Source organism: Adiantum capillus-veneris, chromosome 18, assembly GCF_014529385.1.
Source record: "Adiantum capillus-veneris isolate H3 chromosome 18, ASM1452938v2, whole genome shotgun sequence".
In the NCBI taxonomy this organism is placed as follows: domain Eukaryota; kingdom Viridiplantae; phylum Streptophyta; class Polypodiopsida; order Polypodiales; family Pteridaceae; genus Adiantum; species Adiantum capillus-veneris.
The window spans coordinates 17,692,443-17,980,800 of NC_140948.1; the positions used below are offsets into that span (position 1 = coordinate 17,692,443).

General features: G+C 44.6%; 1 protein-coding gene across 9 annotated transcripts; it reads left to right on the forward strand.

Moving 5' to 3' along the window:
• Window positions 1-24,988: 24,988 nt before the first annotated feature.
• LOC147435296 (polyamine oxidase 7-like) lies at window positions 24,989-220,435 on the forward strand. 9 transcript variants are annotated; one of them, XM_086488368.1, is made up of 11 exons: window positions 24,989-25,388; window positions 47,133-47,382; window positions 110,386-110,532; window positions 141,083-141,144; window positions 142,263-142,444; window positions 142,560-142,703; window positions 143,165-143,314; window positions 144,165-144,419; window positions 144,554-144,635; window positions 156,008-156,165; window positions 216,543-216,979. In XM_086488368.1, the coding sequence occupies exons 1-11, from the start codon at window positions 25,256-25,258 to the stop codon at window positions 216,804-216,806; spliced, it is 1,827 nt and encodes a 608-aa protein (XP_086344494.1). In that variant the 5' UTR covers window positions 24,989-25,255; the 3' UTR covers window positions 216,807-216,979. The 9 variants fall into 9 exon arrangements, with proteins under 9 accessions (XP_086344494.1, XP_086344495.1, XP_086344498.1 ...); XM_086488369.1 differs by having other exon boundaries at window positions 216,549-216,979; XM_086488372.1 differs by lacking the exon at window positions 216,543-216,979 and adding an exon at window positions 220,017-220,435 and having other exon boundaries at window positions 24,991-25,388.
• Window positions 220,436-288,358: the final 67,923 nt, after the last annotated feature.

A 288,358-nucleotide genomic window follows, 5' to 3' on the forward strand; every position in this document is an offset into this window, starting at 1 on the left:
CCTTCTATTGAGCACATGCGTGTTTTTGCCTGTTTGGCATATGCTTTCGTGCGACAAGTGCAGCACAGAAAATTGGATGATAAGGCTGTCAAATGTATTTTTGTTGGTTATAGTGCTGAAAGCAAAGGTTACAGGTTGTATCATCCGCAAACAAAACGTATTCTGGTTTCTCAGGATGTAGTGTTTGTGGAAGATTCTGTTCAGCCCTTGCTGTCATGTACTAGACACAGTAATGTAAGCTCACAGGACATTTATGACACTTTGTTGCCTCTTTTCAGTGGTGGAAATACGAATGTAAGTTCAATTGAGGCAAATGTACAGCCTATGGGGGTTTCTGAAAATGTTTTAGATCAGCCTATTACTGATGCAGATGTACATGATGTACTTGATGAGGAAAGGGCTGAAAATGAGTAGGCTAGAGGTATGCCAAACTGGCTGGTGCACACTTTGCGTGACAGTAAATTGGATGCACCTTTGTCTAGTCATACTCGTTCAGGCTCTCGCCATGCATCTTATGCATCAGATTGTTATGCTTTGGCTATGTCTAGTTTACATGATGTTGAGGAGCCTCTGTCTTTTGATGAAGCAAAGAATTCAAAAAATTGGATGGTTGCCATGCAATCAGAATATGATGCACTTATAGAAAATGGAACATGGACTTTATCTGATTTGCCTCCTGGCAAAAAGGCCATTGGTACAAAGTGGGTTTACAAGTTGAAACGCAAGCCAGATGGTGAGATCGATCGCCATAAGGCTCGACTTGTTGCAAAGGGTTATGCACAGCAAAAAGGCATAGATTATGAAGAGACTTTTGCTCCCACTTGTCGTATGACTACTCTGCGTTTTCTATGTGAATTGGCAGCTCATTTTGGTTGGGATGTACATCAATCAGACATTGTTACTGCTTTCTTGAATGGTGACATATTTGAGGAAGTTTATGTAACACAGCCTCGCGGTTTTGTCATAAAAGGACAAGAGGACAAAGTGTGCAAATGTAACAAGGCTTTGTATGGGTTGAAGCAATCTCCTCGTGCTTGGAATGAGAAAGCTGACACTCATTTGGTCAAACAAGGCTTTCGTAACAGTCCAACAGAAAGCACATTGTATGTAAAGCGTGAGGGTGATGCACTTCTCATTGTGGTTCTTTATGTTGATGATTTGCTGATCACTGGACCAAATGAGAGACACATTGTTGAGTTTAAGGTTGATTTGAATGCTACTTTCAAGATCAAAGATTTGGGGCTGTTGCATCATTACCTGGGTATACAGTTTAAGCAATGTGATGGTGGTATTGCCTTGTGTCAGAAAAGTTACATAGAGACATTGCTATTTAAGTTTGGACTTGAGGATTACAAACCTATTGCCACTCCCATCTAAACTAGTTTGAAGTGGAGTCTACATGATGCTGGTGATCTTGCTGATGTCACTCTTTACCAAACTGTTCTTGGTTGCCTCATTTATGTATGCAACATGAGGCCGGATATTCAGTTTGCAGTCTCAGAGGTCAGCAGATTTATGCATAGCCCAGGGTCTAAGCATTGGCAGGCTATCAAGAGGATTTTCCTCTACCTTAGGGGCACTTTACATCTTGGCTTGTTTTATCCCAAGGGGGGATCATTGCCGCCAGACTTACATGCTTTTTCGGACTCAGATTGGGCTGGTTGTTTTGACACGCGGGTGTCCAGAAGTGGTTTTTGTTTCATGCTTGGCAGCTCATGTATATCATGGTTGAGCAAGAAGCAACCGACTGTGGCCACTTTGAGTTGTGAGGCTGAGTACAGAGCAGTCTTCACAGCTACCGTTGAGTGTGTATGGCTCAGACGCCTTATGCCTAATTTGGGTGTTGGACAGGACACTGCCAACACTATCTACACTGACAGTCAGAGCGCATTGGCAGTTGCGAGGAACCCAGTTTTTCATGATCGCACAAAGCACATTGAGGTGCATTACCACTATGTCAGGGAGAGGCTCTCAGCAGGAGAGATCAGCTTGGCTTATGTGCCAACATAGGACAACCTTCCAGATCTTTTCACAAAGGCATTGTCTCGTGAGAAGCCTGAAGCTTTCCGCAAAGCTTTGGGCTTACTCCCCTTTGTGGACTGATCCTGTCCTTAGGGCATGGCACTTCCCTTTACTCATGTGCCAACTCTCATTCACTGCATCACTCCAGGGGGGTTTACTTACCATATACATGTGGTAGTGATGTGTGTCAACACACTAGGACCGCCGGGGCATTTTTTCCCTCTTTAGGAGGTTTTTTCCCCCGTGCATTGTATATTCGCCCATCACTCTAGGGCTATCTATCTTTTCATTGCACACCAAGTAACACACTCTCTATTGTGTGCCTTGAGCTTCCTTCGACTTCTCCAAGCTGTGTGCGTTTCTCTGCAACCCTAATTCCAACACATTTATATTTGTTGATTACGATTTTTTATGGTTTGATTGAGTACAATTAATTATGTATTGTTGATATCCTTTGAAGATGTATAAACTTGCCCTTGCTTTAGTTAATTGACTTAGAGTTTATTCTTATCAATGAAGGTTGAGGTTAGTAATGCATTTACTTGATCCTAGTCTTAGCTGGGAAATTTATTTGAACGATATAGACCTTAGGAGAGTTTTGGCATAGAAAGGCTTGCTTACTTTAACAACAAAGAACACTAGTGAGAATACATATAAATGGAAGCACAAACAAAAGTGTAACAAGATAAAACTTAAGCTAGAAAGGAAATCCTAGCTAGGATTTGGTACTTCACTTACATGTATAGCTTATGGTACTAGAGCCCTAGAGGTTCCCATCTGTGGACATTTTATAAAAAAAAATAAGAAGAAGCAAAAATCCCTTCACACGAAATAAGCACACATGTCAAATGCTTTTGAATTAATGTGAAAAAGAAAAAAAAATCAAGAAAAATGAAATGAAAAAGACCTCTATCAAGCTTTAACTGAAAAATTCAAGCTGTTTTTGGAGTTACAAAAATCAGTTGGTAATGTTGAAAGACACAATCAGGGAATGTTGCATATAGATAATCTTCTTAACGTAGCTAGTACTAGAGTAGTTGCTTTAATCCTTAGTCATATCTAGCTAACTAATAGACTCATCCATAAGCCCAAAACTCTTAATCAACAAATTTTTGCAAGTCTAATTATTGTCCTTATTGGCAGTGTAACATTCCATAGTTCTTTGCATTTAATCATTACCATGAATGTGTTTTCTCTTACCCTTCTGCCTTATTGCCATAAGATTGAGCTTTCTATCTCATCAACTTCTTTCTTTTGCAAGCACATTCTTCCTTGGTCGTGAAGAAGTACGAGCGGAAGTGTGACGCGAGAGAGAGAGAGTGTGTGAGAAGAAGAGCACGACGATATGGTGAACTCGCTCTACTGTAATGTGTAGAGCATAGTGAGTTCTTATTAGGTTTTTACAAAAGAATATGTGTACATACCTGGCGGCCCGCCCAGGTAAGGAGTACGAGCGGAAGTGTGACGCGAGAGAGAGAGAGAGTGTGAGAAGAAGAGCATGACGATATGGTGAACTCGCTCTACTGTAATGTGTAGAGCATAGTGAGTTCTTATAATGTTTTTACAAAAGAATATGTGTACATACCTGGTGGCCCGCCCACTTACCTGGGCGACCACATTGGGCTTTATACCCCAACAACCTCCCACTTAAAGTCCAATGTGGTACTTTAAGTGTGAGAGAAGCTACTATACAAGCTAATATACAAGAGATGTAGAGAAGTGATGTACTACCCTACACCTAACTGCTTGCGAAAATGTGCAAAGCTCTCTGAGGGAAGTCCTTTTGTAAGTAGATCAGCAGGATTTTCTGTGGTGTGAACTTTGACAAGCTGAAGTTGCTTATCCTCGAGCATTTCCCTGATGAAATGATACTTCACATCCACATGCTTTGTCTTTGAGTGATAAAGTGGATTGCGAGCCAATCGTATAGCACTTTGACTATCACAATATAACACAGGCATCTCTTCTTTGATTCCCAAGTCTGTCACTAGTCGATTAAGCCAAATTGATTCTTTGCATGCCTCTGATGCTGCAACATATTCAGCCTCTGTAGTAGACTGAGTAACACAATCTTGTAATCTAGAACGCCATGATACTGCTCCACCAGCCAATGTAAAGACAATCCCTGACGTAGACCTTCGGTTGTCTAAGTCACCTGCATAATCTGAGTTTGTAAAACCCTTTACACTTAGCTCCTGACTCCCATAGCATATACACATACTCTTTGTAGCTTTCAGGTATCTCAATATTCCTTTCACTGCCTCCCAATGTTTCTTGCCTGGGTTTGACATGTATCGACTTACTACTCCCACTGCAAATGCAATGTCTGGGCGAGTAGCAATCATTGCATACATCAAACTACCCACTGCAGACGCATATGGAATCTTATCCATTTCAACCTGTTCTTCCTCAGACATAGGACAATCTTGTTTGCTAAGTTTCACATATGGTGGCAATGGAACACTCAGTGCCTTTCCCTTCTCCATATTGAAACGTTGTAAAACCTTGTCAATTTACTCTGTTTGAGATAACCAAATCAACTTCTTTGATCTGTCTCTCTCAATGCGCATACCAAGTATATGACTTGCCTCACCCATGTCTTTCATGTCAAACGATTTTGCCATCTTTGACTTCAAAGCTGAAATTTCTTCCAAGTGCTTGCCAGCAATCAACATGTCATCCACATACAAAATAAGGATCAGCCAACTACCATCCTTAGCCTTCTTTGTATATAGACAGTGATCGAACTCACTACGTTTGTAGCCTTGAGAAAGCATAAACTTGTGGAATTTATGGTACCATGCCCTCGGTGAGTGTTTTAAGCCATAAAGACTCTTTAACAACTGGCATACCCAATCTTCCTTGCCTTTCTCAACAAACCCTTCTGGTTGCTGCATGTAAATTTCCACATCTAAATCACCATGCAAGAACGCTGTCTTGACATCCATTTGGTGCAACACCAAATCTAATATGGCAACCAATTCAAGAAAGCATCTCAATGTGTCATCTTGACCACTGGAGAGAAGACTTCATCAAAGTCAATGCCTTGTTCTTGCTTAAAGCCCTTGGCAACAAGCCTTGCTTTGTACTTTGGCTGACTATCATGAGTGGTGATTTTATGCCTGTAAACCCATTTACAAGGTAGAGCCTTTTTGCCCTGTGGTAATTTAACTAGCTTCCATGTCTAGTTTTTATGCAGAGCTGTCATCTCTGACTGCATGGCCAATTGCCAATTCCCGGAGTCCTTCATTTGCACTGCTTCCTTGTAACATGTAGGCTCATTGCAATCAGTCAACATGACATAGTTCATAGATGGAACAAACCTATCAGGAGGTCGCGTGACACGTCCAGATCTACGCACAATAGGTGACTCAGGCTCAGCCACAACCTATGGCTCCAATCTATCCTGTCCTTGCTCCTCTTGAGCCCTGACATTTTGTCTTGCACGTGCAGGTCCATCTTCTTGGAAGACAACTCTTCTAATCTCCTCAACCCTCTCTGGTTTAGAATGATACTTGGATTCATTAAAGTGAACATCATTGCTGCGGATAACCTTTCTGGATTCGGGATCCCAAAGTCTATACCCCATTTCACCAGAATTACCATAGCCTAGAAAGATGCACTTTCTACTCTTTGGCTCAAGTTTGTTCCTAATTTCCTTTGGAACGTGAGCATATGCCTCACAGCCAAAGACTCTAAGATGCTTGTATGACGGCATTTTGCCTGACCATACCATCTCTGGCACTGAATCCTTCTGCAAAACCTCGCTAGGAGATCTATTTATAAGATGAACAACTGTTGATACAGCTTCAACCCAAAACCCATTTGGCAGCTGTGCATTAGACAACATACTTCTGACCTTCTCTTGTATGGTCCTATTCATCCTCTCAGCAACACCATTTTGAGGAGGATTGTAAGGAGCAGTAAGTTCACGATTTATACCTTTTGACTCACAAAAGTCTTGAAAGGCCTTTGAAACATGCTCTCCACCATTATCAGTGCGTAAGCATTTAAGCTTCTTGCCACTCTGATTCTCCACAAGTGTCACAAACGTTTTGAAAACACTAAACGCTTCATCCTTGTGCTTGAGAAAGTAAACCCATACTTTCCTCGAGTAATCATCTATAAATGTCATAAAGTAAGAAGCTCCCCCTAGAGATATGTTAGGCATAGGTCCACACAAATCACTATGAACAAGTGCCAACTGTGTATCTCTTCTACTGCTTCTATGCTTATGTGGCTGCTGTGTTTGCTTACCATACAGACAATGTTCACAGAATTCAAAATCATTAAATGAAAAGCCAGGCAAATAACCAGAACGAGACAAGATTTCCATTCCCTTCTTGGACATATGTCCTAACCGGCTATGCCACAAAGAAACGTTCGGCTGCTCGGTTACATTGATTACATTTTTAGAGACATTTGATACATAAATCATGTAAAGTCCTCCAGACTTTACTCCATGTACTACTGTCATAGAACCCTTGGATATCTTCCACATGTTCTGTCCAAAAGTGGTGACGTAGCCAGCATCATCAAGTAAACCTGTGCTGATCAAGCTCTTTGTAATTGCGGGAACATGTCTCACATTCTTTAGCGTGAAAGAAGAGCCATTCTGAAACTTCAATTGAACATCTCCAACACCTAAGATCTCACATGTCTGCCCATTGCCTAGCCGAACATGATCTTTAGTGGTCACATAAGAGGTAAACCACTCCTTGTTTGGAGACACATGAAGTGATGCCCCTGAGTCTATAATCTAGTCACTCAGTGCATTTCCATCAGATGCTGTAAGAAGAGCTGAGTCCATTGTATTCTTCAAGAAGTAGATGTCTCCTGACACTAGACTGTCATCCTCTGCAATAGTGTTTGTCACATTTATTTCTTGAATCTTCACTGAGGATTTGTTCTTCTCACCATGGTCTTCAGCTTTCTCTTTGCCTTTTTCTGCTTTCCATTCTCTGCAGTCTCTTTTCATGTGACCCTTCTTGCCACAATGGTAGCATTCTATGTCACTCTTGCCTTTAGCACTGTGGGACTTGCTACGAGACTGGTTCCTCTTTCCACCTTTGTACTTTTCTTTGGTCCTTCCCCTGACAACTAAGGCTGTTCCTTTGCCTTTGTCCATTGTCTTTCTATTGGTTTCTTCAGTAAGCAGACTTCCTTCTACACCTGCTATGTTCAAACCATCTAGAGGTGCAGAATTACTCAAAGCTGTGCGAAAAGTGTCCCAACTTTTCGGCAATGTGATCAACAGGAACATAGTTCTAACAGGTTCATCAAACTTGACACCTTGAGCTGACAACTGACTATAGATTGTGTTGAATTCATTCAGATGATTGGACATAGTTGTCCCTTCTTTCATCTTCAAGTCAACAAGCTTCTTAAGCCAGTATACCTGTGAAGCTGCACTCTGCTTCTCATAAAGATCACTCAGCTTTAACCATGCTTGATAAGCCGACATCTCGTCTGCTACATTGAAGTAAACGCTTTCTGCCAAAGTCAGCATAATGGTAGAAAGTGCCAATTCATCCATTTCGCTCCATTCATCTTCGTCCATATCTTCTGGTTTTATCCCCTTAAGCTTTATAGGTTTTATCTGCTTCTTTTGTACCAACACGTGCCAAATCTGTTGCTTCCACAATGGGAAATTGGTTCCATCCAGCTTCTTGATATTGTAAAGAGCAGTGTCCTGTGATCCAGCCATAGCTACGCTTCACAGTAGTTTACTTTCCTGGGAAAAATTCGACAGAGTTTCCCCTGTAAACTGACCACTGAACCAATATCAACTTGTTAAATGAACCAAGAAAGCTTCAGATTCTGCATAAATTTCGGCAGAGTCTCCTTTGTAAAATGGCTCTTGTGTACTCAAAAAACAGACCAAAAACAGCTCAAAAAACACTGTCTCTCTGACATTGTAAGCTGCGGGTAAACCCGTCCTGCACCTGTACTGTCTCTCGCTGTCCTGTCACTGTCCTGTAAGCATAGACTACGACAATGCCTCAACGGCAGTAAAGCAAAGATGCAATCCCAACTGTCTAACTCACAGTCAATACATCCTAGCTGCCTATCTAAGGGTGCTCGAGGGATCGCTCCAAGACTTGTATCACCGAACATTCGAGAATCCCCCAGCTCAATAAAACCTCACTCGACCCTCAACAAAGGCTGCAGTAAATCAGACAGCACATAGACTTCCCACAAAGTCATACATCCACAAATTTCCCACTATATGCTGTAACCGCTGTAGCGGTTGTTTGCTGCGTGACTCACAGCTAGCAAACCCTCAACAAACATACATCATCTCTGACAATACATCCCATGTGGAAGTACCTGCAATGTCAGGATGAAATCTGGAATATCAAGCAGCAAATACAAGCTACCTGATGAACTAGTGGATGTCGCCTACAATCTGTGTGTAGATGCGCCCGTGTCGTATGTGACACGCCTCCAAGAACTGTGAGCCGTCCTTCGATGTGTAGACAGCCACAAATCAGCACTCTTGGAGTGCCGATATCCTCAGCACCTGCAGTCGTAAGCCGAAAACCCCAAATTTGCAGAGTCGGATCTGCACCCGCCGAGACCACGTAGTCGAAAATGGCCTGCGCAGACCTTTGTCGAAGCCGAACGGTGGCCGAGATGACCTTAGAATGAAATTCTGAGAACACCAAGACCTTCGGGTTCTCCCACAGGATTTGGGGCCGTGTCTTCGCCTGTCGAATTTCACTCCAATTTGAGCTAGTGACTCTAGCCTCCTGCAGTGCTGCCCCGAGCCTCGATCTGAGCTCTGATACCAGTTGAAGGAGTACGAGCAGAAGTGTGACGCGAGAGAGAGAGTGTGAGAAGAAGAGCACGACGATATGGTGAACTCGCTCTACTGTAATGTGTAGAGCATAGTGAGTTCTTATTAGGTTTTTACAAAAGAATATGTGTACATACCTGGCGGCCCGCCCACTTACCTGGGCGACCACATTGGGCTTTATACCCCAACAGGTTGTTTATCACGACCTGACTTTGTTAGGGACGACAAAGCTTAGGAAGGGGGGAATGTTGGAGCATCCAGCATGAGCAACCATTTTCATATTCTCTAGAGCACATTTTCCATTCATTATGTATAGATTAATGGGCTCTCTATGAGTTCCAATTTGTATCTACTATTTTACTCTATGTGCCTTCAGTGGTATATAAATGAAGCGTAGGTCATGTGAAAAGGGGGAGGTTAATTTTGTGAGGATAACCTAGAGTACAGAAGGAGAAGTAGGAGGCTATGGAGTTGGAAGCTTAGTACCTCATGTACTTGCTTCACAAGTCAATTAATGCATGCTATGAAGTTAAGTCCTCTTGCTTCTCTCTTGCTTTTCATTATTGATTTTCATTAAGTTGTGTATTAATGTCTTAATTTGTATGAATACGAACTAATCACCCTCTGATCTCTTGGCTGCCTATTGTGTGTTTGATTATGGTGCATGATTAGAATAGTGTCTAGAGTAGAACTTGTGCACATTTTATCCTAATTGGAACCCATAAACTTGGGTGAGCTTGTGATTATGATGTGCCCCAAAGTATTAGCAAAGAATGCAAGGATTAGCATCGTATGATTAGCATTAAAGTGACCATTAATCCTCTTCATTAGTTCTCTCTTCTTATTTTGAATGATCTCCCACTCTTGCCCAACTCAGAGCTCTCACACACTCGCCCATTGTGTGATGCTTGCATGCCCTACCCTGCTACAAGTGAAGCAAACATGCAAGATATTTTATTATTTTATTAATAGCTCATTTGTGGATATGCAATGATTGCCAAACCACTTTATGTGGCTTAATCACCACATTTGACTAGACTAAGACCAATGATTTCAAAAATGTATTATTCTCAATGCCTTGGTTAAAGGCCCTTGATTGTAATAAGATCTTTTGTGTGCATGTAGATGCATCTTTTCTCAATTTTGATGATTAAGTAATACATTTAGTAATAAATTATATGGAATTTTTAATCTTTTATTTCTACCACAATTTGACCATTGCCTTAAAAAATACCTAACCATGACAAGAGAGCTTAGGGAATGGTATGTGTTGTAAAATACTCGAGACGCTACAAACTAGAAATACAAGGGACATTCTTGACCAAAAAAATTTATTGTGATTTGCAAGAAAACTCTGTAATATTGATCAAATAGTAAAATGTTTTGTTATTCTGCTAGAATTAGACTTTATGGTCAAGTTTCAAAAGGATATCATCTACCAGATAGCTTATAAGTTGTCTTGTAATATTGATCAAATAGTGAAATGTTTTGTTATTCTGCTAGAATTAGACTTTATGGTCAAGTTTCAAAAGGATATCTTATAAGTTGTCTTGCATAACCAACAAAGAAGCACCAAATGGTGTAAAATATGATATTTTAAATACCTTTTTAATATAGATATGGTTCCCAAATGGTCATGACTCATAGGATGCCTATCACAATATTTTTACCCATATTTCCATACAAAAACTAACCAAAGTATCAAGAAATCAGTTCTCTATCAACCTCTTCTTGGCAGAGTGTCTAAAGCTCTATCAGTAGTATCATGCAACTATGCATATATCGAACAAAGAAAAATAGTTTTTGCTTAATAGTAGCTTTGTGAGGTTGTTGATGCACAAAGATTCAAAATCATCAATCTACTTAGGTATCCAGCTAATGCTTAGTGGCATCCATACTTACGTATGGGAATCTTGCTACACACATCGTGCAGTAAGTGCTTGATCTACTCTATCCTACCTTCAAACTCATGAAGAGTGTATCTATGGTGAAGATACCACTCCTTAATCCTACTCAACCTATAATCTATAATGAACAAAGCAAGCAACTATTGAGATTGTGGCCTTTGGCCTGTACCGACAGGTAGTGTGTGAATCGTCTTTCTATAGTCAGCAGCCCAATTATCATGTAAGTATGTGAGGGGACATGGCCTAGCAGACATAGAAAATGAGCCGAACAAGAGTCCAAAAATGTATCTAATCACCCTAGCTTTCCACATTCTATGGAGTCACTATTGCCCTTTAGAAGTTGCCCTTGACCCTTGGGAAAGATACCTAGGTGAACCTTGAGAGCTGCACCTAGTCACTTGCAGTTACTATACAAGTAGCCATTCCTTGTACACTTCAAGTATGTTGTTGATTTATCATTATTCAAGTTAACTTTTGAGTCTATTCCCTCTCTCTCTCTCTCTCTCTCTCTCTCTCTCTCTCTCTCTCTCTCTCTCTCTCTCTCTCTCTCTCTCTCTCACACACACACACACACACACACACACACACACACACACACACATTGAGTAATACATGTAATGATTAGTGCTTATCAATTATGCTAAGATGAATGCCACACCTTCTAATCGCCCCTAAACCTTTCAATTGGTATGAGAGCCCCATATGTGATTAACATCTCCTAATCACTCTCTCAATCCTCTTAATTACACACTTGATCCCTCCCTTTCTATCAAGTGTTAGTAGCGATAAGCTACACGATCATGTTGAAACTCTCATAGGTTTTGAGCATGTTCATTGCAAGCCATTACCCTCATCTATAAGAGACACACATGATTAGCAGTAGTTAGTGTGTGTATTTTATTGCATTAAGCATTTTAACTTTGTTCATCAATCATCTTCTCCCCATTTAGGCTGCATTGAGTGTCTATTCTTCGCATTGTTTCTCCTTCAATTAGTTTGTATCCTTGCTCATTATCACAAATCATTTCTTGTGTGGGGGAAGACTATATAGAGCCCTCGAGCACCACATTCTGAGCTTCAAAGCCCCTAAATCCATTTCTTACTAAATTAGGGTATGTGGGTGTACTTTCTTGTGTATGTGTGTGCATGTGCTCAACTTAATATAAAATCACTTATTTATATTTCTGTTGCACAACAAATGATTGTGGCCAAGTGAATAGGCTAAGCACTCGATATTTGGGTGTGTGGAGGGTATTTCAAACCTTGCTTGAAATTTTTCAATGAGGAGGCTAGGCAAAACTCAAATCGGGCACCAAGATACAATGTCATGCATTTTTGGGTCCAGAGACCTTGTTCCCATGATTTTTTGAAAGCGGACCTCAACGTGGGCCATTAGCTCCAATTCATTCTCTCTATCGGGTCCACAAGTAGGCCTTCGCGCACCAACTTCCACCTCTTGCTGACAACCCCTTGTAAGGGGTGCTTTTCCCTCCTGTGGTAGCTTTAAGACCCCTAAGCCCTTACAAGGATCTGCTTCCCACGAAGGCTTCCCACAAGCATACAAAGGAAGCAAACAAAACTTTGAACATTTAAAGGGGAGCCAAGTTGATGTGAGTGCACACACACACACACACACACAAAGAACACATGATGTGGGTGGAGTAGCTCACCATAATGGTGTGAGAGAGCCCCTTATTCTTCTATCTAGTAAAGAATAAGGTGTTTAGAAGTGATGGCCGGTCGGATGCTGTCACGCATCTGACTGAGGTAAGAGACACACCACATTTACCCCAACATTCTCTCACTTGAAGATGAATGTGCACGTAAGTGGTATTACTATAGGCTCTAGTGATGCACAAAAGCATATATCCCTGCTAGTATCAACATACATACCCTGTAGGTATCCTATAATGACCTGAACTGCCCCATGATGCATCATGCTAGTGTCAGTCATTGCATGACTGACAACCCCAATTGCAAACGCTCACATTGCAATGCTCTGGTAAGTCTCAACACCAATAGCTCGTACATGAGACACCCAAACAATGACAAAATATGTGCCAACCTAGCTGTCCTAGCCTCCCCTCCACTATCCATGTACTGCACCCAATAGGACTTTGCATCTAGTGGGGATGCGTCATCATCGACACCAGGATGACTACATCTCTCCCACCCATAAGCGGAACTTTGTGTCCTGGCATCAACTGATCAGCCTCTAGCATGAGCATGTTAAAGAACTCCATATCACTCATCTCCACGGTCGAAGGCATCTATGTCCTAAGAGGATCAATCTTCTATGACTCGCTAGAGCATGGTTGCTCTAACTCTGCATCTACAAACATGTCATGCTTATCACTTTAGAGCTCATCCGCAAAAAATATGTGCCATCTCGCACCTCAAATACATGCATAGGGTAGACCAAGCCAATCCTCTCTTTTCTCGCAATGACTAGAAAACCGCAATGCATATAGAAAGAGTGCTCTCTAAGCACTACTTGACATCCATTGTCTCTCAACTATCTCATTGAGATCAAATTGTGTCTTAGCTGAGGAACATATCACACATGGAAAAGTGTGTATTATGCACCACTAAGCAATGGCAAACATACATCTCCTGTACCCTCTATGTCACATGCTGAACCATCAACAAGTTGCACGCAACCAAGTTTCCCACTAGAAAAACTACTAAACCACTCACGGTAAAGTGTGACGTGGAAAGCAACATCGCCATCTAGTAACCACTGTGGGTAAAGTGTGCTATCCATAGAGATATTTACAAGGGGTATACTCAAGGCAAGAATGACATCACCATCATTGGCATATACCGCCACTATAACTACCTCATGCATCTAAAGAAACATTGTCTAATGTGCCCTGTGTGACCACAATGCCAACATCTTTGTGTGTGGCTTTCGTCTCCTCTTTTTTCTTCTTTTCCTCTCTTGGCAATGCTGTGAAAATTTATTCAAGTAAATTTTCAAAACATTAAGATGGTATCAATTTGCTATGACACAAAGCATTATGATGTGTTCTTAGCTGATCTGAAAGCTCATTTAGAGATTGGCTTGGATGACATTGAGGTGCACCAATTGTTGGGTGCAAAGGATGTTCTTATCGAACAACCTCTTTTGGAAATTGATGGCGTAGAGCAAGGGTTGAGATTGGGTGGAGTTTTTGCATCAATGCCACAACTAACAAAGACAAGAGCTATTCAATCACTCAAAGAATAAATAGTGTTATTTCACTTTTGCAAAGACTTCCACTTTCAAATTCTCTGCATACGTTGCCTACTTAAGTACTCTCAATATTCTGAAGGTGTCCAGACAACTTATAATGCCTTATTTTTGTTTGGATTGTCTCCTATTGCTTTTGGATAACCCATGCAAAGTATGGATCAAAGGTTTGATAGGCATGCTTGGGTGGAATACAAACATGTTTTCAAGATAGATCGATTGGCACATTCATATTAAATCGATGTGTTGGTTACCTAAGATGCTACAATGTGGATAGTTCATTCCTTGAACAAGTCGGTTATGTTAATGCAACACAATGTAAAGGTAAAGCTAAGAAGGTGACTTGTGTGGGTCCACTAGCTAAACATCAAGAAAGTTTGCATTGCAAACATTATGATGAACAACCAAAATGTGTTGCAAGATGTATAGCCCTCATTTATTTTATGTTCCTTCCAATCAATAATGCTTGCATGAGTGCTCTCTTGAGTGTGTTCATGTGCTACTTTGTGCATTTCATGCTTGGTTGATGAGAGTCATTGTTGAAAGGTTTAGGAAGCATGGCATTTATCTTATCATAGTTGAGAAGCACTAATTATTACACTAATTACTCAATGCAAGAGAGAGAGAGAGAGAGAGAAAGAGAGAGAGCGTCAAAAGATAACTTGATTAATGATAAATCAACAACATGCTTGAAGTGTACAAGAAATGGCTACTTATATAGTAGCTGCAAGTGGCTAGGTGCACCTCTCAAGGGTCACATAGTTATCTTTCCCAAGGGTCAAGGGGAAACTCCCAAAGGGCAAGAGTGGCTCCATATAATGTGAAAATCTAGGGTTATTGGGATTTTTTTTGGACTCTTGTGCAACTCACCAACCATGTGTGCTAGGCCATGTGCACTCATATTCTCACATGATGGGGCTGCTAATTGTAGAAGAGACGGTGGTTCACACACCAACTGCCGGTATAGGCCAAAGGCCACAATCCCAACAAACCTCCCCTTAGAGATTGGATTAGATTAGTGACCCACTACAAAGAGCTCAACTACCACGAATGCCAAACCACACATGTTATAATGACTCAATGGACTATGGTGCTACAAAGGCCAAAGACACCTCATTTCAAACCAGAGTCTCTTAGGACTAAGCTTTCCACATAGACCAAGTTGTCCTCAAAGATGACTCCAAAAATGAGGTTGGGGTATGCTCAATTTTTCTCTGTAAGTTGTCACTGTCACTACCGAATCACTGGACACTGGCTTCATATCCATCCCTTCTATATTGCTACTTTCTAGATGATGTTGTTGCTTCTACACTTGGAAGAGGGATACAGCATCTTTCCACAGCGTTTAGATCCCAACAATCCTTTGCTAAATGTTTGGGGTCTCGTAGCACTTCTTGACATTTTTATTGGATGTAGGACTAGATGTAGTGCTAAAAAATGCCAATGAAAATGATCTAATCCAACTACTAATGCTAATGTTCCTCCCCTTTAAGTGAATTTCCCCTTTGGTCTCATGTTTGTGCCTTGGAGTGATCTTAGCATTTGGACTTTTATCCCAAAGCCAATGTTTGAACTCCGTACAATTACACATAATAGTATCCTCAATGATGGATGAATAAACATACATGATGTTGTGCTCGGATGCAAAATCAGTCTTTGAATTACAAGAAATTTGGGGGAGAGAGAGAGAGAGAGAGAGAGTTCTTTGAAGCTCAAAAATCTTCTTTGAATGCTTGATCTTTATTATTTGAAGCTCTAGAGAATCTTCTTTGAAGTTTGAAATCGAAGGTTTTGATGCCTTGGAAACCTTTGAAGTTCCTCTTTAAGGCTTTAATAGCTACACCTTAAGAAGCTCTTGAAACTAAACTCTTGGGATAAAGGCGATGTGCACCTTACCCCGGTTGGATGTGTCACATGCGTCCAACCGCCCATCACTTGTACACACCTTATTCTTTACTATATAGAAGAATAAGTGGCTATCTCACACACATTCTGTGGAGCTGCTCTTCCCACATCCTATGTTCTCTCCGCATACGAACCACATTTGCACACTCACAATTGGTATCAGAGTGCATGGTGATCACAAAGAGCAAGGTAGCATCAAGAGATTTGAGGCAATAGCGTGCTTGCTCTCGATGGTGAAGAGATCAAGAAAGCTTGGAAGCTTTGTGAGAATGCAAAGGGAGCTTTTGAGCTCAGCTGAGAGTGACGTGTGCTCTTGTGGAATCTTAGAAGAGAGTGTGGATGATAGTGTGTAGGTGAAGGTGGTCCTAAGAAATTGTGTGTGCAGCAACACTATTTTGCAGCAGAAATTTGACTGAGCAAAAAATCAATTTTCATCTTTGTTTTCACTACCCTCACTAGAACGTTGTGGTCTACAACTTTCCAGCTGAAAAATTTTGCTAATTTTGTTGTACGTTTGGCAGACTGCTTGCAAGTCAAGGATATATAGTTGCAACTTTTGTCAAATTTGTTTTGACCTATAAAAACAGCACATTTCATGCGCATCCTCATTGTTACCATATACATGTGGTAGTGATGTGTGTGAACACACTAGGACCGCCGGGGCATTTTTTCCCTCTTTAGGAGGTTTTTTCCCCCGAGCATTGTATATACGCCCATCACTCTAGGGCTATCTATCTTTCCATTGCATACTAAGTAACACACTCTCTATTGTGTGCCTTGAGCTTCCTTCATCTTCTCCAAGGTGTGTGCGTTACTCTGCAACCCTAATTCCAACAATTGGTATCAGAGCAGGTTACATCCTCCCGGGCTTAGTCGCCAGCTGCTCCAGCACACGCCTGCACACTTTCTCCGATTACAGTGAGGTTTGGCAAGCGTTCGCAGGTCGAGAAATATTTCAGGAAAGCTCATAGAGCTTAGTCTGCTTAGATTTCTGATTCAGGCTCATTTCGGCCTCCGTTTCCACTATAGGTAGGTCTACATAGGCAATTTCGTCATTTTGTGCAGAGTTTCTGTTAATGCCATTTTCTGCATAACAGGTGCCTTTTAGTCTTCTACGGTTTGTGCTATATAGCATGTGTTGTTCCCGCTTCGTTTCTCCTATTTTTGGGTAGTTTTCACATCAGGTGCATCATTTACCATGGCTGACAACAACACAGATGTCTTCAAGATGTTTGCTGCTGAGGACAGGTTGGATGGGGACAATTACCCTATGTGGGCTTATATGATGCAACACATTCTTGTGTCAAAGCGCGTCTGGAATATTGTGCAGGGCATTGATGTACGTTCTGGTTCTGAGGATGCATGCGATGTTGAGGATGTTGCAGGTCTTGCTGCAAGGATTACTGCTATTAGAGTTGTTTTGCCTACGACAGAACAATCTCTTTGGGATGTAAAGGATGCGCAGGCTCATGCATTGATTGCATTGTCTGTGAAGCGCACCATTGTTCCTCACATTCGTTCAACAAAATCTGCAAAACAGGCTTGGGATATATTGGCTGGTCTTTATGCAAGTCGCAATGAGGCTAAAATTGCTTTGTTACGTAAAGAGCTGGAGTCGAAGATTATGCATGAGGAAGATGATATGGACACTTTCCTTGCTAGTGTGAAGGATATCAATGAGCAACTTATTTCTGCAGGTGAAGTTATTTCAGGCAGTTCCCTTGTGCAGACTGTTCTTGATGCCTTACTAGATTCTTACCAGACTTTTGCTAGTACTTGGAGACTTATGGCCCAAGGAAATCCAGAAGTTGTTAAGTTTGATGCATTATGCACATTGCTGTTGCAAGAGTCACTTTCTAAGAAAAAACAGGACTAGACAGGGTGCAGTTGAACAGGATTTTATTGCTTCTCAAAGAAAGGGTGGTAACAGCAATGTAGCCACTTCTTATGGTTCTGCTACGAGTGGCAAAACTTCTATTCCCAATGCTTCTGCTAGCAGCACTTCGTGCGGCAATTCTGGTGATAAGGGCAAAAAGAAGATGCGTTGCCATTATTGTAAAGCTAATGATCACTTGATCAAGCAATGTCCTAAGTTGAAGGCCAAAGAGGCTAAGAAGAAAGAGGGTGGTTCCACCGCAAATGCTGGTTCCACTACAAATGCAGCCATTGTTGAGTCTTCTGTAAAAGGAGACTGTAATGCTGATGTTGATGCAAAATGGGCTTTTACTGCAGAGTGCACTTACAATCCTGTTGTCCATGATGCATACTTGTCAGTTGCTGCAGATTCACATGTGTGGTATTTCGATAGTGGTGCTACAAAGCACATTACCTCACATCGTGAATTGTTCACCTCTCTCGAGTCCGTCCCTCATGGGAATTCAGTCACTTGTGCCAACAATGCCTCTTATCCGGTTTAGGGAGTTGAAAAGATTGTGCTTACTACTGCAAATTCCAGTTCCTTCACACTTGTTGATGCACTTTATGTACCTGGGATCAAGAAGAATCTCTTATCTGTATCCGCACTTGCTAGACTTGGACTTGTAGTCAAATTTGTGGATGACAAATGTACAATTCATGATCTCATTTTTGGTGATGAAATTGTTGCATCTGGCCTTTTGTGATGTGGGCTATATAAGCTCACTTTCTATGACAAGTGTGACAAAATTTTGTAAATGCTATTGCAGATTCAAGGGCTATTTCAAATGCAAAACTTTGGTATGCACGTTTTGGTCATCTGAATTTTGCCAGTTTGCTACGTTTGCAGAAATCTAATACGGTTGCTTCTTTGCCGCCTCTTGAAGCACCTGGAAAACATGTTTGTGAAGGTTGTATTTTGGGTAAGATGCAGCGTTGTTTCCAAAGGATGGTTCAGTTCGGGCCACATGCAGGTTGCAGGTTGCAGCTTGTGCATAGTGATATTTGTGGGCCCATGCAAACTCCATCCTTGGGCAATTACCTGTACTTCGTGACTGTCATTGATGATTACTCCAGGCATGCATGGGTATTTCCGCTTAAAGCGAGGTCCGAAGTTTTTATGTGCTTCAAACAATTTCTGGCTATGGTTGAAAATGTCTCAAAATGTACTACGGGCACCCTCCGTTCCGATCGAGGGGGGGAGTACATGTCTCATGAATTCAATGCATTTCTGGCTAGTCGTGGGATAAAATACCAATGTACAGTGACTTATACACCTCAGCAAAATGGTGTTGCTGAGAGGAAAAACAGGCCACTTACGAAAATGGCACGATGTATGGTCAAAAGTCAAGCTTTGCTGCATTCCTTTTGGCTTGAGGCCATCATGTGTGCCATCTATGTACTAAACAGGTGTCCTATGAAAGCTTTGCAGTCTATTACTCCATATGAAGCATGGCATGATAGAAAGCCTTCTATTGAGCACATGCATGTTTTTGGCTGTTTGGCATATGCTTTGGTGCCACAAACACAGCACAGAAAATTGGATGATAAGGCTGTCAAATGTAGTTTTGTTGGTTATAGTGCTGAAATCAAAGGTTACAGGTTGTATCATCCACAAACAAAATGTATTTTGGTTTCACGGGATGTAGTGTTTGTGGAAGATTCTGTTAAGCCCTTGCTGCCATGTACTAGAGACAGTAATGTAAGTTCAAAGGGCATTTATGACACTTTGTTGTCTCTTTTCAGTGGTGAAATAAAATTGTAAGTTCCAATGAGGCAAATGTACAACCTATGGGGGTTTCTAAAAATGTTACAGATCAGCCTATTACTGATGCATATGTACATGATGTACTTGATGAGGAAAGGGCTGAAAATGAGTAGGCTAGAGGTATGCCAAAATGGCTGGTGCACACTTTGCGTGACAGTAAATTGGATGCATCTTTGTCTAGTCGTACTCGTTTAGGCTCTCGCCATGCATCTTATGCATCAAATTGTTATGCTTTGGCTGTGTCTAGCTTAACATGATGTTGAGGAGCCTCTGTCTTTTGATGAAGCACAGGATTCAGAAAATTGGATGGCTGCCATGCAATCAGAATATGATGCACTTATAGAAAATGGCACATGGACTTTATGTGATTTTCCTCCTAGCAAAAAGGCCATTGGTACGAAGTGGGTTTACAAGTTGAAACGCAAGTCGGATGGTGAGATCGATCGCCATAAGACTCGACTTGTTGCAAAGGGTTATGCACAACAAAAAGGCATAGATTATGAAGAGACCTTTGCTCCCACTTGTCGTATGACTACTATGCATTTTCTATGGGCATTGGCAGCTCATTTTGGTTGGGATGTACATCAATCAGACATTGTTACTGCTTTCTTGAATGGTGACATATTTGAGGAAGTTTATGCAAAGCAGCCTCACGGTTTTGTCATAAAAGGATAAGAGGAAAAAGTGTGCAGATGTAAGAAGGCTTTGTATGGGTTGAAGCAATCTCCTCGTGCTTGGTATGAGAAAGCTGATACTCATTTGGTCAAGTGAGGCTTTCATAACAGTCCAACAGAAAGCACATTGTATGTAAAGCGTGAGGGTGATGTACTTCTCATTATGGTTCTTTATGTCGATGATTTGTTGATCACTGGACCAAATGAGAGACATATTTCTGAATTTAAGGCTGATTTGAATGCTACTTTCAAGATGAAAGATTTGGGGTTGTTGCATCATTACTTGGGTATACAGTTTAAGCAATGTGATGGTGGTATTGCCTTGTGTCAGAAAAGTTACATAGAGACATTGCTGTGTAAGTTTGGACTTGAGGATTGCAAACCTATTGCCACTCCCATGGAAACTGGTTTGAAGTTGAGTCTACATGATGCTGGTGATCCTGCTGATGTCACTCTTTATCAAACTGTTGTTGGCTGCCTCATTTATGTATGCAACACGAGGCCGGATATTCAGTTTGTAGTCTCACAAGTCAGCAAATTCATGCATAGCCCAGGGTCTAAGCATTGGCAGGCTATCAAGAGGATTTTCTGCTACCTTTGTGGCACTTTATATCTTGGCTTGTTCTATCCCAAGGGGGGATTATTGCCGCCATACTTACATGCTTTTTCGGACTGAGATTGGGCTGTTTGTTTTGACACGCGAGTGTCCACAAGTGGTTTTTGTTTCATGCTTGGCAGTTCATGTATATCATGGTTGAGCAAGAAGCAACCTACTGTGGCCACTTCGAGTTGTGAGGCTTAGTACATGGCAGTCTTCACAGCTACGGTTGACTGTGTATGGCTCAGACGCCTTATGGATGATTTGGGTGTTGGACAGGACACTGCCAACACTATCTACACTGACAGTCAGAGCGCATTGGCAGTTGCGAGGAACCCAGTTTTTCATGCTCGCACAAAGCACATTGAGGTGCATTTTCACTATGTCAGAGAGAGGCTCTCAGCAAGAGAGATCAGCTTGGCTTATGTGCCAACACAGGACAACCTTGCAAATCTTTTAACAAAGGCATTGTCTCGTGAGAAGCTTGAAGCTTTTCGCAAAGCTTTGGGTTTACTCCCCTTTGTGGACTGATCATGTCCTCAGGGCATGGCACTTCCCTTTACTCATGTGCCAGCTCTTGTTCACCGCATCACTCCAAGGGGGATTTGTTACCATATACATGTGGTAGTGATGTGTGTGAACACACTAGGACCGCCGGGGCATTTTTTCCCTCTTTTGGAGGTTTTGTCCCCCGAGCATTGTATATACGCCCATCACTCTAGGGCTATCTATCTTTCCATTGCATACTAAGTAACACACTCTCTATTGTGTGCCTTGAGCTTCCTTCGTCTTCTCCAAGCTGTGTGCATTTCTCAGCAACCCTAATTCCAACAGTCATAACTCTTGACCATTTTTTTGAGATCCACAACTTCACAAAAGGAAGTTTTTGCAAATTTTGAATGGTTTGAGAGATATTGGCTGATCGGCTATAGGGTGTTCTAAAAGTTGCAGGTCATGTATGCCTATTATGGTGATCTAATATATCCAAAGAGCTCAGATTAAGCTTGGTTGTTCTCTTCTTTTGTGCATTTATGGTTTTACCTCAGATAAGAAGAGTGTGGGCTGAAAATTTCAACAAACTTATGTGCATAAGTTGAGAAGATTTGGTGGATGTATACACTCTTGTGGACTTTTAGGATTCGAGAGCAAATTCATCACATGTTGCTTGGATTGCAAGATGTTGATGAAACTCATGTATGCTTAAGTGTGGATTTTGTGTATGTTTTGCTCATGGTCTTGAGCATCTATATGGCATGTATGGTTAATATGATCAGAACACTGTTCATGCGCATGGTTTGTAGTCATCCTTTGATTGCATTTTGGCACTCAGTGGTTGCTTTGACATAGTGTTTTGGCATTTCTTTGTGAGAGTGTTTGGCTCGTAGTGGCTACAAGTTATAGGAAGTCACATTTGAGCTTTGGCAGTGGTCGAGTTGTTCTCCCACTTGCTTTGCAAGTTCTAGGTATAGGTTCCATGTACTTTTGTCAGTTGAGACTTGCATCAATGTAACGATTGCAGAGCACAATGTGGCTACACTACTGCGAGGGATTTGATTTGTTGATGCACTTGAGCACTACGAGTGCCAGTGAGATCTTTTGAAATTGTTTTCTCTCTACAAGGAGCTCCTTTCGGTCCAAGTTTGGTGCACTTCTCTTTGGCATTGGTTTATGCACATTACCCTTGTACATGTTGTAAGCCCATAGCTCTTGTGTATCCCATTTTTGATGCCATTGTTTTGGTGATAGTGGTCGAGCTATAGATTACGCTCAAAGTGGATATAGGTTACAAGTTATGCACTATTTATGATCGACGCATATTTTGATTGTGAGTCTACTACTTATACATTATAGGTAGTCACAGGTTACCGGTTCTACATGCTTCTTTGGTAGAGCTATGTTGAGCTAAAGGTTGCACATGCGTTGATCATAGTTATGATTGTGTAGTGGTGGAGTTGATCTCCCACTTTGACATTCACTTACGGTAGTTGATATGTGTGATAGTTCTGAGTCCACGAAGCTTCTATGGGGGAGCATTAAAGTGCTTCCTGGATACACCCTGGAGGAGACTAACTCATGTGAGACAACAGTCTCATTCATGTTGATAGGAGGTGACATATGAGAAATCAAATATAAAGCATGTTTTGCAATATTGATACACAAAAGGTGATGTGTTTGCATGCTTCTCAAAAGTGTAATTTTTATTTACAAACTTGCACCTTTTTTTTGTTTAATTTTTTTAAATCTTTTTTGGTACACAAAGTTTGGCATGTCAACACACTTATACGAGTTCTTTACACAAGTTTCATTGGCACAAAGTGTGGCGAGGGTGCCAATTTCTGTGCAGGTAGCCATTTGTACATGTGAACATGTATTCTATAGACTTTATTTTATTAAAATAAAAATGTTCCCATGCATCTGAACGTCTAGTTACAATGTCATTTAAGTGATTGTGAATGCATTTGCAAAGGCAAGAATCTATGGATGAGTTGATCTGAGTAGGTTGTAATCTATGTATGAATCTAAGTAAGCAGTAATGGTCTGAGCAAGTAATCTATGGATTATCTAAGCAACTAGTTTGAGCATCTGAGGAGCATTTGTAGACCCAAATAGTATCTGCACTTGAGGAGCATCTTGACAAACTAAGCACCTATGGATAGACTAAGGAGCATCTGGACAAATTGAGGAGCACTAGACTTTGAATGTACTGAGGAGCATTTGAGACTTGCATGCTAATCTTCTTTGTGCAATTCTACATGCTTGTGAACACGCATGTCTTTTGAGCAAAGATTTGACAATGCTTTGGTATTGAACAATGCATGTGTGTTGACACACAATTTTTCAAGTTGGGTCTTGACAACGGTTGGGAATTGAGAAATGCATGCGTGTTGACACACAATCTATTCAAGCAGGTCACCATTTGCCTGTGTCTTGACACACAATCTTTTTAGTGGGCCGGTCTTTTCAGTTGGGTATTGATATTGGATCTTGAAAAATGCATGCATGTTGACACAGCTATTTTATGCTTGATGTTCATTGATTATTCTCTCTTGAGCAAGTGGATGCATTTTGACATGCAAGTGTATGCTCTTTTCTTGGTTGCTCTTGATAACACAATCTACTTTTTGGCCCATTCAAATTTAAGCAGAGATGCTATGTTATGCCTATATATGGATTTGGGATTCAAATCAATTTCTTATGGATTTCAAAGACATGGTTGGGAGAAAAACTAGCACAAAATTTTCATGGGTGATACTTATCGTGTGAAGTCAGTAGGGGGTACCCGACTTTCAAAAATCGTGAAAAGCCAAAATCTAGACAAGATGCCTCGCAATGAAGTCCATCTTTGCTCTCTCTCTCTCTCTCTCTCTCTCTCTCTCTCTCAATGAGCACAAGGGGAAGCCGTAGAGTGAATTCATGTTGTACCTTGAATATTTGATGGATTACATATCTACAATAGCTATTGTGGTTATTGAAAGCAATCAATCCTTTACCATGTAGCCATCTAATTAGTTTGTTGCTTATAGCAATGTCAAGAAAGTGATGTATCTCATAACCTTGTAAAATAAAATTTGATGGAAAATATACCTATGGGGAGCTTTTGTCCAAAAGGAAGGATACACAAAAGAGGAGAGGTAAAGTTTAGGCACCTTATGTTATCAAATTTGTTAAAACCAAGATGTACCCCATAGGTAGAGCTCATGATACTATCACTTGTTTTTCTATTTTTATGACTACAAGAGGAAAAGAAGATTTTGGAAATTGGGAGTGGGGAGCAAAGTCTTGTGCATTTGACAGTTGTTGAAAGAGAAAAGAAACAGTTCTGAGAGGGTAAGCTGGTGCCGCTCTTCGAAAGCAACTAGTTCGCACGCTTATGTGTGGGCGAACGCGCGCACACACGTTCGCCCGCACACACACAGTTCTTTATTTTGATACATATATATGTATATATATGCATATATATATATGTGTATATATGTATGTATATATGTGTATATATACATATATACACATATATATATATATATATATATATTTTGCCAAACTCACAATTGTGAGTAGTGTTTTTACTATTAGCATAATAAAGAACAGATTACATCCCGTCCATGCTCAACACGAGCAGTATGCGTTGTGTGTGAGCTCCATGGCTTGATACATATATTTTAATGGGTGGGATGAACGAAAACCCAAAAAAAGATAATGTGCATACTAAAATTTTGCGAGCTCATGCGCGCACACACACACACACTCACATTTGCTCAACGTTAATCTCAGGGGCACTCCCCCTTGTAGCTTACACCTGAACAAGCTTTAAGGTAGCCGGCCAGCCACCTTCTGCATGAGCAGTGCTCGTTTATATGATAATCAGTTGCGTGCGAGTTGTGTGTGTGTGTGTGTGAGAGAGAGAGAGAGAGAGAGAGAGAGAGAGAGAGAGAGATATGAATGGCTGGAGCTTCCTCAACCCCATGGAGTGCCTAGTGTGGCTTCTTATGTCATGCACTTCTTTACTCTCTTTAAGTGCCTCTTCGAGTGAAAACCCAACAGTTATCATCATCGGGGCTGGAATGTCAGGTAATTCTGCTTTCTCAATCTGACGATTTCTCATTCGTGAATGCAAGATAGATTGTCCATGTCCATTACCAGAGAGAAAGGAGTGACAGCTTCATAGAATGGACTCTATCGACAATTGTTTTATACCCAAATGAGAGTAGAGTGGATCTTTGCAATAACACCCAAATGAGAGGAGTGGACCTGTGCGACAGCTCCATTTTATACCCAAATGAGAGCTGAGTGGATCTTGGTAAAAACATGCAAAAGTGTGCTGAATTGGGTTACATGGAAAGTCATTTTGATAAATCCGAGCTACGAGCTGGGTGTGCTCATCTTGTATAAGAAATTATGAAATGATCGGTGGTAAAATAACCAATCCCTTTTTTAAGGCAATAAGCAAGATTTGTGTTTAGAGTTGGCAAAGATTTGGTGAGAATGTTACTAGATTTGGAGTCTAACAAGACTCTCACACTTAAAACTATCTTAAAATTGAGTTGAGAATGCAAAATAATGAGTCACCCTCAGGGTTAATTTCGTGGTAGAAGCGATAGACAATCGTGACACGTTGTTTGGGTATAGTACCTATCTACCAGATGCATATCCCATGGCAGCTATTAATACTTGTCTTTTAACTTATACATATCTTCTTGAGAAACCATTGAAGCTGCTACATACTTGCCTTCCATACTAGAGGGAGCGCTTTGCTGCTTGTGGGACCATTGCTTCTGCTATTGTGGTTGTATATTCATAAATGGATTTAATTATCTGAGTGCAAATTACAATCTGTTTTCTTTCATTGTACACATTGGATGATAGCTAACCTCCATATGTATTGTTAAAAAATACATTTTTAGTTGTACAAAAGATAAAAGAAGACACTCTTCATCGTTATTTTTCTTTGGCATGGAAAAGATCCTTATATTAGTTTTTTGAAACTGTCCCAATGGCTCCATCTCCCTTAGCAAGAGGGTACACTCTACAAGAGAAAAAGAGAGACTCTCCCATGCTGAACAAATAGATATTCGACAGCTATATCACAAAACCATGCTAAACAAATAAATATTCAACAGCTAAATCACAAAATGGGAGGGGGGCAAGCCACACAGGTGGCCAATAGTGCCACTGGATACCCTAGAACACGGTGAAGAAAGGCCTTGGCCGCCAGTATGAAAGCCTGGTACTGTCTCTCTACTCTGTCAGAGCTACCTTGTATCCTATCGTACTGGCTGCGGAATGTGTGTTTGAGCTTCACCCAGAAGGTACGTATCGTCACTGCTGGAGGCTCATGAATGCCCTCAAGAATTCTGTAGCAGCGAGCCCTCCATACAAAGTATAGGCTGAGGCTACTGATCAGCTCCCATCTGCAATCCTTCTCCCACGCCCAAGCTGCCATTGAGAAATCAAGTACCGGGCAATGCTGATGATCTCTGGTGAGGAGCCTGATCCCCAAGCTGCCATGCTCTCTCTCATATCCAAGTGCTGGCCTGAACAGGTTGACCATGCTACTGCTCCCCAAGTGAAAGTCACCTTTGGCAAAAGGGACGTCATCTTGCGAAGAATCTTGAGCCAAATCTGCTGGGTCTATGGGCTATACCACAGGCAGTGCCGTTGGGTCTCTAAAGGATGCCTACAACTAGGGCACCCTAAAGGGTGTCCACTATGTGCAAGAGAGACCCCCAGTGCAGTCCCTCCATGTGTGACCAGCAACTGAAAGATAGTAACCAGCCGAGCCTGGTGGTTAGCCCAGAGCCGAGTCCAAAAGTCTGCCAGGAACTCATCCATGATCCCCTGCTTGTGCCAATGCTATAAAGCTGCTAGAATGGTTTGCTGCCTGGACATCAGTATCTGCCAGCCAAGCTGAGACATATTGGAAAAAGGGAATCTCGGGATAGTTGGGAGAGGCAAACAGACCTGCCCACAACTACTCACCAGGGTCCCACGAGAGCTGAGCTGGAGGTAGAGCTCCGAGAGTCAATAACTGCTAGTCCCCTTTAACAGCCTCCTCTGGATCTAGGTTAAGAAACAACTGTCATTTAGATGCAGCGAGCACTATAATCCTCTGAAATGTGCACTCCAAGACCACAGCTTCCTCGCATTGAGGGCAAGAAAGCCTACCCTCCTCTTGCACGTCAAAGGAAAAAGCAATCCCCCTCATCTGCGCAAACTCTGTCTGCAATTAGAATCTCGAGTTGTGCAAAAGCTCCTATCCGCATTAGGGCCTGTAGCTCAAAAGGTATGTACCAGTTATTCACAAGCGTCAACTGTATATCCTGTCGCATAGTCAATCCACCCTGAATGAGGTTTAATCTGTCTATCTGCACCTCCTTAGGGATGTTGTAAAACTGCATCAACTCTCCAAAACCCTGAGCCAGATTAGCTGCCACGGGACCCCCAAGATACATGTGGTATAGTACCCAACATATGTACATTCTTTGTGCAAAGCAAGGGGTTCCAGATCGGAGGCTGTCAAAGACCCTTGTAACTGGCAAGCAATTGGCAAGGCAGCGACTCATAGAAACAATACCGAATTAAATCGAAATAGCAAACACTTGAACTTGAAAAAGAGAACATCACACAATAGATGTCAGAGTTAGTGTAAGAATGCGAATTCTTGCAAGCTCAAGACAATTGTTTCTCTGAGGGTTTGCGTGGGGAGTTACCTCCTAAGAGATGTGAGGATCATGTGATTGATTTGATACCTTGGTAGTATGCCACTGAACTGGCCATTTTATAGAGTAAGGAAAGCCCTGAATGAAGGAAGTGTGTGGGAACTTTCTTTGACGACATCATCGTAACCTCCAAGAATGAAAAGGACCACAGGAATCACCTCTTTCGGGTTTTTGAGGCACGACGGAAACACAGGTTGGTCATCAACGGGAAGAAGAGCGAGTTCTTTTCGCTAGAAATACACTTTCTGGGGCACATCGTCTCAACACAGGGTGTATAGATGGATGCGGTCAAAGTAGAGACTATTTGGAATTGGCCAGAACTAAAGAATATGCATGAAGTTCGAAGCTTTTTGGGTTTGTGCTCATATTATTGGGGTTCATTAGAATGTTTGCGGAGATTGCTTCGCCTTTGCATACCCTGACTCAGAAGGGTGATTTGTTTACTTGGGAACTTTCAGAGATTGCATCGTTGAAGAAACTCAAGGAGAAGTTGTTTTGGATTTGCCAGACTTAGAAAAACGTTTTGAGGTTTATTGTGATGCTTGTGGTCGCAGTCTTAATGCAGGAGGCTATGCAGAGTTGTATGTTCTCTAGACTTAAGTGGGCTACACAGATTTACAAGAAAGAGCTGTTAGCAACGATATACACTTTGACTCAGTGGAGGCATTACTTACTTGGAGTCGATTTCACAATGTTTACAAACATGGTGGCAGATGCATTGTCTTGCAAGCCATAGGTAATGGCCATCACGACAGTAAATCATTAGAACTTTGAGGAAATGCTCGAGCAAGTATGCTACAATTCCTAATTTTGCAGACATCTTTGGTAGGGTACAAAATGGGGAGACAATTGCAGGATTTTTTCTTATAGAAGGTTACTTGATGCAAAAATCCATGTTTTGTGTGACACATGGATAGACAAAAGGTATTGATGGGAAGTAAATGTCCGGTCTTGGGGAATCGCGCTCAAGCCCCCTCGCCCGACCACGCGGAACCCACCATTCGACTTGCTCTTTTGTCGACAGAGCAAGTGAGCTTAGAGGTAGAGGTGGCACGCCTTTGGCCACCTCTGTTATCTGCAAGATTATCGATACCCGACCTAGTAGAAGGGAGGTGCGTGATCTCCTTCAGGCCCGCCTTTTAGCAGAGGTGGGAAAAATCATCGACGTTCAACTTTTCGCGCGCGGCTACTATGAGATTGAGTTTGAGACTTCCGAGATGGCGATTAAGGTCATTGCAATGAGCCCCCTGACCATCTGAGGAGCGAGCTCATTTTCGACAGTGGCTCCATGGCTTTGATCCGGCTACCGGTGCTCTTGTCGAGGAGGCAGACCTACCCATCTTAGTCTGCTTCCCTGGCGGCCTGAGGAGAGAGTACCTCTCGCTCCTTTCCAGGATAGGTTCAGAGACTGGGACCGTCTTGGAGACACCTCGCACGATAGCTTCTGTTGTTGCCAAGGCAACAACATACCTACAGTATGCGTTCTGGTTCGAGACACCCACACCCTCGCGAAGGTCGTCTTACTACCCCGAACGAGTGGTGGTTGGCTCCGTCAGAATGTGAAGTATTCGGGCCTCTTGAATCAGTGCTTCATTTGTCGATAGATGGGCCATCTTGCGAAGGCCTATCCACGGAGGAGGCCCTTACCCGCGGCACAGACCCAGACCTAGACCCAACCTCCTAAGTCTGGCTAGACCCAGCAGGTAGAGACACAGGGAGATAAGGCAGGGTCTTCCTCTGAGACTGGTGTTTAGAAAGAGGAGGGTTGGCAGCAGGTCCGTGGTTGATGCTGCCAGGGACCACCACGTCAGTTTGGCGCCCCTAGTGGTCAATCTACACTAGGCCAGCAATAGTGGGCTCCCATAGGGAACCGTTTTGACCCTTTACAACAGGATGAGCCCACAAATACCCCTTCCACCGCAGATTCGCCATCGATAGCCGCTCCTCCTCCCGCTCCACCCACCGCCCCTATCCCCCCGTCTCCATCACCTCCTACCATTACCGTCTCCTCCCCTTTCATTCCACCCACTAGCCCCCCTGCTCCGTCATCCACTCCCTCTCCTACCTCTCAACCTGCTCAAGGACAAGACTTTCATCGATAGCTAGGAGGTCTCTTGGTAGCGCTTTTGCCACGAACCGCCTGACGAGAGAGCAGCAGCCATTCCTGCGGACGCCCCTGTTGGTGCAGACGTCACCTTTTGTAGCAGTCCCTCGAGGACTGACGAGTTTCGACATTCGTCGTCGGTGGGACTTCTTTGCTTACGACTTCACAAGATTCCTTGGGGATTCCTCTATCGGCTTTGAGGCGGCTTGCTTCAAAGTCTATGTACTATTTCTAGTAGCTAGAGGGGCAGAAGCCCTAGACACAACGGCTGGTTTCTCCTTCCCATTGTGTGGCAAGGACCAGACTGAGTGGACTTTGGCTCAGTGATCGATTGGCTTCAGGCTCAGGCTCTCGAGTTCTCTCATCACACGAGAGACTTGGGGGTGACAAATTTGATACAGACTCTGTGGCCGTTGGCCAAGTTCTCTGTGACACCACTGGATACAATAGGATGTAGGCACATTGTGGTTCACTTTTTTGCTGACACGTAGAGTACACCGTGCTATGTATATGTACATGAGGACACTTGGACAGAGGATGAAGCCTGACGGACGGCACACTCTTTTGGGACGTGGGTTGGGGACAAACTCTACAGTCATGACTATCTCAGGGTTGCTCGAATGCGGATTACTCCCCATCCAAGCTAGCCTCGAAGATAGTGAGGTTGGCTGCTGTTGCAGCATCGGTTTTTTCTCACCGATTCCATGAGAATCGTCTCATGGAATGTGCAGGGATTAGGTGGACCCCAGTTTTAGCGTTAGAGGGGTCGCTTGCGTCAGGAGCTTCAACAATGCCTTGTGGGCGGTATCATTGATATTCTTATGCTTCAGGAGCACCATCTTTGTGAGAGCCGCATTCAATGATGTGGTCAGATTTTGGGTTGCCATTATGAGACATTTTGGTCAGTTGCTTTTGGGCTTGGAGGCATTGAGGGAGGGGTATGTATGACTATTAAGGACTCATGGAGGTAGGCCATTCTAGGCAGAGGTATTATTGTGCCAGGAAGGGCCCAGTGGATTACTATGGAGGTTCATGGTTTCCTCATGGGCTTCCTAAACATCTATGCGCCCAATGTGGCAAGTGCATGAGCTGAGTTTTGGTCACATATTGTAGAGTCCTTGCTGCATGCAGAGGAGTGGTGTATTGTAGGAGACTTCAACATGTTGGAGGACCCCTCAGACATGATAGGAGGTAGCCATGTTGATGTGCGCCGGGCTAAGTTGGCAGCTTGGGAGCATTTATGTATGATCTTGAGGGTTTCAGATGTTTGGCAGCATGCAGTCTTTGTGCAGCCCCCGGACTGCTTATCTTTCTCTCACTCTGGTTGCAGAGGAGGAGGAGTGAATCTATCTCGGATAGATCGCTTCTATGCCAGTGATCGCATCTGTGACACGAAAGGATTCGTCTGCATTCTAGCAGGGACTACATTTTTTGATCATGCACCAGTGGTTCTTACCGTGATAGACAGACTTAGGAGTGGGAGTACGATGCTGTGCATCCCTGAGAGGATCTTGCTGGATCCAGAGATGAGAGAGCGGGTAGTGGCACTTTGGATAGAGAGTTTGGACACTTAGGGCTCTCCTGTTGGTAGAGTGACTTCTGGACTTGCTGAGCTTAGTCGCTTCTTCTTCGAGGAGTCTGCAACTGGTTTGGCTGCATCCAGGGGGGATGAGAAACCTCTCCAACGGGGCATTGCTTCCTTGTAGCGGATGCTGGAGCACCACCCAAAGAGTCCTTGGTTGGAGGAGCAGATGCAGCAGGAGATGACTAGCATTGAGGAGCGGCATCATGAGTTTTCCTTTCATGAGTAGGCATCTCAGTGGACCTAGGTGGGCGACAGAGTTACTGTGGAGTTCTTTGAGAGATGGGGCCCCGCCATGCGTACACAAGTGTGAGCCAGTTGAGGAGACCTGACGAGTAAGTTTCTTTGGAGCCTTAGGATATGTGTGTAGTTGCTACTGACTTTTACCATGATTTGCTGTCAGCTGAGCCACAGTTAGAGCGTCAGGATGCATGTAGAGAGCAGGTTTGGGCACAAATGCCTTGTTATTGAGGAAATGCATCAGAGACTAGAGCTTCCTCTCCAGCCAGAGAAGCTCCATGAGGCCCTTAGGGCACTCCCCCGAGGTAGTTGTCCAGGAGAGGATGGTTTGACTTCCAACTTCGTGGAGTACTGGGACATGCTTGATATACCTTATTCCCAAGGAGGGTGGCGCCTTGGATGAGATTCGGTAGCGGCGACCCCGCACCATTCTCAACTCAGCCTACAAAATCTTAGCAAAGGATCTGAGTTTGAGGATTCAACCGCTACTTGAGAGCATTGTATATGGGACCCAGACAGGTTTTGTTTAGGAGCGTAGTATCCTCGACAACATTTTCACCTTTTGGGAGGCGTCTGTTGTCGCGCGTCTCCGAGGAGGGGATCTTGTGATACTCCTCAATTTAAAGGCTTGCAACAGAGTTGACTGGGATTTTTTGGAGGGCACTCTACGTAGGATGGGGTTCTCAGATGCTTGGATAATAGGTGTGTTAACCCTCTACAGGTGTGCGCACAGTAAGGTGCTCTTGGCAGGGGGAAGAGGGGAATGCTTCATGCTCACGCATTTGGTTAGACAGGGTTGCCCTCTTGCCTCCTTCCTCTTTCTCTTCTATGTTGAGGCAATGAGCAGATTTTTGACTTCACAAGAGGTTGGCTTGCGTGGTTTAGAGCTCCCTATAAGGGGAGACGAGCTACTTGACGCTAAGTTGGCTGACGACTCAGCCATACACTTGGAGGGCCAAGAGGCCAATTTGCACAGGTGTGAGTAGGCTCTTGAGGTGTTTTGTTGTGCATCAGGAGCACTGATCAACTGGAGGAAGACAATGGCTTTCTGGGTTGGCAGTGCTCCTACGCTTGATTGGTCGCCGGGTGAGGGCTTCGGGTAGATTCCCCCAAGGACTCCCGTACGCTATCTGGGTTGTCAGGTTGGCTTGGATTTGTCCCCAGAGCAACAGACTGCTCCCCTCCTCCTGTCCATTAGGAGGAAATTTCTTCATTGGAGTTTTGCACGGCTCTCTTTGGCAAGTAGAATTGTAGTGACCAACTAAATGCTGTTGGTTACTATGTGGTACATCACGTCTTGCTGGCATAGTTACAGGGGACGGGGGGGACGTGCCCTAGGGCCGGGGGACGGCCGTAACCGGGCCGGGAACGGAAGGGAACGCCGAGGGACGGACGGAAATCGGGCTGGACGGGCGGGTCGACAGACCGGGACGGATCGAGGATGGACCGGGACGACAGGGGTCGGACGGGGTCGGCCGGGAACGGCTGCAGTCCATTCAAAAATTTGACCGTTTATGACCGTTTTTAACGGATCTGTGCAGCCCCAACTGCCACATTTTGGGAGCCTTGGCCCTTGGGAGGCTATAAAAGGCTCCCTTGGGCCTCTTAATACTCATAGTCTCAATGCTCATTCCATTTCCCTCAAGCTCAAGGCTCAAGCTACTCAATCATCAATGCTTTCCTCTCTACTCAATGCTCATTGCTCAAGCTTGAAGCATGACCATTGACCACTCTACACTCTAGTCTCCACTCTCAAGTCTCTCCCTCTTCTACCCACTTTGAAGTTTGAACTTTGAAGCTCTCCTCTCCCTCTGCTACCCACTTTGAAGCTCTCCTCTACTCTCTCTCCACACAAGCTCTCCTCTAACTCCTCTAACTTCTAAGCTCTACTCTCTCGAGTCTCTCCACCATCATGTCATCTCAAGCCAACTCCACTTCTCAAGCCGCTTCTTCTCGAAGGAGGCCCGCCGTGCAAACGTGGTTGTGGTGGGATGAAGTCGACTTTAGCTCGCGTGGCAAAGGTGGCGGTGCAAGACCATGGACGTGCAAGCTATGTCCATACAAGAGAACGGGTGGTTCAAACAAAGTGCGAGCCCATCTTCTTCATGAACCCGGTCACGAGGTGAAGTTTTGCCCTCATGTAGCTCCCGAGAAGAGGTTGGATCTTCTTGAGAAGCTCACGGTGTATGAGGTTGCGGAAACGGCCAAGAGGGGCCGTTTTGTTGCCGATGATCCCTTCGCCACGGCGACACCGCGAGAGCAAAGGGAAGCCAACCTTGACGACATCTCTCGAACCTTCAAGAGCCATGCATCTACACCGTCCTCTTCCGTTCCGCATCGCCAAACCACTCTCAACGAAAATTGGAATCCTAAATTGAAGGAAGAGGTGGATAGGTCGGTTGCCCGATTCTTCTTCCACGACCACATTGCCTTCCATGCTTCGCGGTGAGTTTCCCTTGGCATATGCACATTGCAATTTTCCATTTTGTATTCATAATGGGTTATAACTTCTCGACTCTCGACTCTCCATACTAACACAACATGCTCTATTTTGTGTGGATAGGTCTCCATACTTTCGAACCATGGTTACGAAAATAGGGGAATATGGCTCCTCTTATGTGCCACCTTCATCGGAGAGGCTTCGCACCACCCTCCTTGACAAAGAGAAGCTTGCCGTGGAGCAAGCGGCCCAAGCAACAAAGGATTTGTGGGAGACCAATGGCGTCTCTCTTCTTTTAGATGGATGGAGCGACACCCGCAAGCGGTCCATCCACGGGGTGGTGGCCTACTCTCGGGGGGAGATGTACTTTGTGGAGTCACATGATGCATCCGATAGTGGCAAGGCCGCCGAGATGCTTGCTGCGGAGTGGACAAGCACCATAGAGATCACCGGCCCGGAGAATGTCCTTTGTATGGTTGCAGATGGAGAGGCGTCAAATAGGGCAGCCGGAGCTATCATTGAGGGCATGTATCCCAGCATCCATGTCACATTTTGCATTGCGCATTGCCTTAATAACCTCCTTAAGGACATAGGGAACTTGTCATGGATTTCACCCACCATTGGTGATGCCTCTCGAATTGTCTCCTTTGTGCTCAACCATCAAAAAGTGCGCCATGAATTCTCAAAGAGGAGCCACTTGTCCTTGCTCAAATATTCAGAGATAAGATTTGCATTTAATTGGCTTCTGCTAGGCCGCTTGTCTACATGTGGCGGAGCCTTAAGGGGCCTCTTTCTCAGTGATGAGTTCGAGGCCATGCCGGAGTCTACATCAGCAGTAGGATTGAAATGCCGAGAATGGGCCGACGACGCCGCTTGGTGGGAGGAGGTGAAGACTCTTGACGCCATGGTCAAGCCTATTCTACACCTACTTCGAGTGGTGGATGGCTTGCAGCCATGCATTGGCAAAGTCTACGAAGCCATGGATCGGATGATAGAGGCACTTGAGAAGCTTGTGCCTGACCCTGTTCAGTATGCGGAGATTCATGGCTTGTGTGAGTCGAGGTGGAATGGATACTACTCACCACTTCATGCGGCAGCTTATGTGCTTGACCCTGAGTTTCAACGAAGGCGTCAAGAGACCGACAAGGAGGTGAGCAAAGGATGACGGCTTGCATTGGAGCGCCTTGAGCCTAGCAGTGACATTAGGCGCAAGATTAGAGACGAGCTACTCAACTACAGGCAAAAGAAGGGCTCCTATGGATGTGTAGATGCACAGCTTGATCGCAACAAGATTGGCTCGGTTTTGTGGTGGGAGGACTATGGAGGAGATGGCCCACATTTGCAGCGCTTGGCTGTTCGTGTCCTTAGCCAAGCATGTACCACTAGTTGCTTGGAGCAACTATGGAGTGTGTACAGCCACATTGCCTCTAAGAAGAGGAATCGCCTTGGGGTTCAGAGGGCCAATGATTTGGTGTTTGTGAGCGCTAACTTGCGCATGCTTGCCAAGAGCGTCACACACAAGGCAGATCCTTTCACTGAGTGGGAGATGGCACAAGAGAATCCATCTATGGCCGATACTCTTTTGGAGGAGCTAGAGGAGGATTTCGAGCCTCAATGCGAGCCTCCCGAGCCCTCATACGTCGCTGACGACCTCGACTACGACGACGATGTGGAGATTCAGCAGGCGAGCACTTCTTGAGTTTGATGATCATTGATCACTTGACTCTCGAGTTTAGACTCTTGAGTCTACGACTCTACCTACTACATAGCCCTTTGTACTTTTTGTTATCCTTGAGGCCTCAGGGTTGTCCTAAGTCCTTTAGGCTTTTTGACTCTTGAGCCCTTGTGGCATGCACTTCTCATTTTGTATCCATCGATCATCGATGTTTTATTAGCACATTTCAACCTATATGACTCGTGTTCTTTGGTCTATTTAGTGTAAATTTATGGTCAAAGTGATGCTCTGTGTGTGTGGCATGTGTGTAGGTCAAAAAATACCAAAAAAACTCTCTTTTTTTTTTTGTCGTTCCGACCCCCGTCCCCGTTTCCTGACTTTTGCCATCCCGACCCCGACCCGCCGTCCCATGTAACTATGCTTACTGGATCTTCTCGAGCTCGTGCATCAGCCAGCTAAAGAGGCTGATCAAGAAATTTCTGCGGTCAAGGTGCGACACCTAGCTAGCCCGGGTCAAAGTGGTCTAGCAGGTCATCACCTTACGGGGCCGAGGATCATCACCCAACACAGTAGAGCAGAGCCCTTCTTTTGTTGACGGAGTGCCACATTCCTCCTTTTGCTGGCATAGAGGCATTGAGGGTACCTTGAAAGTGGTGAAAAGTATTTCTACTGGCCTCAGCTCAAGAGGACATGGACGAGTTTGTCAGAATGTAAAGTTTGACTGACACAAATCGTCAGGACACCTACACCCTTTACCTATTCTAGATTGACCTTGGGACAGTATAGCAATGGACTTCAATTTTAATCTTCCAAAGACTCAGATTGGGCATGATGGTATTTGGCCCATAATCGATAGATTCAGAAAGTAGGCTCATTTTGTACTAGTAAAGAGATAGTGAAAGTTGACCCTTTGGCCAAAATGTTCATTTCTCAGATTTTCAGAAAACATGGCATGCCTACTTCTATAGTATCACATAGAGACCCCAAATTCATGAGTTTGTTTAAGAGAGCAAGGTCGGAGAATATAGGCACCCAGCTTATATTCTCGTCGTCGTTTCATCCACAGAAAGATGGACAGTCAGAGATAGTCAACTCGGTGGTTTTGGACTTGCTGAAGTCTTATATCTTTGACAACAAGACTAAGTGGGGGAAGTATTTGCCTCTAGTGGAGTTTGCTTACAACAACACTACTCACACGTCTACGGGAAAGTCGCTATTTGAGATTGTTGAGGGTGGCAGAAAGGTTCCACTGATTCGTGCACCAAGGACAACATTTTGGAAGCAGCTTAGTACACAACATTTGGAGATTGTTTTTGCCAAGGTAAAGGAGGCTTTACAAAAGTCTCAAGCATGGTATGACAAGGAAGCAAACAAGCCTCGACACGACTTGCAAGTTGCAGTTGAAGGAGAATGATTGGGTGCTACTTTGGTGAAAGAAAGACGTCTACAGAAGAGCTTCGGTAAGGAGGCTTTTCCCAAAGCTAAGTATGAGATACTACGGGCTCTTTCAGGTTCACAAAAAGATCAACGATATATCCTTTAGATTGAAGCTGCTAGATACTCGGAAGAATCACAATGCTTTTCATGTGAGTCTCTTGAGACCTTTTCAAAGGTGAGGTGCTAGGGGACAAGGAGCCAGAGTAGCAACCAGAAGTTGAAGAGATGGAAGAGATTCTCGTTCCAGATTAGGAAGTAATGCACAAGGAAAGGAAAGTGAAGGGTAAGCTGGTCCTATTTGGTCAAGTTGAGGAACTATCCAGCTCTTGATGCAAAGTGGATGGAGGAGGAGGACTTTGCAGATTCTTCTCAGTTGCTAGAGTTGTACCTTGAGGCTTTTGGTTTAGCATCGTCTATTACTTAAGTTACTAGAGCTGTAACTTGAGGCTTTTGGGTTAGCAGTGTCTATTACTTAAGTTCATGTCGAATCCATGGATCGAATCTGGTGCAGTGTGTGTCGCACAAGAGGGGAGCCACTCCACTCCTTTGTCACATATTACAATGAAGTTACTAATTTCTCCATGATTTAGGGTTCTATCAGGCTGATAGTATTTTGCGGAATGACTTTATAAAAAGATGTACATTAAAACGGAAATTCCGAAAAAGAACTTGTTACACGTGCTCTCTCATGTGTTTATGTTTCAGTATGTGTCGAAAAGATGAAATGGTTGTAGCATTTTTTAAGTTTCACATAATGGGTGATGTGAATATGATAGTAATGAGATTTAGTAGATCAAGACATCTTGAAAAGATCAGCGTGGTTTGGATGCGATTGCTAAATAAGCTACAATGATCATGATTCATTTCTGAGATCTTGACGGGGATAATGAAGTGAATGTTATGTTGATTGCTCAATGACTGGTATTTTGGTGCATGGGTGCATAGAGAGTCAATGTCTATCGAGTTAGTTTATGTCCTTTGTCTGTTTTGCAACCGCAATCAAGGGCGATTACTCTCTTTTCAAAAGGGGGGTATGTAATAGACTTGGACACTCTTACAATGCCACATCAGCACCTATGCCGTTTGCGGGCTAGTTCATACAATATGCCACGTGTCATCTTTTTATGCAAATTCTGGTCCTACTCTATTATAAAAGGGTTTAGACCCTAGGCCGTGCTTTGTAAGTTGATAGGGTTAGGTTATTAAAACCCTAACCCTTAGGTCCTCTCGGCCTGAACTTGTAAGTTAGGCATTCCACGTCACAAGGTTGTGACATACCCCACTCTTTAAAGAATTGTAATCGCCCTCGATTACACCTGCAAAAGAGACATAGGACAAAAACTAGCTCAATAGACATTGACTCTAAGTACTGACGTACTAGACTGTACACATCCAACACTTGCAGAAAGATGACAGTCATTGAACATTCACATCATTATCCCCGTCGAGATCTCAGATGAGAATAATGATCCTTGTAACTTATTTAGCAATCACATCCAGACCATGCTAATCTTTTCACGGATGTCTTGATCTACTAAATCTCGTTACTATCACATTCACATCACCCATAAGGTGACTAGATACCCGGAAGATGACTAGACAAAATGTTGCAGTCATTTTCATCTTTCGAACACATACTCAAACAATACACACATGAGAGAGCACATGTAACAAATTTATTTTAGGAATTCCCATTTCAAATGTATATCTTTTCATGAAGTCATACAACAGAACATTGTCAGCATGTTAGTATCTCTGAAATCTGAAAGAGAAATTAATGACTTTATTCTCATCAAGATACCTAACCTTGACAAAGGGGTGGAGTAACTCCCCTCGTGCAGTTCGCACCATACCAGATTCAACGTGCTGATTTATTGGTAACTTTCTGAATAGTTGGTGCTAAACCAAAAGCCTCAAAGGAGAATTTTCTAAGTCCTCTTCTTCCATCCACTTGGCATCAAGAGCCAGATAATTCTTGAACTTGACCAAATATTTGTGGATCAAACCTTTCACTTTGCAAAGCAGTGCTTGAGACTTTCTCAATGCCTCCCTTACCTTGGCAAAAGCTGTGTCTAGATCTTGTGTATATTGATCTGCTTCATATATCTTGTCCTTAGTGCTCAAAATCAGTTGAACCTTTCCGACACCCTCGACAATCTCCAATGGCGCCTTTCCCGTAGACGTGTGAACAATGTTATTGTAAGCAAATTCCACCGGAGGCAAGTACTTCTCCCATTGAGGTTTATGGTCAAAGATATAAGACTTCAACAAGTTCAAAACCACTGAATTGGCTATCTCCGATTACCTATCTGTTTGTGGATGAAACGAGGACGAGAAGTCAAGGCGTGTGCCTATATTCTCCCATATTGCTCTTCAAAACAAACTCGTAAATTTGGGGTCTCTATCTCATGTAATCGAAAAATTTGAGAGACAAACAGCTTGGCCAATTGATCGGCTTGCACTGTCTTCTTTACTGGAATGTGAGCCTGCCCACTGAATTTGTCAATGACTGTCCAAATTCCATCATGTTCACTCTGAGTTTTAGGAAGATCAAAGAAAAATTCCATTGCTATAATCTCCCAAGGTCGGTTCGGAATGGGTAAAGGCTGTAAGAGTCCGTGTGCTTTATGTTTGTCAAACTTGACCTTTTGACACACCAAACAAGTGCATAGAAACTCATCCCCATCCTTTTTGAGCTGATACTTTTTCACCCCTTTCAAGGTACTCTCGATGCCTCTATGCCCTGCAAAGGTGGACTATGGCACTCTGTCAACACCTTTAACCGTAAATCCTTTGTGACACACAACATAGTCGTTCTCATTAGATAACCTTCCTTGACATTATAACTTGAAACTGTCTCCCCAATTTGTATCGGATAAAAAATGTCAGCAAAATTGGGATCTATAGCATATTGATCAAGCATATCTTCAAAGTTCTGATGGTGTATTACTGAGATGGCTGATACTTGTGGTTTCCAAGACAACGCGTTGGCCGCCAAATTCTTCTTTTGTGTCACATGAACAATCTAAAAATGGGACTATGACAAGACGTTTGTCCATCTCACTTTGCTTATCAAACTCTGATGATCTATAAACACTTTGAAATCTGCTCCGAGCAAGAAATGTGTCCACTGAGTCAGAGAGTGTATCATTGCTAACAACTCCTCTTAGATGTGTGAAACTCTCTCTGGTCTAGAGAAATTTTTCTACTTATAGGTTATGACATGGCCCTCCTGCATTAAGAATGCTCCTAGGCTGCTACCACAAGCATCACAATATACCTCGAAATGTTTCGGCAAATTTGGTAAAATCAAAACAGGACCAATCATCCACTTTTCCTTCAATGTCTCGAACGTTGCAATTTCTGAGGGTCCCCAAGCAACCGGAACCCCTTTCTGAGTCACGGTATGTAGTCGAGAAGCAATCTCCGTAAACTTTCAAATGAACCGCCAATGGTAAGAGCATAAACCCAAAAAGCTAAAATATCGTGTACATTCTTTATTCTAGCCAATTTCGAATGGTTTTTATCTTGGTTAGATCCATCTGTATACCCTTTGTTGAGACAATGTGTCCCAAAAAGTGCATCTTTGATAGGAAAAACACGCTCTTTTTCCCATTGACCACCAATCGGTACCGCCGAAGTGTCTCAAACGTGTAAGAGATGGTGTTTATGATATGCTTCACTCTTGGAGAATACAATGATGTCATAAAAAAAGGTGCCTACAAATGACCTGTACTCTCTAAAAATTTGGTCCATCATCCTGTTGAATGTTGCAGGAGCATTTGTGAGACCAAAAGGCATCACCAAATACTCATACAATCCAAAGGATGTCCTGAACGCGGTCTTGTATACATCTCTAGGAGCGATCTTGATATGACGATAGCCACTTTTAGATCTATTCTGCTAAAACATGTAGAACTTTTTAGTCTTTCAACTATATCATCGATTCTCGGTATTGGAATCTATCCTTGATGGTGATTTTATTGAGAGCTCTGTAGCAATGCACATCTCCATGATCTATCTTTCTTTAACACTAGAAGCACTCGTGAATAATAAGGTGATGTACTCGGCTAGATTAGATTTTTCAAGGAGTTCTTTTACTTGGTTCATAATTTCCTCATTCTGAACTCTACTTACTTTGTAAGGTGGCCTTCTGTGGCAAATTGTTAGGTATCAGATCAATCGTGTGATCTTGAGGTTTGTCAGGAGGTAGCTCTCCAGAAAATCCTTAGAGAAACAGTCGGCTTGAGCATGCAAAAATTCTTGTTGTTCTTTTTCTAAGTCTGACAAATTTGATTTCTTACTTTCATCAAGTTCATTTAAGTAGATCGAGTAAACAAAAAGATTGGATTTCACGAATTTGGAAACGGCTGAAGCCGTTACAAGTGGGACAGACTCATCCCTTTGATTTTACATCAATAGTGATTTCTTTGCCGTTTTCATTCTTCAATGTGGCCTTTCTTGCCCAGTAGTCGGCCACGATGCGGTTCTTGTGGTACCAAGGGATCCCCAAATGGATGTCACAGCCCTCCAAATGCATGATGTAGAAGTCCCCTAAATACCCTTGATAATGCAACTGAAGTTTGCCTATGACAGGAATAACGGTGACATCTCTCCTTGGTGCTGCTAAAACCGCCTCCATCGGTGGCCCCATTTCTCCAGGCGTTATTCCAAGTCGAGCCGCCAATTCTACCGAGATAAAGTTGGCCTTGGCTCCTCCATCAAAGAAGAAAAGGACTTCCTGATCGCGTACTTTATTCCATGCTCTGCATAGCTCGATACTTTTCTCTATTTTCTCTGGGCTCACCCCCACAAAATTTAAAATTAGTCCTGCATTTGTCTTCTCTTTTTTTGCACCCTCATCTGTAATAGGAGGGGCACCATGTGTCAACAAAAAAGAATAGAGTGAACAGACTTTAGATGCTTCAAAATAACTGAACTGAAAGAGATGCACGACACACGAGACGGGGAGTGGTGGAGTTCTACCTCGAGAGAGCACTGGCCCCGAACCTTGGCGCCCCTTTCTTTATATTGCTTCAACTCAGTACAAGCCGGTACTCTGTCCTTTGCACTCCCATGTGGAGAAGTGCCAGAGACTGAGCCCATGGCATATATTTAAAGGCCCTGGGTCTATTCAAAAGTAGTACATTAAAAGCATTCGGCCTCCCAAAAGCGGCTATTGTAATTTTAGGGAATTTTGTTTAGCCTGCCACGCCATCAGCCAGCAGTGTAAATCGCGGAAGTTCGTACAGGTTGCCATGTGACATGTCAACGCAAAACGTGGGGTGTCTGTACAGCTGCCACATCATCAATTTTTACGCATCTTCTTCTATGTGTTAGTGAGTGGGTCGTGGTTTATTTTATTATGGGTCCCATCGGATGGGAACCTCATAAGTTGGTTACGGGTTAGGATTTATAATCCTAACCCATCTTTAATAGTTGGGCCACTTGGCTGATCGTCATAAAAACTTCTTCTGCTGCCTCTTCTTAGGGTTTAGGCCCCTCGATCGAAATCTCCAAGTCGGCTCAGGTCTTGAATGGCTTGACACGTCAGCAATTTGTGACATCATCTGCCGCTGTGGAATTCTTTGGTTTTTCCTCAGCCTGCTCCTTTGGTGCTCTGTTATGGCACTTTGCAAAAATGTGCCCTTGCTACCCACAACCGTAACACTTGCCCGCTTTATAGTACTCTCCATGCTGCTCTACTGATAGCTTTGGGCAAGTGGGTTTCTTCTTTTGCCATTGCTCTTCTTTTTGTTACCATTGGAAGAATCTTGTTCTGTTGCGGTGGACATTGGCTTGTCCGAAGGGACGTTAGTGTGCCGGCATACATACCAAAACCCTTCTTGGTATGACTCATAAGTCTTTGAATAGAGCCAAACTTCTGTTTTACGCAATTTTGCCGAATCTCTTTGGATAGACTGCAACAAACCTGCTCAACTCGTAACTTGAATGTGATTTTCTTAAAAGAAGAGATTGGTAGAAAATTATCTGTCGCAAGACGGGCACCACGTGCCAATAGAAAAGAACAGACTGAACAGACTTTTAGAACTTCAATAACAACTGAACTGAAAGAGAGAGCGACGACATGCGACATGGAGTGGCGGAATTCCACCCCAAAGAGTATTGGCCCCAAACCTTGGCGCCCCTTTCGGTATTTCTTTATATTGCATCAACACAGTACAAGCCGGAACTCCACGCTCTGCACCTTCTTTAGGAAGCATGCCAAAGAATGAGCCCTAACCTCATATTTAAAGGCCCTAGGCCCCAAAAGCAGTTTACATGAAAAGCTTTCAAAACTCAAAAGCTTGTGGTTCAAAAGCAATGCCAAAAAGCTGCCAGCGTAATTCACGGAAATCCGTACAGTTACCACGTCATCAGTTAGCGCAAAACGGGGAAATCCGTACAGCCTGCCACATCAACAATATCAGCGTAATTTTTGAAAATCTGCCATGTCATCAGTTTGCGCAAGTGTGTGTGTGGGTCCTGCTTTATTTTACTTCCTTTATATCACTTGGAGCCCCATCGGACGGGGTGCCCATAAGTTGGTAGGACTTCTTCTTCTGTTACTTGTTCTTCTTAGGGTTTAGGCCCCTCGGCCGGCATCTGTAAGTTGGCTCTCTTCTTCAGGGCTTTGACACGTCTGCAGTTTGTGACAATATCCCAAAACCTCTAGCAATTAGTGGCCAAGGTATCTTCTTTTGTCATCCTCAGATGATGCCATGCCATGATGACATCCTCTTCATTCTCTTTTGTAAGCCATGCTGAAGTAAAGATGTGTTTAAATCTCAACCATTTTGTAGGTGCTTCCCTGCGCAACAGTAGGGTAGACCACCATCTATGGGCGTTACCTTTCAGATAAGATGCTGCTCTTTGTACTTTAGAGTGTTTTGTGAAACGGCCTCCCAAAAAGACAATGTCAATCTGCTGTATGAATGCAACGGCTCAAACTTGGAAATGTATCAAACTTGAGTGCTTGCCCACCCTTCTTGAAACCCTTGGTCTCGAGATGGTCATATTGATTCAGACGGTGTAGCAGTCTTCTCTTCTTCCCATACATTGGCGTCAGAGTCAAAAACTATTAAGAGGATGAGGTATCTGTGAGAATGCTTGTGGTGCTTTCTAGAGTTTTTGTGGGATTTGCTTTTCTTGGTCTTCTTGCTTTTCTTGTTCTTCTGAGTCTCTCTCTGCTTCTAGTGCTTCGTATACTCCTCACTGGAGTCAGAGGAAGAGGAACTCTCTGAGCTGTCAAATGACGAAGATTATGAATTGGGATTGTCTTCAAAGAGAACAGGCTTCTTGGATTTGCTTGCTTCCTTGAAAGTAGATTTCCAACCCAAATAGTTGGGGTAATCTATTGAATGGCTCTTCTTTCAAGAACTCTTCGTAGTCTTTATTAGTTTTCCGACCCTATGCTCAAGGGCTTCGTCAAACTCTTCTTGTGATTACAACGTCTACTTTTCTGCACTCAGGTGTGCTTTCTTTTTCATGGCTGATTTGAGAGGTGAAAGGGTGACATCACACCACCGTAATTGGACCTTGTCAAGCGGGTGATTCTTCATATACTTCGCGTACTTTGGGTCCTTGGAGTACTTGATCATTCTTTTGGCACATGTGTCGATGTAAAGTTGACGCCGGTACTGCATCTTGCTGAGATGTCCAAGCAAGAATGGGCCATGCTCTTGCCCGGATTCCTCGGAGGAAGGCCTGCCCCCGTCGGAAGTCCCATTAGTATCTGCTGATCCTTCAATAGAGTTGCTCGACTTCATCTTCACGTAGACGGGTAGTTGGTGGAACAAGTCTCTCTTCACCGTATTCACTGCGAGAGCGATACTTTGCTTTTTTTTTTTTTGAGGGGGGCGCCCAATTTAGGGCCCCTTGTACGAGAGCCTTGGGGGTGGGCTCTGCAAATCAACTTGGAAGCGTGACGTAGATCACACCTCCCGGTAGTTGTACTTTGCGATCATCAATAATGAAAGAAATACCGAAAGGAGCATTGGCCAATGCATTAGGAAGCAGAACTCCGCCGCTTCGTGTCGACTCTTCTCACATTCTCTCTCTCTTTGTCTCTATTAAGTTATATATTGCAGCTTTTGTTCGTGTGTTGCTATTGATTTCTTGCTTGGGTGTCCAAGCCTATTACATCAAGTTCCGCTCTTTCTCTCATCTTCTAATCGGGTGAGATTACGCCTCATCATCACTCTGTGATATATACCCCCGGTGGTCTTCCTTTGTTTAAACAAAGAGTAATTACGCCTGCAAAACACACACATGGATTCATGCTAACATGTTGATGGCCATCCCCACAAGACAATACATAACATTTAGATGCAAATGATCAGTCTAGTCATCTTATCTAATCTGAACTCTTGACGTACTAGAATCACTATCCACTCATCTCATCCTTTCGAAACTTTTGATGCACTAAGATCAACATCTAGCCATGTGATCCAGAAATAACTCATGATGTACTAGGAGCACATTCACAAATCACATTCACATCTATGTCCTTGATGAGTTTGGAATTGCTTTCCCCTCAATGCCCTCTTTCTCATTGTTGGTGTATGCAACTTTGTCAAAAAGCAACCTCTTTTAAAAAGCAGAATCTTTGAAAAAAAACACCGTCTTCCGAAAAGCACCTTCCAAAAATCACTTTCTTCAAGAAGCAACTTCTTCCAAAAGCACTTTCTTCCAAGAAAAACACTTTCTCAAAAAACAACTTTTGTAAACAAGAACTTCTACAAAAGCAATTTTTGTAAAAAGCTTCATTTTCAACACTGGATTGTAGTAATGGACCGGATTTCTTTGAAAATAATAATTGTTTGAGCTTTGAGTTCTCCTCCCAGAAAATTGTAGGTACGATGACTTCCGCACTATAAGAGAGACCCATCAAGGGCAGTTGTAACTCAGATTCAGCCTAGAGGGCATCTGAGTACTCCAACACTCACAATTCTCTCGTAGAGTGCCCAGGCATAACCCCTAGAAAGGGTGAGAGTTGTACCTAAGTATAACCCCTGGAGAGGGTGAGAGCTGTACTGGCACACTTATGCCACAATTCAATGTGAAGAAGTACCGCAAAGGGTGCCGAGGTTGGGGCAATATGATTCCCTGCCAAATAATGTTTTCACCACTTGGAATTTTTGTAAATATTATTTTGTCTTAGAGATTGCAAATTGCAATGTTAAACCAACAAGTGACCATAGTGATAAATGGAAGACTTGGCCATTAAGAGTAGCCTATAAAAATACACAGGAACAATTTCTTGAGTAATCTAGTAAACAAGAATTACACAAAATTTCGTTCTTTTTTTTAAGCTCTTTTTTGACATAAAGCAAAGTCTGTAGATCTTGGAAGTATATACAAAGGCATGCTCGATTGAGGCCTATGGAAAGTGGGTGTTTTTTGCTGATTTCACACCTTAAGAAGATAGGTATGTGTGCTTGTATTGAATAAGAAACTTGTGATAAGTGGACAAATAAACAATCCCTGTTCACTTTTGATTAACAGTGTAAACATCAACATATGTATGTTTGAGCGTATTTATGCTTGTAGGTGCATGAAGTGGATCTTTCCTTTTAGGCTTAAAGATTCCAAAAGCTGATTATGTGTTTTGTACAGGAATTATGGCCGCAAAGACTCTTTCAGAGCGTGGAATTAATGACTTTTTGATATTGGAAGCGAGTGACAGGATAGGTGGAAGAATGCTTCATACCAATTTTTCTGGCTATGTGATAGAAGTTGGTGCAAATTGGGTGGAAGGGGTTGGGGGCCAGCAGGAAAATCCAATCTGGACACTTGCAAAGAAGTATGACCTACGCGTTTCGTACTCTGACTACAACAACATCAGTGCCAATACCTACAATGAAGAGTGAGTTTGTACCTTTGAAACTTTTTGGTTCTACCATCCCGTGTCTTTAAGATCTATTGACCACAAAAAGAAAGAATGCAGGAAATAGCGGTTGCAACTATGAGTGCTTACAGAAATGTCAATCCATGCAGAAATATATTATTACCTTGTTCTTAGTATGCATTTTATGTGTTTGTGCACAGCTACTATCTGTGCATACAATTATGGTTTTTGCTCTTAACTCTCTCTAAACATAAAGTGAGTACGTTCAGTTTTGTGTTAATAGTTTCCTCTATAGACCTTTTTATTTGTACTTTGTCCTTAAAAACTTTGTAGCACAGATAGATTATGGAAGAGACAATGATAAATAGAGAGCAGAGTCAGGAGATGGGGTAGGAAAATGGTAATGCCAGGTAGAGTTGCTAAAGAAGTCCCTGCTTGAGCCATAGGCTTTATTTCAGCTTGTCTAGAATATGGATACCATGATTCCAAGGAGCCATCTTGGTAGAGGAGACTTTGAAATGGCTTTCCTAGGGACTTTTGCACATAGGGACCTTGGTTGAGTAACAATGATGCAACTGTGGTGAATCTATCACCAGATTTTGGCGCATTTGTTATCAGAAGAACTAGCAAGTTTGGCTCCACTGAAAATGGCTCCACTGCCTATGGACACGATGACCATCTTAAGCTTCTCTATGCCCAGCAAGAAGCTTACTTCCCCATTTACACCTTTATTCTATAGATACTCCTATTGTAATTAAATGGACTTTGGACTTGTACAATTCACATTTGACCTAATTGCAAGCTACGACTTAGGAGAAATACTAAAGCTGAACCCCTTTGGTCAGGTGGCAGTGCTATTTTTGGAGAGCACCATATTACATCCACTTTTCTATCAAAAGATAGAGCCACACTTTGTTGAGAGGTGTTTCAGTGCAAGAAAGGCAGGAGTGGTGTTGCATGGATCTGTATTATAGACAAAGGACCCAACCATGTTTATGGCGATGAGACGATCATACCTCGGTTATTTTTCATTGCTTTGCATGTAGAGGATTCCAGTTCGTTCCAAATGCCTAGGTTTTGAATTGAAAATGGGCATAATGGCACGTAATAAATAAGCGGTTATCTCTTGAAGATTTGATGGAGCTTAACACCATGATTTAAAAGGTAGTTAATGTGGACCTTGAAGAGCAAACATGTAACTTCAACATATGGATTCAATGGAGCCTGATGGCTAAAAACAAAAATGAAAAATGAGACTAGGTCTAAAATGTTCATTTTGTGACGATGAATGTATCCACATGTGCACTGTCTGCCTTATTAGATTACACTTTTGTGTTTTGGAACGTCTGCCTGGCCTTGTGGAGTTAGATGCTTTGAGGGCATTACTTTGTTGAGATTTTCTATTTTTGAATAGATGGCGTGAACCTTTAGAAACTGGCCAAGGATTTTCAAAAATTGGTGTAATAGAGAAGTGTGACGTGCTGGGTGCTCTTATGCGGGTGCCTCTCAATGCGGGTCCCATTGCAATGCGTGAACCTTTAGAAACTGGCCAAGGATTTTCAAAAATTGGTGTAATAGAGAAGTGTGACGTGCTGGGTGCTCTTATGCGGGTGCCTCTCAATGCGGGTCCAATTGCAATCGTATCAAAGGGCGGCTCTCCCAAGCCCAAAGCCGCTAGTGTCTTCACTCAAGATCTGCCGAGATCTATGACACAAGTCCTCCCACAGATGTCCACAACTCGGATCCTCTGAAAACGACTGCAGTGTGTGGTGCCTCTACTGAGACTCTGTGGAGATGACCCTCTCCCTGAACCTCAATAAACATGCAGGGTGCCGACTCCAAGCAAGCCCTAATTGCAATGAGGACCTCCATACGCGTGAAGGTCCCCATCCATTTGGGAGCTGCTGCCTCAAGAGGGGTATGCCACTCAGCAGGTAAAGCCTCTGTAATATCCTGACACATGATCAGCACCTCCCTCATGCCTCGTAGCTCGACGCTCTGAATCTCCTCTAGGAGGCCTGAAAACTGTAGCCAGTCGCGGAGAGTGCGGGCTGCCAGGGGACCCCAAGAAACGTGAGGCCTGCTACCAACCAAGTGGCTTGGCTGTGTGCTAACCATGGGGTTTCAAACTAGAGGCTGCCTCAAGCGCTCCTCCATGCATGTGGGCTGGTGCTGTGCCAGACCATTCCGCAACTGCTCCTAGGACCCGAGCAGGCTCACAGCAAACCGGTCCTCCCAACTCTTGGTCAGGCCGACTCGGCGCATCTCTGTAAAAATCCACCTGATGGACGGGCTCCAGGGGTCGCCCGTATGAGGGACTCAGGCACGAATGCGGTGCAGCAACAGCTCCTTCGAGGGCTCCTCTCTTGAAGAAGTCCTCTGACCACAAGCTTCTCAAGGAGGGCTCTGCTCTGCTGTGCTGTCGATGATCCCCAGCCCTCCCTAAGAACATGGTAAGGTGATGACCTGCCAGGACACTTTGGCCTGGGATGACTGGGTGTCGCGTTGTGACCACAAATTGTTCTTGATCAGCCTCTCCCACTACAACTCTGCCAGCCAAAGAGAACCGTGCCGAGCTCCAGTGAAGCAGTTTCCTCCTAGTGGAGAGGAGTAGTCTGCTGCTCATGAGACAAATCCAAGCCAACTTGATAGCCCAAATAGCGTACAAAAGTCCCTGGGGTGTATCCACTTGAAGTCCTCTCTAGGCGACCAATCAAGCTTAGGAGCAGTGCCAACCCAGAAAGCCACGGTCTTCCTCTAGCTGATCAGTGCTCCTGATGCAGAACAAAACAGCTTAAGAACCCGCTCACACCTGTGAAGATTGGCCTCCTGACCCTCCAAGGACATGCTTGAGTCGTTAGCAAACTCAGCGTCAAGCAACTCGTCTCCCCTAAGAGGAAGCTCTAAGCCATGCAAACCAACCTCCTGTGAAGTCAAAAATTTGCTCATCGCCTTAGCATAGAAGAGAAAGAGTAAAGGGGCAAGAGGGCAGCCGTGTCTAACCAAATGCATGAGCATGAAGCGTTCCCCTCTTCCCTCTGCCAAGAGCGCCTGGCTGTGCGCACATCTGTAAAGAGCTGACACTCCTCTGATCTAAGAATCTGAAATCCCATCTTGCGCAGAGTGCCCTCCAAGAAATCCCAATCAACTCTGTCATATACCTTCTCAAAATTGAGGAGTATCACAAGATCCTCTCCTTCTCAAAATCGAGAAGGAGTATCACAAGATCCTCTCCTCAGAGACGTGCAAGGCCAATCGCCTCCCAAAAGGTAAAGATGTTGTCGAGGATATTGCGCTCCTTGACAAAGCCTTTCTGAGTCCCATGTATAATTCTCTCAAGTAGCGGCTGAATCCTCAAGGTGAGTGTCACAAACAGGAGCGCATGGCAATGTAAAATATACTCGGATAAATAGAATTTATTACTTAAAACGGAGGCCAGAGGATATAGAGAGAAATAGAGAGAGTGAGAGAGATAGAGAGTGAGAAGATCGACACAGTCGTAATAGTATCTTTATTACTAAGGAGAAGTCTGTAGCAGGGCTACAGTGTCACTTCACAAGATAGACAGTTGAACAGTTGGTTACAGTTGGTCTGGTTCACAGTGGACAAACCCTCTGGGCTGGGGAGTGACACTTGCCAAGGTACCGACGATGGTCTAGTGGACATCGTGGCCAGGTCACCACCACCACTCAGTTTGGAGATAGACTTAGTTGACTGGACATTTATGAGCCGTTGGTGGCTCTTTATGATTGTACATATGAGTAGTCGTTTTGGGTCATTAGCATCATCATCTTCATATATGGTCGAACGTAGTCGTTTAGAGTGAGTCTATACACAGAGCACTTATTCACCATCCCTGCACATCTGAGCCTTGACACCCCATTGTACCTGAGAGTCCTGGGCTGGGGCTGTGTGTGCTGCCACGCTAGAGTCTGTATCAGTTCTTTGAGATAGTCGAGTCATTTGTTGTGGTCTGCTGTTGCTGTTGTGTCTCTGTGAGTTCAGTTGTTGTCTATTGTTTCTTGTTTTCAATCTGTTTTGAGTGAGATTGTCACGCACATTGCACTGAGGAGCACCCACTGTAGAGAGCACAACACACTATTTGCGCTACAAGTGCTCTCATTTTGGCGATCACGGTGGGACCTCAACTGAAATCTCACTCTGAGGTACAAATCTTGAAGCTAGTTGGGTCTATCTAGCTTTGCCTACCTTGCCTTGCATTGTTCTCCTCTCGCCTGGTTCAACTGGTCTAGTCCTCCCTCGCCCTGGTCCAACCAGTCCTTGTCCCTGGTCTAGTTCTCCTCGACCCTGGTCTAGTCCTCCTCGTCCCTGGTCCAGCCTAGTCTAGTCACTTGCCTGTTCTAGTAGAGTCTAGACCGGTCTTCAACCAGTTCAAGGTTTTCTTGCCCAAAGCTTGGTTGGATTGGTGGTCACTGCATGACACATACAAGGCGGTCAGTCGAGCGTCAAAGCGCACTACTGAGCCCTCTGAAGTACTATAACAGAAGACGACCTTTAGTACCTAGTAGAAGTCCATCAACCTCATCACCCATACCTCCACATACATCACCCATTCCTTCATTAGGTTCCACATCTTCCAGATCACCTTCTCCAGTAAAGCTCTCTCCTATTCTACTACAGCAAGCTATTGAGCAACAAGCTCAGCAAGGGGCCATGGTGGCTTTGGCAAGTGTTTTGGCCAAGGTGAACATCAAGTTCCCCACCTTCAAAGGACTCTCTTCAGAAGATGCTGACGACCATGCAAGGAGGTTTGTATCTCTCTGTAGGGGTCGTGGTCTTAATAGAGAGGATGCTTATTTGGTACTCTTTCCATCTACCTTGGATGGCTTAGCAGACAAATGGTACATCTAGTTTGTAGAAAACCATTTTGCAACTTGGGCAGCCTTAAGACAACAATTCTGTGCAGCATTCAGGCTAGGTGACTATCATGAGAAGGTTTTGGATGAGTTTGCCAACATGGTGCTCCAGCCAGAGGAGACATTTGCAGAACTTATGATGAAAACCAAGTCTCTAGTTGCCAAGCTTCCCCAACAACCCGATGAATTTATGGTTAAGAAGTGGGTAGAGAAGGCGCTTCCCAAAACTTCTCAGCAAGAACTCCGAGAGAGTCTCCGACCCGACGCCACTCTGGAGGAGTTCATCGCAACTGCTACTAGGATAGGGGGGGCTAGGAAGCTATTCACCAACCCCCCTCACATAGAGACTCCCTCTGTGTTTTCGGAAAGTCCTGCTGATCCATTGACTTCTTTGCGCAGTGAACTTGAAGCCCTAAAACTATAACGCGCTCTCCAAGAAGAGAAATCAATCTCTCTTAGACAAGAGAAACCACCACATCTTGAGGCTTTGGATCAAATCAAGAGAGAGCTAGAAGAGCTTCGGTCTCAGCAGGAGACTAAAGCTATGGTATGGTGCAGTTCTTGTCGCTCTCCAGGGCATCCTCCACAGGATTGTCCTATTCGGGCTTATTGCCACTTCTGCGAAAAATCTGGGCACGAAGACAAGGTTTGCTACTATATCAAGGGATTGCGGCAAATTCAACAAAGTCTAGGTCCTTCTCTCCAACAAGGGCTAGCACCTGCTTCCAACATGGTCTCACCCTATGGCCATCAAAACCCGTTGCCACCTCTGTTGACAACACCTCCTATGCAGCAAGGTATGTACAACAACTTCGCATCTCCCAGCTTTTATCATGCTAGTACTCCTTCACTCCCCCAAAGCTTCTACACGTCAGCATCCGGTCCCATGCAGCAAGGGCAGAGACCACCTCGCCCCTCCAATAGGCCAATTTTGTGCTACAGGTGCGGAGAGTATGGACATTATCAGAGCAAATGTCCGTTGCGAGAAGGGTCCCCTCCTTGTCGACAATGTCCTGAAGCTAAGGATCACTATAGTAAGGACTGCCCAAAACAATGAGCATCCACATCTGCAAGCACAAACCAGAACCAGCAGGAGTTTACATTCCCAAAGCTTAACCTCATCACAGTCAGCACCATTCCACTCTTGTAGTTGCCTCTCGAGATGGGTTGAAGCAAGTGGAAGAGCCGGCTGGTGTGCTCACACGGGCATAGAGAGCTGCTCTTGGGCTCAGCCTCCCTGGTCCAATTTTTACATCTCCTGTCACACAAATGAGTCAAACTCCCTTAGTAGCTGACAAACCAGCAGGTAGTGTCAATAGCCAACCTACCTCGCTTCTATCAGATATTGATGGTGCTTTCATGGAAGCCGTAGAGGACTTGCAGAAGCTTAAGATACCAGAGCAAGATCTAATCAAAGGAAACAAGCCCACAGCAGAGCCTATCTTGAAAAACACTTTTCAGCAAGTGTCACTGTACGACATGCTTCGACTTGATGCAAATTTTAGAAGTGACCCTTTCCATCATCTAGTCTCTGTACCCTGGTGCAGGGCCTAGTGGCGGGCACCTACCTGTGTAGCCCTTGGAGTCCTACATGATTTCATATCCAGCTGCTCCCGCTCCCCTCACCAACTACAAAGTCCTCGTCTCATTGTGTCTATTCTTGGACATCAATTCTCAGGCGTCATAGTGGATGGTGGATCTGGGTGCCAAAATTTACTATGTTGGCCTTAGGTCTGCAGCCTACCTGCCTTGTTTCATTCACTGTTACATTAGCAGACCAGAGGACATTCTACCCTGTGGGCATAGTAGAGAAGGTGCCTCTGATGGTACAAGACTTCACATTTAGCTTGGATTTTGTGGTGGTCAGTCTTCCTCAGGTGGAGGGAGGATTTTCTTTGCTGATTGGTAGACCATGGTTGCAGCATACTAAGGCACTTAATGATTGGGGAAACGATGCCATGCGGATACATACTCGTTGGCTCCCCCATGCAACCAATTCGGCTCGAAGGAGGTATGGATCTAGTGGTTCATCACAGCTCATTGTCAGTACAGTCCAACCCGGACCCTGAGCAGCCCATCCCACCTGACGGGTCCGACGAAGACCTGTTGCAGTGGTTGGAAGCTACCACCTCGATGCCCTGCTATGTGGTCTCTATTCAAAACTCACCTGTGCTAGTAACACTCTCTCTCCCAGCTCCTCATACGGACACCAATGTCCCAAGTTCTACAACAGACAGTGTACCAGTCGAAGAAGTAAGTGTGTTAGTCCCTGATTCTCATGATTCAAATGTTCCTCTGATAAAAGCCGTCAGTCTTGGGGAACCTATAACACATCACGGAAGGGGGAAAAAATCTCCTCTGCATGAACTCGCCAATGATTCCCCCCTCCCTCTAACATCTCCCAGGTTGGATGCCCCCCCCCCCCCCTCAAAAGCACTCAGTTATGTCTGTGTCTGAAGATTTACCCTTCGAGGAGCTTCCACCAGGATGGTTACAAGAAGAGTATGCGGAGTTTCCAATCGATCAAACACCAACACATGAAGTCTCGAAGTTCCAAGAGGCAGCTCAGTTCTCAACTTCTGAAGTACCCTCCACAGTTACACCTCCTTACCCTGTCAAAAAAGTCAACCTGGGCGACCCTGACAACCCTCAGCACGTCCTCTTAGCAGCTTGGTTATGGGAGCATCCCCCATTACTTGATCAGGTAGTTTCTTTTATTCACTCTTTTAAGGATGTTTTTGCTTGGTCCTACAAGGATTTGGAAGGGATTCCACGAGAATTGGGTCTCCACACTATCCCTCTGGTTCAAGGGGCTAAGCCTGTCAGAGGCCGAGCTTATAAGCTCAACCCAAAGTATGCAGAGGCTGTCAAGCTCGAAAAAATGCAAGAGGGAGGGATCATTGTACCTGTGGAGCACTCTGAGTGGTTATCACCCATGGTGATAGCTCCTAAGAAGCAGCCCCATAAAATTCATGTGTGCATAGATTACCCCGCGCTGAATAAGGTAACTATCCTAGATGGTTTTATCACACCTTTCACTGAGCGTGTGCTCGAAGATGTAGCAGGGCATGTTTTGTACAGTTTCATGGATGGGTTTAGTGGATATAATCAGTTGGGCATCCAATGTTCAACCCCAGTGGAAAATCTAGAGGAACACCTCGCTCAGCTCTCTGCTGTCTTCCTCCGCTGCAGAGAGGCACGCCTAAAGCTAAATCCGAACAAATGTCATTTTTTGGTCACTGAGGGCACACTTCTAGGCCATGTGGTGTCTGCTAAAGGTTTAGCACCTGACCTAGAGAAGATCGTGGCAATCTTAAAGTTACCACCTCCCATCAACCCAAAAGGGGTGCAGAGCTTTGTAGGCCACACAGGCTATCATCGCAGGTTTATACGCATGTATGCACAGGTGGCTCAATCCCTAACACGCCTAGCCAGTGCTACTGTTCCCTTTCAATGGTCAAATGCAGAGGTTGAAGCTTTTGCATACCTCAAAAAACGCCTCACTGAAGCGCCTATCCTAGTAGCTCCCAATTGGTCTCTCCCTTTTCATGTGCATACTGATGCCAGTCAACTGGTTGTGGGGACTGTGCTGACTCAGCCTAATAAGGAGTACAACGTGGATCGCCCTGTTCACTGTACCAGTCGCCTACTCACCAAGGCCGAACGCAACTATAGCACCACAGAAAGGGAAGGTTTAGCTATTGTGTATGCTCTGCAAAAATTTCGGCATTATTTATTAGGGGTCCACTTCACAGTTGTTACTAATCACCATGCCATGCGCTATCTGCTCAACAAGCCGCAAGTTGCAGGTCGAGTATGGCGATGGCTACTGTTATTTTAAGAATTTGATTTCGAAGTGGTACTCAGACTCGGCAAACATCATGTCCTTGTCGACCACCTCTCTCGCATTCACACGGGTGAAGAAGCAACGGGGATTGCTGACGACTTTCCAGATAGCAGTCTCTTTAAGGTGGATACCACTCCGGAATGGTACGGCGATGTTTTGCATCTGCTTTCTACTGGCGTGTACCCAGAGAACGCTTCTCCATTGCAGAAGAGACGACTGTTGTTGAAGTCTAGGTCATTCACTCTAATTGGAGGCCAGCTATACAAGTCAAGACAGGATGGTGCTCTGAGGCGGTGTGTCTCCCCTCATGAAGTGAAGTATATTTTGGAGGATGCCCACAGTGGTCCCACTGGTGGCCATTACCCTGGCCATATTACTGCTCAGAAGATTCTCCAGTGTGACTTATGGTGGCCCTATATTTTTCGAGATGCAATTGCCTATGTAAAAGTATGTGATGTGTGTCAGCGCTATGGCCCTAAACCAAGCAAGCAGTCAAACCGTCCTCTGCAGGTCTCTATGGCATGGCAGCCCTTTGAGAGATGGGGCATTGACTTTGTGGGTCCAATTACTCCCTCCACCCAACCAGGCAATTGGAAGTATCTACTAGTGGCTACAGATTATGCAACAAAGTGGGCAGAGGTACTGGCAACAACGGATTGCACTGGCACTACTGTAGCCAAGTTTCTCTTCGAAAATATTTTGTGCAGGTTTGGGTGTCCTCTGGAAATCACCAGTGATAGGGGTAGTCACTTTGTGAATGAGACGATTTCAACCTTGCTTGCCAACTACAAGATTTTTCATCGCAAATCTTGTTCCTATTACCCTAGAGCAAACGGGCAGGTTGAGAGCACTAATAAGGTTCTCATAGCACTTCTGCAGAAAGCATGTCATCTCCATCCTGCGACTTGGGCTCAAGCTATCCACGGCACCCTTTGGGCATACCGAACTTCTTTCAAAGCCACAACCAATCACACCCCATTTCAATAAGCTTTCGGTTTGGAAGCGATAGCGCCCTTCGAATTCAACTCAGGATCTCCGCGAGTGGGTAGTCTGCGTGCCAATGGAGATTTGGGATCGACATCTGTCTCTCGTCTTGACCTTCTGGATGAAAGCCGAAGTTTGGCTTCTCTAGCTCTAGAAGCAGAGCAGCTTCGTCGCAAAGCGTGGCATGATCGCTATCTCCGAAAGCCGAAAATAACGCAGGGTTCCCTGGTGCTACTCTATCAAGCTAAGTATCTGAAGAAAGCTAAGAAGCTTGTCCTAGCCTGGCAAGAGCCATTCGTGGTGGAAAAGATTTTGCCACAGGGGGCTTTCCAGTTAGTCACTCTAGAAGGTGTGCCCCTGCCACTAGTAAATGGATCCAGGGTGAAAAGCTATCACCAATCCTCTAACTCAGTTTAAGGCGTTCTCAACGATGTTATCTTTAGTACAGCCTTCTCTCTTCTGTCTGTAACCTCAATCAGATTTCAAGCTTTCAGATGTATCTCTCTTGCTCTGTGTCCACCAACCCACCAACCGTTCTTACATCTCTAATCTTCTTTTCAAGTGTATCACTTTTGATGTAATCGCATTCTCAGCTGTTCATGAGTTTAACTCCGCCTTTTCATCTCCTATTTTATGGAATCTATAATTCTCCCGTCCCACTTTTCTTCCTCTCTTTCATAGTCACTACACTCATCACCTTTTTTCATTTCATCGTTTTCTACTCTCTTGTCTCCAATCTACATGCACTATGATTATATTTGTTACGCTTCAAATCCTCTTCCCCAGCCGAATCTCCCTCCCTCCTTCATACATACACTCTAGTTAAATATTCTGGAAATCAATTTACCTTGTTCCTCAGCAGTTAGCATCTCTCTCCCTCATTGTGGTAGATTAGGTCAGGTCTTGAGTTCAACTCTCGTTGCATATTTCTCTGAGGGTTCTTTTGGATTGCTTCAAGGCATTTAAATTCTCTTTTATTCTGCTTTTGCTTTTGGTGCTTCATGGCATTAATTCTCTTTTGTTCGTGCTTTTGCTTTTGAACGTTAAAACCAAATTTCTCTCTGCTCCCTGGCTTTCATATGCTTCAAACTCCTCGCCTCTACCCTCTCTATCCCTCGTCCCTAGCCAATCCCAAGCCCCTCACCTCTCACCCCTACCCTCTCTCTCCCTCGCCCCTACCCAATCCCACCCCTCACCTCTCGCCCCTACCCTCTCTCTCCCTCGCCCCTACCCACCCCATCGACCCTACGTTCAACTCCTCGCCCGTACCCAATCCCACCCCTCACCTCTGGCCCCTACCCTCAACCCCTCGCCCCTATCCTCTCTCTCCCTCGCCCCTACCCTCTCTCTCTCTCTCTCGCCCCTACCCTCTCTCTCCCTTGCCCTACTCAACCTCTCGCCCCTACCCAGTCCCTTGCCCCTACCCAACCCCCCACCTCTCGCACTTACCCACCCCCTCACCCCTCGCCCTACCCTCAACCTCACCCCTCGCCCTATGTCTCCTTTGGCTCGCCCCTAACTTGCCTCAACCCTCTCCCTAACCTTTGGCTCGCCACTACCCCTTGCCTCGCTCCTACCAATCTGTGCCTCGCCCCTACTAGGATCGCCCCAAGCTAACACCGCTCGACCTTACCCTAAAAATAAAAACAGCCCCTATCGAATCTACTAATCTACTGCTCTCTACCTCAACCTCGTATACTAGTCTTGCTAGTGTCAGGTCTCATGTCTGATACACTCTTCCAATTGCACTCACTCTACTCACTATGGCAGGAGGTAGTAAGAAACAGACAGAAGGTGGTAGCAAGCAAAAAGAATTGTTGAGAAAAAAGAAAGCTGTGGCTGCAGAATCAGAGAGTGAGGAGATGTCAGCAAGCAGTAGCCACGGCTTGGATGACATAACTTCCAACGACCCCAGTGATGAAAGCTACAAAGCAGACTCGCCTTCTGATTCAGAAGCACACTCCGAGTCAGATGCTTCGAGTGATCAAGAGGACCATACAAAATCAGCTCAAAAGAAAGGTAAACAGCCAATCATGAGTCATATAATCAAGAGGCCTGCAACATCCAAAAATCGCACCGCGTTCTCTTTGGATTTTTATTTACAGTAGCCTCGACCATCTCTGAGCGAGGTCTTTTCCAATGCTTAGCTGCAGACTCTGGTTCTCACAGCATTGGCCGATGCCGATTTACCTACCACTGTTCTTGCGGAGATGATACATCAACTGTTAAAAGACTTTCCAAAGGTAAGGGGCCACAAGTTGACAGCTACAAGGCTTGGCCATGCCACGGGTATGACTAGCTTTCCATCTGTGAAGCCGGCTACACGCACTTTTTCTAAGCTGTCCAAGGATGCAACAATTCAGGCATGTCAAGAACTGCTAAGTTCGGATCACCCAAACTATGAAAGGAACAAACGGATTCTGGCAATCTTCAGGTATTACTTTCTCGCTAGAGAAGCCAAAGAAGATAAAGGAAAAGGTGATCTTCCCACTATCTTCTCCCACTGCGACGGCCTCTACTGTTTAATCCACATCATACCCTGTGGATTCCACCAGATTCTCTTTACCCCTTTACAGTCTAGGGCTAAATGATTTCGGGCCCAAGTGCAATCTGTGCAGTTAAGCTTAAAATGTTTTGCAGCACCTCTCTTGGCATGGGTCATAAATATATATGTTAGCCTTGACGAAGTGGATGAGGATCCACAGGGAACCTCGAAAGGGAAAAGAAAATCTGTAAGTATTCAGGCCGACCCTACAGTTACCAAGAAAAAGAAGATCAAAGCAAAAGTGGGGAAGGATACATTGCAGTCTTTACTCTCCTTGCCAGTTTCAGAGAGCCAGCAGACTAGGGTGACGCATCTTTCGAGTCACACTCCATCTACTTCTACCCCTCGTTCTGCTGTGCCAGCGCCAATGCCTACTTCCGCTCCTCAGGACAGGATGGCCACTTCGCGCTTACAGGATCCTCTCCCTTCTTCTCCCCTCTTCACTCATACTCCAGTCAACATATCTCACGCTCCATCTACAACCATCTCAGAGGTACCTGCTACACCCGTTGTACCGACTCCTAGCTCACCGGCTGTGCCACTTATGCGTCCTCCAGCATCCCATGCATCTGAGGGATCTTCAGGGATGCCCGACTCTACTTCTCTGTTTCAGCTTTCTGAGAAGTTACTTGAGGACTCAAGGGTTGCTATTGCCACCATAGAACTAGGTACAGAGCAGCTAGCTGCCACGCACCAACGTCACTCCGCCACATATGCAGCTATGGAGGGATCTTTGAGAGTCGCCGAGAGTGCCATCGCAGATCGAGATGCTACGATTTTCGCATTACAACAAGCATTGAAGATAAAGTCAAAGATCATTGACGACCTAAGAGCACAGCTACAAGGATTTCAAGAGATGCTTTTGTATGGTTATAGGTCTACACAGATTCCTGTGGGATACGGATGGAGTGGGCTAGGGACACAGGTCCAGACTCCTGCAGGGTATGCAGGAGCATCAACATGTCCCTCTCAGCAGTTCTTGGGATCGTACACACAACCAGGGACACAAGTCCAGACACCTGTAGGGTATGCAGGAGCATCAGCAGGTCCCTCTCAGCAGTTCTTGGGATCGTACACATAGCCCCCATTCCGGTACTATACTTCGTAGGGGCCTCAAGGTCAGGTACCACAGGTGCAGAGCGTTCCTTGCTGTGACAGTGTTGCTGGTGCACACCGCCATGGGTGTGTCACTAGGCGTCCTGAGTACATAGTCGTAATAGTATCTTTATTACTAAGGAGAAGTCTGTAGCAGGGCTACAGTGTCACTTCACAGGATAGACAGTTGGACAGTTGGTTACAGCTGCTCTGGTTCACACTGGACGGACCCTCTGGGCTGGGGAGTGACACGTGGCAGGGTACTGACGGTGGTCTAGTGGACATCGTGGCCAGGTCACCACCACCACTCAGTTTGGAGATAGACTTAGTTGACTCGACATTTATGAGCCGTTGGTGGCTCTTTATGATTGTACATATGAGTAGTTGTTTTGGGTCATTAGCATCATCATCTTCATGTATGGTCGAACGTAGTCGTTTAGAGTGAGTCTATACACAGAGCACTTATTCACCATCCCTGCACATCTGAGCCTGGACACCCCATTGTACCTGAGAGTCTTGGGCTGGAGCTGTGTGTGCTGCCACTCCAGAGTCTGTATCAGTTCTTTGAGATAGTCGAGTCATTTGTTGTGGTCTACTGTTGCTGTTGTGTCCCTGTGAGTTCGGTTGTTGTCTATTGTTTCCTGTTTTTAGTCTGTTTTGAGTGAGATTGTCACGCACATTGCACTGAGGATCACCCACTGTAGAGAGCATGACACACTATCTGCGCTACAAAGTCTATACATCCACTTGAACCGAACGTATTACCACGTTCGTTCTAGAATAAGACTAGATGGTTCTCGTAAGCCTCTGCTTCCATCCTCAAGGCAAAGCCCTATTCCTAGGAACTTTCATTCCTTATTCTGAAGCTTGGAGAATCTAAGTTCTTGCCTCTGGATCTCACCTTCCAGACTTAGGGCATGGCATTCCTTCCAACCCTTTTCCGACTCTGCCTCCAGAGTCCTAAATTGGCTTAATCTGACAGAAAAATAATTCTAAACGATTATTGGAAATTTAAGTGAGAGGGGTTTTCACACTGGAGACATCCGAGTACAGATATTTCTAGTGCGTCATTCAGAGTAATGATGGGAGCACTATGAATGGGAATATCTGTAAGGCCACCAGGAACGGGTACTTTTGATGTGTCACATCGGATGGGTGACAAGGAGCACCTGGAAGAAGTATTCGACCATCCGGGAACGCACATCTTTGATGCATCATTGGATGGGTGACAAAGAGCATCGCGAAGGAGATTGTACCGTAAGTTCGGTAGGAAAAGACTAGGTGAGGGTATTCCTGATGCGTCACAAGGTGGGTGACGGGGGCATCCGAAAGGGAATATCCCATAGTCGGGAGGAAATTCCGAGCTGTGTTAGAATTGTGCACAAGGATGAGCAAACACTTGAATGAAGATGGGTTCAAAGGAAACTTTGAGGAAAAACGGAGATTGCTTTGGAAAGCAGATGCTTTTCCGCGAGGAAGTCTATATCTGCATTGCATCCGTGCATGTGGTTGCATCTAGGGACGCCTGGGAAGTGCTGTGTATGCATTGTTTTCAGCTTATAAGGTTTTATTGAGCTTTGGGGCAGGTTCATACTTTTTTTGAAAAGGTCCGGCTGCCCACTTAATAAGTGGCCAGCCCTCAATTAAAATAAGTTAAAAAAAAAAAACCAGCGCTAGCAGCCCACGATGCTTTTCTCTCAGCAACAACGATCTCTTTCTCCCTCTCTTTGGCGCCCTTCTCCCTCCCCTACTCATGCCGGCAAGGCTGCCCCTATTGCTGCCGGCTGCCAGGAGCACTAAAAGCAGATTCTCTTTCTCTCTCTGGGACTACAGAAAAAGCCTCAAAGGCGATGCCGCTGGCGATGCTGTAACAGACTTGGACACTCCAAGTCAAGAATCTACCGCGATAGCACCAAATAACCACTTCAAAACAGTTCACAATTCACAATTGATTCACACTGGCCCAGCGGAGTTCTATGCCTAGAGATAATGGCCCCAAAGACTGGCGCCCCTTTCGGTATTTCTTTTTGTATTAATCTGAGTTCAAAGTACAAGAGTGCGGGCAGGCGCTCACACTTAGACTTTGCGTCCAGATGCTCTGAGTTGTGAGTGGCCTACCCACTTATTTAAAGAGTACAAGGGATGCCAAAAACAGAGCCCCAAAAGCTTGGCAAATAAAGCAAAAGTTCTTCCTCTCTCTTTATTTTAATAAATAAAGCAGAGAGGCTTTCTCTTTCTCTCTCTTGCTAAAATAAAGCAAAGAGGGTTCTCTCTCTCTTTCTCAGCAATTTGCGTAGAAAAAGCAACGCCAAAAAGCTGCCGATCTTTCCATAAGTCACGCTGATGTCCAACAAATCAGGGTTAGGGTTAGGGTAGAATTAGGGTTTCTGATTCTAGGGTTAGGGTTTCAGCAGAATTAGGGTTTTTGGTTTTAGGGTTAGGGCTTCAACAGAATTAGGGTTTATGGCAGCCACGTCATCACTTTGTGACATACCCCCCTCTTGAAAGCATTGTAATCGCCCTCGATTACGCCTGCAAAACAGACAGAGGCCATAAACTGTCTTAGCAGACACTGACTGTTAGTACCTACATACTAGGAACACACATCTAGCACATGTACGAATCGACAGTCACATCACACGACATCACAGGACATCACTAGACATCACAGGACATTCAACATTCATACGGATCTTAGACTATGGTTTATTGGCAATGTAGCTAGCAATTGCATCTAGATCCAGTCGGGACCTCATAGATGTCCGATTGACTAACCCCTATTGCAACCATGTCTATTCGAGATCAATTAGACCAAAATGCTGTAGTCATTTCGTCTATCAGTTCCTGCACTTAAGTCAAGAACAAATGAGTTTCATATTTTGGAATTCCATTTCATAAAGTCATCCAGCAGAATACTGTCAGCTTTCAGTATCCTTGAAGCTCAAAGAGACATCAGTGACTCTAGTATTCAAAAATCGAGGCATCTGTTGACAAAGGAGCGGAGTAACTCCCCTCTTGTGCAAACCCACTGCACCAGACCTCCGGCGAAGCTGAATTCTGGGTTCCATTTGGAATAGACTATGCTAAACCAAAAGCTTCAAGGTAAAGATTCACATTCTGAGGAATATCTGCTAAGTCTTCCTCCTCCATTCGCTTTGCATCCAGTGCGAAGTGGGTCTTGAATTTAACCAACAACCGTCAGCTCGCTTTACCTTCTTTCTTTCTGTGCCAATTTCTGTTTAGGAACGAGTATCTGCTCGTTTTCGTCCAATTCGGGTTGTTCAGGCACATCGCCTTCAAAAGGCTTCAAGAGACTCACATATTAAAAAAAAACATTGTGAATCGTCCAAGTATTCTGGCAGCTTCAGTCCAAAAGAGATATCATTTATCTTTTCGGAAAACCTGGAAAGGTCCACAGGATGTCATGCTAAGCTTGCAAAGAAGCCGCTCCTTTCCCTTTTTTATTTTCTTTCTCGGGCGTACCTTCCCATAATGTAAGAGCACCCAATCATTCTCCTTTAATTTCAAATTGCGACAATGGCGATCTCTGCCTTTTTCTGTCTTTCCTGAAATTTCTACAAAGCCTTCCGGACCAAGTCCCTCGTGAACTGGTCGGCTTCAAAGAAAAATCTTATCTTTCGCGCTAAGGAAGGGTAGAACCTTTGTAGCAAATTCAAAATCTCAAATGGCATCTTCCCTATCAAAGAGTCAAACGTGTTTCTATAGGCATATTCCACCAAAGGTAAAAACCTTTCCCAAGTAGTCTTCTGATCCAACCAAGAGGACTTCAACAAAGCCAGTACCACTAAATTAGCAATCTCTGATTGCCCATCAGTTTGCGGGTGGAACGAGAACTGCAACCGCGTGCCTATGTTCTACCAAATAGCCGTCCAAAACAAACTCGTGAACCTCGGGTCCTGTTAGAGACAATCGTCTCAGGCATGCCATGTAATCTGAAGACTTGGGCAATATACAATCGTGCCCACGGTGTGTTCTTGGGAGATGAAATCCATTGCAATACTTTCCCAGGGTGGGTGGGTATGGGTAAAAGGCTGTAACAATCCCCGTGCTTTATGCCTGTCAAACTTGACCTTCTGGCATACCAAGCAACTGCGCACAAACTCGTCCACATCCTTCTTGAGTCTCGGCCAAAGGACGTATCTCTCTATCCCTTTCAAGGTGGTAGCAATGCCGCGGTGACCCGTAAAAGGCGGATAGTGGCATTCAGTTAGAGCCTTTTCCCTTAACGGCTGTGTAACGCACAACATGGTTTTCTTTATCAAGTAGCCATCCCGAATGGAATAATCCGCTAATATCTCCCCTTGCTGTATTCAACTGAATACATCTGCAAAATCTGTTTTGTGGCGCACTACCAACCATATTCTCGAAGTTCCTATGATGTATTGCGGAAATAGCCAGAACCAACGGCTTTCGGGACAAAGTATTTGCCACCAATTTCTTCTGTCCCTGCAAATGGACAATCCGGAAGTAAATTTTGACAAGACGTTGCCCACCGCATCTGCTTTTCCGATAGCTGCTTCCATGACAAAGAAGTAGCATAAACTCCCATTATCTGTGAAAAACTGTAAAATTGGCTCCGAGTAGGTAATGTTGCCACTGAATAAGAGCATGGATAGCCGCCAAAAGCTCTTTCTCACAGTACTGTCAATTTCGGCCTTGAGAACAATTGACTCTCATAGGCATGACATTGGCCTTGTTGCATTAAGACCGCATCCAGACTACGACCACAAATATCACAATATACTTCAAACGACTTCTTTGTGGGTCCCCACGAGAAAGGGACTCCTTTCTGTGTCAAGATATGCAAAGGAGAAGCAACCTCTGCAAACATTTGAATGAACCGCCTGTAGTACGAACACAGTCCCAAGAACCTTCTAACTTCTTGGACATTCTTCAAATCGGGCCAATCATGGATAGTCTCTATCTTGGCCGGATCCATTTGCACTCTTGCTGCTGACACAATGTGTCCCAAAAAGTGTATCTCTGGTAGAAAAAAATTCACTTTTCTTTGCATTAATCACTAACTTGTGATCTCGTAATGCCTGAAAGACCTGAAGCAGACGATCTCTATGTTCTGCCTCATTCTTGGAGAAAACAATGATATCGTCAAAGAAAGTACCAGCAAATAGCCTGTACTCTCGAAAAATCCTGTCGATCATCCGGTGCGATTCGGATCTGATGATATCCACTCTTCAAATCAATCCTGCTAAAACATGAGGATCCCTGTAATCTGTTGTGTATATCATTGATCCTAGGAATTGGAAATCTGTTCTTGATGGTGATTTTGTTGAGAGCTCTATAATCGATGCACATTCTCCAAGGTCCGTCTTTCTTCAAAACCAACAACACTGGAGAGCAATACGGTGAAGTACTAGGCTAGACAAGACCCTTTTCCAAGAGGTCTTTCACTTGGTTCATAATCTCTTCGTTCTGTGCTCGGCTCACACGGTAAGGTGGCCGGTTCAGTGGTGTGCTTCCAGGTATCAGATCAATGGTATGATCTTCAGGACGAGCGGGTGGTAACTCGCCTGATAGGCCCTCTGAAAAGCAATCGGCATGAGTGTGGATAAAATCTTGGCGTTCTTTTGTTTAGGTCAAAACATATTCGACCTTTATCCATCGTTCAGTTCTCTCTAAAAAGAAAAAGAGTAAAGAAACTGAAGTTCATCAAGTACAATCTCTGAGCCCTTCATTTGTCAAAGTCGCTTTCTCGTCCCGGTAGTCACCCACGGCGTTGTTATTGTGGTACCAAGGGATTTCGAGTAGAACATCACAACCTCCGAAGGCAAATACGTAAAACTCCTCGTGCCCTAAACACTCCTGTCATTGCAAAGAAAGTTTGCCAATGCTCGGTGTAATGGCAACATCCGTCCGGGTGCCACTCGAACTACCTCCACCTGTGGCCTCGGCCTATCGGGCGTAATTCCAAATCGAGCCGCCAATTCAAGAAGTTGGCCTTGGCTCCTTCGAAAGAGCTTCCTGATCTTTCACTTTGCCCCAAAAGCAGCAAAGTTTGTACTTTCATTCATTTGATTCGGTTCAAGCCCCACGCGATGTGGTACCAGTTCTGCTTTTTATCTCCCTTTTTTGCCATGTCTCTTAGCTGCTTTAGAACTTTCTGGCCTTTCTTCATCCTGTTCATTCGGTGCCTTGCTAGGGCACTTCGCGGAGATATGCCCAGTTTCCCCGCATTCAAAGCACTTCCCCTCCTTTATGTAGCGAGCCCGCTCCTGAGGAGTATGCTTGGGTTGTTTCATCCTTCTTTTTTGGGTCGCTCTTTCTCTTTCTACTTTCATTTGTCGAAGTCTGTTCAGCTCTTTGTGTCATGATCTTATCGGTGGGGTAAGTCATACTGCCAGAGTGGATGGCAAAACCCCGTTTCGTATGACTCATCAACTCGTGAATAGAAGCTGACTTCTGTTCCAAGCAGTGATCTCGGATCTCTGTAGGTAGATCCAAGGTAAACCGCTCAATCTGTTCCTTTAACGAGATCTTCTTAAATGAAGAGGCGGGTAATAAGTGTCCACTGTATCTTTCTTGGTCATTCGAAGATGGTCCCAAGCAGTTCGTATATCACGTTCATACTCTGGAGTCAACCATGAAGAAATAAAAAGCCTTTTGAATTTCAGCCATTTAACTGGCGCAGTCTTGCTTAATAGGAGCGTGGACCACCAAGTTCGAGCATTCCCCTTAGAGTAAGAGGCAGCTCTCCGAATCTTAGAGTGCTCTGAGTAACGTCCTCCCGCGAAAGCGATGTCAAACTGCTGTACAAAAGACAAAGCCTTCGAAGCATCTCTATAACCAAAAAGCGTGTCAAATTTAATTGATTGTCCACCTTCCTTAAAACTCTCGGACTTTCTTGCTTTTGTCTTGCAGAAAGTCATACTGGTTGGCTTTGTAAAAATTCTTCTTCTTTGCATAAAAGTTGTCGTCGTCAGAGTCTGAACTGTCTATAGACGAGTCCTCTATAGAACTGTCACTCACTGGACGAGATTTAGACTTCTTTGCCTTTTTCTTGCCCTTTCCGAAGCGTTGCTTTTTGGCTTTTCGGTCTTCCTCGCTCGAGTCAGATAAGCTAGAAGAACTATCAGAAGAAGAAGAAGAAGAAGAACTTGGTACTTCTTCAAATCGAACACGCTTCTTCTGTTTCTTTGCCTTTTCAAATGTCGACTGACGACCCAAATAGCCCGGGAAGTCCGTGCCTTTCTTTTGCTTTTTGCCGTGCTTTTTAACTTTGTTTTGCGCGTCAAAAAGCTGAGCAATTCGTGCATCAACCAGCTCTTCTAATTCTTGCTCTGTGTACATCTTGGGAGTAGGAGGTTTCTTGGGTGGTTTTGTGGTCTGCCGTCAATGCGCGTGCACTTCCTCCAAACAGGTCTTGCTCATATATTTTGCCATTTTCAGGTCCTTGGCAAAATTGAGCATCATCTTTGTTGCATCGCCGATCAATTGACGACGCTCCATCTCTCGACGCTCCGGCTGAGTAGGTCGAGGCGGGCCATACTCCTTACTGGATTCTTCGTTGTGATCCCTTCCCGCATCTCCGGATGTAGAGGGAGTCGACTGATCTTTGCCTGAAGCCATAGGTGCCGCGGAATTTTTTTTTGGGATCGGATAAGAGGAATCGGCCGTGTTCTGATACCACTATAATAGACTTGGACACTCCAAGTCTAGAATATACCACGACAGCACCAAATAACCACTTCAAAACAGTTCACAGTTCACAATTGATTGACACTGGCCCGGCGGAGTTCCGTGCCTAGAGATATTGGCCCCAAAGACTGGCGCCCCTTTCGGTATTTCTTTTTGTATTAATCTGAGTTCAAAGTACAAGAGTGCGGGCAGGCGCTCACACTCGGACTCTGCGTCCAGATGCTCTGAGTTGTGAGTGGCCTACCCACTTATTTAAAGAGTACAAGGGATGCCAAAGCAGAGCCCCAAAAGCTGAAAATCAAAAGCTCAAAAGCTTGGCAAATAAAGCAAAAGTTCTTCTTCTCTCTTTCTTTTAATAAATAAAGTAGAGAGGCTTTCTCTTTCTCTCTTTGTTTTATTTCTCTCTCTTTCTCAGCAATTTGCGTAGAAAAAGCAACGCCGAAAAGCTACCTAGCTTTCCGTAAATCACGCTGTTGTCCAGTAAATCAGGGTTAGGGTTAGGGTTAGGGAAGAATTAGGGTTTTTGATTTTAGGGTTAGGGTTTCAGCAGGATTAGGGTTTCTGGTTTTAGGGTTAGGGTTTCAGCAGAATTAAGGTTTTTGGTTTTAGGGTTAGGGTTTCAGCAGAATTAGGGTTTCTGGCAGCCACGTCATCACTTTGTGACAGATGCCCATGGCTGCCCCGAGTGTACCCGATGTCGCCAAGACCCAATGCGCGAGTTCTATTGCGAAGCAGTGCCTCAGAGCAAGTTTTCATCGCGACAAGCTGCTGTTTTTCTCTGTTTGTCAGCCCATAAACGTCATAGACGGGGCTGATTGACAAGAAGGAACGCGAGAGCACACCACTTCTGTGTGCAGGATTGTAAGAGAGGAGTCTCTGTGCAGAGATCTCTTCCGGGCAATTTCTTTTCGAGAACCAAATTGCATTTCGAGTGTCGAGATTGCGAAGGTAATGATTTTCATGTTATGACCTCTGAGTATTTGATTGCTGGTGTACTTCCTCTTCATGAGGGAGTAGGAATAGAGGAAGACATGAGCCTCCGAAGGAGAAAAGCGCTCTGAGGAACTAGAGCCAAATCAGCCCAAGGGTTTCGTACCCGAGATTCGGAAGTAGACTCATGAGTCTGAGAGTGTTAGACTCTCGAGTTGGATCAAGAACTTGAGATGCCCAAGGAAGGACTTCTTGTCGAGAAAGCAGAGTTGGTCTGCAGGAAGAGGACTCTGGGAGCAAAGTCGGAAAAGGGTTGGAAGGGATGCCATGCCCTGAACTTAGATTCTTGAAGATTCAGAATAAGGAACGGAAGTTCTTAGGAATAGGGCTTTGCCCTGAGGATGGAAGCAGAGGCTTTTGGGAACCATCAAGTCTTATTCTAGAACGAACGTGGTAATACGTTCAGTTCAAGTGTTTGTATAGACTTCTCCTTAGTAATAAAGATACTATTACGGGGGGGGGGGGACCAATCCATCTGTTGGTCCTAGTACTATGTCAATCTTCTCACTCTCTATCTCTCTCTCTCTCTATATTGTTTGGCCTCAGTATTAAGTGATAAATTCTATTTATCCGAGTATATTTTACATTGCCATGCGCTCCCATTTGTGACACTCCAAGCCTTTGCTAAGATTTTGTAGGCTAAGTCGACAATGGTGATAGGTCACCATTGCCGAATCTCATCCTAGGAGCCTCTCTCCTTGGGAATAAGGTATATCAGACCCTCACTCATGCTGTCAGGCCTATCACCAGTGTACAAAATGTGTGCTACACAGATCCGGACGAAGCAGCTCCGAGTACTCCGAAATCAAGCAGGGAGTCAAACCATCTCCCCTGGGCAACTATCACGAGGGAGTGCAGTGAGGGCCTCATGGAGTTCCTCCAACTAGAGAGGCATCTCTAGTTTTTGACGCATCTCCTCAGTAACTAGGAAAGGCATCTGTGCCCAAACCTGCTCTCTGCATGCATCCTGACGCTCTGACAGTGGCTCAGCTGGAAGCAACTCACGATAAAAGTCAGTAGCAATTGCACACATATCCGCAGGCTCTGTAGCAATTGACTTATAAGGTCTCCTCAACTGACTAACTTTGGTGCGTGCATGGCGAGGCCCCATAGTCTCAAAGAACTTACCAATAATTCTGTCGCCCACTTGAGTCCACGGATATACCTGCCTATCACAAAATGATGACGTGGCAATACTGCCCGGATAGAGGATAGATGACGTGACAGCAGCCTGTACGGTAGACCCGTGATTCGTCCTGACAAGTGCCACGTGGCAGCAGTACGGATTTCCGCATTATGTGGTCACATGCTGATGTGGCTATTATACGGATTTCCGGAAATTGCGTTGATTGCTTTTTGGCAATTTTTGGGACAAATTGCTTTTGAGTTTACAGCTTTTGGGGCATCCCTTGTAAGAATACATAGATCCTTGGGGCCTCACTTTGCAGAGCATCTGGACGCAGAGTCCGAGAGCAGAGGTCTCCTCGGGTGTTGTACCTTGCTCAAGCATCAATATAAAAAGGATACCGAAAGGACGCCAGATTTTGGGGCAAATACCTCTGGGCACGGAACTATGCTGGGCCGTGTCGACTCAAATTTTAAAGTTGTGAAGTACTTTAAGTGATTCTCTGGTGTTTTGTGTCAGATTCCCGATTTGGGGTGCCCAAGCCTGTGGCAGTGGTATCAAAGCATCAGGCGTGTGCTTTTCTCAAAGAATATCGGTCCTATCAAAGAGCAAACAGGGCACTTCGGCACTTTGGAAATTGTTATTTAAGGATCTTCATGCCCCCCCGAACACGGACTTATTAGCCACACCCACCCTTACTTCATCGTGCATCGAGCGTGCTTCCGTCTTCATCGCTTTGTCTTACAGGGCAAAGCCATAAAGAATCCCGGAGAATCTGACAGAGATAACACCTCTCAGTGGGCAGGCAAAGAAAAGTGGAAATCCGACGCGGGAATTGAAGAACAAAATGAAGAATAGGACAAATTTTTGGCAAGAAGTTTGCCAAAAGACCTTTAAAAATCTCTTCAACGGTTGAGAATTTGAATAGTGACAGAAGGCAAAGTTGATCCTCTCAACAAGCTCTACGCATTGGCACGAATAGATCTTATATCCAACAACTTTGGAAAATTAGGGTTTTTTAAAGAAAATTTCAATGCGTGTGGAATTAATGTTTTTGGAAGCTCTTGTTATTTGTATGCAAATAACTAATTGGAGCGAGGAACATGCATATGAAAGCATTTGGAAGCATGGAACCAAACATCGACTCTTTTGCAACGAGGTGAACCATTTGCTTGAAATTTTACCTGTCTTGTAGGTGAAGTCGAGGATGACATGGCAAGGAATTTTCATCTGAAAGCAATCGGGAGCAACGGAAGCTGAGGAATGAATTCGTCGATTCAAGATAAAAATGATGAATTTTGTTTTGAAATTTGAATGATGATGCATGAGGAATGATGAATGATGAAATAAGATTCTAGTACATCAAGATTCCCATATGAATCAGATGAATGGATACTGTGGTGAGTGCATCAAGAGTTCTTGTGGGATGAGATGGCTATACAGGGACTAGGTGCATCAAGACTTTTGGACGGATGAGATGACTAGACTGAATGATTGAAACATTGCGTTCAGTGTGAATGAAGAACTTTAAAATAGAAATTCCCCGAGATGAATCTGATTTATGTGTGAAAATAATGTTCCTTTTTGTGTGCAGATAACAAGTGGAAATTGATGATGATGACGAAGTGGGAGCAATGACAGCTCCAAAATGAACCTGATCACGATTTGAGATAAGAATCATGATGAATGATTGAATGGAGTTGTCGTGAGCGCATCAAGAGTTCTCGAGGGATGAGATGGCCACACAGTTAGAATTGATGATCGAACTCATGTGTGATTGATGGATTGGAATTCTTGGAAATGATTACTCACACATGATTGTGTTTGAGAGCAGATGGAATGATTGATGAAATGACTGCAGCATTTCGGTCTCGAGAATCTATGGACATGATCGCAATATGGGATTAGTTAATCCGACGTTAGTGAGGTCTGATGTGGATCTAGATGTGATTGCTAAATACGTTGCCAAGAATCATGGTCCTAGATTAGAATGGATTCTATGTGATATGATGTGAATGTGATGTGACTGTCATCTTTGTACAAGTGCTAGATTTGTGTCGTCTAGTGCGTTGGTACTTCGAGTCGGTCTACTGAACTGATTTATGGCTTATGTCTGATTTGCAGGCGTAATTGACGGCAATTACAATTCTTTCAAGAGGGGGATATGTCACAAAATGATGACGTGGTAGTACTGCTCGGACAGAGGACATATGACGTGACAACAGGTTGTACGGCAGACTCGCGATTCGCGTTGACAGGTGCCACGTGGCAACAATACTGATTTTTGTATTATGCGCTGACATGCTGATGTGGCTACTATACGGATTTTCGCAAATTGCACTTATTGCTTTTTGGCAGTTTCTAGGATCAGAAGCTTTTGGGACAAATTGCTTTTGAGTTTACTGCTTTTGGGGCATCCCTTGTAAGAATAAATAGACCCTTAGGACTCTTACTCCGTAGAGCATTTGGACGCAGAGTCTCAGTGCAGAGGTCCCCTCAGGTGTTGTACCTTGCTCAAGCATTAATATAAAAAGAATATCGAAAGTGGCGCCAGATTTTGGGGCAAATATGGTAGTTTCGAGACCTTTTTTGGTCTGAAACCCCGTTTGTGGGTGTCAGATTGAGATATATGGGCAGTCGTTTTTAGAGTTTTTGGTTGTTCCGGATGCAATGATGTGGTTGTCAAATTCTAGCAACTAAAAAAGTTTATGCCGGTTATAAGATTTTTTGAAGCGCTTTTTACTTTATAATGAAACATATGGATATTTTTTTTTTTTCCGAGAAAAAGATCCTTCTATTAGTTAATGAAAGCTGCCCATAGGGCTACATCCACCTCTGCAGGAGAGGGCTACAACAAACATGATGGGGAGACTCTCCCACTGAAAAAACAACATATATACAATAGGGCTAAATCAAGAGATGGGAGGAGGGAAAAGCCACACAGGTGGACAATAGTGCCATCTGAGCACCCCCTGGACCATGGAGTAAAACGGCCCAGGGCGCCAGAGACGAAGGAAAGCCTCGCGGCGCTCCCGCATGCGGTCGGAGCAGCCCTGTAGTCCCTCAAGCTGTCCTCTGAGAGTATGGATCAGCTCTAGCCAAAAGTCACGAACAGTCTCTGCTGGTGGTACAAGGCGAGCCTCAAAGATGCGGAAACAACGGGCCCGCCAGATGAACCAGAGAGCTAGGCCGCTGATGAGCTCCCAACACTCCGCTCTCTCACTGCTCCACTCCTGTGGAGTAAGGTCTGTAGCAGGCTGGAGTGTAGGTCGACCCCCCTGTATCACTATCATCCTGCTGGTGGAAGATAGCTCAAACTGAAGTGCCGGGCCCGTGAGGGTGGACCAAGCCGCCGCCCCCCAAGTGAACTGTCGAGCCGTGGAGAGGGCAGGCATCAGCCGAAGAACTCGTAGCCACACCTGCTGGGCCGAGGGACAGTCCCAAAGACAGTGTCGCTGACTCTCCACCAACTGGTCACAGGCTGTACATGCGGTCGAGAGACCACAATGTACAAGCCAGCTCCCTACTGCTGTGGCTCTGTGTGCAACCAACCACTGGAACAAGGTGACGCGCCTCGGCTGTCTGGAGTCCCACAGCCTTTGCCAAAAAGCTGCCAAGAACTCAACTGTGAGACCCTCCTCCTGCCAATGACGTGCTGCAGTGGGGCGGGCCTCTCTCTGTGCTGCAAGTATATGACGTCCAAGCCGAACAGTGTACTGAAAGAAAGGGACTCCTGGGCGGTCTGCAGAAGAGAATGGGTCCCTCCATAGCCACTCACCAGGATCCCACTGTACTCGTGCCAGTGGACAGCACTCCCAAGCCCATAGCCTCCAGTGTCCTGTCTCAAGAGCTGCTCGGTCAGGGTCTATGACGCAAGTCCTCCCACAGATGCCCACAACTCGGATCCTCTCGAAACAACACTCTGCTACCTGCGGGGCCTCTACTGCAACTCTCTGTAATCGTCCCCCACCCTGAAGCTCGAAGAACAGGGCTGGGACTGTCTCTGAGCAAGCCCTGACTGAAATGAGAACCTCCAGTCGTGTGAAGGCTCCCATCCACCGAGGTGCTACTGGCTCGAGAGGCGTGAGCCAATCAGCTGGAACTGACTCTAAGATGTCCTGACACATGCTCTGAACCCCTCTCATGCCCTGTAGCTGGACAACCTGCACCTCCTCTGACAGACCTGTGAACTCTAGCCAGTCACCTAGAGAGCGCGCTGGACCTGCTGCCATGGGACCCCAAGAAACATGAGGCCTACTCCCAACCAAGTGGCCTCTCTGAGTGCTAACCATGGGGTTCCAGACGAGGGGCTGCCGTAGGCGCTCCTCCGTGCACGTCGGCTGTCGCTGCTCTAGGCCACGCCGCAATAGCTCCCAAGACCGAAGCAAACTCACAGCGAATCGGTCCTCCAGTCTCCTGCTCAAACCAACTCGGCGCAACTCTGTAAAGATCCATTTGGTCGAAGGTTGCCAAGGGCCTCCTGCCTGAGGCACCCTGGCACGAAGCCTCTGCAACAAGAACTCCTTCCAGGGCTCCTCGCCTGGAAGAAGTCCTCTGACGACGAACTTCCCAAGAAGGGCTCTGCTCTGCTGTGCTGGATCAATGATCCCAAGCCCTCCCTGAGAACAAGGAAGTGTGATGACCGACCAAGCCACCTTGGCTCGGGCAATCTGAGTGTCGTGACCAGACCAAAGGAAGTTCCTGATCAGCCTCTCTACCTGGCTGATACAAGAACTCGAGAAGATCCAGCAAGAAGTGATGTACCACATCGTCGCCAACAACACCTGGTTGGCAACTACTACTCTACCAGCCAGCGAAAGTCGTGCTGAGCTCCAATGTAACAGCTTTCTCCTGATGGACAGGAGAAGAGGAGCAATCTGCTGCTCGGGGGACAAATCCAAACCAACCTGACAACCCAGGTACCGAACTGCAGTCCCTGGAGGAATCCACCTGAAACCCTCTCCTGGCATCCAATCTGGCACAGGAGCACTACCAACTGAGAAAGCCACTGTCTTTTTCCAGTTGATCAGTGCGCCCGATGCACAGCAGAAGGTCTCCAAAGCCTGCCCACATCTGTGTAAATTGGCCTCCTGGCCCTCTAAGTACAAGGCTGAGTCGTCGGCAAACTCAGCGTCCAGAAGCTCATCTCCCCGTATAGGGAGTGCTAAGCCCCTCAAACCAACCTGCTGTGACACCAAAAATCTGCTCATCGCCTCCGCATAGAACAGAAAGAGAAAGGGGGCAAGAGGACAACCCTGTCTGACCGATCGTGTGAGCATGAAGCGCTCACCTCTACCTCCTGCCAAAAGCACCTGACTGTGGGCCTGTCTGTACAAAGCTGACACCCCTCTGATCCAAGCCTCTGAGAAGCCCATCCTACGTAGCGTGCCCTCTAGAAAGTCCCAGTTAACTCTGTCGTATGCCTTCTCAAAATCGAGAAGAAGAATCACAAGGTCCTCCCCACGGAGCCGTGCAAGGGCAGAAGCCTCCCAAAAAGTGAAGATGTTGTCAAGGATACTGCGTTCCTTGACAAAACCTGTCTGAGTCCCATGTATAAGGCTCTCCAAAAGTGGCTGAATCCTCAAACTCAGAGCCTTGGCAAGAATTTTGTAGGCTGAGTTGAGAATGGTGATGGGACGCCACTGTCGAATCTCATCCAAGGAGCCGCCCTCCTTAGGAATGAGGTAAATCAGGCCCTCACTCATGCTATCCGGCATCACTCCTGTGTGCAGAATGTACTGAAAGGCACTACAAAGATCTGGGCCAAGCAGGTCCCAGTACTCCAAGAAGAAGCTGGGAGTCAGCCCATCCTCACCTGGACAGCTACCACGAGGGAGGGCCCTAAGAGCCGTGTGCAGCTCCTCAAGCTGAAGAGGTAACTCAAGCCTCTGCCGCATCTCCTCAGTCACAAGACAAGGCATCTGTGCCCAAACCTGCTCCCTGCATGCATCCTGCCTCTCTGACTCAGGCTCAGCCGACAGCAACTCACGGTAAAAGTCAGTAGCAACTGCACGCATATCCTCTGGCTCGCAAACAACTGACCCATCGGGTCTCCTCAACTGAGTGACCTTGGCATGCGAGTGCCGAGGTCCCACTGTCTCAAAAAAAACACCTGTCACTCTGTCACCCACCTGAGTCCACTGAGATGCATGCCGGTGGAAGGCAAACTCATGGCGCCTCTCCTCTGTGCAAGCAAGCTCCTGTCGAGCCTGCTGAAGCTGCTCCTCCAACCATGGAATGTGTGGATGCTGCTCCTGCATCCTCTGTAGTGAAGCAATGCCTCGTCTGAGACGCTGCTCCTCCTCTCTCGCTGCAGCCCGTCGAGCCAAAGACTCCTGGAGAAAGAAGTGGCTGAGCTGAGCTACGCCTGAGGCCACTCTGTCTGCAGGTGGAGCTTGGCTGTCCATGCCCTCTGTCCATAGAGCCTCGACCCTCTCTCTGAGTGCTGAGTCCAACAAGACCCGCTCTGGGATGCGAAGCATCGTGCTCCCACTCCTCTGCCTGTCTGCCACTGTGAGGATCACTGGTGCATGGTCCGAGAAGGATGTCCCTGCCAGGATGCCCACTGATCCCCCCAAGTCACTGAAGTGGTCACTAGTGTAGAAGCGATCTATGCGCGATAGATTCACTCCTCCCACTCGGCGGTCCGATCTAGAGAAGGCAAGACTCTCTGGAGGCCTCACAAAGCCAGAATGCTGCCATGTATCCGAGACCCTCAACGTCATACAAAACCTCTCCCAAGCTGCTAACTCGACTCCATGCACAGTAGCATGGCTGCCTCCGATTCTGTCAGAAGGGTCCTCCAACATGTTGAAGTCCCCTCCTACACACCACTGGTCAACCTGTGGCAAAGACTCAACCATCTGTGACCAAAACTCTGCACGAGCACTCGCCACATTGGGCGCATAGATGTTTAGGAAACCCACAAGGCTACCCTGAACCTGCATAGTAATCCACTGAGCCCTGCCTGGTACAATAATCCCTCTGCCCACAATGGCCTGCTGTAATGAGTCCGCAATAGTCATACATACCCCACCCTGGATGCCTCCAGGTCCAAAATCAGCTGACCAAAAGGTATCATAGCGTCCACGCAAAATCTGACCACATCGCCGAATGCGGCTCTCAGAAAAATGGTGCTCCTGAAACATAAGGAGATCAATCTCTCCTCCCACAAGGCATCGCTGAAGCTCTTGACGCAATCGGCCCCGCTGTCGCTGAAACTGGGGCCCACCGAGTGTCACCAGCGTGTGACTACTATCTATCCTTTTTGTTTTCTTTCTTTCTTATTATCTATTTACTTTCACTTTTTGGAAACACCCCTCGGGAAATCTAACTGCCCTGCATTGCATAGCTAGTGTGGAACTGTCCAGAGGGAGTCCAGGCCTGAGGGCAAGAGAGCACTAAGGTTGGACAAGGACTATGGTTAGCCAAGTGGGGTCATTGACTAGCCAAAGTGGAATCCTTTGCTACAGAGGCTACATTTCAGTTCTGGATGTGGCCGCAGTGTACAAAGAGGGTCGGATGACCTAGAAAGATACAATGGCAGCATCTCCTAAAATTTAGGGAACTGCTATTTTGGGACCTGAAAATGTGTTGGCGTCATTACCTCCGGAATGACAAAGGGAACATTTTCTTACTCTGCCGTGAAGTCAACTGGGCAACCGGTTGGGATATTTTTAGGCGGCAACCCCGAAACGGGAAAATGCTTGTAAAAGTGCCAAGTGGCACCTTCTGGTGCACTTGCCTTATGCAACAAGAAGTGGCGCTGAATTTGAAGAGGAGAGAGCCTCATTTTCAGATTTTGTCACAGGTTAAGAGCTATGGAGTGCTTGCTTTCCCTCTTATGCACAGTGCGGTGCCAGGAGTGATGCCCTGCACGCTACGCACTGCCCTCTCTCTCCCCTTTGGCAGTATGTTATGCCCCTCTAGTGGGCTCTTCATTTGACCAATGTACAGTTGTGTGGGTTCATGCGCGATTGCCGAGGCAAGAGCCTCTTGCACAGGTACTGGATTAGCTAGCGGCTAATCCCCCCGCAGGTACAGGTGAATTCGGAGAGGTTTCACGCCAGAAATCTCGTCCGATTCAAAGGGCAAGTAGCCCTACAGGTGCGGGAGCTCGAGGACTTGCTAGGGATGCGACCGGCACGCGGAACGGAGCCCGAAACAGTGAATTACAGCCTGCTGTGTATTTTTGCAGGTTTAGGGTTTTGGCCCTAAACGGACCCTAATACCCCCAGGAGGTTCGGGGACGCAAGGGGACCGCTGTACAGGCGATCTGGCGTATTTTCAGGGCTGAAAACAGAGAATTCAGCGTGCTGCAGATTCTCGCCAGGTTTTGCAAAGTGCCCGTATGCGTCGGGAAAGTCAGTCAATGCGTGGGAATACTGACCGTGAAGGGTTCTAGTACAGTTATGTTGCCGAAATCGGGCTGGAACAGTGGAAATTCAGCCGAGTTTGTGCGGGGCAGCTTGTAGGAACCACAGCGTTTATTCCCTCTTTTGAACAATAAAGAAATACCGAAAGGGGCGCCTAAGTTAGGGGCCAATCTGGTGTCTGTCTACTCATACAGGTGCAATCTAGCAGCCTGTATCCCTCTCCCCTTTGTTGTGTCTTGAAAATACAAGTAAAATAGACGACTAATAATGGGTGAAAGCTAAATCAAGGTTTAAAGTAAAGTCTACCGCCCTTTTTGGATTGAACAGGCCGGTTTCACCGAGTCCCTGCACGTTCCACGAGACGATCCTCATGGGGAGCGAGAGAGAACAGATGCTACCGCAACAGCAAGACGAGCTATCTTCGAAGCAGGCTTGGATGGGGAGTAATCCGCATCCGAGCGTCCTCTTGATAGGCGAGACTGCAGTGAGTGCCTGGTCCAAGCCCAAGTAGAGCGAGCCGTGCGTAAAGCAACCTCCTCTGTCCAGGAGTCCTCATGAATGAATACATAGCAAGGCAAACACTGCGTATCAGCAAAAAAGTATACCACAATGTGTCTACATCCTGCTGAATCTGGGGGTGTCACCGCAAACTTGGCCAGTGGCCACAAAGTCTGCAGCAGATCTGTAACGCCAAGTTCTCCCATGTGGTGAGAGAACTCGAGAACCTGTGTATGCAACCATCCCACCACTGAGTCGAGGGACCACTCTGTCTCAGTCCTGCCACAGAGGGGGAAGGAGAAACCAACTGCTGAGTCCAAGGCCTCTGTCCCCCTAGCGGCGAGGAATAGAGCGTGGACTCTGAAGCAGGCTGCCTCGTGGTCTGCTGCGGAATCGCCAAGAAAACGAGTAAACCCGTAATCGAAGAAATCCCAGCGGCGTCGGAGGTCAAAGCTCGTCAAACCACGAGGGATAGCTGCAAGAGGAGATGTCTGAATCTGCAGTGGGGGCGGCAAGAAGGGCTGACCCTCTCTCGCAAGGCGACTCGTGGCGAAGGCGCTGCCAAGAGATCTCCTGGCCGCCGGCAAGGGTCCAGTCTCCAGAGCCGACTGTGGTACTGAAGCAGGAGGAGGGGGAGAAGGGGCTGGGGGGGACGGGGGAGAGGAGAAGCGGGGTGGGGCGGCAGAGACATGGGGGGGGGCGAGGTGGGGAGAGAGCGGTAGCAGAGGGCGGGGGAGGGCATGAGGAGGAGGAGGGGAGATCGGAAGGCGGAGCGGCTGGCGAGGGTGAAGCGGAGGTGGAGGCTGGCGTAGGGGGCTCCTCCTGCTCAAGAGGACCAAAGCGGTTCCCTGTGGGAACCCACTGCTGCTGAGTAGGCACCTGGGGGCCACTCTGAGTGCCAGGCTGTCGCTGTGGCCCCTGGCGTCGACGGCCACGGGCTTGCTGCCACCCCTCCTCCGCTGGAGCCCCAGGCTCGGAGGGTGGCGCTGGATCTGTGCTCTGCGTCGCTGGCTGTGGCTGCGGCCCAGCCTTGGCAGGCTGGGGCTGAGGCTGCGGTGCGGGGTCGTGGTCTCCTCCGTGGACAGGCCTTCGCTAGGTGGCCCATCTGTCTGCAAATGAAACACTGGTTTGGGAGACCCGAGTACTCCACACTCTGTCTAAACCAACCCCCACTCACCCGAGGCAGAAGGATGACCTTCGGGAGCGTGTGGGTATCTCTGACCAAAACTCGAACTGAAGGGATGCCAGCCGCCTTGGCAGCTACTGATGCTGCCGTACGAGGTGTCTCCAAGACAGTTCCGATGGCGGAGCCAATCCTAGAGAGAAGTGGAAGGTACTCCCTCCGTAAACCCGGAAAGCAGACTGATATGGGGATGTCCGCCTCCTCTACTAGCACATCCGAAGACGGGTCAAAACCATGTCGCCACTGGCGAAAGTGGGCGCGTGCTGCTCGGATGGCCAATGGACTCATAGCTATGACCTTGGAGGCCATCTCGGAACTCTCGAACTCAATCTGGTAGTACCCCCGTCCGAGAATCTGGATATCCAAGATCTTGCCCACCTCTGCGAGGAGGCGGGCCTGGAGAAGATCTCGCAGCTCTCCTCGGCTGGGACGAGTGCCGAGAACCTTGCAGATGACAGAAGTCGCCTGCAAGTGTTCTACCTCTGTGGCAAGGCTTGCTTGCTCTGCCGGCGTAAGAGTAAGTCGAATGGTGGGCTCAGCGGGGTCGGGCGAGGGGGCTTCAGGCGAGTCCCTCTGAGGTGGAGGTGGAGCCTCCATCTAAGTCTACTGCTGAGTCGAGAAGCGGGCGATGAAGAAAATCTGCGAACGAGTACGCCAAGCACTTGTCCGAAGAGAAAGCGTTGCCGAGCCAGGTGCAGAAGACCTTCGGGAGCAAAGAGGACGGGGGGGGGGTGGGGTGGGGATGGCAACGCGAGAGGAGGGCAGCGGGTAGCCTGTGGGGCAGCGCGAAAACAGGGGGGGGCAGCAGGCGGGCAGCAGCGCGCAGGGGCAGCGGGTTGGGGGGGGGGGGAGAGGGCAGCGATGGCGCAGCAAGGGGGGGGCGAGCAGCAGTAGCGAGCAATCCCGAAACATATGGATATTACTTTCAAGGTTTTTGAGACATCTCAATGCAATGGTTGTTTCTAGGATTTATGGGCATTTTAAATGCAATGAGGGATCAAAATTATCAATATGATAATGAATGATTTTACAAAAAAATACCTTCTGAGGTTTTAGATCAATGCCCATGCTTCTTTTGTTATGTGTCAGAAAAAAGTGTATCCACATAATATAATAGTCATATCAATATCATAATTTTCTATTGTTAGTTTATAGATCACATCCTATGGAGATTGAGGCGCTTACTAGATCAGTCTCTTTGTGCACAGCTTGTGGGATACTACTAGAGACAAATATGCTAGACTGGCCCTTGAGTCTTCCAGACTGTTAGCTCTTCAGGGGGACACTTCATGCTGGTATGCACAGATGACATCATGGTTTCAGACGCATGGCTTCACCATGGACAGGCTGCCCCCTTTCCAATACTCTCTTCAGGCACCCTCGGTGTCTCTTACACGGGTGGAGATTACTAGACTCATTCGTCAGGACCCGATCCAGCTCGATACCAAGAGGATATGGATAGAACCGCCACAAAAGCTGGGCACGAAGATGGCTTTCGATAGAGAGCATCTTCTCCACCTCACAGGAGATGGGTTTGTGATTCGACCCTGCTACATGGACACACATATGTCTCATGGTTTGTGGTGTGCCATTGGTTAGATATGCAGATCCTCACATCAGCTGGAGATTGAGAGGGATACCAATAGAGAGCAGGATATGTGCTTATGCCAGCTAGAGTTAGAGACATAGCTACATTACATATGTCATTGCACAGTGTACAATGAGATACGGGGCCGTTTCCACTGCTTACTCAGAGAGGGTTTCGGTCCTTTCTCTAGGGTCATGAGTAATGAGGATCAGAGATGTCTTGGGCTATATCTACTTGAGTGACATAGATATAGACACTTTACTGGGGAGAGATAGAGAGAGACAGTCCCAGAGACAGATTACAGATTTCTTTTCACTAGATATGGGAGAGCAAGAGGAGCAGCCATCACTGCAGAGCTCGTCGGCCCACACTCATTCGACCACTACCGGCACTCTCATCGACCGAGCACTGGAGCTACGGAGATCCAGACGGCCACAATTGAGGAGAGGGGCTACATAGCATCGACGGAGACTACAATAGAGGATTTGAGCCATACTCTCTCGACATTCGGAGTGCAGATGAGGATGGATTCTACTAGTAGTATCTTTGTTCGTTCTTTTGTACCCAGACATGGTATTAGATTCACTATTTTGTAATAGATAGGTCTCATAGGTCATTTTGGCCTTTTAAAGACGTTAATATAACATTTTATTTAATCTCTCTCTCTCTCTCTCTCTCTCTCTCTCTCTCTCTCTCTCTCTCTCTCTCTCTATTCAAGTTCACTACAATTGTTTTGCAGTTTCTCACGTGTGTTGCGTAGATTTTACGCTTGGAGTTTCCAAGCCTATTATGTGGTATTAGAGCCCAAATAATTCTTCTTCTACGGAGGATCTGATCTCTTTTCCCGCAGCACACATGGATTCGTGCAATGAACATGGTGAAGAGGAAACTGCTCAACTGACTACCCGACTTCGCGAAGATAAAGTCAACTCCAACCCTAGCGGGGGATCAACAAAAACCAACGGGGATTCCAACAGGAGCAGACCTCCTTCCTAGGAATTAAGGGAAGAGCATGGCCCGGCCCGTTCCTACTAGGAGATCTCGATAGGATGGAGTATCAGCGTCAACTACAGGTTGACACTTGTGCCAAAAGGATGATCAAGTACCCCAAGGATCTGAAGTATGCAAAGTACTTGAAGGTCCATTCATGATGGCAGGATGCCACCCTTTCACCTCTCAAGTTGGCTATGAAGAAGAAAGAAAATCCGACTGTAGACAAGTAGAAACTATACTCACAAGAAGAGTTTGACTGCGCTCTTGAGTAGAAGGTGAACAAACTTATGAAGACTACAAGGAATTCTCGGAAGAAGAACTATTCAGCAACTTACTCCTGGCTACTTAGGTTGGACATCTACTTTTAATGAAGCAAGCAAATCCAAAAAGCATGTTCGCTTTGAGGATAACCAAAGTTCGTTGTCTTCGTCTTCAGACAATGTAGAGAGCTCCTCCTCCTTTGCCTCCAGGAGGAGGAAAAGAAGCACATGAAGCGGAGGAAGACTCAGAAAAGCAAGAAAAACAAGAAAAGCAGATCTCAAAGAAAGCACGGAAAGCATTCTAGCAGTTCCGAGGAGGATACCTCATCCTGTGACAGTTTGGGCACGTGCCAATGTATCGGAAGAAAATAAGACCCCTAGTACTTTTGGCTAAGTATGACCATGGAGTTCAAGGATGAGAGACATGCAATCAAGTTTGACACGTTTCCAAGCTTCAAGGATACCCATCGAGCGTGTTTATATAGCAGTTTGACATCGTCTTGTTGGGAGGTCAAGGAAGGTTTTGGTATGCATTCCGGCTCATTGATCTATTCTATGGACAAGCCAGTGTCCGCTAGAATGGGGCAAGATTCTTTCGAGGGCAACAAGAAGAAGGGCAAGCAACAAAAGAAAAAATCACCCAGTATGCATAATACTATAAAGAGGACAAGTGTTATGGGAGTGGGGAACAAGGGCACATTTTTGCAAAGTGCCCAAAGAAAGCACCCAAGGAGCAAGCAGAGGATCAACTAAAACTTCAAAGTTGGCACAAGAGCGGGCTAAGAAAGAAATCCAAAGGTACGATTGGTTCCAAATTTTGTGGGAGCGACCCCAGAGTAGAAGAATGAGAGTACACAGCTTTACAGAGCGTGGTGCAAAGTACGAGATCAGGAAGTCCTCATATTCTTTGATGGAGGAGCCAAGGCCAACTCATTTGACCAGAATTGGTGGCTCAACTTGGAATAACATCGGAAGAAATGGGACCACCGATGGATACGGTTTTAGCGGTACCGGGGCATGGTGTGGCCACTATGCCTGTTATAGGCAAACTTTGGTTGCATTGTCAAGGGTACCTAGGGGACTTCTATATCATGTGTCACAAGGCGGGCACCACGTGCCAATAGAAAAGAACAGATTGAAACGGACTTTTAGCACTTCAATAACAACTGAATTGAGAGAGAGAGAGAGAGAAACGACACGCGACACGGACTGGCGAAATTCCACCCCAGAGAGTATTGGCCCCAAACCTTGGCGCCCCTTTCGGTATTTCTTTATATTGCATCAACACAGTACAAGCCGGTACTCACACTCTGCACCTTCGCCAGGAAGCATGCCAGAGAATGAGCCCTAGGCTCATATTTAAAGGCCCTTGGCCTAAGAAGCAGGTACAATAAAAAGCCTTTAAAACTCAAAAGCTTCTGGTCCAAAAGCAAAGCTAAAAAGTTGCCAACGTAAATCATGGAAATCCGTACAACTTGCCATGTCATCAGCCAACGCAAATTTCGAAAATCTGTCTGCTGCCCTTAGGGTTAGGGTTTCTGCAGTTTTAGAGTTACGGTTTCCAGAATTAGGGTTTGCAGGTTTTAGGGTTAGGGTTTCCAAAATTAGGGCTTGTAGGTTTTAGGGTTAGGTTTTCCAAAATTAGGGTTTCAGCAAATAGGGTTTTTGGCAGAAATTAGGGTTAGGGTTTTTACTCTCGGGCAACCACGTCATCACTTTGTGACACTTCTTCTGTTACTTGTTCTTCTTAGGGTTTAAGCCCCTCGGCCACACCTGTAAGTTGGCTCCATTCTTTAGGCTTTGACACGTCAGCAGTTTGTTACATCTCCCCTTCTTGAAAGAGAGTAATCGTCCGTGATTACAGCGTATCTGTAAAACAACTCAAGTTAGCTTTGATACCGCTATCACAAGGCAGGCACCACATGCCAATAGAAAAGAACAGCCTGAAACAGACTTTTAGCACTTCAATAACAACTGAATTGAGAGAGAGAGAGAGAGACGACACGCGACATGGAGTGGCGAAATTCCACCCCAGAGAGTATTGGCCCCAAACCTTGGCACCCCTTTCGGTATTTCTTTATATTGCATCAAACACAGTACAAGCCGGTACTCCAGACTCTGTACCTTCGCCAGGAAGCATGCCAGAGAATGAGCCCTAGCCTCATATTTAAAGGCCCTTGGCCTAAAAAGCAGTTACAGTAAAAAGCCTTTAAAACTCAAAAGCTTCTGGTCCAAAAGCAAAGTGAAAAAGCTATCGGCGTAAATCACGGAAATCCGTGCAACTTGCCACGTCATCAGCCAATGCAAATTTTGGAAATTTGCCTGTTGCCCTTAGGGTTAGGGTTAGGGTTTCCATAATTAGGGTTTGCAAGTTTTAGGGTTAGGGTTTCCAAAATTAGGGTTTGTAGGTTTTAGGGTTAGGGTTTCCAAAATTAGGGTTTCAGCAGTTAGGGTTTCCGGCAAAAATTAGGGTTAGGGTTTTTGCTCTCAGGCAACCACGTAATCACTTTGTGACACTTCTTCTGTTACTTGTTCTTCTTAGGGTTTAGGTGCCTCGGCCACATTTGTAAGTTGGCTCCATTCTTTAGGCTTTGACACGTCAGTAGTTTGTTACATCTGTAGTTTGTTACATCTCCCCTTCTTGAAAGAGAGTAATCGTCAACGATTACAGCATATCTCCAAAACAACTCAAGTTAGCTCTGATACCACTATCACAAGGCCGACACCACCTGCCAATAGAAAAGAACAGCTTGAAACAGACTTTTAGCACTTCAATAACAACTGAATTGAGAGAGAGAGAGAGACTACACGCGACACGGAGTGGCGAAATTCCACCCAGAGAGTATTGGCCCCAAACCTTGGCGCCCCTTTTGGTATTTCTTTATATTGCATCAAACACAGTACAAGCCGGTACTCCAGACTCTGCACCTTCGCCAGGAAGCATGCCAGAGAATAAGCCCTAGCCTCATATTTAAAGGCCCTTGGCCTAAAAAGCAATTACAATAAAAAGCCTTTAAAACTCAAAAGCTTCTGGTCCAAAAGCAAAGCCAAAAACCTGCTAGCGTAAATCACGGAAATCCGTACAACTTGCCACGTCATCAGCCATCGCAAATTTCGGAAATCTGTCTGCTGCCCTGAGGGTTAGGGTTAGGGTTTTTGCAGTTTTAGGGTTTGGGTTTCCAGAATTAGGGTTTCAGCAGTTAGGGTTTCTGGCAAAAATTAGGGTTAGGGTTTCTGCTCTTGGGCAACCATGTCATCACTTTGTGACACTTCTTCTGTTAGTTATTCTTCTTAGGGTTTAGGCCCCTCGGGCCACATCTGTAAGTTGGCTCCATTCTTTAGGCTTTGACACGTCAGGAGTTTGTTACATCTCCCCTTCTTGAAAGAGAGTAATCGTCCGCGATTACTCGTCCGCGATTACAACATATCTGCAAAACAACTCAATTAGCTTTGATACCACTGTCACAAGGCGGGCATCATGTGGCAATAGAAAAGAACAGCCTGAAACAGACTTTTAGCACTTCAATAACAACTAAATTGAGAGAGAGAGAGAGAGAGAGAGAGAGAGAGAGAGAGAGAGAGAGAGAGAGAGAGAGACGACACGCAACATGGAGTGGAGAAATTCCACCCCAGAGAATATTGGCCCCAAACCTTGGCGCCCCTTTCGGTATTTCTTTATATTGCATCAAACACAATACAAGCCGGTACTCCAGACTCTGCACCTTCGCCAGGAAGCATGCCAGAGAATGAGCCCTAGCCTCATATTTGAAGGCCCTTGGCCTAAAAAGCAGTTACAATAAAAAGCCTTTAAAACTAAAAAAGCTTCTGGTCCAAAAGCAAAGCCAAAAAGCTGCCATCGTAAATCACGGAAATCCGTACAACTTGCCACGTCATCAACCAATGCAAATTTCGGAAACTGCATGCTCCCCTTAGGGTTAGGGTTAGGGTTTCTCCAGTTTTAGGGTTAGGGTTTCCAGAATTGGGGTTTGCAGGTTTTAGGGTTAGGGTTTCCAAAATTAGGCTTTCAGCAGTTACGGTTTCTGGCAAAAATTAGGGTTAGGATTTCTGCTCTCAGGCAACCACATCATCAATTTGTGACACTTGTTCTGTTACTTGTTCTTCTTAGGGTTTAAACTTTAGGTCCCTCGGCCACATCTATAAGTTGGCTCCATTCTGGCTTTGACACGTCAGCAGTTTGTTACATCTCCCCTTCTTGAAATAGAGTAATCGTCCGCGATTACAACATATCTGCAAAACAACTCAAGTTAGCTCTGATACCACTGTCACAAGGTGGGCACCACGTGCCAATAGAAAAGAACAGCTTGAAACAGACTTTAAGCACTTCAATAACAACTGAATTGAGAGAGAGAGACGACACGCGATACGGAGTGGCGAAATTCCACCTCAGAGAGTATTGGCTTCAAACCTTGGCGCCCTTGTATTTCTTTATATTGCATCAACACAGTACAAGCCGGTACTCCAGACTCTGCACCTTCGCTAGGTAGCATGCCAGAGAATGAGCCCTAGCCTCATATTTAAAGGCCCTTGGCCTAAAAAGCAGTTACAATAAAAAGCCTTTAAAACTCAAAAGCTGTTGGTCCAAAAGCAAAGCCAAAAGCTGCTAGCGTAAATCACGAAAATCCGTACAACTTGCCACGTCATCAACCAGCGCAAATTTCGGAAACCTGTCTGCTGGCCTAAGGGTTAGGGTTAGGGTTTCTGCAGTTTTAGGGTTAAGGATTTCCGGAATTAGGGTTTGCAGGTTTTAGAGTTAGGGTTTCCAGAATTAGGGTTTGCAGGTTTTAGGGTTAGGGTTTCCAGAATTAGGGTTTCAGCAGTTAGGGTTTCTGGCAGAAATTAAGGTTAGGGTTTTTGCTCTCGAGCAACCACGTCATCACTTGGTGACACTTCTTCTGTTACTTGTTCTTCTTAGGGTTTGGGCCCCTCGGCCACATCTGTAAGTTGGCTCCATTCTTTAGGCTTTGACACGTCAGCAGTTTGTTACATCATGCCCCTAGAGGGGTGTGGTGTACTCTTGGGAATCCTTTGGTACCAAAAGAACTAGGTCGTGGTTGATTATTGGGCAAGAAAGGCCACATTGAAGAATCAGAAAGGCAAAGAAATCATCCTTCATGTAAAATTAAAGGGCGAGTCTGTCCCACTTGTATTGGTTTAAGCTGTTTCCTAAATTTAGAAATCTAGTCTTTTTGTTAACTCGATCTATTTGAAAGAATTAGATGACCATAGAAAATCAAATCTGTCAAAATTAGAACAAGAACGCCGAGAATTTTTGCAAGCTCAGGCCACTGTTTCTTTGAGGGATTACATGGAGAGCTACCTTTTGAGAGACTTGAAGATCATGTGATTGATTTGATACCGGACAATTTGCCACCGAATTGGCCACCTTACAGAGTAAGCATATCCTAGAGGGAGGAAGTCATGAAGCAAGTAAAAGAACTTCCTGAAAAGGGTCTAATTCAACTTAGTACATCACTTTTTTGTTCACTAGTGCTTCTCATATTGAAGAAAGATGGATCTTGGAGGATGTGCAGTGCTCTGAATAAAAATCACCATCAAGAACAAGTTTCCAATACCCACGATTGATGATATACTTGACAGACTACAGGGTTCTACTTGTGTCAGCAGAATGGACCTGAAAAGTGGCTATCATCACATCAAGATTGCTCCGGAGATGTATACGAGACCGTGTTTAGGACATCCTTCCGATTGTAGGAGTATTTGGTGATGTCTTTTGGTCTTTCAAATGCTATTGCAACGTTCAGCTGGATGATGGACCGGATTTTTAGAGAGTACAGACCATTTGTGGGCACTTTCTTTGACGACATCATCGTATTCTCCAAAAGTGAAGAAGATCACAAGAAGCATATCTTACAGGAAAGGTAGATAGGCACGATAAGTACGGTATGAAAAAAATGTTGAAAAATATTGTGCAGTATGGAGAATCACTACCAGTATACGTATGCTTGAATATATACATACATATATATACGCATACGTGCTTGCATGTATACATCATATGTACACAACCCTAGATACATGCATGCATGTATGTGTGTTTGTGTGTGCGTATAAATAACAACCAATACGTAAGGTACTCAATACGAGTACGGTATTTGTCATACGGTATGGGAAGATTGATAAATACGCGTTTGGAATGCAACCTTGCTTACACGTATTTGAGGCACTACAACAACACATATTGGTGGTCAATGGGAAACAGATTGAGTTTTCCTACCAAAGATACACTTTTTGGGACACATTGTCTCAACAAAGGGTGTACAGTTCGATTGGACCAAGATAGAAACCATTCGGTATTGGCCAGAATTAAAGAATGTACATAAAGTTTGAAGATTTTTGGGTTTATGCTCTTACTACAGGCGGTTCATTACAAAGTTTACGAAGATTTATTTACCGCTGTATACCTTGACTCAAAAGGGTGTTGGGGACCTTCCGTTTGAGATAGCACGCCTTTGAAAGCAGAAGGGTAAGGAGAGAATTATTCCAAAGCTTAGTATGCCATACTATGGGCCCTTCCAAGTACCAAAAAATATAAATGATGTATCCATTCGATTGAAGTTGCTAGATACTTAGAAGATTCACAATGTATTCCATGTGAGTCTATTCACACCTTGCAAAGGTGAAGTGCCAGTGGACAATGAGCCAAATGAGCAACCAGAAGTGGAAGAGAAGGAAGAGATTCTTGTTTGAGAATATGTGCTAGCACATAAGGAAGGAAAATTGAAAGGTAAGCTGGTCTGCCGATATTTGGTCAAGTTCATGAACGGAGAGTCTGAGTGTGAGATCCTAGAGACTCCCTTGTACTTTGCACACAGATTAATTTAAAAAGAAATACCGAAAGGGGCGCCAGTCTTTGGGGCCAATACCTTTGGGTACGGAACTACGCCGGGCCGTGTCGTCTTTGTGAATTGTTTTGAAGTGAATCTCTATTGTGTCGTGTTAGAATCTTGTCTTGGGTGTCCAAGTTTGTTACAAACATGATTCTCACCCGAGATCTCGACGAGGATAATGATGAGAATGTGATGTGAATGTTCAGTGACTGTCATCGTTAGTACTTAGAGTTGGTGTATACTGAGCTAGTATTTGTCCTATGGTTGTTTTGCAAGCGTAATCGATAGCGATTACAGTTCTTTCAAGAGGGGGGTATGTCACAACGTTGTGAGTGGCATGCCTAACTTAGAGGTTTGGCCGACAGAACCTGAGCACGGTGGAGGGGTCTAAACCCTTATAAATAAAGCAGGACCAGAATTTGCGTAAAAAGATGACACATGGCAGATTGTACGGACTAGCCCGCAAATCGTAGAGGTACTGACATGACACTATACAAACATCCGCGTTTTACGAAAGCTGCCTAGAGGGTGCTAGTTGGGAGCTCTTTGGGGCCAATGCTTTTCAAATTGAAGACACTTTTGGCCAAGGGACGTTAAATAAGAGCTAGGGTCTCTTCTTTGAGAACATTAGCTTGGGAGCATTGCAGAGAGAGGAAGGGGCGCTAGTCTTTGGGGCCAGTGTATCTGGAAGCGGAACTTCGCCGCTTTGTGTCGACTCTGGTTTTCTCTCTCTATTGCAGTTTTCTCACGTGTGTTGTTGTAGATCTTCGACTTAGAGTGTCCAAGTCTATTACACGTGGCAACCCATATGGACCTGGCCGAAAATCGTGGAATTATTGACGTGGCATTGCACGGAACCCTTAAGTTTTATGGGCATTCCTCTAGGCGTAAGATTTTGGAGCAGGAGCTTTTGGAAGCCATAGCTTTTCATGTGAGGTTCTTTTGGGCTAGAGGCCACATGGAAAGCCTTTATAAGCGTGCCAGGGCCTCTATTGTTGGAGAACTAGCATTGGAGCAATCGTAGAGCGAGAACCCTCGGACGTTATTTCTTGTGAAGCATCAATAATGAAGAAATACCGGAAGGCGTGGCGATCTTTGGGGCCAGTGCATTTGGAAGCAGAACTACGCTACTTTGCGTCAACTCTCCTCCTCTCCCTCTCCCTCTATTCAAGTTTATTACAATTGTTTTGCAGTTTCTCACGTATGTTGATATAGATTTTATGCTTGGAGTGTCCGAGCTTATTACAATGTCGGATAATGAGTGGTCGTTGATCTGCATCCTTTTTTAGGATACATACTAAGGAAATGTTAGAGTGGATGCGGACGATTTTGGAGGCACAGTCTAGGGGTTTCACAGTGCCTTGGCTCTTGTGAGCTCCTACAACTGTTTGTTTATAATGTATATCAACTAGATACATAGCATTGGAGATTGTGCTTTTCACTACATCGCTTGAGGTGGACAGAGTTTGGGGCAGATTTTGTAGGCTTATCAGAAGCCCAGCTAGCTAGATTTCACTTCCTGATTAGAGTATCTTTATCCCTAGATGTATCCTGTGGTTTGTTCCCCATGATCTCACTGTATATCTTTCAGGGTCTTTCCCATATCTCTTGTCTATGGACCTAGAGTCGATTTTATGTAATGCAAAGGGTCAAAATCCCCACTTTTTGTGTGTGTGTGTGTGTGTGTGTGTGTGTGTGTGTGAGAGAGAGAGAGAGAGAGAGAGAGAGAGAGAGAGAGAGAGAGAGAGAGAGAGAGAGAGAGAGAGAGAGAGAGAGAGAGAGAGAGAGAGAGAGAGTACATTGCGGATACCATGCGACATTTGGGCTTTGGGCTTAGGCTATCTCGTGTCGTGCTTTTCTTGTATGCACACAGTACTTCTGCAGGCTTGCTGGATGGTTCTCATAGAATCTTGGCCTTTGGGACGGTTGGTAAGGCAGGGATGCCCTCTGAGTGCTTTGCTTTATGCGATCGCTACTCATCCCTTGTTTATGTATTTGGATTCCTTGACTTCCACTGGTAGGCTACATGGCCTAACTTTACCTTCTGGTCTGCAGTTTGCTGGTCAGGCTTATGCGGATAACTCTTTGTTCATGCCTCGTAATAACTATGATGATGTATAGTAGATTATGCATACTCTTCACTTGTTTGGATTGGCAGCAGGTCTCAAAGTTAACTTTTGCAAATCCAAGCTATTGCCTCTGAAAGAGTGTGAGTGACATAAGATATTGTGGCTTGGGAAGATTGTTCCTCCACATGTTCTTGTTCGCCATTCGGGTTATCCGCTGGGTTGGAATGTATTGGCTATGCAGACACTGGATTGGGTGCTCCAACATTTGCATTCCAAGTTGAATTATTGGAAATTGTCCACGTGGCCACTTTATGTGCGTCTCAGGATTGTCCAATGCATCCTTGTGGCTTATGTGCAGTTTTACTTGCCTTTATTATCTTGGCCTCGGTTGCGCTTGCAGTCCCTCATGTCCAATATTTTAGAGCATTTTTGGTGGACCTCGTCTAGCAAGAGGGGCCTTCGGCTTCTATCTATGGACAATCTGTGTTGTTCCCAACGACTTGGAGGGTTAAATATTTTGGATTTGAGAGGTCATCTTTTGGCTCGGAAAGCTATGTTGTTACCAGTTTTGGTGGAGGAGTAGCAACTCTGGGCTCTCATGGTCACACATTGTGACCCCTTCTTTTGGTCATTGGAAGCCGACTTATTGGGATGTTGTTTTTGGGAAGCTTGAAGGACACATTCCTGGACGTCCCTTTACTTCTTCTCTCATTGTTGATTGGAAGGTTGTCACTTCGCATTTGGTTTGGAATGGTCGACAATCCTCTAGGGGTAACTCTCTTCGCTTGGAGAGTCTGCATTGGAGCAAGGTTTTTGCTTCGACTTTGGTTCAACGGTCTCCACGCCAAGCATATTTTCTTTCCCAAAAAGGAATCTACCAGGTGCATCAGGTGGTTGATGACTTGGGTTATGTTTTTTCTTTCACTGCTGCTGCCGTCTCCTTGCGGTTGGGCCTTCACTATTCTCCTCTCTGGCGGGAGATTCAAAGGATGCTTGCTGTTCATTCACCCATTCCTCCTCTGGATGTGGACTCTCGCTTCTCTGATTGGAATCTGGCTACTGCTAGATTGGACTACATCTCAGCTGCCAGTGTCTATGCCATCCTTCAGTCTGACGTATGGATTGTGCATCAGGGTAATCAGATGTGGTCGCTTTCGGAGTCATCCTTGTGGTGGCAACACACATTGTCTCGCATTTGGCAGAGTCATTTTCCTTTGAAGGAACGTGTTTTCTTGTGGCGGTGCTTGGTGGAAGCTCTACCTGTTGGCAATGTATTCATGCTCGGCATGTTGCGCCTTCCCGTTGCCCCACGTGCCTTTAAGCTGAGGAGACCGTGCCACACTTACTGTAGTGTTGTCGTCACTCCAGAGCCTTCATTCCGCAAGCGTCGACTGCTTTTCGGCTGCGTTTTCCTTCCGACTCTTTTCACAGGCGATTTTGGCTTTTTGGGGTGCTTCGGTCACCACAATCTCAGTTTGCGGTGTTCTTCACCTGGGTCAGATTTTGGACTGTGTGGGCCATCTGGCACCATAGGAACTCCTTAATGTTCCAGGGCACTTTTGTTGACCCCTTTCCCTATTTCAAATTATCTCTTGGTCAAGCGCTGCATTTTGCCTATGACGCTGGAGACATCACTCTTGATACCTTTATTTTGATTGTTTCTAGCCTTCGGAGCCTCCTAGTGCTCCGTGTTTTGTATCCCTTTCTTTTCGTGGGTTTCCCTCGCTTTGAGGTTTCCCACTTGTAAATTAATCAAAGCAGATTTACAAAAAAGTGTGAGAGAGAGAGAGAGAGAGAGAGAGAGAGAGAGAGAGAGAGAGAGAGAGAGAGAGAGAGAGAGAGAGAGAGAGAGAGAGAGAGAGAGAGAGAGAAACGAAATGAAATGAAATGTTATATTAATGTCTTCAAAAGGCCAGAGTGACCTATGAGACCAAAGTGATACAAAAGTGGTGAATCTGTTACAATGTCTGAAAAGTGTGAAAGTGGTGAATCTGTTACAATGTCTGAAAAGTGTGAAAGTGTGAAAATAAATGCGAAAAACTAGGGCAAATAGCATTGATGGTCTCCAAAATCGCGCGCTCGCTGTTGCTATTAAATCCTCCTCGCTGCACCATCGCCACCCCCCTCACCCCCCCTCCCCCCCAGCGCTGCCCTGCCCTCCCGCTGGCTGCCTCCCCCCTCCCGCCTGCCCTCAGCCCCCGCTACCCCCCCTCGCGCTGCCCCTGTCCCAACCCGTCTGCCCGCCCTCAGCCCCGCCCGCTGCCCTATCCCCTGTGCTTTTTTTGCTGCCTGCCTGCTTGCCCCAGCCCGCTATATCCCCCCCCCCCCCGCCTCGGCCCGTTCGCCTGCCCGTTTGGGTCCTTCTGCTCGGCAACTCCTTGCACTTCTGCACTTTCGGCATTTGTTTCAATTCCTTGGAGCAGTGTTTGGCGCGCCCAACTGCAGCACCGTCCCGTCGTCCCCTTCTTACGCCACAGCAGTAGACACAGATCGAGGCTCCAGCTTCGCCACAGAGGGACTCGCCAGAAGCCCCCTCGCCTGACCCCGCTGAGCCCACCATTCGACTTGCTCTCTCGCCTACAAAGCAAGCGAGCCTTGCCGCAGAGGTAGAGCGATTGCAGGCGACCTCTGTCATCTGCAAGATTCTCGGCACCCGACCTAGCAGAGGAGAGCTGCGAGACCTTCTCCAGGCCCGCCTTCTCGCAGAGGTGGGAAAGATTTTGGATGTACAGATTCTCGGACGGGGCTACTATCAGATCGAGTTTGAGTCCTCCGAGATGGCGTCCAAGGTCATAGCTATGAGTCCACTAGCCATCCGAGCATCACGTGCCCACTTTCGACAGTGGCGACATGGTTTCGGATGTTCTAGTATAGGAGGCAAACATCCCCATCTCAATCTGCTTTCCGGGTTTACGGAGGGAGTACCTACCACTTCTTTCCAGGATCGGTTCCGCCATTGGGAATGTCTTGGAGACACCTCGTACGGCAGCATCAGTAGTTGCCAAGGCGGCTGGCATTCCCTCAGTTCGAGTTTGTGTCAGAGATACCCACACGCTCCCGAAGGTTATCCTTTTACCTCGGGTAAGTGGGGGTTGGTTTTCACAGTGTGGAGTACTCAGGCCTCCCGAACCAGTGCTTCATTTGCCAACAGATGGGCCATCTAGCGAAGGCCTGTCCACGGAGGAGGCCGCGACCTACACCACAGCGTCAGCCCCAGCCTGCCAGGGCTGGCCCGCAGCCACAGCCAGCGGCACAGCGTTTCGACAGAGTGTGGAGTACTCAGGCCTCCCGAACTAGTGCTTCATTTGCCGACAGATGGGCCATCTAGCGAAGGCCTGTCCACGGAGGAGGCCGCGATCTGCACCACAGCCTCAGCCCCAGCCCTGGTGGGCTGGCCCGCAGCCACAGCCAGCTGCACAGCGTACAGATGCAGAGCCACCCTCCGAGCTTGGGGCTCCAGCGGAGGAGGGGTGGCAGTAGGCCCGTGGCCGCCGACGCCAGGGGCCACAGTGTCAGCCTGGCACTCAGAGTGGCCCTCAGGTGCCTACTCAGCAGCAGTGGGTTCCCACGGGGAACCGTTCTGGTCCTCTTGAGGAGGAGGAGATCCCTGACCCAGCCCCCACCTCCGCTTCTCCCTTGACAACCGCTCCCCCCCAAGAGTTCCCCCCCTCTTCCTCATCCTCCCCGCCTTCTGCTCCCGTCGCCTCTCCACCTCGCCCCTCTACCTCTGTCGCCCCATCCCGCCCCTCTTCTCCTGCACTCTCCCCAGCTCCTTCTCCCCCCCCTCCTGCTCCAGTTTCTCAGTCGGCTCAGGAGACTGGTCCCTCTCCGACGGCTATGAGATCTCTTGGCAGCGCCTTTGCCGCGAGTCGCCTAGCGAGAGAGGGTCAGCCCTTCTTGCGGCCCCCTCTGCAAATTCAGACATCCTCCCTTGCAGCTATCCCTCGTGGGCTGACGAGCATTGACATCCGATGCTGGTGGGACTTCTTCGACTACGGGTTCACTCGTTTTCTCGACGATTCCGTAGCAGACCATGAGGTAGCCTGTTTCAGGGTCCATGTTTTGTTCCTCGCCGCTAGGGGGACAGAGGCCTTGGACTCCGCAGTTGGTTTCTCCTTCCCCCTCTGTGGTAGGGCCGAGTGAGAGTGGTCCCTTGACTCAATGGTGGGATGGTTGCATACACAGGTCTTAGAGTTCTCTCACCACATGGGAGAACTTGGAGTTACAGATATGTTGCAAACTTTGTGGCCATTGGCCAAGTTTGCGGTGACACCCCCAGACTCAACAGGATGTAGGCACCTTGTGGTGTACTTCTTTGCTGATACGCAGTGTTTGCCTTGCTATGTATACATTCATGAGGACTCTTGGACAGAGGAGGTTGTGTTACGCATGGCTCGCTCTGCTTGGGCTTGGGCTAGGCACTCTGTGCAGTCACGCCTATCTAGAGGACGCTCGGATGCGGATTACTCTCCATCCAAGTCTGCCTCGAAGATAGCCCGTCTTGCTGCTGCGGCAACATCTGTTCTCTCTCGCTCCCCCATGAGGATCGTCTCATGGAACGTGCAGGGACTCGGTGGGCCCCAGTTCCAGCGACAGTGGGGCCGACTGCGTCAGGAGCTTCAGCATTGCCTTGTGGGACGAGAGATTGATCTCCTTATGCTTCAGGAGCACCATCTGTGTGAGAGCCGCATTCGGCGATGTGGTCAGATTTTGCGTGGACGTTATGATACCTTTTGGTCAGCTGCTTTTGGACCTGGAGGCATCCAGGGTGGGGTATTTATGACTATTGCGGACTCATTGCAGCAAGCCATTGTGGACAGAGGGATTATTGTGCTAGGCAGGGCTCAGTGGATTACTATGCAGGTTCAGGGTGGCCTTGTGGGCTTCCTGAACATCTATGCGCCCTATGTGGCGAGTGCTCGTGCAGAGTTTTGGTCACAGATTGTTGAGTCTTTGCCGCAGGCCGATCATTGGTGTATAGGAGGGGACTTCAACATGTTGGAGGACCCTTCTGACAGGATTGGTGGCAGCCATGCGAGTTGGCAGCTTGGGAGAGGTTTTGTATGACTTTTGAGGGTCTCGGATACATGGCAGCACTCTGGTTTTGTGAGGCCCCTAGACAGTCTTGCCTTCTCTAGATCGGACCGCAGAGTGGGAGGAGTGAATCTATCGCGGATAGATCGCTTCTACACTAGTGACCACTTCAGTGACTTGGGGGGTTCAGTGGGCATCTTGGCAGGGACTTCCTTCTCAGACCATGCACCAGTGATCCTCACGGTGGCAGACAGGCAGAGGATTGGGAGCACGATGCTTCGCATCCGAGAGAGGGTCTTGTTGGACTCAACACTCAGAGAGAGGGTAGAGGCTCTCTGGACAGAGGGCATGGACAGCCAGGTTTCACCTGGCGACAGAGTGGCCTCAGGCCTAGCTCAACTTAGCCACTTTTTTTCTTCAGGAGTCTCTGGCTCGCTGGGCTGCACTGAGGGAGGCGGAGCAGCGTCTCAGACAAGGCATTGCTTCACTATAGAGGATGCAGGAGCAGCATCCAGACAGTCCATGGTTGGAGGAGCAGTTACAGCAGGCTCGACAGGAGCTTGCTAGCACAGAGGAGAGGCGTCATGAGTTTGCCTTTCACCGACAGGCATCTCAGTGGACTCAGGTGGGTGATAGAGTGACTGGTGCTTTTTTTGAGACAGTGGGACCTCGACACTCGCATGCCAAGGTCATTCAGTTGAGGAGGCTTTTTCTTGGAGTACTGGGACCTGCTTGGCCCAGATCTTTGTAGTGCTTTTTAGTACATTTTGCACACAGGATTGATGCCTGACAGCATGAGTGAGGGCCTGATCTACCTCATTCCCAAGGAGGGTGGCTCCTTGGATGAGATTCGACAGTGGCGCCCCATCACCAGCCTACAAAATTCCTGCCAAGGCTCTGAGTTTGAGGATTCAACCACTTTTAGAGAGCCTTATACATGAGACTTAGACAGGTTTTGTCGAGGAACGTAGTATCCTTGACAACATCTTTACCTTCTAGGAGGCTTCTGCCCTAGCACGGCTCCGTGGTGAGGACCTTGTGATTCTTCTTCTCGATTTTGAGAAGGCATACGACCGAGTTGACTGGGACTTTCTAGAGGGCACTCTCCGCAGGATGGGCTTCTCAGATGCTTGGATCAGAGGGGTGTCAGCTTTGTACAGACAGGCTCACAGTCAAGTGCTTTTGGCAGGAGGGAGAGGTGAGCGCTTCATGCTCACACGCTCGGTCAGACAGGGTTGTCCTCTTGCCTCCTTTCTCTTTCTGTTCTATGCGGAGGCGATGAGCAGATTTTTGGTATCACAGCAGGTTGGTCTTCGGGGCTTAGCACTCCCTGTTCGGGGAGAGGAGCTACTGGACGTTGAGTTTGCCGATGACTCAGCCTTGTACTTAGATGGCCAGGAGGCCAATCTTCACAGATGTGAGCAGGCTCTGGTGACCTTCTGTTGTGCATCGGGCGCACTGATCAAGTGGAGAAAGACAATGGCTATCTCGGTTGGTAGTGCTCCTGTGCCAGATTGGATGCCAGGAGAGGGTTTCAGGTAGATTCCCCCAGGGACTGCAGTTCGGTACTTGGGTTGTCAGGTTGGTTTGGACTTGTCTCCCGAGCAGCAGATTGCTCCTCTTCTTCTGTCCATCAGGAGAAAGCTGTTACATTAGAGCTCAACACGACTTTCGCTGGCTGGTAGAGTAGTAGTTGCCAACCAGGTGCTGTTGGCGACTATGTGGTACATCACTTCCTGTTGGATCTTCTCGAGTTCTTGTATCAGCCAGGTAGAGAGGCTGATCAGAAACTTCCTTTGGTCAGGACGTGACACTTAGATGGCCCGAGCCAAGGTGGCTTGGTCGGTCATCACGCTTCCTTGTTCTCAGGGAGGGCTTGGGATCATTGATCCAGCACAGCAGAGCAGAACCCTTCTAGGGAAGATGCCAGAGGACAAAGGAGTGACCCAGGACCGCACAGATCTAATAGAGTCAGAAATCCAGTTCAGAAATTGACTTATGATGGGTATCTAGCGCATCACCAAGCCTACATGGCTAAGGTGATACAGGATGTGGAGCCCACATGTTTTGAGGATGCAGTTGGAAATGTGCATTGGGATGATGCAATGAATGAAGAGATGGCTGCATTGGAAGCAAACGACACATGGGAGTTGGTGCCATTGCCAAGTGGCAAGAAAGCTATTGGCTGTAAATGGGTGTATAAAACCAAGCATAAGGCTGATGGTAACATTGAGCGTCACAAGGCAAGGCTGGTCGCAAAGGGTTATGCACAGACGTATGGCATAGACTATGAGGAGACCTTTGCTCCAGTGACAAAGATGACGACTGTGAGAGCTGTCATAACAGTGGCTGTATCTAGAGGATGGATTATGCATCAAATGGATGTAAAGAATGCCTTCTTGAATGGTGAGTTGCAAGAGGAAGTGTATATGGATCAGCCACTTGGTTATGTGGATCTAGGTTACCTAGATTATGTATGCAGACTTCTCAAAGCTTTGTATGGTTTGAAGCAGGGCTCTAGAGCATGGTATGACAGGATTGCCAAGTATCTTGTCAGTATTGGTTTTAGGAGAGCTCATGCTGATCATTCACTCTATGTACGTGAGAGTGATGTGGGGATTGTGGTCATTACCATATATGTAGATGACCTTATTATTGTTGGTGACAATGCTATAGAGATTGACCATGTGAAGGGTCTTCTCAAACAGGAGTTTGAAATGAAAGATTTAGGCGAGTTGCGCTACTTTCTTGGCATTGAGGTGATCAGGACTCCAGAGGGTGTATGGCTATCACAGAGACAGTATGCTTTGGACATGTTGTCATAGTATGGTATGGCTGATTGTAAGCCAATTTCTATTCCCTTGGATGTGAATGCAAAGCTGAGTGCAGAGAAGGGTGATGTTGTTGAGGATGTAAACATGTACAGGAAGATTGTGGGTAGTCTAATCTACTTGACTATCACGAGGCCAGACTTGAGCTACACAGTAGGCTTGGAGAGTCAGTTCATGCAGCTTCCGAGGAAGCCACATTTGGATGGAGTACGACGCACACTTAGGTATGTGCAAGGTACTCTGACTACGCATTGTTCTATGCAGCAGATGCACTATTAGCATTGTATGGGTATACAGATGCAGATTGGGCAGGTAGCATTGTTGATAGGAGATCTACGAGTGGCTTCATGTTCTCTTTTGGGAGTGCTGCTGTTACTTGGAGCAGCAAAAAGCAGCCTACGGTTGTTTTATCGAGCACAGAGGCCAAGTACAGAGGTGCAGCAGTTGCGGCGTGCGAGGTAGCTTGGCTACGCATATTACTTGAGGACTTGGGAGTGCAGGTGGACGAGCAGATTTTCATCCATTGTGACAACCTCAGCAGCATGCAGTTGGCTAGGAACCCGGTGTTCCATGCCAGGACCAAACACATAGAGGTCCATTACCACTACGTTCGAGAGCGAGTGTTGGCGGGCGACATCGACTTGGTCTACGTCAGCACAGAGGAGCAGATAGTGGATATCTTTACCAAGGCCCTCCGAGCTGAGAAGCTTCGACGTTTCCGGACTATGCTTGGACTCTGCGACATGCAGAGCTCGAGGGGGAGTGTTGAGATGTCGAGCTCTACACCTTGAGCTGGCATCCACTACGGGTCTTGGCCGCTTACGGCATTTACTCACTGGCGCGTTAGGTGACCGACACGGAGGATCTCTACCAGTGATTCTACAGCTGGACTACACTTATAGTGCCAGCCTAGTACGCTTCTAGCGTGTTCACACTTAGTGACCGCATGTACATATGTGCTACTTTTCAGCTTTAGCACTTAGTCATTTTGTACTCTCTTTTCTGTGAAGAAGAAGAAGAAGCTTTCCATCTCTGTGTGCTTTGTGCTTGTCTTGTGTAGCTCTCTTGCATCCTCATTGCGTGTTCACACTTAGTGACCGCATGTACATATGTGCTACTTTTCAGCTTTAGCACTTAGTCATTTTGTACTCTCTTTTGTGTGAAGAAGAAGAAGAAGCTTTCCATCTCTGTGTGCTTTGTGCTTGTCTTGTGTAGCTCTCTTGCATCCTCTTTCTTTACATCCTTCTCCCGCTTGCTCTTCCTTCCTCAATAATGGCTCTGAGCGTAAGAATATGACCTAAAGTGGAATAACCCCTCCTGAATCCAGCTTGTCCTGTTGCCCTTATGCCCTCATTCTCTGCCCATCTAGTCAATTTTTGTTCTAGAATGGATGCGTACAGTCGGGTCAATGTGTGACCCACCATAATGGTACGGTAGTTCCCGGGTATCATAGGATCCCTTGACTTGAAAATAGGTACGATAGTAGATAATTTCCAAGATTCAGGTAATCCTTCACACATGACCCGATTAAATAGACGAGCAAGGACTTCTGAAAGTAGATCCCTTGCATGGATCAGATGTTCTGCTACTAAACCCTCATGATCATATGCTCTTCTTGTCTTCATCTTATCAATGGCTTTTTCCACCATTTCCGTAGTAAAGAAAGTACTAGTAGCAGGGCATGGCTCGAGCGGATTTGGTAATGGAGGTTGTCCAGGTACTGTATATAATGATGTTACATATTGATCCCAAATCTTAGGAGAAGTAATTGTCGGAGGCGATGAGTGCTCGTGAAATAAACGCCATGCCTCATGTGAGTCCTGACTCAAGAAGAGCTGATATAAATCCTTCTCCAGTTTGGCTAAAAATGCCCTTTTCTTGCGACGTACTATACGCCGAAGAGCAATCCGAGATTGCTTATATGTGATAATCCCAAGTGTAAGCTCTTTCTGGACCTGGGTTCTCGTCCCTCTGCATTCCTCGTCGTACCAACTGTTTTGAGGCATGTTCCCAGATCCTCTCTTCTGATCAAGCTGAGTATGTGGGTATGCCTCTTGTGCTGCTCCATGTAGTATCTCTGTTAGCTGAGATACTATCTCCTCTACAGTATATACTGGCTCGGCTGCCCACATCCTATTATAGATCTTTTCCATATAGACTGAATCAATCTCTGGCGTGAAAGTATATCTTGTGTGTGTCTTCTTCCTTTGTACTTGAGAGGCATTGTATTGGAAGGAGATTGATAAGGTCAAGAGAGCATGATCCACTGCAATCCCAACCGGTCTGGGTCCCACCTTAAAGTCCTCGATACTAGAAATAAAGCTTGGTGAAGTCATGACATAATCCACTGTACTGGCCCCATGCCTGTGCGGGAAGCATGTGAATCCCCCAGATAAACGGAAATTCTCTGGACCATTAAGTATGGCCAAACCATGTGTAGTTGCCATTTCCATGAGATGTCTCCCATATTTAGTGTGTTCTTTATCCTGTGAGTTTCTAGTAAGCCCCTCTTGTGATAAATCCACTTCTCTGAGCATTTCCTCAGGTATCATAGAATACTGCTTGAGAGTTGGCCGTTTTGGCATTAAAGTCTCCTAAGAGAACGATGTCTCCATCTCTAGAGAACTCCCATATGTCATTATTCAATATGGAGAAAGGGGACTGTCCTTTAGGTGAGGAGTAGACTGATGTACTTGGAGGGAAGTAGCATATAGCGATATATAGAAATCTACCTGTCTCGGCTCTCATTCTCACCCACATATACCTTGCTTGTTCATCTTTCCTGATAATCTGTAGTAGTGGTTTCAGCTCCTCTTTAAATAAGACTGCTACTCCTCCTGAACCCCGGCTACCTCGCAGAGATCTCTTGTCTCGTCGACCAGTTGTTTCCCATAAATACCCCTTCACATGTGGCATAAGCTGTCCCGGTATTTGGTGTGTCTCTGAGTAGAAAATTATGTCTCTGTCCCTAAAGCTGTCTTCAAAGGCACCTACATCTAGCCTATATGATCCATTACAATTCCACGCCGCTATCCGGAGCGTCGCCCCATAGGTCTCGCACCGTCATGATGTGCGCTTTTCCAGAACCACTACTTTTCCTCCTCTATAAAAGGTGATTTTTCCCTTTTCTCTTGCTGCCTTGATCTCTGGCATCAACTCTTGCATGTGTGCCACTTGTGCCAATGTAAGGTCATCTCCCAGGGAAATATCGGTCTTGTTAAGAGTTGGCCTCTTCTTTAGAAATTCTTTTCTTATTTCTATATTTGGGAAGCGGAGAATAAGTGCCCTATCCTTTACGTTTCCCTTCTCGTCGATTCCTTTCTTGCCCACTCTCCATGCACTTGTGTGAGTAGGCTGAAGCCCATGCTTTGTAGTAGTTCCCTCACTTCTTCATCTACATTCTCTTTGTCTTTGACTCCTGTGACCCGCACATGCAGAGCCCGATTCTTCCTTTTGTGCTCTTCCTCAATGGTCATATTAATAATGGTGGAGGTAGGTGTGGTCTCAGGCATCAGGGCCTTCCCTTTCTTCGCATCCTCAATCCATTTCTCTGCTTCATCAACCTTTTCTTGTGTCTTAACAAGACGTTCCGCCCATGAAGATGCCGTTTTCGATTTCTGTTTATCTCCTTCCCGTAGAGCTTTCATCTGATCCTTCATGTCCTCGAGCTCCTTCAGCACGGAAGGTTGGTCGTCTTCCTTCTCCTTAGTTGCAGATTTGCAAGCCGCAAGTTCTCCTTTTAGCTCCTCGATTATTGCATCTTTTTCCCCCATGTGCTTTTCCATATTTGTTCTCCATGCTTCAAAACTTGCTACTGCCTCATCGAGTTTCTTTTGCATAACGCATTCTGTCACATTTACTTCGGCCTTGATTAGGTTTCGTAATTCCGTTTTCCCGATCTGAATTTCCTCATTTATGTACCCCCCGGATCTCTTTCCTTAGTTCTCTCATCATGTCTCCATACATGGAGTTCCTGTAGCTCTCAGCGTTCGCGTGCATTTCCTTCCTGATGTCATCCCTCATATAGTTTTGCTCTGATTTGAGCATCACCTGGACCTTCTCCATTAGTAGCTCATCATGTATCCTGGAGGTTTTTCCAACTCGTAAGGATCCTGGTGATAGCATAGTATCTCTGTTTCTCCGTTTGAAATTAGCCGTCGTTTTTTTTGGGGTGGTGTAGCTATCTACACCCGGCCCTTCCCCTTCGGTAGGCGGATCCATCGAACCCACCCCACAAATGTGGGGTAGGGTACTAGGGTGAGGGACTGAGAATAAGGCAAACTTAAGAGTTTATTTTTTAAAGCTTAAAAACCTTTAAACTTTAAAAGTTTATTTCAAAGCTTAAAAACCTTCAAACTTTAACGTAGGAGATGGGAAGTCCTTCTACGCGTAGGTAAAGGAGGGGTGCCGGGGACTTGCTACGCGTAGGAAGTCCTTCTACGTGTAGAAAGAGAGGGCTTGTGTGCGAACAGGTCGCGCGCTGGGCTGGTACGCACAGACACAGGCTTAGGCCTCAGGGTTACGCCTCCTACAGCACAGGCTTCGAGTGCATTCAGCAGGCCTCCCGCTCAGTTGGGGGCTGCTTTCGGATATCACAGACAGTGCCTTGAAGGGGGCTGTGTTCAACACACGCAGGTACAGAGCACGGGGCAGCCTACAGAGGGGTTGTGCCTTTATCACCACAGGTTGCGAATGCAGGCAGAAAGCAGACCCTTCTGTAAGGGCTGCGCGCAGGTGACAGTCAGCACCCTTGAGTGGGCCAGTTGGAGCCACAGAGAGAGAGAGAGAGAGAGAGAGAGAGAGAGAGAGAGAGAGAGAGAGAGAGAGAGAGAGAGAGAGAGAAAAGAAAGAAAGAAGAAAGAAAGATTTTTAACGTCTATGTCAGGCCGAAATCGGCCTATGAGACAAATCAAATGTACATGGTGTGTATGTCATCCGTCTATCGGAAAGACAAATGAAACAAAAACTGATACAAAACTGAACTGAGTGTAGGTAGTGGGGTATCTGAGGAGGGATGGAGCCATATGCTCAAGGTAGTACAATCATGAGAATGCATCAAGCTATCTAACTCCATCCTGTACTAATGGGGGGATGTAAGATGTGGTACATGGGCGGGTCTGGTGCCAAGGCTACCCGGATGAAAGCTGTCGGGTCGGCCCTCATCCGGGCCACTCGCTCCTCAGTGGCACGGCGCTCCCGGGCTCGGATCTCCTCGATCTGTCGGTGGTGGGAGCTCGCGCCCCTGTAGCCTGTGACTCGTGGTCGTCGTCTAGCTCGGCTCACCTCCGCCTGTGGGAGTGTCACTCCTCTCTGAGTGTCTGGTGGGGGAGGGGCGGTAATCCTCTGAAAGAAGTCTGTGAGCTGCGACTGTCTCCCCTCTGTCTGTGTAGCTGTGTGTGGCTGTAGTAGTGTGTCCCGATGGCTCTGTATCTCTAGTAAGAACCGTCCGAGCTGTCTCTGATCTCGAGAGTCCATGATCTCTCGGAGAGTGGGCTGTCCTTTGAATAGGGCCTCATACCTGCCTCTGATCTCAGTGTATGCTCTGCATCTACATACAAAGTGCTCCTCACTCTCCACCTCCTCTGTGCAGGCTCTGCAGACGCGCTCCCCCCTGGGAACACCAGTATGTCTCCCGATCTCAATCTCTAACCTGTGTGAAGCCACTCTCAGCTGACCAATCGCCACCCGTGAGCTATGTGGCATATATGTGTCCATGTAGCGTGGTCTCTGTATGAACCCCCCGGACAATATGGTGAGAAACTGGTCTCTGTAATCTGACATCCTCGTCCCCAAGCCAGGTGACTCCCAGACTCTCCTAGTGTATAGCTGCCACAGATCCTGTCTCAGTACCAAGTTCCTCTCACTGCGAGAGAGGTGAACATATGGTGAGTGGGGGTCGTACTGGAATGGTGGTAGGCTCTCCATGTCAAGACCGTGTCCCTCAAACCATGCTCTGACCTGTGAGTACCATGCTCTCTCATGCCCACTCTCTGATAGCTGTATAGCTGCCTCAAATGCTCTACGAGTAAGTCTGTCAGGAGGTAGCTCTCTCATCCTCTGGATGAAGCAGACTGTCTGGAATAGTGCCTCTACCACCATGGGTGGTGTGGCGAGCTCGGCTCTAATAATGTCATGTGGCACTGTCTTCTTGTTGCGGAGCAAGCGTGAGATCATACATACCTGTGGCCTCTCAAGCTGTGTCCACTGGTCAGCTGTCAATCCTGGTGCCCATACTGCCGCCGAGTACATCAAGGCCGGGGTGACTAAGGTGTCGAAAAGCCACCCCTTCGTGCGGGGTTCCTGAAAGTGTGCCTGGTGGCATCTCCGCTCTAGCATGGCCAGAGCTGCATATCCTCGGGTGAGCCTGTCAGCAGCAGCCTGCCTCATAGTGAAGGGTCCTGGTAGGCTGGTGAATGTGATGCCAAGGTAGACATAGGAGGTGACTACATCAACCTTTCCTCCTGCTGCTGTGAAGGTGGCAGCGCTCCTCACTGCACTGGATGTGTGAAAGATCATAACCTTGGTTTTGCCAAGGTTCACAGTCAACCCCCTGTGTGTGCTGAATTCGTCCAAGGCCTCAAGATGGCATTGCAAGCCCTCGGGTGACTCTGAAATCAACACAATATCATCAGCATATAACATGATGTGGACCGGAGTACCTGCCAAGTCGCTCCCCTCTCCCCCTGCTCGCAGTATGTAGTCGGAGATCTCGTCGATGTAGAGCCCAAAGAGTGTCGGGGAGAGTGGGCATCCTTGCTTAACACCAATGGTGCTAGCAATGGTCTCTGAAAAACCGCCTGGGCAACGAACTCGACCCGTCACCTTCTCGTAGAGAGCATATATGGCCCAAATCATCTCTGTTGGTACCCCAATGCTGTGAAGGCGCTGGAAGAGTCTCTCGCGTGGGACTGTGTCAAAGGCCTTGCGGAAATCCACAAAGCAGCAGTAAAGCCTCTTCTTCCGCGCCTTTGCCCCATCAATGAGGCAGCGCAGAACGAAGATGTGATCAGTGGTGGAGAAAGCTCGTCTGAAACCTGCCTAGCCTGGAGCTCGTAAACCCTCGATCTCTGCGTAGCAACTGAGCTGTGCCTCAAGTACTGCTCCATATAGCTTGGCCATCGTGTGGCCAATCATGATAGTCCTGTAGTTCCTTGGATCCAGGGTGTCGCCAGATTTGTGGATAGGCACTATGGTGTGCTGTGTCCACTCCTCTGGGAAGCCCTCCCCTATAGCCCGGTTGAAGACATGTGCAATCAACGGGGCTATAGTGGAGGCCGCATAAATGATGTGCTCACTCTGTAATCCAGTATGGTCAGCTGATCGTCTGTGCTGCATGCGGCGTATGGCCCTCTCTACCATCTGTGCTGTAAAGAAGGAGGAGCACGTGGGGCGTGGCTCGTGTGGCTGTGGGATAGGAGGCTGTCCTGGCACCTCGTAAAGTCGCTCTGCATAATCATGTCATATCTGTGGATCCTCAATAGCTGTAGTCGGACGTGGCTCGCGCAGGGTGCGCCATGCTGTTGCGCTATCCATGCTCATGAATAGGCGGTATAGCTCAAGCTCCTGTGCCTCTTCGAATGCTCGCCGCTTTTGGCGTGTCAGTGTCTTCATATGCCGTCTGGCCTCTCTCTCTGTGATCTCTCCTAAGGCTCGCTGTGCGCGGAGGCGTCGGTATAGCTCTCTGCACTCATCATCATACCAGCGGTTCTGAGGCATAGTCCCGGGGGGGGGAGTGCGTCCTGTGTGAGTGGTGTGTGGAAAGGAGCTAATAGCTGAAGTGTGGAGAACGGAAGAGATATGTGATGTGAGAACTGAGAGTGGTGTGGATGGGTGGAGGAGGCATAGGCCATGCTCGACCTCGGCCGAGTAAAGAGAGGCTAGCTCATGTGTGAAATGGATGGTGGTGTGTGGAGTGTGTGCTGTGGAGCTGTGTGGGATGGTATCTCCGCTGATGGAGAAAGAGAGGTATGTGTGGTCGGCTCTGATGGGTATGGGTGGAATGGTGAAGGATGTGATAAGGTGTGTAGCCTCCCTGGTCCCAGAATATAGTCGACTGTACTCCCCCCTCCCTCTGCAACTCCATGTGGCATACAAGTCAGGCCCCCTGAGGTGGGCCACTGGACCATCCCGTTATAAATAACGAGACGGTGCTGGGAGCCAAGTCGAAGTAGATGTCGTCCGTAGGCTGTGACTGGAGCTCTGTCTGCTGTATCTCTCATAGTAGCCTCCTCATCTAGAGTGTGTAGTGCCTCTCGGTCCTCGTGGTCATATGCCTCACACTGCTCACTGCGCGTACGAGCATTGAAGTCTCCCATAAGGAAGACTTCACCCAGTGTGGAGTACTCCATAATCTCCTCCGTGAGGCATGCGTACGGTGACTCCTGCTCAATAGGGGCGAATCTGGAGCCTGTGGGAGCAAAGTAGCAAAGGGCAATGTAGACGATCCTGTCTCGTGAGAGCTCGAGGCGAATCCACATGTAGCGGGCCTGTGGGTCCCGGGCAACAATCTGTAGTCTACTGTGAAGCCCCTGTCTAAAGAGTATGGCCACTCCTCCTGAGCCACGAGTGGTGTGCTGGCGCATACACCCCCGATGTAGAGACTCCCACTGGAATCCATGTATCCGTGGTAGCCCTCTCTCTGGGCTCTCGTGTGTCTCTGTAAGTAGAATGATGTCTCGACCTCTCATCACCTCCTCAAGTCTCTCTGGGTGTGTCCATAGGTCTCCATTGCAATTCCAAACCGTGACATGAATCTCCTCGTGTGTCCCACAGGCCGTGAGTCCCTATGCGATGGTCTTGCCATCAATGATAACCCTACCATCTCGATATACTGCCTTCTTCCCTTCTTTGCGGGCTTGGTGGACTCTAGGCATGCACGCGTGACGGTGATCTTGTTGCATCTTTGTGAGGTCATCATCAAGATAAATCGGGGGGCCTTCTAGCCCTCTCAAGATGACCCTCTTTCGGAGGAAAGAAGTTCGAGACTCCTCGGAGGCGAATTGGAGGATGAGAGCTCTCTTCTTTGGATCTTTGCCGGCTCTCCAAACTTTGGAGAAAGGGATCTCTTCTTCCTTGTATCCCACTTTCTTGCATAAAGCTTTCCCATCGCTCTCGGGTGTAGACCCTTCTTCTTCTTTGATGCCGGTCACTCGCACATTGAGACGGCGAGCTTGTCGCATCTTCTCCTCCTCGATGGTTGTGTGTACGATGAGTACCTCATCTTTTTGGGCTTCCTCTCTTGCAACCTTCTTGATGTTCTTTTTGACCACTTCGACCCATCCTTCTTTGGTGGCCTCTAATTTGTCCTCAATGCTTGCGGTGAGGGCTTTGGTGATCTCCTCCTTGAGGGCTTCCTTAGCCTCCTCTTTAATCTCTCCTTCTTCGGGGGTGAGGGATGTGATGGAAGCATGAAGGAGATCGATTTGTGCCTTCATCTCTTCTTGCTCTTTCCTCCATCTCTCCCTCTCCTTCCCGTTCTCCCGTTCCCTTCTCTCCTTCTCCTCTTTGAGATTTTGGATTTCCGCTCTCATGTCCTCCTTCTCTTCGTTCCATAGCTTGATGAGGGTGGCTTTCTCCTCCTCCCATATCTCTCTCTCCATCCGCCATTCTTTCATGTCCTTCTCCAATTGTGCAAGCCTCTTGTTCGTGAGCATGAACGTTGTCTTCATTGTCGATACCGGCGTCTTGATGATGGGGGAAGACATGGCTGTCTTCGTAACTACCCTCTCTTCATATTGTGAAGAAGAGGGGAGAAGGGGAAGAGAGGGAGTACTTGTGTGTATGCGTGTATGTGTGTAGTGTGTGTGTGGGTATGTATCCGTGTGTGAGAGATTGCGGGCCTGGTGCACTTGGTAATGCTGCCACAGTGAGGCAGCGGCAAGTGCTACAGCCTTGGCAGCGTGCAGTCGCAACAGGTCAGCTACAACGGGTTCAGCAGCAGCAGTAGTGGCGCGCGCAGGGGGTGAAACAGCAGCAGCAGTGGCGCGCACAGGGGGCAGCAGCAGTGGCGCGCGCAGGAGCAGCAGAGAGAGAGAGAGAGAGAGAGAGAGAGAGAGAGAGAGAGAGAGAGAGAGAGAGAGAGTCAGTCCGATTCAAGAGTCGAGAGAGAGGGTGGGTCTGATTCAAGAGAGAGAGAGAGATTTTTATATATTGCTTGGACCTCTGAGGTTTTTTGTGAATGCAGGGGTGAATTGCTTCAGTTATCCAAGACCAAGCCTCATTTTGACCTTGCAGATGCTTCTTTCAACTATTCGAATGCACTAAGTTTCTCATTGAATGCATACAGTGAAGAAGATGTTTCGATAGCCACTGCTCAACGTTTGTTTGGAGTGTAATGTTCTCTCTCTCTCTCTCTTTATGTCTCTGACATCAGCAGTTTCTTCAAATATTTGAATGCACTAAGTTTCACATTGAATGCAAATAGTGAAGAGAGGATGTTTAGATAGCAACTGCTCAATGTTTATTTAGAGTGTAATGGTGTCTCTCTCTATATTGAGAGAGATGGTCATAGAGGTGCACAGTTGGCAGGGACACGGATTCCACTATTGTCATATGCTGATGATATTGTGTTGATCTCCGACTCTCCGGAGGGGATGCAACGCCACTTGGATGCTTTGCATAGGTTTGCGCATGAAAGTGGTTTGTCTGTCAACCTTGGTAAAACCAAGGTTATGGTGATTAATACCACCCCACAATGCATTAGGAGGTCAGCACCCGTATTCACATACGGCCAGGAGACAGTGGAGTAAACAGACGCTTACACTTACCTTGGGGTGCTCTTTAGTGGACCAACATTTTCATTGAGGAGAGAAGCAGAGACTAGGCTGACCAAAGCCCATGCAACATTGGGTAGATTGGAGAGGATGTGTTCACAGGTTCATTTTCAGGAGCCTCGGTGGACGAAGCTCTGGTTCTTTGACAATTTGGTGGCCTTCGCATTGCTCTGTGGAGCTGAGATTTGGGGACCCTCATTGGATCATCATGGAAGTGGCAAGGAAGAAAAATCTAGAATATTGGTTAAGCTATCAGAGCGTCCACAGTAGGGATCCAAAGGAGGGAAAATAGGGATCCAAAGGAGGGAAAATAGGGATCCAAAGGGGGGACCATCCGGAAAAGAGCAATGTGCAACTGTAACAAACTGCTGACGTGTCAAAGCCCTGAAGAAGGGGGCCAACTTACAGATGCCGGCCGAGGGGCCTAAACACTAAGAGAACAAGTAACAGAAGAAGAAGTCCTACCAACTTATGGGGACCCCGTCCGATGGGGCCCCAAGTGACATAAAGGATTAAAATAAAGCAGGATCCGCACACATGCAAAAAACTGATGACGTGACAGATTTTCGAAAATTGCGCTAGCATGATGACGTGGCAGGCTGTACGGATTTCCGCATTTTGCACTAGCTGATGACGTGGCAGGCTGTACGGATTTTCGTAAATTGTGCTGGCAGCTTTTTGGCTTTGCTTTTGGACCAGATGCTTTTGAGTTTGAAGGCTTTTTACTTTAAACTGCTTTTGGGACCTAGGGCCTTTAGATATGAGGTTAGGGCTCATTCTCTGGCATGCTTCTTGGAGAAGGTGCAGAGTTTGGAGTACCGGCTTGTACTGTGTTGATGCAATATAAAGAAATACCGAAAGGGGCGCCAAGGTTTGGGGCCAATACTCTCTGGGGTGGAATTCCGCCACTCCGTGTCACGTGTCGTCTCTCTCTTTCAGCTCACTTGTTATTGTAGTGTTAAAAGTCTGTTTAGTTTGTTCTTTTCTATTGGCACATGGTGCCCGTCTTGTGACAGCAACAATGGGCTTTAAAGCCCCTAAGGTTCAGCCCATTAAGACTTCCAAAATGCTAAGGTTCCAAAATTCAAAGGTTGTGTCCAATGGTCAAAGCTTAGTAAAAATTGGATGCTTTGTGTGTGTACCAAAAGTCTTCATGAATCCTACAAAGGAGGAGGCGAGCCTTGCAAGTAGGGGATGAGAGAGAAACACACACATACACACTCACAGCTCTCCTTTACACAAAGGGAATGAGAGACACAGGTCAGCTCCCTAGGCCAGATGCCCCCAAGGTGTACTCAAGTCTTATTGGATGGCCATGGAGGTGGACCAATGAGAATTAGGCTAGAGTAAATCTAGTTTAATTAATTTAAAAGCACTTAATAAAAGAACACAATAAGAATTAAGCTCTCTAGAAGACTATTGGATAGTCTACCAAGGAGTCCAATGAGCATTCAACAACCCAATGGCTTGCCCGATTCTTATTGGCCAGGAGACAAAGGGGTCCAATGAGAGTTTAGTGGCATTAATTTATTACCTAAAGCTCTCACAAAAGAGGAAAGGGGGACAGATGTCAGAAGGTTATCACTTATGCTCCTAAAATCCTATTGGCTAAGCCTGGAGAGGTCCAATGGGGTGTTAACAAGAGAAAATAGCATGAGCGGTCGACCAAGAGAGAGAGGGGGCTGATTTTCTCAAGTCATTATCTCACACACTCACACACTCTCACACAAGCTCATGTGCGAAGCAAGAAGACATCTCTCTCTCCTTCTCAAGCTTTAATGGACAGCTTATCACCTACTCCAAGCTTGTGAGAAAGGAGGTCCACACCAACAACTCTTGGCTTTGTGATGCAAATCCAACCAAGAGCCAAGCTTCAATGCATGCTCATCTCCTCTACCATGCTAATTACTAAGCTATGCTATGCTAATATGAGTGATTATGTGAGGAGATGTACATCTTTCTCGTAAGACTACTCCTTCCTCCTCTCAATCTACTCTCATACCCCGCTAGCTCTCACCATCTTCGAAGGTGTGTGAGGTCTTGGGTTTGAGACCGTGAGGGAATTGATGTTGTGTTTTATAAGTGTTTTGCTTAGTGCTTGAAGCTTCCATTCTCATTACACAAAGAATTGTATTGTAAAATGTCTCTCTTGATGGGAGAACCCTATAATACAAAGCCTTTTGGAGGGGGGACCGGCTCCATGTAAATCCGGTCCTCAACTGTTGTCAATAGCTTAATTTCTCTCTCTTTTGAAGTATTGTTCATGCTATCTAACTAGGTGTTATGCTTTTAGTTGCTCTCTCCACCCAAGCACTCTTGTTATGCTCATTAGGAATCTATTCTAATGAAATTCTCACTATTTTCATGCTAATTTTTGCTACACACAAGTTACTAGGCCATTAAATGTTACATTGGTATCAGAGCACGAGGTTTCTCTTTTCTTTCTCAAGAAGGAAGGTCCTCATGCTAGCTATAAATGGTTGTTATTATTAATTGCAAATGAGTAAGTAGAATAGGGATTTTTCAGCCTTGCAGTGCGCTTGCCTTCGTGCAGATAACGAGGCATCACCGTCGAGAGCTATGGTCTTAATAGTGGAGTCCTACGGGGCTTGCCTACGGCTTACCACTATTGAGCTATTACAAGCTTGACAGGAGTCGGTGCTGTTTTGGTGTGAACGACTCTCTCTTCTATTACTTTCAATTAATGGTATTCGAGCCATGGGTACAGTAGCTTGAGTGCTTTTTCTAAAGGGGTAAAGAGGAGTAGCAACTAGGGCTTGAAGTGCCAAAGTACACCTAAAAAAGTTTACACCTAAAAGTTGTTAGAATGGCTGATAATAGTAAAGAGAGTGAAATTAATGTTGATAACTTTGATTTTGCTAATGAGCAGGCTACTAATGATGCCCCGATGCTTGTTAACTACCTTGTTTCTAGGCTTCAACAAGCCATGGGCAATCCATCCCTCCATAGTGAAGTGCAACGACAGCTTTGTGCTCATGGGATTCCCCAAGTTCTCCACCATGAAGAGAGAGTACTTAGGAAGCCTCCTTGTGAGACTTCCAAAAGAGGCCTCTCTCCGATTCAGGAAGAAGAAGAGGATATGGCCATACAAAGGGCTTAAAAATTTGCTTCTTGATGACGCATCTCCTTCTCAAAGGAGAACTCAAGAGCCCCCACCAAAGGAATGAGAAAGAAGTGAGTCTCCTGCCACCTCGGCGGAGATGGCTCCACCAAGACGGCGGGCTAAACGCTCTCCATCACCTCCTAAACGGAGAAGACCATTGCACACTTCTCCCCACCATAATTCAAAGAGGGATGACAAAAAGCAAGAGAAGAAAACGGCGAGAAAGAGATCACCCTCTTCTCCATCTTCTTCATCCTCTTCCTCTTATGAAGAAAGTGATGGTGCGGACAAAGAGAACCAAGGCAAGAAAAAGGCGAGAAAGAGGTCACCCTCTTCTCCATTTTCCTCAAATTCTTCATCCTTTGAGAAAGCGATGGTGGAACTTTTGAACCATAAAAAAGAAGAGGCCATAGAAAAGAGGTTGTCCAAGCTCAAGACGTTCAAAGAGGGAGAAAAGAGCATCTCTTTCCTTACCTACGATGACACCTTTGGTGCTACGGACAAAGTCTTGGCCTTTATCCAACAATTCGATGCGGCGTTTGGAGATGAGGGCTTCACGGAGTCCTCTAAGCTACGCCATGTAGCTATGCACTTTCAAAAGCCCACCAGGCAATGGTGGTCTAGCCTACGGGCAAACGGTGAAGCTCCACGAACATGGAAAGCTTTAAGAGCTTCCATTATGAAGCAGTTTTTGGCCATCGATGCCAAAGACAAAGTACTCACCGAATGGCGAAGCTTGAAGTACTCTTCCTACGAATCCATTCACAAATATGTAGACAGGTTTTGGGACTTACATCTCAAAGCCACTGTCTTCAAAAAGATGGATTTTGGAGAGCAAAAGCAACAATTTTGTGCGGGCTTAACTGAAGAAATGGCAGAGTATGTCAACTCCCAAAGGCCACGCACTATATCCGCGGTTATACACCATACTATGGTGGCCTCTTGAATCAATTTCCAAACAGGGGCTAAGAGAAATTCTAAGCCCAGGGAAAACAAGGGTTCCAATCAGCCTAAGGGGAAGGACAATGTCCAAAAGTCTCCTAAGGGCAATTCCAACAAAGCTAAAGAGAAGGGAGTTTACAAAGGCAAAAACAAACTCTCTCCTGAAGAGCTTGAGCGTTATCGCAAGGATAACCGCTGTTTCAAGTGCGACAAGCAAGGGCATGCGTACTTCGCTTGTCCACAAAAGAACACCCGCCATGAGCCTCCTAGAGCTACCTTGGTTGAAATCCAAGAAGAGGAAGCTCACCACAAAGGATCTCCTCTATGCCATGCTTGGGGAAAGGTAAAAGAACATGATGCTTTTATTCTCTTTGACCTTGGTTCTACTCACAATTTCATATCCACAGAGTTGTCCGCCAAGCTAGGCATCCAAGACTATGAGATGGGAGATGTCCTACCCGCAAATGGTGCTTTCAAGGGGCAAGAAGCTTCAGTCACTCCCTTAATCGGGAAATTGAGGCTCCATGTCCAAAGCTATGTGGACAAAGAGGGCTTCTTTATCTCTCCTCTCAAGCATGAGGATGTAATCCTAGGGGCACGATGGTTTGATCGCATGGTTGCCAATGTTAAATTCCCTATAAGGAGAATCTACTTTAAGTTCAGGGAAAAAGGTGCCAAAGAGATGGGTAACACCATACCCATTGTACATATGCAAGCTTTCAATAAGTCAATAAAGAGCTCTATTTCCGTGTACATGGTTTTTGTTAAAGATTCTCAAAATGAACCTAATGCTTTAGCAAAAGAAAATATAAACGCTCACAAGGAATTAGAGATATCCAATTTTCTCAAGGGGTTTCGCTTTATTGACGACATCCCTTGTGAAGTACCTCCTAAACAAGGCAATGATGACCATGCAATTGAACTTCTTCTAGGAAGTTCACCGCCTAGTAAACCTCCTTATAGAGTTTCTCAAGCTCAACAAGAAGAGATTATGCGGCAAGTGCATGAGTTACTTGAGAAGGGCATGGTTAGGCCTAGCTCATCTCCATTTTGCTCACCCGTGTTACTAGTGCAAAAGAAAAACGACACATATCGTATGTGTGTCGAATATAGAGCACTAAATAGGATCACTATCAAGAATAGGTTTCCCGTGCCACGGGTAGATGACACATTTGATAAGCTACAAGGATTGACCTACTTCAGTAGGATTGACCTAAAAAGTGGCTACCATCAAATAAGGATAGTGGATCAAGACATTGTAAAGACCGCATTTCGCACTACGTTTGGTCTTTACGAATACATTGTCATGCCTTTTGGCTTGACCAATGCACCAGCCACATTCAACCGCTTGATGGAGAAGCTATTCAGGCCTCACCGAACCTTTACTGGAGTGTTCTTTGATGATATCATCATCTACTCTAATTCATTAGACGAACACAAGCAACACCTCGAGGTAATATTCCAAGTTCTAAGAGAGAATAAACTTTATGTTAATCGAAAGAAAAGTGAATTTTTCTTACAAGAAATTAAGTATTTAGGTCACATTATCTCTCAAGATGGCATCCAAATGGATCCATCAAAGCTAGAGGTAATAAAAGGATGGCCTAAACCAAGGAATCTTCATGAACTAAGAAGCTTTATAGGTATGTGTGCATTTTTCTTACAAGAAATTAAGTGAATTTTTCTTACAAGAAATTAAGTATTTAGGTCACATTATCTCTCAAGATGGCATCCAAATGGATCCAAGGAATCTTCATGAACTAAGAAGCTTTATAGGTATGTGTGCATTTTTCTTACAAGAAATTAAGTGAATTTTTCTTACAAGAAATTAAGTATTTAGGTCACATTATCTCTCAAGATGGCATCCAAATGGATCCATCAAAGTTAGAGGTAATAAAAGGATGGCCTAAACCAAGGAATCTTCATGAACTAAGAAGCTTTATAGTTATGTGTGCATACTATAGACGCTTCATAGAAAAGTTCTCACAAATTGTAGGACCATCACATGACCTAACAAAGAAAAACGTTAGGTATACACGGTCTGCCAAGGAGAACAATGCTTTCGAAAAGCTTATCTCTCAACCAGTGCTTACACTGCCGGATCTCTCAAAGCCATTTGAGGTCCATTGTGACGCTTGTGGTGATTGCCTTGGAGCCATAGCCTATGAAAGTCGAAGGCTCGACCCTGTTGAGCAAGCTCTAGGCATATATGAAAAGGAACTCCTCGCAGTTCTACATGCCTTAGACTCATGGAAGCATTATTTATTGGGAACTCCTTTCATTCTGTGAACAGATCACCAAAGTCTTAAGTACTTCATGACGCAGACAAGCTCTCCGACAAACAAATGAGGTGGGTAAATTTCCTTTCGCAATTTCATTTTCATATTGCTCACATTGCTGGCAAGCGTAATCAAGTAGCCGATGCACTCTCAAGACGGCCGAGAGTGAATGCGGTTTCCATAGCAACTCACAATGATCTATCTTCTATGATAGATGACTATGCTATTGATCCCGCTTTTAGAGATGTGATTTCAGCCCTTGCACTAGGGAAGAAAGAGCAACCATTTACTTTACAAGATGGTTATCTTCTCTATGGCAATAGCCTATGCGTTACTAACTCACTACATGAGAAAGTAATGTATGAATCTCATGCTCCTGCTTATGCGGGGCATAGAGGGATTCAGTCTACCCTAAAGGGGATTGAAACATATTTCTATTGGTCTACCATGAAAGCAAACATACAAGAGTATGTTTCTAAATGTGTGGTATGCCAAAAGACGAAGTTTGATAGAGGGAAGAAACCTGGATTGCTTCAACCTTTGCCAATCCCTAATTCACCATGCGAGAGCATATCCATGGATTTTATCTTTGGATTGCCTAAGTCTATCCATGGGAATACGGGAATATGGACGATAGTAGACAGGTTAAGTAAACAAGCTCATTTTATACCTGTCAAAAAGACTATCAAAGCCCATCAAATGGCAACCCTCTTCATATCACAAATCTTGAAGTACCATGGCTTGCCAATGTCCATACTGTCAAATAGAGATCCTAGAATGACCAGTGATTTCTGGAAGGGTCTCTTTGAGAATTTAGGGACAAGGCTAAACTTCTCTTCGGCCTATCACCCGCAAACGGATCGCCAAAGTGAAATAGCTAACTTAATAATTCTTGATCTACTAAAAACCTATGTAACGGAAGTAGATCAAAGGTCCCAATGGGAGAAGTACTTACCCTTAGTGGAGTATGCCTACAATAACACTGTATATACTTCCACGTGAAAAGCACCTTTTGAGGTAATTGAGGGAAGATCAAAAAGTCCCCTTCTACTTAAGGTACACGGGAAGATCTTTGCTGCAGATGTATAGCCAAGACCTACAAGAATCTTTCCAAAAGATTAAGGATGCTATCTCTATCTCACAGCAAAGGCAAAAGGCTGTTGCTGATAAGCACAGAAGAGCCTAAGCCTTTAAAGAAAATGATTGGGTCTTACTTAAATTTCCCAAGGCTCGATTAAGGCACACGACAGGCAAGAATCCTACGGGACATCAAAAGTACTATGCTAAGTTAGCAAACAGGTACTATGGTCCTTTCCAGATTCTTAGGCCAATCAATGAGATGGCCTATCAACTCAAGTTGCCCAGCCATTGGCTCATACACAATGCTTTTTATGTGAGCCTACTAAAGCCTTAGAAAGGAGAGCCACCTCAAGAACCAACTATTGAAGACCCACCGGAGATCGAGGACGAAGAAGAGGTGCACCAGCCCGAGTCCATTCTCCGACATGAAGACAAGGTATTCAGAGGCGGTAAGACTATCCGATGATATTTTATTAAGTTTAAGAATTATCCTTTTGAAGATGCTAGATGGATGCAAGGCATACAATTAAAGGATAACCTAAACCTTGTCAATGCTTATGATGCTTCCTTAGATTAAGCAAATGTACAAATGTTTAAAATGAAGAAAGTTTTTGTCCTATAAGGCTCTCTTTTTCTTTATTGTGCACAAATGTTAAGTAGCATGCGTGCTTAGATCAAGTTTGTGGAGATGACGTCTCCCAAACACCAAGTAGAGCTTGTTACTCTACTATGGAAGATTGAGAGGACTAATATGCAGACATGCTTGCGGCAGCCTTAGGCTCTCAAGCGCCAAATGGATTAGTCATCCATTCTGGAATGATGTCGTAGGGTAACATAGGGATCCTCTACCTGCTAGAAAAAGGACTAATGAATAGGCTTTATCTTCTCTACTCCATAGTTGAGGACGACTATGATTTCAAGAGAGAGGTAATGTCATAATAACTAATCTGTAATTCTCCTAAATGATTTTCTCATGTTAAACTGATCATTTAATATGGGGAAGTGACAGGGGAGAAAAAGCTAGAATATTGGTTAAGCTGGCAGACCGGCCACAGTAGGGATCCAAAGGAGGAAAAATAGGGATGCAAAGGGGGGACCATCTGCAAAAGAGCAATGCGCAATAATGGGCTTTAAAGACCCTAAGGTTTAGCCCATTAAGACTTCCAAAATGCTAAGGTTCCAAACTTCAAAGGTTGTGTCCAATGATCAAAGCTTAGTAAAAATTGGATACTGTGTGTGTGTACCAAAAGTCTTCATGGATTCTACAAAGGAGGAGGCAAGCCTTGCAAGTAGGGGATGACAGAGAAACACACACACACACACACACACACACACACACAACCCTCCTTTACACAAAGGGAATGAGGGACACATGTCAGCTCCCTAGCCTAGATGCCCACAAGGTGTACTCAAATCCTATTGGATGGCCATGGAGGTGGACCAATGAGAATTATGCTAGAGTAAATCTAGTTTAATTAATTTAAAAACACTTAATAAAAGAACCAATAAGAATTAAGCTCTCTAGAAGACTATCGGACAGTCTACCAAGGGGTCCAATGAGCATTCAGCAACCCAATGGCTTGCCTGATTCTTATTGGCCAGGAGACAAAGGGGTCCAATGAGATTTTAGTTGCATTAATTAAATTACCTAAAGCTCTCACAAACGGGGTGTCAAAAGGTTATCACTTATGCTCCTAAAATCCCATTGGCTAAGCCTGGAGAGGTCCAATGGTTTGTCAACAAGAGGAAATAGCATGAGGGGTCTACCAAGAGAGAGAGAGAGGGGGACTGATTTTCTAAAGTCATTATCTCACACACTCACACACAAGCTCATGTGTGAAGCAAGAAGACTCTCTCTCTTCTTCTCAAGCTTTAATGGAAAGCTTATCACCTACTCCAAGCTTGTGAGAAGGGAGGCCTACACCAACAACTCTTGGCTTTGTGATGCAAATCCAACCAAGAGCCAAGCTTCAATGCATGCTCATCTCCTCTACCATGCTAATTACTAAGCTATGCTATGCTAATATGAGTGATTATGTGAGGAGGTGTACATCTTTCTCGTAAGACTACTCCTTATTTCTCTCAATCTACTCTCATACCCCACTAGCTCTCACCATCTTCGAAGGTGTGTGAGGTCTTGGGTCCGAGACCATGAGGGAATTAATGTTGTGTTTTATAAGTGTTTTGCTTAGTGCTTGAAGCTTCCATCTTCATTGCACTAGCTAGTATTGAAGAAACACAAAGAATTGTGTTGTAAAATGTCTCTCTTGATGGGAGAACCCTATGATACAAGGCCTTTTGGAGGGGGGACCGGCTCCATGTAAATTCGGTCCTCAACTGTTGTCAATAGCTTAATTTCTCTCTCTTTTGAAGTATTGTTCATGCTATCTAACTAGGTGTTATGCTTTTTGTTGCTCTCTCCACCCAAGCACTCTTGTTATGCTCATTAGGAATCTATTCTAATGAAATGCTCACAATGTTCATGCTAATTTCGGCTACACACAAGTTACTAGGCCATTAAATGTTACACAAGTCCTCTCGACAGTTAGCCATGCAGGGAGATATAGCATGCAGGTATGGGGAGATGACATCATGGTTCCAGGCACATGGTTTCAGCATAGACAGATTGCCCCCCTTTCTTCCAGTACTCATTGGATGCACCCTCTCTGACTCTTACAACAGTTCGAGATCACTAGGATCATGCGCCAGGACCTGATTCAGCTAGACACGAGGAGGACATGGATATAGCCAACGCAAGATCTGGGCACGAAGATGGCTTTCTACAAAAAGCATCTTCTCCAGCTTACGGAGGATAGCTTTGTGACGAGACCTAAATACATTGACACCTACTTGTCTCATGAATACGATGTGCTATTGGCTAGATACACACATCTTCACACCAGCTTCGGGTCGAGACTCGGAGATACAACGAAGTACCAGCAGAGGCTAGGACATGCCCCTTGTGTCACATGGAGCTTGAGAGAGAGTTGCATTACGCATGTCACTACCCAGTCTACTATGAGATATGAGGCTGCTTCCACTACTTGTTCAGAGAGGGCTTTGGACCACTCTCGAGAGTCATGGGATATGAGGACTAGAGATGCTTGGGTCTGTTTTTGTTGGAGCTGCGCAGACACAGAGAGAGCCTGATTAGAGGACAGGCTAGCCAGTCTGAGAGAGGGAACACAGACTTCTTTAGAGCAGACACTGGACAACCGGAGGAGCTACTACCACTACAGAGTCCACATTCTCCTTGCACCGTAGGCACACTGATCGATCGAGCGACTGAGCTAGGGAGATCCAGACGCCCACGACTACGGAGGTCTGCAGAGCATCGACGGAGGCTGCATCAGAGGATTCGGATCACTTTAGTGTGACATGCACGACGCCCGGTCAGACTACTAACCATGGGGAGATTGTTTGTAAGGTGCAGCGGAATGAATATTGTATTTTCTCAAGATTAGTGATCTTTATTGCTCAAGGTTCCTTTTAGTTCTTAGGGAAGGAGAGAGCCTTCCGTCTTTATGGAGAGTGCTATGATCACGAACAAAGTGAGTGGATATTGTGCGTGCAAGTGAATGAGACTGAGAGAAGGAAAGAGAAGAGATACGACACCGAGAGGTTGTAAAACCCTCCTCCGAAGGCCCCACTCTCGTCGGCGAGAGTGGTCTAACTTTGATTGCACAAAGGTGTACAATGCGTATGCAATGGACTGATGCAATGGGACTATGCCGATGACGACGACGGTGATGACGACGACGACTTTGGCTGAAAATTGTGATCTTCTATATGCTGAGTTTCTTGGACTGTTTCGGGGCTGAAAATGACTGTTGTACTGCTGTCCTTGTGGCTGAAAATGATGGGTGTGTCGAGGTTCCTGCTGAAGACAAAAACGCTGATGTGCTGGCACCATAAGGCTGTGTTTTAGGCTACTGTTGCATTGCTGAAAACGCTGGATCAGCAGGTCTATTCAATGCTGAAAATTGCTGGAATGGGCAGCAGGTCCTAGCGTTAGTAATTTACTGAGAAAACGTTGTCTATGCCAGTGAGAAAACACCAGGGCTGAATGGTGCTGATGGTTAGCGATGGGCTGAATCTGGGAAAACGCCAAGGTCTGCAAGAGGCTAGGCGATGGTATCTGTTGGGGGTGATGAGGGGGGGAGGGGGGTACTGTTGAGAAGTTGCCTGTTGAGCGGGAAGCTCCTGCTGCCTCTTCTGCCATTTAGTGCTAACTTGGGTTTGCTTATATATTAACTTAGCAAAATTGCCTTACCTACTTTTGTTGGAAAGTCACTTAAAAATAATAAGTGAAAAATAACCAAAAACAGAAAGATAGGCTAAATGCACTGGAAAATTCCCGTGACTGAATCTGATGGATCCTGAAGGGAATACTGATGATCATGCTGTGTGCAACCGGAGGATATGCATCTATGCTAAGTGACTGGGCATGCACGGTCTACGAATAGACTCACAAAAGTGCCAGATCACTGCTAATCTAGATTGACTGGACTAACTGAACCCTACTGTGGTGTAGCTTGTCCACAGACACATAGGGTTGGGATGTGTCACGTGACATCCCCTCCTTTTCAAAGTGAGGTATTGGTACCGAACTGTTTGGCGTCGAGGGAGATCGCCAACAACATCCGGAATCCTGGAAGGGACTCTTCGCCGGCCCACTCTGATGTGTGGGTCGAGCGGTACTTGAACTTCATAAAGGTCTACAACGCTTGCTTCTTTGGGCCGCGCTGAAAGCGACACAAAGTCATCTGTGGCTCCTTCAATGCTTCAACTTCGTCTAGAGTCCTTCTTCTTCCGTCTTCAAGAATCTCCATGGCTGAAAATTCTTGAAACCATCTCCAACACAAAACCATGAACATACTCATTCCATGTAAAGTGAAGGAAAAAAATCTTTTCTTCTCTAAAGACTGTGTATGCAATGTAGATGAACATAGAGACGCAATGACAATCCGTTCATCAAACACATGCAAACAATGCAATCGAATCTTTTCTGTTTGATCGAAATCAATCAAGTGTGGTAAATCACAATGGAAATGCCCATGCTTGGTGCTCATACTATCATGTGCTCTTTCGGAAACTGTGTCATGCCAAGGAAGAGACATGGAACAAGCTTTTCCTGAACAAGCCGCATACATTCATGCTCATCCATGAGAGAAACGTGCTCAACATACAATATGTCATGCCTAGGAAAAGGGATCACAAAACGATGTTGACTAAAATGCAAGAAACCGTCACGAATGAAACACTCGAACAATGCGTGCGTATCAATCATGCGAACACATAATACTTCCTGTAATGGCTCTTTGGACCAGGGCTCGAGAGCCAAGATCGCTTCTTCGGGATCTATCGAATCTTCTTGTGGGGGATCTGTGGACCTTGACTCGAAAGCCAAGATCGATTCTTGGTGATTGATCGAATCTACAACGAGGTTAGCTTTGCTAGAAAAAGCATCAACTAACACATGATCTTTGTGAACAATCACATCCTCTTCATGCAACTCATCATGCTTGTGAGAAATCACATCTTGATCATGCAAATCATCACGCTTGTCATTGTCATCCAAATCATCATGCTTCTCATAATCATGCAAATCCTGTGTGTCATGTTGTGGAGAAAGAGAGACTGAGAGAATCTCCTTATCCCGAATCCTTTCAACCTTGTCCTGCATATTAGCAATGAGAGATGGAGAAGGAGCAATGTCCACTCCATGAAAGACAGTAGGAGAATCACTTTTGGCATTGAGAGTTAAAGTGTTAGCCTCAAAATCAATGAGAGCGTTAGTCTCATGAAACCATCGAATGCCCAAAATCATATCACATCCTGAGAGAGGAGAAACAACAAATCTTCTAGTGAAGGCAGTTTGTTGAATTGCAAACAACACATCAAGGCATTCCTCGGTGATGAGAGTGTCCATACCGGGACGAAAGCCAGAGACCTCGATAGGAGATCTCGGACTAACCTGGAGGCGGGCTCTCTCAACAAGAGAGGAACTGATCACATCATGCATACTACCTGGGTCAAACAATATGACAAAACGGTGCCCCGACGTACGACCATAACATTTAATGAGAGAATCATCAATGGGAGGATTTTGAGAAACTTTGGGTACAATCGTGTTATCATTCATTGCATTGACAGATGTAGTGGGTGCTGTGGGCTCTTTAGATTCATTCGATTCAAGCTTAGGACATGTTCGTTTTATGTGACCCTTAATGTGACAATGGAAACAACGACCTTTCTTTAGAATAAGTGTTTTGTTCTTCTGAAGTGATGTATCCTCCTACAATTCCTTGTGCTACCTTTTCATCTGGAGTAAGCTTAGGTTTAACAATTGTGTTAGCCTTACCCTTAGATTCATTGGAAGAATTCTTTGATGAGAGGCTGTTGGAAGATTGGTTAGAAGAGTTATCATTCTTACCATTCTTACCGTTCTTACCGTTTTGAGGGTTCTGAGAAGTCTGCGAGGTATTTGTGGAAGTCTTGTTCTCCTTAGGCTTTCCTTTGTTGTGCTTCGTCTCGTGGGCGAGAGCAATTGCTACCGCTTTGTTGAGATCGATTGGATCGAGTACCTCGACATCATTCTTGATATACTCGTTCAATCCGTAAAGAAATGCCTCCTTGCGCTTCGCATCCGATTTGCGTAATTGAGTGCCGAGCTGAAAAACACGATTAGAAAAAGACATAACCGGCATACCATTTTGCTTGAGAGTTCGCCAATCGTCCTTCAATCGTGCAAGGTAGTGAGGTGGCACAAACCGCGGCTTGAGCTTGTCTTGGAAATCAGCCCAACTAAAAGAGGGGCGTGAAATCGTTGGCTGCCTCTAGGTGCGCGGCTAGCTGTGCCTCTTGCCATGCGTAGTACCAATTGATGGCATCACTGGCAAGGTACATAGCTATCGTCAAAACTTTGCTATTTCCTGTCTTCTTAGTTGTTGCAAAATAAGCATTAAATTGATGCAACCAAGAATAAATAACAGTAGCATCCATCTTACCGTCATACTTACTAAAACTCAACTTTTCTGTGACTGGATGGTTGGAATCCGCATCGTGGCTTGCGCCGTTTGACGAACTCCCATGATCTTTGGGTGGTTCGGTCTCCGAGGCTAGGACTTGGGCAAGCAATTCTTGAGTGCGTAGCTCTTGTCGAGCTTCACGCTCGGTCTCCAAAGCCAATCTATGAGCGGCACGATCGGCCTTCAATGCCGCGTTTCTTGCTGCCGCTTCCTCCCTCCTTAGTTCTTTTCTTTCTTTTCTTGCATTGCGCTCGCGTTCTAAAGCAAGGCGCTTGTCTTCCTGTCTATCCATCGTGGCCATCATCTGCTTGACCATTTCCTCCATAGGGTCTGGTGCACTTGGTGGCGTAGAGGGCGAAGGGGGAGGGTTGAAGAAATCTTCCTGGGTGGGGACGAGTCTTCGTCGCCTCTCTCATGCTCATCACCTGTACGCGATGTATCCATTCCTCTTCGGGTAACGACCATGCACTATGATCTTGGGGTCTTAAGCTCGCGAGGAACTTGGGTTCTTGAGGGTCTTGAGGTTCTTGAGGTCCTTGATTCATGAGAATCTTGGGTTCTTGATTCTTGAGGGTCTTGGGTTCTTGAGGTTTTCTTTCGCTTGCAAATCGCATTGGAGAAGGATCTTCTCTTTACCCGAGTTCTACTCCTTTCTGCGGGCGCACCCCTTGGCGGCCTTGCGCTCAGACCAAGGTTGCTTTTTCCACCTCACGTCGATTGGCCAGCCGCTAAGTGCACGGTCCGCTCTCAATGAGTGAAAAGAGACACAAGGGGAGGCTGCACAAGCCCTTCTTTCTTGGGATTCCTGTCACTCTTCAACAAAACACGATTAGGAATCGACACGCCCAAGCGAACTTGGGTTCGTGCGACCGCAACAAGCAAAAAAATTCTTGTGGTTCTTGTGGTTCTTTCCTTGAGTAATGCAGAACACTTCCAAAGCTCTGATACCAATGTAAGGTGCAGCGGAATGAATGTTGTATTTTCTCAAGATTAGTGATCTTTATTGCTCAAGGTTCCTTTTAGTTCTTAGGGAAGGAGAGAGCCTTCCGTCTTTATGGAGAGTGCTATGATCACGAACAAAGTGAGTGGATTTTGTGCGTGCAAGTGAACGAGACTGAGAGAAGGAGAGAGAAGAGATACGACACCGAGAGGTTGTAAAACCCTCCTCCGAAGGCCCCACTCTCGTCGGCGAGAGTGGTCTAACTTTGATTGCACAAAGGTGTACAATGCGTATGCAATGGGACTATGCCGATGACGACGATGACTTAGGCTGAAAACTGTGATCTCCTATATGCTGAGTTTCTTGGACTGTTTCGGGGCTGAAAATGATTGTTGTACTGCTGTCCTTGTGGCTGAAAGTGATGGGTGTGTCGAGGTTCTTGCTGAAGACAAAAACGCTGATGTGTTGGCACCATAAGGCTGCGTTTTAGGCTACTGTTGCATTGCTGAAAACGCTGGATCAGCAGGTCTATTCAATTCTGAAAATCTCTGGAATGGGCAGCAGGTCCTAGCGTTAGTAACTTACTGAGAGAAAGCTGGCTATGGCAGTGAGAAAACGCCAGGGCTGAATGGTGCTGATGGTAGCGATGGGCTGAATCTGGGAAAACGCCAAGGTCTGCAAGAGGCTAGGCAATGGTATCTGTTGGGGGTGATGAGGGGGGGGTACTGCTGAGAAGTTGCCTGTTGAGCGGGAAGCTCCTGCTGCCTCTTCTGCCATTTGGTGCTAACTTGGGTTTGCTTATGTATTAACTTAGCAAAATTGCCCTACCTACTTTTGTTGGAAAGTCACTTAAAAATAATAAGTGAAAAATAACCCTAATTGAATCTGATCGAGCGTGAAGGGAATACTGATGATCATGCTGTGTGCAACCGGAGGATATGCATGTATGCTAAGTGACTGGGCATGCACGGTCTACGAATAGACTCACAAAAGTGCCAGATCACTGCTAATCTAAACTGACTGGACTGACTGAACCCTGCTGTGGTGTAGCTTGTCCACGGACACATAGGGTTGGGATGTGTCACGTGACATTGATGAGATCCGCCCCGATGTTGGATCTCCTATGATTTAGCTCTTTGTGAGGATACACCCACATTGTGTTGTATTAGCTCCCCTTTCGCTTCACACCCCCCAATCATATTCTACACAATCCCAGCTAGCTGCTTAGTTCACATCTAGTAGCTTAGGATTCCATTGTATTTTTATTTTGTTACTCAGACTTTGATCCACCACATTGTAACTTTCTGGTCTCATAGATCACTTTAGCCTTTTGAAGACGTTAATATAACATTTCATTTCATCTCTCTCTCTCTCTCTCTCTCTCTCTCTCTCTCTCTCTCTTTGTACTTTTTGTACCCAGACCTGGTATTAGATTCATCACATGTAATCTTTTGGTCTCATAGTTCATTTTGGCCTTTTGAAGACGTTAAAATTACATTTCATTCCATTTCATTTCTGTCTCTCTCTCTCTCTTGTGATTGGCACAGACATCTACCCATATCCAACACACTTTTACTTCGGAGACTGATTCTGTCTACATAGATGGTTTATACAGACGCTTATGCACAGAGGGTCCGGGGAGACCTCTGGAGGAGCTCACTTATATATTGACAGAGACACTGCAAGATGCAGCAGCCGAGGCATACCCACACATTGAGCTTGGGCAGCGATGACGTTCTAGGAGCATACCTGAGAATAGCTAGTATGATAATGAGTGCGGAGAGACGAGAGCCCATCTTCAAAGGGAGGTACTCCTAGGAGTCATCACTGACAAGCAGTCACGGATTGTTTCTCGGCAGTTGGTGACAAGCAGTCACGGATTGTTTCTCGGCAGTTGGTATGGGGTCAGTATGCATAATCTCTCTACACAATCTCGGAGCAGCCACCTCTTCTGTATCCGCCAGAGCCATGCCCACACATATGTGATTTCTTTACCGCCGAGATGGTAAAGTAGGCCATTGATAGGATGAGGACCAGGAAAGCATATGATCATTATGGCCTCGTAGAAGGTCATTTTATACATGCCAGAGATCTTCTTACAGAGCTTCTAGCAGTGATGTTCAACCATGCCATGTGTGAGGGCCTACCTGATACTTGCAGTTTGTCTACTATTGTACCTATCTTCAAGTCAGGGGACCCTATGGAATGTGGGAACTACCGCATTATCATGATTTGTTAGACAGTGGCACGGTTGTACGCATCCATCCTTGAGCAGCAGTTCAGTAGATGGGCAGAGAGAGAGGGTGTACGGACAATAGGACAGGCAGGTTTCAAGAGAGTGTAGCGCAGATAATGTGTCGTGCTCTCTACAGTGGGTGCTCCTCAGTGCAATGTGCGTGACAATGTCACTCAAAACAGGCTGAAAACAGGAAACAATAGACAACAACTGAGCTCACAGAGACACAACAGCAACAGTAGACCACAACAAATGACTCGACTATCTCAAAGAATTGATACAGACTCTGGCGTGGCAGCACACTCAGCTCCAGCCCAGACTCTCAGGTACAATGGGGTGTGGAGTCTCAGATGTACCGGGATGGTGAATAAGTGCTCTGTGTATAGACTCACTGCTCTCCACCACGATGCTGGACCAAAGGTGAAGAAGATACCCTGATGACCCACGGCTACTACTCATATGTACCACCATAAAGAGCCACCAACGGCTCATAAATGTCAGCCATGGGGTGACTTGGCCACGATGTCCACTAGACCACGTCGATACCCTACCACGTGTCACTCCCTAGCCCAGAGGGTCCATCCAGTGTGAACCAGCCTAGACCAACTGTACTAACTGTGTCCTGTGAAAGTGATTGTAGCCTGCTATACAGGTTGCCCGCCACAAGACCGCTCACCGTCTCGGTGAGAGGAAATATTGAAAAAACTGTGAAAGAAAACCATTAGGTACTACATCTGTACATCTTTCTTGAAGAAGGTTCTAGGCCCAAAAGTAGAGTTTAAACACACTGCACTGCTTGCAAACATTTTAAGCCTTTGAATAGGCGCGACTCTGTATGATTGCATAATCCAAGAATCCCAATTGGCAAAACAGAATAAAACTCCACAGCAAAGAGATATGCTCGGTTTGGATCCAGCGCATCTTTATCCTCCACAACCTTAGTGAGACGAATATGACCTGGTCCATCCTTGCAGATAACCTTGCAACACTTTCTAAACAGCATTCCTCTTTAATGAGAGATGCCCATAAGGTGGAGTAACACCGCAAATAAGATTAAGCTCCATCATGATGGCAGAACGAAAAGGCATTAACAGCAACAGGATGGCAACCGGGTGAATTCTTGACAGCCACATGGAAACAGCCAAAAGCTATGCTGTGATCGATTACAAGAAGCTGGTTGCTCTCCCCTTTGTGTCGCTAGCCATCACCTGTGAATCAAAGAAACAAGGCCTGAGGCCCGCTTGATTGTTAAATTACAGGTCTCCGGCTCCTCACCCGAAGGGGCGAGGTGGCCTTGGTGAGAAAAGGGAGCGAGGGCTCGGCAGGAGTGCAAGGGGTGGTGAGGGGGCGAGGGGGGCTGGGTAGGGGCGAGGGAAGATGAGGGGAGGGTGGGGCGAGAGGGGGTGGGTAGGGGCGAGGGGGCTGGGTAGGGACGAGGGGAAGGCGAGGGGGAGGGTAGGGGCGAGGGGAAAGTGAGGGGGAGGGTAGGGGGTGGGTAGGGGCGAGTACAAGAGGGGTGGTGTGGGGGCGAGGGGGAGGGACTAGGGCGAGGGGTGGTGAGGGGGCGAGGGCAAGTGGGTAGGGGGTGAGGGGGAGGGACCAGGGGCGCGGACTTAAGGGGCGAGGGGGTGAGGGGGAGGGACTAGGGTGAGGGGTGGTGAGGGGGCAAGGGCGCGTGGGTAGGGGGCGAGGGGCAGGGACAAGGGCGAGGGCAAGTGGGTAGGGGGCGAGGGGGATGGACAAGGGGCGAGGGGGTGAGGGTGAGGGACTAGGACGAGGGGGTAGGGCGAGGGGTGTGAACTCTTGTAGAGGAGATTTCTTCCCGCTTCTATGCTTCTTCATAGGCTCGCCAAATTCAAAGGCTTCCACCAAGGGCGCATCAAGAGTAGCTTCTGTGATCTTCAACCTTTGAGCTGGCTCAAATGGCTCATTAGGTTTAGTTACTGTGGAAACATTGGAAGAGGTTGTACCTTCAAGCAAAGAGTGAATAGAGACTCCATAACAGGGCAGAGATTTGGTAGCATCCAACCACTCCAACAGATCCTCGTCTGACCCGTCAGGTGGAGTAGGCTGTTCTTGTTCAGGGTTGGTTTCCATTGACAAAGAAACCTGCTGCATCGGGGAGCCAGAAGTATGTATCCACATGGCATCGTTTCCCCAATCATGAAGTGCTTTAGTGTGTCGCAGCCATGGTCTTCCAATGATAAGGGGAAATCCGCCCTCAACCTGCGGAAGACGAACCACAACGAAATCCAAGTTAAAAGTAAAGTCTTGTACCTGCAGAGGCACATTGTCCACTATGCCCATTGGGTAGACTGTCTGTTGGTCGGCCAATGTAACTGTGAAGGGAGCAGGGCGAGTAGGCTGTAGACCTAGAGCTAACATAGTGAACTCGGGCATCAGGTTGATGCCAGATCCACCATCCACTATCACTCCTGAGAAATGCTGACCCAAAACGGACACCGTCAGGCGAGGGCTTCTATAATCAGTGAGAGGAGCAGCGGGATTGGATATCATATAGGACTCTGATGGTCGCACTGGGAGGTGCCCGCCACTAGGACTTGCTCCGGGGTGATTGAATAACAGCAAGGGTGTCACTTCTAAAACTTGTATCTAGCCACAACATGTCATAGAGGGACACTTGTTGGAAAGTGTTCTTTAAGACTGTCTCTGCTGTAAGCTTCTCTTTTTCTACCTGTTGTTTCTCTGGTACCTTGATCTTCTGTAGATCGGAAACTGCTTCCAAGAAGGCTTCATCAATATCTGAGAGCAAAGATTTGGATTCTTTCATGGCATTGGGGGATGGCTTGTTAACAGTTGCAGGCAGGGTATCCACTGGTGTGAGAATGTGTGGGGGAGTTGAACTTGATGGAATGCTAAGACCGAGAGCGGCTCTCTGGGCCCGGGTGAGGACGCCCGATGGCTCCTCTGCCAACTGCGACGATTTATTTTGAGGGGTAACCATGTGGGTAGAAGGGGGCGACTGAGAAACGGTGCTCACTGCTATCAAGTTGAGCTTGGGAAACGCAAACTCACTCTGGCTTTGACTTGAGTTCGAAGCCGTGGATGCACGAAGTTTAGGGCAATCCTTACTGTAGTGATCCTTCGTTTCAGGGCAATGACGGCAAGGAGGGGACCCTTCTGGCAGGGGGTGTTTGCTTTGGTAATGCCCATATTCCCCGCATCTGTAGCACAAAATGGGCCGATTCAAAGGGCGAGTCGAAGGGCGAGGTGGTCCTTGCTCGTGGTGCATTGAGTTGGAGGTGGAGGCATAGAAGCTTTGAGGTGATGAGGGAGCAGGGGTATGATAAAAGCTCTGAGACGGAAAAGTACTTGGCATACCTTGCATAGGAGGGGCTGTTAGCAAGGGTGGCATATGGTGTGGCTAGAAAGAAGGAGAAACCATGTTGGATGCAGGTGTTGGCCCTTGTTGAAGAGTAGGACCAAGACTTTGCTGTATTTGTCGCAATCGCTTGAGGTAGTAACAATCCTTGTCCTCATGTCCAGATTTTTCACAAAAGTGGCAGTAAACCCGAAGGGGGCATTCCTGTGGAGGGTGCCCTGGAGAGCGGCACGAGCTACAGCAAACCGTAGCCTTAGTCTCTCACTGACCCTTGAGCTCTTCTAGCTCGCGCTTGATCTGTTCCAATGCCTCGTGATGTGGAGGCGTCTCCTGTCTAAGAGAGAAGGACCTCTCCTCTTGAAGAGCTCGTTGTAACTTTAGGGCTTCCAGTTCCCTGCGTAAAGAAGTTAAAGGATTAGAAGGACTTTCCAAAAACATAGAGGGGGTCTCTATGTGAGGGGGGTTGGAGAACAGCTTCCTAGCCCCCTCTATCCTCGTAGCAGCTACGATGAACTCCTCCAGAGTGGCGTCGGGTCGGAGACTCTCGCGTAGTTTTTGCTGAGAAGTTTTGGGAAGCGCCTTCTCTACCCACTTCTTAACCATAAATTCACCTGGTTGCTGGGGAAGCTTGACAACCAGAGACTTGGTTTTCGTCATAAGTTTTGCAAAAGTCTCCTCTGGCTGGAGCACCATGTTGGCCAACTCATCCAACACCTTCTCCTGGTAGTCACTTGGCCTGAAAGCTGCACAGAACTGTTGCCTTAAGGTTGCCCAAGTTGCAAAATGGTTCTCTGCAAACTGGCTGTACCATTTGTCTGCTAAGCCATCCAAGGTGGATGGAAAGAGTACCAAATAAGCATCTTCCCTGTTAAGACCACGACCCCTACAGAGAGATACAAACCTCCTTGCATGGTCGTCAGTATCTTCTGAAGAGAGTCCTTTGAATGTAGGGAACTTGATGTTTACCTTAGCCAAAACGCTAGCCAACGGCTCCATGGCCCCTTGCTCAGCCTGTTGCTCAATAGCCTGCTATAGCAGAATAGGAGAGAGCTTTACTGGAGAAGGTGATCTGGAAGATATGGAACCGGAGGGAGGAATGGGTGATGTCGTATGTGGAGGTATGGGTGATGAGGTTGATGCCAGATGGACTTCTAACAGGTTCCAAGGGTCATCTTCTATTGTAGTACTTCAGAGGACTCAAGAGTGCGCTTTGACGCTCGACTGACCGCCTTGTATGGGTCATGCAACGACCACCAAACCAACCAAGCTTTGGGCAAGAAAACCTTGAACTGCTGGTCTAGACTCTTCTAGACCTGGCAAGTGACTAGACCAGGGACGAGGACAGGTTGGACCAGGGCGAGAGATGACTAGGACGAGAGAGGACTAGACCAGTTGGACCAAGCGAGTTCAAGGCAAGGTCAACGAAGCTAGGCAAGGTAGGCGAAGCTAGATAGACCCAACTAGCTTCAAGATTTGCACCTCACAGAGTGAGATTTCAGTTGAGGTCCCACCGTGATGGCCAAAATGAGAGCACCTGTAGCACAGATAGTGTGTCGTGCTCTCTACAGTGGGTGCTCCTCAGTGCAATGTGCGTGACAATCTCACTCAAAACAGGAAACAATAGACAACAACTGAGCTCACAGAGACACAACAACAACAGTAGACCACAACAAATGACTCTACTATCTCAAAGAATTGATACAGACTCTGGCGTGGCAGTACACTCAGCTCCAGCCCAGACTCTCAGGTACAATGGGGTGTGGAGGCTTTGATGTACCGGGATGGTGAATAAGTGCTCTTTGTATAGACTCACTGCTCTCCACCACGATGCTGGACCAGAGGTGAAGAAGATACCCTGATGACCCACGGCTACTGCTCATATGTACCACCATAAAGAGCCACCAACGGCTCATAAATGTCAGCCATGTGGTGACTTGGCCACGATGTCCACTAGACCACCGTCGGTACCCTGCCACGTGTCACTCCCCAGCCCAGAGGGTCCGTCCAGTGTGAACCCGTCTAGACCAACTTTACTAACTGTGTCTTGTGAGAGTGACACTATAGCCTGCTACAGAGAGTTTTCTCTACTCTTGATCATATTCTGACACTCGGAGCCATTATTGAGGAGGGGGGATCACATGGGAGACGGATCTATTGTTGCTTTGTGGATTTCCACAAAGCCTTCGATATAGTGCCCAAAGCTAGATTGATGCGCAGATTGCAGGAGGTGGGGGTACCCACAGAGTTGATTTGGGGGATCATGGCTCTATATAGGTCGGCAGTGGGGCATGTACGCACTCCACAGGGGATTTTTGATTTGGTTCACTCCACTATCACGGTAAAAAAGGGTTGCTTGCTATCTCCTACACTATTTGGCATGTATGTGGATGAGGTTTCTAACTACAGTGAGAGGGATGGTGATATGAGGGACATGCATCCCACTATTGTTGTATGCTGATGATATTGTGTTGATTTTTGGCTTCTTGGAGGGAATGCAACATCACTTAGATGCTTTATACACATTTGCTCATGATAGTGTATTGTCTGTTAACTTGGGAAAACCAAAATTATGGTGTTTAACACCACACCATAGTGGGTTGGGAGGTCAGCACCCACATGTACATGTGGCCACGAGACGGTGGAGTATACAAATGCATACACCTATCTTGGGGTAGGCTTCAGTGGACCGGTGTTTTCATTGAGGAGAGCAGCAAAGACTAGATTGAGGAGAGCTTATGCAGCCTTGGGAGGATTGGAGAGGATGTGTTCATAGGTTCAGTTTTAGGAACCTCGAACAAAGCTCTGGCTTTTTAACACTCTAGTGGCTTCAACTATGCTTTATGAAGTTCAGATATGTGGACCCTTAGTGGACCACCATGGCGGATGTGATAGCACTGATGGATGGAGATGTACGGAGAGGCCTTTAGTCTCTATGGTTTCTCGGATGATTCGGACTAAGGTCTCAGTGCCACATGAGATTATTTGAGCTGAGCTAGCTGCCCCCCCTCTCGTGGTCGAGGCACTTACTAGATCAGTATCCTTCATGCATAGTTTATGGGACCTCCCTAGAGACAGATATGCTTGGCTAGCCCTTGTCCTCCCAACAGCTAGCGCTATAGGACATGGTTTCAATATGGATAAACTGCCTCCGTTCTAGTACTCCTTGGATGCACCCTCCCTATCTCTTAGACGGACAAAGATCACTAGACCCATACACCAGGATGTGATTCAGCTAGATATCATGAGCACATGGATACATCCGACACAGGAGTTGGGCACAAAGATAGATCTATATAGAGAGCATCTTCTCCAACTCAGAGAGGATGGATATGTGATCAGACCGGCCTATATGAACACTCATTTATCCCACGGGATACGATGTGCTATTGGTCAGATGCGCACATCATCGCATCTGTTAGAGAGTGAGACTGACAGATTTAGGAGAGTACCAGCAGAGCCCAGGATTTATTAGTTGTGTCGTATAGAGCCCGAGACAGAGTTACATCACATATGTCATTGTCCGGTTTACTATGAGATACGAGGCTGCTTTCATTGTCTATTTAGAGAGGACTTTGTACCACTTGCTAGAGTCATGAGATATCAAGATCAGAGATGCCTTGGGTTGTTTTTGCTAGAGCTGCGCAGACACAGGGAGAGTCTCTTGAGGAGATCAGGCAGTGGGAGACATTCACAAAGGGAGATCACCAACGTCTTTAGAGCAGAGACTTGGCAATCAGATGAGCAAGCCTCAAAGCGAACTTCAGAGCCCACCTATACCAGAGGTATATAATTTGACAAAGCCTCACGTCTACGAGGGCGACCACGACATTGACGGAGGCTCCACCAGAGGATCATGAATATTCTAGCACGACATGAGAGACGTTCAGTACGACTATTTACAGAGACAAACATTGACGATGCTCTTCAATGACCGATGCAATACATTCTTGGACAACGCCCCTGATGCCGGGCATCCTTGAACATTGTTGATGATGATTGTAGTTTTTACTTTACTTCATTTTTATTTTGTACCCATACATTATATTAGATCCACACTACTCCTCAATCTGTGTGGGCTAATGCTGCTCAAGGCCCCCCCGCAACTGCTCCCGAGACCAAAGTAGGCTACGATCCTCCCACCTCCTGCTCAGGCCTACTCTGCGCATTTCTGTGAAGATCCAACGGGTGGAAGGACTCCATGGGCCACGTGTCTGTGTGACTCGACCCGAATCCTGTGAAGCAACAACTCCTTCCAGGGCTTTGCCCCGAGAAGAAGACCCCTAACCACAAGCTTCCCAAGGAGGGCTCTACTCTACCGTGCTGGGTCTATCATCCCCAACCCTCCCTGAGAGCAAGGTAAAGTGATGACCTGCCAAGAGACCTTGGCGCAAATTGAGTGCGTGTCTTGCCTTGTGCACAAGAATTCCTTATCAGCCACTTCAGCTGGCTGATGCAAGAACTCGAAAACCCCCTAGCAAGATGTGATCTACCACATAGGAGCCAACAACACCTGTTGACCACCACAACCGTGGTTGCAAGAGGAAGCCTTGCTGAGCTCCAATGAAGTAGCTTTTTCTTGATGTTGCAGGAGGAGAGGAGCTATCTGCTACTCTGGTGAAAGATCCAACCCGACCTTGCAGCCCAAGTAGCGTATCGATGTACCTGGAGGGATCCACCTAAAGCCCTCTCTAGATGACCCCTTAGGCATGGGAGCACTACCAACCCAGAAAGCCACAGTCTTCCTCCAGTTGATCAATGCTCCCAATGCACAACAGAGCACCTCCAGAGCCTGCTCACACCTGTGGAAGTTGGCTTCCCGGCCCTCCAAAAACAAACGTGAATCATCAGAAAACCTAGCGTCCAGTAGCTCTTCGCCTCGAATAGGCAGCTGCAGTCCACGCAGAACTACCTCCTGTGAATTCAGAAACCTTCTCATCGCTTGAGCATAGAATAGAAACAAGAAGGGGGCAAGAGGGCAGCCCTGGCGAACCGAGCGTGAAAGCAAAAAACACTCCCCTCTTCCCCCTGCCAAAAACACGTGATTGTGCACCCTGCCTGTAGAGAGCTGGCACTCCCTTGATCCCCGCATCTAAGAACCCCATCCGTCGTAAAGTGCCCTCAAGGAAGTCCCAATCAACTTTGTCGTACACCTTCTCAAAGTCTAGAAGGAGCATCACAAGGTCCTAGCCTCGGAGACGAGCTAGTGCAGACATCTCCCAAAAGGTGAAGATGTTGTCAAGGATAGTGTTCTCCCTGACAAAACCAGACTGTGTCTCATGTATAAGGCTCTCTAGAAGCGGCTGAATTCTCAAACTCAGAGCCTTTGCTAAAACTTTGTAGGCTGAGTTGAGAATGATGATGGGTCGCCACTGTCGGATCTCATCTAAGGAGCCTCCGTCCTTTGGGGATAAGATAGATCAATCCCTCACTCATGCTATCAAGCATCTCTCCCGTGTGCAGAATGTGCTGGTATGCACTACAAAGGTCTAAGCCAAACACCTCCCAGTACTCTAAAAAGAAGCTGGGAGTCAAACCATCTTGCCTTGGGTAGCTACCCCGGGGAAGTGCCTTGAGGGCCTCCTGTAGCTCCTCTGGCTGAAGCGGGCACTCAAGCCACTGGCATCTCCTCAATGACTAAACAAGGCATCTGTGCCCACACCTGCTCTCTGCAGGCCTCTCGTCGCTCTGACTGTGGCTCAACTGAGAGTAGCTCGTGGTAAAGGTCAGTAGCAATTGCACGCATATCCTCTAGCTCTGATGCAACTGCACCCATTGGGCCTCCTCAATTGACTAATAGTAGTGTTTGCATGGCGAGGACCCACAATCTCAAAGAACTCACCAGTAACTCTGTCACCAACCTGTGTCCACTGAGATGCATGCCGATGAAAAGCAAACTTGTGGCATCGCTCCTCTATGGTGATCAGCTCTTGTCAACCCTGCTGCGTCCGTCCCTCCATCCAAGGGCTATCTGGGTGACGCAATGCCCCGTCGGAGCTGCTTCTCCTTCTTCCTAGTTGCAGCCAAACGAGCTGCAGGCTTCTGGAGGAAGAAACGACTAAGCTCCCTAAGGCCATTGGCCGCTCTAGCAGCAGGGTCCCCCTTGCATTGCCAAGCTCTCTGTCCACAGTACCACAACCTGTTCTCTGGAGTTTGAGCTCTGTATCCAACAAAATCCTCTGTGGGATGCGAAGCATGACACTGCCACTGTGAGAATCACTGGTGCATGATCTGAAAAGGTGGGCCTTGCGAGTATGCCAACTGAGCCACCCATGTCACAAACGTGGTCATTAGCATAGAAGCGATCTATCTTGGATAGATTCACTCTTCCGATTCTACGGTCCACCGATCGAGAGAAAGAGAGGCTATCTGAGGGCCATACAAAGCCTGCATGCTGCCATACATCTATAATCCTCAAAGTCATAAATAGGCGCTCCCAAACAGCCAGCTCTGTCCCATGAATAGTAACATAACTGCCTCCAATCCTGTCCAAGGGGTTCTCCAACATGTTGGAGTCCCCCCAATGCACCACTGTTGTGCATGAGGCAAGGCCTCCATAAGAAGAGACCAAAACTCAACCCGTGCACTCGCCTGGTTGGGCGCATAGTTGTTCAAGAATCTTACAAGGCTACCTTGAACTTGCATGGTGACCCACTGGGCCATGCCTAGCACCACAATGCCTCTGCCCACAATGGCTCATTGCAATGAACCCGCAATGGTCATACATACACCTCCCTGGATGCCACTAGGCCCAAAGGCAGCTTACCAAAATGTCTCATAGCGGCCACACAAAATCTGTCCACAATGCCGAATACGGCTCTCACAAAGGTGGTGCTCTTGTAGCATGAGAATATCAATAGGACCACCCACTAAGCATCTCTACAACTTCTGTCTCAGACGGCCCCACTGGCGCACAAACTGTGGACCTCCAAGGCCCTGTATGTTCCATGAGACTTTCCTCATGGGATCAGTGGGAGAAAACTGTTGCTGCTACAGCAGCCAAACAAGCTAAGAATCGTAGATCTTCTCCACAACCATCACCTATTTCTCTTGGCATGGAAAACAACCTGTGTAAGCAAACTTGTCCTCGCGAGCACTTGAAGGTCCGTGGCCGTAGGGTCTCCTCTTCCTAGTGCTGACACAACTGCTGGAAGTGGGGGCGTCCCTGTTGCTTAGGGGTGGCAGGAATAACAAAGGGGGCTATTGCTGCTTTTTCTCCCAACAGTAGCAGTTGGGGGGACGACTAAAATAGTGAGAGGAGAGAGAAAAGGGGCTGGTGGCAGGTTCTACAGAGAGGAGAGAGAGATGATCGCTAATTTGCTGCTGTTTTTAGCCAGATCGGGGAGCGCATGCTTTTTATGTTGCTTTTTATTAAGTGGAGCCGATCTCTTATTAAAATAAGTGTGAATCCGTTTAAAAAACTTAGTAAAAACTTGTGAGCTGAAAGCTAATGCTTACATAGCACTTCCGAGGTGTCCCTGAGTGCAATCTCATGCCGAGATGCAATGCAACACACGGGAAAGCATCTATTTTCCCGAAAAGAACTTAAAAACATTCTTTTCTTATTCAAAGCTTCTTAAAATCCATCTTTATTCATGTGCTTGCATCTTTACACATAATTGTTTCCCAGCTCGAGTTTCCTCCTCAGACCAACGGAATATTTCCTATCCGATTCTCCGTTACCCATCTTGTGACGCATCAACAATATCCGTTACCTCGTCTCTTCCACCGAACTTACGGAACAACTCCTTTGCAATGTTTAATGTCTCCCATTATATGACACATCAAAGATGTCCGTTCCTGATGGATTTTATCAGTTCTTGTAGATCTACAGTTCCCAACTTAACAGTTCAAGTTTACACACTTAACTATCCTAATTTTATTAAATAGAATTCACTTGAAAATTAAGAAAATAGCCAATTTAGCAATACCCAGCCATAGAGGCAATACAGGCTCACCCGTGACCCTGGGAGCCTGCAGCCACTCCAACAGGATAGCCTCTACGTCACTAGGGGCGGTGAGTGGAATTGTGCAAAAAATTTGTAGCAGCAGTGCAGTACAAGCGCTATACAATGATACTGTCTGTCATAGAAAAGCTACAGCAGAGTGTTCAGATTACTATAGGCTTGGGACCACAGGAGGAATGGTGGTCAGTCTCCCTAGGGCCCCAACCTGGTTCGTAATCTACTTACCACAATCTGCTGAGATTTTTCTTGGTAGCCTTAGTATGTCTAGATTATCCGGTGAGGTATTTATCAGTTCTAGAGTAGTCATGGAGCACATATTATCACCCCGAAGAAGTTATCGTCCTTGCAACATCTACTTCCATTACAGTTTCTCTTGCAATCTATTGTCTAGTGTTGGACTGTCACACTGCACTCTCCCTGCATAATTGAGCGTCTACACCCCCTTGTATCCGTCTATGGTTCTTTGTTTGGAGCTGTAGGTGATGCCAGCCAGACTCTTCAAACAGATCCTTGAAGGCTAAGGGTTTGAGTGTCCATTGAGTTGATATAGTGTCTAGCTTACTATTTCTAGTGTTTCAGCTCACTGTTGTTATTTTTTTGTCTGTTGCTTGTTGTGGTCTATTTGCTGTTGGTGCTCCTACAATTGATTCTTTGCCTACTTTTTACAGCTGCGTGTTGCTTTTGGTCTTGAGTGAGACTTTCCTGCATACTGCACAAAGCACACACATTTTTCCTCCTACGGAGCGCCTCAGAATGCACATAGGTTTGTATGTCAACGTGAAGCTCCAGCCGTATAATCGAATGGGAGGATCAAATCAGTCCATTTGGCTATTAAGCTGCAAGTGAGGCTCTTCGAAAGACTTGTAAGTCACGACTTCTTTAGCAATGCTTGATGCCATATTTTTACAACCTATATTTATAATGCACACATTCCTGCCTCTACTGTAAGAAAGGCACCAAGTGCTACTACTTAGGTAAATATATCAGAGCTATGCTAGTGTGTTACTGGTTTTCTTGCTCCATCAATACTGTGTGAGCTCCATTCACACAAAAAGAGCTTGTCTGACACTCATTAATGTATGTCATGTCAATCTCTGATAAACTTCAATAGACATTTCTTAAAGGCTGTTTACATACCTTTATTTGATAAGGTAAATCTTAATGTACAGGATTCCTACATCACCACTGGATATGGCTATAGACTACTTTTATTATGATTTTGAAATTGCAGGTAACCTTTCCTTTGTTTCAAATGTGGAAAGCGCTTGCTTTTGAATAATACAAAAGTCTTTATCAAGTGGAATGTAACAAAAAATGTTAAATAGAAGTTTCTTTCTCTTTGAACAAAGATGATGTTGTGTGCAATGTTAATTGTGTTAATGTGATCCAAGGTCTTCCTGTTGATATTTAACATGGCTCTGTGTAAGCTTTTTTTGTATAATAAAAGATGACTGTATATGGATGTCACTGACACTTGGGAAAATAGCTGTATATGTAAGACCATGGTGTCTTACTGGATTATGATTACTTATGGACGTGTTCTCGTGGTTATAACCACATGTTTGTCACCAACCTTTCATCAAGTGAGATCCACTTGTGAAAACATTAGTGTTCTATGACATTTCCACTTTTTCTTTCGAGGATTAAAAATCTTCTTCATGGGGGAGAGTGACATCAGGACGAGTGTCTTGTGGTCCTGACTAAGAGCCACATGTATGGCATGCATGGCAAGGAATCTCAGTAGTTGAGCCAAGGAGCTCTACTTAAGGGAGTTGGATGGGAGGATATCATCATGCCAGTACCCAAGGTCTTACATTGGTCTTGGTTAGGGTATCTCTCTCTAGAGTCTACCCTACTGTCGCAGTCATCATTCCAAGAGCTGGAAACCTTCACACTGTTTGTAGTTGTAGACCTCAGCATTTGCTAACATGCAGAAACTGTCCCAATTAACTCCAAGACCTTCACATGTCGTTCATCATCCTACATACATATAAGAGCACGCCACAAGCATATATAGAATTATAAATGTTCTCATCTTCCCTGGCGCCTCCATTGCTGTTGTGTGGCCCGTCACGTCATCTCTCAAAAAAAAGTATGACCTGGACTTGAAAAATAAGAAATAGGGAAGGACCCATGTACGTCTGCTCATATAGCCTCATACCAAGTACCTGATTGATAAATTAAGTATATGGCTGCAGCCATGCATGTACATTTGTAAATTATTTCTTGCTGTCCTTTGACAATTGCGGTTCAGCTCAAAATAATCTAAGCTGTAAATGCTAATGAAGCGTGTTACAATGGCACGCTACAATGGATGTACGTCAACATCAAATGTCATCTGAAGTGCAGAACCTCCTAGGATCACGAGCCTGAAGAATGTCTTGCCTAATCCAACCTTTGATTACTATGGGGACAGTGAGTACTTTGTCTGTGATAAGCGAGGTTACTCTTACCTTCCGGAACAGTTGGCCAGGGAATTTCTGAAGCATGACAATGAAAAGTTTATAGACTCGCGTCTAAAATTGCAGAAGGTGAGGATATTTTTCATATTGCTATTATTCGAGTCAGTACTAGGGACAGTGACTGCCTTCTTTCCTAACGTATCTTCAACATGCTAAAAAATGCAACTCATGCTTTCTTTTCTAGGTCGTTAGACAAATAAAGTATTCTCCTCATGGTGTGCATATAAGCACAGAAGACAACTCAACTTACCATGCAAGCTACGCCATCTTATCAGTTAGTCTCGGTGTTTTGAAAAGCCGTCTTATCACCTTCAAGCCAGACTTGCCTGTAAGTACCAAGGTTGCTGTCAATGGACTTTACAAAAAAAAACTATGCTACTAGGCGCTGCACATTGTACTCAAAGCCTCAGATCTACATATTGGAGATTCTGTGTTTTATTTTGCTGATGAAAGATTCTCAGTTTCTGGATGGTATCATTTACTTAGGTCCAAACTCAAAGGGTTGCTACAACTCAGGAAAAAACATTGTAAACTTTGAGGTCATCAACATAGTAGACAGATGTTGAGTCTCTGTAGACAAACCTAGTTACCCTAAGAAAGAAGGATCCAATGAAAGGCACTCTGATTGATCAAGACTCTCTGTTCTTGGTTACTAGTACAAAGTTATTGTGTTGACCACCTAATTTGAAAAAGAATGTGAGCATCCACCATAGTTGTTTCTTTTTGTTCTGTAGTTTAGAGAAAGAGAGCAATTCGCACCCATTTCTTATGTTGTTTACTGTGCTGTAGTACTGGAAAATCAAAACATTTTACCAATTCGACATGTCTATCTACACAAAAATTTTCCTAAAGTTCCCATACAAATTCTGGCCAACAGGACCTGGCACTGAATTCTTTCTGTATGCAGATGACAAGAGAGGATATTATCCGTTTTGGCAGGTAAACTCAGATGTTATTCAGTTTATTCCTGTTTTCTTTTATACTTAATGCATCCCAGGTATGTGTGTTTAGTGCCACCATATCACACCTAATTGGGATTGGTTGATTGGCAACTTTGTGAGGTTCCCTTTTCTCAAATTTCAGCTTATCACATATATGTCAAGTTCGAATCATATTTTTGGTTATCGGAGGTATGCAATTATTTGTGGCATATGCAAAAACATGATGCTTGGTGGTGCAAATGTCTTACAGGCATATGGAAAAATTATCTTCCTCTTAAGGAATGTTTGTTCTTAGGGTGATGCCTTGTTGGAGTGCTTCCAGTAGGTGCTCTACTTGTCAAACACAAAATCTCAGATGCACGATGTCCATGTTGTTGGCATGTAGAGGAGACTCGTCGAATTTTGCTTTGGTTCTGTCCTTTGTCTCAGGTGTTGCTTTCACTCATTTCAAATTGCCTTCGTGTTGGTTTGGGAAGTGGTTCTGGCTATTTGGTGTGTTGTCCTACCTTTTCATAAATGCTACCATCTTCTGCACCTGGATCTGTTATTGGGAACCGTGAACCTCACAAGGTAATAGTTCTCAAGTAGTGTCAAGGGTTATTTTTGAGCTGAGGTCTAGACAGTGTTTACCTTCTCTAAGTTCTATATTTACCAGACAATACAGCTGTCGTGAAGACACCAAGTCTGGGTAATTCGGACACAAATGTTTGAATATAAAAATGTTCTGGGTACCAAATCAGTTGATTTTCCTTGAGATCCTTTGTTTTGATGACCAAGAGAAAATCCGTTTCTGCTAACATTTCCAAATGCTTTTGTTTTAAATGTTTTCCCACTTTGGGGCTGTACAGCATCTGGAAAATGAGTATCCTGGAGCCAATATCCTCTTTGTAACGGTTACGGATGATGAGGCACGACGAATTGAACAGCAGTCAAACAAAGTGACAAAAGAGGAGATCATGGAGATTCTTAAGAAACTTTTTGGAGAAGGGATCCCTGAAGCAGAAGACGTACTTGTTCCAAGATGGTGGAAGAACCGTTTTTATGGAGGAAGCTACACAAATTGGCCTATTGGAGTTTCGGGAGCTGATTTTGATCGCATGAAGGTTTTTTACTAAAAGAAAAGAGGAAAATTTCCAACATATATCTATGAGGGAAAATTTTTGAGTGTGGAAGAATTATGTATTGCGAAAAGTCTCAGGAGTTAGAAACTGATTGACCTTCTTTGCATTTAATGCAGGTTCCTGTAGGACCTTTATATTTCACTGGTGAGCATACAAGTGAGAAATTCAATGGTTATGTACATGGAGCTTACTTAGCTGGTGAGAAAAGTTTCTTTTTATCTTCAAGTTTTTCTTGATCTGTTTTTTAAGTTCTTCATGTATTTGTAGCACCACCCCTCATAGGTTAGAGATTAGCTTCTTTCCTAAAGGGATAGGTTCAGGGAAACATGCTTCTTTCTTTTGTTCCTTGAGGATAAACTCGAATTATAAGAATATCGTGTTTAAGGGGACAATTCAAAAGAGTCTCTTTTTTTTTGTTTTGGGCAAGAACAGAGATCCTTCCATTAGTTAATGATATCTGCCCAAAGGCTACAAACCACCTCTATGAGAGAGGGCTACAACTGAAAACATGGGGAGACTCTCCTAATGAGAAAAAATATGTACAATGAGGGCTAAATCACGAGATGGGAGGAGGAAAAAGCCACACTGGTGGCCGGTAGTGCCATCTAGGCGCACCCTGAACCATGGTGAAGAAAGGCCTTGGGCGCCATAGTCGCAAGAAAGCCTCTCGGCACGTGCGGTTGGAGCTGCCCTGAAGAGTCTCAAACTGACCCCTGAGTGTGTGTATCAGCTCAAAGATATTTGACTTGGGGTGTGTGTGTGTGTGTGTGGTGGTGCGCACGCGTGATTGTAGCGAGAAGCACTTCTGCGCGAAGACTCCCTGCCAGTGGGCGATCAGCCTGCTCTACTTGCGAAACTTACCCTCAGCCTCTGTGCGAAGGTTTCCTGCCACTGCGCGATCAGCACACTCTCATGACATGCTCCTTTTTGCGAAGACAGCTGCCCTCTTCCGAATCAGCGTTTCTCTGTTTATTCGCCCCTTTGGGCTTGTGTGTATGGGTGTGTGTGTGTGCGTGCGAGTGTGTGAGTGTGAGAGAGACCAACAACAATTCAGCCAGCCTGCGCACGCGCGCGCACGCGCGCGCGCGCGCGCGCGCGCGTGTGTGTGTGTGTGTGTGTGTGTGTGTGTGTGTGTGTGTGTGTGTGTGTGTGTCTATGTCGTGTGTGTGTGTGTGTGGGATTTGGGGGTGCGGTGAATCCTTCGGCCACTCGTCTGTCGCGCGACTCTATTCTGCACAACATCTACCCTATGCAGGCCCTTCACAGCGCGTCGGGTGTTGAAGTTTGATTTCGCGTGCACGCGGTCCTTCCGTCGTCTTGTGTGAGAGAGAGGTGTGAGTGTGAAACCTCCCTGTTTAATCCAAAAAGGGCGGTAGACTTTACAGCAAACCTCGATTTAGGTTTCACCCATTATTAGTCGTCTATTATACCTGCGCTATAGTGACACAAGAAAGGGGAATGGGATACAGATGCTAGAATGCACCTGTATGAGAAGACCGACACCCGATTGGCCCCTAACTTAGGCGCCCCTTTCGGTATTTCTTTATTGTTCAAAAGAGGGAATAAATGCTTTGGATCCCTACAAGCTGCCCCGCACAAACTTGGCTGAATTTCAACTGTTCCGGTCTGATTTCGGCAGCATAACTGTACTAGGACCCTTCAGAGTCAGTATTCCCACGCATTGATTGACTTTCCCGACGCATACGGGCACTTTGCAAAACCTGGCGAGAATCTGCAGCATGCTGAATTCTCTGTTTTCAGCCCTGAAAATGCGCCAGATCACCTGTACAGCGGTCCCCTTGCGTCCCCGAACCTCATGGGGGTATTAGGGTCCGTTTAGGGCCAAAACCCTAAACCTACAAAAATACACAGCAGGCTGTAATTCACTGTTTTGGGCTCCGTTTCGTGTGCCGGTCGCATCCGTAGCAAGTCCTCGAGCTTCCGCACCTGTAAGGCTACTTGCCTTTTGAATCGGACAAGATTTCTGGCGTGAAACCTCTCCGAATTCACCTGTACCTACGGGGGGATTAGCCGCTACCTAATCCAGTACCTGTACAAGAGGCTCTTGCCTCGGTAATCGCGCATGAACCCACACAACTGTACATTGGTCAAATGAAGAGCCCACTAGTGGGGCATAACATACTGCCAAAGGGGAGAGAGAGGGCAGTGCGTAGCGTGCAGGGCATCACTCCTGGCACTGCACTGTACATAGGAGGGAAAGCAAGCACTCCATAGCTCTTAACTTGTGACAAATTCTGAAAATCAGCCTCCTCTCTCATTTTAGGTGCCCCCTCTCTGGCCAGGAGTAGCAGGATGCTCACAGAGTGCCTACTTTGGGCATTCCCGGCTAAAAATATCTCAACTGGTGCGTCGGTTGACTTTGCAGCAGAGCAACAAAATGTTCCCTTTGTCATGCCAGAGGTAATGACGTCAACACATTTTCAGGTCCCAAAATAGCAGTTCCCTAAATTTTAGGAGATGTTGCCATTGTATCTTTCTAGGTCATCCGACCCTCTTTGTACACTACGGCCACATCCAGAACTGAAATGTAGCCTCTGTAGCAAAGGATTCCACTTTGGCTAACCATAGTCCTTGTCCAACCTTAGTGCTCTCTTGCCCTCAGGCCTGGACTCCCCCTGGACAGTTCCACACTAGCTATGCAATGCAGGGCAGTTAGATTTCCCGAGGGGTGTTTCCAAAAGTGAAAGTAAATAGATAATAAGAAAGAAATCAACAAAAAGGATAGATAGTAGTCACACACTGGTGACAGAGTGTTTCTGTACAGCTAGCCGGTGTGTGTGTCTGTCTATGTCCATAGCAATCATATATCAAAAACCTTCCAAAAAAAAGAGTGTGTGTGTGTGTGTTAGAGCTTCACATGGATTCAACTGATCAGTGTATATATAAGCGTCAGAAAGCCATGAAAACTACGGAGATGGATGCTTTGAGTCTTATCAAAGAATGTTTGCATGAGGACTTCGAGGAAGCACGTCAAGCCTGGGAAGGATCCGCTCCTGTCATGGAAGTGTGCATCCCTATACAGGAGCTTATGGATCCTGTTGCTCAATATGCACTTAACGCGGTGATTCTTTTTTTCCCGGGTAGAATGCCTATGGCTCAGGATGTAAGCCAATGGGTTGATTTCCTACTCAAACGGCAAGCAGTCCGAGGGGTTTACTTTCGCGCGCGAGGGTTCTACGAAGTCTTGCTGGCTGACATGGATGCTCAGGATGCTCTGTTGGAAATGTCTTCTCTTTTCTTCAACACGCAGATGACTCATGTGCTGCCCTGGGCTCTTACCAAGGACTATCAGAGTCTCATTCGTCACAAGTGTCCCGTCTGGGTTGAGGTGGTCAACTTTCCTCGCACTTGGCGTCATTTTCTTCCTTTGTTGGCTGCTCAATTGGGCAAAGTCATTTCCCCTCCTAAGCTGGACGCAAACACAAACCGTTTTTGTATTCTGTGGGACACGGATATCCCCACTCCAGCAGGTATTTGATCGATTCCGGGGATGCAGTGATTGGAAACCGCCCATTTAAGCTTAAATGGGGCAAGTTTGCAAATTCTTGCTTTCGATGTGGCAAATTTGGTCATATGCAGGTGTCACCAGGAGGTGTATTTTTCTTGTTGCCTTCCGTAAATAAGTATTAGATATATTTATTTTATTTTTACTTGTTTGTCCCAAAACCCTTGAAAAGGTGCAAGTGGACATTGCATGGCCAGTGTGAAACAGCTGCAGCCAAATGGGTTTCTCACATCGGGGATCTAGGTCGGTCAAACAGGGACTGCCCGGGCCAGTTAGCACTGAATTCTGATGAGTATGGAAGCTCGTGTGCGCCAAACTGGAATTTGGGCCACTCGTCAAGTCACTGCAACTTTATAAGTTGAAAGGGGCCAGTAAATTAACCCACATTGTAGATGTCGGTCAAATGGTAGTCTTCAATGATGGTCAGGAGACCGATAGGGACGCCATGGAAGCATCTCCTAAAATTTAGGGAACTGCTATTTTTGACCGGAAAATGTGTTCGCGTCATTAGCTCTGGAATGACAAGGGGAACATTTTATTGCTCTGCTACCAAGTCAACTGACGCACCAATTGAGATATTTTTAGCAGGGAAAGCCCAAACTCGGAAACTGGGCGACGTGTCAGCCTGTGAGCGATTCTGCCACTCTGGGAGGCAAAAACGAGCTGCATATCAACAAAGGGGGCGCCATTTTCAGCCTCAGGTGGATTGTAGCAGGTACAAAAGCTATGGAATGCTTACCTTGCCCTCTATGCACAGTATGGTGACGGGAGTGATGCCCCGCACGCTACATACTGCTCTCTTTCTCCCCTACGTACAGTATGTTATGCCCCTCTAGTGGGCTTCTCATTTGACCTATGTACAGTTCTGGGGGTTTATGCGCGTTTGCCAAGGCAAGAGCCTTCTGAACAGGAACCGGATTAGCTAATTGCTAATCCCCCACAGGTACGCACAATTCCATCACGAAAGATTGCGAGTTTGGAGAGTTTTCTCGTGTGAAAACTCGTCCAATTCACAGGGGAACTGTCCCATTGCGTACGGGAGCCCTTGGGACACGCGTAGGCGTGTTCGCTCTGCTAAAAACAATCCGAAACAGGGAATTACAGCCTGCTGTGTTTTTCTGCAGGTTTAGGGTTTCGCACCTAAACTGCAAGGGAACATCGGGGGAGCCTTGGGATGCGTGTACAGGCTTTTGGGCTCCTGGCAGTGAAAAACAGAGAATTACAGCCCGTTGAATTTCTGTGACAGCTCACCAGAAAGCTTCCAGATATCGAGGGAATCCGTCCTAGACAGGTGTTTTTGACCTATAGGGGTTTTTGCGCCGTTATGCTGTCGAAATCCGGTCTAAAACCTGCGTTTTCAGCCCTCGCCAGGTTTGGACAGCTTTGTGAAAGCTTGTGCTAAGTGGTTGGATTGTCTACCTTAATTTGAATAAAGAAATACCGAAAGGGGCGCCAGTCTTTGGGGAATGCAGGGTGTCGGTCTCGTGTGCGCAGTGACATTCTAGTCGCTGGACACAACTGTGTTCTCTTCCCTTCTCAGTGCTCTGTGTAAAGTTAACAGGTAATTGAAATAGTACCGCCCTCTACGTTGTACGGGCAGGTTTTAGCAGGCCGAATGTCCGGAACCAAATCTGCAACCACCTCCTTCAGCCGTCCTTGCTCCTCAACCTCGATCGCCTCGGAAATCTTCTACTGAGGTTCAAACTAAAGGAGTTTCACCCTCCTCCCCCACAACCCTCCTCCCCCACAACTGGGGCGATTAAAGGCAAGGGGTAACAATTAAAATTGTCTGCACTTTCTGCTTCTCCAAATATTAAAGACAAAGAAAAAGAACAGGATTCGACCTCTCAAACTTGGATAGTGCCCAAGAAACCCGCCAAAGCTGCTACAGCTCATGTTTCGGCATCTTCTCGTAATTATGTGCCTCCTTTGAAGAATGTTACTCAGAAAAAACTCCCTTGTAATGACAAACTTCTTTGGCTGAAGCCTGGGTCAAGGTGGCTCGCTCTTACAAGGAAGTTGTTACCGGAGAAGCTTCTTCATCGCAAGGTACATTATCCAGGTCCATGTCTTGACCCACCTCCTTAGGCACCTACAACTGGGGAGGATGTGTCGATGGGCACTGGTACTTGAGTTTTCTCCCCCCTTTCTTTTCCTGTTTCCTCGTCCACTGTATATATATACCATACAGAATGCATAGTTCTTTGAATTGCATCTCCTATAATGTGCGTGGGTTATGTAATCACGACAAGTGGCGGCTTACCTGGCACTATGTACATACATGTAAAGCAGACATTGTGGTTCTTCAAGAGCATAGCCAACATCAATTTGCAGGACAGACTTCTTACTTTGCGGGCTACTAGATAGCTTATGCAGGATTGGCTCGCCATTTTGGAGTGCTTATGCTTGGTCGACATGAACTCTTCCCAGCCTTGGTTTTTAATGACCCGGCTGGGAGATGGATGGTCATCCGATGTATTGTTAATGGGGAAGTTTTCGAATTTGGAGGATTATATGCATACACAGCTTTTGCAGATAGTGCACGGTTGTGGAGTGTTATCTCTTCTTATTGTTAGCGTTCCAATGCCTTTCTTTGCGGGGATTTTAATAATGGACAAAACCTTGCAGATAATACTACTGCCCATTCTCACATGCCTCATATGGAATGACAATCATGGGACCAATTTATGTCGACCTGTAATGGGCTTGATTTGTGGCCCTTTTTGCATCCAACTGATCTAGGATTCACTTTTCAACACAATTCTCAATCTATGTATGGCGCTCGGCTGGATCGTTGGTATCTTTTCACATGCAACAGTATGATGACTTTTTATGCGAGATGAGGATTGATTATGCTATGTGCCTCTCCGATCATTTTCCTGTATACTTGGAACTTCGTTTTGGCTCTTTTGATGTCAATGAGCGCCTACCCAAGAAGAGACTTTTGCATATCAATAATGCTTATCTCAAGCATGAGCCTTTTCGCACTATGATTGTGAATATCATCCCGTCTTTGCTCTCCCAGATTTATGTTGACATGGACATAGCTTGGTTCCGTTTTGTTATGCGTGTTCAATCAGTTATACAGATTATGGCAGGTATTACTCGTCACAATTAAGGGAACACGTTAACCAGGCAAAGGATGCTTGTAGTGGATTAATGCACTTGGCTAATCATTCTTCTCTTATTGACGCTCAAATGACTGAGTTGTTTTCTGCTCGCGCTATATTGAGGCACAATAATGAGAGGAAATTGGCCAAATGGTAGACTCGAGCTCGTCAACAGGCTTTTGCAGATAAAGGATGTGCTTCTAAACAATTCTTACAACATTTGCATCACTCGAGGCAGTCTCAACCTATACGGAGAGTTAAATTACTGTCAAGGGAGTGGACCTCCACTTTCCGAGAGCTAGCACTAGCCCTACACTCTCATTATGGCAAGATTTTTGAGGCCCCTTCTTCTCCCACGAGAGAAGCTCGCCAAGCACGTCACATGTTTCTTTTGGATGTTACTTCCATTCTTTCGACGCGGCAGGCTCAAGACTTGGAAGCTGTTTTCACTGAGTCGGAATTGTATGCCAGCTTGCTTGATTTGGGTCGATGGAGAGCTCCTGGTTGGGATGGTCTCTCTGTGGAATTTTTCTTGTCTTTCTTGGATTATTTGAAGTTGCCTCTATTGTTCATGATGAATACAGCCTGGGAATAACAGGAATTGCCCTCCTCTTGGAAAGAAGGCTTGCTCAAGCTGATACCTAAGCATCCATTGTGTGAAGAATTCTCACATTGGCGGCCTATTACGCTTATGCTTGTGGTATATAAGTTAATGGCAAAAATGCTTGCTAACCGACTCAAGTGCTTTGTGCATGAAGGCTTGCATCAATCTCAATACGGCTTCATTCCGCGATGTCAAATTACTGATAACCTTGCGAATGTCATCGTTGGTATGGAATATGCAAAATATACTCGACAGGATGTCTTAATCATGCAGGTCGACATTGAAAAGGCATTTGATATTGTTCTTTGGGATTTCATTGCGGATACCATGAGACATTTGGGCTTTGGGCCTAGGTTATCCCGTGTCGTGCTTTTCTTGTATGCATACAGTACCTCTGCAGGCTTGCTGGATGGTTTTCTCACAGATCTTGGCCTTTGGGACGGTCGATGTAAGGCAGGGCTGCCCTTTGAGTGCTTTGCTTTAAGCGATCGCTACTCATCCCTTGTTTATGTATTTGGATTCCTTGACCTCCACTGGTAGGCTACATGGCTTGACTTTACCTTCTGGTCGACAGTTTGTTGGTCAGGCTTATGCGGATGACTCTTTGTTCATGCCTCGTAATAACTATGATGATGTACAGCAGATTATGCATACTCTTCACTTGTTTTGATTGGCAGTAGGTCTCAAAGTTAAACTTTTGCAAATCCAAGCTATTGCCTCTAAAAGAGTGTGACTGGCATAAAATATTGTGGCCTAGGGAGATTGTTCCTCCACATGTTCTGGTTCGCCATTTGGGTTATCCACTGGGTTGAATGTATTGGCTATGCAAAAACAGGATTGGGTGCTCCAACGTCTGCATTCCAAGTTGAATTATTGGAAATTGTCCACGTGGCCACTTCATGTTCGTCTCAGGATTGTCCAATGCATCCTTGTGGCTTATGTGCAGTTTTACTTGGCTTTGTTGGCCTCGGTTGCGCTTGCAGTCCCTCATGTCCAATATTTTAGAGCATTTTTGGCGGACCTCGTCCAGCAAGAGGGGCCTTCTGCTTCTATCTATGGACAAGCTGTGTTCTCCCAAGCGGCTAGGAGGGTTGAATATTTTGGACTTGAGACATCATCTTTTGGCTCGGAAAGCTATGTTGTTGCCAGTTTTGGTGGAGCAGCAGCAACCCTGGGCTCTCATGGTCACACATTTGTGTGCGCACATTGTCACCCCTTCTTTTGGTCGTTGGAAACCGACTTATTGGGATGTTGTTTTTGGGAAGCTTGAAGGACACATTCCTGGATGTCCATTTACTTCTTCTCTAATTGTTGATTGGAAGGTTGTCACTTTGCATTTGGCTTGGGATGGTCGACAATCCTCTGGGGGTAACTCTCTTTGCTTGGAGAGTCTGCATTGGAGTAGGGTTTTTACTTAGACTTTGGTTCAACCGTCTCCTCGCCAAGTGTATTTTCTTTCAAAAAGGAATCTGTCAGGTGCATCAAGTGGTTGATGATCCAGCCAAATGTCTCGAATAGTCTCTGCCGAACAGTCTCAAATTGACCCCTATGTGTGTGTATCAGCTCGAGCCAAATGTCCCGAATAGTCCCTACCTGTGGAACAGGCCGAGCCTCAAAGATGCGGAAGCAGCGCGCCCGCCAAATGAACTAGAGTGTCAAGCCGCAAATGAGCTCCCGACACCAATCTCTGTCACTGCACCAGTCCTGACGGATGAGCTCTGTGGCAAGCTGTAGTGTAGGTTGACCCTCCTGGATCGCTATCATCCTGCTGGTGGAAGCCAACTAAAAATGGAGTGCTGGGCCTGTGACAGTGCACCAAGCTGCAACACCCCAAGTGTATTGTCTGGCTGTAGAGAGGGGCATCAACAAGACAACCGGAAGCCAAACTTGCTGTGCCATGGGGAAGTCCCACAAACAGTGTCGCTAATTCTCCACAGGATGGCCACAGAGAAGCCGTTGTGTACGAACCAACTCCCGACTGTTGTAGCCTTGTGCGCTACCGGCGTCTAAAACATGGTAACTCTCCTCGGCTGCCTGCTTTCCCACAACCGCATCCAAAAAGCTGACAAGAACTCAGGCGTGAGACCCTCTTCCTGCCAGTGAAGTGCAGCAGGTGGGCGAGCCTCTCTCTGTGTTGTCAGTATGTGTCGCCCCAAACGAGCTGTATACTGGAAAAAGGGAGTCCGTGGGGAGTCCCTGGGTGGTCGGCTGAAGAGAAAGGATCTCGCCAGAACCACTCTCATGGTTCCCACTACACTATTGACAGAGGGCAGCTCTCCCAAGCCCAAAGCCGCCAGTGTTCTGACTCAAGATCTGCTGGGTCAGGATCAATGACGCAAGTTGCCCACAGATGCAACATGTGGCGCCTCTACTTAGACTCTGTGAAGCCGGCCCTCCCCCTGAATCTGGAAAAACATGGGGGGCACTATCTCTGAGCAAGCCCTACCGGCAATGAGGACCTCCAAGTGCGTGAAGGCCCCCATCCACCTAGAAGCTGCAGCCTCTAAAGGGGTGTGCCACTCAACTGGGGTAACCTCTGTTATATCTTGATAAATGCTCTGCACCCCCCTCATGCCTCGTAAATTGGATGCTCTGAACCTCCTCGGGAGGGTCTAAAAACTATAGCCAGTCACCAAACGTGCAAGCTGGACCCTCTGCCATGGGACCCCAAGAAACATGAGGCCTGCTGCCCACCAAGTGGCCGCTCTGTGTGCTAACCATGGGGTTCCAAACGAGTGGCTGTCCCAAGCGCTCCTCCATGCAAGTGGGCTGGTGCTGCTCCAGTCCACTCCTCAGCTGTTCCTAGGACCTAAGCAGACTCACGGCAAAGCGGTTTTCCCAACTCGTGCTCAGGCCGACCCGGCGCATCTCTGTAAAAATCTACCTGATGGACCGCCTCCAAGGGCCACCCGTATGAGGAACTTGAGCACGACTCCAATGTAGCAACAACTCCTTCCAGGACTCCTCCCTTGGAAGAAGTCCTCTGACCACCAGCTTCCCAAGAAGGGCTCTGCTCTACCGTGCTAGGTCAATGATCTCTAGCCCTCCCTGAGAACATGATAAGGTGATGACCTGCGAGGACACCTTGGCCCTGGCTGACTGAGTGTCGCACTCTGACCACAAAAAATTCCCGATCAGCCTCTCCAACTAGCAAACTGCCCCCCTCCTCCTATCCATTAGGAGGAAGCTGCTATGTTGGAGTTCTACACGACTCTCTTTGGCTACTAGAGTGGTAGTGACCAACCGAGTGCTGTTGGCTACTATGTGGTACATCACGTCCTGTTGAATCTTCTGAAGTTCCTGTATCAGCCACTCTAGAGACAAATCCAAGCCAACCTGACAGCCCAGATATCGTATAGAAGTTCCTGGGGGTATCCACCTGAAGCCCTCGCGTGGCGACCAATCAGGCATAGGAGCACTGCCAACCCAAAAAGCCATAGTCTTTCTCCAATTGATCAGTGCCCCTGATGCACAACAAAACACCTCAAGAGCCTGCTCACACTCGTGCAGATTGTCCTCCAAGTACATGCTTGAGTTGTCAGCAAACACAGTGTCAAGCAACTCATCTTCCTGAATAGGGAGCTCGAGACCACACAAACCAACCTCCTGTGAAGTCAAAAATCTGCTCATCGCCTCAACATAGGAGAGAAAGAGGAAGGGGGCAAGAGGACAACCCTGTCTGTGAACCTGTCTAACTGAATGCGTGAACATCCGATGCTGGATCGAAACCATTGCGACATGAGCTCGGACCGCTCAACGGGCTCATCGAGAAGACCTTGGCAGCCATCTCGGAAGTCTCAAACTTGATCCGATAGTATCCTCGCCCGAGAAGCTGGATATCAATAATCTTCCCCACCTTTGCTAGAAGGCGGTCTTGTAGAAGGTCGCGTACCTCTCCTCGACTGGGACGACTGCCAATAATCTTGCAGATGACCGAGGATGCTGCAAGGCTCGCTTGTTCTGCTGGTGATAAAGCAATTCGGATGGTGGGCTTGGCTGGCTTGGACGGGGGGGCTTCACCTGAGTCCCTTTGTGGCGGAGCACGAGCATCCATCTAAGTCTGCTGGTGGTGGTGGGCGAGGTGTGGACTCAACAATTGCTCCTACTGAGCCCTTTCTCAGATGGGAGAATCGAAGCAAGACCAAGGAGGGACAACTCGGTGGAAACAAGAGGGACGGGGCCTTGGGGATGATAATCAAACAAGGGATCCTTCAAACAAACAAAGTCCTGTCGTTTGAAGTAACAATCTTCTTCGTGTTACTTGAAAAGCTGTTTTTTTATAACCTATGTCTATGACTTTACCAATAATGGCTGTTTTTCCAACGAGCAGGTATTGCAACAGCTGAGACATTACTAGATTGCATTAATCATGGAAAATGCAGAGAGGTCACATCAGATGGGTTGCCATGGGCGCATCAGAATAATTCTCAAGCAGATATTCAAGCCAATAAAACTTGTACTGGAGTTTGCTGCAAGGACGTGCAGCAGGTACGTCTTTGAAGTTTGCACTTGTATCTGTGCATTCACTTTTTCACCACAAACAACCTTTTGGAGTAAGGCATGGTGCCAGATGTTCATGTTGCACCATAGAGATAAAGCAGTAAAGGTGTGAATTTCTCACTGGAACAACATGTGCAATTTGGGAGGATTCATCCATTAAATGAGTGTAGGGTTCATCAAAACAAAGTCTTCAGTACTGAGAGGAAAGAGTGGCCATAAGGCAGGGCCCAAAAGCGATTGCATGAAAAGCATTCAAGCCCATAAGCCACGTATCCAAATTCTGTCCTGTGCCATTGTGGCTTCTTCCTCAAGTTGGATTTCCAGCTGCTGCTTTCTGGCATAAGGAGGAGTCCCTACTTCTTGATTGTATGCACTTATTTTACCCTGTTCTTTTGGCTGCACCTCTTCTGCTTTTTTGACAGCGATGCGGCTGTGGCTGGCACCTTCCCCATGCTGTACTGCCATGTGTAGTAATATCCCAATCCAGCTAAGTCTATCTCCAAACTGTGATGTTGGTGATCTGGCCACGGTGTCCACTAGACCACCACCCGTTTCACTGCCACGTGTCAGTGCCCAGGCGAGAGTTTGTCCAGTGTGAACCCCATACCAACTGAAACGAACTGCCTGTCCTATGCCAATGACACTGTAGCCCTACTACCGGTTAGGGGGTGGGGGTGGGTAGGGGCAAGAGAGAGGGAGGGGGTGGGTAGGGGCAATGGGGAGAGGGCTAGGGGGTGGGTAGAGACATCTAGTGGTGGATGAAGCTTAAGAGAACCTGTTCTAGGATTTGGAAGAAACATGCCCTCTGAGGCCCTTGCAAAAACACTCTCATCTAGATTTCAGACGGGAGGAATTGTGACTTGTACCATCACTAGACTTACCAGAAGTTTTTCAAAGCAATCTCTCTCAAACTCCTCAGTGCATGACACTTCTGTCAATTTGGACAAGTCTAATTTTATTAGATATGACTGTCTGCCCTGCATCTGATCTAGCAACATTGGGTCATCATCAGAGTTGCCAAAGTTGTCTCCCTTTACAGGGTTTGGAGATTGCATTGCTGAAGATTTCGTTGTCAGTGAAGAGGTTGCCGCCTCTAGGAGCAGAGAGATATCATGAGCTGGTGTCTCATCAATATTGATATCAGCATCTTTTTCTTGTACCCTCCTCGGAAGCTTGTTGAAGGGTAGTTCACCAGACACAGAGGAGAGCTTTGACTAGCTCGGAGAGTCAAATACAGATAAGGCTGAGGTTGGGGTGTGGGTGAACTCCTGGAAAGGAGATTATTTCCCATTCTATGATTCTTTATAGGTTCACCAAGTCCACACGCTTCCACCAAGGGAGCAGCTAAGTTAGCAGCCTCGGTGACCTCCACACGAGCTGTTGGCTGAGGTGGCTCACTGGGCTTAGTTACTGTAGAAGCATTGTATGATGATGTATCCTCAAGAAAAAATTGAATAGAGACCCCATAACATGGCGTAGACTTGGTAGCTTCCAACCATTCCAACAGATCTTCTGTTGACTCGTCAAGTGGAGGTTGTTCCAGTTAAGGGTTGGACTCCATTGACAAGGAACTATGTTGCACCATTGGATCCATGCCTCCTTCAAGTCGAATGGGTTTTATTGGGGAGCCAAGACTATGTATCCACATTGCATCATTTCCCCAATCATGCAGTGCTTTAGTGTGCCACAGCCATGGTCTACCGATGAGCAAAGGAAATCCTCCCTCAACCTGGGGAAGATGAACCACAACAAAATCCAAGCTAAAGGTGAAGTCTTCTACGTGCAGAGGCACCTTGTCCACTATGCCCAATGGGTAGACTGTCCTCTGGTCGGCCACCAACATAACTGTGAAGGGAGCAAGTCGGGTAGGTTGCACACCTAAAGCCAACATAGTGAACTTAGGCATCATGTTGATGCCAGATCCACCATCCAAGATCACTCATGAGAATTGTCACCCCAAGATGGACACAGTGAGACGAGGGCTTCTATAATTAGTGAGAAGAGCAGTGGGATAGGATATCATATAAGAATTTGATGGTTGAACTAGGAGGTGCCTGCCACTAGGACTTGCTCCGGGGTAAAGCGATTGAATAATGGCAAGGGTGTCACTTCGAAAACTCGCATCTAGCCGGAGCATGTGAGAGAGCGACACAGGTGTTCTTCAAGATGGTCTGTGCTGTAAGCTTTTCTTTTTCTACTAGTGTTTTCTCTGGTACCTTGATCTGCTGCAGGTCAGCTACTACATCCAAGAAAGCTTCATCAATATCGGAGAGCAGAGATGAAGATCCTCGCTTAGCACTAGGGGATGGCTTGTCGACAGCTAGAAGCGGGGTATTCACTGGTGGGGTAGAAGAGTGGAACTTGTTGGAAGGCTAAAACCTAAGGATGCCCTCTGGGCCCGAGTGAGGACACCAGTGGCCTCCTTTACCTGCGAGAACTTTTCATTAGGGGCCACCCCATGAGTCGAAAGTGACGGTTGAGGGATGGTGCTAACTGCTTTTAAATTGATTACGGGAAAAGTGAATTCAGGTTGGCTGGAAGATGTAGATGCGCGTTGTTTTGGACAGTCCTTACAATAGTGATCTTGAGCCTCAAGGCAATGTTGGCAAGGATGACACCCTTCTGGTAGAGACATTAGCTTTGGTAATGTTCATATTCCCCGCATTTGTAACACGAAATGGGCCGCTTGGATGGGCGAGCTGGAGGACGAGGCGGTCTTTGCTTCTGGTGCATGGAGGTGGAGGCTGAGGTGTAGAAGCTCTGAGTGACTGAGGGAGCATTAGCATGATAAAAGTTCTAAGATGGAAAATTGCTTTGCATACCTTGCATGGGGGGTGTATTCAGCAAGGGTGGCATGTACTTTGGATGGCCGTAGTGGGAAACCATGTTGGATGCAGGTCTCAGCCCTTGTTGAAGAGTAGGAGCAAGACTTTGCTGTATTTGCTGCAATCCCTTTAGGTAGTAGCATCCTTGTCCTCATGTTCATACTTTTCACAGAAGTGGCAATAAGCCCCAAGGGGACATTCACAAGGTGCCTCTGTAGGTATAGGACTTAACTTTAGCTTGGATTTTGTTGTGATTTGTCTTCCCGAGGTTGAGGCAAGATTTCCTTTGCTCATCAGTCGACCATGGCTGCGGCACACTAAAGCACAACATGATTGGGGCAATGACGCCATGTGGATACATAGTCCTGGCTCCCCAATGAAACCCATTCGTCTTGAAGGAGGGATGGATACAGTAGTGCAACAGACTAACGTAGTTCTTTCTCAATGGAGTTCAACCCTAAGCTGGTACAGCCTGCTCCGTTGGATGGGCCAGAAGAAGACCTGCTGGAGTGGTTGGAAGCTACCAAATTTATGCCTTGTTATGGGTCTCTATTCAATCTTTGCATGAGAATAACCCATCTTCCAATGTCCTTACAATAGCTGGCCATAGTATACCACTTAGCACAAAAGCAGGTGTCGAGATCATCGAGGCTGATGACTCAGGTTATGCTACAGTACGAGCCTTTGGGCTTGGTGATCACGCCTATAAACCATAGAGGAGGAAAGAAATTTCCTCTGCACGAGTTCGCCCAACAATCAACCTCCTCTATGTGTGACTATCCAACCAAGGCAAAGCTAACCTCTGTGTCTAATGAACTATCCTTCGACGAGCTTTCCCAAGGATGGCTACAAGAAGCATATGCAGATTTTAATATTGATCAAACACCAGCTCCAGCTCATTATGCCTCTGTGCTCCAAAAAGTTGCAATTTCTTCACCTGCAAAATATCTTCAGTAAGGCCTTCTCCAGACGCACTACAAGAACTCAATTTGGGAACTCTGACAACCCCCAGCCCGTTCTTTCAGCGGCATGGTTGTGGGATCACCCGGTGCTACACCATGTTTCTACAGCAACCGGGAAGATGCTGAGCAGACAGTCATATTTTTTGTGTCCTATGTCCCAAAAGATAAAATTAGCCTCTTCCAAATTGACAAAAGAGTCATGCGTTGATGATTTTGAGAGAGAGTGCACGGATGATCTTGAGAGAGAGTGCTTTGTAAAACTTCTGGTAAGACTAGTGATGGTACAGCTCGCAACTCCCCCTGTTTGGAATCTACATGGGAGGTTTCTTGCAAGGACCACAAAGGGCATGTTTCTTTCAAATGGAACAGGTCAGCTTAAGCTTCATCCACCACCAATGTCTAACACCTAAGATAGTCAAAGTTCTAACATCTCAAATAGTTAGACATCTTATGTGTGCACTACTAGCAGTGCCTCCCCTAGCCCTACCCACCCCCTCGCCCCTACTCTCTCTCCTCTCGACTCTACCCACCCCCTACCACCCCCCCTCATCCCTACCCACCCCCTAGCCCCTCCCTTCTCGCCCCTACCAACCCCCTCTCTCTTCGCTCGCCCCTACCCACCACTCTTGCCCCTACCCTCTCTCCCCTCACCCCTACCCTTCCCCTCATCCCTATTGCCCCTACTCACTCCCTCTCTCTCCACTCACTCCTACCACCCCTCCTCCCCGTTGCTTAGCCCCTACCCTCTTACCTGGCCCTACCCTCCCTGCTCAAATGATGTTGGTACCTCCTAGAAGGCACCAGAGACCCCACCCACTCTGCTCGATGTTGTTAGTATATCTTGCAGACATAGAGAGGTCTGCCCAATCTCTACCATAGAAGGAGATTCTTCTGATGACATGGATAAGCAAGGAGACTCCGCGTTCTCACATGGTGAGCTTTGTAGATGCAAAAATGCACACGATGGCAACTGAATTGAAGAAAGAAAGGAGAGCCCATGGCTTTCTCCGCACAGAAATACCCCAATTCACCGCCCACCCATCACGAGCGTTCGGATCAGGCTCAGCATTGTGTTGTAACAGGCAACTCCTTTTAGTTGTCTTGGTGTACATAGCAGTTTCTTCCTGGTTATGGACTCGAGATGTTGGCAACTTTTAGTAGTTTTCAATGTTTTCTCTCACTAAGACGTTGAGCGGTCTTGTGGTTGGCAACCTATAGCAGGGCTATAGTGTCACCTGCACAGGACAAATAGTTAGTTATAGTTGGTCTAGAGTTCACACTGGACGGACTCTCGCAAGGGCAGTGACACGTTGTAGTGCTACGGGTGGTGGTCTAGTGGACATCGTGGCCCAATCACCACCACCACAATTTGGAGATAGACTTAGCTGGACTGGGAATTTTTCTAGCCTTTGGTGGCTCTTTATGATTGTGTATAGGTGTAGTTGGTTCTAGTCGTGGGAGGCATCATCTACTTTCTAAGGTCTCTTGGTCTTTTGTCCAGCACCGCACGTTTGCACTCTCCCTGCACATTGGAGCCTCGACACCCCCATTGTACTTGTGAGTCCTGGCTTGGAGCTGAGTGTGCTACCAGCTAGATTCTGTATTGGTTCCATGAGTTAGTCGAGTTCCATGGTGTTTTGAGTTTCTCATCCATGGTTGTGTTTTGTTTTCTTTCTGTTAGAGTGAGTTTTCACGCATATCGCACTGAGGAGCACCTATTGTAGAGAGGACGACACACTTTTCCTGCTGCAGTCTCTTCACTATGTAAGAGGGCATCTTTGGCCAATAGAAATCTTGCTTGGGCCAATGCTAAAGTTCTTTGGATGCCTAGGTACCCAGCAATAGGAACATCATGGCATTCAAACAAAATCTTTTGTCTAACGTCATCAATTTTGGGTACACAGACTTTTCTATTTCTTAACAATAGTCCACCTCTAATGGAATGTTGTCTCTGTCTCATCTCTCTAGCACGACTCACTTGAGTCTCCGGATCATCCAAGCCTATATGCGAGTCACGCCCCACTTTGACCTCGTTCCATAACTTGCCAAAATGGCTATCAGAACGCCATAACCCTCAGAGAGAGGTAGAAATTCGTCGAGATTTTGAGCCATAGATAGAGCATTAACCTCAAGAATCTGGTTAAGTGCCTCAGCGGTTTGATTGTTGGATCCTTTTCTGTAGCGAATCTCAAAGTCAAACTCTTGCATAAGTTCAACCCATCTAGCCTTCCAGCCTTTGAGATCCCCCTAATCACAGACAGCGCAACGAGTAATGATCTGTCCATGCAACAAAGGTAGAGCCATACAAATAATGCCGCCACTTCCTCAAAGCGTGGATAACAGCGTAAGGCTCTTTTCCATACATTGGATAACGCATTTCAACATCATTACTTTGAAACGCAACAAGACGTCCATCTTGATACAATGTTGCACCAAGCACATAATCACTAGCATGCGTTTCAACTACAAATGGCTTGCTAGGATCCACAATATGCAATATTAGTGCAGTAGTCACCAAGTGCTTTAGTGCCTTAAAGCTCTCATCGAGATACTTGTTCTAGACAACAGGAGGATTACCTTAACGGTGAGGTCTCGAAGTCTTCGATCCTTTCATCCCTCCTTTCAAAAGTTGCGTAAGCGGAGCACTTGATAAATTTGCAAAAAACTCCAGGTAAACCTAGGGAGGACTTTCCTTGGCATACAATGTTCAAAATGGGCAATTCTTCAGAATGGGCATATTTCGCACTTTATCCAGCTTATCAAGGTCAATGCGAATTCCATGGCTCGATGTCTTTGAATCTCTAGTAGATAGCATCCAAGACATCTTTGTTCCTAGTATCTCATAACTCTAGATAGAGGCCAAGGACCCGAACTACGTGAAGTACTTGAAGAATCATCCACTTGATGAGGTTCACTCTTGATGAAAAAAGGTCATCCATTCACCTATCAAGTCAACCATGAAGACAAAAGCAAAACCAGGTGTGTGCAGAAAAGCAGAAACTGTACTCTCAAGAAGAGTTTAATAAAGCTTTTGAACAAAAGATGAGTGAGATGATGAAAGCCAACAAGCACTCTCGAAAGAAAATCAAGCTAGAGGATTTTGCTAATTATTTGGACCAGAAATCGACTTTCGAGGTGGCTAGTGAATCCAAGAAGCGTGTTTGCTTCGAGGATGACTCCCGTTCTTCGTCTTTGGAGAGTTTCGACACCAAGAAACACCGAGAAAAGCAGATCCAAGAAGAATTCTAGAAATCACAGAAAGCAATCTAGCAATTTAGAGGAGGAGACCTCATCCTCTTCTGAGAGTTCAGACAGTGATACCCACACTTTGCTACCAATTATGGTAGGAAGTAGGAAGCAAATCATCTGTTGAGAGCTACTCAGTACAACAACGTGGATAAGAAGAAAAAGAAGACTAAAGAGTTGTGTAAGGTTTGACATTTGTCAGGCTTCAAGGATTCTCATCGAGCTCTTGCCTACATACAGCAATGTGATACCGCTTTCTCTAGGGGAAAACTTCTGTCAAGGCTCCAAGTTACGAAAGGTGGCATCTTTTCTTAGAGGAAATGCTCAAACATGGTGGTCGACCTTCTTTTTGTACAAGAAAGCTCCAAAAACGTGGGTAAAGTTCAGGAAAGTGTGCACTTCGACATGGTTGACTGAGCAACATGAACATGACATGAATACGGTTTGGAGCCATCTGAGGATGCGAAAAGACGATACCTTGGCTACGTATTGTCAACGATTTTGGGATACCTTTTTGCTAGTTGCTTCTTTCCGGAAGGTCCCTTTTCTAGAGTAAATGGAGAGGTTTTGTTGTGGATTACCCAATATATCCGGCAATACTACTTGAAGCAAAAGTCCAATAGCATTCAGAAACTCAGGGAACACGTAATTGATGGTTTCCCCATGCATTTAGGCTCCTTGACTTACGCAACGGACGAAAGAAACTTCCAAGGAGAAGAAGAAGGGCAAGAAGTAGAAGAAGAAATCCATAGGGCCTAAATTGAGAGAAGAGCAGCGTGCTGAATACCTCAAAAAGAGCAAGTGTTATGGATGTGGTGAATGGGACACATTATCCAAAAAAGAAACAAAGGAAACAACCGATGGTAAATCAAAGAGTTCCGAAGCTTCAGAATGATAAGCCAGTGGACAGGGAGCCACAGCAACAACCATTAGGTCCTAGGAAGCAAGAAAAAGAATAGAATGGTAAGGCGATCCATTGATAATTTGGTCAAGGGAAAAAACTATCCAGCTCTTGATACAATGTGGATGGAGGAGGAGGACTTCACAGTTTTTTCTCGTTTACAAGAGCTATACCTTGAGACTTTCGGTTTTAGCATAGCCTATTCCTTAAATGCACATCAAATCAGAGGGAGGTTGAATTTGGTGCAAAGCGTGCTACACAAGAGAGTAGCCACTCCACTCCTTGTCACAGATTGCCTAAAGTCACTAATTTCTCCATGATATTTTAGGGATATTGACATGCCGATGGTATTTTGCGGAATGACTTTATGAAAAGATGGGATTGGAAATTTCCTAGATTCAACTTGTTTACATGTGCTCTTTCATTTGTGTATTGTTTCAATATATGTTGAAAGATAAAATATTTTCAACATTTTGTCTGATGATTGATATTATGAATTTAGTGCATTTAGAGATCTGCTAGAGATTAGTGAGATCTAGATGCGGCAACTAAAGAAGTCTTGAATGTGATCCTAGTGCATCAAGATTTTTGAAAGGATGAGATGTCTGGACAGTAATCTAGAAGCATCAACAGACTAGATGAGATGGCTAGCTTGAGCATTTGCATCGGAGTGTTGTGCGTGAACTAAGCAATTGATTTGTGGAATACATGTTGTGTGAATGTATTGTCTTGTGGGGATAGTCATTGCTATGTCAACATGAAATGTGAGAAAGGATGTGAATCTGATAGTAACAAGATTTAATAGATCAAGACATCTAAGAACAAATGAACATGGTCAATAAATGATTGCTAAATAAGTTACGATGATCATGATTCGTATCTGACATCTTGACAGAAATGTGGTGTGGCTGTTCAATGATTGGTGTCTTTATGCATGTGCTAGATGTGTGTAGTCTGGTGCATGCAAGCATAGATCAGTGTCTACAGAGTTATCCTTTGTCCTTTGTCTGTTTTGCAGGCATGATTGTGGGCGATAAAAGAGGATGGGGCAGAGTAGGTGAATCCTTGCAATAGACAAATTGGCAAAAAGCGACAAAACCCTAAGAACTACGACAAACGACGTGGTTGCTCATATCTACAAATAGTGCCACAGAATATGGAGTGCTGATGTGGCATCTGTACGGCAAGATTTGGCAATTTTCCACGTGAAGAGTGCTAGGCTTTTGGATTGGGGTGCCTTGTTTTTAGGACCCTATGTACCTTTAAATATGAGACCGTGACCTCTCTCTAGGGTAAATAAGCTTGGAAGCCTCGTGGAGAGGAGAGCCCATGGCAGTTGCAATTTGTGATCATCAAGAAGAGAGATATGCTGAAAGGGATGCCACTCTTTGGGGCCAGTGCGTCTGGGAGCGGCTCCTCTACTCTCTTTCTCTATTGAAGTTCAGTTGTTGCAATTTGTGCTCGAGTGTTGCTATTGATTTCTTGCTCGAGTGTCCAAGAATGTTATAGTATCAATCTAATGATGAAAGCCAAAAAGAACTCGTGAAAGAAAACAATTTCTGCTCTAGTGTTGCTATTGATTTCTTGCTTGAGTGTCCAAGCCTGTTATAATATCAATCAAGTGATGAAAGCCAAAAAGAACTCTCGAAAGAAAAGCAAGTCAAAAGATTTTCTCGTTATTTGGGCCAGAAATAAACTTTCGAGGCGATTAGTGGCTCCAAGAAGCGTGCTTGCTTCGAGGATGACCCAGTTCTTCTTCACCTCCGGCGATAGCTTCTCTTCCTCTAGTTCTAGCGAGGATGAAAATCCAAGAAGTCTAGAAAGCACCGAAAGAACTCTAACAGTTTAAAGGAGGAGACCTCGTCCTCTGATAGTGATTCCCACACTTTTGGTAACACTTACGGTAAAAAGAAAAACCACCTCATGAGAGCTACTCAGTACGACAACCTTGAAAAGAAAAAAAGAAGACCAAAGGGTTCAAGGATGGGGTCAAACAATACTCGTAACAGACTTGGACACTCCAAGTCAAGAATCAATCGCGACAGCACCAAATAACCACTTCAAAACAGTTCACAGTTTACAACAGATTTACACTGGCCCGGCAGAGTTCCGTGCCTAGAGATATTTGCCCCAAAGACTGGCGCCCCTTTGGTTATTTCTTTTTGTATTAATCAGTGTTCAAAGTACAAGAGTGGTTGGGTCTCACTCTCAGACTCTGCGTCCAGATGCTCTGTAGAGCGAGAGCCCAATTCACTTATTTATCTATTTACAAGGGATGCCAAAAGCAGAGCCCCAAAAGCGTGAAAATAAAAACAAAAGCTCTTTCTCTCTTGAGCTTATCAAATTAAAGCAAAGGGTTCTCTCTCTCATCCTGCGTAGCTTTTTCCCATCGCTGCCGTACAGCCCCGCGTGAAAAGCGTTGCAATATCTGGAATTCTGCCGTACGGTGCCACGTCATCATGTCTCCGCATTTTCCGGGGTCTCCTTTGTTGCCATTAGGGTTAGGGTTAGGGTTTATGTAGTTTTAGGGTTTGTAGCTTTTAGGGTTAGGGTTTCCACAATTAGGGTTTCAACAGCAATTAGGGTTTCTGCTCTCGGGCAACCACGTCATCACTTTGTGACATACCCCCCTCTTGAAAGCATTGTAATCGCCCTCGATTACGCCTGCAAAGAAGACAGAGGCCATAAACCGTCTTAGCAGACACTAACTGTTAGTAGCTACGCACTAGGAACACGCATCTAGCACATGTACCAATCAACAATCACATCACACGACATCACAGGACATCACATGACATTCAACGTTCATTCGGATCTTAGACCATGATTTATCGGCAATGTAGTTAGAAATCGCATCTAGATCCATTCGGGACCTCATCGATGGCCGATTGACTAACCCCTATTGCAACCATGTCTATTTGAGATCAATTAGACCAAAATGCTGCAGTCATTTCGTCTATCAGTTCCTGCACTTAAAAAGAAGTCAAGAACAAATCAGTATCATATTCAGGAATTCCATTTCATAAAGTCATACAACAGAATATTGTCAGCTTTCAGTATCCCTAAAGGTCAAAGAGACATCAGTGACTCTAGTATCAAAAATTGAGGCATCTGTTGACAAAGGAGCGGAGTGACTCCCCTCTTGTACATCCCACTGCACGAGATCTCCGGCCAAGCTGAATTCTAGGTTCTATTTGGAGTAGACTATGCTAAACCAAAAGCCTTGAGGTAAAGTTTCACAATCTGAGGAGTATCTGCTAGGTCCTCCTCCTCCATCCACTTCGCATCCAATGCAGGATAGTTCTTGAACTTAACCAAGAACTGCCTTCGGACTTTATCTTTATTCTTCGTATCCTTATGTGCCAAAATCTGTTCAGGAACAAGAATCTCCTCGTTTTCTTCCACTTCGGGTTGCTCATTAGGCTCCCCATCATCAGGCACATCACCTTTAAAAGGTTTCAAGAGACTCATATGAAATGCATTGTGAATCCTCCAAGTGTCAGGCAGTTTCAGTCGAAAGGAGACATCATTTATCTTTTCAGAGATCTGGAAAGGTCCGTAGTATCGCATACTAAGCTTTGGAAAAAGCCTCTTCTTTCCCTTTTTCTTTCTCAGGCGTGCCTTCTCAAAACGTAAGAGCACCCAATCATCCTCCTTCAATTTCAAGTCGCGACGATGGCGATCCGCTGCCTTTTTCTGTTGTTCTTGAGATTTCTGCAAAGCCTCGTGAACCTTGGCAAAAGCCGTATCTAAGTCTCGCGTATATTCATCTGCTTCAAAAATTGTATCTTTCGTGCTTAGGAAGGGTGGAAGCTTCGCAGCACCTTCAACAATCTAAAATGGCGCCTTCCCCGTCGAAGAGTGTATCGTGTTATTGTAGGCAAATTCCACCAAAGGTAAGTACTTTTTCCATTGAGTCTTCTGATTCGAGGTATAAGACTTGAATAAATCTAGAACCACTGAATTGGCAATCTCAGATTGCCCGTCAGTCTGTAGGTGGAACGATGATGAGAACTGCAACTGTGTGCCAATGTTCTCCCAAATTGCCTTCCAAAACAAACTCGTAAATTTGTGGTCCCTGTCGAAGACAATCGTCTCAGGCATGCCATGTAATCTGAAGATTTGGGCCACAAACAGTCTCGCTAAGTGATCCGGCTTGATTGTTTTCTTTACTCGAATGAAATGAGGTCCTTGCTAAATCTGTCAATAACAGTCCAGATACCATCGTGACAACTTTGTGTTCTCGGGAGATCAAAAATGAAATCCATTGCAATACTTTCCCAGGGGCGGGTGGGTATGGGTAAAGGTTGTAACAATCCCTGTGCTTTATGCTTGTCAAACTTGACCTTCTGGCATACCAAGCAATTGCGCACAAACTCTGCCACATCCTTCTTGACTCTCGGCCAAAAGAAATATCTCTCTACCCCTTTCATGGTGGTAGCAATGCTGCGGTGACCCGTAAAAGGTGGACAGTGGCATTCAGTCATAACCTTTTCCCTCAACGGCTGTGTAACGCACAACATGGTTTTTCTCATCAAGTAGCAATCCCGAATGGAATATCCCGCTACTGTCTCCCCATCCCTTATCCGTGTGAAAACGTCTGCAAAATCTGTATCTGTGGCATACTGGTTGACCATATCCTCGAAGCTCCTATGATGTATTGTGGAAATAGCCAGAACCAACGGCTTCCGAGACAAAGCATCTGCCACCACATTCTTCTGTCTCTGCACATGGACAATCTGGAAGTGAAATTGTGACAAGATGTTCGCCTATCGCATCTACTTTTCCGAAAGTTGCTTCTGTGACAAGAAGTAGCGTAAACTTTGATGGTCTGTAAAAAGACAGTAAAATCCGCTCCGAGTAGGTAATGTCGCCACTGAGTAAGAGCATGGATTACCGCCAAAAGCTCTTTCTCATAAATCTGTGCTGTCATTTCTGGCCTTGAGAACAATCGGCTCTTGTAAGCAATGACATGGCCTTCTTGCATTAAGACCGCACCAAGACTACGACGACAAGCATCACAATATACTTCAAATGACTTCTACAAGTCCGGCAAAGTCAAAACTGGTCCCGTAGTCAATTTCTTTTTCAATGTCTGAAAGGCAGTCACCTCTGTGGGTCCTGGACTCCTTTCTGTGTCAAGATATGCAAAGGGGAAGCAACCTCTGCAAACTTTCGAATGAACCGCCTGTAGTACGAACACAGTCCCAAGAAGCTTCTAACTTCATGGACATTCTTCAAATCGGGCCAATCACGGATAGTCTCTATCTTGGTCGGATCCATTTGCACTCCCGTTGCTAAGACAATATGTCCCAAAAAGTGTATCTATGGTAGGAAAAATTCACTTTTCTTTGCATTAATCACTAACTTGTGATCTCGTAATGCCTGAAAGACCTGAAGCAGATGATCTCTGTGTTCTGCCTCATTCTTGGAGAAAACAATGATATCGTCAAAGAAAGTGTCAACAAATAGCCTGTACTCTCGAAAAATCGTGTCCATCATTCGGTTAAATGTCGGAGGAGCATTGGTTAAGCCAAAAGGCATCACCAAAAACTCAAATAACCCAAAAGTCGTCCGAAAAGTTGTCTTGTAGACGTCTCTTGGCGCGATTCTGATCTGATGATATCCACTCTTCAAATCAATCCTGCTAAAGTACGAGGATCCCTGTAATTTGTCGAGTATATCATCGATCCTAGGAATCGGAAAATCTGTCCTTGATGGTGATTTTGTTGAGAGCTCTATAATCGATGCACATTCTCCAAGATCCGTCTTTCTTCAAAACCAACAACATTGGAGAGCAATACGGTGAAGTACTAGGCTGGACAAGACCCTTTTCCAAGAGGTCTTTCACTTGGTTCATAATCTCTTCATTCTGTGCTCGGCTCACACGGTAAGGTGGCCAGTTCGGTGGTGTGCTTCCAAGTATCAAATCAATGGTATGATCTTCAGGACGAGTAGGTGGTAACTCGCCCGGTAGGCCCTCTGAGAAGCAATCGGTGTGAGAGTGGAGAAAATCTTGGCATTCTTTATCAAGTTTAGACATATTTGTCCTATCCTTATCACTCAATTCTTTCATAAAGATAAAGTAAACAAACAGATTGGATTTTATTAATTTAGAAATGGCCGAAGCTGATACAATAGGGACAGACTCGCCCTTTAGTTTAATGTCAAGTACAATGGTTCTGCCCTTCTCTGTAGTCAATGTCGCTTTCTCGCCCAATAATCGACCACGGCATTGTTCTTGTGGTACCAGGGAATCCCCAAGAACATCACGACCTTCCAAAGGCATTATGTAAAAGTCCTCATGCCCCAAATACCCCTGACAATGCAACCGAAGTTTGCCAATGACAGGTGTAATGGCTACGTCCCTGCCGGGTGCCACTAGAACAGCCTCCGCAAGTGGTCTCATCCTATCGGGAGTGATCTCGAGCCGCGCCGCCAATTCTGGTGAAATGAAGCTGGCCTTGGCTCCTCCATCAAAGAAGATCAGGGCCTCTTGGTCTTTCACTTTGCCCCAAGCTCGACAAAGTTCTGTACTCTCGTCCATGGTGTTGGGATCAGTACCCACACAATCTGGAACCAGTCCTGTTTTCATCTTGCCTTTTCTTCCACGTTCCTCAGCTACTCTCAAACTCTCAGGCCTTTCGTCGTCCTTGTCATTCTGTTCTTTCTGTGCCTTTTTAGGGCAGTTCGCGGAAATATGTCCATGTTCCCCGCATCCAAAGCACTTCCCCTCCCTGATGAAGTGATCTCTCTCCTAAGAAGTAAGCTTGGGTCGTGCATCCTTCTTTTCTGGGTTGCTCTTTCTCTTTCTACTTTCATTCGTTGAAGTCTGTACAGCTCGTTGTGTAATGACCTCATCGGTGGGGTAGGTCAGACTGGCAAAACCCCGTTTCGCATGACTCATCAACTCTTGAATAGAAGCTGACTTCTGTTCCAAGCAGTGATCTCGGATCTCTGTAGGTAGACCCAAGGTAAACCGCTCAATCTGTTCTTTGAACGAGATCTTCTTGAATGAAGAGGTGGGTAGAAAAGAGCTCCAGAATCTCTTGCAATAAGCATCCACTGTATCTCTCTTGGTCATTCGAAGATGGTTCCAAGCAGCTCGTATATCCCATTCATACTCTTGAGTCAGCCAAGAAGAAATAAAAAGCTTCTTAAATTTCAGCCATTTAACTAGCGCAATCTTGTTTAAAAGAAGCGTGGACCACCAAGTTCGAGCATTCCCCTTAAAATGAGAGGCAGCTCTTCGAATCTTGGAGTGCTCTGAGTAGCGTCCTCCCGCGAAAGCGATGTCAAACTGCTGCATAAAAGACGAAGCCTTCGAAGCATCTTTATATCTTGAAAAAGTGTCAAATTTGATTGACAGACTTGACTGTCCACCTTCCTTAAACTTTCTTGCTTTTATCTTCTAGAAAGTCATACTGGTTGGCTTTATAAAAATTCTTCTTGTTCGCATAAAAGTTGCCGTCATCAGAGTCTGAACTGTCTGCAGACGAGTCCTCTGTAGAACTATCACTCATTGGGCGAGATTTAGACCTCTTTGCCTTTTTCTTGCCCTTTCGAAGCGTTGTTTCTTGCTTCGCTTTTTACCTTTTTTGTCTTCTTGGCTCGAACCCGAAGCGCTAGAAGAACTGTCAGAAGAAGAAGAACTGGGTACTCCTTCAAATCGAACACGCTTCTACTGACGACCCAAATATCCCGGAAAGTCAGTGCCTTTCTTCTGCTTTTTGTCGTGCTTTTTAGCTTTTTTTTGCGCGTCAAAAAGCTGAGCAATCCGTGCATCAACAACCTCTTCTAAATCCTTCTCTGAATATTTCTTGTGAGCAGAAGGTTGCTTGAGAGCGGGTTTAGGGGGTGGTGGTGTGGTTTTCTGCCACTGCTCGCGCACTTCCTGAAAAGAAGTCTCGCTCATATATTTTGCCAATTTTGGGTCCTTCGCAAAACTGAGCATCATCTTTGTTGCATCGCCGATCAATTGATGAGGCTCCATCTCTCGTTGCTCCGCCTGAGTAGGCCGAGGTGGGCCATACTCTCTGCCGGAATGTTCGTTGTGATCCCTTCCCGCATCTCCGGATGCAGAGGGAGTCGACTGATCCTTGCGTGAAGCCATAGGTGCCGCGGAAAAAAAAAATTGGGATCGGATTTCCCATATAAGAGAAATCGGCCGTGCTGTGATACCATTGTAACAGACTTGGACACTCCAAGTCAAGAATCAATCGCGACAGCACCAAATAACCACTTCAAAACAGTTCACAATAGATTTACACTAGCCTGGCGGAGTTTCGTGCCTAGAGATATTGGCCCTAAAGACTGGCGCCCCTTCCGGTATTTCTTTTTGTATTAATCAATGTTCAAAGTACAAGAGTGGTTCGGTCTCACTCTTAGACTCTGCATCCAGATGCTCTGCAGAGTGGGAGCCCAATTCACTTATTTATCTGTTTACAAGGGATGCCAAAAGCAGAGCCCCAAAAGCTTAAAATCAAAAGCTTGAAAATAAAAGCAAAAGCTCTTTCTCTCTTGAGCTTATCAAATTAAAGCAAAGGGTTCTCTCTCTCATCCTGCACAGCTTTTTCCCATCGCTCTAGCATGAAAAGCGCCGCAATATCCTAAATTCTGTCGTACGATGCCACGTCATCATGTCTCCGCATTTTCTGGGGTCTCCCCTACTACCATTAGGGTTAGGGTTAGGGTTTATGCAGTTTTAGGGTTTTTGGTAGGTTTTAGGGTTAGGGTTTCTAGAATTAGGGTTTCAGCAGCAGTTAGGGTTTTTGCTCTCGGGCAGCCACGTCATCACTTTGTGACAATACTATTTGACACTTTTTCGGGCTTCAAGGATTCCCATCGACTCTTTCTTGGTTATATATAGTAGTTTGGCATTGCTTTCTATGTGGGCAACTTCTCTAAAGCCTCCAAGGTATGAAAGGCGGCGGCTTTTCTTAAGGACAATGATCAAAGGTGGTACGTTGACCCGCTTCTCTATAGTACAACTCCAAAAACATGTGTAAAGTTCAAGAAAGTGTTCAATTCGGCATGGTTAACCAAGCAGTATGAACAGGACGTGATTACGGCTTGGAACCATTTGAGGATGCGGAAAGACGATACCTTGGCTACGTATTGTCAACGAATTTGGGATACCTTTTTGCCAGTCGCTTCTTTCTGGAAGGTCCCTTTTCTGAAGCAAATGGAGCGGTGTTGTTGCAAATACCTAAAGAGATCCGGCAATACTATTTAAAGCAAAAGTCCAACAACATTCAAAATCTAATGGAACATGCAAATGATAGTTTCCCCATGCATTCAGGCTCCTTCACTTCTGCATCGGACAAGCCAATATCAAAGTCAACGGGGAAAGAATCTTCTGAGGAAAAGAAGACGGGCAAGAAGTAAAAGAAGAAACCCAAAGGCCCGAAACTGAGAATAGGGCAGCGTGCAAAGAACTTCAAAAAGGGCAAGTGTTATGGTTGTGGGAAACAGGGACACATTTGGCAAAGCGTCCTAAGAAAGAATCCAAGGAGACAGCTGAAGACAAGCGAGAGAGTTCCAAAACTGGCGGAAGTGGAGCATGCAAAGAAAGGAAAGACAAAGATGGGACTAGTTCCAAATTTTGTGGGGGCAACCTTGGATCAAAAGGATAAGAGAACTAAGTTTTGCAGAGCGTGGGGCAAACTACGAGATCAAGGGATCCTTATACTCTTGATGGAGGGACCAAGGCCAACTTCATTTCAATGAAATTGGTGGCCCAATTCGAAATGACGCTTGAAGCAATGGGACCACAGATGGGCACGGTTTTGGTGGCACCGGGACGTGATGTCGCCATTACACTTGTCATTGGCAAACTGAGGTTGTATTGTTAGGGGCAAGAGGACTTCTATATCGTGCCATTGAAGGGGTATGCTTTGCTTTTGGAGATACCTTAGTACCACAAGAACTGTATCGTGGTCGATTATTGGGCTAGAAAAGCAACTTTGAAGAATGAGAAGGGCAAGGAAATTATCCTGGATGTAAAATTAAAGGGCGAGTCTATCCCACTCGTATTGGCTTCAACCATTTCTAAAGTAATGAAATCCGGTCTTTTTGTTTACTTGATCTTTTTGAGAGATTTAGAACATTAAAATTCAAATGTGTCAGAGTTAGAAAAGGAATGCCTAGAATTTTTGTAAGCTCGAGCCGATTGTTTCTCTGAGGGTTTGCCTAGAGAGCTACCTTCTAAGAGACCTAAAGATCATACCATTAATTTAACTTGGCAGCATGCCACCGAACCAGTCCCCTTACAAGATAAGCAAATCCCAGAATGAAGAAATAATGAATCAAGTCAAAGAACTTCGAGAACCTAGTACTTCGCCTTTTTGTTCATCAATGCTTCTTGTCTTGAAGAAAGATGGATCTTGGAGAATGTGCATTGACTACAGAGCTCTCAACAAAATCACGGTCAAGAACAAGTTTCCACGAATACCTAGGGTGGATGATAAACTTGACAGACTACAAGGTTCTTCGTGCTTCAGCAGAATCAATCTGAAAAGTGGCTATCATCAGATCAGGATTGCTCCTAGAGAAATATACAAAACTGCGTTCAAGGTTAATGTTCCTCAGTCTCACAAATGCTCCTGCAACATTCAGCAAGATGATGGACCAGATTTTCAAAGAGCATAGACAGTTTGTAGGCACCTTCTTTGACGACATCATCATATTCTCTCGTAATGAAGAGGAACATAAGAAACTTCTCTTATAAGTTTTTGAGGCACTGCGGAAACACAAAATTGTTCATCAACAAGAAGAAGAGTGAGTTCGCCTTGCCAAAGATCCAATTTTTGAGACACATTGTCTCAACAAAGGGCGTGCAGATGGACCTAACCAAGCCAAAGACCATTCAAATTTGGCTAAATCTAAAGAATGTGCATGAAGTTTGAAGCTTTTTGGGTTTGTGCTCATATTACAGCCGGCATTAAAAGGTTTGTAGAGATTGCTCCGCCTTTGCATACCCTCACTCAAAAAGGTCAAAAAGGCAAAGACCATTCAAATTTGGCTAAATCTAAAGAATGTGCATGAAGGTTTGAAGCTTTTTGGGTTTGTGCTCATATTACAGCCGGCATTAAAAGGTTTGTAGAGATTGCTCCGCCTTTGCATACCCTCACTCAAAAAGGTGTTCCGTTCACTTGGGGAACCCTCAAAAATTGTAGCATTCAATACACTCAAAGAGAAGTTGACGATCGCTCCTGCTTTGATATTGCCAAATTTACAAAAATAGTTAGAGGTTTACTATGATGCTTGCGGTAGCAGTCTGGGTGCGATCTTAATGTTAAAGGGCCATGTCATAGCTTACGAGAGTAGAATGTTCTCAAGACTTGAGAGGGTTGCACATATCTACACGCTCTAACTTGGTGGAGGCATTACTTACTTGGAGAGATTTCACAGTGATTACAGATCATCAAAGTTTGACGAACTTCTTGTTCTGGAAATAGCTTTTAAATAGCATATGAGATGGGGAAACATTTTGTCTCAGTTCCACTTCTAGATTGTTCACGTTACAGGAAAGAAGAATATGGTGGTGGATGTGTTGTCTCCCAAGCCATAGATATCCGCCACCACAGCAATACATCTTCAGAACTTTGAAGAAATGCTTGATCAATATGCTAGGGATCTCGACTTTGCCGACATCTTTGATAGGGTACAGAGTACGGAGACAGTTACAGGGTATCCTATCAAGGAAGGTTACTAGATGCAGAAATCCATATTGTATGTGACACGTGGGCTGAGGAAAAAGATGATGGTGAAATGCCACAATCCTCCATTTATTGGGCATAGAGGCATCGAGGGTACCTTGAAAGGTGTGGAAAAGTATTTCTGCTGGCCTCAGCTCAAGAACGACGTAGACGCGTTTGTGCACTTGTTTGGTGTGTCAAAAGATAAAGTTTCACAGGCACAACTCGGGAGGACTCCTACAGCCTTTACCTATTCCAAACTTACTTTGGGAGAGTATAGCAATGGACTTCATTTTTTATCTTCTGAAGACTCAAAGTAGGCGGGATAGTTCTTAAATTTCACGAGAACGAGCTCGCTACTGCTGTACGCTGTCCCCCCGCCATCATTGCACACCCTCCCTTCGCCCTCGCGTTGCCGCTACCCTGCGCGCCGGTGCTGCATGCTCTTGCACGTAGCTCGCCTCCCCCACTTGCTCATCTGCCCTCACGTGCTAGCCCCCCTCGCCCGACCCTGCAGAGCCCACCATTCGACTTGCTCTCTCACCGACAAAGCAATCGAGCCTAGCTGCAGAGGTGGAGCGCCTCTAAGTGACTTCCGTCATATGCAAGATCATCGGCACCTGACCTAGCAGAGGAGAGGTGCGTGATCTCCTCCAAGCCCGCCTTTTAGCAGAGGTGGGCAAGATTCTCGATGTTCAGTTTTTCGGACGTGGCTACTACCAATAGAGTTTGAGACTCCCGAGATGGCGTCCAAGATCATTGCGATGAGCCCCCTGGGCCCTGGCAATCCGAGCAGTTCGTGCACACTTTCGACAGTGGCGCCATGGTTTCGACCCAGCTACCAACGTTCTTGTCAAAGAGGCAGAGCTGCCCATCTCAGTCTGCTTTCTCGGCCTGAGGAGGGAGTACCTCTTCCGCTCCTTTCGAGGATAGGCTCAGGGATTAGGACTGTCTTGGAGACACCTCGCATGGAAGCCTCTATAAATGCCAAGGCAGTCGGCATTCCTACACTACGTGTTCTGGTTCGGGACACCCACACTGTCCCAAAGGTCATCCTACTACCTCAGCTAAGTGATGGTTGGTTCTATCAGAGCGTAAAGTATTCGGGCCTCCCGAATCAGTGTTTTATTTGTCTTCACATGGGCCAACTTGCGAAGGCGTGTCCACGGAGGAGACCCTGACCTTCACCTCAGGCTCAGCCCCAGCCTTCAAGGGTTGGCGAGCATCAACAGACAGAGCCACGTGGTACGCACGCAGAGCCACCCTTTGAGCCTGGGGCTCAAGCGGAGGAGGGCTTGCAGCATGGTCATGGTCGGCGTCAACAAGGGCCACCACGCCAGCCTAGCACTCAGTGTGGTCCCCACGCTCCAGTCTAGTAGCAGTGGGTTCTCTGTGGTTTCGACCCTCTTTAGGAGGACGAGATCCACACTCCACCCTCCACCTCAGCCTCACCTCCGACAGCCCCTCCCACCCACCCCCCCTCTCTCCCGAGTTCCCCTCGGCTCCTCCCCACCTCACCCTTCTCCTTCTACCACTCCTCCTCCTCCCGCTAGCCCCCCTGCTTCCACATCCCCTCCCGCTCCTACCCCGCAGCCGACCCAGGGGGCATGACCATCCTCGACTGCTAGGAGATCTCTTCGCAACGCTCTTGCCACGAGTCGCTTGGCGAGAGAGGGACAGCCTTTCTTGCGAACCCCCCTTCGGTGCTGACGTCTTTCTTTGTAGCAGTTCCTGGTGGACTTACGAGTTTCGATATTCGTCATCGGTGGGACTTCTTTGCCTACGACTTCACACGTTTTCGCGGCGACCCTTCACCAGACTTTGAGGCAACTTGCTTCAGAGTTCATGTACTGTTCCTTGCAGCTAGAGGGATAGAGGCCCTGGACTCAGCAGTTGGCTTCTCTTTTTCCCTGTGTGGCAAGGACCAACCTGAGTGGACTTAGTGTTGGAGTGGCTGCAGGCACAGGCCCTCGAGTTCTCTCACCACATAGGAGACCTAGGGGTTACAGACTTGGTTCAGACTCTGTGGCCGTTGGCCAAGTTCTCAGTGACACCTCAAGACTTGGCAGGATGTAGACACATTGTGGTACACTTCTTTGCTGACACGTAGAGCTCGCCATGCTATATACACATACATGAGGACTCCTGGACAAAGGAGGTTGTCCTGCGCACGGCTCGTTCTTCTTAGGCTTGGGCTAGACAATTCAGGGTTGCCTCTGGGGCTTCCTGAACATCTATGCGCCCAATGTGGCGAGTGCACGTGTAGAGTTTTGGTCTCACATTGTAGAGTCTCTGTCGCAGGCAGAGCAATGGTGCATTGGGGGTGACATTATGCTGGGGAGGACCCCTTTGACAGGATTGGAGGTAGCCATGCTACTATGCATTGAGCTGAGTTGGCAGCTTGGGAGAGGCTATGAATGACTTTGAGGATTTCAAATGTTTGGCAGTACTTTGGCTTTGTGAGGCCCCCAGACAGCCTAGCCTTCTCTCGTTCGGACCACAAAGTGGGAGGAGTGAATCTATCTCGGATAGATCGCTTCTATGCTAGTGACCACATCTGTGACTTGGGTGGGACAGTTTGCATATTGGTTGGGACATCTTTTTCGGACCATGCACCAGTGATCCTCACAGTGACTGATAGACAGAGGAGGGGGATCACGATGCTATGCATCCTTGAGAGGATCTTGCTGGAGGCTGTGCTCAGAGAGCGAGTGGTGGCTCTTTGGACAGAGGGCTTGGACACGGAAAACTCTCCTACTAACAAGGTGGCCTTTGGACTTGCTCAGCTTGGTCGGTTCTTTCTTTAGAAGTTTATGGCCCGCTTGGCTGCAACGAGAGAGGAGGAGCAGCGTCTCCGACGGGGTGTTGCTTCCTTGCAGAGGATGCAAGAGCAGCACCCAGACAGTCCCTGGTTGGAGGAGGCTCGCCAGGAGCTTGCCAGCACAGAGGAGAGGCGTCATGCGTTTGCTTTCCATCGACAGGCATCTTAGTGGACCCAGGTGGGTGACTGGCGTTCTCTGAGACAGTGGGACCCCGGCATGCGCACGCCAGTGTCAGCCAGTTGAGGAGGCCTGACGGGTCAGTTGCTTTAGAGCCAGAGGACATGCGTGCAGTTGCTACTGACTTTTACCCGTGACCTGTTGTCAGCAAAGCCTTCGTCAGAGAGGCAAGATGCATGTAGAGAGCAAGTTTGGGCACAAATGCCTTGTCCTGTGACTGAGGAGATGCGCCAGAGTCTTGACCTGCCTCTTCAGCTAGAGGAACTCCACGGGGCCCTCAGAGCACTTCCCCGTGGTAGCTGCTGTCTCGGTGAGGATGGTTTGACTCCCAATTTTTTCTTAGAGTACTGGGACTTCTTTGGCTCAGACCTCTGCAGCGCTTTTCAGTACATCTTACACAGGAGAGATGCGTGATAGCATGAGTGAGGGCTTGATCTACCTCATTCCCAAGGAGGGTGGCTCCTTGGATGAGATTTGGCAGTGGCGGCCCATCACCATCCTCAACTCAGCCTACAAAATTATTGCCAAGACTCTGAGTTTGAGAATCCAGCCACTTCTAGAGAGCATTAGACCCAGACAGGTTTTGTCAAGGAGCGTAGTATCCTTGACACTATCTTTACTTTCTCGGAGGCGTCTGCCCTAGCGCGCCTCCGTGGTGAGGATCTGGTGATACTTCTTCTCGATTTTGAGAAGGCCTACAATAGAGTTGACTAGGACTTTTTGGAGGGCACTCTACGCAGGATAGGCTTCTTAGATGCCTGGATCAGAGGTGTGTCAGCTCTTTACAGACGTGCACACAGTCAAGTGCTTTTGGCAAGAGGTAGAGGAGATCGTTTCATGCTCACACGTTCGGTTAGACAGGGCTGCCCTCTTGCCCCGTTCCTCTTTTTGTTCTATGTTGAGGCGATGAGCAGGTTTTAAGTTTCACAACAAGTTGGTTTATGTGGCTTAGCGCTCCCTATTCGGGGCGATGAGCTACTGAATGCTGAGTTTGCAGACGACTCTGCTTTGCACTTGGAGGGCCAGGAGGCCAACCTACACAAGTGTGAGCAGGCTCTTGAGACGTTTTGTTGCGCATCAGGTGCATTGATCAACTAGCGGAAGACAGTGGCTTTCTCGGTTGACAGTGCTTCCACGCCTGATTAGCTGCCAGGTGAGGGTTTTAGATGGATCCCCCCAGGGACCGCAGTTCGATACTTGGGCTATCAGGTTGGCTTGGACTTGTCTCCTGAGCTGAGACTTCTCCACTCCTCCTGTCCATCAGGAGGAAGCAGGTACATTGAAGCTCGACACGACTTTCTTTGGCAGGTAGAGTTGTAGTGGCCAACCAGGTGTTGTTGGCTACTATGTGGTACATCACTTCTTGTTGGATCTTTTCGAGCTCCTGCATCAGCCAGGTAGAGAGGCTGATCAGGAACTTCCTTTGGTCAGTGCACAACACTCAGATAGCCCGGGCCAAAGTGGCTTGACAGGTCATCACTCTACCTTGTTCTAGGGGGGGTTGGGGATCATAGACCCAGCACAACAGAACAGAGCCCTTTGTTGTTAGAGGACTGCTTCTAGGGGAGGAGCCCTGGAAGGAGTTTTTGCTTCAGCGGCTCAGAGCTAGAGTGCCTCAGGTAGGAGGCTCTTGGAGACCTTCCATCAAATGAATTTTCACAAAGATACGCAGAGTTGGCTTGAGTAGGAAATTGGAGGATCATTTTGTTGTGAGCCTGCTTCGCTCTTGGGAGCAGCTGCGGAGAGGCCTGGAGCAGCACCAACCCACTTGCATGGAGGCGCGCTTGAGACAACCCCTTGTCTGGAACCCCATGGTCAGCACTTAGAGAGGCCACTTGGTTGGTAGTAGGCCTCATGTTTCTTGGGGTCCCATGGCTGAGGTTCCAACACGCACTCTAGGTGACTGGCTACAGTTCTGAGGTTTGTGAAAGGAGCTTCAGAGCATCTAGTTATAGGGCATGAGAGGGGTGTAGAGTATGTGCCAGGATATCAGAGAGGCAGTACCAGCTGAGTGGCTTACACCTCTCGACTCAGCAGTGCCCAGATGGATGGGGGCCTTCACGCGGCTGGAGGTCCTCATCGCAGCTCAGGCTTGCTCAAAGACTGTACCCTCCATGTTTTTCGAGATGCAAGGCGAGAGTCGATTACACAGTCTCAATAGGCCCCATAGGTTGCAGAGTGTTTTTTTCAGAGGATCCGAGTTGTGGGCATCTGTGGGAGGACTTGTGTCATAGATTATGACCCAGCAGCTCTTGAGACAGGTCACTGGAGGTTGTGGGCTTGAGAGAGCTGTCCACTGGCACAAGTGCAGTGGGATCCTGGAGAGTGGTTTTGGAGGGACCCTTTCTCCTCAGCCGACCATCCAGGGGTCCCTTTCCTTCAGTACACTGTTTGACTGGGACCTCACATACTGGCAGCACAGAGAGAGGCTCGTCCTGCTGTACACCTCCTTGACAGGAGGAGGGTCTCACAGCTGAGTTCTTATCAACTTTTTGGGCGAGGTTGTGGGACGCCAGACAGCCGCAGTGAGTCATGTTGTTCTAGTGGCTGGTTGCACATAGAGCTACAACAGTGGAGAGCTAGCTTGTACATAGTGGCCTCTCGGCAGTATGTGCAGTTTGTGACCATCTTTTGGAGAGTCAACGTCACTATCTTTGGGACTGCCCTATGGCACAACAAGTATGGCTTCGAATCCTTCGGCTGATGCCAACTCTTTCCACAGCACAGCAGTACACTTGGGGGGTAGTTGCTTGGTCCACTATCATGGCCCTGCATTACAGTTTGAGCTATCCTCCATCGGCAGGATGATAGTGATACAGGGGGGTCGACCTACAGTCCAGCCTGCTACAGAGCTTACCCCACATGAGTGGTGCAGTGAGAGAGAGGTGTGTTGGGAGCTCGTCTGTCGCTTGACACTATGGCTCATCTAGCAGGCCGCTGCTTCCGCATCTTTGAGGCTCGACCTTTGCCACCAACAGAGACTGTTCGAGATTTTTGGCTGGAGCTGATCCATACCCTCGGGGGACAGTTCGAGAGACTTCAGGGCAGCTCCAACCGCATGCGGAGCGTACAGAGGCGTTCCTTCGACTCTGGCGCCCTGGGCCTTTCTTCACCATGGTCCAGGGAGCGCTCAGATGGCACTACCGTCCACCTGTGTGGCTTTTTCCTCCTCCGATCTCCTAATTTAGCCCTCATTGTACATATGTTGTTTTTTCATTGGGAGAGTCTCCCCTTATGATTGTTGATGCCCTCTCTAGTAGAGGTGGTTGTAGCCCTATGGGCAGTTTCATTAACTAATAGAAGGATCTTTTTCTCGGAAAAAAAGACTCAGAGTAGGCATGACGGTATTTGGACCAAAATTGAAGAATTCAGCAGACAGACTCACTTCGTACTAGTAGAGAAGATAGTGAAAGCCGACCACTTGGCTAAACTGTTTGTCTCATAGGTTTTTGGACTACATGGCATGCCTACTTCTATAGACACCCGTATTCTCGAGTTTGTTTTGGAGAGCAATGTGGGAGAATATAGGCACTCATCTTAAATTCTTGTCATCATTTCATCTACAGACAGATGGGCAATCGGAGATAGCCAACTTAATGGTTTTGGACTTGTTGAAGTCTTATACCTCTAACAACAAGACTCAATATTTGTCTCTGTTGAAGTTTGCTTACAACAACATTGTTCACATGTTTACGGGCAAGGTGCCATTTGAGATTCTCGAGGGTGTCAGAAAGATTCCACCGAAGGACAAGATTTTGAAGCAGATCAGTACACAGGATATGGAGACTGCTTTTGCCAAGGTAAAGGAAGCTTTGCAAAAGTCTCGAGCACGGCATAAGAAGGTAGGACACAAGCATCGTCGCGACTTGTAGTTGAAAGAGAATGATTGGGTGCTACTTTGGTTTGAGAAAGCATGCTTGCTGAAGAGGAAAAATAAGGAGAGGCTTTCCCCTAAGCTTAGTATGCAGTAGTATGGGCCCTTCTAGATTCAGGAAAAGATAAACGATGTATCCTTTCAACTTAAGTTGCCAAATACTTGGAAGATTCACTGTGCTTTTCATGTGAGTCTCTTGACACCTTTCAAAAGTGAGGTGTCAGAGGACAAGAAGTCAAAGGAGCAACAAGAAGTCGAAGAGACAGAAGAGATTCTCATTCTAGAACAGGTCCTAGTGCACAAGGAAAGAAATGTGAAGAGTAAGTTGGTCCATATTTGGTCAAGTTCAATACTATCCTGGAGGAGGACTTAGCAGATTCTCCTCGGTTATTAGAGCTATACCTTGAGGCTTTTGGTTTAGCACCGTTTGTTCCTTAAGTGCATCAGCGGGTTGAATTTGGTGCAATGCGTGCTGCACAAGAGGAGAGCCACTCCTCTACTTTGTCACAGATAGCCTAGAATGGAATAAAGTCACTAATTCCATGAGATTTAAGCTGTACTAATAGGTTGATAGTATTCTTTGGAATGACTTTATGAAAAGATGTATATTGAAAAGGGAATTCCTAAAATGAACTTTGTTACATGTGCTCTTTCATATGTGTAATGTTTGAGTGCGTGTTAAAAAGATGAATTGAGTGCATCACATGACGGGTGAGACAAATGTGATAGTAACAAGATTTAGTAGATGAAGACATCCGTGAAAAGATCTGAATGTGATTGCAAAATAAGTTACAATGATCATAATGCTCATCTGAGATCTTGACGGGGATGACGATGTACTGTTCAATGAATGTTGTCTCTATGCAAGTGTCGGATGTGTGTAGTCTCGTGCGGGGCACATAGAGTCGGTGTCTACTGCAGAGTTACATGGAATGGCCATTTTTAGGTCCCCGTTCCCTGTTCCCATCCCAATTTCCCGTTCTGGCTCCCCGTTCCGTGTTTCAACATGAGTATCCGAAACAGGGAATGGCTTTTCATGCATATTGCCGTTCCCCGTTCCTCGTTCCGATTTCCCGTTCCGGGTAACTATGGTCTACTAAGCTAGTTTTTGTCCTTCGTCTATTTTGCAAGCATAATCAAGGGCGACTACTCTTCTTTCAAAAGGGGGGTATGTCACAAGTGTGTACAGGAGCCAAACCAAAACCCTATGCTCTTGACACGTGGCAATTGGCCATAAAATACGGTAGCTGATGTGGCAGCTGTACGGCGCAACAAGAGCTTTTCACTTGCAGCTTTTGAAGCTTGTAGCTTTTGGGGGCATCCAGTTTTAGGGCCCCTTGTGACGTTTATAAGCAGAGCCAAGGCTCCTTTTTCAACAGATTAGCTTGGGAGCATTTGCAGAGAAGGAGAACCTCGGACATTATACTTTTGTGATCAAGCAAGAGAGAAATACCGAAAGGGTGCTAGTCTTTGGGGAAACTTCGCCGCTTTTGTCGCCTCTCCTCTTCTCTCTCTTTCTATTCAAGTTAAGTTGTTACAGTTTCTGTTCATGTGTTGCTATTGATTTCTCAATTGTTGTCCAAGCCTGTTACATACCTAAATTTCATCGACCAGTCTATTGAGTCTTTATGCATTTTCGTGCATCAGAAAGAATCTTTGTTCTCCCAAAACAATAAAAAACATGCTTAACGCATAAAGGAATTAGAATGCATTCTCTTTCTCAGTAAATTGAGAGAAATCATTCTTTTTACGACTTGGGAGTTAATCTAAGATTTGCGGTGGATAATAGATTTTCTTCTCTGGTTCATATTCTTTGTAAGAACGATTTGATTCATTAATAGAAAAATGTCCACAAGGAAGGGGAGAGACTAGCCAATTTTCTCCTCCCAATAAAGTCTCTTTTAAGTTTTTCTTTTCATTACATAATGATAATGAAGTAAATGGTATATTTAATTAGTAAAAAGATGTGCTCGCTTCCGATCTTGTGATGGGCTGGAATGTGGAGCTGCCTTGGATTTGTGTAAAGGCTTGAACAATTCAGTTGTGTGTGTGTGTGTGTGTGAGAGAGAGAGAGAGAGAGAGAGAGAGAGAGAGAGAGAGAGAGAGAGAGATGAGAGAGAAAAGTGGTGGCGCGAAGATCCCCTGCGTGAAAGCTGCCTTGCGTGCCTTGTCCGCCTACGACCTTAGCGCCAGTGGACTCCCGCACCATAGTTACCGGGGAACGCCCCTAGCCCCCGTTCCGGCGTTCCGGGGGCAATTCTCTTCCCGAACGTTCCGGAATGTATGACATTCCGGGTGGCCAATGCAAACCGGAACGGCCGTTCCGGAACGTTCCGAAACGCCCTCGGACCGTTCCGGAATGCCCCTGGAACGGCCAACGGCTACGAACAAATTTGGCAAAAATTGAAAAAATTGAAGTAAATGTTTGGGCTTCTTTTGAAAGTGTGCAAGGCCTCAAGGACTCATAAAATGCACCCCCCTTCCCCTTTCTCTTCACAAGCTAATCCTCAAGGCTCAAGCTCTCCCTCTCACTCTCAAGATCTCTCCCTCTCAAGACTCACTCTCTCAAGGCTCAAGGCTTCAAGCCTTCAAGCTCTCTTCCTCTCCCTCCCACTCTCTCAAATCTCTCCCTCTCCCTCTCTCTCTCTCTCTCTCTCTCTCTCTCTCTCTCTCTCTCTCTCACACATCATCTAGTCATAGCAAGGTTGAATGGTCTTCAAAACGAGTTTTTTGTGAGTATTAGAGTCAAAGCACTCTAATACTCCTTGTATTTAAACACAAGGAGCTAAAAATTGCACTATTTGGGTGTTTTTTATACCTCCCGTTCCGCGACGTTCCCGTTCCGGACCCCTAGCCGTTCCCCCGTTCCGCGGGGATCCCGTTGCCGTTCCCGTTCCGCGTTCCGGGTAACTATGTCCAGCGCAACCTTTGCCTCTGAGTGAACTGCGGACTGCGTGGCTTGCGCGGCTGTGGGACCTACGTCCAAACAGCTCGCAAGTTTCTCAGTGCCTGCTCTGCTGGGTTTCCGCCTACTGCTGTTGCTGGTCAGCTTTGGCGTGTGTGTGTGTGTGTGTGTGTGTGTGTGTGTGTGTGTGTGTGTGTGTGTGTGTGTGTGAGTGCGTGTGTGTGTGTGTGGGTGAAAAGTACAGCCACAGTACAGCTTGTATGTTGTTGTTGGTGTGTCGGTGAAAGTTTATGTACAGCCAGTCTACGTGTATGTGTCTATGTCGTGTGCGTGTGCATGTACGCTCGTGGGGGGATTTGGGTGTGTGGTGAATCCTTCGGCCATTCTGTTATGCACAACATCTTCCTTGTGCATGCCCTTCACAGCGCGCCGGTGGTTGAAGTTTGATTTCGCCTGCACGCGGTCCTTCTGTCGTCTTGTGTGAGAGAGGGAGGTGTGAGTGTTTCTGTACAGCTAGCCTGTGTGTGTGTCTGTCTGTGTCTATAGCAGTCATATATCAAAAACCTCCCCAAAAAAGAGTGTGTGCGTGTGTGAGTTTCACATGGATTCGATTTATCAGTGTATATATATTGTTGAAGATGATGAAACAGGAAACAGAAGGAAGACAACAACTCAGAGTAGGAAGAAGATGGAGAAGGAGAAGACACAGAGCTTGCGTACGAGATCTCTGTAGTCTCTCTGTCTATATTAGAATAATAGTGTATACAAACTCAGAGCTACAAAGCTTATATGAAACCCTAAGAGATAAGGTGTCCTTTCACACCAGATGTCCAGTGGGAAAAACCCAGTGGGAGAAAAGTGCCCCTGGTGAAGCGCGTACGCATACACACTAACACTACTACATGTCTACAAATCCCCCGTGTAGTGATAGTGTGAATCCGTACAAGGTAGCAGATCATCATGTGTATGAGAGTAAGCCCAAAGCTTTTCGGAAAGCTTCAAACTTTTCTCGTGATAACGCCTTCGTAAATAGATCTGCAATGTTATCCTGTGTAGGACAATAAGTTAGTGTGATCTCCCCTACATGTAGCCTTTCCCTGACATAGTGGTAGTGAACCTCTATGTGCTTTGTTCTTGCATAAAATACTGGATTCCTTGCAACTGCCATAGCACTCTGACTGTCAGTGAAAATGGTAGTGGGTGCCTGTTGACACTCACAAAGATCTGCCAATAACCTGCGTATCCATACACAATCAACTGTTGCCGTGAAAGCTGCCCTGTACTCAGCTTCACAAGTTGATGTAGCCACTGTGGGTTGCTTCTTGCTTAGCCAAGATATACATGCATTTCCCAAGAAAAAACAATTGCCACTTGTGGAATGTCGTGTGTCAAAATCACCAGCCCAATCTGAATTGCTGTAACCAAGAAGCTGCATAGAACTGTGCTTTCTATACATATCCCCTCTTGGAAAGAACATGGAAAGATTAGGGGTACCTGAAAGGTAACGAAGTATGCGCTTCACAGCCTGCCAATGATGCATACCTGGGCTGTGCATAAATCTGCTTGCTTGTGAAACCCCAAATTGAATGTCTGGACGAGTGTTGCCTGCCAAATATATCAAGCAACCAACCGCTGCTGCATAAGTATGTACATCAAAAGGTTCTCCAGCATCGTGCATGCTCAACTTTGATCCAGTTTCTACGGGTGTAGAGATTGGTTTACAATTTTGCATACCAAACTTGTCCAAAATTTTATGCAAATATTTTTCCTGCAACATGTATATGCCATCCTCTGATTGCACAAACTGAATACCCAAGTAATAATGTAGCAAACCAAGATCAGACATCTCAAAGGTTTTTCTCAAAGCATCTTTAAACGCTTCAATTTCATCTGCACTATTGCCTGTAAGAAGCATATCATCCACATAAAGTGTTAGCATAATGAGAACTCCATCTCTCTTTTTGACATACAAAGTACTTTCTGTTGGACTAATCTGAAATCCCTGGCCAATCAAATAAGTATGTATCTTCTCATACCATGCTCTTGGAGCCTGTTTGAGACCATACAAAGCTTTACACAATCTACATACCTTTTTCTCTTGACCTTTTACAATAAAACCACTTGGTTGACTTACATAAACTTCTTCCTGCAAATCACCATTCAAAAAAGCAGTTTTGATATCCAACTGATGCACTTTCCAACCATGATGAGCAGCAATTGCAACTAGTGATCTAATTGTGGACGCACGAGAAGTGGGAGCAAAGGTTTCATCATAATCTATGCCTTTCTGTTGCGCATAGCCTTTTGCCACAAGCCTTGCTTTGTACCTGTCAACAGTATCATCTTGTTTCCTTTTTATCTTAAAAACCCACTTTGTACCAATAGGTTTTTTACCTGTAGGCAAGTCCACTAGATCCCATGTATGATTCTTATGAATAGAATCAATTTCTTGCTGCATAGCATCTTTCCACTGATCACACTCTAAAGCTTGTTCAAATGAATCAGGCTCATCTACATCACAAAGAGTGCTAAAGCAAGCCAAATCTACTTGCTCTCTACCAAAAGTAGTACCAGCACGTGTTTTTCGTGGCAACGGTGCATCCAACTTGCTATCCTGCAAAGTTTTCTGAACCCATTTAGGCAAGGTTCTTTCTTCCCTGAGAACTTCTTGCTCTTCACGCACAATTTCCTCTACATCATGAGGTGTCACATGCTGATCAAAAGATTGATCAAGATTATCAACCTATTGTGATTCTTGATTCTCCACAAAAGAAGGAAGCAAACCTTCAAATACATCATGTGTCTGTATATGAGGTACATCAAAAGCAACCATAGGTTGAGCAGTAGTTTTTGCAAAAATTACATCACGACTTTCAAAAATCTTGTTTGTAGCAGGATTGTAAAGTCTATAACCTTTACTTCCACTACTGTACCCCACAAATATACATTTGATTGCCTTATCATCAAGCTTCCCACGTAACTGCTGAGGGATGTGAGCATAAGCAAGACAACCAAAAACACGAAGATAACTGACTGAAGGTTTTCTGTCATACCAAGCTTCATATGGAGTAGTGGTCTTCAAGGCACGAGTAGGACACCTGTTCAAAACATATGCTGCACAAGCAACTGCTTCCATCTATAGCTTATGAGGCAAACTCTTAGCCTTGAGCATACATCTAGCCGTCTCCATTAAAGACCTGTTCTTCCTTTCTGCAACACCATTCTGTTGTGGTGTGTATGGCATAGTGCATTGGTGTTTAATGCCTTTCTTTCCCAAAAAAACTGTTTACCTGAAGAAAATCTGTCAAAAAGCACACCCTCTTGATCTAAACGCCTCCGAAAAGTAACTTCTGCGACGCTGCTCGGAACAAAATTCTGAGGGCTTGAACGGCTTCGAAAGGGGGGTAAAACCCAACGTCGCCTGATCAGAATACCCCCGGAACGTCGAGGATGCTCCCACGAGCAAATTTTCCGAAAACTGCCTGAAAACTGCGATTGCGCGCGCGGACGCGAAAACGCAAGTAGAGGCTCTGGAAATCACCTTGCTCTGATACCAATTGTTGAAGATGATGAAACAGGAAACAGAAGGAAGACAACAACTCAGAGTAGGAAGAAGATGGAGAAGGAGAAGACACAGAGCTTGCGTACGAGATCTCTGTAGTCTCTCTCTCTATATTAGAATAATAGTGTATACAAACTTAGAGCTACAAAGCTTATATGAAACCCTAAGAGATAAGGTGTCCTTTCACACCAGATGTCCAAGGGGAAAAACCCAGTGGGAGAAAAGTGCCCCTGGTGAAGCGCGTATACACACTAACACTACTACATGTCTACATATATAAGCGTCGGAAAGCAATGGAAACTTCGGAAATGGATGCTTTGTCTTATCAAAGAATGTTTGCATGAGGACTGCGAGGATGCACGTCAAGCGTGGGAAGGATCCGCTCCTGTCATGGAGGTGCGCATTCCTATACAGGAGCTTATGGATCCTGTTGCTCAATATGCACATAACGCGGTGATTCTTTTTGTCCCGGGTAAAATGCCTACGGCTCAGGATGTAGGCCAATGGGTTGATTTCCTACTCAAACAGCAGGCAATCCGCGGGGTTTACTTTGGCGCGCGAGGGTTCTATGAAGTCTTGTTGGCCGACGTGGATGCTCGGGGTGCTCTCCTTGAAATGTCTCCTTTTTTTTTCAATACGTAGATAATTCATGTGCTGCCCTGGGAGCTTACCAAGGACTATCAGAGTCTCAATCATCACAAGCGTCCCGTCTGGGTTCAAGTGGTCAACTTTCCTCGCACATGGCGTCATTTTCTTCCTTTGTTGGCTGCTCAGCTGGGCAAAGTCATTTGCCCTCCTAAGCTGGACGCGAACACAAACCGTTTTTGTATTCTATGGGACACGGATATTCCCACACCAGAAGGTATTTCGATCAAAATTCTGGGGATGTAGTGTTTGGAAAGCGTCCATTAAGCTTAAATGGGGCAAGCTTGCAAATTCTTGCTTCCGCTGTGGCAAATTTGGTCATATGCAGTCCGAATGTCCGGAACCAAATCTGTAACCACTTCCTTCAGTCGTCCCTGCTCCTCAACCTCTCTCACCTCCGAAATCTTCTACTGAGGTTCAAACCAAAGGAGTTTCAACCTTCTCCTCGACAGCTAGGGCAATTAAAGGCAAGGGGAAACAATTACAATTGTCTGCACTTTATGCTTATCCAAATATTAAAGATAAAGGAAAAGAACAGGTCTTGCCCTCTCAAACTTGGATAGTGCCCAAGAAACCCGCCAAAGCTGCTACAGCTCGTGTTCCGGCATCTTCTCGTAATTATGTGCCTCCTTTGAAGAATGTTTCTCAGATAAAACTACCTTGTAATGACAACACTTCTTTGTTGAAGGTGGTCCACTCTTACAACGAAGTTGTTACAAGAGAAGCTTCTTCATCGCAAGGTGCCTTTATTTTCAATCATCCAGGTCCAGGTCTTGACCCACCTTCTCAGGCACGTATAGCTGGGGAGGTTGTGTCGATGGGCACTGGTACTTGAGTTTTCTTCCCCCACTTCTTTTCCTGTTTCCTCGCCCACTATATATACCATACAAAATGTATAGTTCTTTGAATTGCATCTCCTATATTGTGTGTGGGTTATGCAATCACGACAAGTGGCGGCTTACCTGGCACTATGTACATACATGTAAAGCGGACATTGTACTTCTTCAAGAGCACAACCAACACCAATTTGCAGGACAGACTTCTTACTTTCCGGGTTACTGGATAGCTTATGCAGGATCAGCTCGCCATTTTGGAGTGCTTATGCTTGTTCGACATGAACTCTTCCCGACCTTGGTTTTTAATGACCCGTCTGGGAGATGGATAGTCATCCAATGTATTGTTAATGGGGAAGTTTTCGAATTTGGAGGATTATATGCATACACAGCTTCTGCAGATAGGGCACGGTTGTGGAGTGCTATCTCTTCTTCTTGTTGGCGTTCCAATGTCTTTCTCTGCAGGGATTTTAATAATGCACCAAACCTTGCGGATAATTCTACTGGCCATTCTCACATGCTTCATATGGAATGGTAATCATGGGACCAATTTATGTCAACCTGTAATGGGCTTGATTTTGGCCCTTTTTGCATGTGACTGATCGAGGATTCACTTTTCAGCACAATGCTCAATCTATGTATCGCGCTCGGCTGGATCATTGGTATCTTTTTCACATGCAACAGTATGATGACTTTGTATGCGAGATGAGGATTGATTAGGCTACGTGTCTGTCCGATCATTTTCCCGTATGCTTGAAACTTCGTTTTGGCTCTTTTGATGTCAATAATCGTCTACCCAAGAAGAGACTTTTGCATGTCAATAATGCTTATCTCAAGCATGAGCCTTTTCGCGCTATGAGTGTAAATATCATCCCGCCTTTGCTCTCCCAGATGTATGTTGATATGGACATAGACTGGTTTCGTTTTGTTATGCGTGTTCAATCGGTTATACAGGATTATGGTAGAGATTATTTGTCACTATTAAGGGAATAGGTTAATCTGGCAAAGGATGCTTGTAGCCGATTAATGCACTTGGCGAATCATTCTTCTCTTATTGACGCTCAAATGTCTGAGTTGTTTTCTGCTCGCGCTATGTTAAGGCACAATGATGAGAGGAAATTGGCCAAATGGTAGACTCGAGCTCCTCAACAGGCTTTTGCAGATAAAGGATGTGCTTCTAAACAGTTCTTCCAGCATTTGTATCACTCGAGGCAAACTCAAACTATACGGAGAGTTAAATTACCGTCAAGGGAGTGGACCTCCACTTTTCGAGAGCTAGCACTAGTCCTACACTCTCATTATGGCAAGATTTTTGAGGCCCTTCTCCCACGAGAGAAGCTCGCCAAGCACGTCACATGTTTCTATCACATGTTACCCCCATTCTTTCGATACAACAGGCTCAAGACTTGAAAGTTGTTTTCACTGAGTCGGAATTGTATGCCAGCTTGCTTGATTTGGGTCGATGGTGAGCTCCTGGTTGGGATGGTCTCTCTGTGGAATTTTTCTTGTCTTTCTGGGATTATTTGAGGTTGCCTCTGTTGTTCATGATGAATACAGCTTGGGAACAACAGGAATTGCCCTCCTCAAGAAGAAGGTTTGCTCAAGCTGATACCTAAGCATGCATTGTGTGAAGAATTCTCGCATTGGCGGCCTATTACACTCGTGTCTGTGGTATATAAATTAATGGCAAAAATGCTTGCTAACCACCTCAAGTGCTTTCTGCATGAAGGCTTGCATGAATCCCAATACGGCTTCATCCCGCCCGTCAAATTATTGATAACCTCGCGAATGTCATCATTGGTATGGAATATGCAAAAGATACTCGACAGGATGTCTTGGTCATGCAAGTCGACATTGAAAAGGCATTTGACAAAGTTCTTTGGGATTACATCGCGGATACCATGCGACATTTGGGCTTTGGGCCTAGGCTATCCCATTTCGTGCTTTTCTTGTATTCACACATTACTTCTGCAGGCTTGCTGGATGGTTCTCTCACAGAATCTTGGCCTTTGGGACGATCGATAAGGCAGGGCTGCCCTCTAAGTGCTTTGCTTTATGCGATCGCTACTCATCCCTTGTTTATGTATTTGGATTCCTTGACTTCCACTGGTAGGCTACATGGCCTGACTTTACCTTCTGGTCAACAGTTTGCTGGTCAGGCTTATGTGGATGACTCTTTGTTCATGCCTTGTAATAACTATGATGATGTACAACAGATTATGCATACTCTTCACTTGTTTGGATTGGCAGTAGGTCTCAAAGTTAACTTTTGCAAATCCAAGCTATTGCCTCTGAAAAATTGTGACTGGCATAAGATATTGTGGCCTAAGGAGATTGTTCTTCCACATGTTCTTGTTTGCCATTTGGGTTATCCGTTGGGTTGGAATGTATCGGCTCTGCAGAAACTCGATTGGGTGCTCCAACATCTGCATTCCAAGTTGAATTATTGGAAATTGTCCACGTGGCCACTTCATGTGCGTCTCGGGATTGTCCAATGCATCCTTGTGGCTTATGTGCAGTTTTACTTGCCTTTGTTATCTTGGCCTCGGTTGCGCTTGCAGTCCCTCATGTCCAATATTTTAGAGCCTTTTTGGCAGACCTTGTCTAGCAGGAAGGGCCTTCGGCTTCTATCTAAGGACAAGTTGTGTTCTCCCAAGCGGCTTGGAGGGTTAAATATTTTGGACTTGAGACGTCATCTTTTGGCTTGGAAAGCTATGTTGTTACCAGTTTTGATGGAGCAACAGCAACCCTGGGCTCTCATGGTCACACATTTGTGTGCGCACATTGTCACCCCTTCTTTGGTCATTGGAAACCGACTTATTGGGATGTTGTTTTTGGGAAGCTTGAAGGACACATTCCTGGATGTCCCTTTACTTCTTCTCTAATTGTTGATTGGAAGGTTGTCACTTCGCATTTGGCTTGGGATGGTCGACAATCGTGTGGGGGTAACTCTCTTCGCTTGGAGAGTCTACATTGGAGCAGGGTTTTTGCTTCGACTTTGGTTCAACGGTCTCCTGGCCGAGCGTAGTTTCTTTCCCAAAAAGGAATTGTCAGGTGCATGAGGTGGTTGATAACTCGGGTTATGTTCTTTCTTTCGTTGATGCCGTCTCCCGCCTTCGGTTGGGCCTTCACTATTCTCCTCTCTGGCGGGAGTTTCAAAGGATGCTTGCTGCTCATTCACCCATTCCTCGTCTGGATGTCGACTCTCGCTTCTCTGATTGGAATGTGGCTACTACTAGATTGGATTGCATCTCAGCTGCCACTGTCTATGCTATTCTTCAGTCTGATGTATGGATTGTGGATCGGGGTAATCAGCTGTGGTCGCTTTCGGAGTCATCCTTGTGGTGGCAACACACATTGTCTCGCATTTGGCATAGTCATCTACCTCTGAAGGAACGTGTTTTCTTGTGGCGGTGCTTGGTGGGAGCTCTACCTGTTGGCAGTGTGTTGCATGCTCGAAATATTGCGCCTGCCCGCTGCCCAGATGCCTTGAAGCTGAGGAGACCGTGCCACACTTACTATGGTGTTATCATCACTCAACTGCCTTCATTTGGCAAGTGTCGACTGCTCTTCGGCTGTGTTTTTCTTCCGGCTCTTTTCACAGACGATTTTGGCTTTTTGGGATGCTTCAATCACCGCAATCTCAGTTTGCGGTGTTCTTCACCTAGGTCAGATTTTGGACTATGTGGGCCATCTGGCACCATAGGAACTCCTTAATGTTCCAAGGCACTTTTGTTGACCCCTTTCCCTATTTCAAATTATCTCTTGGTCAAAGCGCTGCATTTTGCCTACAACACTGGAGACATCACTCTTGATACCTACAGGATTTACTTTGACTATTTCTAGCCTTCGGAGCCTCATAGTGCTCCGTGTTTTGTATCCCTTTCTTTTCGTGGGTTTACCTCACTTTGAAGTTTCACACTTGTAAATTAATCAAAGCAGATTTACAAAAAAAGTATGAAGAATTCAGTCCGAGTGATAGACATGATTGATCAGCAGCCAGTCGAATCGGAAGTCTAGGTGATATCTCAAAGTCACCCCTTCATATGATCAGCTCCAGCAGTGCCAAAATTTAATCCATTAAACTCCCCTCATCCTCATGTCGTAGTGGATGAAAGACAACCCCTTTTGACCCTGGCCATGTATCTGCGCCCATTTCTAAACAGATATCTACAATAGTTTGTGACGTCTCCTGCATCCTGTGAAGCTGAATCTCACAACGCCAAAATTGTGAGGGTCTCTCTTTCCATAGCTCCTCCTAAGTATCAGAGAATGACACCTACTGATGGCTAGTCTTGGTGTTGAAGTCTTCCAGGAGTATTTAATCTACATCTCTCTGACCAAACCAACTTCCCAAGGCCTCACTAAACTAACTCTCAAACAAATCTGCAAACTTTCCACCGATATCCATGAAGTGGTTAGCCTCAACCAACCCGTTGGGTATCATAGACAGCCAGCCGCGTCCTGACCAAGGAAGATGTGACATATTCCCGACACATGTAGGAAAAACATGTTGACCCAGCGGCCCACTCCTAAAAGAGAAGTCTGGAAATCTCCATGGATCAACCGCAAAGAACCGTGCAGGCAAGATCTCATGGGACATCTGCTAGCGATGTAGAACCTGTTGAATAGTCTAAATCCTTTGCAAATTGAGAAGACTCACTCTCCTACACCCCCTCAATAGTACCTACTATAAGAGGCACTTGCGATTGAATCTTCAAAAGATTCAAATTCTACTCAATTGGCCTATCCTAGGGCAACTCAAGCTGCTCTTGAACTGCCATCGACTGTTGGTCCTCATGCTTTATCCCTCTATGCAGCTCTTGTGGAAAGCCCTCTCAACCCTGATCTAGTAACCTCTCCTCGGGAGGACTATCTGGCGTAGTAACAAGGAACAGGGAACAGGAACGGGGGATGGCATGGATTGTCATTTCCTGTGACGATATTGTCATACAGAATGTGGACCGGAACGGAAAAGGGAAAAGGGGACAAGGAATGGGTAGGGCAGACTAAAAAAATGGCCATTACCTGTTGCTATGCTATCTCGGGGCTGCTCTGCATCTTCCAACCTCTGTCTCACTACCTGTCTGTAAACAAGGGTAGGGTGTTTCTATACTCATATTTCCTCATTTATAACCATACATAGCAATTTTGTCTTTGGAGAGCACAGCGAGAAGTGACTGGAGGGAAGTAACAAATGGCAATGTAGAGTCGTCTTTTGTACTTTGGACTTCCTTGTATCGTGCCTACTCAGCCCTCCATTCTACTTGTACAATATGATGCAACTCGTCCCTATAGAACATCATTAATCCTCCTAAGCATGTGTTCCCCAAGGCTCCTCCATGCAAACTGACTTGCATCTGAAACTCAACTCCCGAGGCAAAAATTGTTTTTTACATAAAATGATCTCTCTCTCTCTCTCTCTCTCTCTCTCTCTCTCTCTCTCTCTCTCTCTCTCTCTCTCTCTCTCTCTCTCTCCAGCCACTGATACATATAGCCCGCAAGGATGAGCAGGCTAGGTACATGTGGGTAAGATTGAAAGCAGAGACAGGCAGATATCTCTACCTAGCTATTTGCTACTTTCCCCCGAGTACATCAGTTTATGCATCACCCAAAGGACAGTCCCCTTTCTCTATTTTGGATGATGACATATGGGAGTTCTCTAGGGATGGTGACATTATCATCCTGGGGACCTTCAATGCTAGGACTGCCCATCACCGGGCAGTGTTTTATGATACTTCAGAGGAGATGCTAAGAGAGCTAGATGTTGTGGAGACAGGCCTGTCCAGACTATCACACGATGTGGAATATACTGAGTATGGGCGACACCTGATAGACATGGGCACTGCACATGGATTGGCCATCTTGAACGGCCTACAGAGATTTCCTGCTGCGGGAGGTTTTACATGCTTCCCACACAGGCATGGAGCCAGCACAGTGGACTATGTCATGGCAGAGTCGAATCTCATATCTAGTATCCAGGATCTCACAGTTGGGCCCAGACCTGTCGGGGTGGCAGTAGATCATGCTCTGGTGTCGATGACCATCTCTTTCCAGTTCAGTGTAGCACACAGGCCACGGGTAGCACCCCCTACTCGCTACACATTCACACGGGAGACGGATTCTGTATACATGGACGGGATCTATAGACGCCTATGCACTGAGGACACGGGGCGATCTCTGGAGGAGCTAACTAATATACTGACACAGAGATTACATGAGGCAGCAGCAGAAGCATACCCACACACCCAGCCTGAGCAGAGCCGCCGATCAAGAAGCATGCCTCAGAACAGCTGGTACGATGAGGAGTGCCGCCAAACTAGAGCCAAACTTCAGAGGGAGGTGCTTTTGGGGACGTCAATCACAGACAATCACAGATTGACTTCCGACGCCTGGTACGACGGAAGAAGAGGGCTTTTTTGGCTCGACTCGAGCATGATCTATATCAGCTATTCTTGAGTTAGGACTCGCGTGAGGCGTGGCGGCTCTTTCATGAGCAGTCCCCCCCCCCCCCCCCCCCCCCCCGTGCTATTTCCTCCACAGAGACCTGGGGTCAGTACGCATCATCTTTGTACACAGTTACTGGACAGCCGCCCCTCCCCAACCCCCCCGACCCATGCCCACACACATGTGCTTTTTTCACCGCTGTGATGGTGAAGAAAGATATTGACAGGATGAGGACTGGGAGAGCATATGATCATGATGGCTTAGTTGCTGAGCATTTCATGCATGCCAAAGACCTACTAGCACAGCTTCTAGCAGTTATGTTTAACCGTGCCATGTGTGAAGGCCTACCGACCACTTGGAGCCTATCTACGATCGTACCTATCTTCAAGTCAGGAGACCCCTGGAGCCTGGGAATTATTGCACTATTATGATTGGGCACACACTGGCACGGTTGTATGCATCCATTCTTGAGCAACAGCTGAGTAGATGGGCAGAGAGGGAAGGAATGCGTGCAACTGGGCAGGCAGGGTTCAGGAGAGGCTTCTCTACTCTTGACCATATCTTGACACTCAGGGCCATCATCGAGGCAGGCGGATCTTATGGGAGACGGATGTGTTGTAGCTTTGTGGACTTCCGCAAAGCTTTTGACACAGTACCCAGAGCTAGATTGATGCGCAGATTACAGGAAATGGGAGTACCCACAGAGCTCATTTGGGGGATCATGGCATTGTACAGATCAGTAGTAGGGCATGTACGCACCCCGGAGGGACTTTCTACACCGGTTCACTCCACTATTGGGATGAAGCAGGGCTGCCCGCTCTCTCCTACTCTTTTCGGTATGTATGTGGATGAAGTTTCTGACTACATTGATAGCGATGGGGATAAAGGCGCACAGCTGGCAGGGACATGGATTCCACTTTTGTTATATGCTGATGATTTAGTGTTGATCTCCGAATCCCCAGAGGGAATGCAACGTCAATTGGATGCTTTGCATACGTTTGCCCACGAAAGTGGTTTGTCTGTCAACTTTGGTAAAACCAAGGTTATGGTGTTTAATACCACCCCACAGTGGATCAGGAGGTCAGCGCCTAGTTTCACATACGGCCAAGAGACTGTGGAGTACACAGACGCTTACACTTACCTTGGAGTGGTTTTTAGCAGACCTACATTCTCACTCAGAAGAGCAGCAGAGACCAAACTGACTAGAGCCCACGCAGCATTGGGTAGATTGGAGAGGATGTGTTCGTAGGTTCAGTTTCAGGAGCCCCGGACGAAGCTATGGCTCTTTGACACCTTGGTGGCTTCAGCATTGCTCTATGGGGCTGAGATATGGGGACCTTCATTGGATCACCATGGGAGGCCGGGTCGCACAGACGGATGGGGGAACATGGAGAAACCTCTCGTCTCTATGATCTCGCGGCTCATTAGAGCCAAGGCATCAGTACCACAGGCCATTATCCGAGCAGAGCTAGCGGCCCCCCTACTAGTGGTGGAGGTGCTCACCAAATCAGTCTCCTTCATAACCTACACATGGGAACTTCCCAAAGACAGATATGCCCGCATTGCACTTGAGTCCTCCCAACAGTTAGCCATACAAGGAGATACAACATGCTGGTATGGGGAGATGACATCATGGTTTCAGGCGCATGGGTTCAACGTAGACAGGCTGCCACCATTCCAGTACTCATTGGATGCACCATCTCTCATTCTTACACAGTCGGAGATCACCAAGCTCATCCGCCAAGACCTGACCCAGCTAGACACCAGGAGGACATGGATACAACCAGCACAAGAATTGGGCACGAAGATGGCTTTCTACAGAGACCACCTTCTCCAGCTTATGGAAGATGGTTTTGTGACGAGACCAAGATACATGGATACCCACTTGTCTCATGGGATACGATGTGCTATTGGCCAGTTACGCACATCGTCTCACCAGCTGCGGATTGAAACTGGGAGATACAGCGGAGTACCAGCAGAGGCCAGGACATGCCCCTTGTGTGACATGGAACCTAAGACAGAGCAGCATTATACATGCCGTTGCCCCGCCTACTACGAGATACGAGGCCGCTTCCATTGCTTGTTCAGAGAGGGTTTTGGACCACTCTCAAGAGTAATGGGATACGAAGATCAGAGATGCCTTGGTTTGTTCTTGCTCGAGCTGCGCAGACACGGAGAGAGCCTGATGAATGGCGAGGCTAGCCAGTCTCAAAGACGGATCACAAACTTCTTCAGAGAAGACACAGGACAGCCGCAAGAGCCACTCCCACAGCAGAGCTCCCCCTCATCTCACACTAGAGGCACACTGATCGACCGAGCGATTGAACCGGGGAAATCCAGGCGCCCACGACTGCGAAGGACTACACAGCATCGATGGAGGCTATGTCAAAAGATTCAGAGCACGCTGGCCAGGCATGCACGACCCCCAGTCAGACTACTAACCATGGAGGAAATTGATGAGATTCGCCAACGACCGATGCTAGATCTTTTGTAATTCTGCTATCCCAACAAGCCGCCCATTTTTTCTTAGTTTTTTGCTTAGCTCACATCGACCAATCTAGGATCCCATAGTATATATCTTTATTTTGTACTGTTGTTAGTTTATTTTGTTACTCTGACTTTGTATCAGATCCACCACCTTGTAACCTTCTGGTCTCATAGGTCACTATGGCCTTTTGAAGACGTCAATATAACATTTCATTTCATTTCTCTCTCTATGTGTGTGTCTTGAGGGTCAAGCATGGTTGATCGATCCTGGTGCGTGCAGAATAGCTTCTCTCGTGAAAGAGAACACCTGCGCGCTGCCTGTCCCTTGCACGCTGTCCAACACCTGCGCGCTGCCTGCTCTGTGCGCTGTCTATCCCCTGCACACTGACTTGCTCTGCGCACCACTCTGGCCTGGTATATATTTCGTCCCCATCCTTTGCGTGTGTGTGTGTGTGTGTGCGCGCGCGTGTGTGCGTGTGGGTGTGGGTGTATGAGTGTATGTGTCGGCCTGTGCATGTGTGCGTGCGGACGAGCATGAGAGAGAAATTTCGCCTCTTGCTACTACTTGCGTTGCTGCCTTCTGTTTCTGCTCTCGCTGCTGCCTACAGCTTCTGAGCGCGCTGCCTCTGGTCCCCTCTGCGTTTCATGCTGCTCACGGGATCTTTGTGCGCGTGAGGGAGGATTGTTCGTTGCCTGCGTTAGTGGTTTGCACAGCAGGTTAATGTTCGGCCGAGGTGCTTCTTCTTGTGTGTGTAGGGGGGGGGGGGGGGGGGGGGGGGGGGGGGGGGGGGGGGGGGGGGGGGGGGGTACGGTCGGAGCTTTTGCGTGACTGTGTGTGTGCGTAGTCAACCTCGATTCAAAGTGTAGCCACAGTACAGCTTGTGTGTTGCTGTTGGTGTGTCGGTGAAAGTTTCTGTATAGCCAGTCTGCATGTGTGTGTGCGTGTACGCTCGTGGGAGATTTGGGGGTGTGGTGAATCCTTCGGCCATTCATCTATCGCGCGACTCTGTTCTGCACAACATCTACCCTGTGCACGCCTTTCACAGCACACCGGTGGTTGAAGTTTGATTTCGCTTGCACACGGTCCTTCCGTCGTCTTGTGTGAGAGAGAGGTGTGAGTGTTTCTGTACAACTAGCCTGTGTGTGTGTCTGTCTGTGTCTATAGCAATCATATATCAAAAACCTCACAAAAAAAGAGTGCGTGTGTGTGTGAGCTTCACATGGATTCGAATGATCAGTGTATATAGAAGCGTCGGAAAGCAATGGAAACTTCGAATATGCATGCTTTGAGCCTTATCAAAGAAATTTTGCATGAGGACTTCGAGGATGCACGTCAAGTGTGGGAAGCATCCGCTCCCGTCATGGAAGTGTGCATCCCTATACAAGAGCTTATGGATCCTGTTGCTCAATATGCACTTAACACGGTCATTCTTTTTTTCCCTGGTAGAATACCTATGGCTCAGGATGTAGGCCAATGGGTTGATTTCCTACTCAAACGGCAAGCAATCCGAGGGGTTTACTTTGGCGAGCGAGGGTTCTACGAAGTCTTGTTGGCTGACATGGATGCTCGGGATGTTCTGCTTGAAATGTCTCCTCTTCTTTTCAATACGAACATGACTCATGTGCTGCCCTAGGCTCTTACCAATGACTATCACAGTCTCATTCGTCACAAGTGTCCCGTCTGGGTTGAGGTGGTTGACTTTCTTGGCACTTGGCGTCATTTTCTTCCTTTGTTGGCTGCTCAGCTAGGCAAAGTCATTTGCCCTCCTAAGCTGGACACAAACACAAACCTTTTTTGTATTCTATGGGACACGGATATCCCCACACCAGCAAGTATTTCGATCGATTTTGGGGATGTAGTGGTTGGAAAGCGTCCATTTAAGCTTAAATGAGGCAAGTTTGTAAATTCTTGCTTCTGCTGTGGCAAATTTGGTCATATGCAGTTTGAATATCCGGAACCAAATCTGCAACCACCTCCTTGAGCCGTCCCTGCTCCTCAACCTCGCTCGCCTCCGAAATCTTCTACTAAGGTTCAAACCAAACGAGTTTCAACCTCCTCCCCGATAGTTGGGCCAATTAAAGGCAAGGGGAAACAATTAGAATTGTCTGCACTTTCTGCTTCTCCAAATATTAAAGATAAAGGAAAAGAACAGGTCTCGACCTCTCAAACTTGGATAGTACCCAAGAAACCCGCCAAAGCTGCTACAGCTCGTGTTCCGGCCCCTTCTAGTAATTATGTGCCTCCTTTAAAGAATGTTGCTCAGAAAAAACTCCCTTGTAATGATAACACTTCTTTGGCTGAAGCTTGGGACAAGGTGGTTCGCTCTTACAGCGAAGTTGTTACAAGAGAAGCTTCTTCATCTCAAGGTGCCTTTATTTTCAATCATCCAGGTCTAGGTCTTGACCCACCTTCTCAGGCACCTACAGCTGGGGAGGATGTGTCGATGGGCACTGGTACTTGAGTTTTCTCCCCCCCCTCTTCTTTTCCTGTTTCCTCGCGCACTGTATATATCATATAGAATGCATATTTCTTTGAATTGCATCTCCTATAATGTGTGTGGATTATGCAATCACGACAACTGGCGGCTTACCTAGCACTATGTACATACATGTAAAGCAAACATTGTGGTTCTTCAAGAGCATAACCAACACCAATTTGGAGGATAGACTACTTACTTTGCGGGCTACTAGATAGCTTATGCAGGATCAGCTGGCCATACTGGAGTGCTTATGCTTGTTCGACATGAACTCTTCCCGACCTTGGTTTTTAATGACCCGGCTGGGAGATGGATGGCCATCCAATGTATTGTTAATGGGGAAGTTTCCGAATGTGGAGGATTATATGCATACACAGCTTCTGCAGATAGGGCACGGTTGTGGAGTGCTATCACTTCTTATTGTTGGCATTCCAATGCCTTTCTCTGCGGGGATGTTAATAATGCACCAAACCTTTGCGGATAATACTACTGGCCATTCTCACATGCTTCATATGGAACGACAATCATGGGACCAATTTATGTCGACCTGTAATGGGCTTGATTTGTGGCCCTTTTTGCATGCAACTGATCCAGGATTCACTTTTCAGCACAATGCTCAATCTATGTATCGCCTCGGCTGGATTGCTGGTATCTTTTTCACATACAACAGTATGATGACTTTGTATGCGAGATGAGGATTGATTATGCTATGTGTCTCTCGGATCATTTTCCCATATGCTTGAAACTTCGTTTTGGCTCTTTTGATGTCAATAATCGTCTACCCAAAGTAGAGACTTTTGCATGTCAATAATGCTTATCTCAAGCATGAGCCTTTTCACGCTATGATTGTGAATATCATTCCGCCTTTGCTCTCCCAGATGTATGTTGATATGGACATAGCCTGGTTCCGTTTTGTTATGCGTGTTCAATTGATTATACAGGATTATGGCAGGGATTATTTGTCACAATTAAGGGAACAGGTTAATCAGGTAAAGAATGCTTGCAGCCGATTAATGCACTTGGCTAATCATTCTTCTCTTACTGACGCTCAAGTGACTGAGTTGTTTTCTGCTTGCGCTATGTTAAGGCACAATGATGAGAGGAAATTGGCCAAATGGCAGACTCGAGCTCATCAACAGGCTTTTACAGATAAAGGATGTGCTTCTAAACAATTCTTCCAAAATTTGCATCACTCGAGGCAGTGTCAAACTATACGGGGAGTTAAATTACCGCCAGTGGAGTGGACCTCCACTTTCCAAGAGCTAGCACTAGCCCTACACTCTCATTATGGCAAGATTTTTGAGGCCCCTTCTTCTCCCACGAGATAAGCTCACCAAGCGCGTCACATGTTTCTATCGCATGTTACTCCCATTCCTTCAATGCGACAGGCTCAAGACTTGGAAGTTGTTTTCATTGAGTCGGAATTGTATGCCAGCTTGCTTGATTTGGGTCGATGGTGAGCTCCTGGTTGGGATGGTCTCTCTGTGGAATTTTTCTTGTCTTTCTGGGATTATTTGAGGTTGCCTCTGTTGTTCATGATGAATACAGCTTGGGAACAACAGGAATTGCCCTCCTCAAGAAGAAGGTTTGCTCAAGCTGATACCTAAGCATGCATTGTGTGAAGAATTCTCGCATTGGCGGCCTATTACACTCGTGTCTGTGGTATATAAATTAATGGCAAAAATGCTTGCTAACCACCTCAAGTGCTTTCTGCATGAAGGCTTGCATGAATCCCAATACGGCTTCATCCCGCCCGTCAAATTATTGATAACCTCGCGAATGTCATCATTGGTATGGAATATGCAAAAGATACTCGACAGGATGTCTTGGTCATGCAGGTCGACATTGAAAGGGCATTTGACAAAGTTCTTTGAGATTACATTCCGGATACCATGCGACATTTGGGCTTTGGGCCTAGGCTATCCCATGTCGTGCTTTTCTTGTATTCACACGGTACTTCTGCAGGCTTACTCGATGGTTCTCTCACAGAATCTTGGCCTTTGGGACGGTCGATAAGGCAGGGCTGCCCTCTAAGTGCTTTGCTTTATGCGATCGCTACTCATCCCTTGTTTATGTATTTGGATTCCTTGACTTTCACTGGTAGGCTATATGGCCTGACTTTACCTTCTGGTCAACAGTTTGCTGGTCAGGCTTATGCGGATGACTCTTTGTTCATGCCTCGTAATAACTATGATGATGTACAACAAATTATGCATACTCTTCACTTGTTTGGATTGGCAGCAGGTCTCAAAGTTAACTTTTGCAAATCCAAGCTATTGCCTCTGAAAGAGTGTGACTGGCATAAGATATTGTGGCCAAAGGAGATTGTTCTGCCACATGTTCTTGTTTGCCATTTGGGTTATCTGTTGGGTTGGAATGTATCGGCTATGCAGAAACTAGATTGGGTGCTCCAACATCTACATTCCAAGTTGAATTATTGGAAATTGTCCACGTGGCCACTTCATGTGCATCTCAGGATTGTCCAATGCATCCTTGTGGCTTATGTGCAGTTTTACTTGCCTTTGTTATCCTCGCCTCGGTTGCGCTTGCAGTCCCTCATGTCCAATATTTTAGAGCATTTTTGGCAAACCTTGTCTAGCAGGAAGGGCCTTTGGCTTCTATCTAAGGACAAGTTGTGTTCTCCCAAGCGGCTTGGAGGGTTAAATATTTTGGACTTGAGACGTCATCTTCTGGCTTGGAAAGCTATGTTGTTGCTAGTTTTGGTGGAGCAGCAGCAACCCTGGGCTCTCATGGTCACACATTTGTGTGTGCACATTGTCACCCCTTCTTTTGGTCATTGGAAACCGAGTTATTGGGATGTTGTTTTTGGGAAGCTTGAAGAACACATTCCTGGATGTCCCTTTACTTCTTCTCTAATTGCTGATTGGAAGGTTGTCACTTCGCATTTGTCTTGGGATGGTCGACAATCCTCTGAGGGTAACTCTCTTCGCTTGGAGTCTACATTGGAGCAAGGTTTTTGCTTCGACTTTGGTTCAACGGTCTCCTCGCCGAGCGTAGTTTCTTTCCCAAAAAGGAATTGTCAGGTGCATGAGGTGGTTGATAACTCGGGTTATGTTCTTTCTTTCGCTGATGCTGTCTCCCGCTTTCGGTTGGGCATTCACTATTCTCCTCTCTGCCGGGAGATTCAAAGGATGCTTGCTGCTCATTCACCCAAACTTCCTCTGGATGTGGACTCTTGCTTCTCTTACTGGAATGTGGCTACTACTAGATTGGACTGCATCTCAGCTGCCTGTGTCTATGCCATCCTTCAGTCTGATGTATAGATTGTGCATCAAGGTAACCAGCTGTGGTCGCTTTCCGAGTCATCCTTGTGGTGGCAACACACATTGTCTCGCATTTGGTAGAGTCATCTGCTTTTGAAGGAACGTGTTTTCTTGTGGCGGTGCTTGGTGGGAGCTCTACCTGTTGGCAATGTGTTGCATGCTCGGCATATTGCGCCTTTACTCTGCCCCAGATGCCTTGAAGCTGAGGCGACCGTCCCACACTTACTGTGGTGTTGTCGTCACTCCAGAGCCTTCATTCGGCAAGTGTCGACTGCTCTTCGGCTGTGTTTTCCTTCCAGCTCTTTTCACAGACATTTTGGTTTTTTGGGGTGCTTCGATCACCGCAATCTCAGTTTGCGGCGTTCTTCACCTGGGTCAGATTTTGGACTATATGGGCCATCTGGCACCATAGGAACTCCTTAATGTTCCAAGGCACTTTTGTTGACTCCTTTCCCTATTTCAAAATATATGTTGGTCAAGCGCTACATTTTGCCTATGACGCTGGAGACATCACTCTTGATACCTACATGATTTACTTTGACCGTTTCTAGCCTTCGAAGCCTCATAGTGCTCTGTGTTTTGTATCCCTTTCTTTTCGTGGGGTTTCCTCGCTTCGAGGTTTCCCGCTTGTAAATTAATCAAAGCAGATTTACAATAAAAAGTATGGGTGTGTGTGTCTGTGTGTGCGCGCGTGGGGGATCTGGGGGTGTGGTATATCCTTCGGTCACTCTTTTGTTGCTCAACTCTGCTCTGCACAACATCTACCCTATTCAGGCTCCTTCATAGCGCGCCGGTGGTTGAAGTTTGATTTCGCCTGCACGCAGTCCTCCTCTCGTTTTGTGTGAGAGAGAGGGGTGTGAATGTTTCTGTACAGCCAGCCTCGTGTGTGTCTGTCTATGTCAATAGCAATCAATTATCAAAAACCCCAAAAAAAAGAGTGTGTGTGTGTGTGTGACCTTCACATGCATTCGATTGATCAGTGTATATACAACGTCGGAAAGCCATGGAATCTTCGGATATGAATGCTTTAAGCCTTATCGAAGAATGTTTGCGTAAGGACTTCGAGGATGCACGTCATGCTTGGGAAGGATCCGCTCCCATCATGGAAGTGCGCATCCCTATACAGGAGCTTATGGATCCTGTTGCTCAATATGCTCTTAACGCGGTGATTCTTTTTTTCCCGGTTAGAATTCCTACGGCTCAGGATGTAGGCCAATGGGTTGATTTCCTACTCAAACGGCAAGCAGTCCGAGGGTTCTATGAAGTGTTGCTAGCTGACATGGATGCTCGGGATGCTCTGCTTGAAATGTCTCCTCTTTTTTTCAATACCCAGATGACTCATGTACTGCCTTGGGCTCAGCAAGGACTATCAGAGTCTCATTCGTCATCACAAGTGTCCCGTCTGGGTTGAGGTGGTCGACTTTCCTCGCACTTGGCATCACTTTCTTCCTTTGTTGGCTGCTCAGCTGGCAAAGTCATTTGCCCTCCTAAGCTGGACGCAAACACTAACCGTTTTTGTATTCTTTGGGACACAAATATCCCCACATTAGCAGGTATTTCGATTGATTCTGGGGATGAAGTGGTTGGAAAGCGTCCATTCGAGCTTAAATGGGGCAAGTTTGCAAATTCTTGCTTCCGTTGTGGCAAATTTGGTCATATGGAGTCTGAATGTCCGGAATCGAATCTGCAACCACCTCCTTCGGCTGTCCCTACTCCTCAACCTCGCTCACCTCCGAAATCTTCTGAGGTTCAAACCAAAGGTGCTTCAACCTCCTCTCCGACAGCTAGAGCGAATAAAGGCAAAGGCAAATACAATTGTTTGCACTTTCTGCTTCTCCAAATATTAAAGACAAGGGAAAAGAACACGTTTCGACCTCTCAAACTTGGTTGGTGACCAAGAAACCCGCTAAAGTTGTTACAGCCCGTATTCCGGTATCTTCTCGTAATTATGTGCCCCTGTTGTTCAGAAAAAACTCCCTTGTAATGACAACACTTCTTTGGCCGAAGCTTGGGACAAGGTGGTTCGCTCTTACAAGGAAGTTATTACAGGAGAAGCCTCTTCATCGCAAGGTGCCTTTATGTTTAATCATCTGGATCCAGGTCTTGACCCACCTCCTGAGGTACCTACAGCTGGGGAGGATGTGTCGATGGGCTCTGGTACTTGAGTTTTCTTCCCTTTTTCCCGTTTCCTCGCCCACTGTATATACCATATAGAATGCATAGTTCTTTGAATTGCATCTCCTATAATGTGCGTGGGTTATGCAATCACGACAAGTGGCGGCTTACGTGGCACTATGTACATACATGTAAAGCGGAAATTGTGGTTCTTCAAGAGCATAACCAGCATCAATTGCAAGATAGACTTCTTACTTTGCAGGCTACTGGATAACTTATGCAAGATCAGTTGGCTATCTTGAAGTGCTTATACTTGTTCAACAGGAACTCTTCCCGACCTTGCTTTTCAATGACCCGACTGGGAGATGGATGGTCATCCAATGTATTGTTAATGGGGAAGTTTTTGAATTTGGAGGATTATATGCATACACAGCTTCTGCAGATAGGGCACGGTTGTGGAGTGCTATCTCCTCTTATTGTTAGCGTTCCAATGCCTTTCTCTGCGGGGATTTTAATAATGCACCCAACCCTGCGGATAATACTACAAGCCATTCTCACATGCTTCATATGGAACGGCAATCATAGGACCAATTTATGTCGACCTGTAATGGGATTGATTTGTGGTCCTTTTTGCATGCGACTAATCCAAGATTCTCTTTTCAACATAATGCTCAATCTATGTATCGCGCTCGGCTGGATCGCTGGTATCTTTTTCACATGCAACAGTATGATGACTTTGTATGCAAGATGAGAATTGATTATGCTATGTGTCTCTCGGATCATTTTCCCGTATGCTTAAAACTTTGTTTTGGCTCTTTTGATGTCAATGACTACCTACCCAAGAAGAGACTTTTGCGTATCAATAATGCTTATCTCAAGCATGAACCTTTTCACGCTATGATTGTGGATGTCATTCCGCCTTTGATCTCGCAGATGTATGTTGATATGGACATAGCCTGGTTCCGCTTTGTTATGCGTGTTCAATGTGTTATCTGGGATTATGGCAAGGATTATTTGTCACGATTAAGGGAACAAGTTAATCAGGCAAAGGATGCTTGTAGCAGATTAATGCACTTGGCTAATCATTCTTCTCTTACTGCCACTCTAATGACTGAGTTGCTTTTGCTCGCGTTATGTTACGGCACAATGATGAGAGAAAATTGGCCAAATGGCAGACTTGACCTCGTGAATAGGCTTTTGTAGATAATGGATGTGCTTCTAAACAAGTCTTCCAGCATTTGCATCACTCCAAGCAATCTCAAGCTATACGGAGAGTTAAATTACCGTCAAGGGAGTGGACCTCCACTTTCCGAGAGCTGGCACTAGCCCTACACTCTCATTATGGCAAGATTTTTGAGCCCCCTTCTTCTCCCACGAGAGAAGCTAGCCAAGCGCGCCACGTGTTTCTATCGCATGTTGCTCCCATTCTTTCGATGTGCCAGCTTGCTTGATTTGGGTTGATGGAGAGCTCCTGGTTGGGATGGTCTCTCTGTGGAATTTTTCTTGTCTTTTTGGGATATTAATTGAAGCCGTCTCTGTTGTTCATGATGAATACACCTTGGGAACAGCAGGAATTGCCCTCCTCCTGGAAAGAAGGGTTGCTTAAGCTGATACCTAAGCATGCATTGTGTGAAGAATTCTCTCATTGGCGGCCTATTACACTCATGCCTGTGGTATATAAATTCATAGCAAAAATGCTTGCTAACTGACTCAAGTGCTTTCTGCATGAAGGCTTGCATCAATCTCAATACGGCCTTATTCCACAACCTAATAACCTCGCGAATGTCATCATTGGAATGGAATATGCAAAATATACTCGACAAGATGTCTTGGTCATGCAGGTCGACATTGAAAAGGCATTTGATAGTGTTCTTTGGGATTATATTCCGGATACCATGCAACACTTGGGCTTTGGGCCTAGGCTATCCCGTGTCGTGCTTTTCTTGTATGCACATAGCACTTCTACAGGCTTGCTGGATGTCACGTACACATCTACCAATGTGTACGTGGACAAGCTACTTCATGACAAGGGTTCAGTTAGCCTAGCTTAGGAAGTGTTCTGGCACTTTTGTGAGTCTATTTGTAGACCGTGCATGTCCCGACACTTAGAGTAGATGTATATCCTCTGGTTGCACACAACATGATCATCAAATTTCTATCAGAACCCATCAGGAGCATTTTTACAGTGCATAGACCTATTTTCCCTAATTTAGCCATTTTTCACTTATTATTTTTAAGTGACTTTTGTTGGGAAACTAGGTAGGGCAAACTTTGCAAGTGAGTATATAAGAAACCCTAGCACTAGCACTTTCTGGCAGAAGAGGCAGCAAGAACTATGTGTTCAATAGGCACCTTCTCAGCAAGACTCCCCAACAATGACCACCTAGCGTTTTTGGAACAGACATACCTAGCTTTTTCTGCTGCAGCAACCTAGTGTTTTCATCAAGATTCAGTTCTGGCGTTTGTAGTTGCAGATCAGCCCTGCCGACAGTAGATTCCAGTATTCAGCCTAGCCTTTTTGCATCAAGTACCAGATCAGCCCTAGCGTTTTTGGATCAACAGTACAACTCAGCGTTTTGCAGATTCTCCGCGACGGAACAAGCATAGGCATCAGCGTTTTCATTTTTCAGCAGTCAGATCCCGCAATAGAAGTCCCAAACCTCGTAGATCTCACCTTCCTGCAGCAGATCCTTGTCGCACGGTCAGATCCACCGAAGTTTGCAGATTCAGCCCGGGAAAACGCAGATGCTGATTGCGGTTTCAGCGCGTCATAGTTGCATCGCCGTCGTCACCAACATAGAGTCAGAATTCAGCAGATAAAGATTTGTAGATTTCAACCATTAGCGTTTTCAGATTTCAGCCCGGTCGCCGTCCTCATCGTCGGCAAGTCCAAAGCATTGTAGAGATTTGTGCAATCAATAGTAGACCGCTCTCGCCATAGAGAGAGGGTCCTTTGGAGGAGGGTTGACAACAATCTGGTGTCATATTCTTCTCTCTATCTCTCAGTCTCAGCACCTTCATTCACAATGTTTTCCACTTTGTTTGTAACCATTTGCACTCCCTCATTAAAGGAACGGAAGGCTCTCCCTTCCGTAAGTAAAAGGAACCTTGAGCATAGTTCGGAGTACTCATCTTGAGCAAAGTTTAACATTCACTTCCGCTGCACCTTACATTCGCATCAAAGCTTTGACAGTGTTCGGTATCACTCAAGGAAAGAACCACATAATATTTATAATATTATTTTTTTTTGCTTGTTGCGGTCGCACGTAACCCAAGTCCTCTTGGGCGTGTCGATCCTAATCATGTTTTTGAAGAGTGACAGGAAACCCAAGAAAGAAGGGCTTGTCCAACCTCCCCTTGTGCCTCTTTTCACTCATTGAGAGCGGACCATGCACTTAGCGGCCGACCAATCGACATGAGGTGGGAAAAAGCAACCTTGGTGTTGTTGGGGTATAGGCGTCTGTGCCTTGCCCGATCGCCCAGAGTCTGGGCGCCCACTGACTTGTATACCTTATACATAGCATAAGTGTATAGGGGGTTGCTCACTCTTTGAGTCTCCCCACCCATATCTGTGTGTCGTGTGTCTCCTTCTCCTACTTGAGATTCAGAGACATAGAGACGCTCTATTGAATGGGCAAAGACAGAGACAGTCCCAGAGACGCATCTCAGATTTCTTCAGTCTGAGTACCACAGAGTCAGAGGGGACACCACCACCAGAGAGCTCGGTTCCCACCCATACACACATCAGCGGTACTCTCATTGATCGAGCTACAGAGTTAGGGAGATCGAGACGACTGCAACTGAGGAGGGGAGCCACGCAGCACCGGCGGAGATTGCGGCAGAGGATCCACAGGATTATAGCACGACGCCCAGAATGTCAATCGGGATAGGCTTCATGCTACTGCTATATTGTATCATGGTGACACTTATCCCCACTTTGTACCTTTATGGTGATACCATTGCTCAGCCTACCAGCCACCCATAGGAGTCGGTAGCACTCCTATCAGTTCTTTGTTTGTAGTTTTCTTGTTTGTACCCAGACTTGGTACTAGACTCATCATTGTAATCAATTGGTCTCATAGGTCATTTTGGCCTCTTGTAGACGTTAATATATGATTTCATTTCATTTCCCTCTCTCACTCTCCGTTTGTGGTGCTCCCCGATCCCCTTCAATTGGTATCAGAGCTATCGTGACCGCGGAGAGCACGACGGCTTTGAGAGCTTCGAGACGATAGCTCGCTCGCTCTCGACGGTAGAGAGATTAAGAAAGCTTGGAAGCTTTGTGAGAATGCAATGGGAGCTTGTGAGCTCAGTTGAGAGTGATGTATGCTCTTGTGGAAGCTCAAAAAAGAGTGTGGAAGATTGCGTGTAAGTGAAGGTGCTGCCCTAAAACTGTGTGCGCAGCAGCACAATTTTCAGATTCATTTTTCTCCTTTTAGAATGCAGATCTGAGAATTCTGTCCGCGAAGCCCATCCGCTTCGACGTGGTCTACAACTTTGCAGAAGAAACTTTTTGCAAATTCCTCACCGTTTTGCTGATATTCAGCTCAGACTGACTGTATACAGAAATTCCATATTTTCTGTTGTCGCATTGTGTGCGAGTTTGATGCACTTTTGGAAGCACGGGAGATGCTTGAAGTTGAGTGGATAAATTCTGAGCTGAAGATGCAATTGCAGCTTGTGTTAATCTTGTGGTTTGAGGGTTTTTTGGTAGACTTGGGCAACGAAGTACGGAGGCGTTTACACACCACCGAAGCGGTCTCTTGAGAGACGCAGTTTTTTGGAGCACACAGGTGAAACTTCTTTCACTGGTTTACACAGGATACTTTGGCAGTGATTTTGTGCTTGGATTCATGGTCTTTGCGGATGGTTTGCATATGGTTATGGCACATGGTTGATGCCCATTATATATGCATTTTGGCGAGCACTTTCAAGTGCCGGTAAGCTCTCTTGAGAGCATTGTTTTCGCATTGATCAAGTTTCCGGATTACAAATCTTTTGGCGCTTGCTTATGCGCGGTCACTCCGTTGATGTACGTTGAGTGCGGATTGCCATTGTATGTGAAAATGTGGAACCATTTTGGCATTTCTACTCATTGGCATTGAGTAGTGTTATGGTTTATGGTAGAGATTATACTTGAGTTTTTTGCTCAGTTTTGAGGGGAAATTTTGTCGGATTTTTCCCAGATTCTCGCCATAGTTTATGATCGAGTGTTTACTCTCACTTTGACAGGTTTTGTCAGTTTGGACACAGTTTTGTGTTTTTTGTATCCACTCTCGCAAGAGTGAGGAGTTGTATATCTTTCTTTGCTTGAGACAATGGTTTGCTCTCGGGTGGGAGAGTCTTGTGATCTCGAGCATTGTTTGCCATAGTTTTGCAGAGCTTATGCATGTATGTTGAGTGTAGTTTGATGCGCATTGATTGCTCATTGTATTGAGCTTGCAGGACAATGGTTATTTTGTGTTGATAGCCATTGTGCGTCGAAACTCTGGCGAAATTTTCCCAGGAGTTTTATGCGTATCATTTATGTGATCTGGGTAGAGATTGCGGATTGCACTCAGCATTTGTGTACGGTGTTCTCTGCAGGTGGGAGATTTGTGCGTGTGTATGCATCGATACCGCACAGTGTGGGCTTGGTGATTAGCTCACAGATTGCAGTGTGATACTAGAGCATGCGAGGCTTGTATTGACATTGCGGAAGCTCTATTTTGGAGTGTGTCTCACAGGTTTTACATTGTGTTTCTGGCCATATTTGTAGACAGTTTCCAGGTGTTGTTGGTGAGGTGGTTTTGCTTTCTAGTTTGCTACATTGTGCTCATGGCAGAGAGAGGTGATCGATCAGATTGTGACCTCTCACAGATGCGCATGTTTGATGGGTCAGACTTTGCGGCATGGAGAGAGTGTATGCTTGATGCATTGACACAGCGAGGGTTGCATCGACCATTGAGTGGTGATGCAGGTAGACCTTCAAACATGTCTGACGATCAGTGGCAGGAGCTAGAGGAGATGGCACTATCTACGCTCTCTTTGTACCTTGCAGAATCTGTATATGCTCTTGTTATGTATGAGACTACTTCGAGAGCACTTTGGCGCAGATTACATGATATGTATGATAGATCTGAGTCATCACGGACTCGTGTGAGACATGTACATTCACGAGCACGCTGACAGGTGACATGTTGGTATTGTGGTCATTCTGGACACGTTAGACGGCGTTGTTTTCGTCGTATGCGACATCGTAGGAGACATGGCAGTCTCAGAGATGTATGTAGTGATGCCATGGACTCAGTTGCTTTGACAAATGAGGCAGATGTAGTGTCGGAGTATACTAGTGACGGGGATGTCACTTTTACCTCAAGCTATGCACGAGATGCTATACATGTGGATAGTGCACTCCCTTCGCAGTGGTTGCTAGACGCAGATGCTATGTTTCATGTCACGCCGCATCGTGCATGGTTTTGTAGCTATTCTAGCGGGATGCTTGGTAGTGTACGTTTGACCAATGGATCGGTGCATGCGATAGCAGGTGGAGGAGATGTGAGACTATCATTACCGAGTGGTGTATCTTACTTGTTACGACATGTGCGCTATGTACCAGATTTGACAGTGAGTTTGATCTCGATTGGTCAGCTTAGAGATTGTGGATGTCAGATTTCGCTACGAGAGCGAGATTTTGTGATGCATTTGGGTTCCTTAGTGATTGCGAGAGGTGCCAGGAGTGATACAGGTTACCCATTGCATGTGGATCACGCAAGAGACGATGTTGTCTCTGTGATCATGCAGCCAGGTAGAGAGCAAGAGAGCAGGCAGTCTCTTTTGCTTATGGGTTGCAGGATGCTTTGCATGGAGTGCAGAGCAGCGACCTTGTTGTGCAGGTTGCGTCTACGGATGCACAGGTAGAGCAGGACAGCTCTAGTGAGTCACAGCAGGATGAGTCATCAGAGGTGATGACAGAGATGACTCACATGGATGCTGAGATGTCGGATATTGTGGAGTCATTTCTTGATATGCTTATGCCAGAGCTTGATGCAGATTCAGGACAGATGGATACTCTTGGTACACATGTGATATGTGGTGGGCACGAGGAGTCACTCTAGAGCTCGGAGTCAGAGTGCCATGGTCTCTATGATAGGGGACAAGATTGCCATGAGTTGAGTTCTGAGTTGGAGGTGGCAGAGGTTGCCAGGGTTGCATCAACGTTCGGTGTCCTCATGTACGAGAAGCTGATCTCGAGGCCCGACATAGCAGCTGCAGTGGGAGCATTTGCAGCAGGGTTGATTAGTTGTTCGATGACTGATCTCGGCATAGAGCATAGGGGAGGTTTGCAGGTATTGGACCGATACTTGCAGGAGTGCATGAGCTCTTGTAGACTATTTGCAGAGCTTGGAGCTAGCTCTGTGTGGCTTCCGCAGCAGGATGTTTGTCTATCAGTAGAGCCGGATGCACTAGCTCATCGAGAGTCAGTGGGCATCGGTTGAGAGCGGTTTTCTCTCGCCTTTTGTAGTCTTTAGACTAGGTTCTCTTGCTTAAAGGCACAGTCGCCTTTAAGTGGGAGGTTGTTGGGGTATAGGCGTCTATGCCTTGCCTGGTCGCCCAGAGTTTGAGCGCCCACTGACTTGTATACCTTATACATAGCATAAGTGTATAGAGGGCTGCTCACTCTTTGAGTCTCCCCACCCATATCTGTGTGTCGTGTGTCTCCTTCTCTCTCTCTCTCTCACTCTCCGTCTGTGGTGCTCCCCGATCCCCTTCAGGTGTGAGCACAAGGCTGCCAAGGGGTGGGCGTGCGGAAAAGAGAAGAGCTCGGGTAAGAGAAGATCCTTCTCTAACACCAATGCAAGCTAAAGAAGAACCTCAAGAACCTCAAGACTCAATAACCCAAGAACCCAAGATCCGCACAAACCAAAGTTCCTCATGAACTTAAGAACCCAAGACTTAAGTGTATGGTCATCACCCGAAGCGGAATGGATGCATGGAGGTGGTGAGCATGGGAGTGGCGAAGAAGAATTTTCCCCACCGGGAGGTTTTTTCGACCCTCCCCCTTCCCCATCTACGCCCAAGATTGCACCAACTCCTATGGAGGCTTTCGACAAGATGATGATGGACAGGAAGTTAGAACGCGAAGCAAGAAAAGCAGAAATGGATCGTGAGCATCAAGAAAGAAAAGCAGAATTGGCTCGCGAGCGCAAAGAAAGCCGGTTAGCCTTTGAGCCTTTGAGCGTGAGCAAGCGCGCTTGGTGGCCGAACAGAGAGCCCAACACATGCAAGAGTTGTTCCGACTCTTTTCTAATGTGCAGGCACAAATTGCAAAGGATCAGGAGAAGGAGACTCTCTCAGTCTCTTCTTTTCCAAAGCACGACACACATGATTTGCATAATAATGATAAGAATGATGAATTGCTTAATAATGATAAGCATGATGATTTGCATTATCAAGATGTGATTATTCACGAGCATGATGCTTTGCATGATATAGATGTGATTATTCACGAGCATGACAATTCGCAGAATAATGATGTGATTGTTCACAAGAATGATGGTTTAGTTGATCCTTTGTCTAGTGAAGCTAACCTCATTGTAGATTCGATCAATCACGAAGAACCGATCTTGGCTCTCGAGTCGAGGTCCAAAGAACCCCCACAGGAAGTATTCTATGTTCGAGTGATTAGTCAGCACGCATTGTTCAAGTATTTCATTCGTGATGCTTTCCTGTATTTTAGTCACCGTCCTTATGTGATCCCTTTTCAGAGGCATGCTATATTGCACGATGAACACGATTCACTCATGAATGAGCACGGATGTATACGGATTACTCATGAAATGATGAAATGTTTGCATCCAAGGAATTCACATTCCATGTCTCTTCCTTCGCATGACACAGTATCTGAAAGAGCACAAGAAGGATTGAGCATAAAGCATCGGCATTTTCATTGTGATTTGCCACGGTTGATAGATTTAGATTAAAAAGACGAGTTTTGAATCAATTGTTTTTGTGTGTTTGATGAACGGTTTGGCACTCCGTCTCTATGTTCATCTACGTTGCATGTACAGTCTTTCAAGAAGACTAGACTTTTTCGGTATGTTCATGTTTTTGTGTTGGAAAAGGTACAGGAATTTTCATCCGCAGAGATTCTTGAAGAAAGTAGACGCGTGACTATAGACGAAGTTAAAGCATTGAAGGAGGCACATATGACTTTGTGTCGCTTTCGGCGCTGCCCAAAGAAGCAAGCATTGCAGACCTTTATGAAGTTCAAGTATCGCATGACCCACACATCAGAGTGGGCTGGCGAAGAGTCCTTTCCAGGATTCCAGACACTCTTGGCGATCTTCCTCGACGCTATACAGTTCGGTACTAGTACCTCACTTTGAAAAGGAGGGGATGTCACGTACACATCTACTCCAATGCTTAAGACCTTATGTAGGCCAAAAATAATGAAATAGAACACAATGAGTTTATTTTACTTTTGTCCTTACAAGCTTTTTTCTCAACCTATGACATGTTTGCAAAGGCCATGGTGAGACCTTACCTCATTTGTTTAGTAAAATACATTCTTCTCCCTCTTTTGCAGGAACGTGAGACTCTTCGCAACGTCTACTTGAACACTATAGATGCCCTTCAAGATGCTCTCATAACTCAATGCAAATTGTAATGGATACAACCAGATATCTATAGTGAGCTCAATAAAGCACCAATAAGTAAAAGATGTGACCTTAGTGGTGGTAGGAAGCACACGAAAACATATTCATGGGCGCTTGAAATGTTATGTTCACTCTTGGAAGGCTTGAGTTCACAATCTCTAGTGGCATGTTTATGAAAAGAAGCAGAAGAAATAATCAAGACCAAACCTACATATGTATTGTAATTTATTGACACACATTCGATCAACACAATGCACTTCCTCCCAGGTTGGCATCGATCAAAATAGACTCACAAATGTCCTTGGACCCTCAAGCTTGAGCTTGGTTGAAGGACTTTCCATAGACCTATTGTGTCAAAGTACCTACTTTTAGGTTGCCTAGTGAAGGACATTAAAGTCAAAAACCCACAATCCATGCACAAACCGGATTTTAATGCTTTAACTCTAAAATATATTCGAATCTCGTATTGTTCAATTAATCATGTCAAAGACTAAACCATAAGAGGAGCTACTACGAGTGTCAAGTTCACCAATAGCCCTAAATGAAGCACTAAGAGAGACATCACCTCAAATGGAAGACACATGGAAGAATTTGGCTCAAGTGATTCTCTCTCTCTCTCTCTCTCTCTCTCTCTCTCTCTCTCTCTCTCTCACACACACACACACACACACACACAAACATCTCTATCAAGATAGTTAATTGTTTTAGTACTTCCAATTTAGAAAGTCAAGAGACAAATAACATACTAAAATTTGAAAAAATTGATTCTCTCTCTCTCTCTCTCTCTCTCTCTCTCTCTCTCACACACACACACACACACACACACACACACACACACACCCACACACACACACACACAACGTCTCTATCAAGATAGTTAATTGTTTTAGTACTTCCAATTTAGAAAGTCAAGAGACAAATAACATACTAAAATTTGAAAAAAATGCAATACTCATGCATTGCCGTATTACATTATTGCACAACTGAATAAAGCAGTCATTGCACAATCCTTAGATAACTACAATAATGGTACCTCCTTAGGAAATTATCTTCAAAACTCCATGTTATGGTCATAGTCACCACTTCATTGAGTGTTTTTGTTTTACACATTGTCATCTCCCTTAATTTATTCACTTCATATGGTATTTGCACATAATCTTTCTCAAATTGTGCACTCATGGTTGTCATAAGCACTTTAAAGTTTTTACCTCATTGTTAGTCATTCTGGCATGCTGCAATGGTTTATTGATTTTCATATCCTCTTATCCCACATGTTTTCAAGGCTTCAAGCTCTCTTTGTATTTTTTGTATTACTTATGCAGCAACTTGTGCTCCTCTTTCTTCTTTAGCAAACACTTGGTAATGTTAGTTTACTATCACAAATAGTTTCTTATTTGATTTGGCCCAAAAGTTTCTCTCTATGCATCATAATGTCCTTCATTTTCCACAGTGTGATTGCAAATATATCAATCACTCACACCCAAGTCATCCTCTAACATAACCCTCATCTTTCTTTTTAAAGACACACCCTAGTCAATAGAACAATACTCTCTAAGTGCAACCTACAATAGCTGGTTGTGAGCACACCCATCTATTCCCAGAGTGCTTTAAACCATTCGCCCCTCCAATTTATATAGAGCTATACAGTACTTTGTCTTCTTCTTGAGTGACTTCTAATATAGCCACATTTCCTTGAGCTTTTGAAAATTGACCTTCCAAGTCCTCGATTGTAGCTTTCAAATTGTTAACCAACTACTCATCATGCTCTTCTTGGAAGCTTCCTCCTTAGCATCTTGAGATCCGCACTATACTTACCATTCTCCCTTTTAAGCACTCTATATTCCACATGTTTATGGTTTGCATATTCCTTCACAATCTTCACAGCCCTTTGTGATATTGTTCATCTAACATGAGCAACAAAACTCCCCACCTATAAAGCCTTTCCCAATTATTTTAAGGATCCTTAATTGGTTTGTTTTGTACTTTCCTCTCTTATCGGACTTTCTATTCCTCATGTTCAACCCTATTTTGATTGGAATATCACTAGCTGTAGAGGTCTACTTCTTTACCTTAAATGTACTCTTTAATGAGCCTAAATCATTTCAGCTAGTAATTGTAAACTTTCTAGATTTGCGGCTACAATTATACAACTTTTGGCGGCGGCGTTAAGGAATGAGCTAAACCTCTCTAAATGCCTAAGATTAATGGCAAATTAGTGACCATTTTTAGTTTCAACCTCTTTTTTTCCTCTATTGCAGTGTTTAGTTTGTTCAACTTCTTTTAGTCTACAAAGGGGTCACAACCTCAATTCTAGAACTTTTTGTGATGGTGGCATGGTGGATCAATGATGCAAGGAAAGATCCTATTTTTGTCGAGATGTCCCTTCTTTTCCTCGTTTGAAATATATATGTATGTATATATATATATATATATATATATATATATATATATATATATATATATATATATATATATATATATATATATATATATATATATATATATATATCCTCAATCTTTCATACAACAAATTCTCTCAATTTATATGCATGGTGTGCTTTGCTACATAACTCATTGCATAGTTCTTTTTGGTGAGATGCTCAAGTTTAACCCAGATACAAACTTTGTCGGAGTACTATATTATTTCTTTCATTTAGAAAGAGTCCATCTTTGTGGCAGGGTGATAGTTCTCATTCCCTTGGTCTAGTTTCAATTGTTTAGTCATTAAGTCATATGAAACTTTTCCCACTTCATTACTTTTTTGAGAGGTAGATGAAAGACATTTGAAATAAGCTTCTCTATGAGTCAACAAACCCTAAATATATTCCCATTTATGTTTTACATATGTGTCAATTGCAAGCTTCTTGTAAAGTTATTCAGCTAACATGTCTGAGTAGCCTTGCATAGTCCAATAACCCTTGTATATTCTATTTCACATAGCTCAATTCCCTACCGCATCGACATAAAGAAACTTTACCTCAATGGAGAAAAAGACGGAGGTGTACCTAGGTTGTCCTCCAAGTCAAGAAGATGAGTTGTTCCATGACTTGCATGTCACGTTTTGCTCCTCAAAAGCTTCCTTCACCAACGATAATAATAGTGAAGATGTATCGATTTCTACCTCCCAACTCACCATAGAAGAGCACACAAAGAGACTACACCTAAGCTACATGCTTGATAGAAAACTCTTGCACTCAAAATGTGTTTGAAAAAATTCTCCAACACACCAACTTTTTTTTATCCGTGAGGGCTTTGGCAATTGGAGCTCCACCATAATGTTCACTCCTAAACATGTGTGGCATAAAGAAAGTAACCCCAATGTATTACTTTTTAAGAAAACCATTGACGCTCTTTTACAATTTTCTTGGTCTCTTTCCTAATTTGTAATTGTAGATAAATCCTCTAAATATTGTAAAATAGTCCCAAGTAGTTCAAATTCAATTTTCTTGGTCTCTTGCCTAATTTTCTATGTAGTAAATCCTTGATTACCCTCTAAATATTTAATACTTAAATCTATATCCAAGCATGCCCTTCTCCTCCTTTGCAAGGCTTCAATCAAATAGGTTATGTGGAGTATGTCCTCCTCAAGTTTTAGTAACTCTTGTTTCTTGAAGTATAATAAATCATTCCCTGATAATTTGCTATGATTATTTGATAAGTTATGCTTCACTAAAATCATTAAATTAGGAATAAGAAACTCTACTAGCACAACACCTTCAAGACCACATATCACTCTAGATTTATTCATCCCTATACTCACTTTATAAGTAGCTCTATATGCCCAGAATAAGTAATCCAACTTCACATCCTAATGTGTTTTATTCTCAAACTTCAATATCTGTAAAATTTTCACCAAAGTTTATCGTATTATTAGCTTGTGGACAATACATAATTTTTCTTATGAATGATCATATGCATCTCAATTAACTCACTACTCACTTTGTTGATGAAGCATCCATCCTAATCTAAAAACGTTCCATTGGGCAACCAACGCTGGTGGTCATAAGGTTTCTATCGAGAAACTTTTCTACTATTTGCTTTGTTACCTTAGTACAACATCTTTCGCCTAGTTTGTAGAGGAGACAAATGTTGCTAAGATGTTTTTTATTTTGAGTGTACTTTGCAATTGGTTTATTGGACGCACAAAATCCAAACCCCACTTTTCAAAAGCTCCAATAGTAAAGTGGATTGTAGAGGTATCAGTTTTGCATCCAATGGCGTTTCTCTCTTTGGCATAAACATTTCTTTACAAATATGCATTATTATACATCAATGGCCACCAAAGTCCAGCTTGAATTTTCTTTTGTAGCCACATAACTTTACAAAGTCATATGCAGTCTTATACATCGATGGCCACCAAAATCAAGCTTGTAACTCCAAAAAATGTCCATTTTGAGTCTTTTACATGAGCTCCAGCAAAAACAACCTTATGTCCAAACTTAGATACACATCTTGTAACGCGTAGGATATATACTCCAAATTCCCCGTCAATCAAGACTCTTGGAAAAAATATTTCCTATGATAATAATGATTATAGGGATTTTATAGTCAACATCTACAAGCGATAATTTTGGAAACTCAAGATGATCCAATTCAACTTGCTCTTGATTTTGCCCGCCTTGACCAAGAATCTTATCCCACAACTTCCTTGTGAACCCAAGTACCAGCTTTAGGATCTACTTAATGGATATAGAAACACGTGCATCAAATAAAAGTACAAAAACTTCATTTGATAGTATGGATGATACTAAATTTTCCCCAAAAGTTTGAGAATAGCTTTTAGGACTATTGTCACTAGAGAGTAAACTAGAAACACAATTTTGAGATAAACTATTGCTTCTATTTTTTGGTTAGCTAATGGATAAGTCCTTAGCCCTATGCCCATTAAAGGATAGAAGAAAAAGTGTTGCTATATTTCTTTTCCATATGCTTCAGAGATTTGCTTTTAATCACACAATAAAATTCTATTTTTTGTTTTAATTTTTGAGAGTTTGTCTTCATACTAGTGGCGAGGGAGAGATTCTCATTATCTATGAATGATTCTAATTCTCATTGAAAACTAACCACAAGAGAGAACTTTTGTAGTCTTTCCAAGTTTGTGGTTTGGTTTATTGGGGTAATAAGGTAGCCCACCACACCTAACTTGAGTTGCAAAGATGCATGGAAACTACGGTAAGATTGAGATGTTCGAGAGCCTCTCTTGTTTTTAAAATCACTTTTAATTTGTTGAATGAAACTCAAAGGTCGTCTTCATACACATGTGCACCCGACTTTATCAAATGGCAAGGAGTGACATGCAATCCATGTTTTGACTGGTAGTCTTACTATGAATTTGGAGAGACTTTTACCTCTTGAGAAAAAAAAATTGATTTAGAAGGATCAATTAAAACGTGGAGGATCAATTAAAACTTCTCGGCTTCATCACTCAAAGGTTTCTTAAGTATTCACTTTCAAGCAAAGTGCAAACTCTAAGAAAAGTGGGCACAAATTATGCACCTTCACATGACATGAAGGAGCTATAAATTATTTGAGGAACCTACATTTATGCATGCTTATAATGCTCTTTTAGGGTTCATATTAGGCTGGACATAAACATCAAAAGTGGCTAACTACTAAAAATTAATTACAAGAAATGTTTTTTTAGGCAATAATTCAATCTTTAATATTATCCTTGGCATTCTATACAAGATTTCAAAAAACCATAGGAAGATATCCCACAAAAAATATTGCCAATTAAGAATTAGTTATTGCTACACTAGTCTTTCACAGGAAAATTGAGCAAAAATTTGGTATCTTCAATCACTCTACTAGCATAATGGGATTGAATGTTCTCGTGTGTCCTACGACCACACAAAATGGTAGGCATACAATAGGTGGGAGCAAAATTTTAGCCTTATACTGATGGACACTACCATTTGCTTTAGGTTTTAGCTTGTTATCTAGTTTCTACCAATGAACTTTTTTAGATGAAAAACCACATTAAGACCAAGTTCGCTCCTTGGTAATACCATCATCTTTAGTTTGTATAGCATCGAAAAAAAATTAGAACTGTGCATTTCATCAAGTGAAACAAGCTATTTCTCATCACGTGTAAAATCGATCAATTCTAAGCAACTCGACGCATAAGAGGCATGTTGAAACCTAAACAAGTACAAGAACAAACAAGTGCATCCAAATTAATATCACATAAACTTTTCACTAGCCACTATGACATGCTTTCATAGAGCCTATCTATTTTAGCCTGTTCCCCATCAAGTTCACCACGTGTTATCCATATTAGGTTGATTTGTGACATCATTTGAAAATTGCATTGGGCACTTTCTTGCCTTATAATGGCCTACCTATTATTAGCCACCACTTGTAAAAAGGGGGAACAAAGTACTGTACATATCTTAAGAGTGACCATCTCTCTCATTGTACATGACCACAACATGATGCACAACATTCTCCACAAAAGCCACATCTCAACTATTCAAGATACACATAGATTGTGGATGAAAGCACCTAAAGCCCTTTACTTTTGGACTAGCATCACCCAAAACACATTTCACAATCTTACCATTCAATTTTTGGTAAGACTTTATAGTACATAATGATATCATCAAACAAGACTCATTGTAAACCCTATGTTTAACAAAGGTCTATCCATCATTTTGTTAAATGTATTCAATGCATTAGTGAGTCTAAAAGGCATCACTATATATTCATATAGACCAAAAGTGGTTCTAAATGTAGTGAAGAATATTTTCTAGCACTAGTCAAATATGGCTAAACCCTATGTTTAACAAAGGTCTATCCATCATTTGGTTAAATGTATTCAATGCATTAGTGAGTCTAAAAGGCATCACTATATATTCATATAGACCAAAAGTGGTTCTAAATGTAGTGAAGAATATTTCCTAGCACTAGTCAAATATGGTCATAAACACTTTTAAGTTGAATCCTACTAAATGAGAGTGAACTATATTAAAAAGTACAATTTATCAAGAAAAATTTCAATCCTTAGAACTAGAATTTTATTCTTAATTGTGATTTTGTTTAGTGCATGGTAGTCCACAAACTTCGGTACGAACCATCCTTCTTTTGCACTAAAAGCACCGGAGACCAAAAAGTAAAAGAACTTGGTCTAAGCATACCCCTTTGAAATAGTTCATGGACTTGTATCATAATCTCTATTCTTGTGCATAAAAGGTTTGATAAGGTGGCTCGCCCAGGAGAAGTTCCATTGTTCGAGCGAATCTTTTCGAGCAATCTGATTATCAAGAAAGCAATTGGATTTCCCAATAAAGCAAACCACTATCCTAGCCAATACTTTACTTGTGGGGAACAAAACACAACATTGGACATCCTCAATCTACCATATTATTCAATATCTCACCTGAAAAAGTGGCACACCACCCAAAAGGAGCATATTAGTATATATGTTTTCTTGCAATGCTTGACATCCTTTAGTGTAGAACATTACTTGAATTTTCACTAAAAACAACAGCTCAGTTTCTCAAAATAACATTCTAGCACTTCTTCTTCTTCCACTCAGTAGAATCTACCAAATAATATCCCCACTAATTGGACATTTGCAACATCCCTAGTAAAATTGTCGCATAAGAGAGAAAAAAAACAAAACAATAATTTTCTCAAAAAAAATGCATTACATCGTTTGATCTATAGGATCACAAGACTTTTCTCCAAAATAGAAGATGTACTACCAAAAAAAATATGCTAGCAACCTTAAACATCAATATTATAATGCAGAGATATTGTAGCTGGATGCGAATAACCACGTTAAAAAATGGCCACATTATGTTATATGCTTCTACCTAAGGCTTCACACACATCCTAGATCCTCCTAGTGCTTGGTGCAATTCAACTTTTTTCAAAGCAGCCTGATGCATGAACTCATGAGTTGAGGATTTAAGCCCAAGAATCTAGAAGAAAACATAATAAAGGTGCTTACATGGCACATAGGTTAGCCGCTTGCTTTCCCTATGGCGTACGCTGGAAATCCTCACATGTGCCCTTTGGAAAATAAAAAAGAGTCATTGAATAAGTCACCATTGATCCTTCTTTGCTAGCATAGAATACATGGGACTCGTTCCACACCACAATCGCTTCTTTAACTAGGCAAGCTTGCATTGTTTTCCCAACTTCAATCCTAACCTTTCTATCATCCAAGTGGGGTAGATTGGTTATTCCATTTCCCTCTTGAATAACAAGTATTGAGTTTAACTCCTCGTCGGCTATATCTTTAAGGTCTCCTGGGATAGTTTCCTACGACATTAAAACTCTCTTCTTCTCGGTGTGTGTGTGGGTGTGTGGGTGTGTGTGTGTGTGTGTGTGTGTGTGCTAATAAACAAAGGAAAATGGTATAACCTTTCTATCACCCAAGTGTGGTAGATTGGTTATGCCATTTCCCTCTTGAATAACAGGTCTTGAGTTCAACTCCTTGTCGGCTAGATCTTTTGCGTGCTAATAAACAGAGGAAAATGGTATAACCTTTCTATCACCCAAGTGTGGTAGATTGGTTATGCCATTTCCCTCTTGAATAACAGGTCTTAAGTTCAACTCCTTGTCATCTAGATCTTTAAAGTCTCTTGGGATAGTCTTCTACCACGTTAAAACTCTCTTCTTCTTGGGGGTGTGTGTGTGTGTGTGTGTGTGTGCACGTGTGCTAATAAACAGAGGAAAATGGTATAACCTTTCTATCACCCAAGTGTGGTAGATTGGTTATGCCATTTCCATCTTTGAGTTCAACTCTTCGTCGGCTAGATCTTTAAGGTCTCTTGGGATAGTTTCCTACGACATTAAAACTCTCTTCTTCTCGGGTGTGCGTGTGTGTGGGTGTGTGTGCGTGCACTAATAAACAAAGGAAAATGGTATAACCTTTCTATCACCCAAGTGTGGTAGATTGGTTATGCCATTTCCCTCTTGAATAACAGGTCTTGAGTTCAACTCCTCGTGGGCTAGATCTTTAAGGTCTCTTGGGATAGTTTCCTACCACATTAAAACTCTCTTCTTCTCGGGTGTGTGTGTGTGTTTGTGTGTGTGTGTGTGTGTGTGTGTGTGTGTGTGTGTGTGTGTGTGTGTGTGTGTGTGTGTGTGTGTGTGTGTGTGTGTGTGAGAGAGATAATAAACATAGGAAAATGGTATAACCTTTCTATCACCCAGTGAGGTAGATTGGTTATGCCATTTCCCTCTTGAATAACAGGCCTTGACTTCAACTCCTCGTCGACTAGATCTTTATTTAAGGTCTCTTCGGATAGTTTCCTACAACGTTAAAACTCTCTTCTTCTCATGTGTGTGTGTGTGTGTGTGTGTGTGTGTGTGTGTGTGTGTGTGTGTACGTGCTAATAAACAAAGGAAAATGGTATAACCTTTCTACCACCCAAGTGTGGTAGATTGGTTATGCCATTTCCCTCTTGAATAACAGGTCTTGAGTTCAACTCCTCGTCGGCTAGATCTTTAAGGTCTCTTGGGATAGTTTCCTACGACGTTAAAACTCTCTTCTTCTCGGGTGTGTGTGTGTGTGCACGCACACGCGCTAATAAATAGAGGAAAATGGTATAACCTTTCTATCACCCAAGTGTGGTAGATTGGTTAGGCCATCTCCCTCTTGAATAACAGGTCTTGAGTTCAACTCCTCGTCGGCTAGATCTTTAAAGTCTCTCGGGATAGTTTCCTACGGCATTGAAACTCTCTTCTTCTCAGGTGTGTGTGTGGGTGTGGGTGTGTGTGTGTGTGTGTGCGTGCTAATAAACATTAAAAAATGGTATAACCTTCCTTTCACCCAAGTGTGGTAGATTTGTTATGCCGTTTCCCTCTTGAATAACAGGTCTTGAGTTCAACTCCTCGTCAGTTATATCTTTAAGGTCTCTTGGGATAGTTTCCTACGACGTTATAACTCTCCTCCTCTACTTCTTCTTCTTCTTCTATCACAAAATTCCTTGTGAGTTTCGACTTCCATTTAACAATCTTTTTGTCTTGACATTTTGGACAAAAACTAGTTGGCACCAGAACCAGTAGAAGGCATGCGCTTTGGTGCACTTGTTGGATTTTCTTTCCTCTTTGATGGACAAACCATTTCTTTGAAATTGTGCACCCTCTTCAACCAGTAAATTTGTGCCTTCTGCCACCACCCACACAACCAGAGTTGGACCTACCCCAAGAATCATCTCATGAATCCTCCAAGTGTGAGTTTTTCTACTATTGCAAAACCAAACAAAACTCTCCACAAAGCCACCCGGACGTGTACCACATAGAGGATATTTTCTTTGGGACGGAGCAACAACACCTTCCTTGACATTTGCTGCTACAAAATTATTAATGAAAAGACCACATCTTGGTATGTATAACCATGCTGTTACCAATGAAAATGCATGATCTCTCCTTCTCTGGTATACACTGTTTTGCAATCTTTATTGCCCTTCCAAAATACATTGTCCTAATTACTATCCAATTGGTATTTACTTCACTTTATTAAGCACGTTTCAAAACTCAATCTGTGCACATTTGGTTCTCAACATTGAACTTACAAGTCACCAAAGTCAACCGTTCATGCACAAAGGGGTCATATACATGGGTTGACATCATGGGCCGGCCAACAACATGATGCACATGGTCAAAATGAACCCACATGTCCTACAAATTTCCTCCTAGGCTCATATGATTGACCCAATCCATGACGCTGTCAGGGTGAGCAGCTTGAAAGGGGAGTGATTGTATCAAGGAAGTTTGCAAATTCATCCCCAATATGACTGTTTTTTTTAAAATTTCAAATCCATGAGCTTGTCCATGATGATGTCTTCTATTCCACTTTGCTCCAGCTGCATCACAATGGTGTCTGGGTCTAGAGTAGCTCGTGTAAACAATGACTCACCTATTGCTTGGTCCATAGCTATGTTCTTCCCCTAACCAACATGGCATTTGTGAAATACCAATTGCATTGCACACCTTGTAGTAGAGATTCTATTTGATGGAATACAATAATAAATGACTGCAACACACAAACTAAAACATTCTGGCATCTAGCTATAATAAGTGCAAGAGAGTGTTCCATACTCACCACTTACTAACCCTTTTGCTGGAGAACGAGAAAACTTTCCTTTCCACTGCGTTTTATTATATAATCTAGAGCTCAAGAAGAATGGACAATCAATATTTCCGCAACCTATGTGTCTAGAGCATCTACTAAATCACACTATCCCTTTGAAATTGTCACTACCATAAGTAACATATCCTATCCACATGTGATTGTCATACCTTTGCTCCATTCCAGACATTGCAGATTTTTGACATGTTGATGGCAGTTGAGAGACAATTTAACCATTATAATATGTAGGAAGCTCACTCACTTACACATATCTTTTATCTGTTCAAATGCAACCAACAAGTTACTCTGAAGGGGCAAGGCCCTTATCTTTTTTATTAAACTCTCAATTGCAGAATTAGATGCACCCTAAAAATCATCACAAATAAGGATTGGAGAATTCTTTGAACCATTGTTTTCTATAGATGTTTTCAGAATGAGTTCGAATGGAATATGTAGAGCTGAATAAGTTCATGATCAAGCAAATATACATCCTCTCTCAAACTATTTGTAATACGCTCTAATTTGATTTGTGGGCCTGGAAGAGTAACTGGACGCAATGCACGTCATTTAGTTTAAAGTGTTGCTTCAATGTATTTACCTTAATTCCTTGCTTGCACACAATTCTCAAAAAGTAGCACGGTTTGAGGCCAAGCTGTGGACTGTAAATGGTGATATTTCGGCTCATCTTCGACTATCAGAATAGCTTTTCTATTGATGAAGGACACAAGGGAAATTATGTTGACATTTTTTATCAAAATATTTTGAAAGTTTTCAATATATAAAAATAAGATCTCTCAATCATGAAACTCAATGAAGGGACTGCCTAAAATATAGCATTTATTTCCAAAAAAACATTGGCCCTTGCAGTGTTAGTACAAACAATGATTAATGTTATAATCAATATAATCCTTTCATAACAAAATGAAAGAATATTATACTCTCTTTTCAATATATCAATAATGTTTTAAAAAAATCTAAATATAGTGGACTACTTCAATATATTTATGCTATTTTTGGAGAATATCATGGCCACATAGATATTTGAACAATTAACCATTTCACCTCTCAAATGCCTTGCAACCAATATGTTCATGCCAAACCAAAAACATGCAATACATCAATAGAACATCTCTCCATTGATTTCATGACTAGTATTAAATCCACTTACAAGTTCATCCTTTGAAGACTTGTGAGCAAGGCTATTTCAGAAAGTTTTGTCGGATCAATAATGGTGCATAAGACGTGACAATGCTTTTCGTTTGCCGTAGTGAAATTCTCTGCTTGCCATGCAATTGTTTAGTGGTTTCCCTCCCAAACATAAAACATCTCGTCATACAAGGATTGCAAATGTGGCTTTGATTCCAAGTCATCTTTAAACTCATGGTTTATTTTGACCCAAAATGGGTCCAAGATTTGCAAATTGGAAGAGGAGCGGCTCTTAGCAGCCAAAGCCTTGGAAATAGAGCAGCAATGAAGGAAGGCTTGGCATGATCGGCATCTCAAGACCCTGGGAAGTTTGGAAAAGGCCTGCTCGTCCTTTTATACCAGGCAAAGTATTTGAAGAAGGCCAAAAAGCTACTGCCGATGTGGCAAGTGCCATATGTTGTCACCAAGTGTGGCTCAATGGCTTGATCTCTCACTTCCTTTCACTCACCCTTTACCATTCTCACTTCCCACTTGGCCCTTTTCCTTCTAGCCCGCTCGCTCTACTAGTTCACCATGTCATCTCTCCATTTACTTGTTGCAAACCTAGCCCTCTCTTTCTTGCCCGTCAACCCCACCCTCTTCCTTTATTCAACCCTTACCCCCCTATCCACTTTGACCAATCCAACTATCCTCCCATCACCCTTCCCTTCTCACTTACCCTCATCACCAAACTTGCTCGCCCTCGGCCACTCGCTCGTCGGTATGCCTCACTTGCACGGGTTCAAACCTTGCCTCTCACCTCTTTCGTTCCGTCCCACCCTACACCCTCTTACTCGCCTTTGAAGCCCGCCCTACTCTCGCCCTTCTAGACTCGCATCTTCCACATACTTTCCCTTGAACTCTCGCTCCACCGCTCGATCGCGCTATGCACCCAGGCCACGTCGACCACCTCTCATCACCCACTCCTTCTCTAATACCTTGCTCGTCCAACTAGCTCGCCTCAACCAGCATTTGGTCCACTACCCTACCATCACTGGCTCACATTGCCACTCACCTATCCTCCTTCTGCTAGCACTCACCGCAGGTCCTCTTCGCCATTCAAGTAGCCCGACCTTCCTTGCCTCTATGCGGCTCCTTAGCTTGTGCAGCTATCCCTCCCCCTCTTTCTCTCTCTCTACTTGCGCTTCCCCTCACCCTTCCTCTCTTTCTCTTTAATCACCCATTTGTCTCTTGACTCACCCTCCCTCTTCTCCCTACTCGCCCCCTTTTCTCTCTTTGCTCGCCCTACCACTATCTCGTCCTCGTCCCCTTCTAGTTCATACTCGCACTTGCCTTTGGCACGTTCCCCTTTTTTTCAGCTGATGCCTCACCCTTGAACCACGCCCTTCAATAGGCCACCCACCCATTTTGTTACTGCCTCACCCAACTTGCCCTCTACTCACATGTGCCTCATTGCCTACAACCTCCCCTCTCTCTCTCTCTCTCTCTCTACTCACCCTTCCTCTTTCTCTCTCTACTTGCCCTCCTCAGCCTTTTCACAACACTAAGTGACACATAACATTAAAGAGGGGGGGGTAAGGGGATCGACGGTGCGGAAGTGGATGCGGGGAGCCCGAGGCAGATTAAACCCGGACGCACGACAAGTCAACGCGAAAAAGAACCCGGGCGGCGACTCGATTGGAACCCAGGGCCTCGTCGCCCAGATTGTGATGCATGTGGTAACCATCCCACCCGCGCGCACATGTTGTACCCATGGCCCGGGTTTTTGGGGTTTTATATTTAAAACATAGGCGTTGTCCGGGTTTAATCTGTGGCCGGGTTTAGTTTTTAAGTGCCCATCTACGGCTGCAACCTCTCCGATTTTCGTGCGCGCACTTCTCTGCCCTCGATCCCCTTACCCCCCCCTCATTAATACTATGTGTTATTTAGTCCTGAGGCCTTCCTTTCTTTAATCGCCCTCTTATTCTCCATCTCTATAGCTCCCCCCTGCCCTGTCTCTTCCCTCTCTACTAACCCTCCCATTGTCTCCTTGTCTTCCTCTACTCACCCTTGCCGGTATTTGTCGCCTCTTGCCGTGGCCAAGCCTCGCCTCGCCTCGCCTTCCGGACAAGCTCAGCGGCCAAGCTTCGCCTTTCCTTGCCTTCTCGACAGCGATCTCGCCTTGCCTTCCCTACTTCTCGCCTTGATGCTCGCACGCCCGCTACTCGCTGTTACTGCTCACCCTCAGCCCCAGCAGCCCACCGTGATGCTCGCCCAGCCACCCCTCGATCTACTATGGCTCCACTTATTCCCCCACGTGGCTTGCAAGCTCGCTCCACCTTTTGCCTTGTTGCTCTCCAGTGCCGCTGCTTTCTCGAAACCACCCGACCCCCCCTCGCTCAGCCCTCGCCCATCACTGCAAAGGTCGCAGCTCACCCACACCTCCTTGCCCTGCAGCCTAGCTCGCCCCACCCCCTTTGTCCACCACGTGCCTGGTAATTTTTTGCCCTCGCCTCGCCCGTGTGTATTCATTGTTCGCCCGTTCAAATTGCTATTTTTCATTCATTTGCCTTTTTGTTTACTGCTTGCCCAAACTTTGCTCGTTTCGCCCAGCCACATCGCCCCTACCACCTCCTCTCGTCTCCGCCGTAGCCAATCGGCCTTACCCTTGCCCAGGCTAGCATCCAGCCACCCTCTTAAGAGCTCACCCAACCACCTGTCCGCGGCCCCTCTACCACTTGCCCACATCCTCGTCCTGCCCCTATCTCCCACTGCCTTGCTTGCGGACTTCTTGCCGCCGTGCCCAAGCAACTCTCCCTTGCTGCCATCTCTCTCTCTCTCTCTCTTGCCTCGCCCCACTTGCTGCCTTCCCTTGCCCTCTCCCCCTGCCCCATAGAGCGATCTCCCTCGCCTCGCCTAGCTCCTCTCACCACTCGCCCCAACTATGTGCCTTGCCAGCTTCCCAACCGTGGCCCTTATCTGGTTGCCCCATTGCCCTTCCTCTAGCCAAGCTGGTGACGGCCCGAGGGTAATGACTCAAGAGTCATGTAGAAATTCAAGGGATGCCTTCTTATGCCCCAACATCAGGTATTGCTATTTCTTTTTTTAAAACAAGGGCGTGTGCTCCAAATGGGTTCAAGAAATTCCTAATACTGCGGCCGAACTCAACTTGCTGATGATGCATAATAGGAAGTTTTGTGGTCAATAACACAGAATATCTCCACTGTCATGCGCAACACTGTAGTTGAATGGTAGCCAGCTCCACATCTCTATCAATAATGGATATGCAAAGCTTCGTAGTCAAGCGGATGAAGAGAAGGCAGCTTTCCTTGATGCCGATTGTGTAAAGATTCGTGCTGGCTATTTATGGATTTCCATTGGCAAGGGTTATGATTACAACTCGGATTTCTCGATACTAGGAGGATCTTCCTCTGGTTGTTCTTTTCCGCTTTTAAACCAGATCTTCCTTGTGAAAGCTGCGCTTCTTGTCTCATTGTCTTACGAATGTGGGCTTTGACAGGTCATACCTATACTATACTATATATATTATACTAGTACCTCCCAACGATTTTGGAAATGGGACATACATGGAATCTACGCAAATGCTCTCTCTCTCTCTCTCCCAGTCCTTTTGCATGGCGGAAATTGCATTTTTGCATGGGGACTCTCTCTCTCTCTCTCTCTCTCTCTCTCTCTCTCTCTGCGTGTGTGTGTGTGTGGCTGCTTTCCATGTGCTGACGGAAAGTGAAGGCCTTTCTCAAATGCAACCACCTATGTGCTTCGCAAGATGCAAGGTGGTGCAGAGAGCAGGGAAGGAGTCTCTCTCTCTCTCTCTCTCTCTCTCTCTCTCTCTCTCTCGTGCAAAATGTATCGAGTTTTTGGGAGAAGTCGAGGTTTTGGGGATGGATCGCAAGCAACAGGGATGCAAGGCTGAGGCGACGAGGCCCGAGGGCAGGAGAAGGTGAGGCACTGAGGGCAACGAAATGAGGCGAAGGGAATCTTTGCGGCATCTTCTAGCTAATACATTTTATTTAAGTCTTACCAGTATGTCATTTAAGTCTTACCAGTATGTCAGTATATATATTATACTATTATTATACTATATATTAAGCAGATTGGTTTTTCAGTGCCACGTGTTGCAATTTGCTTCATCCGGTAGTGTGGCCTTGCATCTCCGGCTACAGTGAGGACAGTGCGCACGCAGGGAGAGAGAGAGAGAGGGGGGGGGGGGGGGGGGGGCGGGGTCGGCTATTGGCCACACTAGTGGGCTATAAAAATCTTTGATTTCCCCCCCTCTCTCGCTAGCTTTCTTGTGTGCTCAGACATATGGTTGTCTCTCTTCCTTATCTTATTTTCATCACACCTCTCTCTCTCTCTCTCTCTCTCTCTCTCTCTCTCTCTCTCTCTTTAAGCACCTATATCATGTTGGATTCTCTCTCTATCTCTTCGTCTCTTTCTTTCTCTCTCTTTCTCAAGCATCTCTATGATAGAGGAGACCTATGGTTCTTTCTCAAGCATCTCTATCATGGAGGGGAATTCAGGTTCTTTCTTCTCCTCCCTTTCTCTCTAAATTTTTGCTCCCATCTCATCTCTTTCTCAATCTTGCTACCACTCCCAAGACGGTGAGTGAAATAGTGGTGAGCATCGGTAGTAGCGGGGCTATAGGGCTACACAAGACTCAGCTTGCATGACCATCTTGGTGCACGTGCTCAAGAGTCCAGAGGACACCAGCTTTGATTTAGACCATACTTGGTCTGGGCGCATGGGCACTCTTGGACTGCCCCACGACGGGCCCAATGTGTGGACACACCAACCGGCTCGAGTGGGGCTCATACCACCTTGCTTAGAGAGGTATCCTTCACCATGTAGAGTGTGGTCTATGGCCGCCCCTTTGAGAGCATTTGGGAGCTACCAACCAGCACTTATTTCGTAGTCGTGACGATGGTGGACGAGGATGGACTAGGACCTTCTAGTGGTGCCATCCACATGACACTCACCAGTGGCTTCACTAGGCCACTAGTAGTAGATATTTTTAGTTGCTAGGAGTTGCCTTGGCTAGATATTTTCAGTAGCAACAAATATGTGGTGGTTGTGCGATGGCCTTGACTTATGGATATATACATAGAGACAATCTTGAGAGTCTGGCTAGTGTTTTGTTAGTCTTGTCATAGCTTTACCACTGTGTGTGTCACCATCTAGAGCACTCACCTTGCACTCTTAGACATTAGCCTTGGCTTGTGAGCCTTGTAGTCATGTTGTCTAGTTACATCATGGTTTTTAGATGTGTCTTGTACCTTTGCACCCACTGCACTCTCCATTGCACCGCAACCTCTACATTCCCATTGTACCTTTTGGTGTAGACATGGACTACGTAGAGTTGGTCACAACCAAACTAGTCTTGTACGGTCATTTGGTCATGTATAGGTGTTTCCTTGGAGGGCTTGTGGTTGTCTAGTATATTGTTTCAGTTCATTGTTTAGTTCTATTTTCATGCTTTTGCATTGTTTGTCGGTTTTGAGCTAGCTTGTGAGTTTGCATGCATAGTGTATCTAGAGCACCCCACCAATAGAGAGCAATTTGCACCATTTCCATCTACAGGCATGATTCAAGAGAAAGTTCAAAGTATGAGAAGTTATCGAATGGATTTGGACTAAAGCTATGCAAGAAATTATTCATGCGAATCTAAAACTTGGCTCTCTTTTTGAATCTACTTAGTCATAAAATAAAATTCCATATAGTGAGGTTATGAATATCAATGAAGGCACAAGATGTCTAGAACAATCAAGAAATTGACATGAACTTATGCAATATGCATATTGAAGAGTCCTAAGCCGTGAAGCCTTTGTGCAAGTGCCCAAATTATAAATTTGTAATAGTGATGTCATATTCGATGAGAAAAACACACAAGATCCCTTCCAAGAGGTCAATATGAGGGAGGTCACTTTCAAGATGTTACACCACTTATTCATGAGCAAAGACAACATGCTACCCATTTGTCATAGGGTGAAAAAGTGTGCAAATTGATGATCTTAGTAGCTTTGACCATGCACAAAGTAGTGACAATCCATTGAGTACTAGTAATTAACACCAATGGGACAACCAATTCCTCCTGTGCAAAACCTGATGTAGTGGTGTCAATGAGCAAAGACAACAAGCTATCCATTTCATCATAGGATTAAAAAATGTTCAAAGTGATGCTCCTAGTAGCTTCAACCATGCAACAGTAGTGGCACTTCATCAAGTAGTGCTGAAACACCAGCGGGCAACCAATTCCTAGCAAAAAAACTAATTCTCTAAGAAGGCAAGCTTGAGTTTTCTAGGCAGCCTGAATAGTTTTTGCCAAGTTTAGACTATATTATTTTGATTTGCAAGAACGACAATCATAAAAAGGTTGTCTTTGACATGAAGGGGCAATGTCAAGAGGAGATCCATGAAGAATCATCCCAGAGTGAGACAGAGGAAGACTGGATCACTAGTACATCAGAAGAAGAAAGCAATGGCAGCATTACTGAAGAGGAGTTCTTCCATCGAAGTTATGGGAGTAAGGTTTAAGCCAAGCAACCAAGAGACCTCTTGCTTAGGCTTGTAAAAGGTAGGTCCTCAAGAGAACCGAGGTGTGCAAGATGAAGGTATGCTAGAAGATATGTTGTCAACAACACTTACAAAGGAAGAAAGAGAGGAGTTCAAATGTGTGCTAAGAAAGTTTTCTAGGATTTTTGCTAAAGACTATATGGAAGTGCGTGGAGTAGATGCTATTCAACATAAGGTTGAGTTAAAGCCCGAGGCCATACCTAAGGCACAAGAGCTACAAAGTCTAGGAGTTATCAAGGAGCAAACTCTACTCAAGGAGGTAAGAAAGCTTCTAGCAGCAACTTTCATTTATCCAGTGGAGAATGCAGAGTGGGTCTCTCCCGTCATTGTCACTCCCAAGAAGAACGACAAGTGGAGGGTGTATGTGGATTACCGTCCACTCAATGAGGAGACAAAAAAAGATCACTTTTCCCTCCCATTGCAGGATGAGATACTAAATGAGGTAGTCGGTCATGAGAAGTACATTGTGTGTGTGATGGCTACTCACGCTACTTCCAAATAGGTATCGCATTAGAGGATCAATTGAAAACAACCTTCATCACTCCTTGGGGTTGTTATGCTTTTAGAGTCATGCCATTTGGACTGACAAATGCTCCTGAACTTTCCAATGCTTCATGAACATGGTGTTTCAAGAATTCAATGGAAAGTCCATTAGGGTTTTCATTGATGACTTCTGTATTTATAGTTCAAAATCATTGCACCTATAGAGGGTGGAAGAAGGTTTGAAGAAATTGTACAACATTGGAGGTCAACTCAATCCTAACAAATGCCACATAGGATAGGACGAGGTGATCATGCTTGGTCACAAGGTTTCCTATCAAGGTATTGAGGTGGATCCTTCAAAGGCAAAGGCTCTTATTGAGTTACCATCACCCAAAAATCTCAAAGAGGTGACCTCATTCATTGAAAAGGTGAAGTATATATTTTGCTTCATTCACTTAGCCTCAAAGTTACTTCACCCTTTGCAAAAGGTGACACAACAAGTAGAATTTGCATGGTTTGATGAGCTTGAGAAGTACTTTTTGTAACATTAAAGTCATTTTGTCAAATCTACCAACACTCAAGTCTCCTTGTTGGGAGTACACATTGTTTGTTGTTGGGTCTTGGGCTATGGAGCCATGGTGGTGCAGGCCTGCTACAGCAGAGAGCGAGAAAGAAAGAGAGAGAGAGAGAGAGAGAGAGAGAGAGAGAGAGTCGATTCATGCTTGCAAAACAAAACACACACTATTCTTCTTTAATCAAGTTCTTTACATAGTTTTGAGAAGTGGTTTTAACCTTACCTTTTACTCATTCAAACTCCACTAACCACTACTCTTACCTGCATGTCACAAGACCATATTCCCATGGGCTAAGACATTACTACAAAGGGTTTGGAAAACCTAACAATCCCCCCCTCAAGCCCGAACTAGACAGACCCTCTCATGATAGCTCGAGTTTTTGGTGTACTCGTCAACCGTGAGTTTTAGGTTCTCTCACAACCAAGGATTTCTGGTGTATCCATAACCTAGTGCTATGATAAACCCCCCCCTTGAACAGATAGAGTGTGGGTCAAAAAATTAGCTACCAATAGATGGAGTTTTTGGTTCACTACCAAACCTTGGGTTTAAGGTGTACCCAGTAACCTCATGAGAAGTAGGACAAAATAGGACTTGAGTAAAAAACTGATAATTTGGGAGGTCTTACCACTCATGTGTGGCAGTGTCTATAGCCCGTACAATTTATTTTGACTAAACAACATGAAAAGAGTTGATCTAAAAAGCTTCCTCGTCAACAGAATATATTGGAGATTCAGTGTCTCCCTCAATCACATGAATTTTATTTTTACCCTTTTGAAAGCATCTATTTGACGGATGATTTGTTTTACCACAGTGAACACAAGGATTCTCCTTGAAACAAGGCTTTCGTCTGATGATTGTTGCGTCCACAAATGGCACAAGATTTGGTTCCATTGAATGGTCGAGATGAAGCTGCTGTAGCAGCACATTTAGTGACTGCATATGCACTGTAAGTATCAGAAGAACTGGTGGGGGATACGACATTCGAGACTGTATATGCACTGGAAAAAATAGTAGAATTGGTACTAGGTACCCTGCGTTCTTCTTCTGGCAATGAATTGATGATACCATCCAAGGAGGGCATCAGATCTTTCTCTTTTAAAACAGTAACAATCTTATGAATTTGTCAGTCAAACTTTTTAACAAAATGGCTATGAGATCTTCTTCTAGTACTAGAGCTTTGACATAAACAAGTTGAGTTTTAATACTCTTCAGTCTATTAGCTAAAGCTGCAATGTTGTCCTTTTCACGCATGCGGATGGAATATAATTCCATTTTTAAACTCATTTTTGAATACTTAGCTTTTGCACCGAAAAGCTTCTCTAACTCTATCCAGGCAGCACTTGAAGAATCAACATCGTCCAAATAATGAATAAAATCTTCTTCTAAGGAGGTTAGAATGATACCAAAAGCTTGTTCGTCTTTTCTTTGTAGCTCAGCAGATAATGCTCTTGTAACTGCAGCGGATGTGCCAGATTCGTCGGCTGCAAGAGGCTTGACTACGTTCCATAAGTTTTCACGCATCAAATAGCCTTTAACTTTGATCTGCCAAGTGTGGAAGCCGGATCCATTGAACTTGTCAAATTTTGATGCCATATTCGATATGCAAAGGATAGCTGTATACTGGAGAAGGTAGGTAAAGTCCGTCAAAGAGTCGGCAACAATTGACTTTAATTCAAGAGTCAATTTGCAGCAATCGAATTTTCGAGAAGCAACTTTGATAACAATTGAATTTCTAAAAAATTTATGTTGTAGTCCTAGCACACCAGAACACAAGCACATATTGCAAGAATTGTAGCATGAAAGATTTTGCGAGGGTTTTGCAAGGGTGGGAATCCCGGTTTGCTGGAAAATCAAAATAGAGTTGTCCACCACCTTTAATAATCAGTGTGAACATAGAAGCAATAAAATTCAATTCTCTGTATGTAGCGCAGGCAGATGGCGGGCAAGCAGGAGATGCTCATAGCGGGTTGTACAAACCGAGTTGGCAAAGGCTACAGTGTCGAAAAACACTCAGAAGTCCAGGGTGAAACTATTGATGCATACTCTGCACAATTCCAAGCAGGTCGACTTTGTCTTTTTCCTCTGTCTAAGCGGCTGTACCCGCAAGGTTTTTGTCGAGAACCGAGGCCCGGTTGGCTCTGATACCAGTGTTGGGTCTTGGGCTATGGAGCCATGGTGGTGGAGGCCTGCTATACAGCAGAGAGCGAGAAAGAAAGAGAGAGAGAGAGAGAGAGAGAGAGAGAGAGAGAGAGAGAGAGAGTCGATTCATGCTTGCAAAACAAAACACACGCTATTTTTCTTTAATGAAGTTCTTTACATAGTTTTGAGAAGTGATTTTAACCATACCTTTTACTCATGCAAACTCCACTAACCACTACTCTTACCTGCATGTCACAAGACCATATTCCCATGGGCTAAGACATTACTACAAAGGGCTTGGAAAACCTAACATTTGTTAGCTCTAGTGTTGGGAAAGAAACAATTGGTGTTGTTTTGTTACAACAAGATCCCCACAGTACCAGGATGCGACCCATCTACTTTGCTAGTAAGGTCATGAATGCCTTGGAGAGAGGCTACACAAAAGCAAAACTCATGATGCTTGCTCACATGTTTGCGGTGAGAAAATTTAGATCCTACTTGTTGCCAAAACCCTTTGTAATACTCACCGCAGAAAATTTGTTTCCTTGGGTGTCATCTTAAATGAATCTTAGTACTAGGATTTTAAAGTGGATTATGGAATTGCAAGAGTTCCATTACTCTTTCAAGGTAGAAGATAGTGTGCATGCAAAATTGGCAAGGATTCTCACTTATAGGGTGCATGAGAAGGAGATTAAAGTGCCTGAAATAAAGACCCTACCATTGCCACCACCTAAAAGTATCCCTAATGCATTTACCTTGTTCTTTGATGGAGATTTTTGATGAGCCATAGGTAAAGCGAGAGTAGGGCTGGTGTTTCTCAACCCAAGTGGATAGGTGGTCATGAAAGAGAAGCAACAAGCAACAATGAAGCAAATTACGATATACTACTTTTACGGTTTGAAGATGTGCATTAGTCAAGGTATACAATGTCTCATGGTAAAGGGGGATGCACTTCTCATTGTGAAGCAGATCTTAGGCATTTGGGCATGCAAAAAATGAAATCATAAGGACAAAAGTTCATGCCATTCATAGGTTGTTTAATCAATTTGAAAAGGTGCAACTGTATCATATTTCTAGGTAACAAAATGAGGATGATGATTTACTTACACAGTAGGCAGTTGCATGTGTTGAGGAAGAAGTGCAGGTCATCATGGTAGCAGCAATTGTCAAGCAACCAAGGTACTAGGGAATGGAGTCATTGGCTCCCATTATTGGCTACATTTTGGAGGATGAGTTTCCACAAGGCTTCACAAAGGCTTAAAAGAGGAGGCTCATGAAGAAGGCAAGCATTTATCTCCTCCTAGAAGGCTCCCTCTATCAAAGAGGAAAGGATTAGGTGTGTAGAAGAGTACCAACAATTGAGGAAATTCCTGCCATTCTAAAAGGTTTGCATGAGGAAGCATGTGGTGATCATTTTTTTCGAGAGTTAATTGTGAAAATGATTTTTCTTGTAGGGTATGTTTGGCCAAGCGCTTGCATGTTGATACTCAACAATGGTGTAGAAGCTGTCACAATTGTCAGGTAATTGGAAACAGAAGATTGGTGCATGGCCCTAGGAAAATAGTGCATGCAAATGGACCCTTTGAAAAGTGGAGCATTGATGCTATCAATCCACTACCTAGAACTAAAAATGGTAAGCTCTACAAACTAGTGGCTGTGGACTATATGATTGGGTGGGTGAAAGCACAAAGTGTGGCAAAGATAAATGAGAGGACAATGAGAAAATTTATCTATACTGATATTTGTTGTAGATTTGACACACCTTTGGAGACTTCTATGAGAACTTCACATTCTACATCGTCACAATACACCCTACTATCCCCAATCAAATGGTTTGGTATAAAAATCTAATGGTGTCATTGCAGGCATCATCAAAAAGATGGTGAAAAACAAGACAAAGTTGTGGGACGAATTCTTAGATGGGGCATTCTGGGCATATCAAACCACATACAAGGAGACCACAAAGTTCACACCATTTCACTTGGTCTATAGTCAAGAGGATTTGAAACCTATCGAGCTCAACATCCCAACAATGCGGCTTCATAGCAAAGGCGCACAAGATGATCAAGAGGCATGGATGGATCGACTTCTTACATTAGTGGATCTTGAGTGGAACAGAGCCGCAACTGATGAGTGCTATGAGAGAAAATCTATACAAGAAAAGGAGAAGCTTGACAAGAAATTGAAGCACAAAGGTATCAACGAAGGAGATCTTGTGCTAAGGTATGACAGTCGATTCGATAATTGTTTTGATGCCAAGTTTGAAACTAGATGGCAAAGGCCATTCATAGTAAAGAAGGATTTCAATTCAAGTTACTACCAACTCATAGAATTGAATGGTAAAGAGCACTCCAAAAAGGTAAACGGATATCGGCTAAAGCCCTATTTGAATCGCCTTCTACCAAAGGAACTACCAAACATCTATGAAACAACGACTATCTCATGTAAGTTCTGTTGTATGAAGCATGAGTGTGACAAAGAGCCACACAATAAAAATAATGTCAAGGGACCAAATATCATAGAGAACTCAGAACCACTCTCTTCGAAAAAGATTCCTTATGATGGTACATGAATATACCATCATCTAAGGGGCGGACTAATGATAGCCGTTTTTTTGGCTCTCCGTAGTTTCCATAGTGAGCAACCTCACCTAAGCAAAATCACTTTAACACTATGGCTATCCTCACTTTTAACTGAGTCAACAACCGAAGATGTACGCATGCACATCGAGGATGAATACAAAGAAGCAATAAAGATTGGAGTTACACATTTTTCACGTTTTTTCAAAATGGTCATGTATTGTAAATTTCCGATTTATTTCAAGCCATTGTAATATTTTTAATGTGTTACGGACTCAGTGGGAGTTCCAAGCTGTAAAGAACGGGTCAATTAGTGTACTTAGGTAGCAGATTCAATAAGTGGTGGAGCCCTAAAGGCCTTGCACGCCCGGACATTGCATATTTTTACCCTAGGTATATAAGGTAGCATGTAAAAGAAATTAGGGTTCTCAAGCTCATTTGTTGAGAGCACTCTTTGGTGCGAGCTCTTGATGTGTGTGGCTATGGAGTCCTTGAGCTTCTCCTTGCTCATGTGACATGGTTAACACTAAACAATGCTTAATTCTCTTTCACTATGCCTCTCCCATGCTTCTTATGATTGCCTATGATACTTTGATTAGCTAGATCTTAACTAATTAGTGGTTAATCCCTCTCTAATCTTGTGTGATTGCCCTCTTTTGCTTGTGTGTGCATGTAGGTTTGATTGAAGTGTGGTGCTCGATAGATCTATGTGTGTGTGCTTGCGATTAGTATGTTGCATGATAGGAATAGTGTTGTGTGCGTCTTGCAATCGTTAGTGTGTGATTGGGTTGATTAGAGGTGAAGAGAAATGGATGTGGAGATTGCCCTTCATTGTGGCTTAGCTCCTCCATAATCCGAGAAGCTCACCTCATAGAGTTAACCACTCGTGTTGCCATGATTAGCTCACTAAATCTGTGAGCGTTTCCATGTCCTAGCTGGGTAGCTCATCCCTCCAGATTGATAATTTTGTTGGTCATTGGAGCTATGCAACGATGGGACCCCCAACATTTGGCACTGTTTCCAGGGACGATGGCTTGTGCTAGTGCAATTGTGGCATGATCGAATGTGTTTCCTCACTAATTTCACTACTAATTTCAGTTGTGTTTATATTTTTGTGGATTTTGGATGTGTGTGCATGAAGCAATGTATTCATAATTCCCTAATTTGTCACCGTATCTTGCCAATTGTGTGTTTACACACTCTAATTTCACACTAACCCCTTGCTAATTTCAATATTTTTTTCTAACTTATTAATTTGCTACGAAGGATTGGAGTATTCAACCATTCAATTGATCTTCAATGGAAAGGTAATCAAAGTGTTATTCTCAACCTCCAAGGATGTGTAGAATTGTGTAGAGATCCCACCATGATGCAATGTAATGTTGATGCTATGTTGATGCAATGCAATGTTGGATTGAAAATTTTTTGATTGTTCATTTTCATGCCGTCGTAATGCCAAATTTTTAAGATTTAGTGACGCATGAATTTGACAAGTTTCAATTGTTAATTGGTGAATGTGTGTTGTTAATTGTGTGCCTAATTGAGTTAATTGCATGTTTGAATGGTCAATTGCAAGTGTGTGTGCACTAAAATAAAGTGTGTGTGCATTTTAATTGAGTGTGTGTATGCCTAATTTTAAGTGTGTGTGCACTATTTTGCCCTTATTTGTGCACCTAAAAATCAATGTGTGCTCAATGATTTTTCAATTGTGATGATTGATTTGTATTGTGGTCAATCACAACTAATGATTTGTAGAATCACATTGCAATTTCGACAAGATTTACCCTTTTGTGTGTGCACCTAAAGATTGGTAAAAACTACCAATTTTATTAGTGTGTGTGCCTAAAAAGTGCTTAATGTGCATGATTAATTCAATGTTTGATTGCATATTTGATGTGTGTAATGGTTAATTGCTACATTTTTTAGCTCAAAACATGGATTTTCACACTTCAATTGCGTCAAATTTTGACCTAATTTTGTCGATTTAATTGCTTAGTCTTGATTTTATTGATGAAATTGTTTGGCAATTGAATTGATGAGATTTTTGTGATTTTATTTGGCTGCACTAATCCCCTATGTGTGGAGAATTTCTAGAAAAATTTTGGGTATTTTTTGAATATTTTTTATAATTTTTGATAATTTTATGCTAATTTTGACATTAATTTTTTCTTAATTCCATAAAAATTATCTTGCAATTTTTGCGAGCTATTTTAAATGGGTGTTTTCAGTTTGATTTGGAGCGCATTTGGGCTTTCGTTTGCTAAATTTTGAGCGTTTTACTATTTCTGGGGGTTTACGATTTTATCGAATTTGGTGTTTTCGAGGTGTGCATAAGCATGCCAAAAGTGTTCGATTGTGATTTTCGATGATTTTTTAAGAGTTCTAAATTTTTTTGGGATTTTTTGGGTGATTTTTTGGATTTTCATGTGATTTTTAGCGTTTCAGCTATTTGCCGGACTAAATTTGGGTATTTTCGGTTCCCGAGTGTGCCTTTCGGTGCATGAACTTTCTTCGTCGGAGATCTTTATGGTCCCTTGGGATAGTTTCCTACGACGTTAAAATAATCTTCTTTTATTTTCTTCTTCCGCTGCCGACGCTCTCTCGTGCTTCGTGGCGCGTGAACACCCTCCGACCTACGCACTCTCTCTCTAACTCTCCCTCTCTCACACACTTTCTCTAACTACGTGGATGCACCATCTCTCTCTCTAACTTTTTCTCTCTCGTCTCCCTCCTCTGTGCACGTGACCGTCGTCAACCACCACACACACACATGCGTGAACGCACCCTTACACACACAACACACAATTTATTAAGCTACAAGAAGACAAAAAAAAAAGTGACCTCTCATGTCTTCTTTCTCTCTTACCTCAACCTACCTGGGGAGCCTTTTGTCTGTTTGCTTTTTTTTTTTGTCATTGACTTTTGTATTTTATTCATTCCATTTTGTTTCTTTTCAATTTCAATTCAATTTCATTTTCCCTTTATCTTTCATTTGATTTCATTTCAATTTCATATTTTTTTCTTCTTGTTTTATTTCACTTATTTGTATATTAGTGAAAAAAAATACAAAAAGAAGATTTTAAAAATCACAAAATAAAAATAATCATACAAAGGTTTAAAATTTTTCAAAAAAATAGAAAAACTCACATAAAAATTACAAAAAGATAAAAAATCACGTAGAAATTTTTTCAAAAAATAAAAAATTAATTTGATAACTCACAAAAACACCAAAAAAAAAATTAAAATAAAAAAATCACAAAATAGTAAAAAACTCTGAAAATTCCCAAAAAATCCTGAAAAAGTCCAAAATTGTTTGAAAAAATCCCAATAAATCAAAAAATTCATAAAACCTTTTATAAAAAAAATCACAAAAATTAGAAAATTCATAGAAAAATTCATTAAAAATCAAAACTTTTCTTTAGAAAATCATAAAAATATCAAAAAAATTAGAAAATTCAAAATTTCACATAAAAATTAATAAAAATAAAAAGGAAGTCGTAAAAAAACCCAAAAGAGACAGAAAGAGAAAAGCAAAAAAAAAAAAACTCATTGTCGAAGAATCACACGGAACAAACCGCGAAAAAGCCAGAAGAGCAGCAAATCGAGCAAACTGTGCCAAAGAGAATCAGATAAGCAAAAAAAAACGAGAAAACAAGAAAGCGGCATACTAATTACTAAATTTGTCAAAATCAGGCCAAAAATCGACCAATCGCGGTGGATTACATATTAAGCTGTTCAAGGCCCAGTTTTTCATCGTTTCAAAACGTTGCAATTACTTTTGAAACTGTCAAGCTAGAGTTAATCAACTCTTGGGAGTCTAAGAGCAGTCAAATGCAAAAGTGCTTTGACTAAACCAGTTTAATCAAATCGAGCAGCATAAATTCTACTAATCAGCATCAAGATATGCTAGGAGACAAGTTTTACAGAACAAGCCAACATGGACTCAAATCAAGCTGAGAATCCAAGTTCAACAGAGCAAGCTAGTAGCAGTGACAACACATGCACAACTGTAACAGAACAGATTTTACAGCTTTATGGCTACAATGGAGATAAAGTCTTATATACAGATTCAAAAGGCCATAGATACTTGATGAGCAGCAAAAGCAGCACAGGAGTCAAGATCCTATTGAATAGAGTAAAGCCAGATTCAGATAACTCTTATATGTTTACAGACTTCAGTGGAGCCAGGTATTGCAAGCTCAAAGATGAAGTGTAGATAGAAGTACAAAAAATCAACTCAAGTGTTTATCTAGAAATCTGCACAAGCCAGCAAAACATACAGTTGGTGGATATGCAATCAAGGTCATTGTACATGGATTACAGTGGTCAGATCTATAAGCGAGAACCGAAATTGCAAGATCCAATAGATCAACCAATAGGAGCCAGTCTAATTGGAGAACCAAGTCAAAGACGGTACAAAGGTCAAGATGGAGCAGTCTACAGCTTGATGCTTAGTGTTTTAAAAGAAGATGTCGACAACTTGGCAAGTACAAAAGTTGAAGCTTCTCAGCTAGAGATTGACATGATGGAACCAATTGAAATACCACCAGTCATAGCCTATTTCTCAGATTGTGGACGAAAAGGTGGACATTTTGCTGAAAATTGTCCAAGAAATCCAGACAATAGGGACACATCAACTGCCAAGCAAGGCACATAGCAAATTGGAAATGCAAACCTTGATGTAAGTATGCAACTTGTCACTTTTAACGCAATCAGATGATTCTGCATTACCATTAGAAGCATCAATAATAGCACTACCAGTTCAAAATGAGCATAAAGATGCACAGACACCTGGAAAGCTTAAAATTGATTCTTTGAACAACAAATTCTTGTATGAATTTGGTCAAGATGTCCAAATATCATCGAATGTTGAAAAGACTGTTAGGTTTGCAAATGATTTTGCATCCACTACCACAAGTGTGCAATCATTCACGAGTCTAAGGAACACATCAAACAGAATGTTGTTAGCATTGTATGGTACACATAATTCATATGCACACTATGTAGACCAAAAAGGGCAGCTGTACAAAAAGGATCAACTAGTGTTTGAACGGTCCACATACCAGCTCATAGAAGTGCCTCTAGTGATAGATCAGAAAGGATGGTTCATTTCAGAGGAAAGAATCTATTATAGCCTATCCTCTCTAGAGGTGAAGGATATTACCCGAGTGAACCCAGAAATTTGTTCAGAGCCAAACTCTCCTCCATAAAAAATTAAGCTTTGATGTTATGACCAAACGAGCATATACTTTGACCAAAACAGTCGTAGATTTTGATGAGAGTCTAGCATCTATGATGCCTTTGGTCCTGAAATCACAAAAGCTCATATCATAGAAGACCCATGGGATAGACAATATCAGGGCAAAGATAATGCTATATATAGCTTGACTTGGGGAATAATTTTTCATGTTTCAAGGAGATACATAGGAAACTACGCAGACGGTTTACATATGCCAAACATCAACAGTGCTACCCAAAGTGTACCTTCACAGTCCCAAAAGGTGAGACTAAACCAGAGCCAAACAATTTTAAATTCTCATAATGGAGAAGGCTGTATTTATCATCCTAGGAAGGGGGGAGCTATAAATCCATCAAGCTCAGTGTTGAAAGGACGCCCTTTAAACAACGTTTCCATCAAGATTCCATTAAGATTCCTCAAAGATTCTGTAAAGATTCCACATGAAGATGGTGATGAAGTAATGAATATGAAGATGGATGCTGCAACATGAAGATACGAGTTCATGGACGTCATCGAATATCCCGTTATTATTATTTTGAGCCATTACGACCACTTTTGTAATGTTTACGGGAACCTCATATTTTAAGTCGGCACTTGTATTTTGGCCGCAGATACTTGTATAATGAGTAAAGCCAACTCAGTTTCTTGTAATTAAGCTCTGTAGAAGCCTAGGGACAATTCAGGTCATTTGGCCGGACATTAGGTTTGAAGGCTTGGTATATAAGCTGAAACCTAAGGCTTTGTAAAGGACACATTACGTTATCTCAATTAATATACAATCGTGGATTCTGCAGCACAGGGTAGTGAGCTTCACGCACACACACCGTCGCGCACACTAATCACATTGTAGACATGAGAGTAGGAGCCTGTTAGCATCGAGGAGCTCTCCGCATCGACGCAAGCAATGCAAGCCGAGGACCATATCGCGAGCCCGCCTGCTACGAGCTATATTTGGTTGTAAGTACCTCAAACGACATCCGTTCTGAATGATCAAGTAGTCGTTAGAATCAGGGCGAGAAGCTCTTCGTGTTGATGTCTTTGTAGATCAATTCTGGACACTTTGGAAAATACTGTTTTGAGCCTATCGCGACAGCGATTAGAGGTCTTACAGTTATGGTTTTCAGGGTTTAGGTGTTTGGCCATATAGGATATGTACTTGTGAGTCTTGCCCTCCGATTTCGAGTCATTCCGATATGATTTGAGACTGTTTCGAGCTTGTAGTGTTTCGTAGGATGCGTTATCTGTTTCTTTGCTTTATGGTAGTGTTGTGGTAGGATTAGTGACTGTAGAGTGTTGTTAGTGTTTAGCTCAGGGTTGACAACCCAGAGATTGCCTCCATGCCCTAGTCGGGTCAGCTACATCCTCGGATTAACAGTTTGTTGGTCTGTGTTCTCGTTGTGCTCCATCGTCCGTCGCGGCATACCCGCAAACATTGGCGCCGTTGCCGGGGACAAAGCGCCTAAACTAGCGTAGACCGCATCACTCGTGTTTGACAGTATAGCATTTCTATAGAGTTTTCTAGAGTGTTGTCACCATTTTCCTTCTTAGTGGGAAGTCAAAGAGCGAATCTCTTGACTGAGGGATAGCCAGGGAGCCTCCGTCTCGCCGAGGTGGTCCACCATGAGGTTGAGGTATGGTTAGATTATTTTGTTGTGTGTTTAGATTAGGTTTTATGGTTTGTGTGTTTGGTTGTGAAGAACTTGAAAGAAAAAAAAAACGCAAAAGGTAAGCAGGAGGCTGTTTCCGTGCCAGAAAGCAAAAAACAACCATTCAACCATCCAAAGTAGGATTTTAGGTAGTGTAGGACATTTGATGTTGATCTAGAGCAATTTTGACTTGAAAACACAAAAGGTGGAATTGTGCTGATTATGGTAAAAGTGCTCTAAAATGGTCGTTTGAAAGCCGATTTGAGTGCTTGTTTTCGCATTGGAGACCTTAAGGTAGGGGGAAAACATAGATTTGGTCCAATCCAAAAAAAAAAAACTTTAAAAAATCCAAAAAACAAAAATCTGAAACCAAATCTACAATTTTCAAAAAAGTTTGACCTCAAGACCTTGTTTTGCATATGCTTTAGAGCTTGTATGTGAAATTTCAAAGCATTTGCATCAGTGCTTGTGCATCTAAGTGGGAGTTTGCTTTTTTTGAGTGTAAGGAAGTGAACTGTGAAATACTTGAATCCAAAGGAAAAGAAGTCTAAATTGAATGAAACTTTGGGGATAGGCTTCTAAGGGCATCGGGAACCAAACTGTCCAAAAACAGAGAAAAAAATCACTTCCCAGTGGCTCTCTGCTCAGTCTATTGCGATAGACGGGTGAATTGGAGATAGACTCACAAACATGCAAAACCCCTCATACCACAGGTAAAACACATCAATACAAGGTTGCTCCCAAAAATTGAGTGTACTTGGACACCTACTTGACCACTAAACCTCAAGTCTGGTGTTTAGAGTCTAAGTTCAGAGACAAATTGGGTAAAGGGACTTGACCAAATTTCCAAACCTTGTGAAACTTGGTATACATGATCTACAAAGGGTAGGGAACACATCTGTGAAGAGAAAATTTGAAAAAAGTGTCATTTTAGCATACTTGGTGAGCCTATTGTGATAGGCAAAGAACCCAATGATAGAAACCGAATTTTCAAAAACCTCTGTGGCATAGCTGGGAAAGGTGCTATCAAGGACACATAAAAATTTTGAAGTCATTTGGACATCAGAAAGTGGGTCTAAGACCATTTGAGAGGATTCAGCTTGTAGAAAACACCCGATCTGGTCTAACTGACAAAGTAAAAGTCCAAACCACTTGAAAATTGGTAGGAGGACTAAGGAGAGGTGTTGGAACACAGTGGTATAGTCAAAGTTCAAGTTTGACCTATAAAAGGGGTACTTGTTGAGCCTATCGCGATAGACTCAAAGCAAGGCCAAAGAAATTGAAATTTTCAAAACCCTCTGGAGTATAGCTTGTTTAGCCTCTCAGGAGGTTACACACAAAATTTGGTGGATTTTGGACATTGGGAAGTCATCCTAAGCCTATTTTCTAGTGATCAGATAGACTTAGAATTCTAGAGTTGGAGTTAGAGACCTAAGAAAAAGTCCAAAACAAGTGGAAATTGGTGAGCAAGGTGTATAGAGCATAGGGAACACAGTGGTAAAGAGAAATCTGGAAAATTTTCAAAACTAAAGAATCTGCTGAGCCTATTGCGATAGACTGGGGCTTTTTGACAGAAATTAAAATTTTTGAAAACTGACCTTAGGGCCTTGTTCTACATGTTGTTGTGAGCCTATGGTTAAAATTTGAGTAAATTTGGAGTATTGTAAGTGCATCTACGAGGATTACTTCATAAGATCAGAAAAGAGTATTGTTTGATGCAAGTTACAAAGGAAAAGTATTCCAAATTGGTTGAAACTTGGTGAGTAGTATCTCAAGAGAAGAGGGAACTCAAATCTGTAAAAACAGTTGAAAAAATGTATCCCAGTAACACTCTGGTAAGCCTATCGCCATAGGCTCTGGAATTCACTGTAGAAAAATCAAAATTTAAATCTAATTTCATATTTGGGTTCAGAAGGCCCATTATACCCTGTACACAAAGTTTGAGTGCATTTGGACATCTGCAAGGGGTATTTGGTGAGCCTATCGTGATAGACAAGTCAGGAAAAAAATTTGGGAATTTTTTTTGAAACCAAGTATACCACTGGGTTTATCATTGCCTAAGGAGTGCACACACCAATTTTGGGCTCAAACTGACCACTTGCAAAAACATCAGATAGAGCAACTTTCCAAATTATATCTCACTGTTTTGGTCATAACTTTCACATACGGACTCCGATTCCAAAAGTTTTTATATCAAAATGTAGCTTGAGAGCAGCACTACAAATCTTAGAGTAAATTGAACTAAATGTTGCTAACGGCAATCATTTTGATTAGTTTTGAAAAAAACGTTGTTTAAGGCCTCAAAATGCATCCGGAAGTCAGGGGTGTCTAAAACCGACAATTTGAGAGAATTGTGAGAAAACACTCATGGTTTTGGACATAGTTTTGGATTTTCCCTGACCAAAACACTTGAACACACTGAGAGAGGTATTACTACAGCAAGCTAGAGATGTTAAGCCTAGAAGTCATGTCTACATCAGACTCAGACTCAACTTATACAAGCACATGGATTGCAGGGATAGATGAGCACCCACCCAGAATAGATCTTCCAAACCTACAATACATAAAGACCAATTTTGTGGAGAGAGTTTGGACGTATAACCATGAAAGTGAAGGACTATATAGGTATATTAATGGAAATAAATTCAACCTTTACAGTTGCTTAGAGCCTTACCCAGATGAGCTGACAGAATACAAGCTCTTATATGTCTATACATACGAGGTCGACCGACAATGGACATCTTTATTTGTTGACAAGTATGGACGAGAATATAGAGCTGTAGAAAGCACAAATCCGTGAACCAAATTAGAGATGAGTGGATACTTGGTCAATGAAGGACCTCAGATACATCCACCAAACACAGGAACCTCTAAGAGAATTCCAAAGAGGGGACCACCACCTGGATTTCCTCCTAGAGCGATAACGAGAGAAGAAACGATACCAGAGAGGAGTATGGTTCCATACTTTGCACCCCAAAGTATAAGACCATCTCAGCTAAGAAAATGGGTAAATAGAAAGTACAATGGCATAGGAGACCCATACGCCCTTGTCTCGTCTTTCAAGCAAGTCCTACGAGCAGAACAAGTAGAGGATTTCCACACGCAGTATGAGGGTTTTGGACTTACATTGGAGGACAATGCACAAGCATGGTTTGAACTATTGAACCGGAGAGAGTTCACAACCATTGAGCAAATGTTGGAAGAATTTGTTTAAGAATTCACCAAGAGGGGCATAAAACATAACACCCTTCCTAAGATTCAAGAATTTAAACAAGGCGAAACAGAAACATTGCGACATGCAATACTGCGTTTCAAGCAATATGTTGCTAGATGTCCTACCCAAGAGTTACCCATGCCAGAACGTCAGATCCTATGCTTCATCAGAGGGCTTAGGAATGAGAATCTCCAAAAGGACCTATACATGAAAAGATACCAAACCTTGGAAGAGGTGACCAAAGCGGCAGTTGACCTAGTTGACAATTGCAAATTCTATGAATATGGTCAGAAGAAGATGAATGATGCGAGTGAGAAAAAGAAAACCGCTGATCTTGAGGATCAAAGAGGGAATCTAGGACAAAACCGTGTAAATGTTGAGGAGAAAATCATAGAGAATGTGATGCAACGCATCAATCACTCTGACAGAGTACTAGCCTATAGAGTGACTCAACGACGAAGGTGCATGACATGTGGAGGGGACCATCCGATGGAACATTGTCCTGACTATAGACCTAAGACTCCACCAGGAAACCTCCTAGATATCATCCTGTAGCAGAACAAGTGTTCTTAAGTGAAAGATCCATAGCTGCTAGAAATGCATATGTGAGTCATGAGCTTCAAATAGAAAGATATGTGGTAGATCAGAGACCACTTCAAGGTCAATATCAAGTATTGCCACAACAACCAAGTCGTCCATGTGACAAATGTGGTAGTAGTGATCACTTGATTAAGGATTGTCCACACCATGATATCATGATAAATGTATATTGTAATGAGTGTGCAGTCACACATATGATTTTAGATTGTCCTAAGAATCCAAGAAAGAAAGGTAAAATGCAACCATATGTTACCTTTCCTTCTACCATCAAATCAGAGAAAGAACGAGCCGCAAAAAAAGGAGAGACGACAACAACAACATAGTAAGAAACAATTGCAAAAGAACAGGTGCTTAAACAACAAGAAGATGAAAGTAAGCAAGTTGCTCTAGTAAACGTTGTCACAAGAGCACAAGCAAAAGTGCAAGAGCAGAAGCCTACAGATAGAGAGACTAGTAAGAGTTCCAAAAGCCGTAGAAACTCTAGACGAGCAAGAAGGACTAGAATGAAAGCGAGACTAGAAAGGGAGAAAGGAGAAGAAAAGGCTGTTACAGCTGAGTTGGAAACAACTCAAGAGCAACAGACACAGCAAAGGGAAGTTGAAACCCTTAAACCAGCTGAAGCACCCAAGAGTGCTAGTTCAGGAGGATCTGTCCTAGTGGACAAAGTGAATGAGCCTTTAGACGCGATTTTACAGGCTTATGAGGCTAGATTGAAGAATAGACAGACCTTAGAACAAAGATGGATGACTTATCCTTATCCTGAACTAGAGAAGCAGAGGCTAGAAATGTGTAAGCATCTCATTGAAACTGCTCAAGCATTGCTAGAACCACCTCCACCAGAATTGAAGGATAGGATAGTAACCCCAGTGCACAAAGACGAGAGCATTAAAGTAGGCGAATTGCCTAGAGAAGAAGTGGATCATAGGGAAGAACCACTGCCAAGGTCGCAAGACTCGAGGGTAGTCCAAAATACAATAGATGAATCAATGAGGGATTTCCGACCCTATGTTCCTATAGTTGAGGAGCAGTGGCCAGAGGAGTTATGGAAGGCTGTCCGAGATGCCCAAAAAAGAGAAGAGGATGTTGGACCAACACCATTTCCTGAAATCACATTAGATAGACCACAAATGAGTGTTGATGTGAGGTCATATCATGGTGACGTAGGATCGATAGCCTCCGAAGACAGTAGACCTGCATCGTTAAGAACTTTGCCACAGTACATGGGAGATTTTGAGGCAAAGTCTGAGATTGTGAGAGTTCCATCACAGAGGCTAGGAGGGACAAAAGAATTGGACACAAAAAATTTGACTGACTTGCTATCCACGCCAATGAGTGCACAATTACGTTGGCAGAACTTTTGAAAATCAGGCCAAGTATGTGGACGGATATAGGAAAATGCTTGGAAAAAATTGGGATCAAAAGCCTGTTAAGGTTCCTGGAAAAAGAACTAGAAGCCTAGATCAAATGTAAGACCGGTACCTCTGAACAAAGTAGGAGAGTACTGTGAAGGAGAAGATGGTAATGCCACTTTGCCTGTGAGTACAATGGGATTGAAATGAAAGCTATACTTGACAGCGGAGCAGGAATTGCCATAGCAACAAAACGAATATGGGAGAAATGGGGTAGGCCCGCCTTTAGAACAACCAGAATAAAATTACAGTTAGTGGATGGGCATGTGGAAAGACCCATGGGATTGCTAGAAGCGATAGTGGTGTCTTCTTGTGGTATAGAGTATGCGCATACTTTTGCCATAGTTGACTTTGGCAAGAAAAATAACTATGAAATCATCCTTGGAGGACCATTTATGAGGCAACTCAAGATGTTACAAGATTGGAGTGTAGTGACTTTGGGAGAAATGAGAATGCCTTAGAGGGGGTCTTAGAAGATGATGCTTACATAAGAGAACCTTTTCCGGAAGAGGTGTTAGAACCGTTAGAGTGGACTCAGATATTGGCTACTTTGGATGTCTGTGTTAATGAGACCACACCAACAAAATTTTGCGATGAGAATGGGTATGACATAGTCCCCTACTACATGCTAAGGGTTATGTGTGAGACAGATGAAGAATCTGAGTATGATGAACTCAAAGTCAAGACAAATGACTCTATGGGTGATCCTGCTTGTGATTCGTATAATGAAGGGTCAGATAGGCAAGAAGTGAATACCTCAATGATGTCTACAATATCATTGGGTGGTATTGCTACACTTGCTACAACGGAGGGAGGTATGAGAGCTATCCAAAGTGATATATGCAAATCACCACCACATGATGCATCTCTCACCACTGGAACCTCAGATGACAAGGAGTCCAGGCCAAAGATTGCTCAAGTCACTCAAGAGAACACCGGCAATCTAGTACCAAAGAAGATCAACTTTTTGCTAAGTGCACAAGACGGAGTCAAGATGAATTTTATGGCAGAAATTGATACAAATTCAAGGAGTAATGTCATGTCATATGGCATGTGGTTACTTCTAGGTAAGCCAAAGCTTTATGATATTTAGATAAAGGTAAATCTCTCACCTGAAGTAGATGTTATAAGTATGGGGATTGCAGAAGCTACTCTCCAACTACACTCACAGAATGTCAAAGAAAAATTCTTGGTGGTAGATTCTCGAAAAATGGGAACACACTTGATTTTTTCCAAGCCATGGGCACAATCTTTGAAGACGAGCCTGAATCTTCAACAATGGTCATCACGACAAGCTATCAAGTGGCAATAGAGGTCAAGCCTACAACAGTTCAAAGATTCTTGGCTATTGAAAAGGGCAAAGCTAAAGTAAGCCCACAGTCTCTAGCCCAGCCAATGCAAGTGCAAGACAAAGCCTCTACATCAAAAGCCAAACCATCAACAAAACAATGATAACCCAAGCAAAAAGTCTATCAACCGAAGTTTCCATCGCCCGAAAGTCTCCAAAGGAAGTCAAAACGGGTCAACCAAGCGCTAGTATCCAAGTCACAAATTAAAGTTAATGATCCAATTTGGATACAATCACAGGAACAACCTCAACAAGCACAGGTAACAGGATGGATCACATTAAGCGAGTCAATTATTGCACAAGGCTACAAGAAAGGAAATTCAGATGTTTGGGTCAACAAGCCCAAGATAACAACCTGGCGATATCCATCCCATGACAACCACTCAGTCAGGAATCAACAAAGCCGTCAACGTCAATCACATAACTCAACCAAGAGAAAGGACAGGTACAAAAAGCAAAAGAGAAGGTCTTCCACTGGACAAACCATACGACAAGTCTGGGTAATGAAATCAGAATTCTACCAGACTACCCAACAAAGTCAAGTGAAGATCACCTCCAAGCAAGTCCAAAGATTCATTCCAGTCGAGTTACTCGAAGCACAAGGATTCTATGAGGGTAACTTTCAACTCTGGCTACCTAAGGTAGTAGCTTATCAAGGAATCACCTAGGAAAAGCAAGAAACATCAAGAAATCAAGAGCAGCCACCCGCTACACCCAAGAGTACTACAACCTATAGATGGATCCCTCGTCAATTACTACAAGAGCAAGGCTTTTACAAAAGTAACAGCCATATTTGGAAATTAAAGACAAGGTACCATCAAGTCAAAGAAGAAACAAGGCAAGTGGCAAAGGAGATCACACCAGGCCCAAGAACACTGTGGGTTCCAAAATCCGCGATTGAGGCTCAACAACAAGAAAGATACAGAACTCCTTTACAGCCTCTTAACAACAAAAAGAAAGCAACGGTAAATGCGGAGGTCACAATTTTGAAGAACACTATCTGGAAGAAGAAGACTTCATCAACCATTTCTTCAACATCAATACCTGTCTCATCAAGCGACCACAATTTTCTACCAAGGAATGAAGAGCAGATATATGCCAATGTATTGGACAACATGGCATCTCAAACAGAAACTAACGAGAAAGGCCTAAACATCAAAAGCATATGGAATTGGATTTCAGGCCGCGATTAGGTGATTCCAAGTCGCCATTAAACTTACATGGCATAAGAGTCTAGAGTCGGACAGCTAAGCCACTAAATGAGCAAAGTGTCAGACCCAAGCTTCAAGTTAATATTTTTCTGTGGTCTATGAGTCTAGCTAATAGGTATAAGTTCAAGCTAGAGAGTTGAGCATACATAAAGTCATGTCACTCATGCTGGAAGAGGTGAGCATAAGAGTCAAAGTCCATATAATATATAAGGTGGAGAAGGCGGAGTAGTCCAAAACAAAAACACTCACGCACTTGACACAGTGAGGAAGAGTGGAGATACCTCGACAACGAAAACCCTTCTTGTGAGTAGTGAAAGCTTTTGAAGCACTCATGCTATATGTTTTGCTTGCTACACTAACTCCATGAAGAACCCATCAATACTCTTCTCTCACACCGCATCTTGTTTAACATGCATAACTTTGTGCAAGCATATAGATGTCCCATCATTGGACATATGCATTAGGCACTCTTTTTTATTCCACCCATGCACTTACACAAACAAATGACGATGACCAAGCGGAAACAGGTTTTATGAGCCTTTGCTCAACAACAATGACTCTGACTTCAAGCTACTAACACTTATCCATGTATATCAAGCCCATACTAGTAGCCATATGGCCATATGTACTTTAACTTAGCATAACTCTATAACATCATAACCTAAGTACATATAGCCTCGCATTTAATTATGACTAAAGACATTTTTTCCCACTAGGTTTTTTCCTTTAGTCTTATCCAGGTATCCAAGACCTTCATTTTGTATATACGCTACATTTTACTTTTACTCTTTTATTTTTTATAACAACAAAAACAAGAAGAACCACGATATCCCCACACTACTAATTGCAAATCTACTGACAAGTCAAAAGGGAGAGGCAAAAAAAAAAAAAACAGCTTGACAAAGCTTCAAGTCAACTTACAAGTACGACTGCCAGATAACAACCACAAGAATAGCAAACTAGAGCTACAATGGCAACGAACTGCTGCACCAACAAGTCAATACAACCTCATGCAATTCAAGATACAATAACCAATCGGAGGGGGAGAGTTCCAGGCTTTAGATACACTACAGGTACAACTTCAAGGCAGCTTTAATATCACACAAAGCAACCAACTGCAGAAGAGGCTGCCACAACAACTTCAACCAACACCAAGACATCAAGAACTCATCAAGGCCAGCAAAGACATAGGGTCTTGTCGAGGACGACAAGAATTCGGAGGGGGAGACTGTTGAAAGGACGCCCATTTAAACAACGTTTCCATAAATATTCCTCAAAGATTCTGTAAAGATTCCACATGAAGATGGTGATGAAGTAATGAAGATGAAGATGGATGCTACAACATGAAGATACGAGTTCATGGACGTCATCGAATATCCCGTTATTATTATTTTGAGCCATTACGACCACTTTTGTAATGTTTACAGGAACCTCATATTTTAAGTCAGCACTTGTATTTTGGCCCGCAGATGCTTGTATAATGAGTAAAGCCAACTCAATTTCTTGTAATTAATCTCTGTAGAAGCCTAGGGACAATTCAGGTCATTTGGCCGGACATTACGTTTAAAGGGTTGGTATATAAGTTGAAACCTAAGGCTTTGTAAAGGACACATTACGTTATCTTAATTAATATACAGTCGTGGGTTCTGCAGCACAGGATAGTGAGCTTCACGCACACACACCATCGCGCACACTAATCACATTGCAGACATGAGAGTAGGAGCGTGTTAGCATCGAGGAGCTCTCCGCGTCGACGTAAGCAATGCAAGCCGAGGACCACATCGTGAGCCCGCTTGTTACGAGCTATATTTGGTCGTAAGTACCTCAAACAGCATCCGTTCTGAATGATCAAGTAGTCGTTATAATTAGGGCGAGAAGCTCTTCGTGTTGATGTCTTTGTAGATCAGTTTCGGACACTTTGGAAATTATTGTTTTGAGCCTATCGCGACAACGATTAGAGGTCTTACAGTTATGGTTTTCAGGGTTTAGGTGTTTGGCCATATAGGATATGTCCTTGTGAGTCTTCCCTCCGATTTCGAGTCATTCCGATATGATTTGAGACAGTTTCGAGCTTGTAGTGTTTCGTAGGATGCGTTGTCTGTTTCTTTGCTTTATGGTAGTGTTGTGGTAGGATTAGTGATTGTAGAGTGTTGTTAGTGGCTAGCTCACGGTTGACAACCTAGAGATTGCCTCCATGCCCTAGTCGGGTCAGCTACGTCCTCGGATTAACAGTTTGTTGGTCTGTGTTCTCGCTGTGCTGCATCGTCCGTCGCGACGTACCCGCAAACGCTCAGCTTATGTACCAGGAAATGCTACACTAATTAGAAGCCCTAGAGCTTCTAGCCAACAGACCCCTTCAAGGCAGAAACCATTGAAAGATCATATGGTTGTTGGAAGTATCGAGTTGACCCAGATTCCATCAGAGTCTACAGATAAATGCCTCTATGAAGATCATCAGGGACAAAAGTTTCAGCTAATCTCCACAAATCAGAGTCAAAAGCCGACAAATCCAATAGTGTTCAAACAGCAAGCTCACATATACATATCAGATGCACATGGTAACAAATATCAGCAAGATCATTGTCATAATAACTAATATCTAATTCTCCTAAATGATTTTCTCATGTTAAACTGATCATTTAATATGGGGAAGTGCCAGGGGAGAAAAAGATAGAATATTGGTTAAGCTGGCAGACCGGCCACAGTAGGGATTCAAAGGAGGGAAAATAAGGATCCAAATAGGGGGCCATCTGCAAAAGAGCTATGTGCAACAATGGGCTCCAAAGACCTTAGGGTTCAGCCCATTAAGACTTCCAAAATGCTAAGGTTCCAAAATTCAAAGGCTGTGTCCAATGGTCAAAGGCTTAGGAAATTGGATGCTTTGTGTGTGTCCCAAAAAGTCTTCACAAACTCCTACATAGGAGGGGGCGAGCCCAAGAAGTAGGGGATGAGAGAGAAACACACACACACACACAGTCACAAGCTTCCTTTGTACACAAGGGGAAAGAGGGACACATGTCAGCTCCCTAGGCCAGATGCCCACAAGGTGTACTCAAATCCTATTGGATGGCCATGGAGGTGGACCAATGAGAATTAGGCTAGAGTAAATCTAGTTTAATTAATTTAAAAACACTTCATAAAAGAACCAATAGAAATTAAGCTCTCTAGAAGACTATTGGACAGTATCCCAAGGGGTACAATGAGCATTCAACAACCCAATGGCTTGCCTGATTCCTATTGGCCAAGAGACAAAGGGGTCCAATTAGAGTTTAATTGCATTTATTAATTACCTAAAGCTCTCACAAAAGGATAAAGGGGGACACTTTTCAGAAGGCTATCACTTATGCTTCTGAAATCCTATTGGCTAAGCCTGGAGAGGTCCAATGAGGTGCTAGCAAGAGCAAATAGCAAGAGGGGTGGACCAAGAGAGAGAGGGGGCTGATTTTTCAAAGGCAATTATCCACACACATTCACACAAGCTCATGTGTAGAGTAAGAAGACTCTCTCTCTCTCTCTCTCTCTCTCTCTCTCTCTCTCTCTCTCTCTCTCTCTCTCTCTCTCTCTCTCTCTCTCTCTCTCTCTCTCTTCTCAAGCTTTAATGGAAAGCTTATCACCTACTCCAAGCTTGTGAGAAGGGAGGCCTACACCAACAACTCTTGGCTTTGTGATGCAAATCCAACCAAGAGCCAAGATTCAATGCATGCTCATCTCCTCTACCATGCTAATTACTAAGCTAAGCTATGCTAATATGAGTGATTATGTGAGGAGATGTACATCTTTCTCGTAAGACTACTTCTTCTTCCTCTCAATCTACTCTCATACCCTGCTATCTCTCACCATCTTCGAAGGTGTGTGAGGTCTTGGGTCTGAGACTGTGAGGGAATTGATGTTGTGTTTGATAAGTGTTTTGCTTAGTGCTTGAAGTTTCCATCTTCATTGCACTAGCTAGTATTGAAGGAACACAAAGAGTTGTATTGTAGAATGTTTCTCTTAATGGGAGAAACCATAATACAAAGCCTTTTGGATGGGGGACCAGCTCCATGCAAATCCGGTCCTCAACTATTGTTAGTTGCTTAATTTCTCTCTCTTTTGAAGTATTGTTCATGCTATCTAACTATTGTTATACTTTTGTTGCTCTCTTTCCACCCAAGCACTCTTGTTATTCTAATTAGGAATCTATTCTAATGAAATACTCACTATGTTCATGCTATTTCCACTACACACAAGTTACTAGGCCATTAAATGTTACATCATGATCTTGTACAAACCCCTATGGATGGTACGACTGAAGTCAAAGACTATCTGAAGATGATGCAAAGCCTCAAACTGCCAAAAATAGGTGACAAAAAAGTCAAAGTCAATAGAAGCTAAGTTCAGAAATCTACACAAAGGTCACCACCAAAATCTCCTCCGAAAAGACAAATTTTGCCAAAAAGTACAGTGGATATATTGAGATTAAAGGTTACTCGGATGTAGGTAGAAAATGTGCAACAATTGCGAAAAGGTGCAATCTTACAGCCAATGGAATCGACATCGACGAAAGCAGGTGGTCAAAGCAAATAAAATGCAGATGAAGCTCAACCAAAGGACACTGCCACAGCAACAGCAATCAATACAGAAAGAAATCCTGAGATGATCAAGTGTAACATTGTTTGTGAAAACAAAGAAAATCTGTCAAGAGAAGTAAAGCTAGATGTTCAGCTAGACAAGAACCTCATGTCTTTTCGCACTTGGAAAAGATGTGGCCAACCACAGCTAGAAGATGCTCCCGAATTTGTGAGCATATCAAGAGACAAACAAGCAGAATGCTGGGGAATCATCTCCACCACCATTGATCACAACAAAAGATATGCCAGACGACATCATAATGGGAATGCCAATGGCCCAAAAGGTCCTAGAGATACAAAGTTCAATGAAGATGCAGTCTTCAGAGACAACACAGAATGAAGACCAAAACAGGTCACATGATCACAGCAAAAGATATGCCAGACGACATCATAATGGGAATGCCAATGGCCCAAAAGGTCCTAGAGATACAAAGTTCAATGAAGATGCAGTCTTCAGAGACAATAAAGAATGAAGACCAAGATAGGTCACCCACGGACGACAGCACAAAGTCCTCAAGCACAATTCAAATGGAAGATCTTATTGAAGATGATTCATCTCCATCAAACAGAACTTCAAAAGAGCTTAAAACAAATCACACAACAGCAAGTGTAGATCAAAGAGAACAAAGAGCAACCACGAAAGCTATTGAGCAAAGAATACCACCAAAGCCAGAAGTAAAGAAGACCAAGGTCTCAAACAACCAAGAAACAATAGGAAGTCCAAAGATCAATCAGTTATTGCTAGATAAATCAGCTGCTGTAACTCAAAATGGAAAACAGAGTCTGAAGCCACCCTCAATATAGGCACAGTTAGATCAAGATAAGACCATGGCAAGAGTAGGACAGAAATATTCAATAGAGCTGACAATGAGAACAGTTGTAGTTCTTAGCAATACAAAAGGAGCAAGTGTCAGATGCAATGCTCTACTGGATAAAGAAGCAAAGTACAATATGGTTGTAGACAACATTCAGAGTATTCTAGAGATTACTCAGAGCAAGCCAGGTAACAGAGAAATCATGGGTAAGGCTACAAGTCAAAAAGAAGTGGTTGCTACCCTTAGAATCCAAAAGCATGAAGAGCAGGTAAAGTTTCAGGTGAAGCCTTCAAAGGAAATGCTTGCAGATGTCATCCTTGGACATAAGTGATTAGACCACCACAAGGCCTACAATAAAGATAAAATGCTAAAACTCTCTTTTCCAAGAGGTAGCCAACAACATTTACGAGTACCGTTAATGCTAGATTCAAAGTTGCACAAGTCACAAGGATCAAAAAAAAATCTTGCAGACAAAGGTAAAGCTAAAGTGGACCCTCCACCAATTAGCAAAGAAGGTGTGACATTGTATGCCTCTACATCAAAGAACCCTCATGGATCAGCTTTTTCAAGCAAGTCAAGCTTCAAAATTTCAAGTCAATTGCTGACCCAACTGAACCCTCTAAGGAGACACACAGAAAATCAAAGATATATCAACCAAAGTACTCAAGAAAGAAAAAGATAGTCAAGCAATTGTTTGTTCATAGCAATTTAGTCAAAGTCAATGATCCAGTTTGGGTTAAAGACAGAAAATCAACACAGAAAGACAAACACATGGGATGGATAGCATCACAATGGAGCTTAAAAGAACAGGAGTACTATGGAGGTAACAGACAGATATGGGTACCAAAACTGCAGGTTAGAGCATATGAAGAAGTAATGTCAACTCCCTCCCAAGAAAGAAGGCCCATTAGGTATCAACCTCGACAATATCCTAGGACCCCTAAAAGATGCTAAAGTCAACCACAACTCTCAAGGGGATACAAGAAAAAGATGGACCTCAAAGAATCTTCCTCTTAGACAAGGATTCTACATAGGATATACAAAGATTTGGCTACCAATCAACCACAAGCCAACTCCAACTACACCAGACTTGCATGAAGATCTCAAGAATTCAACAAGACCTAGAGCCTAGCAAATTCAACAAAGGAGATACAAAGGTCATCAAGAGATTTGGATTCCTAAGTCTTCCAATGCTCCTAGTCAAAATCCAAATGCCAACAGTGAACAGAGGCCTACAACAACATCAAAGACTTCTTACAACATGCCTGATTGGAGAATCAAATAGATAATGGATTCTTCACAGTCAAATAAGGACAACCTAACCCAACAAGAATGTAAATTCAAAGATGATAAAACAGGTATGGCAAAAGAAACCTTCAATGCCAACTTGGTCCTTCACTGATCCTCTTTTTGAGGATTCAAGCTTACTTTTACTTGAACAAATGTTTGTAGTAAGCACAAGAATGTAAAAATTCAAGTCGCCAAGGTGCAAAAAACACTCTTTGGTATATTCAGAGTCGGGCAATTGAGCCATAAAATGAGCAAAGCATTAGTCCCAAATCTTCAAGTTATATTAAACTATGTGCTAAGAGTCATAATTATTGGGCTTACGCTCAAGCTGGAAGAGTTGAGCATATCTAAATTGTGTTGCTCATGCTGGATGAGATGAGCATAAGAGTCGAAGTCTATCAACTTACAATTGGTGGAGTGTCGTAGAGTCCAACACTCACGCAAAATAAGATGAGAGCACATATCCTCATCAACGAAAAACATTCTTAAAGAGGTGCCAACTTGCAAAGCCATGTCATGTGCGTTTATAGCTACACCATCTTTCGGAACAACCCCTCAAAATCTTTTTTGCACAACATATTGTTTTCCATCTTATTTATGTGTATACATAAATAGGATGTCCCATCATTGGACATATGCATTAGACACTCTTTTTTGCTTCCACCTATGCACCTTGAGTGGACTACAAAAGGCAAACCAATGTTCCATCATGCTACCCTCTCATATTTGCTGTCTTTTTAATTCCATATCTATCAGCAAATAATCCCTTGAGTACTTTATTAATATTTTCCATGCTAATAAGTACTCCAATAATGCGTGTATCCCAAAGGCACTTTTTTCTCGCTGGGTTTTTTCCCTTTGGTCATCCAGGTATTAGACCCTAATTTAGAACCTCATCATTCTACTTCTCTTTTACATACTTTTTATAAATAAACAGTAGCCTCATCATTATGCTATTACTACGGACAAATGCAACATCATCTCTCACATCAAACATATTCGGACCAATGAAGATGCTGCAACAAATTGAACCTCATCAAAAAATTCAACGTCAATTGAAGACGATCAGCCCATCAAAAACCTTCCCTTGCCTCCATGGACACTTTTCAACAATGCCCGAGGACGAGAACTAACATCGGAAGGGGGGAATGTTAACTGAGTCAACGTCAGTTTTAACAAAAGATGCTAAAGACCGAAGATATACAAATGCACATCGAGGATGAATACAAAGAATCAGTAAAGATTGGAGTTACACATTTTTCACGTTTTTCCAAAATGGTCATGTATTGTAAATTACCGATTTATTTCAAGCCATTGTAATATTTTTAATGTGTTCGGTCTCAATGGGAGTTCTAAGCTATAAAGAACAGGTCAGTTAGTGTGCCTAAGTAGCAGATTTAGTAAATGGTGGAGCCTTAAAGGCCTTGGGTGCCCGGACATTGCATATTTTTACCCTAGGTATATAATGCAGTGTGTAAAAGAAATTAGGGTTCTCAAGCTCATTTGTTGAGAGCACTCTTTGATGCGACCTCTTGAGGTGTGTGGCTATGGAGTCCTTGAGCTTCTCCTTGCTCATGTAACTTGGTTAATACTAATCAATGCTTAATTCTCTTTCACTATGCCTCTCTCATGCTTCTTATGATTGCCTATGATGCTTTGATTAGCTAGATCTTAACTAATTAGTGGTTAATCCCTCTCTAATCTTGTGTGATTACCCTCTTTTGCTTGTGTTTGCATGTAGGTTTGATTGGAATGTGATGCTCGATAGATCTATATGTGTGTGCTTGCGATTAGTGTGTTGCATGATAGAATTAGTGTTGTGTGTGTCTTGAAATCATTAGTGTGTGTGATTTTGGGTTGATTAGAGATGAAGAGAAGTAGATGTGGAGATTGCCCTTCATTGTGGCTTAGCTCCTCCATCCCGATCTCTCTCACCTCATAGAGTTAACCATTTGTGTTGCCGTGATTAGCTCATTAATCGTGTGAGTGTTTCCATGTCCTAGCTGAGTAGCTCATCCCTCTAGATTGATAATTTTGTTGGTCATTGGAGCTATGCAACGATGGGATCCCAAACACTCACCTATTCATATGTACATGTGTGTGTGTGTGTGTGTGTGTGTGTGTGTGTGTGTGTGTGTGTGTGTGTGTGTGTGTGTGTGTGTGTGTGTGTGTGTGTGTGTGTGTTATGCAACATATTATTCCATGGAAGAAACCTCAACGAGCTAGTTATCTAGTTAGGAGAGACAATAAATATATAGATAAGTATTACGACCAAGTTTTTACATAATATTTCATCCTAATTTTGACATAAATATAGTGTGTGTTTATGTAAGTATTTTACAAATTTTTGTATATACCTATATTGAAGTGTGGGTTTTTATCGAGCCAACGTACAATAATTTTTACCATTTAACCCTTCATAATTATTTTTTATTTTTCTTGTACATACATGTGTATACTTGTATGAAAAGATTGCAAATAATAATACCAAAATGGCTAAAACTTAGCCTTGGTGGAACTCTACCCCAACACAAATCACAAAATCTAGTTTTATTTGTGTGAGTATATTTTCACTATTGTCACTTTTTCCTTTCTACAATTATTCTCCTTTTTCACTTTCATAAATTAAAACATAAAAATTATTTATATTTTTATGGTAATCTCATAATAAGAGGGATATTTTTTTAAGTTGATATTTTTATGTATTTTTTACCTATATTATTTTTTGTTTTATTTTCACATATACATATTTTTAGACCCCTCAATATTTGATTTCCTAAGTTGTATTATTCACTTATATCATGAGCTTAGCAATATCTTCACTTATAGATCCACACAATAAGGTCAAGGATATGTGGCATACATGCATGCATTATGGAGGACCCACTCTTGGAGGCATTCAAAAGAATCATCCAAAGAGGGATCGCACGAAGAAGTCTTTGTACAGTGGAAGAAGACAATTGGTTTTGCAAGATTTTTAGCATCTATTTTCTCTTCAAATTTGAAAAAGCGGTAAAGACAAGGATTGTAGCTTGTGAGCTGAATTTTTTTCTCAATTTCTTTTCATAATTTTTGGAGATACAAGCTGTGAGATATGATTTAATTGGTGGATCCCAATTTTCCCATGTCATGCAGCGACACTCCCTCTTTCACTATCATTTCTTATTTCACACACTCTTCTCCACTCATCATCCCCATCTCTCTCACGTCTCCTCTCGGCACTATACTCACCTCTCCTCAACTTTGAGGAATAAGAGAAACCATGGTGAACTCATGCATCTTACACACACTTCTATTTCAAAATTGATAACCTAATCTCATTTTTTGTCCTCCAAATTATCAATTTCTATCAAAAAAATCCATAAAACTCAGCTTCTTCTCTTAAAGAACAACATCATGGTGATAGCTTACTCATCTTCAATCACCTTGGCTTCCAAGAAAGGTCAAGAATGCAGAGAGAAATTGTGCCGTCAAAGTTAGTGGACTGTCAGCAAGCATAAAAATTGGCCTACTCAAGAGCATTAATGTTGTAAGAAATCCATCTTTTCTTACCTCTCAAGCATTTATCTTTTTTACTTGTATCCTACATGAATACTCTCATTGTAAATATCCAAATCCATTTGTAAATCAATAAAAAGTACCGTAACTCTACTAATATACTAACACTAACCCTACTAGGTAAAGTCCTATCATCTCCATTTCTCTCCTCTGTCTTTTATCTCTCTACCTCCACCACCTTCTTGATAATTCTAAGCAAAAAAATAGATAAAATGCTGAAAATCTAACCCAGCCACGGTTAGAAGAGTAACCCTAGTCCTCAAAAATACTATAAAAGGAGGGTGTAGCTAGCACAAAGAGATACCATAAGAAAGAGCACCATGCTATAGCTTTAGAAACCAAGCTCAATCTCTTGAGAAGGAGCTGTTGAGTGAAATCTCATTAGCTTACATGCGTCCATGTGTTGCACTTAGGGGTGTGATTAGTAAGGGAGTTGTATGCCATTGTAAGAGAGAATGATCAATTAATAGAGAGTAGGAAGCCTTCATTTCTCCTACCAATTGTAAGCACAACATTTGTTGAATCAAGCAGGTGGATTTGGACTAAGCATGGCATCTTGTCTCTCTTTCAACATGAAGTCATGGAGAACAATGATGTGTAAGTTCCTTGGTGTTTTTTTTACTTAAGTTCTTGGTAGCTTGTTTATACTGTGTTGTTGTTGATTTGGCTATAAATATCACATGTTGTAAGAGGGTGACAGGCTGGAGAGGACTCCCTTGGTCTTAAGATAGTGATTGGGGTGGCTTATCTTGTGATGTGTTGTGGTGTATTTTACTCAAGCTATGTTGAACAAAATGCTAATCTCACTTTGTTTGGTCATAGTTGCTTCGTGAGCAAGTATTAGTGCAACAAACATTCCCTCCTTATCTCTCTCTCTCTCTCTCTCTCTCTCTCTCTCTCTCTCTCTCTCTCTCTCTCTCTCTCTCTCTCTCTCTCTCTCTCTCTTCTTTGTGTGTGTATACTAGGTTTGCTTGATCATAGTTGTTACTTTTTAAAGAAGCCAGAGCTCTCTCTCTCTCTCTCTCTCTCTCTCTCTCTCTCTCTCTCTCTCTCTCTCTCTCTCTCTCTCTCTCTCTCTCTCTCTCTCTCTCTCTCTCTCTCTCTCTCTCTCTCTCTCTCTCTCTCTCTCTCTCTATGCGTCCAAAATTAGGTGGTGCCCCAATTTTGTGTACGGTTTGGTTATGGGATTTGGCGTGTTTGTTTATTGTTTTTTCCAACTTCCAATCCAATTGAGAAGCATGGGAGCCTAGAAGGGTGCTTAGAGGCCACTCTCCTTGTTGCTCTCCCCAGACCACGTCAGTACATATACAAGGAATCAGAGGCACTCTCATACTCCACTACTGAGTGGTCGCTTCACCTACTCTTGATGTCGTCTCACAAAGATATCAGAGCTTAGGTGTAGGCTCTTCTCCTTCTTGCGGTATTATCCTCTTTTGGAGGAGCTCTAAACTGCCTTCTCTGAGAGATCTTGGATATTCCATGGCTATGAAAGCGTGGTGAGGGAGGAGGCGAGCTTGGGAATAGGTGGCAATAGGCTTCATCAATGGTGTATGCATGAGATCCAACAAGAGCTAAGGTTCAAGCCCTGAGCTGTGTGGCTCTTCAAGATCTACAAAGAAAATCAAGCAAGGACTAAGTCAAGAAATAGGTGAAGATTTAGAGCAAATTGAATATTGAGGATAGCAAGTCAATCCAATGCATTGCAACCTAGATGAACTAATTGATTTCAAGCAGTTTTCTAGTAACACTTGAAGGTTACAAGTTGGAGCAATTTCTTGATATTGCTATAAGCTATAAATTTTGAACATGACTATGTGACTACATGCCAAAAAACCAACTACTCTCCAAACATTTACCAGTACTTTCTTGACATTGCTACAATCATTACAATTTGAAAGTAACTAATTGCAATTAGAATTAAGATTGATTGCTTTCAAACAATTTAATGGCACCACAATGGATCCCATAGCTCTTTGCTTTGACATCCATCAAATTCTCCCAATAATTACAAGGAATATCAATTTCTTTACACTCCTTAAAGCAAGAAATTAGAAGCATGGCAATATGGTAAGGAACTAACCATGTACAAACAACTCAATTTCACCACAATAGCTCCCATAGCTGTATACACCATCGAAGTATACCAAAAAATCTACAATAATCAAGAAAGTTACAAATTGAAAAGAGCATTGAAATCTCTTGAAATGTCCTTCTTAAATTCCTAAATTTTATGCTACCTATAATCTACAACAAGCATTGAACATTCGAGCAAGATTCTCATTTGTAAGCTTACATTGATGGATAAACACATTGTGGTTTACATCTAATCCAAAGATACACAACAAGATGTATTAAATGTTTTTTCATGCAAGGTATATCCATCTTTGTGCTGCTTGATTAGCAAAGTCTTTAAAAGTACACATTGGGTTTGTCACAATCTGAACTTCATACACCTCCTCATGTACTTGCAAATTGGAAATCCCAACCATAAATCTCTCATGTTGTTTTTCTTTTGTCACAACATGTCCCTCAATCTTTGCCTACATAGATATTGTAGAGTTTATTTGTTTCATGACAGTGGCAGAGATCCTTGGACAATACCGCATGTTTGTTGGCTTTGCTGCTTGATTAGAAAAGCCTTTAAAAGTACACATTGGGTTTGTCACAATCTGAACTTCATACACCTCCTCATGTACTTGCGAATTGGAAATCCCAACCATAAATCTCTCGTGTTGTTTTTCTTTTGTCACAACATGTCCCTCAATCTTTGCCTACATAGATATTGTAGAGTTTATTTGTTTCGCGACAGTGGCAGAGACGCTTGGACAATACCGCATGTTTGTTGGCTTGGTCACCAACCACTTTTGAAACTTAAGTCCTCCTTCCTTAGACATCTTTAATTCACCTAATGAAAAGTTTAATCCTTTCTCCACAGGCTATATGTTTAGAATTCTCCCTAGACATTGGGTAATTGTATTGTTGATTTGTCATGTGTGGTCCACACTGTCATTGCAAAACCCCATGTATTGCACTTTTGCCCCTTGTCCTACCCTCTCTCATTTCCATTTTCCAAAGAACCTAAGATTCACAAAACAATGTAGGCAACCTGAAGAGTCCCTACAGGTAGTAGAGTATAATTTCAAGGACGCTTGGGTGGCCAAGTTGAAAAATGTAAAAAGAATATAAAAAATACAAGTATGGACACTATAGCACCATCAACCCAGGAGAAACCATCTCATCATTGTTTTCTTCCTCCAAGATTTTTGGTGATGCTTGAGGTTATTTCTTCTCTTCCTTGGAACATTTTGAGCTACATATTTTGACGTATGTGAAGTACTTTCCTCTTTTTGTTTCACGAGCCCTATTGTTCTTTGCTTATGTGCAACTGTGACATTATCTCCTTCTACACTAGGTCATCGGTAAATTGGGTTTCCTCCAATAGCCTCGTCTAGTTCTCTAGCAAGAACTGCAATAGTAACAGCACCTTAAGAACCCAGTCACCTAGGGCTTCTACGGTTGAAGCTTCAAAAGAGGATACTCATTGCAAAGGATCATCCCTTGCCTATGCTTGGGGAAAGGTAAGGGAACATGATGTCTTTATCCTTTTTGACCCTAGCTCTACTCACAACTTCATATCAACGCAGTTGGCCACTAAGTTACACATACATCCTTTTGAGATGGGAGACATTGTGACTGCCGATGGGGCTTCCAAGGGACAACACAAATACATTACTCCCTTGATTTAATTGAGGCTTCATGTCCAAAGCTATGTTGACAAAGAGGACTTTTTCATCTCCTCTCTCCAACATGAGGATGTTATCTTGAAGGCACCATGGTTCAACCGCATGGTTTCCAATATGAAGTTCCCTGAAAGAAGAACTTATTTCAACTATAGGGAAAAGAACATACACATAGATGCTAACTAGTCACGTCGTACTATACCCCTTGTAAATACGTTTGCTTTTGATAAGTCAATGAAAAGCTCAGTTTTCGTGTACATGATTTTTGTTAAAGAGTCCATAAATGATTCTAATGTTTTACTAAATCAAAGTGGTAGGAATCGAGAGAAAATAGAGTTGTCCATTTCCTAAATAGATTCCAAGATGTTTTTATCGATGACATACCTAGAGAGTTACCTCCAAAATGACGGGATGATGACCATACAATAGAGCTTCTACTTGGAAGCTCACATCCCACAATAAGCCTCCCTATTGAGTTTCACAAGAGGAGATCGTGAGGCAAGTACATGAACTGGTTGAGAAAGGAATGGTGAGGCCTAGTTTCTCTCCTTTTTTTCACCAATCCTTCTAGTATAAAAGAAAGACGATACCTATCGCATGTGTGTTGACTATAGGGCACTAAATAAGATCACTATCAAAAACAAATTTTCCATGCGGAGTGTAGCAAGGGCCATGTAAAAAAGTGGAGGATGCATAATTCCCATTATTTATGTCAAAACACCAAGGATGAAATGAGGGAGGATTACTTAGGCTGAGTAGCTATTGTGAGGTCCCCACCTCGCCGTATCAAATGGCGGATCTGATGGTGAACCTGGTGGCCACTAGATCTATAGCGGAAGCAAACAAAGTGGTTCAGGGTTCAGCTAGCGGACGATCTCTCATCACAAGGTGAGTCGAGTTCGAGCCTACTAGCGATGAGATTTAGCTCCACCTCGCAGGGGAAGCGTACTTAACCTATCTAGCGATCCTAAGCCCACCTTCCAAGAGGAGAGAAACCTCGAGTGCCTTTTTCCCCATGCTTCAGAGGCACGTACACTTGAGACTTTGTCGATCTAGGGGCAATGAGTATTACTAGTATCTATTTTAAACACTATGGGGACAGAGAGTTCCCGACCAATCGGGACCACCCTTCTCATAGGCATTGGCAACCTGAGCCAAGCCCCCACTTTCCACCCCCACACTCACACTTCCTTGTGTGTCCTAGTTACTACCACAATGGTTGTTCAACATAAATGTTCCTTGAATTAGATTTTGAATCACAATGTTCGTTAAGACAACCCTTCAATCAGTATTGCAAAGCGGCACCAAGACAGTACTCTGGTAAAAATTCTACTCAAACTTATTCATTAAAATTCCAATGTTCTGAGGTACAACATCCCCCCTCCAGTGAGAGTTTACTCCTCCCGTTTGTCGCTAGCTACCCATACAAATAGGTATGTCCACCGCATAGAAAGCACGACATGGACATTCCCACCGCTTAACCAGCAGACGTGGGTTCCCACTGCTTAACTAGCAGACGTAGGTATCCACTGCTTAACCAGCAGACGTGGATTCAAGAGCCCTTAACCAGGAACTCTGCCCCCTGTGATCAGGAGGGGTTTCAGGACTAATTCAACATTGGAAATAGAATGAACATGTCGAGCTAAATTTTCCCTAGCAGACATTCTTTCCTATTGCAAACATTATATCCATCAATCATTTATTTCCTACTTTAGACTTTAATGTACAATTGACTTCAAATGCCGAGGTTCCCGTCGGATTTCTCCAACATGTTTGGGGATATGTTCTTTCCTAGCTAAACGTGTGCAATGTTAAATTAAACAACTTGAATGAAATTGTGACCTACCTCTTCCATTTCTTCGTCAATGGCTCGTGAGATGGCCGGTGCTTGTTCGTCCATGGGAGCTTTTCCTTTTCCATTCACATTGCTCGTTTCCGCCTCGCGGTCGTGGGCACCACCGAAGCGAGTTCTCTTAGCCGGGGCCATTTTATACTCACTACTTTAAATGACAATCTTGAAGAAAATAGCTAAGGTCCGAGAACATCATAACAATCCAAATGGCAGATTAGAATCATTGAACAATCCTCCTTATGCAAGAGGGTTAGATTTTCCTTCGAGACGTAGTAATTTTATGGTTAATATTTTACTTATCCTATGGGAACTAGCTCTAAAGTTAATCACTTGGCTTAGATAATTAATAATTTCAGAATTTTACTAATTAAATTACAAGAGAGATGAATTAAGCAAGCTCAATCACTTTCCTAGTGCAATTTAGAGAGATGCAAAGTTACCACATGCATAGGTGTTAGGAATTTCACTTCTTAGTGATCTAATGAAGGATTAATTTTTTCCTTATTACTGGCTGACAACTAATTACTATGCTGCCTTGAGAGAGAAATCTCTCCTAATCATTTATTAATCATTGATTAAGAGTGATGAATGACTGCATAAATTAGCTAATTGGATGATGATTATGTAATGGATTATAGCTATGGAAATTTAGAGTACAGCTATTGGGAATAATAGTTAGGATTAAGCATAGTAGACGAGGAATTTGGAGAATAATGAAGAGAATTACAGACGAGCATAAATTAAATTATGATTACCGTTATTAGGGGCTGAAAATCCTCTTGATTTTTTGATCCAAATGAGTCCTCAAGATGAGAATTTCGGCAGCACCTCCCTCCTTGCTTCTCCTTCAAAAAATGTGTGTCTGCAGGCAGCACCTCCCCAAGGTGAGTGTAGGTGTGTGTGTGTGTGTGTGTGTGTGTGTGTGTGTGTGTGTGTGTGTGTGTGTGTGTGTGTGTGTGTGTGTGTGTGTGTGTGTGTGTGTGTACTGGGTGTGTGTGTGAGCATGTGTGTGTGTGTGTGTGAGAGAGAAAGATAGCACACTTTTAAATAGGATCCTCCAAGCTGAAATTCGAATTGTGCTGCTATATGCATCTGGAGAGCACTCATTTCATGCAAGGCAGCTTCAGTTATACACTTAACAAGTGTCCAACCTGCTCCAGAACTCACTCACTCTCTCTCTCTCTCCCTTGCATGGATAAGCCCCCACGAGATGTACTTGTGAGAGAGGGCACCCCCTAGCTTCTAGATTGGGTATGCAGTGCCCTGGAGTCAATTCCCGCACAATACCCGAGCCCCGGTGCCTCCCCGGACAACTTTAGGAAAAATTGGTTTTAGGCTAAAACGGCCCATACGAGTCGGAATTTAATGCCGTAAATTGCTATACTAAGCTCTAACTAAGGCGTACTCATCCGAGTACCTGCCATATTTAGCAGTCCCCGAGGTCCGAAAATGTATTTTTTCAAATTCGGGGTACGGGTGCAGTTTTTCGAGACGATCAAAACTGGACGGGTTGGGTGACCAAAAACTTACTATTTTCGGAAATTTTTCACAAAAATTATTTTAATTCACATTTTGAACCTTTATAACATTCCAAACATCATGGCACTGACAGAATTTGAAAAACTGCTAAAAATAGTAACTTTTTCCATTATGATCTTTTCATGGTACAATGGTGCTCTTTTAACTCGGGGTCGGAGACCTTACAGCTATGAATATTGCCAAAGCTACCAAGGTGTCTGTTAGCGGGTCATCGTGATGGACATCTGTAGCATAATTATCTGGCATTAACATAATGTCAATACTCAGGGAAGTGACTAGGATGGGACAAGGATACTCTTTGAGGTTGTCAATCTCAAGAAGTGAACCTAACAAGCTAAAGAAACAACTCAACAAATCAATCACACAATGAGCAGGGAAATCTGCCGATGTCCTTTCTCACCACTCTCGGTCATCACGCCATTTTGACACTTGAACAGACTCGAAATGCAGAAAAACTTTAGGAGGAGGTCTAAAACACCTAGGGGCACTATTCTACCAAGTCTATTTGTAATTCTAACAAGGTACCAAAATCACGATCCATCATGAAAAAGATCTTGAAAACTGCAACAAAACATACCAAAAATATCGCCCTATGGTCTAAGAACACTCTCCTATGGTCAAAACATCAAAAAATAGTGATTTAAGCACTCAAATCTACAATTAAGGCTCACTAACACATAGTCACAAAACTCAACAAAACTGACAATGCTTACACTTGATTGAAAAAGTAAAGAGAGAGGAACACGATGCAAGTTTTGGAATTTAAAATGAATTATCCAATCATTAGAAAAGTTGATTTGAAGTTGGAGTAGCTTCGTAGCTTGAGCGTACGTTTTTTAGAGCTCCTCTTTCTATTCTAAAGATAAGCCTCCTTTCACATTAAAGTTACTGGCCTTTATACCTAGGGCTTTCTAAATGGCCAGTGGTGGCTAGTTCAGATGGACTTTTACAAATGTCATGATAGAATTTGAGGGAATTGACATGCTACTCTAGAATCAAGATTTACACAAAGTATCACTACACTAGCTCGGGAACCTAATAGAGTACAAATGTGGTGTCCGGATACTAGGTGGATGCCCGTTCGATCAATCCACTAACATTCCCCCCTTCCTAGCTTGTGTCCTCCCTTGACACGACCATGTGTTATCATAGGGTTGCCTTTAGCTTTATCTTCAATGTTGGGTCTTTTGTTTGGGAAGTGCTTTGTCATTGATGACACTCCCCCTTCCTTGAGTGATTTATATATGTTGTGTTGTTGAAACATGATTTGAGCTTTGATTTTTGAGGCAACTTTTCTTATTGTTTTGCATTCTCCTCTTTGTTGCAGTCTTGGCCCCCATGAAGATCTGTTTGTATGTGTTTTGAGTTTGTAGAATTGATCCTCTTGGACTTTATGATAGGTTTTCTTTCAAGGTCCACAACAATTTGAGTCATCCGCAATTGGTAGCCAATGTTGAAGCATTGTGTGAGCTACATATGGTTGTTGTGGATAGATTGCTTTTCTGAATTTATCATTGCTTGTTATTGTAGGTCATTCTTTAACTTGCCATTTTTTTTATGGGACATCCTTGAAGATAAAGGATGCTCTTAATATGCGTACGGAAACCTGCATTTGTTGCTCTCCTTGATGAATGAATTGGGTAGCCATTTCCTTATTGTTGAGTAAAAGAAATGAGGATGATGAGGAGGGTTTCTAGATTAGGGTCTAAAACGTGGATGATCAAGGGAAAAACCCCGGTGGGAAAAAAGTGCCTTTGGTATACGCTCTTATTTGAGTTGGGCATTTGGACTTGAAGTACTTGTCATGCAAGGTGGGTGTTTGAGAGAAACAAAGGAAGAGTGCCTAATGTAGGCACCAATTATGGGACACTCTATATGCACAACAAAATTTATCGAGCAAAAGCATGCAGTGTAAGAATGGAGTTGATGAGTGCTTCAAGGAACAAACATAGCACATGTGACATCAAAGGATGTTCCAATAGCTTCCACGATTTCAAGAAGGATTTTTGGTGTAGAAGCTTCTCCACTCATATCTCATTGTGCTTAGTACGTGAGTGAATTTTGGACTTTTTCCTTCACTTCAACGCACATAATTTACATAGACTTTGACTCTTATGCTCACCTATACCAACATGAGCGACACAACGTAATTATGTGCAACTCTTTTAGCTAAGATGCTGAGATCACACATAATATTACATGAAGCTTTGGGACTAACACCTTGCTCATTTAGTGGTTTAGTTGCCCAAATTTGACTATTGTGCCATGTATTTTTAATGGCGACTTAGACGTACCTATTCAAGGCCAGAAAACCAATTTGATAAGTTTTGGAAATGTAGGCCTCTTTCATTGTGTTAGCCTTTGGACGCCACCATTTTTTCTAGTAGGTTGGTATATTTTGGCTCCTCTTGACTTGCTTGTCATATGTTGACAGTGCTTTGTGAAACAAGTCCTTTAGCTCTTGTAGAGACTGATGTAGCCTTTGCATTATTTCCCATGAGAAGCGGTTTTCGAGATGTGTGGGTTCTTTGTGATTGAGTTTCCACGAGTGATTTTGGAACCCATCTTGTATTTGGTCCGTGTGTGACTATCTTTGACATTTTCTCTTCTACTTTGGCTCGATGGAGACTAGGATTCAATATCCGTATCTGATTGTGTCTGTTGTACAAGGCTTGATTTTGGAGAAGATGACGAGGTATGCATCTAGATATTGTAGAAGCCTTGGTTGCAATTGGCTTCTGTTGGATCTTGGTTGTCATTGCTTGCCTTAGAAGCTTGTGCTGCATGATTTCTCTTGGTTGTTCCAAATTGAGCTATAACTTTTGGTAGCCATATTAAAGTGTTACTTTCATAAACTCCATGTGCTTCGAGTAGCTTGACTGGAATTATCTGCTACTTCACATGTTTGCATTGTGTAGCTTGGGTAACTTGGCTAAGTTCAGACGTTGACACCCATACTTGTTGCATTGCTTGTTTCTTTGATCCTTTCTTTTGCCTATTGTGGTTGTTATTTCTCTCGCTTGAGTTTTTTGTGTTCTATTAATAGCTCGGTTTGACTTTTGTAGAACTTTTTTCATGAGGCGAGTAGGTTCAGGATGTTAGTTTAGGCTTTTTGGTCCAAACATTACCATTTTCTTGGAAGTAGCATGAGCAGTGATTGACTCATTTGATATTATCCACCCTGTCACTTTTTGTTGTTGAGGTTGAACTTGTGCTTCATGTATCCAAACTAAGTTGTTGACTTTGATATGCTCTTTGGATATCAACACTTGGTTGATTCTCTTTGGCTTCTTCTGTACACTTTTTTGTGATAGAAACTTTGGTTGATAGACTTTTTTCTTTGGTCTCCATTTGTCAGCCGACTGCCAAGCCTCACCATATCAATGCTAGAGGAAGATCCACATACATAAAAAATTTCAATCCATGGGACGTAGCTGACCCGGCTAATGCATGGATGCTACAAGAGATAGCTAATCTCTTGGAAAACCCAAGTCTAAGCCATTCCTACCTATCTCAATTTCAAGTGTGTATCAGACATCAAAAGATACTTTCCTTACCACAAGCTTGTTCTGATGCTTTGGTATAGCTATGAGTCTCCGAATGTAGCAAAACTTTGTGCCTAGCATGAGTAGAGTATCCTTAAGGCTCCCTTGTACTCAAATTTCATTTTTGACACTCTAACAAAGTCGCACCTAAGATAAAAATTCTATTTTAGGTCAATCAATTTTTAACTCAAAAGCACTCTATAGTTTCCTCTAGACGTGCTCTACCTATTCCTAAGGTCAAAAATCAGTTCTGGTGAATGTATGGTGCATAGTGAGCAAAATCAACTTGTAGATAGCACGACTAATATCACACTTTCATCGCAAGAAACTTACATTGAATGGAAGAGATTTCACCTGCAAACGCATTGGTATGCTCAGAATAGCAATGCAACACCGTACGAGAGAGACACAGAGATTTAAAGAAACAATAGACTCACAATAAGATTCTGCAGCAAATGCTTACTTTCATTATCCAAAACTTAGGTTTTTAATTGCAAAAGTTGGCTTTTATATCTTAGCCAAGGTTCAAAGAATGGATTTCTAGCTATTTGGCTCAATACAAATCTTAAAAATTGCTTGCGTTACAAACTTGGAGGCCCTCAACCCATTTAGATTCATTGGCAATCAATAATATTACAACATCTTTGGACTTTGCATAATTTTTTAGTGATACAAAGGGATTTAATACATTTGATTGGATTTAAAAAATGAGTGGCACCCCTTTTGATTCTCTTTCTTTAGCTCTTGTTAGTTGAGCAGCTAACATTCCCTCCCTCCTTATTTGTGTCGTCTGCGACACAGCTACGTAGGGTGCTAAGTAGTGGTCGAGCTTCCTTGCCACTGTCCTTTGTGTATGCTGCTCGAGACCTTGCTGGTATTTGAGATGGACTTCTTTATCTTCAGTTGACATAAACTGCATAGTGACTATTTCTTTGCTCAACTACAGAATAACTAACAAATCTTGCCCGCAGATTGGTGATGACGGGGCCGAAGATCTTGGACCAATAAGCAAAGAAGCCCGTGTAGAATGCTTCTTCAAATGTCTGCATGTAGTAGGATGTTAGAAATATCACCCTAGCATTAAAGTTTTTCTCTGCATGGTGAAAAGTTTGCCAACAAGTTAAGAGCATTTTTGCAATCTTTACCAGCATGATGCAAGCTAAATTTGGAATGCTAAGAAATAGTTGAATGGTCGAGGACAATGTTTCCACCATCTAGTCCAATGTGGGTTTGTTATTTGAAGGGGTCAAAACCTTGAGTAGTTGAGCCATGTAGGGTGCTTTTGCTGGAGGAGAATGTGTTGCTACCAACTGGGGACTCTTGGCACCTGGCACTACAAAGGATCTTGTTTGATAGGAGTTGGCGCATTTGTATACAAGATTAGATATATGGGGTGTCGGTTCAACCAGATCTCCTTCCATTTGGGATGTGCCAGTGTTGGGTCGGCTTGGAAATCTTTGAGTAACCTCTCTTTGATCTGAAATACTTCAAATTTGATGAGAGGAAAGGCCATGAATCATTTATATTTGGTGGTGTGAGGAGTTGACATTGATGGAATGCAGTATTCGCTCTTCCCACTGCATGGCTTCCTTCCATATGGTCTTCCTTCCATATGGTCGCTATCTCCTCTTCCACCTGCTTTTTTTAATGCTACTTCCTCCTATCAGTTAAGATTTTTGGTTGAGCAGAGGGTCCAGCTTCGTCACATGAGGAATATCTAGATCAGAAAGACTAGCCTCTCCGATGGCTTCTGCTTCAAAATTCATAAATTGTAGGGTATCTTGAGCTTGCATTGAAAAATCTATTTATCCCTCCTCTGGTGTGGTAGCTTGTGCCATGGATATTGCTTGAGTTTTCCTCAATTCTACTTTTAGTTGGTCTATTTCTTGTTGGTATCTCTCTTGCTGCTACATAAACCCAATAGAGACACTACAAAAGGTACTTAATATTAACGACGCTCGCAGTGTGACACTCAAATGTGAAAACCCACGGTGTCGCTATGCACGTCGCTAAGTTATAAGTAACTTAGCAACGCCATCAGGGGTAAAAAAATAACCGAGAGCGTCCAAAAACTCAGATCTCAGATCTGAGTTTTCAACGCGCGCTCAAGCAAGCAAAGGTAACGCGCACTCTCCCTCTCTCTCTCTTTCTTCTCCACACACACACACACACACACACGAGGAGAGGAAGGAGAGCCAGGTATGCTCCTTCCCTCTCCTCACTCTCATGTTCCCTTCCCCTCTTTCTCTCTCCCTCTCTCTCTCTCTCTCTCTCTCACACACACACACACATTGTGTTTTTGAGAGAGAGAGAGAGAGAGAGAGAGAGAGAGAGAGAGCACATGCATAAACAAAAAATGCACACACACATGCATAAACAAAGAATGCACACACATTGAGAGAGGAAGAGAGAGAGAGAGAGAGAGAGAGAGAGAGAGTGAGCGAGCACATGCATAAACAAAAAACGCACACACACATGCATAAACAAAGAATGAACACACACATTGAGAGAGGAAGAGAGAGAGAGAGAGAGAGAGAGAGAGAAAGATATAAAACAAAGAGAGAGAGAGAGAGAGAGAGAGAAGAAGAAGAAGAAGAAGAGAGTCTTAATGTTGTAGGAAACTATCCCAAGAGACCTTAAAGATCTAGTCTACGAGGAGTTAAACTCAAGACCTGTTATTCATGAGGGAAATGGCATAACCAATCTATCACACTTGGGTGATAGAAAAGTTATACCATTTTTCTCGTTTTATTGGCGTGTACACATACCCACACACACACACCCGAGAAGAAGAGAGTTAATTTAACATCGTAGGAAACTAATTCAAGAGACCTTAAAGATCTAGCCGACGAGGAGTTGAACTCAAGACCTGTTATTCAAGAGGGAAATGGCATAACCAATCTACCACACTTGGGTGATAGAAAGGTTATACCATTTTTCTCTTTTTATTGGCACACACACCCACACACACACACACATGAGAAGAAGAGAGTTTTAACGTCGTAGGAAACTATCCCAAAAGATGTTAAAGATTAGGTTAGATGTAGACTTATGTTAGATTAGATTTAGGTTTATTTAAGTTAAATTAGATTAGATTTAGGTTTATTTTTAGTTAGATTTACGTTTGATTAGATTTAGGTTTATTTACGTTAGATTTAGATTTACGTTATATTAGATTAGATTTAGGTTGATTTAGGTTTATTTACGTTAGATTTAGATTTACGTTATATTAGATTAGATTTAGGTTTATTTACGTTATTTACCTGTTATTGAAGAGGGAAATGGCATAACCTATCTACCACACTTGGGTGATAGAAAGGTTATACCATTTTCCTCTTTTTATCGTTTAAGATAAGGTTAGATTTTGATTTACGTTACATTAGATTTAGGTTTATTTATGTTAGATTAGATTAGATTTAGGTTTATTTTGAGTACACCGAAGGATTATACTGCCTACGCGCTTGAGAGTGGTGTCCCGGCCACTGCGTCGGAGATGCTGAGGAGTGATCCGAACACTGCGTTGGGGTCACCTAGAGGCCTGGCTGATGAGCATTCATTGGACAGGGTTGCTATAGTTCACGGGAGGGACATGCCAAAGTGATACGCCTACCTCATCAATCGTATGTCCGATGAGACCATTATGACCCCTGAGGGGAAGCAAGTGATGGGCCGCATACAACAGTTGTGTAAACAGGTTTTTTGACACACTGTAGTCTGTCATGGTCTCTTGGAGGGATCAGGATAAAGACTCTAAGGTTTATCTTATTACGACGCTACATCGGGAGTTTCCAGTTCCCTCTCTAGAGAATACATTTGATGATGCTTGGACGAAGGAGACCCATGCGCGACTACATGAAGCATCGGAGATTAGATGCACAGATGCCAGACCTGACTGGCATGAAAGAGAGGAGTGGAGGGGTATCAGGGAGGAGAGGACGACCAATCCAAACAGGTGGTGGCAACAAAGTGATGCAGCAAGAGTTTGCATCAAGAAGGGATTATCCCATCACCTGGGGAGTGGCGGCTGTGGGCCAACTTCGAGGAGGATTTTGTCCCATCACCTGGGTCATGGATTGACGGGGTGGAGAGGTGAGAGTATTAAACTCTTGCATTGAAGTATTTAAATATGTGAGGTCCATTCACATCTACACAGCTAGTAGCCCCATTGGTATGTCTTTTACCCTTCAATGGAGCGAATCACCACATGTTCAATTAGGTTAGATTTAAAATAAGATTTTGGATTGAGTTTCTATATTAGAATCTACCTTCGAGATTATGGTAAAAAAATTAGAGTTAGACGAACGGTGAAAAGATCTACTATGAAAAGATGTTAAGATGCTGTGAAATGCTACAGCTAGAGAAGAGGCAAAGGGGTTTTGTCCACTACATGCACTATCATGTAGACGTGGGTGTGTAGATTTCTTGTACCCACAAATATAGGCATTGACCAATAAAGACAAGATTATAACCCGGTGGTTCTGACCTCCATGCACCTCTAGACCGAGGTGTGCGGGGATTGGACATGACTAGAGAATGTGAGGTAGTTTACAGTGTCAACAAAGAGAGAGAGAGAGAGAGATAAAAGACGAAGAATGCCAATAGAAGATTAAATTTATTGTTCAGGTTATAAGATTTTTACCCTCATTATGAGTAGTGACGAGGATGTGGGGCCGTCCAACAGAAACACCTATCTCTCAACGAGGATATTATGTCCAAGCATGCTGTGCGACGGACAAGATGCATTTCTTTGCAGCACGTTCGTGAATTTGGCGAGTTCGATCCATCTATTATAGATTGAGTTGTTGCCAATTATAACTCGTTGGACTCTGACGCTGGCCAACAGGCAGCAATCTTGCAACCCAATAGACGTGTTCGCAGGCGCTTTGGTCAAGCAGCATATGTGAGGCCATAAAATGTAGCCTTTGACAGCTCGGGGGATAATCATGCAGACCACATTCCCAACGAGGCAATGTTTGAGCCCGAGATTGATGAAATGATCGAGATGATCATGGATTCAAAAAGGATTATCTATGATAGGCAAAGTTTGGATGGAGTGACACTAGCATCACAGCGCTTTTCAGGTGATCTATTACAATTAGTTTACTTTAATAAAACTCTAAATGTATAATGATCTGATAGATTTTTACACAATTGTACCGTATTTTTATGTTGTGTAGATTGCTCAAAGAGCACATACTACCAGCTGATAATGTGATGCTAGATTCCCGAGAGGAAGCAAGAAAGAATTTTTGAAACTTGGGGATGGATTACAATTCGATCCACGCTTGTCCTAATGACTGCATTCTTTTCAGAGGGGAATACATAGACATGGAGAAGTGTCCGAAATCTGATTCCGAGAGATATCGAGTAGATCTCCACGGAACAAAAATTCCGCAAAAGGTTTTGTGACATTTTCCTCTGCTTCCTCGCATCAAGCATTTCATCGAATGTAAGTCCATGGCCACCCTAGCATCATAGCATGAGGAGAATAAATCTTCGGATGGTGTGCTACGGATTCCTGCAGATTGCGCAGCCTGGAAACATATAGATGGAACATGGTCGGATTTTGCCAAGGAAGCTCGAAATTTGCGCTGAGGCTTGGCTATGGATGGTGTAAATCCATTTGGTCAAAGATCAACATCTTACAGTGTATGGCCCGTTTTCATCGTCAACTACAATATTCCCTCGTGGTTGACTACAAAGAAGGGGCACCTATGGCTAAGCTTGATTGTGCCGGGGCGATATAAAGTGAAGAATATGGATGTGTATCTTCCTCCACTATTGGAAGAGCTACAACAATTGTGGATTGGCATAGAAGTGGTGGATATGAGCCGACACACAGGTCGGCGGAATGCTTTGATCAGAGGCATTCTAATGTAGACCATGCATGACTATCCCAAACTAGCAGATTGCTCAGGTGATTTACACTCCTCACTCAAACACTGTAAATCTTGGTTTTTCTCAAGCTGATCTATTATCATGTGTATACATGCAGAGATTCAAACAAGTGGATACAGAGCATGTGTCGCATGTGGACCTAGACTGAATGCACGTAGGCACCCTCATTGAAGAAGCAAATCTACGAAGGTCATCAAGCGTATCTTCCAAAGAATCATGTGTTACACGATGGCTTTTTGGAAAGAGAGCCACCGAGGATGTCTGCACAAGCATGGTTAGAGAAGAAGGAGATGTGTGATGACGAATTGCCCCCAGGGATGAAGAGACTATCTCTATGGTACGAGTTACCATACTGGACCCGACTCATGATCAATCACTTGCTCGATCCAATGCACATATTCAAGAATGTGGGTAATCTACTATGGGACCATCTGATCGGCAAGAAAGATACTTTGGGAGCCAGGGTTGACCTTAGAAATGTGGATCGTATGGAGAAATATTGGCCGCAAACAGTGTCCGATGGATCGATAAAACTTCCTAAAGCACCATGGATTTTCACAAGAGCCCAAGAACGCAAAGTAAAAGAGACCATTCGATCTTTGTGGACCCCCACTGGCATAATGCACTCGCTAGGAACGTGTTTTACTAAATGAAGGAGTACGAGCAGAAGTGCGACGCGAGAGAGAGTGCGAGAGGAAGAGCACGACGATATGGTGAACTCGCTCTACTGTAATGTGTAGAGCATAGTGAGTTCTTATTAGGTTTTTACAAAAGAGTATGTGTACATACCTGGCGGCCCGCCCACTTACCTGGGCGACCACATTGGGCTTTATACCCCAACAACCTCCCACTTAAAGTCCAATGTGGTACTTTAAGTGTGAGAGAAGCTACTATACAAGCTAATATACAAAAGATGTAGAGAAGTGATGTACTACCCTACACCTAACTGCTTGCGAAAATGCGCAAAGCTCTCTGAGGGAAGTCCTTTTGTAAGTAGATCAACAGGATTTTCTGTGGTGTGAACTTTGACAAGCTGAAGTTGCTTATCCTCGAGCATTTCCCTGGTGAAATGATACTTCACATCCACATGCTTTGTCTTTGAGTGATAAACTGGATTGCGAGCCAATTGTATAGCACTTTGACTATCACAATATAACACAGGCATCTCTTCTTTGATTCCCAAATCTGTTACTAGTCGATTAAGCCAAATTGATTCTTTGCATGCCTCTGATGCTGCAACATATTCAGCCTCTGTAGTAGACTTAGTAACACAATCTTGTAATCTAGAACGCCATGATACTGCTCCACCAGCCAATGTAAAGACATACCCTGACGTAGACCTTCGGTTGTCTAAGTCACCTGCATAATCTGAGTCTGTAAAACCCTTTACACTTAGCTCATGACTCCCATAGCATATACGCATACTCTTTGTAGCTTTCAGGTATCTCAATATTCCTTTCACTGCCTCCCAATGTTTCTTGCCTGGGTTTGACATGTATCGACTTACTACTCCCACTGCAAATGCAATGTCTGGGCGAGTGGCAATCATTGCATACATCAAACTACCCACTGCAGATGCATATGGAATCTTATCCATTTCAGCCTGTTCTTCCTTAGACACAGGACAATCTTGTTTGCTAAGTTTCACATATGGTGGCAATGGAACACTCAGTGCCTTTCCCTTCTCCATATTGAAACGTTGCAAAACCTTGTCAATATACTCTGTTTGAGATAACCAAATCAACTTCTTTGATCTTTCTCTCTCAATGCGCATACCAAGTATATGACTTGCCTCACCCATGTCTTTCATGTCAAACGATTTTGCCATCTTTGACTTCAAAGCTGAAATTTCTTCCAAGTGCTTGCCAGCAATCAACATGTCATCCACATACAAAATAAGGATCAGCCAACTACCATCCTTAGCCTTCTTTGTATATAAACAGTGATCGAACTCACTACATTTGTAGCCTTGAGAAAGCATAAACTTGTGGAATTTATGGTACCATGCCCTCAGTGATTGTTTTAAGCCATAAAGACTCTTTAACAACTGGCATACCCAATCTTCCTTGCCTTTCTCAACAAACCCTTCTAGCTGCTGCATGTAAATTTCCACATCTAAATCACCATGCAAGAACGCTGTCTTGACATCCATTTGGTGCAACACCAAATCTAATATGGCAACCAATGCAAGAAAGCATCTCAATGTAGTCATCTTGACCACCGGAGAGAAGACTTCATCAAAGTCAATGCCTTGTTCTTGCTTAAAGCCCTTGGAAACAAGCCTTGCTTTGTACTTTGGCTGACTATCATGAGCGGTGATCTTATACCTGTAAACCCATTTACAGGGTAGATCCTTTTTTCCCCGTGGTAATTTAACTAGCTTCCATGTCTGGTTTTTATGTAGAGCTGTCATCTCTGACTGCATGGCCAATTGCCAATTCCCGGAGTCCTTCATTTGCACTGCTTCCTTGTAACATGAAGGCTCATTGCAATCAGTCAACATGACATAGTTCATAGATGGAAAAAACCTATCAGGAGGTCGCGTGACACGTCCAGATCTATGCACAATAGGTGGCTCGGGCTCAGCCACAACCTGTGGTTCCACTCTATCCTGTCCTTGCTCCTCTTGAGCCCTCACATTTTGTCTTGCACATGCAGGTCCATCTTCTTGGAAGACAACTCTTCTAATCTCCTCAACCCTCTCTGGTTTAGAATGATATTTGGATTCATTAAAGTGAACATCATTGCTGCGGACAACCTTTCTGGATTCGGGATCCCAAAGTCTGTACCCCATCTCACCAGAATTACCATAGCCTAGAAAGATGCACTTTCTACTCTTTGGCTCAAGTTTGTTCCTAAATTCCTTTGGAACATGAGTATATGCCTCACAGCCAAAGACTCTGAGATGCTTGTATGAGGGCATTTTGCCTGACCATACCATCTCTAGCACTGAATCCTTCTGCAAAACCTTGCTAGGAGATCTATTTACAAGATGAACAGCTGTTGATACAGCTTCAGCCCAAAACCCATTTGGCAGCTGTGCATTAGACAACATACTTCTGACCTTCTCTTGTATGGTCCTATTCATCCTCTCAGCAACACCATTTTGAGGAGGATTGTAAGGAGCAGTAAGTTCACGTTTTATACCTTTTGACTCACAAAAGTCCTGAAAGGTCTTTGAAAGATACTCTCCACCATTGTCAGTGCATAAGCATTTAAGCTTCTTGCCACTTTGATTCTCGACAAGTGTCACAAACGTTTTGAAAACACTAAACGCTTCATCCTTGTGCTTGAGAAAGTAAACCCATACTTTCCTCGAGTAATCATCTATAAATGTCATAAAGTAAGAAGCTCCCCCTAGAGATAGGTTAGGCATAGGTCCACACAAATCACTATGAACAAGTGCCAAGTGTGTATCTCTTCTACTGCTTCTATGCTTATGTGGCTACTGTGTTTGCTTACCATACGGACAATGTTCACAGAATTCAAAATCATTAAATGAAAATCCAGGCAAATAACCAGAACGAGACAAGATTTCCATTCCCTTCTTGGACATATGTCCTAACCGGCTATGCCACAAAGAAACGTTCGGCTGCTCGGTTACATTGATTACATTTTTAGAGACATTTGATACGTAAATCATGTAAAGTCCTCTAGACTTTACTCCATGTGCTACTGTCATAGAACCCTTGGATATCTTCCACATGTTCTGTCCAAAAGTGGTGACGTAGCCAGCATCATCAAGTAAACCTGTGCTAATCAAGCTCTTTGTAATTGCGGGAACATGTCTCACATTATTCAGCGTGAAAGAAGAGCCATTCTGAAACTTCAATTGAACATCTCCAACACCTAAGATCTCACATGTCTGCCCATTGCCTAGCCGAACATGATCTTTAGTGGGCACATAAGAGGTAAACCACTCCTTGTTTGGAGACACATGAAGTGATGCCCCTGAGTCTATAATCCAGCCACTTAGTGCATTTCCATCAGATGCTGTAAGAAGAGCTGAGTCCATTGTATTCTTCAAGAAGTAGATGTCTCCTGACACTAGACTGTCATCCTCTGCAACAGTGTTTGTCACATTTATTTCTGGAATCTTCAGTGAGCTGAGTCCATTGTATTCTTCAAGAAGTAGATGTCTCCTGACACTAGACTGTCATCCTCTGCAACAGTGTTTGTCACATTTATTTCTGGAATCTTCAGTGAGGACTTGTTCTTCTCACCATGGTCTTCAGCTTTCTCTTTGCCTTTTTTTGCTTTCGATTCTCTGCAGTCTCTTTTCATGTGACCCTTCTTGCCACAATGGTAGCATTCTATGTCACTCTTGCCTTTAGCACTGCGGGACTTGCTACGAGACTGATTCCTCTTTCCACCTTTGTACTTTTCTTTGGTCCTTCCCCTGACAACTAAGGCTGTTCCTTTGCCTTTGTCCATTGTCTTTCTATTGGTTTCTTCAGTAAGCAGACTTCCTTCTACACCTGCTATGTTCAAACCATCTGGAGGTGTAGAATTACTCAAAGATGTGCGAAAAGTGTCCCAACTTTCCGGCAATGTGATCAACAGGAACATAGCTCTAACAGGTTCATCAAACTTGACACCTTGAGCTAACAACTGACAGTAGATTGTGTTGAATTCATTCAGATGATTGGACATAGGTGTCCCTTCTTTCATCTTCAAGTCAACAAGCTTCTTAAGCCAGTATACCTGTGAAGCTGCACTCTGCTTCTCATAAAGATCACTCAGCTTTAACCATGCTTGATAAGCCGACATCTCGTCTGCTACATTGAAGTAAACGCTTTCTGCCAAAGTCAGCATAATGGTAGAAAGTGCCAATTCATCCATTTCGCTCCATTCATCTTCGTCCATATCTTCTGGTTTTATCCCCTTGAGCTTTATAGGTTTTATCTGCTTCTTTTGTACCAACACGTGCCAAATCTGCTTCTTCCACAATGGGAAATTGGTTCCATCCAGCTTCTTGATATTGTAAAGAGAAGTGTCCTGTGATCCAGCCATAGCTACGCTTCACAATGGTTTACTTTCCTGGGAAAAATTCGGCAGAGTTTCCCCTGTAAACTGACCTCTGAACCAATATCAACCTGTCAAATGAACCAAGAAAGCTTCAGATTCTGCATAAATTTCGGCAGAGTCTCCTTTGTAAAATGGCTCTGGTGTACTCAAAAAACAGACCAAAAA

Excerpts from the sequence above, each read along its gene's own strand:
- LOC147435296 (XM_086488368.1), top strand. The coding sequence starts at position 25,256 with ATGAATGGCTGGAGCTTCCTCAACCCCATGGAGTGCCTAGTGTGGCTT. Across the intron at positions 25,389-47,132 it reads CATCGGGGCTGGAATGTCAG|GAATTATGGCCGCAAAGACT; the intron begins GTAATTCTGCTT and ends TGTTTTGTACAG. Across the intron at positions 141,145-142,262 it reads TTATGATTTTGAAATTGCAG|AACCTCCTAGGATCACGAGC; the intron begins GTAACCTTTCCT and ends TCTGAAGTGCAG.